This window comes from Antechinus flavipes, chromosome 1 (assembly GCF_016432865.1).
Source record: "Antechinus flavipes isolate AdamAnt ecotype Samford, QLD, Australia chromosome 1, AdamAnt_v2, whole genome shotgun sequence".
Taxonomy (NCBI): Eukaryota; Metazoa; Chordata; class Mammalia; order Dasyuromorphia; family Dasyuridae; genus Antechinus; species Antechinus flavipes.
This window is the reverse complement of record NC_067398.1, coordinates 223,731,871-224,020,228: the sequence shown is the minus strand read 5'-3', so window position 1 is coordinate 224,020,228 and position 288,358 is coordinate 223,731,871. Positions and strand designations below refer to the sequence as shown.

At 33.1% G+C, this 288,358-nt stretch overlaps 1 protein-coding gene across 2 annotated transcripts; it reads left to right on the top strand.

The window, feature by feature from the left end:
- The first annotated feature begins 114,965 nt into the window (after window positions 1-114,965).
- ERCC6L2 (ERCC excision repair 6 like 2) lies at window positions 114,966-263,912 on the top strand. Of its 2 annotated transcripts, XM_051996873.1 has the most exons (20): window positions 114,966-115,464; window positions 115,852-116,042; window positions 119,253-119,677; window positions 131,201-131,323; window positions 165,139-165,332; window positions 166,756-166,917; window positions 167,127-167,334; window positions 168,816-168,956; window positions 171,244-171,360; window positions 173,059-173,178; window positions 186,823-186,894; window positions 188,799-188,944; window positions 192,279-192,374; window positions 197,384-197,483; window positions 205,090-205,242; window positions 208,621-208,701; window positions 212,705-213,893; window positions 221,515-221,669; window positions 259,522-259,703; window positions 262,831-263,912. In XM_051996873.1, exons 2-20 carry the CDS (start codon window positions 115,991-115,993, stop codon window positions 263,822-263,824), a joined length of 4,710 nt encoding a protein of 1,569 aa, XP_051852833.1. In that variant the 5' UTR covers window positions 114,966-115,464; window positions 115,852-115,990; the 3' UTR covers window positions 263,825-263,912. The 2 variants fall into 2 exon arrangements, with proteins under 2 accessions (XP_051852833.1, XP_051852827.1); XM_051996867.1 differs by lacking the exon at window positions 114,966-115,464 and having other exon boundaries at window positions 115,702-116,042.
- The last annotated feature ends 24,446 nt before the right edge of the window (window positions 263,913-288,358 follow it).

Here is a 288,358-nt window from a genome sequence, read left to right as displayed (position 1 = left end):
TGAGAATGTATATATGTACGTATTTATGCATGTATTCAAGAACTAAAATGATTATGTGTTTTAATTTTATAAGCTCCTACATTCAATTTGATTGTTATTTTCCTTAAATCTAATTACGAGTGAGGCTGAATAATTTCTAGAAAAACAAGGAAGTCTGAGTTTATGGAACTTGTTGGGATCATTCAGCTACTTAGAAGTTCAAGGCAAAAGATGATGTTCTTATCCATGAAATTGGCCCCAAATCTCCAGTTCTTTCCTCTTCATCATTTTGTGGTAATTCAGTTCTATTGACTGGAGAGCATTTTAATTCTCTTATTGATGGCTAACATTTTGCTCATTTGTCTAGAAGCAAGGTTTTACCATTATCCACAGTAAATTAAAATGTCTTTTCTTTAAACTGACAGTTTAAAATAGACAAGATATGATTAATAAAATAAGGTTTTAAGGTATTTCAATTGAAATGTTTCTTTTAATTTCATGAAAATGTTATCTGAAAAGCTTTAATTGTTCTCATAAAAGATGTAAGGAATAGAATGTACTTATAAATATACCAAACTTATATTAATTCCTAATATAATTAGTATATTAGTACCATATTAGTACCTGGGGCAAAAACAGTTGAGGTAGAGAACGTACAGGGTCCCAGCAGATTGCTTCGAAGCAGAGGGTGATGAAGGCAGTGTAGAGGACACAAGTGCAATCATGTTGGAAGAGAGGACAACCTATACTCCAGCAAGATGGCTGCAAGAGAGCTATAACTATTAGATTCCTGAGGATAGTGTCTTGGGGGTAATTGTGCTTTAGTGAAGTAATGGTCTTTGGACCACAAAGCAAAGTGCAGAGACAGATTGCTTGGGATAGGGTAGAAATTGAAAGGAGAACACACTATAGATATCAGTCTTCCAGGGAAAAGCCTTATTTGTTCCATGATAGTTATGATCTTTTAAGGTTCCTAGGTCTTCAAAAATTAAATGTCATTTAATTTCTGTGTGCCTCACTTTTCTTATTTACAAAATAAAAGGACTTTGAAGAAGGGATGATCTTTGCTGTGTTTTTACCGCCATCCTGTCCCCTGTTCCTTTGCAGAAACATACAAACTACTATGATGAGTGGAATGAGTCTTTGCAAATCTGTATCTTCATACTAACAATACAAATAGAATCTTATAGCTCCACAAATTATTTAAAGTATAAGAGAAATTATATAGCATCTAGTTGAATATTCTTATCTTAGAAATCAAGAAATTCAGACTAGAGGTTTGCAAAATCACATAGCCACTGGAAAAGCTGAGACAAACTGAGAGTTTGAACAATGTTTCTCCAAAGATCAAATTATATGACGTGCTTTCCAGATCATCTGAACTCTTCATATTATTCTTGTGAACATTATTTTCTGTTTTTTCCTCTTGCATATATCTACCTTATTAATAAAACCTGATTTTCCCTAAAAATATCATTTTCTTCAAAAGCTGCCTCCAATAGAACCCATTCTTTTTATTACCTCTTCCTTCTACAGGGTGTCTACAAAATCTTAGTGAAGTTTTTAACTTTCCTAGTGAAGCTTTAATAATTAAGATGTAACTTCACTCAGATTTAAATTATTAAGATAGTTAAAGGCTAATAAAGATTTAAACTTCACTAAAACTCTAGGGTTACTCTGTATTTATTACTAAAAGATAATATTCCATTATCCAATGGATATTGGTCCAATAGGACCCTTGTTACCCAAGTATCATTTAACAACTGAGACCATCCATGTATTCCACTTCTTATCCTCATTGTTGTTGCCTATTTGTTTCCAGAATTATTTTCTATTTTTAACTCATAGTTCTATTACCTCCTTTCCCCACCATCATTTTCAGTGATGTAAAAATTCACTTTTACATGAATTATCCATAAAATATTTGTGAAAGTTTAATAAATAGGAAATATAACCACTGGTGGTGCTTTTTCATTGAACCAAAAGTTTAATCTAAACCAAAAAAGGTGATAATAACAGAGATAAACAAAAAATTATGTATTTCATTTAAGAGGGCAGCTAGATAATGAAGTGGCTGGAGCACCAGGTCTAAAGTCATGATCTATCTATCATGCTCTTCCTTAAATTCAAATCTGTCCTCAAATATTTAATAACAAATGACCCTTGGCAAGTCACTTAACCCTGTTTCCCTGTTTCCCCATCTGTAAAATGATCTAGACAAGGAAATAGCAAGCCATTTTAGTATCTTTTCTAAGGAAACCCCAAATGGGATCCTGAAGAGTCTAGACATGAATGGAAAATGATGTAACAAGAGCATTTAGGTTAATAAAAAATTATTGTGACTATATGATTTGGGAGTTCCATGCTTGACACCAGTCTAATTGGCCACAAAGTTAATAAGTCAAATGTGTGACATACTTACTAAAAACAAAAACAAAAATGACACAATCATAAACCACTTTAATTAAAATATCATATCCAAATCTTGTGAAGTAATGATTCTCAGGATTCTCAGAATTCTCAAAATTTCTCAGAATACATGTGGTGTTAAATTATGGGTACCATGTTTTCAAAAGGTCATTCATAAACTAGAGTATTAAGAATACAAGATCATGAGAAGTATGGAAACCCTGTTGTATAAATAATGATTTGTAGGAAATAGTCATATTTAGATAATCATATGATATTAAAAGATGTGATAGGTATCTTCAAATATTTTATTTCAATTCAAAAAATATTATATAACTAAAGCCTATGTACAATACACTATGGTAGTTGCAAAGGAAAAAAAAACCCTATAGATGTTTGCCCTCAAAGAGCTCACATTATGGGGATTACAATAGCTTTATAGATAGATTCACATTTTCTAAAAAGTATGTGCATTGAAAGGTAATTGGACAGAAGACTTTGAGCAAGTCATCTCACTGTCTGGCCTTCAATTTCCTTATGTATAAACTGAAGGACTTGGACCAGCTGATTTCTAACATATATTCCAAATCTGAGTTCCTAGAATCCAACAAATCCAATCAAAACCTAAATAATGGTAAAAAATAAAAACAAAAATAAACAAACAAAAAACTTAGTTCAACATACAACAACTTTGTAATTCATAGAGATGCCCCAGAGTGGAGTGTTCTAAAATTGACAGTGACTTATTCCAGAAGAGACCTTATGACCAAATGTGAAGAATGTAGAAAGTATTTATTTAGTGTTAGAGGTAGGTCTAGACAGTCTTTAAGCTCTTTTCTTGTCCTATATTTTGTAGTGTTGTCAGTTAATTTAAGAGCAGTTTCTCAGGAGGAAAACTAAAGACCAATTGGCAATAGACTCAGTCAAAATGATCAAACAGGGGACATTCCTTCCAGATATACTTTATAAAAAAGTTTGTTGGTATCTCTTCAGTTATACCCACATCTGCAGGAACCTGCAGGAAGTAGCACAGTGTGATACCATATGCATTCCTACATGATGCATGCCCAGTGAATGCAAATCTCATGCAGGTCAACAACAAAAAGGAAATTGCTTTCCACACATTGTTTCAATTGTCTTTAGTGTCTCAAAGGAGAGAAGGCTAGATTTTGAGTCTGGAAAACCTTGGTTCAAATTCTATCTCTTGTCATTAGCTGTGTGATCACATCCAAGTCACTTAAACTCTCTAAGCTTCAGGCAAATCTTTAAGATCTCTCTTAGATTCTTGACATATTGTTTTCCCTATATGATATAACTCAAATCCCTCAAATTATGAGGTTCTCAAGGGCAGAGATTCTCTTTTCCCTTTCTTTGTATCCTCAGCACTTAGCATAATACCTGGTACATAACAAGTAATTACTAAATATTTACAGACTCACAAAAAAAAAGGGGGAATGTAAGAGTTGGAGTAGGGGGTAGGGATAGAAGACTCATAGGGCTAGTATGAGGAAGGAGAAATGGTATCACAAAAGTGGTAGCTCCAATGAAGTCTATTATCTTCCAGAGTTAACACAGACCTTTAGGTGCTCTGGGCCATTCCCATCACTACTGGCAGGTTCATGATGTGTACCTGGAGAACTGTGAAATTCAACATTTAGTTTAAGTTTCTATTGGCACAGGAACAGTTCAGGGTACCTTAGTTTCACTCGTTAGGCTTTGTACATCATGGACAATATTTTAGAAGAACAAATGAGCATTTTGGTTACTTAGTAGATTCATCTCAGTGAAGAACTGAATTATAAAAATCATAAAGAATCAAAAAACAGGAACTCCTAAAAACAGCCATTTCGGATCTTTTTGAAGTCTTGGGTTCTCTCAACTCATTAAAATTTTCAGCTTTTACCAAAATTCCTTAAGAGTTCATGAAGCAGGGGTTTAGTCATTGTTCAGTCATTGAGACTGTTCAACAAAGCAGAAGGAACTGGGTGTGTGTATGGAAAAGGGGGGGGGTGTTTCTGATTATTCTGAACTTTTAACCTTTCTTGGCAATGTTTGCTGGACAGCAAGCCATTTCAGCTGTAACTTGGACAGTACTTTACACAAACAGACAACACAGACTTGTTATCTCCTAAATTGGAGGTTTTTACAATGTCTTCATATGTGGGCACTGGGCTAAAGGAGCTTGAGACCACCCGCAGACACACACAGCGCATCTCCCATGGAGGTCCAGCTAATCACCCTCCATTTTCACCACCTGTTCAAAAGCTGTGTTATTAGATGTGAAGGAGCCAGTAAATAACAGTTTGTGAGCTTTAAATGGACAAGGCTATGTCAGAGAGCTGATAAACATTTGGGGGGCCAACTATTCCTGCAGCAGCAGGCTTTGTCTTGTGCATCAAACTCAATTGCTTTAAAGTATTGGTTTCAGGTTACAGGATGTCCAAATGACTGTTAGGGGCAAAGGCGGGGCGGGGGTGGGGGGGGGGTGCCGGAAGGGCGGCTATTGAGGTGATATCTCTTATGGAATTGATTCAGTCAGGAGATAATGATAACTTCATAGATCCCTTTGGGCCTTTCTTGGGCCATCCTGAGCTGGACTTTGAGGAGGAAAGGTTCAAGACTAAAAGAAACTCTGTTAAACCATTTCATGGGCTTCAGGATCTTAATTTAATGTTAAAATGCTGATCTAAGTCTTTACTATATTGGTGGCTCATTGAGCTGTTTAAAAGTGAGCCCCTTACATGCTCCATTAGTCGGTATTTTTCTCAGTAAACTAAGGTGGGGGTGGGAGTGATGGATTTAAGACTGACAATTGAGCTTGAGGAAATTCCTGACTGAATTGGGAGAGCTGGGAGAAAGCACAAAAGGAGTGTTTATGTAAAACAATATGGTTGCAAATCAACCACCTTAGTACCTTGTGTAACCAACTTTTGGATTAAAGCTAAAAGGGAATTCCGGAAATGAAAATGATGGTGTTGACTCAGGAGGGCCTTAGATATTTAAATGGCAAACATGACATGAGTTTCTTTCATGTAGAGAACTATAGAAAACCACCCAAAGTTTAGGTTGTAGCATTACAGGATTTCTGTCTCCCATTCTCCAAAGAGAAATCAAATTTCAGAATTCTTAACATTCTTGCTACAAGGATGATACTGGCTTATTGGTGTAATCTTACCAAAACAAAAGGTCCAGTTAATTACTGGCCTTGTACTGTGCTGTTTGTTATCATTGTGGACTAGTGGAAAGATTAGTGGACTCTTCTGTTAGGCCTCATTTTGACATTAATTAACTGTGTGTCCTTGGACAAATTGATATCTAAGATTCTTCCACATCTAAAATCCTGGGTTTATCATCCCATTATTTGAATTTCTTAACCATTCAGGGTCCTAGTTTCCTCATCTTGAAAATGAGAATGCTGAATTAAGCAGTTTCTAAGGTTTCTTTCAGATCTAAATTAAATTTTATTCAAATATTTTTAGTAAACAGATTAGAATAAATAATGATAATATCAATAATTCACAATTATATAACATTTCTGGTTTACAAAGCACTTTCTTCATACATATATCTCTGTACACAGATATGCACATGCACATGCACACATACATGATTCCCCAATGATGAACCCTCTATGAGATGTTTCCTTTATCCTTTCTCTTCCCATCTTCATTTGGCTAACAGATTGTGTCCTAAATCATCCCCATTCTCAAATCTTCAATGTTTCTTTTCTTCTTGTTTCCCCCTTTACTGTATTCAAATATGCCTGTCTCTACCATATTGAAAAAAATATTTCACTAGACCATACTGTTCCATCAAGCTGTCATACACTATCTCTTCCTTTTTTCAAAATTCTAGAAAAAGTTGTCCATGAGGGGCAGCTAGGTGGCAGTGGATAGAACACCAGCCCTGAAGTCAGGAGGACCTGACTTCAAACCTGACCTCAGACACTTAACACTTCCTAGGTATGTGACCCTGGGCAAGTCACTTAACCCCAATTGTCTCAGGAAAAAAAAATTGTCCATAAACTCAATTCTTTCTTCATCTTTTACCCACATTTCAAGCATTTATAATTTGGATTCAGATCTCATCATTCAAATAAAGCTGCTCTTTTCCTGCTACCAATGTCTTAATGGACAAATCTAATGGTCTTTTCTTAGTCTTTTTTATTCTTGATCTCTCCTTTTTATTTGACAATCTTCACTCATTTCTTCTCTTCAATATCCTCTCTTTTCTGAGTTTTTGTTATTTTATTATCTCCTGATTTCCTTCTGTCTGACCATGACTTCTCAGTCTTTTTTTGAACTCATCACTCACACCTAGAATATGATGGTAAATATTTAAGAAATTCTCTCTTGAATGAATGAATGAAAGAGCACTTATTAACTATTTATTATGTCAGGCAATGTTCCAAGCATTCAGTGTACAAATACACTAAGAAAAAAAAATATATTCAAGCATACTTTTAAGTTATATATATACTATTTTCTCCATTGTTTCCTTAACTCTGGACAGTTAACAAGATGATAAATTAAGCCTCTATCTGTAGAGTTTAATGATCTTCTGAAGTTTACTCTGGTTCTAGCATACCTTGTATCACACTCCATAAATGTAGACATTCCCAAGGCTCTGTTCTGAATCCTCTTCTATCTCTATACTCTCTATCATATAAATCTCATCAGGTTCCTGGATTTAAACATCATCTCTATGTACCCTACATGCAGATTCATGTAGCTAGCCCTAATCTCTTCCCTGAATCTCCAATAACCTGCTCTATATTTCAGACTGGAAAATATCTCAAATCAACATATCTAAAACAGAACTCATGATCTTTCCTTCTCAATCTAGCTTACTTTAAAGTTTTTTTTATTTTTGTTCAAGGTACAACCATTTTTTCTTTCTTTTTTATTATTAAAGCTTTTTACTTTTCAAAAGATATGCATAATTTTTCAACATTAATCCTTACAAAACCTTGCATTCCAATTTCCCTCCCTTCACTCCACCCTTAGATACCAAATAATCCAGTTAAACATGGTAAATATACATGTTAAATCCAATATGGGCATACGTATTTATACAATTATCTTGCTGCACAAGAAAATTCAAATCAAAAAGAAAAAAATAAGAAAGAAAATAAAATGCAAGCAAACAATAATAAAAAGTGAGAATGCTATGTTGTGATCCACACTCAGTTCCCACAAGCCTCTCTCTGGATGTGTAGATATCTCTCTTCATCACAAGATCATTGGAACTGGTCTGAATCATCTCATTGTTGAGAAGATCCATGTCCATCAGAATTGATCATTGTATAATTACTTTGTCACTAATTTCCTAGTTCTGCTCATTTCACTTAGCATCAGTTCATGTAAGTTTCTCCAGGCCTCTCTGAAATCATCCTGCTGATCGTTTCTTATAGAATAATAATATTCCATAATTTATTCAGCCATTCTCCAACTAATGAGCATCCACTCAGTTTCCAGTTTCTTGTCACTACAAAAAGGATTGCCACAAACATTTTTGCACACGTGGATTAACCATTTTTTCAATCTCCCAGTTTTATAATCTCGACATTAACCTCAATTTCACAACTCTTCTATTCCAAAAGTTTCCAAATCATTATGATTTTACACTGTCTCTTGCATTTGACTTCTCTATACTTATAATCTCTATTCAAGCTCCCACATATTTCACTTGGTCTATTAAATTGACCTCCTATTTGGTCTCCCAACTTTAAAGTGTTTCCCTAATCCAATCCATCATCCAAACAGTTGTCAAGTTTCTTTAAGCACAGATTTGACCATGTCATTCCTATACTCAATAAACTCCAGTGGCTCCCCTACTCTCTCTAGAATCAAAAATAAACATCCCTCCTTTGCCTATTATTGGAACTCACCTCCCATGCCCTCCAATTCTGGCTCCTTGTATGTGCTGTTTTGCACTGTAAGCTTTTTGAGAGCAGAGATTCTTGGTGGCTTGCATTTATTTGTACACTGAATGCTTGGAACATTGCCTGACATATAATAAATAGTTAATAAGTGCTCTTTCATTCATTCATTCAAGAGAGAATATATAAATTCATTCTTTTAATTAACATTCCTTTCTAGTTACTTAGCATTTCTCTAGAGGTTGAGGTTTACAGAGAACTTTGAAATAATTATTTAATATTTGCTTTAATACTTGTACAGATAACATGATTAGCAAGATGGAATAGCAGATATTTTCTGCAAACTTCTTCAATCCCAAAACCTCAGGAAAAAAAATTAAGTGCCAGCTAGAGGGTAATTAGAGTTCACTACAAAAGCTAATAAGATAGAAACCATTTATAAGATTAAAAAGCAAGGAAATAAACTAAAAGAATTTACTTAGGGGCCCTATTCTGTGTTTCCACCCTCACCTCACTATGGTAGCCATAATGTACATGAGCATTACTTAAGCTTTCGCTTCATATTTGATTTGTGGGGCCCTACCAATTCCCTTCATGACAGTGAGTCAGATTGAACCCTACCTCTTACCCACTAGAAATGGTAGACATTGATTCCAACCACAACTCAAAGGAAGGGGAGAACATCTGGATAGGATAAAGGAAACATGGTCAACATAGAACTTTGTGTTATGTAGAGCCAACCAGAGAGAAAGAGCATCTATGTCTGAGTTTTCTTCAGGATAGGAAAATAAGGTAGGTTTATTCTTCCCTATTCTGAGTCTAATTTGGACAAGGGCTCTAGCCAGGTCCAAAAAGCATGAAAAGAGAAATTGTAATGGAAGAAAGCTAAGAAAACTTTGCCTTAGTCAGGATCAGTTGAATGAACAAAATTGGTGTAGCAATTGAAGGTATAAGAACCAAATTCCATATAGGGAGCCAAGAGAGACTAATAACTAGATACAAGATAAAGGTTGAAAGACCAAAAATCCAAGGGAGAAAGCTCAATATAAACCAAGCTTGTAAGTAAATTAACTTGACAAATAAGCTAAAGGCAGAAGGAATGATGACTTAAAACTGGTTGAAAGCCCATAATACTGTGAACAAATATTTTACTATGAAGAGAAATTTAATCAAAACTCCTTATTCAAAAAGAAAATTTTGAAGATCTCCCATAGATCATGGAATAAAAGCAAGAAACTTCACTGTGCTTGGAAAAAACCTCCACAAAACTTTTAAAAAGATAATGGAATTAAGTTGCTTTTGTAATCAGAGTTTTCAACAGAAAATTAAAAAGCACAAAAAATAGGGTATAGACTTAGAAGACAAAACAAAGTATATTTTCACAGATATTGTGACTGTGAAAGAAAAATAAGATCTGAACATAAAACTATGAAAATGGAGGAAAATTTGAGAGCCAAAGGTAACAATTTTAAAAGAACCATAAATCCTTTATAAAGCAAGGAACTGTTTTTTAAAACAGGATATTCAGAAATTACCTAAGAATAACAGGTTTCCTAGAAAAAAATTAAAAATCCAGAATACCATACTGCAAGAAATAATACTTTTCTTTCAAAATAACAGCAATGTTTTTGAGGACTTTTGAATAGAGAAAACAGAGCCTTAATAGCCCAAATCTACAGATCTCTGCCAGAGGAAAAGCATACTGTTGAAACTCCAAGGCACATTCTCCAATTGATAAATGAACAATTTTCAGATGAAGAAATTAAAAGCATTTCTAATTACATGAAAAGGTGCTCTAAATTTCTATTGTTCAGAGAAATGCAAATTAAGACAACTCTGAGGGACTACTACACCTTTCAGTTTGACTAAGATGACAGGAAAAGATAATAATGAATGTTGGAGGGGATGTGGGAAAACTGGGACACTGATACATTGTTGGTGGAGTTGTGAATTGTGAATAGAATCCAGCCGTTCTGAAAAGCAATTTGGAACTATGCCCAAAGGACTATCAAACTATGCATACTCTTTGACCCAGCAGTGTTTCTATTGGGCTTATGTCCCAAAAAGATCTTAAAGAAGGGAAAGGGACCCACATGTACAAAAATGTTTGTAATGGCCCTTTTTTAGTGGCAAGAAATTGGAAACTGAGTGGATGTCCATCAATTGGAGGATGAATAAACTATGGTATACAGATGTTATAGAATATTATTGTTCTGTAAGAAATGACCAACAGGATGATTTCAGAGAGGCCTGGAGAGACTTACATGAAATGATGCTAAGTTAATGAGCAGAACCACATTGATGCAGGTGTGGTCCCTTTAAGAATTAATTATACCTTTCTTTCTGATTCCCAATGCCTCCTAGTTGATCAATCCAGGACCTTTTGATTCATAAATTCTGGTCCCTTTGAATTCCAAAAGAAGATCCAGGCCTGTCCCAGCCCCACCTGGATCTGAGCCAACTTTGGACTTCATCCACAGGCCCCTCTAGCTAAATCTCTTGTTATAAAAGGACCAAGCTGGGACCCTCTTTTTGCAGAGGTTCCAAACATGCCAGCCTTACGCCTGGCATGCCAGTATCCTCTGTCCACTGGAACCCTGTCTCCAGTGTTCTTCTTATCTCTACCTTCTTCTATTTCTTTAACTAGACTTTAACCTTACTTCCAAACCCCATAATAAACCTGTTTTATCAATCTAGCTTTTGGGGCCAATAAATTCCTTTATTGGGAACTCTCGCGCTGCCACTAGACCTCATTTAACTCAGTATCCTTGCGCCGAACTCAAGAGGGTTGCAGGAGAGCTCTATTTGACTCCCTGTAACCCGAACCTGCCACTAGACCTCAATTAAACCTTAATTTCATTTAGGTACCCCATATCTAGATCTCATCAAGATCACTAGACATGGCCACAACAAGATTATATGATGATCAATTCTGATTGATGTGACTCCTTTCAATAATGGGATGATTCAGGCCAGTTCAAATGATCTGTGATGAAAAGAACTATCTATATCCAGAGAAAGAACTATGGGAACTGAGTGTGGAGCACAACATAACATTCTCACTTTTTTTGTTGTTTTCACTTGCATTTTGTTTTCTTACTCATCTAATTTCCTTTTTTGATCTGATTTTTTTTAATAAATATGTTTACATATGTTGGATTTAACATATATTTTAATATGTATAACATATATTGGATTGCTTATCATCTAGGGAAGAGAGGGGGAGAAAGGAGAGGAAAAATCTGAAACACAAGGCTACACAAAGGTCAATGTTGAAAAATTATACATGCATATGTTTTGAAAATAAAAAGCTTTAAAAATTAAAAAAAAAATTAAAAAGGAAGAAGAAAAAAAAAGAAACTCCAAGATACCACAGTAGTAAATTTCACAGCTTCCATAAGGAGCAACACTTTTTGCAAAAAGCCAAGAATGAGACTTTTAAATATGAAGAAACATCCATTTGAATATTTCAGGGTTATGCTTCAGTCAATCAATCATGAAAAACTGAAAAGATAATGAAATAATGTTTCTTTTGAGAGTGCCAATATACTTCTTTTCACTTAGTTTCATAACCTTGCTGTCATTCTCAAATTCTCACTCTATTCCACAAATCCAAACAATTGACAAATTCTACCATTTCTATCTGCATAGGATTTTTAAAAATATACTCCCTTTTCTCTATTCACATTGCCACCACTTATACAGGTTTTCATAATCTCCCATCTGAATTATTGCAATAGCTTCCTTATTTGTTTCCCTCTATTAAATCTTTTCCATTTCCAAAACAATCCTCCACACTGCTGCTAAAAGGACTTTCCTAGGGGTCTGATTATGTAATTCTCCTACTCAGTAAACATCAGTGGCTTTCTTTTCCTCTAGAATCAATCAATCAAAGAACTAATAAGAATTTATTATCATTTAAGTTCTGTTAAAGTAAATAATGAAACTATTATTCATTAACTATATATGCAAAAATGGCATAGAAGTTAAAAATTAATTAAATTACAAAAATGACATAGATAGCCACACAATATTTTCATGAGATTATGATATTCTTTGACCAGCGGGATGAATACAGAGAGGACTGGCGAGACTTACATGAACTGATGCTAAGTTAAATGAGCAGAACCAGGAGATCATTATATACCTCAACAATGATACTATTTGAGGATGTATTCTACATGGAAGTGGATCTTTTCGATAAAGAGAGCTAATTCAGTTTCAATTGATCAAAGATGGACAGAAGCAGCTACACCCAAAGAAAGAACACTGGGAAATGAATATAAACTTCTTGCATTTTTGTTTTTCTTCCTGGGTTATTTATACCTTCTGAATTCAATTCTCCCTGTGCAACAAGAAAACTGTTTGGTTCTGCACACATATATTGTATCTAGGATATACTGTAACTTATTCAACATGTAAAGGACTGCTTGCCATCTGAGGGAGGGAGTGGAGGGAGGGAGGGGGAAAAATCGAAACAGAAGTGAATGCAAGGGATAATGCTGTAAAAAATTACCCTTGCATGGGTTCTATCAATAAAAAGTTATTTAAAAAAATAAAATAATAATTAAAAAAAAGATCTCAGTTTTAGCAAAATGTCCAAGTAATTAATGATAAAGAAAAATAAAAGCCTTAGCCTTGTGCTTTTGCTGAAAAAAAAAGATTATGATATTCTTTTCTCAATCCTAGATATATAAAATAGAAAGATAAGCAAAAGGGAAAATATCAAACTAAACCAATTAGTGGAGAAAGTATATTTGATCATTTCATTATTCTCATGAATGGACACATTAAATAAAACACATAATTCTCACCAACATTTGATACATTTACAAAAAACAGATCATGTGCAAAAGTGCAAAGAAATTGTTTTCAAAATTTAAAGAAAAATGTAGAAATTTTATAAATATTTAAAACTATAGCTATAGCTATCTATCTATCTATTCTTTAAAAACAACCATGCAATAAAAATAATTAACTAAGAATATATGAACAAAAAATATATACCTATAAGTATAGAGTTAATAATGACACCATGAATGAATGGATGAAAAAATAATTCAGAGAAATAGTAACCAAGGGAAATGGAATAAAAATAATGAGAAAATGCAACCATATTTGTAAAGCAGACCCACATGAGGGGGCATCTCTCTTAAACACATCAAAAATAGAAAAAAGAGGGAATGGTTGAACTGAGTATGATTTTTTTTTTACTAGGAAACCAACAAATCAAGAAATCTCAAATGCAAATCTTGAAAATTATAAGAGGAAAAAGGTAAAATTAAAAACAAAAAGATTATAGAATTACAAATTCTATAAATGAGGTGCTAGATGCTACTATGAATAGAATACTGGATTTAGAGTAAAAAAGATCTGAGATCAAAATTGTCCTCAGACCCTGGGTAAATTATTTAATTTCCAATTGTAAAATGGATATAATACCTACTTCACAATTGTTGTGACAATTGAACAAGATAATATTTGTAAAGTTACTAGCACAATGTTTGGTAAAGTACTACATCATGCTAGTTATTATTATTAAAAGCTGTTTCTTTTAAAATACTATAAAAACTATAAAAATAAACCTTTAGCAAAGCTGAATAAAAAGAGGTTGAAGAAATAATTGATATTATTGAATTAAAAACAAAGGAAAATAGAGAAGAATTTTAAAAATTATCAGACCTATCATAGTTTATGTTAGTAAAACTAAAAATCTAAAAGAAATTACTGCTTGCCCACCAAATGAATAAAAACCAAATTACCAGCACATAAAAAAGAGATCTTAAACAATCTAATGCCAGAAAGATCACATTGAACAAATCGTAAAGCAAATGCCAAAGGAAAGACTCTAGTCCAAACAGAGTTGCAGATGAATTCTGCCCAATATTTAAAGGGAAATGAATATCTATAATAATAAATAAATATTTAAAATTGAGAATGAAAATCTCTTTCCAAATTCAACCAGAGAAACATAAAGCAGAAAAAGAGAAATATAGGACATCACTGAGAAAGTATTGCAATATTTGGGGGAAATTTCAAATAACATCCTAGCAAGAAAAACAAAACATTAAACTTTAGTAATATATTCCCCAATATTATTAATTATAATTGTCAAATTCATAATAAGTATTCAGAGATCATTCACTGTACCAACAATTATCAGAATTTATTCAATTAAAAAGGGAAATAGTCCCAACCACATGATTGCATCAATAAGTGAAGTAAAGGTTTTCAGCAAAATAAAATTCTTGTTTATGCTTTAAAAAATAAATCTGCAAAGCACAGGCAAATAAGACATCAAAACAAAAGATACTAGAGAATAAATAACAAAATTTATCAAGATAACTAATATTTTCAGTAACATATTGAGATCCAAAATATTAAAATTAAATATCAATTTTTTTAAAAAAATCAGCATTTCTCTGTAACAATGAAAATAATTCAGAAACAAATAATAGAAAAGCAAATAACAGTAAAAAGTAAACTTATTGTTAAACTAATCAGGTTTCTGAGGAAGTACTTCATAGAAATTAACAAAATAATAACAACATATATTTAAAAGAACAGAAAATCTAGACTTTCAAGAGATATAATAAAAGAAGTTAGAATGAATGGAACATAGCATTTCCAGAGCTCATATTATATTATAAAATAGTAGCATTAAAACTATTTGGTAGTGTCTAAAAGAGAAAAGCAATGAGACAGACTAGATCAACAAGAAATAGAGGCAAATTCATTAACCTAGTACTTCATGAAACTAAGACTTTAACTTAGTTTGGAAAGGACTTCTGTATTTTCAAATACAATTAGTCAAATTGGAAAGCAGTTTGATAAAATTAAATTATAGATAAAAACTTTACTGTAGCTATCACAATATACTCAAACCATATATGTGAGCTGCATGTAAAACAGTCAAAGAAGAGAAGGAGAAAGAAGAGAAAGAACAAGAATAAGAAAAAAAAGAAAAAGAGAACAGATAAATTTATAAAGGTGGCTAAGGGGAATAGTGAAATTAGGGTTAGAAGAAAAAGATAAAATAGATTATTTTATTGCTTGACATTAAAAAAGCTTTTTCATGATTACAATCAATGTAGTTAGGGCAAGAGAAAAACTGATAATTTGGAGAAATGGTTTTTCATCAAACATTTCTGATTCTGCATCAATATATATAGGATATAAACACAAATATATAAAACAAAGAGTCATTCTCCAATGCATAAGTAATCAAAAGATATGAACAAATGGTTCTCAAAAGGAGAATCACAAACTATTGACAACTATATGAACATTTACTCCAAATTACTAACCAAGTAAAGCAGACAAGTTGAAATAATTCTGAGATTTCATCTTAGATACAGAAAATGAGCAAAAATATAGGAATAATAATTATTGCAGGGTTGTGTAGATAGATACACTAATACACTATTGTTTGAACTATGATTTGTTCAAATCTTTTGGAAAGTTATTTGGAAATTGTGACTAAAATGATGACAAGTCTAAATCATTGATCCTACTGCTGGTGAAAATAGAATCATGACATCTGTATTGCACACACACATGTGTATGTATAATACTTTTGTGGTAACAAATAATAGGAAATAATATAGATGCCTATTAATAGGAGAATGATTCAACATAATGTAGCCCACAAATACAATGGAATATGAAGACTTGAGACACATAAACTAATGTAAAATAAGCACAATAAGTATACACACACATATAATGACTACAGTATAAATTGAATGAACATAAAACAAATAAATGCAATATAATTATGTCCAAGGTCAACCTCAGAAAAGAGTTTTAAAAAATTCATTTCATTTCATAGGTGGGGGACTACGGATTTCAAATACTGTTTATACTATGAGACATATTTAATGAATTGCTATTGTTAGAAGATAGAGTTCTCTGGATATGAGGAGTATGGGGGATACATTTGGAAACAAAGGGGACATTTTAAAAAGGCAACAATAGAAATTTTAAAATTAAAATAACTATCAGTATTTATAATTTTATTCATTAGGCTTCTCCTTTTATTGATGCAGATTTCAAATAGCTCTACACCTTAGTGAAGCCTTTCACACATTGTTATCTTTTTCCCCCAACACCTCCAAATCATCACTCACTGGTCAGCCCTTTGACAATGAGCCTTTCCAAATTTCGTTAGGCTGGTCCTTAAACAATATATGTACATCTCACATTCAGATTCTTTTTTAATCTTGGAAGAACCTGCTAGAACTTGAGTCCCTCTTGCCTATTCTTCTGGAAGGTAGAGTCATCTCCACACCATAATGAAGGACCAAAATAGGACTTCTGTGGAAGTGTATAATCATAATAATTACATATATAATTATATAAATAAATTTATCTTTCTAATTATATTCTTGTGATGAGATCTGTGCACTAACTGGATTTAATTGGTCCTTACAATACTTACAATATTTACCAGGTAAATACTGAACATTTTTTCCATCTTATGCAAAAGAATAAAACATAGAGATCACAGAGGCATTAAATGGTTCATCCAACATCACATATGGTTCCCAGAAATTGGGATTTAAATTTACCAATCCCAAAAAGTGGTCTTATATTCACAAAAGAGATATCCTATCACCCAGAAAATTTCATGAAAAATAAGATCAGATACTTTATTTTAGTGATTTTTATCAACTTGAAATTTTTTAAGATCATATTTTGAATCTTGTTCTATAATTATAGTTATCTGTAGATTTATATCTATGCCTCTCCAACAAGGCAATTTTTAATTTTCCCTGGAGAACTTAACTAGGCTTGTGTAACCAGTTACTGTTAGCACTTTCTGTTCTTTTCTCTGGTTTGAGTAATGTAAAATGAATTATTAATTAAGAAGAAAAAATAAATGTACAATTTTTATAATATTCTTTTACTCTGAAATAATTACTCCCTTTCTTCTCTCAGTACCATTCTACTCCATTATATTTAAATAGAAACTAGATTTTTGACTTCATTAGTATATGGACCTTCCAATAAGAAATTTCCCTCTACCAATATAATAGCACCTTCCCTGAAATTTATAGCCTCAGAGTTGTGTAGAGTACTAAGAAGATGAGTGACTTCCTCAGTGTCACACAGCAAATGTCAGAGGCAGAACTTTAACTTTCTTGTTGACTTCAAGGCCTATTCTCTTTCTACTATAGCATGGCACTTCCATTAAAATATTTTATTTTTAATTTCTTCTGGCAGGCAAGGAGAGACCATTGCTGATCATTTTCTTAAAGAATTGCCATTACCATTTCAACTGAGAGATTCCAATTAGTGGGAGATAAAGATCAGAAGAAGTTGCTAATTGGCAGTTTTAATGATATAACACCTTCTACTATATATTGAATATTCTATTCTATTCAATTTTCCATGAAAATCTATATGACAATAGGCCTAATATTATATTATTTATAGAAATATATAAATAATTCTACTTTTTCCTCATTATTATCAATGAGAGAACTTTCAAAACATTTGATATGAACACATTTTGATTCTATTTAACTCAAATATACTAAGGACCCACTATGTACATGACACTTTTCCAGACACTATACTTCTTATTATAACACTAAGGGGAACAGCAAGAAGAAGAAATGCATAAAATTCATCAATGTTGACATGCAGAATAAAAGCCTATGAGCAAAGGAAAAATTTGGAAGGTGAAAAATCATTTAACTCAGTATATCATAAGTAACATCATGTGCCATCCTTAAAAAAAATAAAATAAAATGGCTCTTTCGATTTAATGAGCAAATCTGAATGGTAATTCTTAATCTTAAGAATTGTAGTGAAGCAAAAAGACTGAGCATGTGCAAGAAAACATCATTACATTGCCCTCTGGTGGTGTCAAAATTCATAGATATCTCCCTGCCCTGAAATCTGAACCCTCCTTGATGGCTCTTGGATGATTGGTGAGGAAAACAATCAGTTTGGGGATGGAGGATGAAAGGAAGGAAGGAAGGAAGGAAGAAAGGAAGGAAGGAAGGAAGGAAGGAAGGAAGGAAGGAAGGAAGGAAGGAAGGAAGGAAGGAAGGAAGGAAGGAAGGAAGGAAGGAAGGAAGGAAGGAAGGAAGGAAGGAAAAGAGGAAAGGAGAGAGGGAAGGAGGGAGGAAGGAAGGAAAGAAGGAAGGAAAAAAGGAAGGAAGGAAGGGAAAGAGAAAAGGGAGGGAAAGAGGGAATGGAGGGGAAGGGAAGATGAGAGAGGGAGGGAGGGAGGGAAGAAGAAATGGAAGGGGGGAGTTTCTTAATGTTGGAGATCCTAGACTTTTAGCTAGAGAAAATTATGAAAATTTTCATTTTCCATTTATACTTATTATATTCATAGGCAGCAGCTTTGCATATATCTAAGCACTGAAAATTTTGAGAAGATGATCATGCTTTTTGGGATCATAGATTTAGAGCTGAAGGAATCTTTAGAGGTCTTACACTTCAACTTGTCCAGTGTCCTGCAGATAGTAAAATGATAGAGCTAAGATTTGAATGTTAATATGTTTTCTGATTTGATATGCTTTCCATTGTGCCACAGTATATTTTCCTAGATGATTATTTAAATCATCTAGGAAAACTTGACTTATGGTCAAGTTCAAGTTTCTTGGTTTACCCAGAAAGGATCAATCATTTTTCCAAGCTCATATATCTAGTAAGTATCTGAAATCAGATTTAAACTCATGAATTCCTGACTGTCCAGTACTCTATCCTCTGTGCCATCTGTTATATATAAAATGGATAACGTGAACATATTGGACTATATTATACTTAATTCAGAGGGTCTATGCAACTATTAACATAGTTCCAATAATTAAATCTGATAGCATTGCAGTCTATCATTTGGAAACATATAGATACAACTTCTCTTCCTTGAAACTCAATAATGTTTAAGTAAAAGTGTTTCTTTGGCATAACAATCTGGTGAAAAAGTAATTATCAGCAGCAACTATTGAGCTTTTTTTTTTATCTACTTCTTAGTTATCTCTTTTCCATACAAAATAATTTGGCATTTCTATACAAAGAAGTCTGTCCTGCCTTATTTTTCTCTTTTTTCTTCCAATATTTCTTACACTTGACACTATCTTTCTCTGAAAATGCTCTTGATATGCTCTCTTTTTATCTACAAAGTTTTAAAATAATATAATAATAAAATATTGTTCTCTTCCAGCAAATTATTATTGTATTGGCACTCTCTATTCTTTTAAAACCAAAGAGACTACCTGGTTTCATAATGGTACTGAATTTAATCTGAATGTTTTACAGATTAAACCTCAGGCAAAAACAAAAAAAAAAGTTTGAGACAGGAGCAAGTTCAGTGGAGAAAATAAAAGTCAATTTTGGATGGGTTGAGTTTGTGGTATCCATGGGACATCCAGATAGAGATATCTAGTAGGCATGGGTCTGGAGCTTAAAAGAGAAATCAGGACTACAAACATCATAATTCACATTTAGGCTTTAAGATTTACAAAGTACTTTGTGAATATTATACCTTCTTATCCTTCCTATAAGAAGGTATAATAATTCTGGGAAGAATATGATTTGTTATTCCATTTTACAGATAAGGAAACTAAAACTGAGAGAGGCTAAGTGACCTATCCAGAGTCATGTAGCAAGATTTTAATTTATGTCTTTCAGTTGAAGTATAATAGATACTTCTTCAGACTCTTATTTTAACTTTGAGTATCTTTCTGTTTCAAGTATGTTTCTTGTATACAACATATTGTTGGCTTCTGGTTTCAATTCATTGGGTTATCTTCTGTTTTTTAAGCGAGTTCATCACATTCACATTCACAATTATGATTGCTAACTGTGTAGTTTCTCCATTCTTTACTCTTATACTTTTCCTTCTCTTTTCTTCCCCCTCCACCCTGAAGTTATCTTTGTAAAGGTGGTAAATGAAAGTCATAATAGTGAATGAAATTACTAAGAGATAGGTTGTAAATAGAGAAGAAGACCTAAGGAAAGATTTTATGTGAAGATCTCCACATTAAAGAATCAGGAAGAGAAGCGGAGCCAGAGACAGAAAAGGAATATTTTTTAAAAAATAGGACAATGAAGAAAGCATGGAATCTTTGAAGCCAATGGAAGTCAGGCTATCCAGTAAGAACTCCTAAGAGCTTAAAAGACTAGACATTGAGGAATGGAAACATTGGTTTCAGACAACTCAAGATCTTTGAAACCAAAGACTTTTATTCTCATTTTTATATTCCCAATACCTCTCACTCTGCCTTACATATAATAAATACTAAGTAAATTTTTGTTGGATCAGATTAAATTGGATCTAGTCTAATTCACATGGGCAGCTACTAGTGCAGTGGATAGAATGCCAAATCTAGAGTCAGGAAGATCTGAGTTCAAATCTCATTTCAGACATTTTCTAGCTTTATGACCTTAGGGAAATCGTTTAGCCTTGTTTGCTTCAGTTTTCTCATCAGTAAAATGAATCACAGAAGGAAATGATAAACCACTGTATTATCTTTGCCAAGAAAATCCCAAAAGGGGTCAAAGTCAGACAAACTGAAAACGACTAAATAGCAAAAGTTCAACCTTTACTTGAACAAGAATCCCTTCTATAACAAACATAGCCATAGGTGGTCAGCATGTTTTTCTATTGTTATTTTTTTTTTTATTTATTTTTCCCCCGAGGCAGTTGGGGTTAAGTGACCAGCCTGGGGTCACATAGCTAGTAAGTGTTGTGTCAGATGCCAAATTTGAACACGGGTCCTCTTGACTCCAGAACTGGTGCTCTATCTATTGTACCATCTAGTTGTTCCAGCATACTTTTCTTAAACCTCTAAGGAAGACAAACCCATGACCTCAAACACTTCACCATATTTTTGGATAGATTTCATTGTTAAGAAGTTTCCCTTACATTAAGCTTAAATTAAGCCTAATTCATCCCCCCTGGACCTTATCAAAACAAAGCTAATATCTATTCCACATGAAAATACTTCAAGTACTTGAATATAAGTATCATATTCCACTGCCCTCCTCCCCCCAACCAAAGTCTTCTTTTCCTCTGGCTAACCATCCCTATTCCTTCAATGAAAACACATATTATTTCAAAGATGGTGACCATTCTAGACATTCTCTTCAACCTAGGTACTCTTTCGTTTATTGATTTCTTATCTTAAATAGGTATTAGAACTGAACAGAATTTTTCCAATATGGGCTGATTAGAACAGAGTCCAAGATAGGAGACTCAGTTCTCTAATTCTAATAAGAAGCCAAATTCCTAAGATCAAAGGGAAAAAATCTTCTTACAAGATTCTTGTGGGAATATCACTGGAAACATCAACTGTATCAATTGGGAACTAATTCTGGCAGTACTCCAGACCTCCAAAAGAGTTTAGACTGATGATGATGATGATAATGATGATGATGATGATGATGATATAACAATCACAATATCATAACTATAAAAATGCTATCATTTAAGTAGTATTTGGAGGTTTGCAAAGTGCTTTATCTATTATATCAGTTAATCCTCATTATAACTCTATGAAGTAGGTGCTATTATTATCTCTATTTTACAAATGAATAAACAGGCTAAGAAAATTAAATGATTTGCCCAGGATTACACAGCTAGCAAGTGTCTGAGGAAGGTCTTCTTTCCAAGCCTAAAACTATGCCTTACCACCTACTTGCCTTAAGGAATAAGGAGAGATTTTGACATTAATCCTTAATACCACTTGACCTGTGTATCTTTGGGCAAGAAAGTTAAAATCTTTAGCCTCAGTTTCCTTTTTTTGTAAGATAAAGAGGGTCATACTAAGCTATCTCTATTGTCACTTTGAATTTTGACACTCTTATATGTCAATTCTAACTAGCTTAATACAAAAAGTGGAATATCTCAAACAAAAACTCATACCATACCTAATTGTACTTGAAATTTCCAGTTCATGTAATGGGTAACATAGGAATATTGCTTTTTGTAGTTAGTAGCCAAATCTTGGCAAAATGTGGTAGATTGTCTCTGAAAGTCCTTAAGGTTTATGAGGGGAAAGACAAAGTTCTGAAAAAAATAAGGGTCAGAAGCATATTCCAAAAAACATGCTGAAGCATTTTAAGCCAAAGTGAATCTCAGGAATTGCTGCATCTAAAATGTTAATAAAATTGTTCTGTTAAATATTAAACATTATGAAATCATGGCATTTAGTTTAGCATTTTGACAGCATTAGAAATAATTAGGAAAGTCTCATGCAAAATGCTCTAGGCTTTGCTCAAAACTCAAATTGCATTGGTAAGATGGATAGATAGCCCCTCAGTACCAAGAGAAAGAATTGAGAAATAGCAGCTCCAGTCTCAGGGGTGCAAATGTTTTCAGCAATGCTCCCTCCCCTGTGTCCTGGCCCCTCAAGTGTTGTTTGGCCATACAATTTTGGTTTCCCTCAGAGCTTCCTGAATGTTGGGACTATTTCATTTTTGACTTTATACTCCCAGCACATAATAGAGAACGTGTCACATAGTAGATGCCTAATAAATGCTTGTTCACTGAATTTTTTTGTCTTTCATGTTGGCCAAACCCACAATTGCACACAATAGGTTTGTCAGCTGATGCCCTATGGAGCATCACATACTTTAGATCACAACTTTAGAACTGAAGGGATCTTGGAAATCATCTCCACTTTTCTCATTTTACAGATGAGAAAACTAAGTCTCTATAAAGTTAAGGTTAATCAACATAGCTTATAAGTGGCAAAGCTGGGATATGAATCCTAGTTCTCAAATCCAAGTCCAGTGTTCTTTCCACAGAGCTACACTGGCAATATTATAGTAAATTCACAAAGGAACACACAAGAAAAGCAGATGCATGTACTTGACAGTCATGACTTATTCCCAAAAGGGTTGAAATCAATCTTTAATTTATTCCATAAATACTGACTAACCAATCAACAATTGGACTGCTTTTCTTAAAAATCAGTTTCCTCTTTGCCATGGAATGAACAAAAATATGACAGACAGAAAATGAAGGGTTAACCTTTACCAATTGATTTAAGACTGATCTAAAGATTCCTCTCATTCTTGTCCCTTGGGAAGACAGCTGAGAGCCTACAAAGTTTATTCTGCAATTTGCTTCATGTTGAAAGATGGTTTATGTATGATATTTATTTTTGCTTACAAGAATTTGTGTATGTGTGTGTGTTGTGTGTAAGACAGAGAGAGAGAGAGAGACAAAGAGAGAGAAGGAGAGAGAGAGAGAGGTGCACGCTCTCATGCATAATCTCTGTGTGTGGCCTTGCTGTGTGAATGCACAGTGTTCCCAGCCCTGCTTACCCTGAAGGCTTCCAAACCTCCCTGCATGCCGGCTGGGTCAAAAACATCTCTTAGAAGAGAGGAACAGGAGTAATCTTCTGCCGGAGATATTACACAGGCTGCTCCAATTGGTGTGGGGGGAGGGGGAAAGGGGGGTAGTTAAGGGGCTCACAGTTTAAAGGCTTCCTTTTATTTCTTGTTTTTGCATGTATAGCTCTGGCTGGTTCACATGTATGCATGGAAAAAAAAAAAAAAGAGTGCCCACAGATGATCAATGCTTCCAGCAGTGTGGAAGCTGGAAAGGCAAACTAGTGCTGAAAAACAAGGATCCAAGCCATTAACTGTGTTTAGCCTGGGCCTTGGTGCACGCAGAGAGGCACTGAAAGCTGGAGCTTCTGAGGACAGGAAGTTAGAATAGTGCCCTTTCTACATTATTTTTATTAAAGTTTTGAAATTGAAACTTATGTCATTAGGTCAGGGGAGATTAATGCACATTCTTAAAAGTCCTTTCTAGTTTCTTTTTGTTTGTTTGTTTGTTTTTAAGTTAGAGAAGACTAACTGGTTATATAACAAAATGAAGTAGCTTCTTTTGGGTGGAATTTTTTCTTTCTTCATACACTTACCTTAATTCTTTCTCTTTCTTCCCTTTAGGCAGCCAGGTAGCATAATGGATATAATTCTGAACTTATAATTCAGGAGGATCTGAGTTCAAATTCTGCCCCAGATACTTGCTATCTACATAAACCAAAAACCAAATCAGATTACTTGATATCTCTCAACCTCAGTTGTATAACAAAAACATTTACTTCCCAGGGCTGTTATGGGATTCAAACAAGATAACATGTATAAATTGCTTTGTAAACCTAAGTGTTATAGCAATTTTAGCTGTTATTATTCTTTTCCCCGGGGTACAGACTGTTTGAAATGTGATTCTAATCTTGCTGTTCTTCTGTGCAAATCCCTTATGACCTGCCTTGGTCAAGTGTCCCATTCCTAGTTCCTGTTACTTTTTTTTTTCCCATGAGTAATCTGGAATTCTAAGAGATGCTTTGGGCACTGTGCCTGTATTGTCAAATAATGTAAAGTCATAAAGGTTTACAGAACCCAGGATCATCATCAGCTCAGAGAAATGACCCCTAGATAATTTTTGCCAATCTTTTACAACTATTCTGTACTGAGTAATTGATTTTCCATCTTCGTTTGATTTTTCTGGGAATGTTGGGTGTTAATCTTCCCTTTAGTCTTAATTTAGTTGCTCCTAGAAGCTTGTAAATTCTGAATTTAGTTTTTTGCTCTGACACGCTGGCAGGTGTATCCCTATAAAAACTAAATAAAGTCTTTTTTAAGTTTCTAAACTGCTATCCTTTCTCCCCTAAAATGAATCTGTAATCTAGGTGTAAGGGGCCGGGGGAGAGAAGATAAAGATTTGGTTCCCTTCCCCCCCACTTCCACATTGGTTGATGTAGTCTTGTAAACAAAAATGATTCAGTATAAATGTGTTAATATAATGTTAAAACCTGGTGATTGATCACTTTAAGAAATAATTATTGAGTTTCTGATTGAATCATAAGGGAGGAAATAATGATTGGTCACACTCATAGATCCTTAAAAGGCACTGTCCAGCAGAGTGAAGCCTGAAAAGCAAAAGCTATGCTACCACAAAGAGCTTAGGACTCCAGGAACAAGGCTGTTGAAGGCCAATCTAGGAAGAAAAGTGTTCAGACAAGTTCTGTATTGCTAAAATCACCCCGCCTTCCCCACCCTACTGACTCCAACAGGATAAGCCTGTGTCTTCTTTGTCTTGTTCTTAGTCCACAAAGCCTGAAAATTTCCCTCAAGGCATAGAGAAAGCCTGTTTACCTTTTGTTTTATTTTGTTTTTGTTTTAAAACATTTACTTAGTATTTACAGTCCTGACCACAGACTTTTGATCTGTAGGTACTTAACTGGAAATGTAATAGTTAGATAGCAGTATAAAAGGGCATATAGCTCTCTTATATATGCTCCAGAAATGTTTAAAAAATGATCAAGAAATCTAAAATGAAATACCAATAAAATCCTTCATCCAACTCAAGAGATAATATAAGAAGATGGCCAGAAGCCACCACTGTGAGAAGTAGGATTCTACCAGGAAACCCAGTATAAGAAGAGGTGAACAGGCTCACAACAATAACCTGGCAGGGGAAGTCCTGCAGGATCAGAAACTTACCTTTTGCACCCTGATTAGAGAATCATCTCCCATTTCTACTAGGAGGGGAAGCAGTAACAAAAGATTGAAAGTTCATAGCAGTGAATGAAAATATATCAATACTTAATCTAAATAAATTGAATAATATGACATTTAAATATTTAAATAAATTAGAGAAAAAAATAAATAAGGAAAGATCATAATTGTTGGAAACCTTTATGTACCTTCTCCAATCTAGACAAAACTACCAAAAGATAAACAGGAAAAAACTTTTCAAAGATAGATATAATGGCTCTCTGACACTGAATGGAAAAAGGGAGTATTATCTGTATCTCAACTGTGCATGAAACATCACCATTATAAAAATTGACTATGTATTTAGAACATAAAAGACTTCTAAATGAATACCAAACAAGAAAAGGTATTAAATGTTTTTTTATAAACTGATTACAGTAAAAAACATAAATGTTAAAGGGCCTTTTAAGAAAAGTTTTTTATTTAAAGGGAGACTGAAAAAATTAATCTTAAAGAAATGGTGGGTCAAAGAACACATATAATTGAATTAAAGAAAATGACAAGACAATATTCATTCATTCTACTGAAGCCTTTGGGGAAAAAGGTTGCCTTTCTCCTTGTCAGGCTCAGTTCTGCTTATGTAGAACTCATATCTGAGCCTGACAAGGAGAAAGGCAACCTGAATTGGAGTTTTCAGTTTAAAATATTTAATTAGTTTAAGCTATCAGTATTTTTAAATTTCTAAGTCCAGTGGCATTTTTTCAAATATCATACTTTTTAAAATCTCTGCAGTTTTTGACATTGTTGCATAACACTTCTTGCTGAATGTTCTCTTTTTCCTTGCTTTTTTAGCACTGCTCACTCCCAGTTTTTGTCCTATCTGCTTTCAGTTTTCTTTGGTGATTCATCATTAAGGAACACTTCCTTAGTGTAAGGAATATTTCCTAACTGTGGATTTCCTTTAATGTTCTGGCCTTAGCCTTCTCTTTAGAATGGTACAAGAAAATTCAGACAGGAAAATGGATAATTTAAAGCATCCCTCAAATCCTGTCTAGCACTAGTATTATTCCATGAACTCTTAAATTCCACTGATGTCAATGTCAGATTTTAATCCAGTATGAGAAAGACAAATCAGTATTTTTCCTTGTCCTTTATATATATTTTCCTTTTGCTTTTTGTGATTCCTGAATTCTTCCTAATTTTCTGTCAAAACTGATAGTTTCAAGGGTAAGTTAAATGAAATCCTTGTACTCATGTATCTACTATCTTTATTGATAATCTTTGATTCAGCAATAACCACAGCACTGTTATTTTTTTCATAAAAATTTTCTCAAATGTTTTCTTTTTGGGTGGTTGGGAAATTAATACAGATTGAACATCATAATGATTGGGACATAATCAGATACTTGAATTGTTATTTTAAGATTCAGTCTACCTCTCTGGTCTATTAAATGGACATCCAGTGAAGATCAGTTTGTCATGTGGCCAGCATAACATCAGGGAAGATTCAAAATATATAACAACAAATAACAGTTCAAGAAAGTATATATATTAAGAGAAGAAATTCTATTCATGAGTGTCCATCTTTACATCTTTGTAAATTGTTCTTTTATTCTCTGCTCTGCACCATTTTTTATTTTATTCTTTTTCCCTCTTTCATTCCCACCCACCTATAAGCAGGCTATAGTTAAGAAAGGATACATTTATATATAAATATGTAGAAATGCACATATATATACATACAAATATATCTTTCCTACTCCTTCTTTAATTGTTTTAATTCTACTCCTAATTTGCCTTCCTATTACTTAATCTCTCCTCACCCATGGATCTTGTTTTCTTCCCTCATTCTTTGCTTCCCTGTCCATCCATCCCTCTCCTCTCATTTCTTTATAGGTTTTGGAGGGTGATATATCTTTTATTGTATATATGTAATGTTACCTCTTTAACCCATTCCCAATGTGAATAGGTTTTCAGAACTATGATCCCTCCTCCCTCCTCTAATGGCTCTTTGTCTATTCTTCCTCTGTACCTCATTTGTATGACATAATTACTATTTTTGCCTTAACTCTGCCCCAATCTTTCTTTTGAGCTATTGTATTGTTAATGTCAATCTTAAACATATGCTATAAATTTCCCATGTTAAAAAAAAAATAAACAATTTATCCATGTTGAGTTCCTTAGAACTGATGTTTGATATTGGCTCTTATATTAAATTTTCTATTAAGTTTGAGTTTGGTTGATTGAAAGTCCTGAAAACCTGCAAGTTCATTGAATGTCCATTTTTTCTCATTCAGTATTATAGATATTTTGCAAGGGTCAATGTTGAAAAATTACCCATACACATGTTTTGTAAATAAAAAGTTTTAATGAAAAATAGATTAAAATATTATAGATAATTTTGCTGGATATGATATTTTTGGTTGCAGGACTAGTTCTTTTAATTGTTTATAGATATGATTCCAGGACCTGCAGTCTTTTATTATGGCTTCTGATAAGTCCTGCACAATTCTAATTGTAGCTCCAGCATGTTTGAATTTTTTTGTTTCTTGTTTCTTGCAAAATGTTATCTTTGATCTCAGGGTTTCAAAATTTGGAAATAACATTTTCCATAAGGGATCTCATTAAGGTGGAGATCAGTGAATTTTTTCTATTTCTGCTTTTCTCTCATGTTCTGTCTCTCCACAACAATTTTCTTGAATTATTTCTTGCATTATTGTATCATGGTTCTTTTTTTGGTCACAACTTTCAAACAGTCCAATTATTTTTTTTATTTTCTCTTTTTGATCTGTTCTCCAGATCTATTGTTTTTCTTATAAGATGTTAGGATTCTTTCCTCTTTGCCAGCTCAGTTTTTTTTTTTTCCTAATCCTGAGGTGAGTGGGATGGTGACTCTGGCTTCACTTCAGCTATCTCCTCTGACCAGGAATCCCAAACCAAAAGCTCCACCCTCCAGCATGTTTCAGCAGCAGAGCTGGGCTTGGCATTTCGAATCAGCCAAGATTTACTCAGTTTTCCCAGATTCAGATCCCTACTGGACAAACAGTCTAGAAGATGAAAGTTTCTGTGGTTTCTGCTGAGGATCCAGCCACACCCAGATCACTTTGGGGCTTCCCACTTGGTGTTTCTATGGTGCTAGCCCAGCGGTATTTGCACTTCACTTCACATGGGTTAATATCTACACTGGGTCTTTGTTCAGATCTTCTCAGCTTGCATTAGGAGGACCCCTGTTCTGCCCCAAGTCTTCTTCATTTTTTTCAAGATCTATGTTTGCTCTGAGGTGCAAATTTGTTCTATGGGGGGGAGGGGAGAGAGAGGGGAGGGATTGGTAGAGCTTGAAATTTACCAACCTGCTCATCCATCTTCCCAGAATCCTTCTATAATCTTTCCTGATATTCTCAGTCTTTGGAGTAGAAATTTTTTTTTTTTTTTTTTTTTTTTTTTACTTTAGTGTTGTCCTCTGAAAATGAACCCTAGTCTTCCTTGTTTCCAAAATAGGTTTTTATGGTGAGTTTGTTCTTCTTTGCTGGTTCATTTTTTTAAAAATAAGAGGTATTAGTGTAAGCACCTCTAATCCTGGGGGGTCTCTGAAGCTTCACTTCACTTTCTCCTCTAACCAGGAGCCCCAAATCAAAAGCCTCATCCTCCAGCAAGTGCCTGCTCTCAGCAGCATCCCTGCCTACTGCCTTTGCACTCAGGGTGCTGGTACCTTCTCACCCAGGGCTGAATCTTAGTAGTACAGCTAGACTTGGAATTCCCAGTCAGCCAAAGTTCCCTCAGTCTTCCCAGACTCAGACCCAGATTCTACAAGCAGTCTGAGAGGTGAAAGTTTCTGTGGTTCTTGCTGAGGTTTCAGCTACATCTAGCTCACCCCAGAGCTCCCCACTTAATATTTTTGTGTAGCTAGCCTGAAGGTGTTTGTACTTGATTAGTCCTGGTCAGGGTCTTTCTTCATATCTCAGAGCTTTCTTCAGATTTCTACTGTCTTTCTTCAGATCTTTTTGGGTTGTATCAAGAGGCCCCAGTTCTACCCCAAGTCTTCTTCTGCCATCTTCCCAGAATCCTCTGCCAGGATTAGTTTGAACATAAGTTCCGATGAATGAGAATCTGGTTCATCTATTACTTATGTTCTTGGGGATGATCAGTAGAACTTCAGTAGAAAGCTAAGAAAAGTGGTATTACAAAACATAGATTTGACTATGATTTGTGCTGAAAACTGTACTTTGTAACTTACTTTGTAACAAAGAAAATGGGTCTATTTAATTGGTTCTCTAATTTGAGGTTGATGATTAATCAAATAGGAAAATAATATATTCATACTTTACACTATTTGATGTAATTGTCAACAGATTCTCAAATTATTAACATTCCCCAGCTTCTAGTGAGCATCCCACAGGGAAGAAATAAAGGCTCAAAAGATAACAATATGACCTTGTCACTTTCATCATTATTCATTTTTTCTTATGGTTTTTATTATTCTGACATTTAGGTAGGGAATAAATTAAGCAAGACCCAAGCCTTGGAGCTATGTAGTTCTATTGCAAAAAGATTCTAAGTATCTCTTTTTTTCAATACTATACTATTTTGTACAAGAACTATCAAAAGGTCTAATTTCAGATATCTGTCATGAAAGTTTTTGTTTCTCATTGTTTTTTATATTGCCAGCAACTAGCACTAGCGTGGAAGGGAGAATTATTAATTTCTCTATTGCCCATAGTTTCTACATTGTTGCTTTTCTATATTTACTGTTCAGCTGCCCTGCCTTTTTTGATGGGCTAACAGAAAGATTACTGACATTATTTTGTGATAGTAGATTATTATAATTCCTACCACCTGAATTATCAATATTACCAGTAATAGATATGATGATTACATTTCTTGGGTGTTCAAAGTTGATATTATTTATTTCTTTGCCTTGATAGAATAGCACACTGTGCTATTGTTTTTAACAGCAGTAAAAAACTGCGAAATGAGGCTGTCACACCTGGTTGCTACTGAAAGAGACCAAATATATGCAGTTGACTTAGGGGATTTTTTTGTAATGAACTAGAAATTTAACTTTGCTGAGGTTATCTCAGTTAATTTTAGATACTAACCTGAATTTTGTTGCTATTTTATGTTGAAACATGTCCCTCTCAAATTTGGTTAGATCCTTGTATCCAATGATAAAATCATTCATTCTTTTAATCAAAAGATATTTTTAATAATACCTGCTATATACAAAAACATTCAGTTAAGCTGGAGGTGATATAAAGATAAAGTAGTTCACTTAAAAAGTTCACTATCTAGTAAAATATTTTAAGGACTAAAGGTATCTTAAAATGGCGACATATCCAATTATATGGCTTTCTTGTATTTTAGATCTCAATCATATATGTGTGTGTGTGTGCACATGTGTGTTAGAGGTATAAGAAATCTTAGAAATAATTTAGTTTTACTCCTTTTTTATAGAGAAAAAACCTGGTGTTTAGTTTGACTCCTTTTTATAGAGGAAGAAGTTGGGACTCAAAGATAAGTAACTTGCTCAATATCACATAGCTATTTAGTGACCTCTTTATTCTGTAACTTTAAGATTATTTTTCTTTCTTTTTGGGGGGACCAATAATGCTAATATAATTCTTTCTGATACACTTGCAAGTGGAGTTATGAAGCAAAAAAAGTTTTGAATGGGTATCCCTTCAACTTTCAGTTCTTTGCTATCATAAAAAGACCTGCTATAGATATTTTTGTACAATTAAGTACTTTTCTCTTTCTTTTGGTCACTCTGCAATAGAGATTTAATTGTAGTATTGCCGGGTCAAATGTATGCACAATTTTATAGCCATTTCGGCATAGTTCCAAATTGTTCTCCAAAATGGTTGGGAGTAATTCACAATTCTATCAACAGTACATTAGTGTCCCATTTTTTCCATATCACCTCTAATATTTAACATTTTAAAAAATATTTTAGCCAATCTGATAGGTATGAGGTGGTAACTCAGAGTTAATTTGTATTTTTTAATTAATAGTAATTTAGAGCATTTTATGTGGCTATTGAACTTTTAATTTGTTCTGAAAAACTTCCAGTTCATATCTTTTAATCATTTATCAATTGGGGAATGGCTTTTATTTTTGTTTTTTTTTTTTAAATTTAACTCTGTTCCCTACATATTTGAGAAATAAGATCTTTAATAGAGAAATTTGTGAAAAAAATTCTCAGTTTTGTTTGTGCAAAACCTTTTTGATTTCATATAATCAAAATTATCTGCTTTACTTCTTGTGATCCTTTTTATTTCTTGTGGGGTCATAAACTTTTCCTTTGTCAGGTAAGATTTTCCTTCTTCCTCTAATTTATTTAGGATATCACTCTTTATCATACATCCATTTTGTCCTTATCTTGATGTAGGGTATGAGACATTCTGCAATGAGACATTCTAGGTTCTACAAAACTGCTGTCCAGTGTTCCCAATAATTTTTGTCAAATGATGAGCTCTTGCCCAAAAAGCTTGGATCTTTAGATTTGTCAAATTCTGAATTACTATGATAATTTACTACTATATATTGTCTATCAAATATTCTCCATTGATACACTGCTCCATTTCTCAGCCTGTAGATCATTGTTTGCATGATTGCCACTTTGTAATATAGTTTGAAATCTGCTGCTGCTAGGCCACCTTCCTTGATATGTTTTTTCATTGATGTCCTTGATATTTTTGACCTTTTTTCTTCCAAATGAAGTTTGTTATTGTTTTTTCTAGTTCTATTAAAAAAATTCTTCTGTAGTTTGATTGATATGGAACTGAATAAGTTAACTCAGATAAGATATTTTTATCTTATTTAGGTCAACCTATCCATAGCAATTTATTTATTTATCCAATTACGTAGTTCTATCTATATTTGTATGAAAAGATGTTTTCTAATTGCTATTATACAGTACTTTGGTTTGTGCTGGCAGGTAGACTGTTGTATATTTTATAATGTTTGCAGTCATTTTATATGGAATTTCTCTTTCTATCTCTTTTTGCTGAATTTTGTTAATATGTAAAAATACTAATAATTTATGTGGGTTTATTTTATGTTTTGCAATTTCATTAAGGTTGTTAATTATTTCATTTAGTTTTTAGTTGGTTCTTTAGGATTCTCAAAATATATCATCTTAACATCTGGGCAATTCATATTATGTAAATATCTATTTCATTTATATTATCAGTTATAGTTGTATATATAGGGTAAAATATACCTTATATATCGATCTACTCTTTCTCTCTTTTATTGATACATATCTTTGGAAATAGGAATTTTCTCCTTTGTAGTCCACAATTTTTGAATTATCATTCTCTTTAATAAAATTATGGATTGTTTCTATGATTTGTTCTTTGAAACACGTATTCCTTAAGATTAGATGATTAGTTTCCAATTGATTTTTAGTCTTTGCTTTTCATCATTATTTTCATCAGAAATGTTTGAAAGTTCTCTATTTCATTAAAATTTTCCCCCTGAAGAATTAGGTTCAGTTTTGCTGAATAGGTAATTCTTGGTTGTGATCTTAGCTCCTCTGCCTTTAGAATATCATATTTCAAGTTCTCCACTCTCTTAATGCAAATGCTGCTAAGGATTGGATAATCCCGACTATGGCTCCATGATATTGGAATGGTTTCTTTCTGGCTGTTTAAAGTATTTTCTTTGTGACCTGGGATCTCTGGAATTTGACTATAATATTCCTGGAAGTTTACATTTTGGGATCTCTTTCAGGAGGTGATTAGTGGATTCTTTCAATTTCTATTTAATCCTCTGTTCTAGATTTCAAGCAGTTTTCCTTGATAATTTCTTGAAATATGATGTTGAGCCTCTTTTTTTTATCATAGTTTTTCAGAAAGTACAATAAAAGTTATCTCTCCTGCATCTATTTTAAGGTGTGTTGCTTTTACAATAAGATACTATTCCTCAGAGGGTCCTGCTCTCCAGGACAACAAGCACTTTTTATCTTGGAACTGTGTTCTGGGAGTGATTGTGTACAATAAAATTTCCAAAGATTTCTCTGTCCTATGCCTAGTAATAATGCAGAAGGAGCCCCTAAAAATTTTTTTTTTCTGATCAGTTGCCTGATCCCCTTACAGACTCTGGTTTGAGAGCTCCCAAAGCTGCCCATTTTTGGTGTTGATGCCATATGGGCTCTAGGCCAATCACACCAGAGTAGGGAAGTTTCTTCTTTCAACCTTAGTTATCTTGGACTGGGAAAATATATTACTTTGACCTTTTATTGGCTTTGTCATTCCAGAATTTGACTTGAGACATTATTTTATAGTTGTTTGGAGGGGAATATTGGAAGAATTTGGCTGCCTTCTCTACTATGCCATATTGGCTCCACCCCTAGAAGTACAGAAGTATTTATTTTCTTCTAATCTTATATAATTGTAGAGAGGAATAAATTGAAGTTCAGGAGATTGACTACATTTCTTGTGGTTATGCAGCTAGTAATTGAGGTAATATCTGAAACCAGGTGTTACTAATTCATGTGTAGTACTCTAACTCTCTGACTACCCTAAGCTGTTCTCAAGGGCCACTTGTTCATTTTCTTTTCTACTAAATATACCCTATTCCTCCTTAGCAATCCTTTATACTTTTGGCAAAAGGTCATAAGCCCATGAAAGATTGAAATCCCAATTTTACTTGACTTTGCTTCCAATCAAATGCAAAGTTGTTGAGGGACAATTAGCTCCAGCAGTTCTTTAGTTTATGGGATAGCATCAGCAAATGTTATTTCCTATGAAATCCCTTTTATTAGATGGCATTTTGGCCATAACTCTACCAGATATCTTTTTCACTTTTATTTTGACTTTGAAAGATAAAAGTTGGAATATATCAAGTCCATCTCCTTCATATAGTATATTTCACCAAAAACCTAAACCTTTAGAAAACTTTCACTTATGCAAGGGACAAAAGAAATGACAAGGCAGGAAAGAGGAAGATCTGCTTGCTATAAATGAAAGCCCATGGTTTTGTTGCCAAACAATAGAGTTTTGAACCTGTTCTACCTTTTTTCGAGTAAAAGACCTTGCCTGTTATGGGAAACATCTTGAATTGTTTAGATTGTTTTGACTTTTAGGTTGCAGTAGGTGAAAGTTGTGAGTTATGGTTGGGGAAGTCATTTAACACCTCTGCCCTTTCCATCTCACCATTGGCCCCTTTTTATAGGTTTAAAATACTTTAGTAATCAGATAAATTAATAAAGATCAATTATGCAGCAAATGTTTTATAATAGGAAAGGGCTAAATTAATCTGAGTAATTCAGGTGTCTTTGAACCCTATCTTCTTCAGTACTCATCAACCTTGGGGAAATTAAGGGTACTACTTTACTGACCTTGTTTTTACAGGTTGGGGGTGTTGGCTGGTGACTCTGATCTTTAATGCTACTGATACAAATGGAAAGATATATGAGAAGGAAACTCTTTAAATGCTTGCAGGTGGCTTCTTGCCTCCGGAAGCTAGTACTATTGTCCTTTTGTGTTCTCCTATTCAATTTGTCTCTGGCTAAGCAATAAGCTAAGTTGTAGAAAAGGCAGGAAGGCAAGTAAGAATTCCTAAACAAAGAACATAGTTTGGGAAGAAAAAATGGAAAGAAAAATCTTTGGAACATGTTAAAAGCAGCCAAATACTATGCTTATTAATTAGAGAGCCATCTTCTTTCCTCTTCCCCCACCCCCTGCACAATATTGAGTTAAGTTTACTTCTTTTAAAAAAGGAAAAGAAAAGAAAATGAAGTGGAGCCCTGTATACTTTAGGGGGGAAATGGAAATTAAAAAAAATAAAACAATTCCAAGGAATAATAACACCATCACAAATATTAATATATAGATCATATAATCAGCAAGACAGAGTAGTTGTTTTCTCCAATTTTTTTGATTTCTAAATCTTAGAACTTTATATTCTTGAATTCCAACAAAACCATGATAAGAAAAATTGCTATGAGGAAAAGGTAATTGTAATTTCCTTGAGCCTCAGTTTCCCTTATCACTAAATAATGTGGTTGTGAGGAAAGTGTTTCCTGAAACTTTATCATAAATTTGGAGCTGAAAAGGTCTTTAGAATCATTGAGTCCAACTCCCTCATTTTACAGATGAAGTAATTTGGGAAGAAAGTGATTAATTGACTTGCCAATTGTCAGACAATTAGTAAATATCTAATGCAGAATTGGAACTTTTCCTAATTCCAAACCCCACTTAACTACCTATCTGCCTTAAATTACTATACCTACCTAAGTTATTATTATTCCATACCCACACTTAAGGGGCTGTTATAACTAGATATACCCCCAGGTCAGAATAAATTAACATTAGTAGTCCAGTTCCATGTTTTAGGGGAAGGTCTGGGAGAGATGGGGGGAAATGGCTCTATCAAAAAAACCTATTATGTTTCAGCTGATAAAAAAAAGGTAAAGGTAGCAGTCACGATCCTAAATATAGCAAAAGCAAAAATAAATCTAATTAAAAGAGTTAATCAGGGAAACTATGTTTTACTCAAAGATACCATAGACAATAAAGTAATATCAAAATTTTTTATACAAAGTTTCTCAAATTGTACATGTTTAACATATATTGAATTGTTTGCTGTCTAGGGGAGTAGGTGGCATGAAAGGAAGGAGAAAAATCTGGAACACAAGATTTTGCAAGGGTGAATGTTGAAAACTATCTTTACTATGCTTTGAAAATAAAAACTGTTATTTAAAAAAAATTATCCCAAGATGGTTAAAGATGCTCACATATATTCTTTAAAAATTTTCTCTAATAAAGACCTTATTTCCCCAATATGGAGGGATTTGAGTCAAATTTATAAAAATAAAAGCCATTCCCCAATTGATAAATAGTCAAAGGATATAAATAGGCAGTATTCAGAAGAAGAAATTAAAGCTATTTATAATCACATAAAAATGGCATACATCACTAAGGACTGATCATTAGAGAAATGCAAACAAATCAACTCTGACGTACCACCTCATACCTATCAGAAATGACAAATGCTGGAGGAGATGAGGGAAAATAGCTACACTAATGGATGGAGTTGTGAACTGTCCCAACTATTCTAGAGAACAATTTAAATGCCTAAAAAGCTAAAAAATTGCACACCATTTAACCCAAAGATACCCTGAAGAGATCAAAGAAAAAATACAAAAAATTTTGTAGGAACTCTTTTCAGTGTGGCAAAAAATTAGAAGTTGAGAGGGTATCCATCAATTGGGAAATGGCTAAGCAAGTTCTGGCATGTGATTGTTGATAGAGTATTATTGTACAGTAAAGAATAATGGGGAAAAATTGTTTCAGAAAACAATAACATCAACATGGGAATACCTATATGAACTGGTGCAAAGTAAAGTAAGCAGAATCAGAAGATCATTGTACACAATTACAGTATCACTGTAAAGATAATGGTTATTGACTTATATACTCTGATCAATACAATGATCTAAAACAATTCCAAAGGATTCATGATATAAAAATGCTATTTACCTCCAGAGAAGTGATACTGAAGAATTCTGAATATAAATGAACACATAATTTTACTTTTATTTTCTAGCTTTTTTGTGATATGGCTAATATGGAAATATGTTTTACAAGATTTCATATGTATAATTGGTTACAAATTGCTTGCCTACTTGGTAAATAGGGGAGGGGTAGAAAGGAAGGAGATTATTTGGAACTTAATTTATGAATTTTTTTTAAATTGCATAGATATAAATCCTTTAGGCAAAATAAGTGAATTAAAATTAAAAAATCCATCATTTAAAAAACGAATCTTGAGGGTAGTAGATGTAGTTGTACTAACAACTCATAAATAGCATGTCCCAAAAGTCTTGGTGTAGTTTTAAGGTTTTGTTTTTTTTTTTTTTTTGGGGGGGGGGAAGACAATTAGGGTTAAGTGACTTGTCCAGGGTCACACAGCTATTAAGTGTGAAGTGTCTGAGGTTGGATTTGAACGTTGGTCCTTCTGACTTCAGGGCAAGTGCTCTATCCACCACTTAGTTTTCCCATAGTTTTAAGTTTTAAGGTTAAAACTGCACCAAGACTTTTGGGATACCCAAATTACTTTGTAATAGCTGTTAAATCATGGGCAGCTAGATGGTACAGTGGATAGACTGTGGGCCTTGGACTCTGGAGGACCTGAATTCAAATTGGCTTCAGATACTTATTAGTCATGTGTCCCTGGGTAAATCACTTAACATGTGCCTCAGTTTCCTTATCTGCAAGATGAGGTAGAGAAGGAAATAACAAACCAATCCAATATCCTTACCAAGAAAAACCTCAAATGAGATCATGAAAAGTTGAACATGACTGAAAATGATTGAACTCAAAGGTTAAAACTGCACTAAAACTTTTAAACAAAGACTAACTTTGTAATAGCTATTAAAACTCAAAACCTTCATAAAGACTTTGGGGACACAGTATTCATATAATTAGCACCAGAAAATTCCTACTCTCATCAAGATTGAGTATAAAGCTGCCCTTTCTCCTTTGCACAGTTACTTTCCTCACCCCAAGATTATGTATTACTTTTTTATGGCTTCTTTTGGTCTTCAAAACTGATGTTCAATTTAATCTCATTTCACTGCTTTAAAAGTGTTTGGGGAAGAGGGGAGGCCACACAATGTTATTTATCCTGTTTGTTATTCTTCAAAAGGTATTTCCCTGGTAACAACCTTTGCACATCTCAGCAGATTCCATCTATAAATGCCACCCAGTTGCTTTCATGGTTGCTGAGTTATAAAGGTTGCTTTGCCCCTGAGCACTGAATTTTGGAGGGGCTGACAGCACTTGCATTCCTTCAACAACACAGAAAACTACTGAGCTGATTACCTAATTATCAGGAATAATGTTTAAATAGGAAGCTGTCCAATGGCACAGATTCCCCTCTGTCTTTGCCATACCACATGTATGGCAGATAACTTTCTTTCTGCCCCTCAATTGATAGAACTTGCTGTGTCCCGGGATTCTACTCATAGGAGTAGGTGCCTGGAAGCTTCTTATACTTTGACCCCAGTAGTTTTTTTATTGTTGAAATTTCCTTCCCCTCTTCTGACTCAATCTCATATACCCAATGTTAGTTAAGGTTCAAATATTGCACCAGTGAAACACATACTTTACTAATAAAAAAGGATCTAACAAAGACCATACCCAAGAATTTCTTCTAGTATTGCCCTAATGATAAGGGCTTATAAAGTTGGGGAAATATTCTAAGAAAAGTCTTGAGGAAGTTAGATGGTGCAATGGATAGAGCATCAGCCCTGAAGTGAGGCAGACCTGAATTCAAATTTGGCCTGAGATCTTTAACACTTCCTAGCTAGCTGTGTGTCCCTAGGCAAGTCACTCAACTCCAATTGCCTCACCAAAAATAAAAAATAAAAAAAAGTCTTGGGCACAAATATCTACAGTTCAAGATGGTGTAAGTTCTATGGACCACATTATGGCTCCTTTGTTTGAAACCCTCTTTTTTATTAAAACAATGAACTTTGGTTTTCAGTATCTTTCTCCTTTCTAGAGCCCTGTGATAACTAAAAATGTCCAAGAATAAGTGTTTCTGTGAAGATTTTTTACAGGACTTAAAGAGAACTGACTATTTTTTGAAATCCTAGAAAGGTCTATGTCTCAAGTAAGTATGGACTGATAATAGTTAAAGGGAACAATAATGCTAATTCTCAGTGGGTGATTCTGATCATGAGGTCCAGCACAGGACTCCCTTCTAGTTGTGTTCTGGTACAGATTCTTACTTCCTCATGCCTGTACTATTACAATACCTTCTCAAAGGTCTCCTTGTCTCAAGTCTCTCTCCACTTCAGTCTATCCATCCCAAGTCTGACCATGTCACTTCCCTATTCAATGAACTCCAGGGGCTTCTTATTGTCTCTTAAGATTCTAGTCATTTTATATCTTAGTCTCTCCACATGCTCTACAATCCAGTGACTCTGATCTCTTTTGCTTTTTCTTACATAAGACATCCCATATCCCATCTGTGGATGTTTTCATTGACTATCCCTTATGTCTATTTCTTAACATGTCACCTCTATCTCCTGGCTTCTTTGGCTTCTTTCAAATCTCAGTTAAAAATTCCACCTTCTGCAAGAAGTTTTGCCCAGTCTTCCTTAATACTTGTGTCTTGGGGCAGCTAGTTGGTGCAGTGGAAAGAGCACCAACCCTGAAGTCAGGAGGACCTGAGTTCAAATCTAGCCTCAGACATGTAACACTTCCTAGCTGTGGGACCCTGGGCAAGTCATTTAATCCCAATTGCCTCAGCAAAAACATATATATATATTTTAATGCTAGTGTCTTCCTTTTGAGGTTATTTTCAATTTATCCTGTTCATATCCTATTTTGTACATAATTGTCTGCATGATCTATCCCATTAGACTGTGAGCTCTTCAAGGACATGAACTGAATTTTTTTGTCTTTGTTTGTTTTAGACATATAGTAAGTGCTTAATAAATACTTATTACTTCAATGATTTGTGGCTTAGCAGCTTACACTAAACTATGTTACTTGATCTGAAGAGTTTTCCAGGTTTAACAGTACATATGGTTGTTAAAAAGGAAAACAGCAGCAGCAACCAAAACCAGTTGGGGGGCAGGAGGGAGGATTGATTTAATTAAAAAAGATATATGTTTTTCTTTTGTTTTGCCAGACGCCCTTCAGTCGGTTGTCTATTGTGACATAAAAGGCTACAAAGCTAGAAGAGACTTCAACCACCATGACTGCAATTATACTTATTTTAGAAGTAAAACTTAGCCCCTAATTCATTCTCATTTTAGTATACTGTCAAAATAACTTAAAGTAGACAATGGGGGTAGAGTGGGGGAAGGGCATCAGGGACAGTTGGTTCTGGATGGCTGAAGTCATTGGTAATGTGATCTGGACCCTTTCAACCACTGCTGTAGGTCACAGGTTCAAACTCCATTCCAGGTTAGTAGTTACTAGACCTATGTGAAACTTTCACAGCAAAACCCAATAGCAGCACAGGTGTCAAATTTCCCTTATTGCCACACAGTGAAACCAGGGGCATTCCAGGCCCCTAGGCTCAAATCTGCAGCTGTAGTGAAAATAGAAAGACCTTTCTCTTTTTTTCCAGTGCAATTCAATGAAAAAACACCAGGGAACAACAACCTTATGCTACAGGCTTTCCAGAAGTTAGAACACATCAGATGGCAGACTTAAAAATCTTCATGGAATATATCGCCTGTTCCTAACTTACCCAAAACACATATATAACTTTCTCCCACACACATACACATCCAATTCAAACACATAAACTCACCCTTGCATCATATTTTTCCAGGGATGGTGAACTAATTTTTTCGTTAAGCTATATAGATAGGTCCAGATATGTGATTTCATTAGGCCAAAGAATTCTCAGGAGGCCCATTGATGAAAATGGGCAACTCCTGCCCATTTTAGAATTTTATGGCCTTGACTGGCCTACTGTTAAGTGACTTGCTCATGATTAAATAGGTGTCCTAGACAGGACTTGAATTCAAGACCAGACTTCCATATCATAAGTCAAGATTCTTCTCTGCAGTACTTAATTGAGTTTTTTTGGGGAGAATCCATGCTACTCATTTTTCTTGCTTTCAAATTTCTTGACCTATAGTGTATCGGGGAGGGAGGCAGTGCTGTGAAGACAGTAGTTTTGTGTGAAATTTCCTAAGCATTCACCCTAGCTTCATACTTTTACAAGCATGGAACTCTAAGTGACTTAGAAAAAGAGAAGTATTTCTGGAAACTACCTCAAAAAATCTGGTAGTTTTGAACAAGGGAAATTTGAACAGAAAACTGATAGATATTGCTAAGTGGGTTTAAAATGAGCACATTACCTTGAATATGGTAAATATCTGTAAATGTTTGTTGAATCAAGGAGCAAGCTAGATGACAGTGGATAAAGGACAAGATAAATTAAAAAAGATCTGCATTTGAAACTTGATGCAGATATTGATTAGTTGTATGATCCTGGGTAAATCAACCTGTCTTAGACTCAATTTCCTTAGATGTAAAATAGAAGAAATAATAGCACAGGGTTATTGGGAAGATTAAATAAGTTTATACATACACACACACACATATATATATATGTGTGTGTGTATGTGTATATATGTATGTATGTTTATATATATATATATATATAGTGTTTTTTGAAGTTTAAAATACTATATAAACACTAGCTACTTTGATGACAAAAAATGAATGAATAAGTGAATGAATGAATGGCAACCTTTCCAATTTGCTCTACAGCAAGTCAGTAAATTCTGGTGCTTTGACCCAGCTTACCTGTCTCTTATTTGGAAATGAGTCAGACTGCATACTTTATGGCATGTTCTTCCCCTCTGCTGAGGTGGTCTCAAGACCCAGATGGAGCAGAGCAGTGGGGGGAAACAGCAGCTCTGTGGCAGGAAGAGATGATTTCATTATCTGAAGCTGTCAGTGTCAGTCTGGTACTTTTCAAAATCCCTGAATTCACTTAAGAGCTGGAGTGGCAAAAATGAGGGCAGGGAAGAAGCCTCTTTAGGAATGCTGTGTTGACAGCAATATCTGCCTTCAAGATTGGACACAGCTTCCCCTAAAGTGGTTTTAAAATATTCAAATCAGAATTGGCATGTGTTCATGTGTCTAAATTAATTTCCAAAGGAGCACCAGCAAAGTTGTGGGAGTGGGGGGGAAAGGTTGTGTTTCTTGCTATAATCCTTTCACTTATTCCACTCAAATGGTAGTCAGATGTTCAATTACACTGACAAGTCAAGAAAAGTCTAGTCCAAACAGATTAACTTTTTGGATGCAACAGGGTGCTTCAAAAAACAGTGTTACTCTTGTCCTTTGAATCAAAGGTGCCTTAAATACGAATTTATGCTGTGTGAGTTATGCTGAAGTATGAAGGAAAGAGAGAGAAAGACTGGGTCTCTTTAATGTTGGGATAAGAAGCTTATATGAAATCCAGGTGCTATATGAATAATGTTCTTAATCATTCATGATATCCCAGAATTCTAAGATTTTAAGTTAGAATTTGAAGAATTGAGGATCGTTTAGTCCAGAGATTCTTAACTTTTTGGGGTCAGAGATCAGGGCACTGGGCCCAGGGTCTGGGACACCTGAATTAAAATCCAGACTCAAACACTTACTAGCTGTAGGATCCTGAGCAAGTCACTTAATCTCTATTAACCTTAATTTCTTCACCTATAAAAAGGGGATAATAATAGTACCTATTTCCCAGAGTTGTTGCAAAGATCAAATGTTGCAATATTTATAGACTTTAACACAATGCTTGGCTCATAGTAGATACTTAATAACTGCTTGTTTTCATTCTTCCAATTAATCCCTACCCCCCTCCCCTTCGGAATTCTATAAATGCTTATCTTTTACTAAATGCTTACATTTTTCTTTACTAATTTGACTTAAATTTGCAGGATATATCATTTTGTATTGCAGCTTGAGACCACTTTCAATTTTGTAAATTTAATATTACATTTTCTTTTGTGATTTCCAGGGGGCATGGAATGGCCTTGCATTATTCAAATTTCCTTACTTTTATATTTTTATGTCTTTCTCCTGAACACTTGCAGAATCTGTATCATTGGAACTATAAATTTTAATCATTATATGTCTTGGAACTTCATTTTTTTTTCTTGAGACAATACTGAATTCTTTAGGCTGACTTTTTTTCCCTATATTCAGAAATTCTGGAAGTTTTCTTGCATTATTTCCTGCATTTTGCTGTTCAGAGTTTTTTTCTCCCCACTATATTATATTCTTATGGGAGACCTGTATTTCTTTAAGTAGTTTCTGTACATATTGTCTTCAGGGTCATGGCTTTGGTATATATAGAGATCACTGTTGTACCTTTTTGCTTAATTCCTACCAAATTTATTTTTTTTTAACTTTTTTACTTTACTTTTTGCCTTCCTGGAAAAACTTTCCACCATGTATTCAACTTCTGCAAATCTACTAAATGATTTTTTAAATTACTGTTATCTAATTAAAACTTTGACATATATTATTTCCTAAATTCTTCTTTTATGAATTTAACTTTTCTTTTGATCCACTCTGGATTTTTTGTTTTTGTGTTTTCATGCTCTCTTAGAATTCCATAGCATTGATTCACTTTCTTTGGTCTTATAATATTTAAAAGTTTTATAATCTCTTGAAAGTTTAGTACTGGAGGATGGGGGCGGAGCCAAGATGGCGGAGCAGGCACACATGACTCTCTAAGCTCCTCTGCTTCCCCTCATAACCAACTATTTAATCCAGCCTCAAAAACAGCTCTTCACTGCTTAAATTCATGAAGATTAGAAGCACTACAATTTACCACCCGAAGTCAATCCGGAAGCTCGCCAGGAAAGGTTTGTCCTGAGGGGCCAGGAACAGACTAGCACAGGCAGCGAGAGGCTAGCGTCCTGAGCAGACCAGGGGTGGGGGTGATCTCTGTGGCTAGAGAAGTTATGGAGACGACTCTGCTATAGGCTAACTGCTCTGCCTTGATTACAAAGCAGTAAAGTGGCAGAGAAATTAAAGCCTAAAACAGAGGGTCCTCTAAAAAACACCAGAACCTAATGAGATCTGGCTGTAACTCCTCAAACTCGGAAGTGACTCAGGCAGACTGTAACACAGCCCTGCAGCCACATCCTGCAGTTCAGGGCTATTGCAGGGGCAGTTACTAATCTGCACAGCAGAGGGTCACAGCCTGGGCAGCCTTTAATCAGCAGAGTGGGGTGCTCAACCTGGGGCAATAGAACCTCCCCAGTTGACTGTGCTTCGGGGCAGACACTTCTGGTCCCTGCAAATCCATTCACTGCTCAGCTGCTAATACCCACAGTCCCAGGGAGAGCTTTGGCTTGGGGTAGAGAAACTCTCACTGCTCAGTGTCTAGCTCCAGGGCAGTTGTTATCTGATACAGTGGGGGTTCTTTGCAGGGCACTTTCCCAGCTCCGCCCTGCAGGCCTGAGTTACTTCCAGAGAACTCTTTCCCAGAGCATTCCAGTCCTTCGCTGCTTTTTGTAGCCAGCTGGCAGGACAGCTACCAGTCCATACACCTTTCACTGCTCTGCAGAGGAAGCTGGTAACCCTCCTGGCTCTGAAAGCAGACCCTACAGGCTTTAACAAAATGAGTAAAAAAATCAAAAGAACGATTGATAGTTTCTATACAGAAAAAGAACAGCTTTTCAACCCTGAAGAGACTAATAGCAGACAGTCTCCAGACAATTGTTGGTCTCCAATACAAAAGGCTCTCCTAGAAGAGACTATTAAAAACCTTAAAAGAGAGCTAGAAGAGAAATGGTTAAAGGAAAGAGAAGCTATGCAAGAGAGCAACAACTTCCTGAACTGTGAATTGGAAAAGATAAAAAAACTCCCAAGAAGTGCAGGGAAACAGAATTTACGAATTGGAAAAAGAAAATAACTCACTAAAAAAAAAAAAAAAAAAAATTAGTGAAATGGAAAAAAAATTCCATAGAGCAAAACAACTCAATTGGACATATACAAAAAGAAGTTTAAAAAAAGCGAATGAAGAAAATAACTCACTAAAAATCAGAACTCAACAAATAGAAATGACTGATTCATTGAGACATCAAGAATCAGTCAAGCAAAACCAAAAAAATGAAAGATTGGAAAAAAATGTCAAATATTTACTTGGAAAAACAACAGACCTGGAAAATAGATCTAGGAGAGATAACCTGAGGATCATCGGACTACCAGAAAATTATGATGAAAAAAAGAGCCTAGATATTATTTTACAGGAAATCATCAAAGAGAACTGCCCAGAAGTAATAAAACCAGAAGGGAAAATAGGCTTTGAAAGAATTCATCACACACCTTCTGAAAAAGACCCTAAAATAAAGACTCCGAGGAATATTGTGGCCAAACTTAAGAATTTTCAGACTAAAGAAAAAATTTTACAAGCAGCCAGGAAAAAACAGTTCAAATACCGAGATGCCCCAATAAGGGCCACGCAAGATCTGGCTGCCTCAACATTAAAGGATCAAAGTGGCTGGAATCAGATATTCCAAAAGGCAAAATAACTTGGAATGCAGCCAATAATAAACTACCCAGCTAAGCTGAGTATTTTTTTCCATGGAAGAAGATGGACATTTAATGAAATAGAGGAATTCCATCTGTTTCTAAGGAAAAAACCAGAATTAAACAAAAAATTTGATCTCCAACAACAGGAATCAAGAGAAGTAGAAAAAGGAGAAACTAGACAACATAGTAAAGTAAGAGGATATAGTTCAACCCAACTCCTCCTACAACTACTTCAACAAAGATGAAAAATTGAAGGATACACTGCAAGACTCAAGTGTTTCATTCAAGTCCTCTATCTTCAGAGTCGATGTTCTTTTCACTTGCCATTGTGCTTCCCATGGTCAGGCACACTGTAACATGCCCTTGACTCCTGTGCCTTCAAATCCTGTATTTGGAGTGACCAAATAAATGTCTCCTCCCCAACCCACTCACAAAAAAAAAAAAAAGAAAAGAAAAAAAAAAAAAAAAAAAAAGAAAGATTGTTATGGGCCTGGCCCTCAGGGAAGTAAACAAGCTGCATTTAATTGACCACCTCACAGCTAATGTCAACTAAGGTACCATAAAGAACCTATGGGAGCCAATGAGAAATGATGAGGCAAGGGGAAAACTCTCTTGCATCAAGTGCTACTGGAGGCCCTGTCAGTATATCTCAGAATTTAATCTAGAAAAGGCATAAACAACCTTTTACCTTTCCATAATATTTTTAAAATAAAAACTTTTGGAGGGTCTTAAAAAAAAAAGAAAGTTTAGTACTGATTCTCACTTTTAGTTTCAATAGTTTATCAACAGATAAGATGCTTTATAATTCTGTGCTCTGAGTTTTTGACTGAATTTCTCTCCTAAAATATTTTGCATTGAGTCTTCTCTTCTTCCCCCTCATTCAATATACATACATTCCTTTATTGCTCACTTTCTTACTCTTCACCTTTTATAGGTGGAAAAGACTGGTGCTTACTGGGTTTTAATTTCCCACTTTTTAGGTTTGTTACAATTATGTATACTTTTTACTTACCTTAATTAATCTCTTATATCATCTTTCCTCTTCTTCATTTCTCTCTGGGTTCCACTCCTGAGTATCCACAAATTTTCTCTACCATACTATAGAAACCTATTCACTTGGAAAGTCATGGACTCCTGGACTTCTGACCCTCTAAATAATTCCTCCTCATGATCCTCTTCCTTTGGTTGTAGACTCTTTTAGGTACCTCCACTTAAAGGAAAGCATCTGGATCAGCCATATCTTCTTTTTCAGGCTTCACACTTAATTCTTTATGAATTCTCTTTACTATCCTTATATGGGCACTTTTACATTATGTCTTAATCTTCAGCTCCCTTTTATGTTACATTGCACCATTAGAATGGCAAGTTCTTGAGAGCAGGACTATCTTTCTTTTGGCTTATATTTATATTCTCAGCACTTAACACAGTATTTGACATAAAAGTAAACACCAATAAATGCTTATTGACATGACTCTGATGCTTTTTGTAGGCTTGAAGGAGGGTGGGCAAGAAACTAATGGTAAATTTTGTGTAGCCTTTTGATGCTTAACCTAAGAGTTTCCCTTGGGAGTTGCTAGAATGGGGAAGATGAAGGAAACAGGTTAAAATGAAGCAGGAGTGATTCCAATATGGATCTAACTTATAAGTCTTTAGGTCAGATTGTATGGGGAAAGAATACTGAGGCAGTATTTTAAGGATTTACATTTTTTGGTGTTATTTCATAAGGATTTCAAATCTTGTCAGGTTTTTTCTCTCTATGTTTGTCTCTGATTATTTTTGTCTCTAAGAAAATCTCTCTATCTGCCCCATATCTTTCTCTCTTTCTTTCTCTCTCTCTCTATTTCTTTCTCTCTTTCTCTCTGTCTATTTGTCTCTTACTTTCTGTTTCTCTCTCCCTGCCTTGTTTTTTTCTATGATACACAACAGCAGTTCACCAAGTGAATTCTCCAAACCAGCTCTCCAAAAACTTTTAACTTTAAATGCATTAATAATATTTTCTCCACCACTTTCTTAAATCTAAATAATCAACAAAATAATAAATAAAGACCTGGTTTGTGGCATCTGTGAATATTCAAAGTGTAAATAATCATACATAAAATTTGACAAATAAAAGTCTGAAAATTGGATTTTATATTCTAGCTTTGACATATCCCTATCTTCACCTGTAATTTGTAGTCAAAAAGCATTGAGTGTGGCAATAGATGCTTTTGACTTATACGAGAAGGAATTTTAGAGTTCATCAAATTCATCATTGTTATTTTATAGATGAGGAAAATGAGACTGAGAGAAAGAATTCATAGTCACATACCTACTAGGTGTCAGAAGATATACTTGAACCAAATCTTCCAAACCCAAAACTGAACCACTCTGTTTTACTATATTCCCTCTGTGCATCTATGAACTCTATAAATTAAATATCTAATTCAATTTTCTAACATATCTGGACAATTGAAGAGACTAGTATTAAAATACTTTAACTATAAAGATATGAACTGTCCATAATAACAGATTTTAAATTATAATTTTTTTAATCAGCTAATAATGGCCTTTAAAATTATAATTTACTTCATCAACTAGTGTCTTTAACTTATATCACATTTTAGGATACTCCCAGCATTTTAAAAGGTTGATAAATAAAGATTTAGCAGTTGTTAGCCAAAAAGTTTATAAACTTAGAATGGTGACACATCATATCTATCATATCTTCCTTTAATATCTTTTTTTTTTTACTATGTAATTGCACAGAAATTAAAATCCCCACCCTAGGCAAAAAAAAAGGAAAAAAAAAAGAAAAATGAAATATAAAGTTCCTCAGAAGACCTGGCAAATGTCTCCATCACTCTGAAAAAAAATTTCTCCACCCATTACTGCTATTTATTTTTAAAGAGTCCACTATTTTTTAAAGCTTCCAGCTATGAATTTAGAGAACATTGGAGAGGCAAGAGGGTCTAGGCAAGTAACTTTATGTCTCTAGTTTTCAGCTTCCTCATGTGTAAAAATGATGGACTAGATGGTTTTTAAGTTCCTCTCCAGTCCTAAATCATGATCATAAGATTATTTGAAACTATGACAAAGATAATCAAGGACTTTAGCTAAAGCCAGGAGCTAAAGGCAAAGAAAAGTTCATGATCCATATAATCAGGCACATGAATGTGCCTGGCAATGTGTGACAGAGGCTACTTATTCAGTAACCAGTGGAGCACCAGAAAGCATCTGGAAGACATTAAGTGTTAAGCAGAGATCAGTGGGCAGCAGGTTTGATGAGAGTAGTGCTATGACATCATCAAAAGACATTAGGTTATTATGAAATCAAATGGGATAATGTATCTAAATCAGTTTTCAAATCTTAAAGTGCTAATGCAATGTGAAACATTATGTGACATGTTAAGACATCAGCGTAAAAAGAGTTGAGATAAATAAAATTTCAGAAGTTATATGGACATCTAGAGAGAACTGAATGGAAATAGATAGGAGCATACATTTTTCTAAATTGTAGATGCCATCTTTACAAAAATTGACCATGTATTATATTAGGGCATAAAAATCTCACAGTTAAATGTAAAAAAAGAGAAATGTTAAGTGCATTCTTTTCAGATAATAATGCCATAAAAATTACATTATTTTTCTTATTATGGCATTTCATTTGCTTTTACTTTTAAATAATTATATCATTTGGCTAACTATTAAAGCTAAATAACTGAGAGAGTCATTTGAGCTTTGTTTTTAGTGGATGCAGGTATACTGTATATCCTAAATGTGGGGTAAGGTTCTCTCTGATAATTTAGATCGAAGTTAGAAGCTACCCCTTGATGCCATGTTGTGATCCTACTTCATGACAGAAAGGTTTCCTGAGTTGTTACTTAATCTTCACCAAGATTATTTAGAGGGATAGATGGAGCCTGGAGAGTAGGAGAACATAAAAAACTTCTATGTATCTGAGAAACTCTTAACTAATAATGAAATAGAGTACCCCAAACCCTAATTTTCCTCTGGTAGATCTTAATTAACAATAATATAACAGTGTTTGTTCTCACCGGGAACACCAAGCATGGTCCTTTTCTGTTGTCTCTTCTTTTGGGCGATATTCCCCTTACTCTATTGACCATAATTCAGTGCCCAGTTGTTTCAAGTAAATAAACATTGCGGCATAAAGGAATTCTTGAGTTTAAACTGGCATGAGTGACTGGTGACATTAATCAGGGTGGCAGAATAGAATTGGGTTATCATTTAATCAAAGTATCTGAGGTTAAATCCTAACTTTGCCACTTTGTATACATGTGATATTAGGCAATATCACAACTCCTCTGGCTCCCTTTTCTTCATCTGTAAACAATAGTGTTGGATTAATTCACATACCTTCTAGGTTCCTTTCTAATTCTAATTCTATGGAACTAATTTATTAGTTTCCTGGTCAGTTTAAACCTTAATTTTCTCATCTGTAAAATGGAGACAACAATTCTTTTATTCATATGATTGTTGAAGATCAAATGAAATAATATGTGTAAAGTACTTAACAAACTGTAAAATGTTATATAAAGGTCCATCAACACAATTATATTACTGTGTTTGGTATGCATTTAAAAATTTGTGATTGTATCCATTTTAGTCCCATCCTTTTATCTCTCCTTTTTAGTTAAAAGCCCTTTCTTCTAACTATTGACCCTTGAACTAATAGCTTTTCAGATTTTTCCAGCCTAAATATGTCCTCTAGTTCTTGATCAAACATTTAAAGCTTTTCTTTCTTTTATTCTCCTGAGAAGCCAGGCTGCAGCTTTTCCTCTAATAGCCCAAACACATTCCTTCTGACTACTGTTTGAATTTAATCTAAGCATAATTGTCTCCTTCATTCCTCAGCTGACATCCCTAGGAGTCTTGCTTCCCACTCCCCTTCTCTAGATTTGATTTAAACACTGAGTTTCCTACTCTTGACTTTATGTTCTAGAGCAAAGTATTTTAGATGGTAACTGGCTTTTGTGTTTGTTTTTCCCCTCATATTGAGAGAACAGTAGAATGTATACTCTCTGAAGCTAGGAACTATTTATTATTTTATCTTTTTACACCAGTGCCTAGCACAGTGGCTCATACATTTCACATTCTTATCATAGGATTATAATATCAAAGATTTAGAGTTGGAAGGAGGGAACTTCAAGTCCTTTAGTCCAACTTCCCTCAAATGTCAAAATTTAGGTTCTTAAATTTCTCAGGATCAAACAGCATCTGAGGGTCCATTTGAACTCAGGTCTTTATGACCAGAATCTTATCCTCTATGCCATGATGCCACTCTATTGGGTTAGATTTTGTGGGGGCCAGATCACTAAATAATTGCTAGCAACTACTTTGCTAGCATGTATACAATATCATAGGAAGGAGCAAAGGTGAAAGCACATAGCTCTGCAAAAACTCAAATGTTGTGGTCTCCACTCTCCTCTGCCATTGTGTATACATACATATGTATGTGTGCATGTATATATGTGTGTATTCATGTATATACACATATTCTTTTCTGTGTAAATGCCCATTTGCTCTATTCAGCTCCCCAAGTCTGTCACTAACTTGGAAGGATGCTGCATTCTACCCAGTAGTGTTGGGCACTACAATGCTGGACTTGATGAATTCATTTCCCTCCATGGCCTTTCTCTGAGAATTTTCTCTACATCTCAGAAAAAAAAATGGAATTTTCAAGTCCTGTTTCTAGAAATTTTGATCAGATATGAATTATCTCAGAACATCTATACCTCTGTCCCTATGACTAACCCTCAGCTAGAAGTAAAATAAGAGTGAAAAGAACACTGAATTTGAAAGCAGAAGATTGAATTTAATTCCTAGCTCTTTCAATTACTAACTATGTGATGTTTGACTACATTACCAAATCTTTCTAGTCTTCAGTTTCTTCAGAAAAATGAGAAAGCTTGATTAAAGCATAGATTTGTAACTGAAAGAGACTTCAGAGGTCATCAATTTCAATACTTTCATTTTGTAGATGATGAAATTAAGACTCAAAAAAAAAAAATAATCTCCTCAAAGACATAAATAGCAAATGACAGAACCAAGATCTGAATGAACTAAATTCATAGGATCATAGATTTAAAGCAAGAAGGAACCTCAGATACTATTTCATCCAGACGCCTCATTTTACATATAGGGAACCTTGAGAATGGAGTGGGGTGAAGTAACTTTTCCAAGATCCCACAGATAATGCCAGAAGAGGGATTTGAAGCCAGATCCAAATTATGTTTGCTTCCCAAAAGAACATCCCTTCTGCCTTCATAGATAATTTCTAAGGACCTTTCCATTTTGAAATTACTTCTCTCCTGACATCTTCCTTGAGTTACCAGAATGTGGAGAAAGAAGTTAAGCACTGTTGCTGAGGGCACCAAGACTATCCAATGGTATGACATTGTTGCAGAGTAGTATTGGCTACCCTAACCAAGACTGTGGCAGCTGGCAGAGCATAGTCCTGGCAGAAATTCTCAATCCAGTACCTAAGAATAGAGTTATGAATAAATAGAAGGAAACTCCATGCTCCATGACTTAAGAGAACATTGAGAGAAAATGAGAGTAATTCCAGGTGTGTTTATATTCCTCTTGATTTATTTCTTCTATCCTGTCTTGGAGTCCTTGTATCAAACTATTCTTTTCCTCATTCCCTGAAGTTTACATACATTACTGATCACAATGCAGTGAAAATAATAGTCAATACAAGGTGTTTTTTTTAAATATTCAAATTTTAATGGATACTAAATAATATAATATTAGAGAATATGTAGGTAAGGAGCAAATTTTACAAAGAAGAAAATTTCATCAATGAAAATGACCAAAAGAGAGAGACATAACAGATGTCTATCTACAGATAGACATAAACACAAACACTGACACAGAAACACACAGAAATAGAGAGACAGAAACAGAGAGTGATAATGTACCAAAACTTTTGGGATACAAACCAAACAATCCTTAAGGAAAAATCTGTAACTCTAAACCCTTTCATCAACAAGAAAGAAAAAATACAATTATAAAACCAAAAAGTAGTAAATCAAACAATTCCAATAGTATGTAGATTTTTTTATAAAAAGAGAGAAAGAAGACATCCTATCAAACTCCTTTGAGACAAATATGATTCTGATGCCAAACCAAAAAAAGATAAAATCAAAAAAGTATTGACCAACACCTTTAATAAATATAGGTATAAAATATTGAATAAAATAATAATAAAGAAGGTGTGTCAACATATTTAAAAAATTATACATCACAACCAGGATAGACTTACATGGAACCAGAGTTGGTTGTTTATTGAGAAAACCAGAAACATAAGACCATATTAATAAAATAATAATAATAATTTCAATATCATGATTATATAAAAGATATTTAAAAGCTTTTGACAAAATACAATACTGCTTTATTTTTTTTAAAATGGAATAAATGGACTTGTCCCTGATATAGTAAATACTATCTATCTCAAACCAGGAGCTATCATTATCTATAATTAAAAAATATGAGGCCTTTCCAATAAAACTAAAGCAAAGTAACTTATTAGCACCACTGCTATTTGATGTAGTTCAAGAAATAACAGTTATAGTAATACAACAACATAAAGATATCAAGGAATTAAGCATATACAAAGAAAAATACATTTATAGAAATTTCATTGAAAAATCTACAGAATATATTAAATATTGGAGAGCCTAGCCACCAAGATACAAACAGGATTTATATACATACAACTAAAAAAATCTTCTTTACAGAAATCAAGACAGATATTTGGGGATTTGTTAATTTATCATATTTCAGAGACAATAGATAATGAAAAGGCAGAGTTAAATTAATTTACAAATTTAGTACCTTAAGAAATTCCCAGAGTTTGTTTACTAGAGATAGAAAAATAATAACGAAATTCATCTCAAGGAACAAGGTCAAGAATTTCAAGGGAAATAGTGAAGAAAAAAAATTTGAGTAGAGGTGGGGCAGTTTTCAAATTACACTACAAAGTAATTGTTGTTCAGTGAAACAGATGTTGCAAATAAGACCTCAAAGCAGTAGAACATAGTATTCAATAAAACCCAGGACTTTACCTACTAAGGTAAGGATTAACTCTTCAACAAAAACTTAAGAAACTGTCCAAGAGCAAAGTTTGAAGAAAGACCATCACATTTAGCGAAATGTCATTAGTAACTTTGGAAAGAGAATGTTCAGCTGAGTAATTGTTACTTTAACTCCCTAAGAAGCTAAGTCATAGTGTCTTAGACATAGTAGATCTAGAGATATCTCTATGTACTTAATAGATGATTAATAAACATTTTGCTAATTTGAATCAATTGACTAAGACTCTAGAGAACTCATGATAGGACATTAGAGATAAAAAATTAGGAACACATTTAACACCTTTTACCCTAATTACACTACTTACACTATTGCTTACCATCTTATAAGGATTTAGAACAACTGTTCCAAACTTTTTGGAGGACTAATTCTGAATTTGTAGTCACGAAGCCTGAGTTCACAACACACTCAGATATTCATTTTCCCTCTTGGAGACTTATTTTTCTCAACCACCACATAATAGGAATAAGCCTACTAATATCCACTAAATGAGGAATGTAACTTTCTAAGATTGTAACTTATAGATAAGCTATATACTGTTTTGTTGGAGAGAGTTCTTACACTAAAAAAATTCTCTTGATATACTGAAAAATACATGTATGACATTTATCTCTTCAGTCCAGAGAAGAGATATTTGCGTATTTATTATCCTATCATGTCACATACTTTATTGAAGCTAAATAAAGATTATATGGATAATGCAGTGAAGCAGACTTATATTCAAATACAATTTCTGACACTAGCTGGATTCCCTGAAAAGAAACTTGGCATCTTCATGTTTCATGCAACTCTCTTTGGTTTATCTATAAAGTCATAGATTTATAAAGATTTATAAGGTCATTAAATAGATATAGTGGCTTCTACCAATAAAATCACAGATCCAGTGAATTTGAATAGATAAAGATAAAAATAAAAATATTTAGTGAATATATCAAGTCAAGGATCTCTTTCAAATAACTATAAAGTTATTCCCAAATTACGTTATGGTCAGCAATCCAACTCACTCTTAGAAATACTGATTCTTAGGATCATAAAATAGATATAGTTATGGAATATATTACATAGCAGCTATCATTTACATAGTACTTTAAGTGTAAAATGTCTCAAAGTTCATTTGCACAAGACTGTCCTATTGATGAAGTGAGAGAATAGGACTGATGAGAACTTTCAAGAAACGACCTGGTCTTTTGACTTCCAACTTTGAGAGAGAAGAGAAGTACTTAGAATTTTTTTTTCAAGAAGAGGTCTTGAAGGGAGAAAAACACTCTGGGAAGAAACCAATATGTTGGGGAGTCAGCATTTCTATCCTGTTCCTGTTCCCAGCTTACTACACGAGAAACTTTGGGGACTTTCCCTTTGGGTGAAATCTTGGACTCTCTTTCTTTTGGTTGATATGAGACATCTCAATCTCAATGAGAGAGAGCAATTACTTTGTGAATTATCCAGTATATTTTCATCTGCATGTGTCTGATTTTTGTTTATTATTGATTTGGATAAATTATTTTATTTGCTATTGTAGAACTATAATTTCGTGGAAAGGGAGTGTGTAGCTTAGGGCCCTCTTTCCCCATTAACAAATAATGATCAGGGACTCAGCTTGAACCTAAAACTTCTTTCTCCTACACTTACAATACTTCAGGGATCCTAAATCCTTTAGCTTAGTACTCTTTCTCTCTCTCTTTGAGGAGAGTGGAATGGTTAGTCTCTTGACTTGAATCTATTTCTTCTCCTGGAAGGAATCAAAATTTTCCCTTTGATCAAACTAGGTGGAAGAAACTCTAACCATACCTCCTTGTGAGTCAGATCTAAAGAGTCCCAGGTAGACACATATAATCTATTGGGTCAAAACTCAACAAACACTTATTAAATTTGCAAAGCATCTTATCTTATTTGATCCTCACAACAACACTGTAAGTTAGGATCTGTTATTATGTCCATCTTATAGACAAGAAAATACCCTGAATGATGTTAAATAATTGAGGAGGCAGGATTTTAACTCGCCTTTCTGATTCTAAACCCACTATCTGTTAGACTACATAGCTGCCCAGATATAATCTTCCCTGACTCTTAATGAGCCCTGTCAAATGGAAAGAAAGCTAGAAAGACAATGGCAAAAGGCAAGCAGACAGTCAGACATCAGCCTTCTGGGTTGTAGCTTCAGATTTGTATAACTTCCAGAACAATATGTATCTAAAACCAAATGCTTGATATTCATTAAAATATAAACATAGAACCCCATCCCATTTCCACTGTTATTACAACTTACCTAGGGCCTCAAAGCACTCAAAAGAGTTTTCATGGAGAAATAAATGAAGTGAATTATATTCTGAATGGCATTCCCACTATGTCTGTGCTGCTAGACAAAAAGGTCTCTATACAAGGCCATTGTTGAATAAAAAGCTGCTCTTCAGTTGTACAGACATTTTCAATTTTTCCATCCCACTGCAGAACAAAGAGAATCATCCCAATTTAGGTCAACCCGCTGCAACTTCAACATTTGAAGCAAAAAATATACTTTTTTTCCCCCACCAGTTGTCCACTCAGCTTTTCAAAGAGAATCAACTTTTCTGACATAGGTGGTGAAGTCCAATTTTTGTCACTGACCTCTTTGTTCTTAATTGGTGAACCTCTTTCAAATTCATTTAAGTTTCATCATGCTTATTATATGAAAATAGCCCTCCCTATCTTGCCATATGATTCTTTCTCTTGATGTCTTGTGCTGTCTTTTCCCTGGAGGTTTAGATTTGTCTCAAAACTAACTCTTCAGTGGTGTGGGACAAAATGTATCTCCAAACAACCTAATTCAGCTGGCTTCAGTAAGGTAACAGTAGGAGAAAGAGCATGGTATAGTCCAGATCTTCAACTTTTTCCAATCACAACCCCTTTTTTGCCCGACACTTTTACATGATTTCAAGTTTATATACATAAAATAGATATATAAATCAAACACTTACCAATAATAAATCATAATTTCATGACAGCCACATTTAGTTATATGACTCTATGTTGGACCATGACCCACAGTATAAAAAGCTTTGACAGTAGACAGAGAACTAAATTTGGAGTCAGGAAGACCTAGTTTCAAATTATATCTCAGATATTATTAGCTGTATAACCCTGGGTAAGTAACTTTAATTCTTGGAACCTCATCTTCCTCCTTTCTAAATTTCTTCCTGTTGGAAGACCTTTGTTCTTAACCTAATTGACCTATCTTCTCCTTTTTATTAACCCACAAACTCCTATACTATCCCATTTCCCACCATATTTCAAGGCACAGCCTAAATGTTCTACCAGAAACTCCTTTCCCTAAAACCAGACAAAAATGAAGATTCCCCTCACCTGAACTAAGATAATCCTTCTTAACCTTCATCAAATTTTCACACTGTATCTTGTAGCTGTAAATGTATCTCATCTTTCCAGCTAGATTCCAGAAGCACAAATCAGTGTCTTACTGTCTTTCCATGGAGCTTTGTATACAGTAGATGCTTAACCAAGGCTTATCATTGAATGAATCAACATAAGAAACAAAGAACCTTGCTCTAAAAGACCTCCACTCCAGTTTTTGACTTTGTCCTTACTGAATGCCAACTGAATTTAGTATTGTCCAAGTCAATACTAAGGCAAAAATATAAATACTTTGTATTTGAATTTTATTTTTTATCAGTAGTTAGGTTCAATTTTGCATGATTACTCAAGTTTGTATTATTGTAGCCAATTATAATTATCCAGGGGCTGATTGTGTTTTGTAGATTATCCAAGGCCATTGCTTCTTCCATATACAGCCATTCTTTTACTTGTTAGCACTTTCAATTCAGGGAGCTGTTAGGGGCAGGGCCAAGGGCAAGAAAGAGATCAAAGTCAAATCAATCTGTTTTGCCTTCTACTGACAGCTTTACAAATTATTTGATAAGGGAACATGATTATAAGTAATAGCCAAGATGAAGTTTGGGGATTTGGAATTGGAATCATCATCCACACTTCTCCTGTCTCTGATTAACCATAGATCACTTAAAATACTATGTAGTAGTTATACTAGGTTCCAATCTTGGAACAGAAATTTTTGCTAAGAAGGCTAAATAAGATGTTAATAAAATACCAGATTTTAAATATACCTTTAAATTTTTAAATAGACTAAGGAACTTGTCTATACAATATTCTGTTTACTATTGGGGAAAATTGGGGCCATAGGACCATAATCACAACAGAGCTGATATTTTCCACTCTTAAATGACTTCAGTGATCTGGGTTCATAACCTTCATTATCTTTATATTCTCCAGCTTCATATAAATAACAATGTCAATTGGGAAATAAAGTATACAGGACTGGGAAGACACTTCAAAGAGTATAAAGTTGAGTAATCCTTTTAAAATGATTTAGTTTATTCTTGTTGGATCTTAGTCATCAAACAAGTTCTGCCTTTTTCTCTTGTTATTTTTATTATATAATTCTCTTTTATTTCTAAAATTGAAAAAGCAATACAAAATTTATTTATAGTTAAAATGAATAGAATCATTAATATATACATTTTTACAAAATGAACCTTTTTTTTTCATATTTTCAGCTATAGAGGTAGGGAATAACTTAGGAAAGGAATCATGGCCTGCTACTCTGGGAAGTTCTGTCAAATGGCCCTCCCTATATGGTGAGAATTTTCCAGGCCCAATTTGTTAAGATGATCCGATCCTGACTATAAGATTTTTTTTTCTTATGTTCTTAAATTTACCTCCAAAATTTTATCAACATTTTGTTCTAGGGTATAGAAAGCTACTCTGAATGTAATGTGTATATCTATTAAAAAAAAGACACGGAATAATTGAAACCCCTCATATGATTCTGAGATCTTGGCTTGGCTGCTAACTTTGGCAAAAGGGTTGGGTTTCTCCCAGTAGGATGAAAGCCCTGGATTTAATGAAAGCAAGATTCTAAAATTTGGCTTCTCTTCACAACATTTTGATCTTGTAAATTATAAATGGCTTTTGGACATCTTAGCTGATACACAGGATTTTTATACAAGAAATAGAATTTTCCCATAGTCATTTCATTCATTTGTTCATTTAACAAACATTAAATACCAACTATATGTAGGGTACTATGCTGACAGATGGAAAAATCAAAACTTTAGTTGACTATAGATTTTACATTTTAGTAGAGAAATAAGTTTCAGTTAATTATAATATAAAATACTTGAGAATAATTCAAATCAGGCAGCACTGGATTGTTTACATCAACCCTAACTATGTCACATTACCAGGCTATTCATTTTTTAGCTGGAAAAACACAATTTTGTTGGTACTCTGTTAATCCTTGCTACTGAGATGATTGAGGCTTGTGAATCACTAGGGTCTGGGAGTTCTGATACATAGTGGGCAAAACTTATCAAGTGCCTTTACAAAATTGAAAATTCCTCAAAAGTGTGGGTGTGGGTGAGTGTATATATGTGTGTGTCAGGTGTTTGTGTGTATGTGTGGCCATTAAGCTACCCAAAGAAGGGCCAACCAACCCAGCTTAGAAATGGAGCAGGTTAAAAGTTTCTGTATTGATAAGAATTAGAATGGAACCATGAGTGCCTACTATACTTCTAGGCCAAGCACAATAGAGAGACCCAGTCTTTAAAAAAGAAAAAAAAAAAAAGAGGAAAAGGGAGAGAGACAGAAAGAGAGAGGGAGAGAAGGGGGAATAAGAGAAAGGGAAAAGGAAGAAGAGGAGAAAAAAGAGAACGAGGAGGATTAGGAGGAGAAGGAAGAGAGGCAATAGAAATCCATTAGCGTTTATTGAGGGGAGTAACACTTTAAGAAAATCACTTGGGCAGTTTTTGAGAGATGGATTGAAAAGGCGAGAGATATGAGTCAGAGACCAATTAAAAAACTACTGCAATAGTCTAGGCAGGAGGTAATGAATTCGATCTAGGCTGATGATCATATGAGTAGAGAAGAGACAGATATGAGTGTCTGTGAAAGTAGACATGACAAGATTTGGCAACGGATTAGGTATTTGGAATGAGAAAAAGTGAGGGTGTAAACCTGAGCAACTGGAAATATAAGTTATTTGGAATGAGTATCTGGAAAAATATTTGATAAAAATAGTTAAGTTCAAAAATGGGATGTGTTTTGTAGGAAGATTATATCCAAAAGAAATGTCCATTTAGCTTGTTTGTGCTTGAGAAAAGGCATTTAGTATTGTCATGGATTTTCTTTTGTTTATTTTTTTGTTTTAACTTTGGACTCCAGCATACCCTATGACTTCTCTCCTTCCTCTACCATGGTATACAAGCAGAAAATGTTCTTTAATGTTCTAGAACCTAAGAAACTCTCAACCACAGGACTAGTTCACACATAGTAAACTTGTAGCTCTAAGTGTCCTTGGCAAAACTACTCTGAATAATGATTTCAATGGAGAAATTTTTCTGAATATGTTTGTTTAACTTTTCTTGGCTTCTAGAAGGAAGTGCCAAGCAGACATGTAATTTCTTCTCCATATTATTTTATTTTTAGACCAACATGTTCAGAAAAACTAATTCAAAACATGTTTGAAATTATTTTTACTAATTTCAAAGACTTCATTTTCATCTAGTGTCAGTGAAATCAAGGCTCCTGTTCAGTAACTATATATCTATTCCTTTTTACCAGTTATATATGTGTGTATATGCTTATGTGTGGTAGCTATCTTTTCTAAGAAAATATTCTAATTGTTGTTTAGCTGGCATTTATTCTTTTATTCACTGATTCCTCCCTCCTCCCCCATCACTTGTTATCTTCTCACTATTACTCATGCCCACTTTGGAAAATGAGAATGATTTGTCAAGTTCATTATGCCACTTACTACCACCACAACATATACCCTTTGCCACAGAATAACAATTTCACATACTAAATAGTAGCTTCTGTGAAATTACTGGACTACAAATCCAGAATGAGGAATAGCTAGTGCTTGGAGCCACAGTTATACTCTTAGACTATCCTCTGAAATGTGAATCCTGGTCTCTCTTATAAGATGTGAGAATCCCCGTTTCTCGTTTAAGTGAACTGCAAAGTTAGAGTGTAATTACCTTTACATAGATAATTGCTTTTCCTTTACTCAAATGTGAATATGAGTGAAAGTAAGAAATCATAAATAAAGCAAAATCAGATTTTTCTTTCTTCATATCAAAGGATATGTTTTATCTCATATGAAAGTAATAAATCTGTAGCTGTGCATCTATGAAGATTATTTGTAGAAAATGAAAAAAATTTGCATAACAGGGAATTTGAAGTTAACTCTAGGCAACAATGAGCCACCTGTAATATAACTATTAGAGCAGAGGAATAATTGTGATTAGACCCATATGCAAAAACAATTATCTCAGCAATAATTAATGCCTGTTAGGAAGTTATTATTATAGTCCTTCTTTCTGTGTGAAATTGAAGTCTTATGATATATTGGTAGTGGTAAGGGTTTAAGATACCATGCAGGTAGAATGAATTGGTTTTAGAAACTGAATATTTGAGGTGAAGGAGGAGAGGTATAAAGTCAAAGATTTTTAAAAATGTAGATGGAAGCCCTTTTAAAATCAATTCATGCTATGTAACCATAATGTGTCACTATTATTAAGTTTTATATCAAATGTAAACTTTGATATTATCCCTTTCTTTAACTAACATGCTGTGCTTCCAAGATAACCAGAATCTTCCCAAACAGTAGAATGATCTGTGAAGATGATTGACATTGTCAAGTTATGCCACAAAATTAAATCATTCTTATAAAGGGAGAGAGGAGTAATAGTTCCAAGAGAAATTAATGGGTGGTTTTTGAATAATAATGCTACCATTCTCCTAGTTAGGCATGCCTGAAATCTAGGAGCCATCATTGGCTCTTCCTCTTTTTTGATCTTAACATTCTTATCAAGGCAGGATTTGTGACAGTAACAAGAAATTATTAGAAGTGTTCTTTGATGAACAGTGCCACTATTTTCCCAGTCAACTATGCCTAAAACCTAGAAGTCATCACTGATTCCTTTGTCTTCCTTACTCCTAATATTCATTCACCAAGTTCTCACCATTTTATATCCAGAAAGTTTTTATGGTGGTCTTTTACTTTCCAATCTCAACCACCTTATTTCAAATCATTGTTATGTCTCTCAGTCTATTTCAAAATGTTCTAATTTTCATTCCAAATAGCTTTCTCTTATGAACTAGTAATTTTAAATGAATAATTTGGGGAGGGGGAGACTAAATTTCTAGATCCAGTTTTTTTCAAGGAAAAATTCTAAGGAATTATAATTTTAAATTTGGACTCTGTTAAAGATCTAAGAGATAAAAGGTCTTTTGTGGACCCAGAACTAGAATGGGACAAACAGGTCTTTACCCATATTCTGACATTCTGAGGGGGGTGCCATTTCAAACCCCTAGTCAGTGGGCAGAAACAATTTAGTTACTGGCATCAGATATGAGAACAGCCACATTTTCAAGGCATTGTTTTTTTTTTCCAAAGACACTGTTTTCTAAACCACTAGTCTAATGTGGTCAAAGCTTCCTCCTGCTTGGACCTTATTTATTCTGCTCTAAATACCCTTAAGACTATTTATTCTACCTCTTTGTTCTAGCAGAACACTTTAAAAATTGATTTTACTCTCACAGTAAAGCTTTTTAAGGACAAATTAAAGTTAGAATAATGATTCATATTTGTGTTGTAGGTAACAATCAAAAAGGCTGCTTCAAAGTATGTGGGCTCTCCTCCCCTTGTCAGTTATGGAAGAGAATACTTAAAGATGTAAAAACTATCATTGGTTTAAAGCATTCTTTCTTTTAGCTACTGGCAAGTCCTAGGCAATATATGGATTTCTGCTGCAAAAACCATTTCTTCCAGCCACCCAACTTGTTATTTCCAAAGAGATCACATTGTAAGATTTCCAGAACTTCAAAAATTGTAGTATCAGCATCTGCTCAAAATGCCTCAGCAAGAAAGGAATTCCATGGCAATCAGGAAAGGAAATCAAAGGAACCTGGAGTACAGGGATGGGAAAGCTGAAGAAACTGAGGACTTGGGAAGCTAATACCGAGGTTCTATTTCCTAGCTGCCACTAGCCCCTCACCACCTGTCCCTCTCTGGCTGCCCATTCCATTGGAGGCTCCCTCACTCTCCTTGGCTACTGCATCTGAAAAGTATGCACTTCTGCTGGCAGTGGACCAATGTGTCTGTTGCTCATTATTAATGTCCATTATTAATATAGCGTTGGGGTCATTACTTTGGACTTAAGTCTGATGAGATAGATTTTTCAAGGAATTCTGCCTTGGAAATGAGTTATAAAATATATGATTGACTTTTGATTATATTCTAACTTGGGAAAAACTTTATAATAATGAGCTGAAGGGGTTGGAATCCCTACTATGTGCAGAAACAGGTCACTCTCCTTTGTGTGTCTCTTAGAATTTTGATCATAATATCTCCTGTGAAGGAACATCAGGAAATGGAAGGACAGGACTAACTAGGTAACCCTAGCATTAAGAAGACCTGAGTTCAGACGTGGCCTCAGATACTAACTATGTGACCCTTAATAGATTACTTAACACCTCTTTGCCCCTATTTCCTCAAGTATAAAATAGAGGTAGGTATATATGGAGCATTCAAGGAGGACTAGTACCTCTGACATGAGAGTTTGATGAGTCCTTTTCAAGCTTGCTCATTTACCTTTTGGGTCCACCTGGCATTCAAGTCTTATCTGTGGTTCCAAGAATCTGTAGTATGCACAGTAGTCATACTCTTTTAAAACCAGCTCAGCAAAATGACAAAACCAGTTTGAAGATTACTGATGGGATTCAAATTTGTTAAGGAGATATAGAATGTCTATCTCAAGTACGTGAAGACTTCTGCCTGACAGAATGGATAGATAAGAAAATCTGTTCTAATAGCCAAAAAAGACAGCTGTAGCAAGGTTCTGAAATACTTATAACTTGGTAAGACATTGAAAAGATCAAGGCCATCCAGTGTATCCCAGGCCAACACCAGACATCTTGACTTTTGTCTTCCCAGAATTCAATGACTAACATAGTTCTGTGTCCAAAATTATAGTCCAGTGAAAAGACTGAAGTCAGGATGTGTGATGATGGCTGGTGATGCAGTGTGCAACTCTGTATCACTTAAATCCAATTCACACATCAGTTAAGACATACATCATCCAGAGGTGTCATTCATCAAAAAAGGACAAATGACAACAACTAAATGGGGAATAATAATGGCATCTATGTCCCAGAGTTGTTATGAGATAATACTTGTAAACTACAGTACCTGGTACATAGTAGACACTATATAAATGTTAATTATTATTATTAACCACAGCAGTTTATGAGAAATAAGATTAGATCACTCAGCAATAGTCTGTAATAGAATAAAAGAGGATAAATCCTGCTCTCAAGTCCCAATTCAATATTAACTTCTTCTCTTTTCAGTCTGGGAAGAAGCACAACTCTCTGGGTCTTTAGGAACTTACTTCCCCTTGCAGGCAGTTAGTAAACTTGGGCCTTAGTCAATGAATGCTACTCAATCAACATTGAGGACAATTTCCGTTATTCATGTGTTTTAAAGTGGAGGGAGTTGGCTTGCAGTCAGGATCATTGTGCTGAGCATTTGCCTCTCCTCCAGTATGAATGTTCTCAACTACAAATGACTTCTAGGAAAGCTAATCTCAAGCAACAATTCTGCACAATAACAGCAAGATTATATGATAATCAATTCTGATGGACACAGCTCTTTCCAAAGATAAGATGATTCAAATCAATTCCAATAATCTTGTGATAAAGAGAGCCACCTTCATCCAGAGAGAGAGGCCTGTGGGAACTGAGTGTGGACCACAACATAGCATTTTCTCTTTCTGTTGTTGTTTGCTTGCATTTTGTTTTCTTTCTCAGTTTTTTTTTCTTCTTGATCTGACTTTTCTTGTACAGTAAGATAACTGTATAAATATGTATACATATACTGGATTTAATATATTTTAACATATTTAACATGTATTTGATTACCTGCCATATAGGGGAAGATGTAGGGAAAAGGAGGGGAAAATTTAGAACAGAAGATTTTACAAGGGTCATTGCTGAAAAATTACCCATGCATATGTTTTATAAATAAAAAGCTTTAATAAAAAAAAAGAAAAAAATTTAAAAAAAAAAAAAAAAGGAAATGTAGGGTTAGGGTAGCACAGTGGATAGAGTGCCATATCTGAAGTCAAGAAGACTCATCTTCCTAAGTTAAGATTTGGCCTCAGACACTTACTGGCTATATGTCCCTAAGCAAACCACTTAACCCTACTTGCCTCAGTTTCTTCATCTGTAAAATGAACTGGAGAAGGAAATGGCACACCATGCCAATGTCTTTTCTAAGAAAATTCCAAATGGGGTTACAGAGTCCAGCATGACTGAAATTATTGAGCAGCAGCAACAATAGAAATCATAAAGGCACAAATGAATTATACTGTCATTACCCCAGAATAACAACTGTTTTTCAGTTCCATAACAGTTCATTAGAAGATTAAAAAGGTGAAGCCCCAAGTCCCCACCATTGTATTCTTTTAGCGACAGGAAGAAACATGTTGGTACAGGTGAATCAGACATCCAGCAAAGTGGGTGGTTTAAAAACACTGCCGAGAGGACAGGTAGGACATTAATAAAAAAAAAAAAAATCCTGAAATAACTTCAGAATATTGCTGGACTGCCAACTGCCCTGTAGGTTACCTCTTTATGTCATTCCAATTAAGTTATACACCTTCTTAGTTATGGATCTCTCTAAACCAGTGAGGTCAGAAGCAATAAAAGATGAAATCTGACTATTCTCTTTAGAGACCTAGCTGATATTGGCTGGTATATTTTCCTTTTTTGATAGCTGTTAAGGAGATGTGTGATATATAATAAGGTTGAGACTCCCCAGAGCCTCTGATGGCAGGTTCTAAAAAAAATTTTAAAGGGTCAGAGAGGCAATATTACGCCATCAGAAAATTACCAAGTTTCCCGCTCTGCCTTGAAATCAATAATACAACATAAAGCAATAAAGGTTTTTGTTCCATGCTGACAATATGGATGGGAAGGACTGAGTTTCTTCCTCATAACAATAACCTACTTCCATCTCCTCTACCCCCTCACCCCACCCGCAGATACTCCCTGAACTTTACCTTGCAATTACCATCCTGCATGTTGCAGAAATATCCCTGGGCTTCTCCTACCAGGTTTTCTTATGGTACCTGCATCCTAGGGCTCATTTCCCCCATAAACCCCTGGAGGTCACAGGACAGTATATATGAGACAGATTGTCTTTATGCCATAATTCTATCCATTCTACTTTACCACTTTTAATTTCCGCAGGTACATATTATATCTAGGAAGCTAGATGATTCAGTTGATAGAATGATGGGCCTGGAGTCAGGAACACTCTTCTTCCTGAGTTCAAATCTGATCTCAGACACTTCCTAATCATGTGATCCTGGACAAGTCACTTAAATTTCTTTTCCTCAGTTTCCTCATCTATAAAATGAGTTGGAGAAGGAAATGTCATACCACTCCAGTTTCTTTGCCAAGAAAACCACAATTGGGATCACAGAGAGTCAGACATGATTGAAGAGCAAGAGAAACAGTTTTTGCCCTATTAGCAGAAACAAACAGGAAAAGAGTTACTGACAAGAGGGATAGCTAGTGAAAATGCAGAAATAGAAAATGGAGTGTCCTACATGAGGAACAGAAAAGAAGCCAGTGTCACTGAATTATAAAGTGTATAGAGAAGAGAAAAATACAAAAAGTCCAGAAAGGGGCAAGATTGTGATGTATTTTAAAAGCAATTAGAGGATTTTAGATTTAATATTGAAAGTAATAGAGAACCACTAAAGTTTATTGATTGCAGGGGAGAGAGTAACATGGTCAGATCTGCTTTTCAGGAAGATAACTTTGGCATCTGAGGGAAGAAGGACTAGAGTAGGGAGAGATTGAGACAGGGAAAGCAATCAAAAGAATATAATTATAAGTAGTCCATGTGTGATATGGGCTTGCACTAGGCTGATAGACATGTTAAAGGAAAGAATATAATGTATACAAGAGATGTTGTGAAAATAGGATTGACAGAACTAGCAGCTGATTGGTTATGAGTGAGGGGGGCATGAAAGAGATTGAGGAATCAAAGATAATATCTATGTTTTCATACTAGGTGACCAGGTTGATGATAATACCTTCAGTAGTAATAGGGAAATTGGATAGAGGATAGAATTTTTGGGGAAAGATAATGAATTCAGTTTGGTCTTAAATAAAGGACTTCTTTTCAAAAATATTTGAGAAAAATATCTTCCCATTTTCCCAATAGTTTCTCTTCTTATCTTAGCTACATTATTTTGTTCATCAATTTTTTTACATTTCAAATGATCCAAATTGTCTTTTATGATTTTCTTTATCCTTTCTTTATTTGTCAAATAATTCTTAATCATTGATAATCTCCTATTTGCTTCTGATTTATTTTAAGATGTGGTATTTTATTTTTATGTAGAGTTTTGTTTTCTTTTAAAGGAGAAAAATTGGAATTCCAAATCAGAGATCCTATTGAAAGACTTTTTTCAGTCTTACACATTTTTGATCGGTTGTCTTCTAAAGTTCCTTCTCCCCAATCCTGAATGTAGTTCCCTCAATGTCTGGCTAAGTTTCCTCATCTCCACTCACTAAAACTACTATTTTCCCAATCCTTCAGTGACTCCTCCAGAGTGCCCCCTTTCACTCTACTGATGTTCCTAATATTCTTAAAATATTTCCCTCACTATCACCTTCTCCCTATTTGATTACCAGTATTTGTGTATTCCATTAATATGTTTCAAACACCAAAGTTTTTTAAGGACAAATGGATTTTGGAAAATATAATATAAGCTGTTTCTCTTACTGATTCTCACAAAGAACTCTATGAAATAGGTAGGGGTGATATTATTATCCCTGTTTTTACAGATGAAGAAACTTGAGTTTAAAGAAGTTACACTACTTGACCATTGATATATACATAACATATCAGACTGGAATCCAGGCTATAACAATAATCCCATTTCCACCCTACTCTTTATGTCTCATAATTCATAAATGAGAGATTCTAGAAAGATCCAGCAAAACATCTACCCAAGATGGCTTAAGTATAGTCTTTCTGAGCTAGCAAAACTAATAATAATGATATATTTACATATGGCTTTAAAATGAACAAAATATTACCTTAAAATTATTCCTACTATAGAGTAGGCAGTATAATAACTTTTATCAGTATTTTACAGGTGAGAAAATTATCACTCAGAGAAATTGAATAATTTTCTGAAGATCTCATAGTTCAGAGGTGTCACAGAGAGATTTAGGTTTCCTGATGCTAAATCTAAGATTCTCTACACAATAATATTCTCTCTTCTATAAAACTTTTCACAAATAAATGGCAAAGAACTTGTTTAAACCAATTCTAGTAATAGTCATTTTATATACAAATATGATTCTTCTGCAAAAAATAAATTTTCAAATATATGATAATGCTAATCATATTAACTTGTCATGAAAACCTAATTGAATCTATTTTTTTTTTGGGAAGATACTTGAAAGATATACATCTTTAATTAAATCTTGGGGAAGAGAGATTTAGGGAGGAAAGGAAAATATAAGTTTTTTTATGTATTCTTGAATTGTTTTGAATTGCCTGTGAATTTGCAACTAATACTTGGCAAGTCAACTTTTTTATTCAATATAAACTTTCTCTGTTGTTTCTCTATGCATGTTATTCACCTTGCTGAAAATAAAAGGGATGAAAATTTTACAATCTTCACCTATTTTAGCAGCTTACAATTGTTTTCATATAAATAAAGAACTTACTGATCTCTATTTTTGTCCCTTCACCTTCAAAAAATCTGAAAAGTTTGGTTCTGGAAACTTTTTCTATTTTCTCATGGCAATATATAAATGTTTTATATAACCAGTTATGTTCAGTGCAACCCTAACTCCCATCTGGTACAATGCTCAATTAGTAGATCTTTTTAAAAAGAAACATTATTCCAAAAGCAAGAACATTTAATAAAAATATAAAATGAATGATAAAAATAAATGACAAGTAAGGGAATCAAGTGGTAAAATACTTTTCTTCTCATAAACAAATAACTTCCCAAATGGAAGGTTGAAGAAAGAAATTGACAAGGAAAATTGTTTATGGAGAAAACTATTCCTGATTTGTTGCTCTCTCTGACCTACCCCCAATCTGCTCTCACCAGATTTAACTAGAGATATTTGAAGCCTCTCAGTTGAGTCTTGTGTTTATTAAGATTCTTCCATGGCTCCACATGCTCTTCAAGCGTAGTAAAGTATGAAGAAGATAGACTGTAGTCAGGATCTGAGTTCAAATCCCATCTTTGACACTAATTACTATGTAACTTTGGACAATTTACTAAGCATTCCTAAGTCTAAGTTTTCTCAATTATCAAATGAGTGCTTTGGATTAGATAAATTTCAAGGTCTCTTCCAACTCTATATTTATTATCTTCTTAATTTGGATTGTAGCTTAGAACTTGCTTCCCAATAGCAGAAGGGATCTCACAGTTCAAAAATATCTCAGTAGTCTCTAATGATGAACCTAAATATCCTTCCAAGTCACTTTTTATTTTCTTCCTTTTACCAGACTCTGCTGCTCTATCCCCAGAAAAAATCTACCAGAATTTTAGTGTCTTAAACTTTCTCCAATAAATAGCAGCTCCCTTTCCCCATAATTGAGGATCTGGTGCGTATACTCTTAGGCTTCAATTAAGCCTTTATCAGTCAATCACCTCCAGGGGCACAATGTCGGGAGAGCAGATATCTTGACAAAAAATTATTTGGGAGAAATATTACAAAGGTAAGATTAGAGGCTACCATGAAAAATATCTGAAGAAGGAAAAGAATTGGGACATATATACAAAAATGTAGAATCTATGGAAGTTAACATCAGTTTTCTTTGGTTCTAATATTCTCTGTCTATATAATTTGGTAGGAAGACTAGAAGGGAGTAAGGGAAGTAATAAACACAAAGTAATGGATGAACTTGAGATCACTCATAGAAACCTTTAATATTCTAATTGATCACAGTAAATGTTTTCATATATTCTCAAAGCAAATACTAAGGCAACTAGAGTATTGGTCTTAGGGTCTTAGGATGAGTTCAAATCTTGTTTTCAGATAATTATTGATTGTGTGACCCTGGCCAAATCACTTAATCTCTGTGTGCCTTACTTTTCTTATCTTTAAAATAAAGATAATAGTAGCACTAAGTTCCCAGGGTTGTTAAGAGAATATTCATAAAGTACTTGTTGCTATTATTGTTGTTCAAATGTTTTCAATGCATCCAATTTTCCACCACCCCATTTGACATTTTCTTGGTGAGGATACTAGAATGGTTTTGCATTTTCTTCTTTGGCTTATTTTACAGATGAGGAAACTGAGGAAAACAAGGTTAAATGACTTGCCACATAAAAAGTGTCTGAAACCAAATTTGAACTTGGGTCTTCTTGTCTCAAGGCCCAGGCTTCCATTAACTGCACCACCTAATTGCCTCTGTAAAGTACTTTGCAAATTTTAAAGCACTATGTAAATGTTAGTGTTGTTGTTATACAATTTTCCTAGTAAACATTCTTTCCCAAGGGTTCTTTTCATTACCCAAATTCATGTTCAATGTTTATATCATGCTCATAAATTATAAATTCTGTGTGTATGTGTATATGTATGTGTGTGTGTACTAAGGATTGTGGCCAATGCCCACATGCAAAGATTGGATTACTGCAGTGGTAAATCTTCTGAAAGATTTGCTAGCTCTGATGGCTTCCATACTGCCATCTGGACTGTGGTCATTTTGAAAGTTAACTCTTACTTGTTTTAATTGGTGTGGATATTGTTGCTTATTCTGTTAGATTAAATATAAAGCAAAGAAAAACCACTCTTCAACCACAAAGATGCCATTTTAGATACACAGTGAGATTCCTTTTATGAAGTAGGCAGGAATGAATCATCAAGCTACTTAAAACTAGAGGCCCCAGTAAATCAAAGCCTTTAATGGAACTTGTTTTTGTTTAACGAAGTGAAACAGGAACAAATATTCAACCTTTTTCATTCCCCATGTGAAAGGGAAACAAGTTTTTCTAAAGGTGTTTGAGCCAGCCTTAATTCCCTCCATACCCCAACTCACCCCCTCCCATACTTCCCCTTAAACACCTACAGAAGAAAAGATTGTTATCTTTGTCCAAAGTATTCATAACAAGCAGGGTTATACTTGGAGATGGCCAATCATAAATAAAGTAGTACCAGGATAGTATCCAAGCATTCATCATAGTATCTGACATGTAATAGACACTTAATAAATAAATAGTGATTTGATTAATTATATATGGTATTTCACCATATGTCCTCCAAGGACTGTCACATCACCATTAGTATTACTCCATTTTACTTGGAAGATCCCAAAGTTCACATATGCCTTGGTGAGGAGAGAGGTATTCACATCCAATAATACATTAGCCTATAAGTTTATTTTTGTATATTAGCTAACTGTCTCCTATCAGAGAATATTGTCTTGAAGTGATGAGTCCATAGTTTCATTGCCATTCCCCAAGTCCAACTTTTTTATATTTCTTCCATATCCACCTTCAACCCTCCTTCCCCAACATTTCCCAAATAATCCCATACCTGAGTAGCATGATAAATTAGTTTTATGCCTTAGGAAGAAAGAATGAGAATCAAAAAGAAAGAACAAATAAAAAATTCAATGAGGGAAGGAGCCAATCAGAACAGTGGAAATATAGGATTCATTAATTTTCTGCTGGTGAGGGAAGGGAGGGAAAGGCAAGAAGAGACTTCCAGCTTAGATATTATTAGAAAGAGGGCTATCCATGATCACCTTCTCCTTCCAGTGGGATGTTGGGTGAGGGAAAAGAGAGTATTTCTGGGAGGGTTATCTCACTCTAAATAGACATCAGTCTGTAAGCATATCTACTGTGGTTTGGATTTGCAACCTAAAATTCTCTTGATTCAAGCACTGGAAAAAAAACCATATAGCAGATACTGACTCTATCTTACATGCATATTTCCCTCAAGATGGAGAACATATACACTTTCCTTACATTTCTTGCTTCCTTCTTTTCTTTTGCCTTTTTCTCTATAAAACCTCATGAAGTCTCCCACTCACCTTCATATGCAGCTTCACAGTGTTTCTATCTAAAACTCCTGATGTCCTAATTTTGGAAATTCTTGTACCTGCAAAGCCAGCCTACATATAAATCAAATTGATGGTGCAAACTGATTTGATGTTTCTATGCTGAAAATATATAGCAGCATCTGGTAGAGTAGAAAAAGTCCAGAGTTTGGAGAACTCTGAATCTCTGCTTTGTTTCTTATTATTTTTGTGACATTGAACAAATTATTTTTCCTCTCTAAACCTCATGAGAGAATTGTATTCAATCATCTCTAAGTTCTCTTCAGTCTCTATATCTATGATTCTATGATACCATATATAGAACTAAGTTGGAAGTTACTAAGAAGTTGCTCAAATGGGAGCCCATTACCAGATCGGTTTCTTGCCTTAGATACAAGTTATTTCTACTATGGAGTCAGGCATATGCTAAAGAATAAATTACATCATCTTCATAGTTCTTTCATATTATTATACTAACAAAATAATAACAATAATAATAACCTTCAGAAATATCATTTACCCAGAAAACATGGTGGCTTTTAACTATAATGGCAGATTATGATCTCTAACTATGGTCTTGAGGACTAAGTTGACAACATTTGGACACCAGGAACTAATAGTTTATGAAATTCTATTTCACTATATTCATTATTCTACTATGTTATGGAAATATTTGTTTCTAAAATTTAGAATAAAATAAGTAAAAAAAAATTTAATGTAATTTAATAAAATTAATAAAAAATACAATAACATACAGATTTTTAAGAAGGGTGAGAGATATAATCATTCCTTGCAATATTTAAGCAGGCATACCAGATATACCAGATATTTCAAACACACATCTCTCTCTGATTGTCACTAGCCTCCACAGTTTTCATTGATCATATTTTCTGAGGTTATTTTTTCCCTTTCTGATTTTCTTTATTTCCTATTATTCCTAACAAGAAAAGGGCAAAGAACTTTATGCCTTATCTACAACAGAAATAATCCCATAATAAAATATATTTTCTAGAAAATAAAAAGAAAATACAAACAAAAAAGCACAAAAACAAAACACAAAAGCACAAAACAGAAAGTAGATAAGATTTTTAAAATATTGAATATGTTAAATATTTGGGGTCTTATAGTATCATTGAGATTTATCCCAATTTCTTTTGGTTTCTAGATATAATGTTCTCTAGTTATATAAATATAGTACCATTATTCAATTCTTAAAAAAACAAACAAACAACATTTTAGGCACTTTTCCAAATTTTTGCTTACTATACATACATTTAAAAACTCTATGCTTGGGTACATCTTGTATTATTATTTTTGATGTTCACAAGTAGTATCTTCTAATCATAGATTTGGATTTTGAAAAGCAGAAATGAAAGTTCTAGAAGTGGTATGTTAGTCTGTCTAGAAATGACTATCGTTCCATAGTAGGGAAACTTAGGTTATTAAAGTCTACATCCTGTTTTGAAGTACTTAATTGCCTGATTGAAGTAAATGCTAATTCTACTTTTTATGATTTATTAATTTCTGGTGAAGGCTTAACACCCGTGAGCACTCAGAAGAGGTCTGAATGATGTAAAAAGTTTATGACATAGCCTTACCATATTTAATGAGCTAAACACTGGGATATAGACATACATTTATACTTGCCTGTAATGGGCTGAAGGCTTGAGTTGATGCACGGAGGTCCCAAGCACATGAGACTAAATAGCTAGGCAAAATACTAAATAGTAATTGGACCATACTCTATTAATATATAAGCTTGGAGAAAGAATGCCCCCCTCCCTCATTCTTTGTACAAGTCCTGATGTGTTGTATAGGAAATGACGATTTTGGTGGGTGGAGGCAGGGGAGTGGAAAGGGAAGCGGAAGGAGAGACTGCTGGCTGGCGTCTTGACACAGCTGCTTGCATTGCTATCGCAACTGTCCTTCACCTCCAATCCCCCTTTGCTAGCTGGCTTCCTATCTGCCCATATTGCTATCGCAATCCTTCTTCACCTCTTCACTTCAATAAAGATTGGAGATTTTTCCCTTAACCTGAATTCCTGACTCCAGCTGATTTTAAATACGCGGTCATCACACTTGCCTCCTAACATTACTATGTAACATTGATTTTCCCAGCACAAATTTGAAGTATCAATGCAGTAGAATGTTTTTGGGAGGAATTATCTACTAAGATTGTCTGCATAGAAGTTATGTATCATTATTGGATAGTGCTTAATGGGACAGAAGGAATAAGAAAGTTTTAATATAGTTGCATACAAAACTATGACAATGGGGTGGGACAAGGATAAAGCATGAGGGCAGATACCAAAAGACTAATGAAAAACACAAGTATAATTATGAATATCTGTAACATTGTAAATCTATATCTCTCAGGCTATGATACGAGGATCAGACATTAATTATCAAAAAAATTGATGTAAAGATTGATAGACATGGTGTTAGAAGAGATATGAGTTTGAATCTCATCCCTGATATTTATTAGTTGTGTGGCCATAAGGAATTTTTTTTTTCTGAGCTTCTCTTTCCTTATAAAATTCCTTATAAATTTCCTTATAAAATAGGGAGAATAATGCCTGCAGTATTTATTTCATAGAATTATCATCAAGATCAAATGATATAATACATATAAAGTGCTTTGCAAACTTCAAAATAAGATTATATAAATGTCAGTTATTAAGTGTGGAACAGCTCATTACAATTAAATTGAACACCAGATCTATCTCATTCCATATAGAAAATGACTCAATCTTGTATGACTGGTTTTCTTCTGCTTCCATAACAGTTTTATTGAGAGGACCCAGAAAAGAAAAAAATATATATGTTGAGTAAGCCAAAGTACTGGATTGGAAGTCAAAAAGACCTGAGTCTAAATCCTGCATCAGCTACTTACAAGTTGTATAACCTTGAAGTATCTGTGTTTCAGTTTCCTTATTGATAGAATGAGGGGACTGAACTCCATGGCCTCTAGAATCATTTCTAGTTCAAAATCTCTGACTCTTGGAATTGCTATCTTTCTTCAAGTACTTGTTTAAAAGTACCTGAGGACTTCTCTTAAACCCTTAGTTATTAGAGGCTCTTCTATTTCACCAAAATTACTTAATATATAACTTAAATTGTTTGTCTGTGTATCCCTAATAGAATATAAATTCCCTGAGGTCAGGGATTGTTTTATGCTTGTTTCATCCTCAGGCCAAACATTGAACCTTAAATGTATAATATGAAAAGAAATGCTTATTAAATTGAACTGAATTACTTATTTACCATTTTTTCCCTGTCAATTCTCATATGAAGATAATTCTCCTAGTCAGAAAAAAAGAAGAAAAATAAGTGCAGCTCTGCCCTCTCTATTATCTTTTAGCATTACCTTGTTTTACAAGAGTGGGACCATCTATTCTTTCTTCCTTCTCTTCTATCAATTATATTTTGAAAAAATCCTATCCTTTTTATTGTCATAGTTTTTTTGTCCCTGCCAGTCTCAACTCATTTTGAATTTTAACATTCCTGATTGTTTTTATGACTGAGTCATTGTTTTGATTTTTATTTCCCACTAATTGTCTTCACAGTTATCTTCTGTACATTTCTTTTAAAAACCTAAATTGGTTGGTGAGTTCCAATCCAAGTGCAGTTATGTAATTTGCTTTAGAGAATCCCTTTTACTCTATATAGAATTAGTTTCTCTTTGTGTCTTTGTGATTCCATTCTTGAAAACATCCCTTTATTTGGCACATTTTTTTCTGTTAATGGTAATGAAAGTTAGCTAAGTTTAAATACTACCTTCCACATGGCTCAACTATTTTGGACTCTTTTTTGACTTCTCCATGCCATTAGGAACTTCATCATTGGAAAATCTCATCATCCTTCAAGATACAGTTAGATTTGGTACTCTTTCCTCATCAATCTCCTTTGCCCCTCTGATTGAAGCGTGGAAAGACAAATTCCAAAATCTTTTTTGGCAAACCCAAAAGTTATTCTTTTTTTCATTTCCAGACGTGTTGTATGTTCCTGTTCCTAATTCCCTAGTATTTTTTAGCTTCCTATTGTATAATCATTAGGTTATAAACTCCTTGAGGGTATGTACTTTCTTTTTTCACATTTTCTCCCCTTTGCATAGCTCTTGGCACATAGTAGGTGCTTTAAAATGCTTATGGACTGATTTAGCCATGTCCCTAAAAGTCCCCTTTGTGTTTTTGGATTATACTATTCCTTATGTTTAATATACCTGGGCTGTTGTTTCTCCTTATCAACTATTAACACACCTGTGTATTCTTTAAAGCTAAACTTGAATGTTACTTTCTCAATGAAACTTGCTCTAAATCCTACTATAAGCAATAACTTTTGTCTCATGAATCTAAACTAACTCTTTGTTTTCCAATTCCTTAATGCACTTTTAGTGCATTATATGATGTAGTTAATAGTCATTATATTATTTTTCTACTCTACTGTAAGCTCCTGTACATCATGGACTATATCCTATCAAAATTTGCATTTGCCTATCACTAGCACAGCTGTCTTCACATGGTAGGTACTTAATAAATGTCAGTAAAATTACTGTTATCACCACATATATCAAAAGTTGGCAAAGACATTTCTTGGAATTAAACTATAGGCCATTCTTTCAAGTACAAAAGGTTTGTGCTGGCTACCCAAACTGATAGTGTCTCACACCTCTCACAGAGTACTACCAGTTTCTGAGCTGGCTTACTCTAAGCTGCTCTCAAATTCACAGATCTAGATTCCCAAAAGAAGTTCATCACTGGTTATATTAAGATTTTATTAGAATTTTAGGAGTTTTGAATAAATACATATTTCCTACTCATCACTTTAGCTCCTGAGATACCCTTCCCTTCCCCAAAACAAATTTGCTTTTACACAAACCAGTTACTCACCTTCATGACATCTTTTAGATATTAAACATAATCACTTACTTTAATAATAAAGCAAAAAATGATAACACTATATTGTTAATATGTTAAAGAAAATACAAAAATAAACACATCACAATCCATATGTAGCCTTGTGACACATATTCCATCAATACCTTCCGAGTCTGTGAAGAAGATTAGACATAGAATTACAGAATCCTGGCAAAGAGGCATATGGGATTCTGGAGAGCAATTTGGAACTATACTTAAAAAGTTATCTAACTATGAATATCCTTTGACCTAGAAGTGTTTCTATATCCCAAAGATATGGGGCTTACATCCCAAAGAGATCTTAAAGGAAGAAAAGGGATTCATATGTATAAAAATGTTTGTGGCAGGCCTTTTCGTAGTGACTAGAAACTAAATGGATGCCCATCAATTGGAGAATGGCTAATAAATTATGTGAATGTTTTATGAATGTTATGAAATATTATTGTTCTGTAAGAAATGACCAACAGGATGATTTCAGAGAGGCCTGGAGAGATTTACATGAACTGATGCTAAGTGAAATGAGCAGAACCAAGAGATTATTATACATAGCCACAACAAGACTACATCAATTCTGATGGACATGGCTTTCTTCAACAATGAGATGATTCAAACCAGTTTTAATTATTCAATGATGAAGAAAGCCATCTTCACCCAGAGAGAGGACTATGGGAAATGAGCGTGGACTACAACACAGCATTTCCACTCTTTTTGTTATTGTTTGCTTGTATTTTATTTTTCTTTTCAGCTTTTTTTCTTCCTAAATCCATTTTTTCCTTGTGCAGCAAGATAATTTTATAAATATGTATACATATATTGGATTTAACATATATTTTAATATACTTACTATATATTGGATTACCTGCCATCTAGGAGAGGGAGTGGGGGAAAGGAGGGAAAAATTTGAAACAGAAAGTTTTGCAAACATCAATGTTGAAAAATTACCCATGCATATGTTTTGCAAATAAAAAGCTTTACTTAAAAAAGAAACAGGCATATGGGAGAGGAAAATCCATGTGCTAATAATATCTCTGGTACTATCAGTGTTTTTCTTCTGGCTGAGGAACTGTCCATGAAAGTTATTTGATGATGAAAATAATGGTGTGGAACAGTTGCCTTATATTGACTAGGTACATTAAAAGGTTTTTGTTTGTTTTGTAATGCAATATGGATTAAGTGATTTATGAAGAGTCATACAACTTAAAAGAGTCAAGTGTCTGAGGCTGGGATCTTCCTGACTCTATAAACTATGACACTTAGCTGTCCTTGGGACACTAAAAGGTTATGAAAATTAATACATGTCAGAGGCATATTTCTTCCTGACCCAAAAATCAACTTGCTTTCTATTATACCATGCTGCTTCTCAAATATGTAGTTTCAAGTTATATATAAAATATATATTATATTATGCAAGTGGTAATATTTTAAAGGAGACTAATTTGGGGAGGTAGACAAGGGAAATAGAGTAAATTTCAACACAAAATCAATGGATGAAAGTAATTTCAATTAGGCCAAAATGAGCGTATTTTTTCAAGGTTAAAATTTGCTATTTGTTACTTCTTATTTAAAACCATATCTTATAGTTACAGTCAGGTGAAGATACTATTACTGCTGCCCATGGTGCCAACTATTACCTTCTTAGGTAATCACAATGTGCACAAAAAAATTTTTGTTCCTAATTATACAACGTTTCATTTCCCCCATTGAATGTCTTTTTAAATTTTTTATTTATTTAATTTTTAATTCAAGAAATAAAACAAATATTTCTATATCATTGTATAATTTTTTTTAAAGAATAGATGATGGCACATGAATCTGCAAATCTGTTAATGGACAACTTGCTATTCCTTTTAATCATGTAATAAAGTTATGTAAATTTCTTTTCCCCCCCAATTTTTATTCTTCCCTTCTTCTTCTCTCTCCCCAGAGAAGTCTATCATTAGGAACAAATATTTATGTGTGTGTGTGTGTGTGTGTGTGTGTGTGTGTACACACATATATATATAATTATTCTATGTATAATCATATATATAATCATTCTCTCTCTATATATATATTCACATATATATTCATACTCTTATTTATCAGTTCTTTTCTGAATGTAGATATGTTTTATGGAGTTAAAATTACTTATTCACTCAAAAGTTATTCTTAAATCAGGATAACATTAACACAGCTAGACAGGAATAACAAGATTGTGCAATGATCAACTATGAAAGATTTGATTTTTCTCAATGTTCAGTGATCCAAGGCAATCCCAATAAGCTTTGGATAAAAAATGTCATCTGCATCTAAAAAGGAACTACGGAGATTGAATGTAAATCAACACAGGCTATGTTCACTTCTTTTTTGTGTTTTTTTTTTTCCTCTCGTGGTTTTTCCCTTTTGAGCTGATTTTTCTTTCCCAACATGATTCATAATGAGATGTGTATTTAAAAAGTTAATATATATGTATAACCAGAAAAAATAAGTCAATTAATAAAAACATTGTTCTTAAAATGTTATTGTTGTTCTATCAATAAAGTTATTTTAAAAAATGTTATTGTTGTTATTGTAACCAATGTTTTCTTGGTTCTGCTCATTTTGCTCTTCATTATTTCATGAAAATCTATCCATGATTTTCTAAGATCATTTCTTATAAGACAGTAGTATTCTGTCACAATCATATATCATAATTCATTCAGCCATTTCCCAATTGATGGGTATCCCCACAATTTCCACTTCTTTACTACCACAAAGAAAACTACTATAAATATTTTAGGACATATAGGTTCTTTCCCTTTTTCTCAATCATCTTTGGGAATGCAATTATCTTCATAATTTTTCAGCTTGACTTTGAATTTTTCCTCCTATTTTCCAAAGTACTAGTAAATCATATTAAAAACAACACTGATAATATAGAGTTCATTCAGAGGAGGGCAGCTGGATGGAGAAGGGTCTTGAAATCATATCATGTCATGATTAGTCAAAGGAATTGGATATCTTTAGCCAGTAGAAGAGAAGACATAAAAGGAACATGATAGCCACCCTTCAAGTATTTTAAGTAGTGCCATTTACAAGAGAAATACAAACTTGATCCTAGGGAAGCGAAACTTGGAGCAATGGTTAGAAGTTGCAACAAGGAAGATTTAGATTCACAATAAGGCATAACTTTCTACCAAGTAAAATTATGAACAAGTGAAATATACTATCGTAGGAAAAAATAATTTCTTTCCTACTAGAGGTCTTAAGGTAAAGTTGAATAGAGGAATCTTTCTATCTGCATACTTTCACTATTAGATACATTTTGAGTAAGTCTAAGACATAATTTACTTCTATCAGAAAAAGGCTATTGATTTTTTGTAACTACATGTATCATCTGTAATTGAAATTTTTAAAATCACAACCTAGCAAAATATGGCCCAAGTACAGCTTTTAGCAGACTATAAAGTAAAACTAGAGATGAAGTGTGATTCAAACTAATTCCTATGATAACAAAATGGAATGAAGACATTCAGTAGTTAAAAATGCTTGCAAAGTATTTTCTCTCTAAGCTTGTGTGTGTTCATATGTATGTATATACATACATATGAATATATAGAGATAGTGTTTTATCTATATTGTAAAACAGAATTTAAATATTGTATTGAACTTTTCTCTTTCTCCATTTCTTATTGAGCTGGACTATTTAATTCCACTCCTAATTTTCTTCATTATTTCTGATTTTGCACCAGTCTTTATATTTCATTTGCTGATGCAGCTTATATAAACTTTACTAGATGATGCTGTAAGTTGTTTTGGTCAAAAAGGTTTATCACCTGTTGGTAGGCCTCACTGATTAACCTGTATGAACTTAGCAAGGATAACTTTGAGCTTTGTTGCTCAAAATTATTTGAACTCAATAGGAAGTGAAAAAAAATGGTGGATGGACTTGGGAAATTGTGAAGTTCTTTTAAATGACCTTAAACTTTCCCCTAGAACAAATGCCTAATATTTTTATAATGATGCTGTAGGTCTGTGAATCATGAAATACCATATCCTAAAAACTGTAGTTAATTATCAACCAAAGAACAAGTGAGAGACATAATGTGTATGATCAGGATGCAACATACTACAAAAATAATTACAGAAAAGAAGTATAAAGAATAAAACTAGAGGTATGTGTGATATCTCCATAATGATGTAGCTTATAATGTAGCAAGAAAAGAGATAACAATCTAAAAATTCTATTGATATTTATATAATATCGAGAGATTAAACAGCCTCAAGATGTTGAGTACATATCCTGTGAGAAATTTACAGAGGGACATGGACAAGAATGGCACAGGATGGGCAAGTGTAGATGCTTAGCAACCTGCTTTGCCAAAAGAATCATTTATATTGATGATATCATAGATTCATTGGGACATTGAAGATGAGTAAGTTTAATTAATTTTAATTTAACTGAAGTAAGCAGAACCAGGTCACTGTACATATGAACAAAAAGATAATAAAATGATCTATTCTGATGGATGTGGCTCTTTTCAACAATGAGATAACCCAGGCCAGGTGCAATAATTTTATGATGAAGAGAGTCATTTGCACCTAGAGAGAGGACTGTGGGAAGTAAGTGTGGATCACAACATAGTATTTTCACTTTGTTATTGTTTGCTTGCATTTTGTTTTCTTTCTCATTTTTCCCCCCTTTTTGATCTGCTTTCTTGTGCAGCATGATAATTGTGGAAATATGTATAGAAGAATGCACATATTTAGCATATATTGAATTACTTGCCATCTAAGGGGGGGGGAAGGAAGGGGAAAAAATTTGGAAGACAAGGTTTCTCAAGGGTAAATGTTGAAAATTATCCATATACTTATTTTGAAAATACAAATTTTGAAAATATTTTGAAAAGAGTAGCATTTTTGTATTTCTGTTGGGAAAGAGAAGCTCTTTTACAATGTGAATCTCATAATTGCCCTGCATATGAAATCTAATCTCTTAGAATTATTTTATAGGGTGCAAGATGAAATAATTTCAATTATCAGGAACATTCAATCTTGTTCTTGGTAAAGAGGGGCAGTCTGCCAAATATAATATAGAATATACATTGTAGACTGAGAGAGACTTAGTTGATTCAGTACCTTCAACAGACCTCCTGTTATTTTGAAGCAAGTTTTCTTCTGATAGGGAGAAAAATTTAATGTTTAGATGTAAAACTTCAACCATTTCATTGACCTCTACTGAATGCAATACAACTTGGAATTTCTATTGTATTCATAGTTATTGCTCTTAATATTCTCTTCCACAATGGAAATAAATGGCCTTTTATTTAGTAAATTGTATAGATATACATTTTCTACCACAATGTGAAACATTTCATAAACATTATTGTTGTTGTTTGTCCTTCGTTCTTGAAGAAGATCATGACATGGTCCTAGATGACATCAAGGAAATGATGCCATGACATATAAGTGAATTGAATTTAAGTGAGGGAGTGCTGTGCAAAGTCACCAGTCTCACTTTCTCCTTTGAGTCCAGTAGCAGGTTATATATAGAAATACATCTTGTTATAAACATTAATTTATTACTTAAAACACCACTGTTACATAGCATATAGGCAGATACTAGATTTGAACCTTCCAGGGAAGAAGGAATGGATGGTTGATTTCATGTCAATGATTCTCCACTAATAACTGGAAATCAATACTATACTAAAGGTGTCCCAGTGGTTAATATAGTGAGTTTCTGATTAGTATAAATAATGAATCTTTGAACCAGTTGTATTGTTTAAATTTGTACTATTCAAAGTTATAATTATACGTAAAATATGAAGATTTTTTCCTAGCCTAATGGAAATACATAGTATTATTTGAATAATGTACCATGTTACAAGATTCATTACTAGCATTAATCAGGACCTAGTTTTAATTTTTTCTTTATTTTTGATCATTTTTAAAACATTCAACAGATTGAGTAGTATTGAGAAAGTCATGATCTTTGAATTCCAGAAGATGAATAAAAATTAGAATTCAGGATTCAGATTCCTACCACCAGTTGCTCTACCATATGATTTAGAATTTGCAACATAATTTATGATAAAAATTGGATTGCTTGCCATCTAGGGGAGGGGGTGGAGGGAAGGAGGGGAATATTTGGAACATAAGGCTATGCAAGGATCAATGTTGAAAAATTATCTGTGCATATGCTTTGAAAATAAAAAACTGTAATAAAAATAATAATTTATGATAAAAATCTTCTTTAAGTGAAATGAAAGCCAATAGTAAATGTTTGGATTCATGGCTACTATAAGCTTATTTGTTTGCCAAATTACAAGTATACCTACTCATCCACCCAACTTTTGAAGTATTGCATGTTATTCTTTCTCCACATGTTGCCTTTTTTGACATCTATAAATCTGAAACAAAGTTGAGAGTACTAAAAATGCTATCTGTACAATGTCTCCATTAAGTTATATTTTTAATATTTAAAGTTTCCTATGCACTGTCTTGAAGTTCTCTATACAGTTCACAAAAGTAGATTCACACCTGTTTTTCTGAGCTATAAGGAAAGAATGTGTTTCCTACCAGTATTTACCATGTTCATAGCTTCATGCATATGTATTAAATTGATTGTGTTTTCAAAAGAAATTTCTGCATATGTTTTAAAAGGTCATAATTTCAGTTCCTGTCATTCACTATTAACTCCACTTCTGCCTACCAACTTTATTCATATCTTTCCAAATACAAAACACTCACTTTGACTGGGTTGGTAACTTATTGTCTATGTTTTCAGAAAAGTCCTTAATGAAAAAGAAATATTTATGTTTTAGTATTTCATTTTTAAAGGAGGACAGGACAAAAAACAAAGAGATTTATATAATTTATTCTCTTCCAGACAAGTAAAAAGTCATCACCAAAAATATACTTTAGTTCAGATTTAGTGAAATTATCATGGAAACATAATAATAAGCATATCATTTCCAATCTATAGCATATATAAAACTTTGAAGATCTGTAATGTACTTTAACAAAAGGCCTGTAACCTGTGGTAGTTTAATGGGAATTCTAATATAGTCTCAGAATTATCACCATTATGATTTTATCCATTTTTCATAATGTGCTTTTTTTAAATAACTTTTTATTGACAGAACCCATGCCAGGGTAATTTTTTATAACATTATCCCTTATACTCTCTTCTGTTCTGATTTTTCCCTTCCCTCCCTCCACCCCCTTCCCCAGATGGCAAGCAGTCCTATGCATGTTAAATAGGTTACAGTATATCCTAGATACAATATATGTGTGCAGAACCGAACAATTCTCTTGTTGCACAGGGAGAATTGGATTCAGAAGGTATAAATAACCCGGGAAGAAAAACAAAGATGCAAGCAGTTTATATTCATTTCCCAGTGTTCTTTCTTCTGTCCATCCTTGATCAATTAAATTGAATTAACTCTCTTTAACAAAGAGATCCACTTCCATCAGAATACATCCTCAAACAGTATTGTTGTTGAAGTATATAATGATCTCCTGGTTCTGCTCATTTCACTTAGCATCAGTTCATGTAAGTCTCGCCAGTCCTCTCTGTATTCATCCTGCTGATCATTTCTTACAGAACAATAATATTCCATAACATTCATATACCACAATTTACTCAACCATTGTCCAATTGATGGGCATCCACATAATGTGCTTTTTGTATTTTTTTTGATTATCACATTAAAAGAAAAAAAAACTCATGGACTCATTGGTCTTTAGAAATCCAGTTTTTCAACAAATACACTAAAAAATTCATGTATTATGTTTTTAAATGATTTGGGAATTTATTCTAGTGTCTGATATAAACTGTGTATTAATTGAATTCCTTGGCCACTACAAATATTCTATTAGAGGGTAGAATGAAGAGGAGAAATCTTTAGTCCATTTTTCCACATAAGAGTTTCCACTGGTCACAATAGAAATTTTCTCTTGCCAAAAGAGTTCTCTACTTCTTGTTCAAATAAATAAGATATTGAATATAGGTCAAGTTTTATTTAATCTAAAATTAATTGTAGAAGGAGCTTATACCCAAGACCTTGCTTGGTCACAATAGAAATTTTCTCTTGCCAAAAGAGTTCTCTACTTCTTGTTCAAATAAATAAGATATTGAATATAGGTCAAGTTTTATTTAATCTAAAATTAATTGTAGAAGGAGCTTATACCCAAGACCTTGCTTGGTCAGTGAGGAAAATTCTAGGTGTTTTTTCTCAGAGGTCTAAATCAGCACTATATACATGACTCACAATACTAACAAAGAGGTCTGGGTTTTTCCTGAGTGTTACAGATTGCCTATACTTTTTTCTTGTTTTAGCCATATTTTCATCATGGTCCTCTCAAAGTCTGATTGAGGTCAGGTGTTTCTATCTCCTCTCCTAGCTTCTCAAATCAAAGCTTTGTCTCTCTACAATTGTCTGGGAATGATATCTCCTTTTTTTCTGGAGACAGGATCTCTTTCTGTTGGTCTGTGTATTTGACTTAAATATAGTTCAGTTGAAACAGCTAAAAATTAAAAGACTTAGTCAAAATTTGTTTTACAATCTGATTTCAACCATGTTAAATTGGCACTTAGCCTTCATACATTAATGAAAAAAGAGTCTAACACACCATAAATATATTTGAATAGTTAAAAGCTGGTATTTAAACTGCCAAGCTAAATCAGCCACATCTAAGCATGGTAACTATAATACATGTCTTGCTGTATGGTAATATCCAGCAATTTATCTTCAGCTTTTCTGCTGGAGACAGAGAGAGAGTGGCTACATCAAAGCTGCAAAACATTTCAGAATTCAATAATACAGATTGATTTCTTCTTATTATTCAAATCTGTGGGTTTATTTAACTGACAAATTGGACTTTATTTCCTAGTTAACTATATCTTTCAATGGTCGGTCATCATCCAACCCTGAAATAAATGTTAGATGATTAAAGAAGTAAAGGTTAAAACATTTAAACCACATGCTGTAGATCTCAAAAATCAAGTCAAGATGTGTAAGGGAAAGAATTATTAGAGGATTTATGAAATCTGCCCTGAACAAATTAATTCATCAGTTTAGCCAAAGGCTTGTCAATGAATTCAAGAGACTTTTTAAAAAGGAGAACATCTGTTGCATATTTAAGGTCCTGTTTATAAGTAAATGTAGCAGATTAATCTTTTCTTGAGAGAGAGAATACACAGTTTACACAAATTCATTTGAAAGTTAATTTGGAATTGTTCTATGTCTTTCAGGATCAGGGATAAACCTTAGGGGATTTTGGCAATTACTATAATCTCCACTCTTTCTTGATGATTAAGAGAAATTTGAATTTCATTGGAACAAAAAAAAGAAAGAAAGAAAGAAAAGCTCTCCATAGTGGCATTCTAGGAACAAGCCACTCTTTAGAAGAGTACACACCTGCTTACCTGTGTATGCCACAAAATGGAGGAATTAGCTTGAGAGAATAAATTGGAATGGCACCTCTTAAATATACTTCCCATCTTCATCAGAAGATCAAAATATTCTTTAATATATTATCATGGAAATGAATTATAGATTATTTTTATTTTCTCATTAAGAGGATGAAAAGAAAGGCTCACAGCCTAATCGTTGAAGAATGATCCAGCCTCAAATGAAGAAATTGAAACTATTTCTAGTCATATGAAAAGGTGCTCCAAATCACTGTTAATGAGAGAAATGCAAATTAAGACTACTCTGAGATACCACTATACACCTCTCACATTGGCTAAGATGATAAGAAAAATATAATGAAGAATGTTGGAGGATATGCACATCAATTGGAGAATGGCTAAATAAGTTATGGCATATGAATGTTATGGAATATTATTGTTCTGTAAGAAATGACCAGCAGGATGATTTCAGAGAGGCCTGGAAAGACTTATATGAACTGATGCTAAATAAAATGAGTAGAACCAGGAGATCATTATACACGGCAACAAGAAGACTATACGATGATCGATTCAAATGGACACAGCTCTCTTTAACAATGAAATAATTCAAAGCAGTTCCAATTGTTCAGTGATAAAAAGAGTCATCTACACCTAGAGAGAGAACCATGGGAACTGAGTGTGGATGACAATATAGCATTTTCACTCTTTCTGTTGTTGTTTGCTTGCATTTTGTTTTCTTTCTCAGGTTTTTTTTTTTTTTTTTCCCCTTCGTGATCCGATTTTTCTTGTGCAGCAAGATGACTGTATAAATATGTGTACATATATTGGATTTAACATATTTAACATGTATTGAACTACCTGCCATCTAGGGGAAGGAGTGGGAGGAAGGAGGGGAAAATTTGGAACAGAAGATTTGCGAGGGTCAATGTTAAAAAATTACTCGTGCATATGTTTTGTAAATATAAAGCTTTAATTTAAAAAAAAAAAGAATGAAACAGCCAATTATTGAGTGAAATTTGTGACAATAATATAGGTAATTATAAATCAAATCACAAACTAGCAATCATTTTCTAACAATGATTTAATTAGGCAGCTTTTTGAAGTAGAATTTTTCTTTCCACTTACTGGATCTCTAAAATTCTTTTCATGAATCTCCATGAAAAACATCTGTTCTTTCACTCTAAATATTAAATCTAGTTGATATTTAATTTCACTTTGTATTCACTATCTAGCTACTTTATCTCTAACCAGTGCCAAAAATAGTTTCCTCAATTATCATCAGAGATGATTTTCTTTGAATTTTCCTCTGGGAAAACTGTGGTAAATCATATATCTTATTGTATTATCACTTCACTTTTAATTCAGAGATCTGACCATATCACTCTCATTCAAAAACCTTCAATGCACTACATACCTCTCAATTGGCTATGATGACAGGAAAAGATAATGACAAATGTTGGAGGGGATATAGGAAAACTGGGACACTAATACATTGTTGGTGGAACTGTGAACGGATCCAGCCATTCTGGAGAACAATTTGGAACTATGCTCAAAAAGTTATCAAATTATGCATACCCTTTGATCCAGCAGTGTTTCTACTGGGCTTATATCCCAAAGAGATCTTAAAGGAAGGAAAGGAACTCACATGTACAAAATTGTTTATGGTGATCCTTTCTGTAATGGCAAGAAACTGGAAACTGAGTGGATGCACATCAATTGGAGAATGGCTGAATAAGTTATGGCATATGAATGTTATGGAATATTATTGTTCTATAAGAAACAATCAAAAGGATGGTTTTAGAGAGACCTGGAGAGACTTACATGAACTGATGCCAAGTGAAATGAGCAGAACCAGGAGACCATTGTACATGGCAACATCAATATTATATGACAATCGATTCTGATGACGATAACTCTTTCCAACAATGAGATGATTGATGCAAGTTCCAATGATCTTGTGACAAAAAGAGCCATCTATTACAGAGAGGACTGTGGAGGAACTGAATGTGGATTACAACATAATATTCTCACTCTTTTTGTTGTTGTTTGCTTGCATTTTGTTTTCTTATTCATTTACTTTCCTTTTTGATTTGATTTTTCTTGTGCAGCAAGAGAATTGTACAAATATGTTTACACATATTGAATTTAACATATATTTTAGCATGTATTTTAAAAAAAACTTTTAATGACTCCCTATTGTCAATAGAATAAAATGCAAATTTTCTAATCTGTAATAATCTGGTTCTAATACCTCCCATCCTTATTTCACTATGTTTCATCATCTGTGCTCCAGGTTCTAGTCAAGTTGGACTACTATTTATTCCAAAATCTCATGCTACTCTCTCCTTTCTTTCTACAGAACAACCCCTCTTTCCCAGAATGTCTGCACTTATTGTTTCTTGTTGAAAATTTTCTGTTACATTAAAGCCTAATTCAGGGTTCATTTTCTCCAAGATGCCCCCCCGTTGAAAGTGATCTCTTTCTCCTCAAATTTTCCCAAGGCACTTTATCTGATTTTGCCTTTTCTTTTTAACAGTCTACCTTGTTTCATATTTTTTGGTTGGTATATTGTATGTCCCTCATATGGTATTAAAATTTCCTTTGAGAAAGGGGAATTCTTTTTGCTGTTATTTATGCCAAACCAAGAATGTCTTGTTCATAATAGAGGCTTTAAAATGTCAATCAAGTGGAATTGCATACAATATAAAATACATAATTTTATAAATACTAAATATATAAATACATATATATATAAATAAATATATACCAAAGCAAACTAATTAAAAATAAAGGATTTGTTTAATTTTATAGAAAGAAGGCAGAGAGTGATAGCTGTGGTTCAAGGTTGCACAAAAGAATAATAATAACATGTGTGTATATGTATACACACATATTTACTATATGCTAGACACTATCCTAAGTCCTTTATAATAATTATTATTTCATTTGACCCTCACAACAACCCTGGAGATAAGTGTTATTGTTATTCTTACTTTGCAGATGAGGAAACTGAAGGAAACAGAGCTTAAGTGATTTTCCCAGGATCACATAGTTTATAATTGTTTGAGTTTATATTTGAACTTAGTTCTTCCTGATTCCACACCAGGTACTCTGTCCACTGTGTCACCAGGCTGCCACTAATTAAAGAAAATAACAAAAAGTTGAAGAAAGTTACTAAGAATTGCAAGATTGATTCAAGAGGACATTTTTTAGCTAAGTTTTTTTGACAAAAATCTTGTATTATTCTTATGAACAAGAAGTAAGTTAGGAAAAAGCAGTTAGATGAATTTGGGACTGGTGGAATAGTCAAATCCAAAGAGAAATCATTCATGGTTTTATGTCAATTTGAAGGAATTGGGAAGATGCCAATTAGTGGTGAATTCTAGCGACAAATACTTGGCCACAAACTGCTTAAGATATTTATCAGTTACTTGGAAAAAGCCATGGATGACATGCTTATCAAACCTCTTGATGGCACAAAGCTAGGAGGATTAGCTAACACATTAGATGACAAAAGGAAGGATCCAAAAAGATCTCAACAGACTAGAACATTTGGCTTAGTCTAAGAAGATGAAACTTAATAGGGATAAACATTGAATCTTACACTTTTAAAAACTCCACAAGTTTTAGACAGGAAAAATATGGTTAGGCAACATGTCATCTAAAAAAAAAAATCACTCAGGGTTTTGGTGAGCTGCAAACTCAATATGAATCAATACTGGTGTGATGTGGCAGTCAAAAAATGAATATTATCTAAAGTTCTATTTAGAGAGTCATAAGCAGACCACATCTGTGAGATTGTGTTCAGTTCTGGGTGTTATAATTTAAGAAGGATATTTATAAGCTGGAAGGCACCTTGAGGAGGAGTGTAGTTGATTTTTAGTTTAACTTTATTTATATGTTAAATGTTTAATTCAGTCAGAGTGGTAAAGTCCTTCTGCCAGAAAGCAATTAGGTACCTGAGAAATCAGATGAATTCATCTAGAAGATTCAAAAAGGAAAACCAAGGAAATATCAAAATCAAAATTCACCTATTTTCCAATTTTGCTTAGGCCCATTGCATAAGCCTCTATAGCAAAGTGACGTGCAGAATGTAAAAAATTATTTATCTATTTATGCCAAATGTCCCAGTTCTTAATCACATTTCTAGAGGGAACATGCATACTCAGATTTATACCCTCAGGACAGCTTAAGTTTCACAGAACCAAAAAAGAAACCCAGGCCTATGGAAACATCAAAACAAATGAACACACTCCTACTCTGCTTTGTATTATTTGCATTTAGCTTCACTGTCCTGCACATCTTAAACTACATTCTTTCACAGGAAACTATATTCTCTCACCCATTTGTCATTGAATTCATATTTCTCCCCTCATTTTATGTAGGGGAGAAATATGATAAAAAATGTAATCAAAGAAGGTAGATTCAGTTCCTCTGCTAATTTTTTTTTTTTTTTTTTAGCAAGTGACAGGCAAAGATAAGTTGACAAACTTAGTAAAAACCAATCTCAATATGACTAATTGACTTCTGCTTTTGAGAACTTCATTTATGAGAAATGAGTTGATGTCTTGAGTTTTTTACACCTCACATATTATTACAGATTTCTGCCCTACTTTATTAAATTAGTAATAAAATCTGAGACAGGTGTTATATATGTCTTTCTTCTGAAAAGAGCTTTTAAATTGGTTCTAGGCTCTTTCTATAGCAAGATCAAAAGATAATATTCTAGTGTTGAGTACTTTTAAAGGTACTATTTCTTAAGTGGCTAAATAACATTACTTTTTCTTATATTTTTCATTTTCAAAAATTAATGATATTGACAAGGATCTGATTAGCAGGAAGTCTTTGAATGTAGCAGGCATATATGTAGAATGTTTATTCCTTGGTGATTGCCTGCACATAGAACAGTTACACTCGATAAAAGATAATGATAAGGATAATGATATTTATACAGAGTTGCAATTATAGCCTGTGGCTCAGAGATAAAACTCAATAGTAGGAATTTCTCACATAAGTCTTGGGACTCAAGTCCCAACCCTGTTTTAACTCCTGACATCAGAGTTTATTTCATTTTCTTTCTACTCAGGCTTTCTTCTTTTCTGACAGGATTAATGAACTGGGACATAATAGATGCAGTTTACTTAGATTTTAGCAAAGTATTTTTAGCAAAGATATTTCCTCTCATGCTGTTGTGAAAAAGTTAAAGAGATGAAGACAAGGTAAAATTAGGTAGATTTTGGAATTAGTTGAATGGCTATATCCCAAAACCCCTTAGGTAGTAGTATTGTCCTTTTAAAAAAAAAAAAAATCCCCAACACAATCTTCCCCACTTTGTATAAATCAATCCATGTAAATAATTTTCTAAATTTGTATTTTTAAAAATAAAATTAAATGGCTGAATTATGATGTAAAATGGTGCTATAATTCCTAATCAAGTACTTTGTCTAGTAAATTAATGAGCATTTATTCAATACTTACTATGTGCCAGACAATGGGTAGGTTCTGAGTATACAAATAGGAGAGAAACAATTCCTTTTCTGCCTTTAAGGAGCTTATATAGCAAATATAAACAATATTGCAAAAGAAATATAAACAAAATAGCAAGAGAAAACACTTACAGAAAAGGGGTGGCCCGAGAAAAGAATTTTGAGAAGTCATAGGAATAGCAAATAGAGTCCTAGGATGGTTAGTTGTCACTCCATTTCCAGAAGCAATTGTCATATTTGGTTGTTGTTCTCAGAACAAAAAATTGAAAGTTGATGGTCACTTGGCATATCATACAACGAATGAAGCATCAAGACAGATAGAAAGATGTCCAGCATTAATGGTAGAAAAGCATAGTTTGAGGCTATCTAGAAAGAGAGGGTCTGGTAAATTTTCACTCACTCATGAATCAGGATCACTACATCATCAATGTATCATGCTGCAACAGAAGATCTCAAGATCATTAAGCCAATACCCTGGATATAGAAGACTTGGCTCCAAAAATGGGGGAAATGTGTGAGTTGTTGATTGATTATAGAGTTGCATACCTTTACCAGAACAAATCTGGAGTGTCTTAGGGCCCTTATTTACTTGAGGGGCAATGAGAATCCAAGACTGGAATATGACTTAGTCCTAGCAAAGTCCTTTGAAAAATATAACTCTTCATTCAATCTATAAATATTTATTAAGTATATAATATGTTCTAGGTACTGTGCTAAATGCTGGATCACCTTGAATAACAGCATGAGAAACATTTGTGGGTCTTTGCTTTCACAGGCCAGAATATGGACATTAATTTTTCCTTTCACCCAATCTTCCAGGATAGGATTGGTGGAGAGGAAACAGATCTACATCATTATGCTCCCCAACATATGCACCCACATGTTCCTTCTAATGGTGAGGAGAGGGCTATTGGTCTTTCTCCTCTGGGGGATAAGTGATAATACAGATGCCTGGAACATTCAGGGATTCACACTGAACAAGGTTGTAGGAAGTGGTGGATACTAATCTTGTCGATCTCTACCCTAATAGTGGTAAAAGTTTGATTCCTGTTTCTTTCTCCTGATAATGAGTAAATTTTCCATGTTTAGTCTTGGTTTGCTTGACTTTTATTTGAATTTGGTTTGTATTGAAAAGAGTAGATTTAATATCGAAGCTTGGTCCTAAAGAAGAGGTATGAAAGTAAATCTCTCCTTTCTTTGTAGATATGATAGGACTATAAATATACAATAGTATTGTATATCTACATATGGAAATTGATTGACAAGTTAGTTCTGTTAAAAAAAAAGTTGATATATTAATATGGAAGTTCATTAAAGAATATCCAGTTATTTTGGTCAATTCTCCAAATCAGCATCATTTCTGCCTCCCTTCTAAGGTCAGCTTGAAAGGGATGCTCTTTTGGAATGTTCTAGGAATACATGCTTAGCTCTATATAATTTTGTTTTATTTTTAGCATTTTTATTTTATCAGTCAGTTGGAAAAGGTAAGATGGTGTATATTTTAAATGAGCTGATCATACGAAGATGGGAAGTATAGTTAATATAGTGAATGACATAATGGATGAAAGATACTGATAGAGCAGAATATTGAGCCAAATTGAATACCTTTGGATTTAAAAAATGAGTTTCATACTAGATTGGAATTTATCTGAAAGAGATCTGAGTGTTTTAGTGGATCACAAGCTCAAAATGAAACAATAGTGTAAAATGGCAGCAAAAAACCAGAATTCAATCTTGTGTTATATTAAGAAAGGAATTGAGTCTAAGAGTATAGAGGTAGATAGTTCTGCTGGACTCAGTCCTGACAGATATAGTATATTCACTTCTGGATATTAGGATATTAATTTAGGAAGAACATTAATTAGCTACATGGTGTCCAGAGAAAGCAACTAGAATGGCGAAGCTTCTTGAGTTCATGTCATATGAAGACTGATGAAAGAAACTCAAGTAGAGCAGAAGGAAACTTGGTTTGCTTTGTCACTAAAGGCAGGGCTAGAGAAAATGGATAAAAATCTCAAAAAAGGTACATTTTTGACTTAATATAAGGAAAAATTTCTAAAGAGTTAGAGGTACTCAAAAGTGGAATGGATTAGGTTGTAAAGCGTTCTGGAGGACTTTCAGTATTAGAAACTTTCAATAAAAGGCTTAATGAATATTCATTGGAAATGATATAGAGGAGGTTTTTCAAGTGTGAATTAAATTAGATGGCTTCTTAGTTACCCTTTGATATTCTGTGACTCTTGTGAATTTATCCTTTTTTAAAAGTACCTAAGGAAAGGATTGACAAAAGTGGGGAGACTGAACTCATTCTAGAAAGGACATTCCTGGCTATAAAATATATCTATACACAATAATATCATTTTGCCATAAAAATGTCAGTCTTTAAAAAAATTTCCTCCCAGCCTTCTGGAATACCTCATCTAACATTTCAGGTTCATTTCAAAGAAATTTCTAGATTGGCACTTGAAAGATAAGTGGTGCCAAGAAAAATTCAATTTATCCTTCAACATCTGTTCTATTGGAGAGTGAACCAATGCAGGTAGATGATTTCTAGAAATTGCTGCTACCTCTGGTGTACTTTCAAAACCCTGTATTTACATGTAAAGGAAGATGGGAAAATAAGAAAGAGACAACCATAAAGAAAGGCAGGATAGTGATAAGTGGAATAGAATAGCAAATAAAATTGATAAAATTAAGAAAAGAATAATTCAGCAAATCAGAAGCAAAATTAAATTGGTTTTAGAATATATACTTCATCTTATGCCTCTCTCTAAGATCCCTAGCATGTGGCATAGTAAATTAAAAAAAAAAAACAAAAAACAATTATTTTGGTATACATTCTATTGTTATGAAGATATCTTTTCTAAATAAATGTAATGCATGATATCTGAATACTTTGCTAAAAATTTTGTTAAATTTGTAATATATTTCATGGGTCACAAAATTGCAGCATCACAGACTTTCAGAATTGGGAATAAATAGCAACAGGAAAACAAAAAAATTATATATGAACAACACTGTAAAGAAAAACAACTTTGAAAAATTTATGAACTCTGATCAATGCAATGACCGAGCCTGTTTGCAAAGGATACATAATGAAACACATTAATGTCCAGTGAAGTGGACATTCACTTCATGAGAGAGAATTGACATGCTTAAGATACAGAGGCATATATTTTTGGACTTGAGCATTATGTAGATTCAGTATATTTAACTTGAACCTAAATCTAATTCTTCATCAATGAATCAAATATTTGACAAGCATTTTTAGGCACTTATTATGATACAAAGTATGTATTTTGATACAAAGTAGTATGTAGATTATAAAAAGACAAAAATATGTAATAGCTGACCCCTTCTATCAAAAGAACACATGCTGGGCATATAGTATACAATAAGTGTTTCCTAACTAGCTATCATGTGTCAAGCATTGTGCTAGACATTTTAAGCTACAATTACAAAATATGAATCAATCCCTTTTCTTAAGTAGCTTAAATTGTAATAGGAGAGACAAGTTTCTAATATGGGAGATAATCTAGTACAAAGGCCCAGAAATGGGAGGTAGAGTATCATGTGTGAGGAATGGGAGAAAGCTGGTTTGTACAAGGCTGAAAAGTAGATTGGGGCCATATTTTGAAGAATCTTAAAAGTTCTCTTGGAGTTTATTTTTGATCCTAAAGGCAAAATGGAGCCATTGGAGATTATATTGAGTAGGAGAGTCTCAAGATTAGAACTGTGCTTAAGGAAAATCATTCTGGCAGTCATTTGGAAGATAGAGTGGGGAAGATTTTCAGGTAGGGAGAAATTGTTGTAAAAATGTAGGATACTCATAAGAGATGAAATAAGGTAATATTTGTATAAGGAGATAATTATTATAAAGGTTGAAATAACAAAATATGGCAACTGATTATACATGTGGATGTAAAATAGAATGAGGAGTAAAGGAAAATTCTGAGGTGATTAATCTGAGGGACTGGAAGAATGGTGGTACCTTTAACAGAAAGGGAGGTTTGGAAATGGGATGAGTTTGGGGTAAAAGATAACGAACATTGCTTAGAATATGTTGAGTTTGAGATGTCTCTGGAAGACCCAATTTGAAATGTCCAACAGGCAATTTGTGTACAGGTCTGGAGCTCGAGAGAGTAATAGTTTTTGAGTCATTTTTATAAAGATAATTAAACCAAGTGGAACTGATGAGACTCCAAAAGAATACATACCTTGTTTATTGTACTTTACTTTATTGCACTTTGCAGATATTGCTTTTATTTTTGTTACAAATTAAAGATTTGTGACAATTTTGCCAAGCAAATTTATTAGTGCCATTTTGCCAATAGTATAAGCTGACCTGTTTTCTCTGTGTCACATCTCAATAATCCTCACATTTCAAAATTTGTCATTATTATCATATCTGTTATGGTGATCTATGATTAGTGTTCTTTGGTTACTATTATAATTGTTTGGGAATGCTATGAATTATGCCAATATAAGATGACAAATAAGTAAATGCTATCTATCTTCTGACTTCTCCATCAACAACCATTCTTTCTCCTTCACTTTGTGTTAAGGGGCAGGTCAATTCTCCGAGAGCCTCCACAGCTGTGGATCACAGCATCTGAAGGAGTTGCAGGGCAGCCTTTGCTGACACAGATGTTGCAGACTGGGAATGAGATAAATTGGAGGCAGAGCGAAGAGAAGAGAGGTCAGACAACGCAATGACCTCTCAGTCAGAGAGATCAGAGAACAGCAACTGCCTCTCAGTCTCCTTGTATCATCCTTTCACAAGAGGAGATCCATTCTGGGTTGGACCTGCAGCCACCACTGTCAGGTAGCTCCCATGTATTCTAACAGCTCTCCCGTGTATTCCAACAAGTTTGAGCCACCATATTCTTCAAGACACAACAATACTGAAATCAGGCTGATTAATAACTCTACAATAGCCTCTGAATGTTCAAGAGAAAGGAAGAATCAATTGATGATGCAAACTTCATTGTTATCTTAAGAAATTGGTAGCCATCCCAACCTTTAGAAATCACCACCCTGATCATTTAGTAATCATCAACATCAAGGCAAGACCCTCCATCAGCAAAAAAGATTATGACATGCTGAAGATCCTTTATGATGATTAGCATTTTTTTAAAGCAATAAAGCATTTTTAATTAAGGTGTGTATAGTGGTTTTTCAGACAATAATATATACATTTGATAGGCTATATAGTACAATGTAAAAATAACTTTTATATACACTGGGACACAAAAAATTTTTGTGACTCACTTTATTATGCTATTCATTTTATTGCAGTTGTCTGTAACTAAACTTGCAATATTTCTAAGCTATGCTAGTCTAGACAAGAGAGCACAGGGCAAGATGTGGAGTGAGACTCACATTAAATAGCCGTGATATAGATAATAAGCCAGTAAAGGAAGTGGGAAGTAAGGTTAGACAGCTAAGAAAACCTACAAAGAAAATTTTATCACCTAACTCATTTCAATCAATCATTTCAGGATATGGGATTCAGAAGAGTGCATTGTCATGCAAATGCAAAAAAGAGATTGTGCCCTAGAGAAGAAAATGGTCAAAAATGTTAAATGCAATAGGTTAAAAAGTATAAAGACTAAGAAAAGACCATCAGATTTAGAAATTGTGAGATGGTTTGAACTTTTGGGAGAGCACTTTTTTTTTTGTTACAAATTAAAGATTTGTGACAATTTTGCCAAGCAAATCTCTCTATTAAGCTTTTTGGGGGGGAGGGGCTGGGTGGTGTTACCGAGCTTCCTCTACAGACTGCAGATCCAAAAATTAATTGGTCTCTCCCAGACCAATTAATGTAATAAAGTAGGTGATCACACATAATGAAGTTTTAAGGATATGAATAAGATGATTTAGAAGATGTGAACTAGTCTTTTGGGTATCAGAAAGAGAGCTATGTGGTTGACTAACCCCAAAATCTAAATATTTAAATTTAAGTAGATTTAAATACTGGATGAATTTTAGCAATTTTCTCAGTCCAGGTATAAAAGTCAAGTGGTAGATTAGGGATTCTTGAACTTTTCCCATTGTTAACCCTTTTTTCACGAGAAACTTTTACATGCCCTTGGATATAAAAATACATAAAATAGGTAAACAAATCAAACATTTAGTGATAATAAATCATACTTTCATGATGTCCACACTCAATTATAAGACCTCATATGGGGTTTCTTGATAAGAAACTTATACCAGAAGGCAGTTAGGGAGAGGGATAGTGAGCCCATAGAGAGTGTTATAGGACTTCTGGCCAAGATGGCGGAGAGGGGGCACACAGCTGTGTAAGCTCCACGTTTTCTCTCAGAATCCATTTCACTACAAGCCTCTGAATTAATGCTTGACTGAAAAAAAAAAAACACAAATAGTTACCAAGAGAAGCCATCCTTGAAATTCGCCAGGAAAGGTCTGTTTTTGCTCGAGGGCAGGGATGGTTTTAGATCAGGCACAAGCTGAGGGCAGGCAGTGGCAGCAAGAGCACAGGAGGCAGCTCACAGCCAAGCAGACTGGAGAGGGGGTGGGGTGTGATCTCAGCCGTCTCTGCGGGGAGAGCTTTGCCAGGATTGGATACTTTACCCTGGTAGCAAGTCAGTAACCCAGCAGAGAAGCTAAAAACACCGGAGGTGAAGAATACAACCCCAAACAGCTGGAGTCTCTCGGGATCTGGCCACCCCTCCCCCACAGAGTCTCAGCAAGCTCTAGGACTCTCAGAGCACGGGCGCAGCACAGTCCTGCTAGTGCCTCGCTGCTGCCCCTGCAGTCTGTAGAGGAAGCTCGGTAACACCACCCAGCCCCTCCCCCCAAAAAAGCAGACTCCATTTAGGGGTTTTTTCTTTTTTTCTTTTTGCTAGTTTGTTTTTGATTCTTCTCTAACAAAATGAGCAAAAAATTGAAAAGGATCTTAACCCTTGACAGCTTCTATATGGATAGAGAGCAGACTCTAAATCCTGAGGAGACTAAAAACAGACAGTCCCCAGATGAATCCCTAAAGGAGGAGATCATCTGTTCCTCAGCACAGATGAATCTCAAAAAAGAAATTAAAAAGGCTCTCACAAGGGAGCTAGAAGAAAAATGGGAAAAGGAGAGGGAGGCTTGGCAAGAGAGTCTGGAGAAGTCATCCCACTCATTTAAAGACAGAGTGGATAAAGAAATCAAATCCTTGAAAAATAGGATTAGTGAACTGGAAACAGAAAATGGCTCTCTAAAAAACAAAACTGGCGAAATGGAAAAAAAATTCCATAGAACAAAAGAACTCAATTGGACAATTAGAAAAAGATATTAAAAAAGTGAGTGAAGAAAATACTTCACTGAAAATCAGAATTGAACAAATGGAATTGAATGACTCGAGGAGACAAGAAGAATCAGTCAAGCGAATCCAAAAAAAAAAAAAAAATCAAACAATGGAAAAGAATGTGAAATACCTTCTTGGGAAAACAACAGACCTGGAAAACAGATCCAAGAGAGAGAATCTGAGAATCATTGGACTCCCAGAAAAGTATGGTGAAAAAAAGAGCCTGAACACTATTTTCCAGGAAATTATCAAAGAGAACTGCCCAGAAGTCATAGAAACAGAGGGTAAAATAGACATTGAAAGGATTCATTGAAAACCTACTGAAAGGGATCCTAAAATCAAAATACCAAGAAATATAGTGGCCAAATGCCAGAACCCTCAGACAAAGGAAAAAATATTGCAAGCAGCTAGAAAAACCCAATTCAAGTATTGAGGAGCCACAATAAGGATCACCCAGGATCTAGCAACATCCACATTAAAGGATTAAAGGAAGGGCCTGGAATATGATATTCCGAAAGGCTAAGGAACTTGGTATGCAACCAAAAATAACTTACCCAGCTAGAATGAGCATCTTTTTCCGGGGAAGAAGATGGACATTCAACAAAGTAAGCAAATTTCACCTATTTTTGATGAAAAAGCCAGAACTTAACAAAAAGTTTGATCTACAAATATAGAACTCAAGAGAAATCTAAAAAGGTAAAGATTAATCTTGGGAACTATATTTCTGCTATAAAGATGTATTAAGAATACATGTATACCTTGTTCTAGAAACTAGATGTGGAAAGGACATTGTACCAGAAAAAGGATAAAGTGGGGATACTACATCTCATGAAGAGGCAAAGGAAACCTATTATATCTGAGAGAAAGAATGGAGGGGGATGAATATAGTGCCTTCAGAATTGGCTTTAAGAGAAAAATTATAGACATATTCAATTTATGGTGAAACTTCTCCCACCTCATTGAAAAGTGAGAAGGGAAAAGTGAAAAGGGGAGGAATAAGCTAAGCGGAAGGGAATACAGAAACCGGGAGGGAAAGGGATAAGATAGGGGGAGGAACTCTAAGGCTGGGGGAGGGATACTAAAAAGGGAGGGCTGTGAGAAGCAAGTGGTGCTCACAAGCTTAATACTGGGAAGGAGGAGGAAGGGGGAAAAAAGGAAGAAAAGCATAAACCAGGGTTAACAAGATGGCAAGTAATACAGAATTGGTCATTTTAACCATAAATGTGAATGGGATAAACTCCCCCATAAAGAGGAAGCGGTTAGCAGAATGGATTAAAAGCCAGAATCCTACAATATGTTGTTTACAGGAAACACACCTGAAGCGGGGAGATACATGCAGGTTAAAGGTAAAAGGTTGGAGCAAAATCTACTATGCTTCAGGTGAAGTCAAAAAAGCAGGGGTAGCCATCCTGATCTCAGATCAAGCTAAAGCAAAAATTGATCTAATTAAAAGAGATAAAAAAGGGCACTATATCTTTCTAAAGGCTAGCATGGATAATGAAGCAATATCAATATTAAACATATATGCACCAAGTGGTATAGCATCTAAATTCTTAAAAGAGAAATTAAGAGAGCTGCAAGGAAGAAATAGACAGCAAAACTATAATAGTGGGAGATCTCAACCTTGCACTCTCAGAATTAGATAAATCAAACCACAAAATAAATAAGAAAGAAGTCAAAGAGGTAAATAGAATACTAGAAAAATTAGATATGATAGATCTCTGGAGAAAACCGAATGGAGACAGAAAGGAGTACACTTTCTTTTCAGCAATTCATGGAACCTATACAAAAATTGACCATATATTAGGACATAAAAACCTCAAACTCAAATGCAGTAAGGCAGAAATAGTAAATGCATCCTTTTCAGACCACGATGCAATGAAAATTACATTCAACAAAAAGCCAGAGGAAAGTAGAACAAAAAATAATTGGAAACTAAATAATCTCATACTAAAGAATGATTGGGTGAAACAGCAAATCATAGACATAATTAATAACTTCACCCAAGAAAATGATAATAATGAGACATCATACCAAAATTTATGGGATGCAGCCAAAGCGGTAATAAGGGGAAATTTCATATCTCTAGAGGCCTATTTGCATAAAATAGAGAAAGAGAAGGTCAATGAATTGCGCTTGCAACTAAAAATGCTAGAAAAGGAACAAATTAAAACCCCCCAGTCAAATACTAAACTTGAAATTCTAAAAATAAAAGGAGAGATCAATAAAATTGAAAGTAAAAAAAAAAAACTATTGAATTAATTAATAAAACTAAGAGTTGGTTCTATGAAAAAACCCACAAAATAGACAAACCTTTAGTAAATCTGATTAAAAAAAGGAAAGAGGAAAATCAAATTGTTAGTATTAAAAATGAAAAGGGAGAACTCGCCACTAACGAAGAGGAAATTAGAGCAATAATTAGGAGTTACTTTGCCCAACTTTATGCCAATAAATTTGACAACTTAAATGAAATAGAAGAATACCTCCAAAAATATAGCTTGCCCAAACTAACAGAGGAAGAAGTAAATATCCTAAACAGTCCCATCTCAGAAAAAGAAATAGAACAAACTATCAACCAACTCCCTAAGAAAAAATCCCCAGGACCAGATGGATTTACATGTGAATTCTACCAAACATTTAAAGAACAATTAACTCCAATGCTAAATAAACTATTTGAAAAAATAGGGATTGAAGGAGTCCTACCAAACTCCTTTTATGACACAGACATGGTACTGATACCTAAACCAGGTAGGCTGAAAACAGAGAAAGAAAATTATAGACCAATCTCCCTAATGAATATTGATGCTAAAATCTTAAATAAAATATTAGCAAAAAGATTACAGAAAATCATCCCCAGGATAATACACCATGAGTAAGTAGGATTTATACCAGGAATGCAGGGCTGGTTCAATATTAGGAAAACTATTAGCATAATTGACTATATCAATAACCAAACAAACAAAAACCATATGATCATCTCAATAGATGCAGAAAAAGCATTTCATTTCAATTGATCAAGGATGGACAGAAGCAGCTACACCCAAAGAAAGAACACTGGGAAATGAATATAAACTGCTTGCATTTTTGTTTTTCTTCTTGAATTCTTCTGAATTCAATTCTCCCTGTGCAACAAGAAAACTGTTCAGTTCTGCACACATATATTGTATCTAGGATATACTGTAACCTATTCAACATGTAAAGGACTGCTTGCCATCTAGGGGAGGGGGTGGAGGGAGGGAGGAGAAAAATCGGAACAGAAGTGAATGCAAGGGGTAATGCTGTAAAAAAAAAAAAAATTACCCTGGCATGGGTTCTATCAATAAAAAGTTATTTAAAAAAAATCAGACTGCTCATCATTTCTTATAGAACAATAGGATTTCATTACATTTATATACCATAACTTATTCAGCCATTCCCCAGTTGATAAGTATCCATTCGTTTTCCAATTCTTTGTACCACAAAAAGAGTTGCTACAAATGTTTTTGCATATGTGGATCTTTTTCCTTATGATCTTTTTGGGATACAGACCCAGTGTTGGATCAAAGGTTTTATAGCACTTTGGGCATAAACCCAATTTGCTTTCTAGAATGGCAGGATCAGTCACAACTCCACCAACAAAGGATTAGTGTTCCAGTTTTTCCATACCTCTTCCAATCTCTATCATTATCTTTTCCTGTCATCTTGGCCAATTTGATAAGTGTGAGATTGTATCTCAGAGTTTTTTCATTTTGTAATTCTCTAATCAATAGCAATTTAGAGCATTTTTTCATATGATTATAGAGTTTTAAGTTCTTCATCTGAAAATTGTTCATATCCTTTGACCATTTATCAATTGGGGAATGACTTGCACTCTTATAAATTCAATTTAGTTTTCTATATATTTTAGAATTAGGCCTTTATCAGAAGGCTTTCCCAGCTTTCTACTTCCCTCTAATCCTGGATGCATTGATTTTGTTTATGTAAAAACTTTTCACTTTAATGTAATCAAAATTATCTGTTTTATATTTCATAATGTTCTCTATTTCTTGTTTTTTATAAATTCTTCCCTTTTCCAAAATCTGACGGACAAATTATCTCTTGCTCTCCTAATTTGTTTATAGTATCACCCTTTATTTCTAAATCATGTACTGATTTCAACTTTATCTTAGTGTAGGGTGTGAGATATTGGTCCATGCTTCGTTTCTGTCATACTATTTTCTGGTTTTCCCAGCAATTTTTGTCAAATAATGAGTTCTTATTCCCAAAGCTGGAGTCTATGAGTTTATCGAATAGTAGATTACTATAGTCCTTGACTATTGTGTCTTATGTACCTGTTCCACTGATACCACTCTATTTCTTAGAAAATACCCAACGGCTTTGATGATTACTACTTTATAATATAGTTATAAGTTTGGTGTGGCTAGGCCACCTTCTTTTTCATTTTTTAAAATTAATTCTCTTGATATTCTTGACTCTTTGTTTTTCCAGATGAATTTTGTTATTTTTTTCTAGCTCTATACAATAAGTTTTTGGTGATTTGATTGGTATGGTTCTGAGTAAGTAGATTAATTTAGATAGAATTGTCATTTTCCCCACACTACTTTTCATACTTAGCCTATTTATAAGCAATTGATATCCCTCTATTGTTTAGATCCAACTTTATTTGAGTGTAAGTTTTCAAGAATTGTGCTCATATATTTCCTGGCTTTGTCTTGGCAGGTAGACTCCCAGATATTTTATATTTTCTACAGCTATTCCAAATGAATTTCTCTATCCCTTGTTGCTGGAATTTGTTGTAACACAGAGAAACACTGGTGATTTATGTAGGTTTAGTGTATACCCTGTAACTTTACTAAAATTGTTAGTTTCAAGTAGTTTTTAGTTTATTCTCTAAGTATAACATGCCATCTGCAAAGTGATAGTTTTATTTCCTCAATTGCCTACTCCAATTCCTTCAATATTTTTTCTTCTCTTATTGCTAAAGTTTAAATTTCCAGTACAATATTGAATAATAGTGATGATAATGGGCATTCTTGTTTTACCCTGATCTTATTGGGGATGCTTCTAGCTTATCCCTGTTACATATAATGCTTGCTGGTTTTAGAGAGATGCTGCTTATTGTTTATTCCTAGGCTCTCTAGTGTTATGGGCCAGAACTTGAAACAAGGTATTGACTTACTGGAGTTGATGGAAACAATGCTTGTGTGCTTAGGGTTTACACCTTTGGGAGAATTCACACATTAGAGCTCACACATTAAAGCCCGGCATTCTTAGTATAAATCCCACTTGGTTAAAGTATATTACCCTGGTGAGGTTTTGCTATAGTGTCTTTGCTGACATTTTATTTAGGAGTTTTTGCATCAATTGTGGTATATGAATATTATGTAATATTATTGTTCGGTAAGAAATGACCAACAGGATGATTTCAGAAAGGCCTGGAGAGACTTACAAGAACTGATGCTGAGTGAAATGAGCAGGACCGGGAGATTATTATATACTTATATAATATTATATATTATATAAAAAACAAGAAATAGAGAACATTATGAAATATAAAACAGATAATTTTGATTACATTAAAGTGAAAAGTTTTTACATAAACAAATATTATATATATATATATATTGTGTATATATATATATATATATATATATATATATATATATACACAATACTATATGATGATCAATTCTGATGGACCTGGCCATCTTCAGCAATGAAATGAACCAAATCAGTTCCAATGGAGCAGCAATGAACTGAACCAGCTACACCCAGCGAAAGAACTTTGGGAGACGACTAAGAACCATTACATTGAATTCCCAATCCCTATATTTTTGCCTGCCAGCATTTTGGATTTCCTACACAGGCTAATTGTGCAATATTTCAGAGTCCAATTCTTTTTGTACAGCAAAATAACAGTTTGCTCATGTATACTTATTTTGTATTTAATTCATACTTTAATATATTTAACATCTATTGGTCATCCTGCCATCTAGGGGAGGGGGTGGGGGGAAGAAGGGGAAAAATTGGAACAATAGGTTTGGCAATTGTCAATGCTGTAAAATTACCCATGCATATAACTTGTAAATAAAAAGCTATTAAAAAATAAAAGTAAAAATAAATAAACCCAAAAATTTTTTTTTAAAAAAAAGAGTTTTTGCATCAATATTCATTAGAGAAATTGGCCTAAAATTTTCTTTCTCTGTTTTGGCTTTTTGGGTATCAGAATTATATCTGTGTCAGAAAAGGAATTTGGTAGGAATACTTCTTCATCTATTTCCCCCCACATTATTTAGTATTGAAATAAATGTTTAGTAGAATTCAATTGTAAATCCATCTGGCCCAGAACATTTTTCTTAGTGAGTTCATTGATGGCTTGTTCAATTTCTTTTTTAAAATGGGATTATTTAAATATATTCATTTCCTCTTCTGTTAATCTGGGCAATTTATATTTTTGTAAATATTCATCAATTTCAATTAGACTGTCAGATTTATTGGCATACAGTGGGGAAAAATAATTTCCAATTATTGGTTTAATTTCCTCTTCATTGATGGTATGTTCACCATTTTTATTTTTTTATACTGGTAATTTGGGTTTTTTCTGTCCTTTTTCTAATCAATTTAACCAAAGATTTATCTATTGTGTTGTTGTTATTGTTGTTTTTCAAACAAAACAAAACAACAACTCTTAGTTTTATTTATAGCTTAATAGTTTTCTTACTTTTAATTTTATTAATTTCTCCTTTGTTTTTCAAAATTTTGAATTTGGTATATAATTGGGATTTTTAAATTTGTTCTTTTTCTAGCTTTTTCAGTTGCATGCTCTATCATTTGATTTCCTCACTATTTTATTGATGGAAACATCTAGGGATAGACAATTTCTCCTTAAAAATTATTTTGGTTCATCCCATAAATTCTGGTATATTGTCTCATCATTGTCATTTTCTTGTATTACTGATTGTTTCTGTGAATTTTTATTTGACTCCCTCATTTTTAGGATTAGATTATTTGCCACAGTTGTTTATAACATATAATTTTTATTGAATCGTGATTTGATCATTTAATATTTCTGCCTTTCTGAATTTGATTGTGAGGTTTTTATGCCCTTGTACATGATCAGTTTTTGTGTAGGTGCTATGTATTACTGGAAAAAAAATGTATATTACTCTTTATTCCCATTCAATTTTCTTTAGATAGCGATCATATCTAAATTTTCTAATTCTAGTCACCTCCTTAACTTCTTTATTTTGTGATTAGATTGATCTAATTTATCTAATTTTGAGAGAGGGAGGTTGAGGTCCCCCAATAGCATAATTTTGCTGTTTATTTCTTCCTATAACTGACTTAGTTGCTCCTGGATGCTGTACCACTTGGTACATATATGTTTAACATCGATATTACTTTATTGTCCATGGTACCTTTCAGCAAGTTGCAATTTCCTTCTCTATCTCCATCAATTAGATCTATTTTTGCTTTTGTTTGCTTTGCCTGAGATCAGAATTGCTACTCCTGCTTTTTTTTTTAACTTTAGTTGAAGCATAATATATTCTACTAAAGCCTTTTACCTGTGTGTACTATGTGTATCTCTGCTTCAAGTGTGTTTCTTGTAAAAATCATATTGTAAAGTTCTGGTTTTTAATTCACTGTGCTATAAACTTCCATTTTATGGAAAAGTTCATCATGTTCATATTCAGAGTTATAATTACCAGCTGTGTATTTTCCTCCATACTATTTTCTCCCCATGTATACTTTTTTCTCATTCCACCCTATTCCTCTTCACAAGAGTTTTGTTTCTAACCATCCCCTCCCTCAATCTCTCCTCCCTTCTTTCCAATCCCGTCCTTTCTTTCACCTTTCTGATCCTACTTTTCTATAGGATAAGATAAATTTCTGCACCCAACTGAATGTGTATCTTATTCCTTCTTTGAGTCAAATCTGATGAGATTAAGCTTCAGACAATGCTCATCTTCTCTCCCTATACTGTAATAAATCTTTTGTACCTTTTCATATGATCTAATTTGCCCTCATTTTATCTCCCCTTTCCTTTTCTCCAGACAATCCTTTCTCCACCTTTTAATGTCTCTTTTTTCTTAATATCATCACATCAAAGTCAACTTGTACCCACACCCTCTGATTATATATACCCTTTATGACTGCCTTAATGAAGATACAATTCTCAAGAGTTAAGTATCTTCTTCTCATGTAGAGATGTAGACATTTTAACCTTTTCTTTCCTGTTCACTTTCCCTTGAGTTGTATGCTTCTCTTGAGTTTTGTATTTAAAGATTAAATTTTCCATTTAGTTCTTGTTTTTTCATCAGAAATGACTGAAAGTCCCCTACTTTATCAAAGATTCATCTCTTCCCTTGAAAGATTATGCTCAGTTTTGCTGCATAGTTGATTCTTGTAATTCCAAGCTTTTTTGCCCTCCAGAATATGGTATTGTAGAAGCTGCTTAATCGTGAGTAATCCTCACTGTAGTTTATCAATACTCAAATTGTTTTTTCTGACTGCTTTTAGTATTTTCTCATTGACTTTATAGTTCTGGAATTTAGCAACAACATTTTTTGAAATTTTCCTCATGAGATCTCTTTCAGGAGGTTGATCAATGGAGTCTTTTAATGACTACTTCCTGGTTCTAGTCTTTCAGGGCAGTTTTCTTAGATAATTTCTTGAAAATACTGTCCAGCTTCTTTTTTCTTTCTTTCTTTTTTTTGATCATGGCTTTCAGGCAGTTCAATAATTCTTAAATTGTGTCTCCTAGATTTACTTTCCGGGTTGGTTGTTTTTTCCAATGAGGTATTTTATATTTTCTTCTATTTTTTTATATTATTTGATTGATTCTTGATGTTTCATAGAATCATTAGCTTCCATTTGTTCAATTCTAGTTTAATTTATGATTTTCTTCAGTTACCTTTTTAATTTTTCCATTTGACTAATTCTACTATTTTTAAAAATTGTTTTTGTTTGTTTGTTTTTGAAGATTTTTATTTTCAAAACATAGGCAAGGATAATTTTTCACCATTGACTTTACAAAACCTTGTTTTCCAATTTCCCTCCTTTCTCCCCTGTAATGCCAGAGAAACTGAGCAAGATAGAAATTAGAGAACAATTTAATAGTTTATTAAATGGAGAGATTTACTGGGACCAAATAGATTCATGGTTGGTCCCAGGGCTGAATGAGACTATCCTCTCAAAGAATCCAGCCCTGAATATCAGATACAAAACTCTTTTATAGGATAACAAGAACAATGACATAATGGAAAAGGTACCTGGATGGGGATGACCTAATGGGGGGAGGCACCTAGGATGACATAATGGAGGAGGTACTGGAGAGGGTCCTGATATTCTAATGACATCTAAAATGGATAAAGACCTTTATCCCATTAAACATTAAGAGGGAACAAGTATAGCCTAAGGTCTAAGGTATAAGACCTTTATCCTATCAAACATTAAGAGGGAATGGTTATAACCTGAGGCAGAGTAACTAAATAGGACAATTAGGGAAACTGGGTCAGGACATTAAAAGGGAACTGTGGCACAAACCCCCACCCCCTCTTTTAGATGGCAAGTAATCCAAAATATGTTAATATGGTAAAAATATATGTAAATCCAATATAGGCCTACAATTACATGAAGAATCAAATCAAAAAGGAAAAAAAAAATGAGAAAAAAAAAATTCGAGCAAACAACAAAAGAAGTGAAAATGCTATGCTGTGATCTACACTGTTCCCACAGTCCTCTCTCTGAGTGTAGATGGTTTTCATCATCACAAGATTATTGGAACTGTCCTGAATGGTCTCATTGTTGAGAAGAGCCACATCCATCAGAATTGATCAACACATAATCTTACCATTGAGGTGTACAATGTAATTCTACTACTTTTAAAGTGGTGTTTTCCTCAGTTAATTTTTGTTCTTCCTATTCCAAGCTGTTGACTCTTTCTTGCATACCTCTCATTTCTTTTCCCAATTTTTCTTCTATCCCTCTTATTTGAATTTTTTAATTCTTTATGAGTTCTTTCAAGAAGGCTCTTTTAGTTTAAGAATACTCATATGCCCATGTAGATGTTTTCTTTTCTTCTGAATTGGTGTTTTGATCTTCCCTATCATCAGGGAAATAGTAGCTTTCTATGGTCAAGATTCTCTTTTTTTGTTTCTTGTTCATTTTCCTTCCTTCCTTTTGTCCTCCATCTCATCCCTCCCCTTCCTGCCTCCCTCCCTCCCTTTCTTCCTCCCTTCTTTCTTTCCTCCCTCTTATTCCTCTCCTTCTTACTCTCCTTCCTTCCTTCTTTCCTTCCTTCTTTCCTTCCTTCCTTCCTTCCTTCCTTCCTTCCTTCCTTCCTTCCTTCCTTCCTTCCTTTCTTTCTCCCTAATTCCCTCCATTCTTCCCTCCTCTCTCCCTTTCTATTCTCCCCACTCCCCCCCTCCCCTTTCTCATCTATTTCCTGGCTTTAAAAGTCAAGTTCTGCTCCTGGAGCACAACAGGTGGTGTCTCAAACTTCTAGTGTGACTGAGTTTGGGGGCACTCTGAGTTTTGACTTTGAGTACAGGTGCCCCTTATGTTTGGTGACTTGTTCACAACATAGGGGGTAGTTCAACCTAGTCATATCTCTTGTTGCCTGATTTCCTGGATTGATAATTTGCCTTCTGTGCTGGGACTGGAAGCTGCCCACTGGGTCTGCTTCATTATTGATGTTTAGGACCTTTACACCTACCCAAATTGACTTCTCAGGAGTTGCTCCAAATGATGTACAGAAATAATTTATTAGAATCTCAAGAAACAGACTATCCTGTCCTGTGGGCCCAAAAGGACAATAAAGGTGCCACACTAGGAGAGCCATTCCATTGAGAGTATTGTGGGGAATAGAAAAGGTGAAGAACTTACAGGAATGTATGAATTCTTTTTCTGTATTTTATTATTTCTGTGTTTCCCCTATGACCTGTATATGTGCAGGCTCATATCTACTTGAGCCTTGGCCAGCTAGAAACATATTTACTTAACCTGAACTGATGACATTTATTGGTATTTGACATTTATCAATATTTAGTCTATTAGCTGGACCACTGTCTGCTTGATTAAGCCTGAAGGCCTGACTTTGTTTCCCAGAAATCAGGAGATTTCAGGGAAACAGAAACCTTCCATTCCAATCTCCCCAACTAGCAACAACCAATTAGATGCCTCCCCCTCCCCTTCTCAATGCTCTCTTACTTGTGATGTAATTTCTTATGTAAAAGCTATGTATCTCTACTACTTCGTTAGCCCTCCTACCGCGAGCTTATCTTGCGATGGGACGGCTCATCCTCCGGAGGTTTTTCAATAAACAACTTTTCTGCCTTCTACTGAGGGATATCTGAGTAGTCATTTTGGGTAAGGGTCTTCCACATCCCTCACAGTATTCACAACTTTTATACATTTCAGACAAAGAACCTCCCCCTTTGTCAGTGTAATGTAGTAGATATATAACTTTCCCACCAGTGTCCTTCTTTGAACAATAGAACATAGTCCAGGCCTTATCTAAAATCACATGCTTCCTCAACTGAGGCCTTAAGGCTTTAGAAAACAGTCCCTGATCAATATGTGCTTAATTTGTAAGTTCTTCACTTTTTTTCCCCACACATTGAATTCTATTGAGCTGTGACTGAGGCATCTTGATTGCTGATCTGTGTTTTAGTTAAAACCTTCCCATTGGCTTTCACAGCCCCTATCTCTGCTGAGCTGTGTTCTCTTTTTACCCCAGTAAAATTGACTTTTCCTGAAGTAGTTTCAAGATATCTTGAGCCTGAAAATTGTTTTTTTCTGTCTCTTTGTGAAATCTGTTCAGATGCTTGGTTTAATGTTGTTTCTGATGGAAACTAGGGAGAGTTCAAGCAATTTCCTGACTTCTCTCCACCATCTTGGATCTGCTCCTTGATCTTGAAAGTATTTTTTAAAATCAGGAGTTATGATTTAATGCTCTGGCTATTGGTAGTATTCTACCATCATGATATACTACATCTATTGTCATACATGTGTTTACTACCATTATGCTTTACAGTTAGCTACCCATTCCTATAGTTTTATCTTCATTTGTGGAAGAGCGAGCCTCAAACTTTGAGGAAATGTTTTAACAATGTCTTGTACCAACTATTCTTGCTATACTTTTTTAGTCAATCCCTTTTCTAAAAGCTAATTCATGTCTGCTAGTCATCTTATTGGCAGTCAATGAAAAACATAATGATGGGGACTTGTGGGTTTGTAGATATTTTGAACTTATTAGTAACAAGAAAATTTTTATAAATTAGAGTCTAATTGTACAGAGCTATATAAAGGTAGAGTAGGCTGCCTTAGGAGGTAATGACTATACAGTACTTTCACTGAAGGTCCTTCAAGTAAAGTCTAGATGACCATTTCTTAGATAGACTGTTATTGTGGTTCAAGGTATGGATTGGACTAGGTTGCTTCCCATGTCCCTTCCAACTCCAAGAATGTCTGAATAGCATTTTGTATTTTCGTGTGTGTATGTGTGTGCTTGGTGTCATAATAGGCACTAAACTGAATAAGGAAAACCAATCAGTTAAAAAATTTTTTAAAAAGCAAACAGGTACTTAAGTGATTTTTATGTACTATGTTTGATTCTGGGGATACAAAAACAAAAATGAATTCCTGCACTTCAGGAGGGGAAGTAGAAGGGTAATAACTATTCAAATGTACAAAGTACATGACCATCTTGGAAAGAGAGAGTAAGAAGAAACCAGATGATAAAAGATAGATTATAAAGACTTTCTTCCAAATATAATCAGAGAACATTTGAATTAGAATCCCACAAATAATTAGAGATTGTTCCATGTAGGTCCATATAGTCCAATCTTCTCATGAAGAAACCAACAAGATTTCTTACTTACTATAAATGTTGAGGTAAACAGAAGGATTAATAGGGAAGCTTGGAATATTTAAAATAAAAATATAAAAGGAAGATGGATGTAATATTTCAAGAAATGGATAGGGATGAGTTGGCTTAGGCCAGCCAAAGGATCACCTGGATGAATTAATTAGCCTTAGAAATTCTGGATAGTTCTTAGCTTTGATTCCACATGTTGGTTCAGCAATCTTTTATGTTTGTTTTCTTTAATAGATTTACTACTGGGAAGAGAATTTCATCTCTCAAGATATCAAATGAGTTTTTTTCCCTCATAAAAATCATATCAGGGTGATGCAAGCCTTGATAATTTTTTTTTTTTAATTTTTGGTGAAGTTTCCATAATTGCTTTATAATGCTATCATAGCTATCAGCCAAAGTACCTAGTTCTCCCAAATGAGGTATGAAATGAAATCTTTATTTTCTTGGCCAAGAGAGGCTAATTCTTGAGATTATAAGTGTAAATTTATGCCTATTTGCTGGCAGGATTCGTAATTTGAAAAGGTCTTTGTTACTTCTCACTGGGCAAAGAACATAGTTAAATGATGACACATGATTTTTTGTGAAATAATTGATCTTGAGACTAGCAATTTGCAGCTAAGTATTTAAGTGTCTAGAGCACTGATGTTGGAATCAGGGAAACTCACTTTCATGAGTTCAAATCTGGCCTCAGACACTTATTATGAAGCTGTTTGCCTCACTTTCCTCATCTGTAAAATGAGATGGAGAAGGAAATAGCAAACCATTCTAGTATCTTTGCCAAGAAAACTCCACATGGGACTACAAAGAGTCGAACACAACTGAAATAAGTGAACAACTTGGATTTAGTTTAACAGACAGGGGAACTGAGTTAATAAAACCTAGGAAGAAATGAACTCACAAAGTTATTATCAAGGAGGATGCAGATGGCTTTTCTGATTGCATAGATACTACCCATGAGATAGTAAATCCTTTTTGAGGTCCCCATCATTTGAAATCTTCAAGTCAGGTATGACTTGTCAAAAATATTATAGAGAAAATTGTTCAGATTTTAGTTTGGATCAGTTATCTATGAGATCTTTTAAAACACTGAAGTTCTCTGATTTTGAATAGGCTGAACAATGCCATTTTTTTCCCCTTAGTGCTAGCAAGAACCTGTCAGACACATAATAGTAGGAGTGATTAAGTTAAAATGTGGTTTTTATTCCCACCTTTGACATTAGCTGTGTGACCATGGGTATAGCTATGAACCTCAGTTTTCTCCTATATGAAGATCCAAAAGATTAAATGAACTAATATATATTTTAAAGCACTATATAAAATGTTTATTTTTGTCATAAAATAACATTTTAATTTTGTGAGAAGTATTACATCAGACTTATTAGCAGTTCTCCAACTCCTTAATAAAAAACACACTGTTCAATTCATTTTGTAAGATAATTACAAATTGTCATTAGATTCACAGAAAATGCAATTCTCTTTTATTAATTCACTATTATGATATCTTTTTATCTCTATCCCCTATTACTCCTGTGAAAGTTAGTGAACAGTTTGTACAAAATTCAATTTAGTCTATAAAGTAACTAGTAATATAAGGATAATAAAAATATAAGACATCTGGTAGAAATGAAAAATTAAAAAATTTGGCTCTACAATGCCAAAATTGCTCGCTCATTGAAATAAACTAGGCCTTTTGGCAGGATATAGCAAAACTAAAATCAGAAATTAAAAAAAATAATAAAAAATAAAGAAATCAATTTGACTTACTTTTGAACTTTTCAGTTGGTTTTCTTAGGCAAGGAGGCAGACTAAATAAGATGTAAGTAGCAAAAAGAATAAGTTACAGCCACAATATATAAAGGAAAATTTATAGTTTGTGCATATTTTACCTTTATAAAGGATGCCCAAAAAGTTCTTTTAAAAACTTAAACCCAGAGAAAATTCTTGCATTTCCAAATATGGAACTAAATTTTACGGCAGGCAGCAAATTGTATTGAAAATATGTATTTTTAGCAATTGTAGGTACCTTTGTCAAAGGGATAAGCACTGTGGTTTTGTATCATTAGCTGGATAATGGATTTACTAATAGTTTCAATACAGTGTCTGCCAGCCTTCTTTACTTTTAACGAGGTACTGCAACTTGGCATAAATCTTAAAAAATAGATAATCTCACCTACAGAGACTGCTTTATATATCTTTGGTTTCCTTTGTGCTTTCCAAGGCACCTAGCCAGCTGTAATCTGAACTAAAGGGATGTGCGTGTGTGTGTGTTTATTTATGTGTGTGTGTGTGTTGTGCTACCAAATTTTATAGTTAATAATTGAATTGACATGGAATCCGAGGTGGATTGTTGAGGGAATGTTTTGCTTCATTTACTTGAGACAACTGTTGCAAAATGCCTTTTTTCTGATGCCTCATTCATGGTTTAAGTTCCTTTAAAGGATTCTTTCTCTATTAATCCAACTGAGCACAAGATCAGACAAGTTTTGGTAAGGTAGAAAAGATTTGAATAGGTGGACTGAGGACCAGATTAAGGTCCAAAAGACAAGGTGAACAAATTTTTGTCCATTAATTGTAGATAATTTGTGGCGGAGAGAACTTTATTGATCAATTCATTATTCTTTCAAGAATAGACAGGTATCAGCATGCCTTTATTTCCTCTTCTAAATCTTGAAGACTAGGGCCCAGTCTCCTGTTACTGGACATTTGTGACCAGGGTCAAACATAAGAAATACCTTGCACTAAACAAAATGATGGACAAAGATATTTTTAATAGATAAATATTGTTTCCTGAGAGCATACAGTCTCTGAAACTCATGATTGAACAAAGTATCAAGCACATCCAGACCACAAATCACCATACGTCCCCAGACACTCTAAAATAGTAATTAACAATATTGGCAACCTCACTATATAGTAGTTATTGATTGACCCGAATCGAAAAGGTTAGTATTAAACCAACTATCCACTGCGTTTGACTTTGGGTGTTTTTTTCCCCCCATTTTACGTGGATAAAGTCATTATGTGTGTTACATTTTTCTTTTGGCTCTACTTTCTTGCTTTGCATCACTTTATACATGCCTTCACATACTTTCTGGGTTCTTCAGTCGCCTTTTTATTTCAGACTGAACTAGTTATTTCATCCTTGTGTAAACTCCCTCCATTATGAAAATAGTAGCTATCGTTTTTTAAAGTGCTTTCAAGTTTGCAAGCGCTTTGCCATGACTTCATTTGATAATCACTACTTCTGCAAGTTTAGTCTAGATGCTACCAAGGAGACAGAGATTAGACTACGTCACTCTAGGTCACATATCGTGTTCACGCCAGAACCAAGATTTGAACCTTCGACTCCATAAACCACGGAGCCTTTTACCTCCTGTCCTTTGGCGCTACATAATACAATCTGTTTACTCATTTTTCAGATGTTAGGCACAGATTTGGTTTCCAATTTTCGCCATTTCGGAGAACGCTCCTTTTTAAAAACAACTGACAGGTACGTCAGAATCAGATCTCTAAAGCAGAGAAAACATCGACCCACCAGCGTGAACGCTTCCAAATACCGCGACCTGGTAAAGTTCTCGCGGTAATATAACTAAGGAAACACGGAAAAGGGTTCCGAGACAGAGCCGGACCGACTGCCGGTTCATGCGTTCTCGCGAGATTTTCCGGGAATGGGGAGAAAGGAGAGGATATGTGGAGGCGGGGTGGATGGGGGGGGGGGGGGGAAAGAAGCGCCGCTGAGGACGCAGATCCCCGCCCTCTTTCCCGCCCTCATTTACCCACCTGAGTTGAACTCCAGCATGGCAGCCGGTTAGGGAGTGAGACCAACAGCCCACCCGAAAATTTGATTTACCTCCTCTTTCCTTCCTCGTCCGCGCAGGCACTCGCTCCCTCGCTGGACTATCCCGGGTGAATTCTGAACTTTGAGAGTTCTGCGTAATGACTGTAACATTAAGCATCAGCTAGACCAGGCCCGATGGGCCCTAAACGCCTGTGACAGTGGCTGTCCCCCTCGCCAGATGGATCCTCTTGCTTCAGAGTCATGGATCCCTGGGGAAAAAGCAGCAGAAGGTACAGGTCCTCAATTGAATGGACTCATATAGTTATGTTTATTCCGTTATATTATTCTCCTTTTTTTCCTTCTGGGTTTCCTCCTTCGTAGGGAGGGAGTGGGGGGGGGGAAGTCCCCTTTCCTCACTTTTGCCCAGTTTTCCTGCCAAGAGTGTTCACCAACTTTTCCTCTTAAAACCCTTAATCTCCTTCAAATTTAGTCCAACGTGTAGGTTAACTTAAAACAATATATTTTAATCCAATACGTTGACACTTGGGTCCTTTGAATTACTTTATATATTGTCTTAATGCATTTAAAAATATAATTTTACAAAGGGGTCAGTAGGCTTCACTTTTTACCAAAGGGGTCAATGACACAAATAGTTCAGAACCCCCGATTTATCTTGGGTGCTACTTTATACTTGGAAGCCCTTCCTGATCTCCCTAGTTGTAAATGTTCTTTTCTTAATTCAGCCTATATAGAACGATTTGTTTGTATTTTGGATTCCTTTCCTAGAAAATAAGTTTCTTGAGGGCAGGGCAGTTTTATTTGTATTGCCAACATCAGGCTATGTCTGGAACATAATAGGAGCTCAATAAATACCTGTTGTCTTAGCAACCAGACAGCTTCTTGCACATAGAAGGCACCATTGATTCTTATTGATTTAAAATGTTAGGAAGGATATGAAGAGAAATAAGATTACAAGGGATAGTACCAGAATTATGAGGAGTCATGTTGCATATGATTTATGTAGCAAAAAAAAGCTCAGATTTTCTCATCCTTCTTTATTCAACAAACTTATTGGCTCCCTATTGACTCTAGGATTAAATATAAGATTCTGTGTTTAGATTTTAAAGTTCTTTATAAACTTGTTCCTTCCTACCTTTTCATTCTTTTCATACCTTATTCCTTTCCATGTACGTTGGGATTCAATGACACTAGTCTCTTTCCTATTCCTCACATACAACATCACATCTCCTAATTCTGATTATTTTCAGTTTTTCTTCTATACTTTAACCTTTTTCTCCTCACTTCTGTCTCCTACTTTCCTTGGCTGGCTTCAAGTCTTACCTGAAACCTTGTTTTCTGTAAGGAACCTTTCAAGCCCTCTTTAATCTTTGTGCATTCCCGCTGTGACTACCTTCAATCTATTCTCTGTATGTCTCTTTTGTATATGTTGTTTATTTGTTTTTCTCATTAGATTGTAAATTCTTTGAGATCAAGGAATTTTTTTTTTTTTCTTTTTTCTTGTAGTGCTTGGCACAGTTTCTGGCATATTGTATGTGATTGTTAAATCTAGTTGACTGATTTATCTTTCTTTGGTCATTACGTAGTTATGATCTTATTAGCCTTCTTATATATTATCTCTGTGTTTCAAGCAAACTAGCCTTCTCTCTGTGTCATCCATAGAACACTCCATTTTTTGATTCTCTGCATTTGTACTCCCATTCCACTCCTGGACTGTACTTTCTCCTCACTTCCCTATATCTTCATCACAAAGCCTTTCCTGATCCTAACTGTTATAAGTGCCCTCCTTTGTATTTTTTTATTTATTCAGTATTCTTTATATATATTCAATATGTCTACATCTATATTCATCCATCTATGTGTGTGTATATATTTTTTCTCCCAATACAACATAAATTCCTTGAGAGCAAGGATTGTTTCATCTTTTATCTCTCTTTTTTCTTAGTGCCTGGCACAGAGAAGGCTTTTATTGATTTTTATAATAAACTTTTTGGTAGAGAATATGTCAGTTCAGGCCTAATCTGAAAACCTTTATTTTAAATTTCATCACTGAAAATCTTTCTTAAATGTTTTCATCCACTTTTTGCTGAGAAATCAGTTCCTCAGTCTTGGTTACAAGACATTAATCAGCAAGAGGAGATGGGGGTGGGGGGTGGTATGGTTAGGTTTACTGGGTCAGTCTCCCTAAATCCAGGTAGCAAGATAACTGTTAAAATAAGCTATGAGTTGAGAAAACAGTGCTAAAAGTGACTAATAATAATACATTTATGATAAGTTCTTCAGTGGAGAAAAGAAAGAGATAGTGTAAGAGGGGTTAAAAATGATACTGGACCCTGGAACTGGGGAATGACTGTAGTAGAATTGGAAGCGGCCTCTCTTTCTTTTTGACCCCCAAATTAGCCAAGGGCAAGTTGAGGGGCTAAGCTTTTGGGAGGGATAGAAGAGGGAAGATGTAAGGATGAAGAAAAAAGGGAATTTTTTTGTGATTACTCAGTCACCTAATAGTGATTAACTTTTAGTATTTAAGGGGAAATATATCCCCCCTCTCTCCTGGAACTTCCTGTATTTGTTTAATAAAAGTGTTTTAATTTATGTGACTGTGAATTGTTTCCAAAGAATTGAAAATTAGTATCAAATAGATTGCAGTGGAGAGGCATATAGGTGTGAGCATACTGCAAAAGATAACCCATGAAGAATTTTAAAGAACTGGAGTAAAAGATGTTATTAGTGAAATCTATGATAGATAAAAGATTAGTTACATGGCAAATGTGAGGGATGATAGCTTGAGTGATTCTTTGATACTAGGAAAAAAGCAAGGGAGGCCTCTAGAATGTTTGGTGGACCCCTGATTATAAAGTCAAACAGAATCTACATTATTGTAAGAAATATCCAGATCTTTGAAAAACAGCTCACTTGTATTTGAATGTTTTTCATGAGAAAAATGTGTGTATGTCTGCCCACAAACATATGTGCATACATTTAAAGAGATGGTTTCATTTAGCCTGAATTTTCACTTCAATGTGAATGTTCTTATTCTATGACATTTTTATTGTTTACATTTGCACTGTGATAACTTCTATTCACTGAATTTCAAGATTGATTCATTGTTTACTATTTCCATCCTTGTCCAAATACCCAGATTTCCAATATATTAGTTTGTCAGTCTCTTTTTCTTTGATTACTATGCAACTGACAATTATGTGTATCAAGATTTGTAGGACCATAGGACTTTAGAAGCATCTGATCCAATGCCTCTTGTTACAGATGAATAGTCTTAAGTTTAGTGACTTGCCCACTTATATAGAACGGAAGTGGCAGAACTTGGAACTTGTTACTCTCAGTCTATCACTTTTCTACTGTGCTGCACAGACTCCTCCACAGTGCCAGATAAATGAAATATTACTGTGTATCTACATGGAAATAGGTATAATTGTTTTATTATAACACTTTGAAAACTTGTTTTTCTCTTTTTTTTTCTTTAGATGTGTGGCATATTGGAGAAAGATGTCTTGTCCCTCTCACAGACAGTGGGAAGCTTTGTGAAGCAATAGTGAAATCCATCAAGACAGATGAAAATGGAAAATCATTTGCACTTGTATTATTTTCAGGTTCACTGGAAAAGAAAGTACCTTTAAAAAAACTCCAAAAAGCAACATCTGGTAAAAGTTCTTTCAGAAGTTTTATGTTTGATGATATTGACTTGGAAAAGCCTTATTTCCCAGACCGAAAACTTCCATCACCGGCTGTTTCATTTAAGTTATCTGAAGATGGTGATTATATTCCATATACAATTAATAGATATTTGCGTGACTACCAAAGGGAAGGAGTCCAGTTTCTATATAGACACTATTCCTTGGGAAGAGGATGTATTCTTGGTGATGACATGGGACTTGGAAAAACAGTACAGGTATTTTTTCTTTTGTTTGCATAATAGTTAAAATAGTAGTGTGCTGTTATAACTTATTACCTGTAGTACTACTACACAGAAGTTACTTGAATCATGGCTTTCACATAAGTTTCTTGATAAATGTTTGTTGAATTAATAAATGAATGAAAAGCGTTAAGTGATTTTATACCTATAGACTTTCTTTAGGAAGGGACAGGATTCTTCCTCTTTCTTTGAAGTATTGAATTAAGCTTAGATTATTTTCCCAAGGTCCATTAACTAAGTTGGTCATTATTTGAGTCTTTATATAGTTTTACCATCTCTGTTCGTTATTAAAGGAATATTTATCTATTTTATGGCTTATTCATTTTTTTCTTGTTTTCTTTTCTCCTCCTTTCTCCTAACTTTTCACTGCTCTTTACATTTGGCATTTCCAACTTAGTAGAACACTGAGGAAGGGCTGAGTTTTAAAATTCCAGTTAGTAACAGAATCTTACATAGAAAGGTAATCAAGAATCCCCTGTACAACTTTGCTAGCAAATGCTCATCAAATCCTCAATTAAGCTACTATCTCTTGAGGCAATCCATTCCATTCATGGCATGATAGATTTAGAGCTGGAAGGCACTGCAAGTAGTCATCTGATTAACCTCCTCATTTTACAAAAGGCAAACATTTTCACAGATCCAGGGAAATAAGTCATTTGTTCAAGGTCACACAATTAATTGTTAGAAAGCATTTTCTTAAAGTGAATCAATATTTACATTTGTACTTTTTATCCACTGCTTCTGGTTTGGTCTTCTGAGGGCAAGCTGAGCAAGTCTAATCCAACTTGTTTGTTAAAAAACTTCAAATATTTTAAGAGAATATCAAAAATTCAGTGAACAGGGATAGAGATCTAAGATCATTTAGTCCAACCCCTCATTTTGAAAATGAGTAGTGGGGGTCCTAAGAAGTAAATAAAATGACAAGAGACAAAGCTAAGTTCTAGACCTCAAATTGAGTGTTTTTTCTAATACACCATGCTTTTCTTTTCCAGTTCCTTTAACTGAGCTTTATATGAGACCCTTTATCATGACCTTTCTTTGTTTGCTATTTTTTCTTTTTAAATGTTTTATTGATTTTTTTTTTTAAAGATCAGGGTCACTTCTCGGTGCTACCCATATCCAAGTCTCCTTTGTAATTATTGTCAAGTAAAAGAAATTAGTCTTTTGGTAGTATCTGAAAATATGTACCGCATTTTGCAATTATGACAAGAAATAAGAGGAGGTCATGATGGTTCTTTCAATTCTTCTTACACAACACTTCTCCCACCTATGCTATCTTTTGTCTAGTTCTAATATCACCACCTAGTTCAGGCCTTCACCACTACTTATCTGGATGATTGTGTTAGTTTTCTAATTGGTTTCCTACTTAAGTCTTTCCCTTCTTTAATTCGTTCTTTACACAATTGTCTAGGTGTTATTTTCAAATTATGTATCAGACCATGGTACTTACCTCCTTAATTGACTCCAGTTGTTCTCTAGTATCTTCAGTATTAAAAACAAACTTTTCCATGTGATATTTAAAGCCATTCATAATCTGGTTTCAACTTGTCTTTCTAGTATAAATTGCTCTCCTTTGCTCTAGATGAACTGGGCTATTTGAGGTTCCTCACACAAAACATTCATCTATCTCTGTACCCTTGCCCAGTCTTGTTGCCCAGGATGGTGATATGCATGTCCTCTACCCCACAATTCGCCCCAATCTCAAAGAATTCCTAGTTCCCTTTAAAACTCAGGTGAGGGGCAGCTAGGTGGCGCAGTGGATAGAGCACCAGTCCTGAAGTCAGGAAGACCTGAGTTCAAATCAGGCTTCAGACACTTAACACTTCCCAGCTCTGTGACCCTGGGCAAGTCACTAAATCTCAATTGCCTCCGCAGAAAAAAAAGAAACAAAAAACAAAACAAAAAAAACCTCAGATGAAATGCCCCAATAACTTATTTCTCTTAACTACTAATGCCTTCTGTTCCCCATTATCTTGTATATATTTTTATATATTTATCTGTTTGTCTCCCTCTGTAGGCTTTCAACTCCTTGAAAGCAGGAAGTTTGCTTTTTGTCTTTGTTTCCCCAGTGCCTTATATAGTTTAATCACTGCTTGTTTACTAAGTGATTAATGGTCTCTCCTCTCTCTTTTTCTGGGTTAGGAATTTTCCCCATGTAGCCATTATTTTTGAAGGTATCTGATCTTATTTGTTCTAATTTTTTAATGGTATTTTTAAATTTAAATTTAAAAATTTAGGTCAGGCATCCAATTGAACTTAGTATATTACATGATATAAGTTCTTAATCTAATAGATACCATATTACTTTTCAATTTTCTTATCAGTTCTTGGCAAAAAGAATTGCCTTAATGGGGAAAAACTGGAACCTTTCCCAGTAAGATCTGGAGTGAAGCAAGGTTGCCCACTATCACCATTATCATTTAATATCGTATTAGAAACACTAGCCTTGGCAATAAGAGTCGAGAAAGATATTAAAGGAATTAGAGTAGGCAATGAGGAAACCAAACTATCACTCTTTGCAGATGATATGATGGTATACCTAGAGAACCCCAGAGATTCTACTAAAAAGCTATTAGAAATAATTCATAATTTTAGCAAAGTAGCTGGCTACAAAATAAATCCCCATAAATCCTCAGCATTTTTATACATCACCAACATAACTCAACAGCAAGAGATACAAAGAGAAATTCCATTCAGAATAACTGTCGATACCACAAAATATTTGGAAATCTATCTACCAAAGGAAAGTCAGGAATTATATGAGCAAAATTATAAAAAAGTCTCCACACAAATAAAGTCAGACTTAAATAATTGGAAAAATATTAAGTGCTCTTGGATCGGCCGAGCGAACATAATAAAGATGACAATACTCCCTAAACTAATCTATTTATTTAGCGCTATACCAATCAGACTTCCAAGAAAATATTTTAATGATCTAGAAAAAATAACAACAAAATTCATATGGAACAATAAAAAGTTGAGAATCTCAAGGGAATTAATGAAAAAAAAATCAAATGAAGGTGGCCTAGCTGTACCTGATCTAAAATTATATTATAAAGCAGCAGTCACCAAAACCATTTGGTATTGGCTAAGAAATAGATTAGTTGATCAGTGGAAAAGGTTAGGTTCACAAGACAGAATAATCAACTATAGCAATCTAGTGTTTGACAAACCCAAAGACCCTAACTTCTGGGATAAGAATTCATTATTTGATAAAAACTGCTGGGATAATTGGAAATTAGTATGGCAGAAATTAGGCATGGACCCACACTTAACACCATATACCAAGATAAGATCAAAATGGGTTCATGACCTAGGCATAAAGAACGAGATTACAAATAAATTAGAGGAACACAGGATAGTTTATCTCTCAGACTTGTGGAGGAGAAAGAAATTTGTGACCAAAGATGAACTAGAGACCATTACTGATCACAAAATAGAAAATTTTGATTACTTCAAATTAAAAAGCCTTTGTACAAACAAAACTAATGCAAACAAGATTAGAAGGGAAGCAACAAACTGGGAAAACATTTTCACAGTTAAAGGTTCTGATAAAGGCCTCATTTCCAAAATATATAGAGAACTGACTCAAATTTATAAAAAATCAAGCCATTCTCCAATTGATAAATGGTCAAAGGATATGAACAGACAATTTTCAGAGGATGAAATTGAAACTATTACCACTCATATGAAAGAGTGTTCCAAATCATTATTGATCAGAGAAATGCAAATTAAGACAACTCTGAGATACCACTACACACCTGTCAGATTGGCTAAGATGACAGGAAAAAATAATGATGAATGTTGGAGGGGATGCGGGAAAACTGGGACACTGATGCATTGTTGGTGGAGTTGTGAACGAATCCAACCATTCTGGAGAGCAATCTGGAATTATGCCCAAAAAGTTATCAAATTGTGCATACCCTTTGACCCAGCAGTGTTTCTATTGGGCTTATATCCCAAAGAAATACTAAAGAAGGGAAAGGGACCTGTATGTGCCAAAATGTTTGTAGCAGCCCTGTTTGTAGTGGCTAGAAACTGGAAAATGAATGGATGCCCATCAATTGGAGAATGGCTAGGTAAATTGTGGTATATGAATGTTATGGAATATTATTGTTCTGTAAGAAATGACCAACAGGATGAATACAGAGAGGACTGGCGAGACTTACATGAACTGATGCTAAGTGAAATGAGCAGAACTAGGAGATCATTATACACTTCAACAACGATATTGTATGAGGACATATTTTGATGGAAGTGGATTTCTTTGAAAAAGAGACCTGAGTTTCAATTGATAAATGATGGACAGAAGCAGCTACACCCAAAGAAAGAACACTGGGAAACGAATGTGAACTATCTACATTTTTGTTTTTCTTCCCGGGTTATTTATACCTTCTGAATCCAATTCTCCCTGTGCAACAAGAGAATTGTTCGGTTCTGCAAACATATATTGTATCTAGGATATACTGCAACATATCCAACATATATAGGACTGCTTGCCATCTAGGGGAGGGGGTGGAGGGAGAGAGGGGAAAAATCGGAACAGAAATGAGTGCAAGGGATAATGTTGTAAAAAAATTACCCTGGCATGGATTCTGTCAATATAAAGTAATTATTAAATAAAAATTTAAAAAATAAAAAAAAAAGAATCGCCTTACAGTACTAAGTTATGCTCTTGGTTTTATAAAACATTGGAATATTCTTTAATTCCTTATTCAGTCTTGTATCACTGATTGATTTTTTCCTGTTTTCTAGCTTCTTTTGAATAATGTTGGTGATATTAATTTATAATATAGTTTTAACCATTATAATGCTATTTTTTCTTTTACTCGAGAATTTCATCGGAATTTTAGATCTTTTGTTCTTACATATTAATTTGTTATTCTAGCTAATTTAATTGATATAGTATTGAATGTTAATTTAGGTAGTAATTGTCATTTTAGATGTGTTGACAAGGCTTACCTATAAGCAGTGTGTATCTCTATTTTAGTTTTCTTTAAAAAACTGAAACAAACATGTTTTATTGATGTCTTTTGTCTGTTTGTCAGTCTACTTCCTTAATACAAAGATAATTAAATAAAAACATTCAATACAGATTTTGTGTGACATGTATGTGACATGTTTTATCCTTGCAGTCCCTCCATCCATATATTTTGAGGAAGAAGGAATATTTCATTATCTCTTCTGGTAGCACAGTGGATAGAGTACTGGGTCTAGAAATAGGAAGAACTGAGTTCAAATGCAGTTTCAGATACTAATTAGCTGTGTGACCTTGGGCAAGTCACTTAATTTCTCTTTGGCTCAAATTCCTTGACTATAATTGGTAATAATGATAATACCTATTTTGTAGGAAAATTGTGAAAATTAAATGAGATAATATTTGTAAAAGTAATTAAGTAAAAAGTACTATGCCTGACAGATACATAGTAGGTACTGTATACTTATTCCTATCTTTTCCTCTTTCTCTTCTGTTACTGATTTTTCCCTTTTTGGGGAATCCTTTTCCTTCTAGTAATCTTTTTCATTGATGTTATTGTGTATAATTGTATATATTGTGTATAATTGATGTGTATATTGTCTTATTAGTTCTACTTATTTTGTACTGTATCAGTCCATAAGCATTTTCTCATATTCCTCTAAATTCATTATACTTGCTGTTACTAATTTCACAATAATTATAATATGACAAATTTTCATAATATGGCATGAATTTTAAAAACATTCCCTAAGCAATTTATTTCTAGTTTTTTGCAACCACAAAGAATGATGCTCTGAATATTTTGGTATCTATTGAACTTTGTCTATCTTTGACTTTGTTGAGCCTAGTTATGGGATTGCTGTGTCTCAAAATGCAATTTCTTGCATAATTCCATATTGAAATCAAAAGAGGTGGGCTCTTTCACAGCAATTCCAACACTGCATCTACTGTCTCCTCCTGAACTATGTATCATTAACTGTTCCTTATCTTTTTTCATCTTTGCCACTTTGATGGAATGAAGTAAAAGCTAAAAGCTGTTTTAATTTATGTTTCTTTTACTATTAGTGACTTGGAGAATATTTTCATGTCTTTCTTGTAGTTTTAAAATCTTCTTTTGAAAATTGTTCCTACTTTTTGATCATTTTTCTATCAAAGGATGTCCTTTCATAAGCTATTTTTCATCTTTTTTTTTTTTAATTTACCCATCTCATTCCTTTGATCCACTTTTCTGTTTTTTTTTTAAACCTGTACTAAAATAGTTTAGTGACTACTGCTTTACAATATAGTTTGAATGTTTTTATTTTCATTCATAATTTTCCTCATTTTCTTTTTTATTCTTTTTTGTGCTTCCACATAAATTCCGTTATTATCTTGTCCAGTTCCAACACATCTTCCTTCTATAATTAGCTTGGTATAGAACTCTTATTTAACCTTGAATGCTGGCTCATTTGTACACCATTTATACTTCACTTTATTTCTGTCATATTTTGTAGTTATATTTATGTCTTCTGTGTGTCCCCGATATAGAACAGATTTTCCTCATTGCCTCTTTCTGGTTTTTTTGTTAGTAGTGTATAAAAAGATTGGTCATTTCAAGGAATTTTGCAGATTTTTTTATGACATCTTCACAACTTCAGGGATTTTCATTCTTTTTTTTTTTCTTGGGAAGCGTTTATCCTTTCGATTATCCTTTTCTGCAAATGTTTGTTAATTTCTCCTCAGTAAACTTTTTGTCTGCTTTTATGAATCACTTTCCTGAGTTTTCCTTTGGTGTCCTTGCAGAAAATGTGCTTCTTATTGCCATGCCAATCCATTCTCTTCTGAAAGCTCAGTGTGTTTGTGCCCCTCCCCCAGGGCTTGGCTTCCTTTCCTCTGTTCTCTCAGACCACCAGGGTTGGAAGAAGTCTGTTCCTCAGAGGGTGAAAATGAGGGGTTGGGGCACCTCTCCTAGGAGACTGAATTGTCATTGTAGTTAGAAACCTATTCTCTGCTTTTATAAGTCTATCTCTTTTAGCTCTACCCTCTTTGCAACTAACTTTTTTTTCAGTTCTTAGCCTCAGTTCTTGGCGCTAGTTAAAGGATTGGGGAAGAGGTTCCCTAAGACACTGCTGAGAGACTTGCTCTGAGAAATCTTTGCCCTTAGATTTGTTTTCTGTCCAGGCTATAGATGTCCTGTAAGGAAGTATGTGGAGAAATGTCAGGGGACCTCAATTCTGCAAAAGAGGACAAGAACCTTTGATAGACATTGAGTTAATTTTGAAATCATTGTCTAAAATTTCCACTCATGGACTAGGGTAAAATCATAATACCCCAGGCTAGTGTTCAGTGTGAGAGATGAAAGGAGTCTAGACTTATGAGCTCCAGAAAAATTGATTGATGAAATGATCTTTCCTTACTGTTTTGGCAAAGAATACTTTGTGGTAGGCTATTTGGCTTTTCTTCTTTCTGTCATTATTGAGTTTTTTGCATTTTGAGATTCTTTTGCTTTTTGGTGGGAATAGATGCAGGGTTACCTCTCACTGAATTATCTTACCAGGATTCCTTATTTTATTTCCACACTATTCTTTCCCTTTTCCCTAACTTCATGAGATTCCTGCTTCTATCACCCCACCTCCATACTTGTTATATTGTTTTATGCCAATTCATGAGACTCTCAAGTTTTCCTACTTTTCATTCCTTCCCTTATGTAGTTTCCCCAAACTTTCATATATCCCACGTTCAAAAATGGCTACTATCTCTGTCTTCGGGGTGTATCAGCTCATATGCACTGAACCTATTAAACTTGCACAATAAAGAAAAACCTAGGCCTGGTCATTGACCCTGACCAGTTTAAGCCAGTTTGTAGCCTACCCCTCTTTATCTGGGCTTTGTGGTTAGGCTAGTTCCTTCTTCTGAAAACTGATTGGTCAGTAGTACTACTTATCTTGCATTACCTTGAAACTTGCAACATCTTATAGAAACCTAACTTTTGAGCATCCCCTGTGAAATCTGTTTCTTCTTTGTTTTCATGATTTTTCTTTCTTATGATATAGCAAATATTTCTAACATTGTTATATTGTGGAGTGATAATGAGCATTTTTAAAATCCTTAATCTTATATTAAAAACCTTTAACTTTTCTCTTTATCTTTGTTTTAGATGGATATTATTTGCCATATTAAGACGGTACATTCATTAGTATTTTTAAGAAATGGATATCGTTTTTTTATCAAATGTCTTTTCAAAAGTTTTTCTTTTGCCCCTTCTTTTTTTCCTTCCTTCTGTCATGTGGTTTTTATTATTCATGTTATTAATATGCATTATTATGTTTATAATCTGCTTTATATTGAACCAACCTGGCACTCCTGGCAGAAATACAATTTGGTAATGTATAATCTTTTCAAGATTACATTTGTATTATAGAAAAGAGATTGGAAAGGTTGCTTCTTTAAAGTCCCTTTTTCACATATTTCACATAATATTGGAATTGTTTTTTCAATGTGGGATAAAATTTAATTGTAAATACATTTGAATTTGGAGTTAATTTCCTCTCTTTTCCTCTTTGGATGCTTATTCATGACTTGTTCAATTTCTTTTTCTGATGTTGTATTATTAAAATAATCTATTTCATCTTTTGTTGATCTTATAATTTTTTTATTTTTATTTTTGTAAGTATTTATCCATTTTTCCCTAAGTCATCACTTTTTTTTGGAATGTAAATGGGCAAAATACCTTCTGATAGTTTTCTTTATTTTCTCATCATGTTTATTTTTTGATAAAATTTGCTTGTCTTCACTTTAAAAAAATCAAATTATTCTTTTTTTAAGGTTTTAGTTTTATTCAGTTCTTTTTTTTTAAATTTTAATCTGATTTTTGGAATTTCTTCTTTGTATTTTTTTATGTTTTCCTAATTTTTCCATTCCATATTTATAGAATTGTTGTTTTTTTTCTTATTGTTGATGAAAGCATTTAGATATATACATTTTCCTCTTAGGACTATTTTAGTCTTTCCTACTTTTTGCTCTGTTTTCTCATTATTGTAATTTTCTTCAATAAAATTTTATACTATTTCTGCTCTCTCTCTTCTTTTATCTACTGGTTTATATAGTCTTTTGGTATTTTTCATTTCAATTTCATCACATTTTTTTCAGTGATCAGAAATTTGTCTCTTTTCTACTCTTTCTCCCCTCCCACATACATTAACAAAAATGAAAACAAAACTCTTGTATACATATACATAAAGAAGCAAAAAAAAAAAATTCTGCAATAGTGTTTTTTAAAAAAATGAAATACAAAAGCTGTCAATACAAATATATTTTTTAATGTAAAACATTTCTACATAAGTTATTTTGTACAAGAAGACACAGAAGAAAAAATAAAAGAAAGTGCATAATAGTATTTTTCAGTCTATGTTCTCTCAATATTGGATCCTTCTCTAGAGGCAGATAGTAATTTCCTGAATCCTGAGACAAGTTATTCACAGTATTCCCTAATTTATGGGAATCTCTTTGATTTCTAATTCTTAACTACCACAAAAAAGAGCTGTTATAAATATTTTTGTATAAATAACTCCTTTTTCCTTTTTTTTTGATCTTTGGGATTCAGTCCTAGCAGTGATATTTCTGGGTCAAAGAGTATATACAATTTTATAACCCTTTGGGCACAGTTCCAAATTAATTGGTTCACAGCTCCATCTACAATGCTTTGGTGTTCTTCTTTTCTTACATCCTCTCCAATATTTTACTTTTTTATCATATTAACCAGTCTGATAACTATGAGGTCGTACCTCAGAGTTGGTTAAATTTGTATTTCCCTAATCAATAGTAATTTAGATCATTTTTTTTTATATAACTATAGATAGATTTGATTTCTTTATCTAAAAACTGCCTATTTATATCCTTTGATCATTTATTAATTAGGGAATGATTTCTATTTTTATATATTTGACTCAGCTCTCTATATATTTGTGAAATGAGGCCTTTATCAGAGATACTTGTTGCAGAATTTCCCCAATTTTCAGCTTTCCTTCTAATTTTGGTTACATTTGTTTTCTTTGTGTAAATTTTTTTTTACATAATCAAAATTATGTATTTTATATTTTATAATGCTCTTTATATCATCTTTGGTCCTAAATTCTTCCCTTGTCCATAAATCTGACATGAACTATTCTATGCTCTCTTAATTTGCTTATGGTTTCATCCTTTATGTATAAATCATGACATTATTTTGGTATATGTTGTGAGATGTCTGTCTATATCTAACTTCTAGTTTCCCAGTTTTTCCAGCAGTTTTTTGTCAGATAATGAGTTTTTGTTCTAAAAGTTTGAATCTTTGGGTTACTATAGTCCTTTACTATAATATAATTCATAATATCTATTCCACTGATTTCTTTCTTTATTTCTTTTCTAGTACCAGATTATTTTGATATAATTGCCACTTTATGAAACAGTTTGAAATCTGGTACAGTAGAACACCTTCTTTTGCATTTTTTTTTCATTGATTCTCTTGATAACCTTGAGCTTTTAAGTTCTTTTAGATGAATTTTGCAATTTTTTCCAGCTCTACAAAATAATATTTTTGATAATTTGGTATGGCTCTGAATAAATAGATTATTTTAAATGAATTGTTATTTTTATTATATTGGCCTATGAACAATTACTATTTTTCTAGTTGTTTAGATATGACTTTATTTGTGTGAAAAGTGTTATATAGTTATATCCAAATTGAGGTTGTCTTGACAGGTAAACGCCCAAGTAGTTTATATTGTCTGCAGTTATATTAAGTTTAATTTCTCTATCTGTTACTACCGGATTTGGTTGGTAATATATAGAATTGCTGATGATGTATGTGAATTTATTTTAGCCCTTAGCTACCATTTATTTTGTCAAGGAGATCAAATAATTCCTTACAGGAATGGCTTTTAACCACTTTTTGCTACCTTGTTATAGTAATTGATTAAATTTCTCCAAGCAATGTCTTTACTTTGCCAAAGAGCTTTTGTTTAAGTGGTTCGTATTCATTACAGTTTCCATATCAGGAATTAAATGTCATAGCATTATTATGAAAATAGTTTTCTGGCTATAACCCCTGAAAGGTTTTCAAGATTCCTCAGGAATCCCTAGCCCACACTTTCAGAACTACTGAATATCAGTATATTCTGAATAACTACCACAGAGATTACTCTTTTTTTTCCCTCCTACTTCCCCTCCTCCCTTTCAGTGTGTTTGAAGTAAGAAACAACAACCTTGAAACGAACTTTTGAAGCATTACCTGATTTGTAAACATCAGGATCAGTAATAATCCTAAAAGTTGAATAGGTTAATAGATTAGATGGGTCCTAGAATAACATCAGTTTGAATTTAATGTTTTATTTTAAAAATTGATGAATTCAAGGAGGAAAATAGTTAATTGTTTCTCAGCAACTGATCCATTTTTTGTCTTAAACTTCATTAAATATTTTAAAGTTGTGGGAATATAAATTAATTATTTGGTTTTCTCCAATTTGATGCACTTTGTATAAAGTTTGCAAATATTCTTTCCCTAGGTAATTTCATTTCTGGCTGCAGTACTGCATAAAAAGGGTACACGAGAGGATATTGAAAATAACATGCCAGAGTTTTTGTTAAAGAATATGAAAAAAGAATCTTCTACTTGTGCTCCAAAGAAGGTAAAGTATACAAATATCCTTAGCTCATTGGTGCTATCTTTATAAAATAATCAGCCTAAGTTTTCATAACCAATTGGATTAATTTGAAAACAGTATTTGAAGGAAAGAACCAAAGCATTTGTTTTATAGACTTTAGCTGTATTTTAATTTTAAGAAAGACAATATATTTTAAAGCATGTTATTTTTAAGAATGTTATAAATGTATAAAAATGTTATTTTTAAGAAATATTCATGTACTAGACTGATATTGGCTATCATGTGTTTTAGAGTATAGGTTAATATAATATGTAACTATTAAGGATTATTTGAGCCTTTCAGCATTAAGAATATTTTGTGAATGAAAGGAAGAAAATTGGTTATTTTTTCTTTGTTCTATTAATATTTTAAAGTATTTTTGACATTCTTTATTTCCAAATATATTCCTCTTCCTTCTTCCTAAGCTTTCATTTTTCTAACAAAGAATAAAAAAAGAAAGGATATGAAAAGCAATTCAGCCAAAATATCCAAATTATCTGATGAATTTGATATCATGTGCAATGTTCTTATCCATAGTCTGTAAAGAAAGAGGAGAGATTCATTTTCTTATCTTTAGTCCTGAATTAAATTTAGTTATCATAATTGCATCTTTCCATTCATATTATTGTATTCATTATGTTCATTGCTTTTCTTCATTCCATATCAGTTCATGTAAATTTTGCTAAGATTTTCTGAGATTTTCCATGGTATACCATTAATTCATGTACTACAATTTGGTTAACTGTTGTTATATTATCATGTGACTTTAGATTGTAGATGTTGTTCATGTAGATATCATGATATTAAAACTGAATCAATAAACCAAGTATAGTAAATATTTAATAACAAATTCTAATGCAGAGAACATTGAAAAAGCTTTAAAGGCATCCATTCTTAGGGTCAAAGTTGTTCCTGTTTCCAACACTTTAGGTTAAGCTTGGTTGAAGAAAGTACAGATGTTTAAAAGCCTAGAGAAGAGATTTTATGGAGCAGTGGTAATAACTGTATTCACATAGTTGACATGTAGAAGAAGGATTACTATGTAGTCTTGTTCATTTATTAATCACCTTTTTTTTTTTTTTCGATTTTATCACCTTTTTTTTTTTTTTTAATAACTTTTTATTGATAGAACTCATGCCAGGGTAATTTTTTACAACATTATCCCTTGCATTCACTTCTGTTCCGATTTTTCCCCTCCCTCCCTCCACCCCCTCCCCCAGATGGCAAGCAATCCTTTACATGTTGAATAGGTTACAGTATATCCTGGATACAATATACGTGTGCAGAACTGAACAGTTTTCTTGTTGCACAGGGAGAATTGAATTCAGAAGGTATAAATAATCCGGGAAGAAAAACAAAAATGCAAGCAGTTTATATTCATCTCCCAGTGTTCTTTCTTTGGGTGTAGCTGCTTCTGCCCATCTTTGATCAATTGAAACTGAATTAGCTCTCTTTATTGAAGAGATCCACTTCCATCAGAATACATCCTCAAACAGTATCATTGTTGAGGTATATAATGATCTCCTGGTTCTGCTCATTTCACTTAGCATCAGTTCATGTAAGTCTCGCCAGTCCTCTCTGTATTCATCCTGCTGGTCATTTCTTACAGAACAATAATATTCCATAACATTCATATACCACAATTTACTCAACCATTCTCCAATTGATGGGCATCCATTCATTTTCCAGTTTCTAGCCATTACAAACAGGGCTGCTACAAACATTTTGGCACATACAGGTCCTTTTCCCTTCTTTAGTATCTCTTTGTGGTATAAGCCCAGTAGAAACACTGCTGGATCAAAGGGTATGCACAGTTTGATAACTTTTTGAGCATAGTTCCAAATTGCTCTCCAGAATGGCTGGATGTGTTCACAATTCCACCAACAATCTATCAGTGTCCCTGTTTTCCCACATCCCCTCCAACATTCCACATTATCTTTCCCTGTTACTCTAGCCAATCTGACAGGTGTGTAATGGTATCTCAGAGTTGTCTTAATTTGCATTTCTCTGATTAATAATGATTTGGAGCATATTTTCATGTCTATAAATAGTTTCAATTTCTTCGTCTGAGAATTGTCTGTTCATATCCTTTGACCATTTATCAATTGGTGAATGGTTTGATTTCTTATAAATTAGAGTCAATTCTCTATATATTTTGGAAATGAGGCCTTTATCTGAACTTTTGAATTAATCACCTATTTTAAGGTACTATGTTAAGTATCTTACAAATATTATTTTATTTTACACTTGCAATAACCCTGTAAAATAAGCTATTATTATCTTATCATAACAACTTTACTATTAACAATAGATAACAACCTTTATCTATTATTGTAATAACAACCTTATAATGCCTTATTACCCTCATTTTACAGTTGAGAAAGTTAAGGCAGACAGAGGTTTAAATAACTTCTCCAGGGTTACATAGCTAAGAAATAAGTGTCTAAGACTGAATTTGAACATAGATCTTCCTAAATCTAGATCCAGCATTCTCTTCTAGCTGACTCAAGTAAGAATAAACATAGAGGAAGGTAGGAAGCAACTGATTGAGAAATAGAAAAGTAGATCAGTAGAAGAGACTAGGAAGCATGAAAGCAATTCATTATCTCAGGTTTTAATTAACCTGATTACTTAAATTACTTGGGGAAGAATTCCTTGCTTATTAAAAATCACTGAGAAATTTGGAAAACATTGTATTAAAATTAGACTTTGAGAAACTTTTTTTTTTTAATAACTTTTTATTGATAGAACGCATGCCAGGGTAATTTTTTACAGCATTATCCCTTGCATTCACTTCTGTTCCGATTTTTCTCCTCCCTCCCTCCACCCCCTCCCCCAGATGGCAAGCAGTCCTTTACATGTTGAATGGGTTACAGTATATCCTAGATACAATATATGTGTGCAGAACCGAACAGTTTTCTTGTTGCACAGGGAGAATTGAATTCAGAAGGTATAAATAACCCAGGAAGAAAAACAAAAATGCAAGCAATTTATATTCATTTCCCAGTGTTCTTTCTCTGGGTGTAGCTGCTTCTGTCCATTTTTGATCAATTAAAGCTCTCTTTATCGAAGAGATCCACTTCCATCAGAATACATCCTCAAACAGTATCGTCGTTGAGGTATATAATGATCTCCTGGTTCTGCTCATTTCACTTAGCATCAGTTCATGTAAGTTTCGCCAGTCCTTTGAGAAACATTTTAAATCTTACATCAATAATATCTTAAAAATGGATATACTGCAACATATTTAACATATATAGGACTGCTTGCCATCTTGGGGGGGGGGTAGAGGGAAGGAGGGGAAAAAAACGAAACATAAGCGAGTGCAAGGGATAATGTTGTAAAAAATTACCCTGGCATGGATTCTGTCAATACAAAGTCATTATTAAATAAAATAAAATTTAAAAAATATATCTTAAAAATGAATTTGTAGACTGAACTGAATATTAAAAATCATATCACAATGATATTAAAAAAACTTGTCCAAATAAAGTCAACCACACTAGGAAAAAGAATAATATTTTTAAAGTGTCCATTAATGAAATGAAATTAAAATTACATAGATTAAAATATATAGAGAGGAAAAAGGTTAACAGAATGAACAAATGTGCTGATATAGCTTTGATGTGAATATATATATATGTAAGTAGAAATATCATAACATATATAGATATATACATGTACTTACGTATATATGGAACTAACATAAACATTTAAGACCAAAAAACCCTTGAATAAGGATATGAATAAGTTCACAAAAGAATCACAAATTGTTAACAACTATATGGAATATTGCTACAGATGACTGGTAATAAGAGTAAGGCAAACCAAAAAAAAAATTCCAAAGTTTCAGCTAAAACTGAAGAAATTGTCAAAAATAACAAAAGATAGGAAGAGTTAACATTAGTGTGGTTGTAGAAAGATACATTTTGCTGTCGCTATTAATTGGTCCAACCATTCTGAAAAACAGTTTGGAATTATGTAAAGAAAATGAATAAAGTATCCATAACCCACTACTATGGACATCAGTTATTAAAAAAAACAATTTCATGTATGCCAAATTACTTGTGGTAGCACTTTTAGTATGTGCAAGGATCTGGAAACAAAAGTTGAAATCCATTGTTTGGAAAATAGTTCATTAAGTGTGCAACAAATGAATTTTATGGAATATTGCTTTACTATAAGAACTGTGAATATCAAGAATAAAGAAATGTTTGAACTTATATAAAGTGAAGAAAACAGAATCAGGAAAGCATTATACACAAAATGAATACAAAAATATAAATGGAAGAACAGCAATAATAAAACAATTAAAACTAAATATTCTATAATTATAAAGCCAAGATTGGCCCTCAAAAAAGAGATGAAAATTCATCTCTCTTCCATTTTTGCAAAGGCATAGTAATAGGGATGTATAATATTACATATGATGTTGGTTGATATATTGCTTAGTTTTTCTGAGCCATTTTATACCCTCTTTTTAAAATTCTTTGCTCAAAGAGTTAGTTCTGAGTTAGGGGCCAGATATATTGGAAGATTATGATGTTATAAAAACAAATGATAGCAATAAAATTTTTAAATGGTGTGGTTTGCCTCTGAAACATTTAAAAATAAGAAATGTAGTTTTATCTGCATTTATGAATCATTTAGTTTTGCTTTGTTAAAAAAATTAGATCAAATATTTATGCAACTGTTATAGTTTTAAAGACATTCTGAAAAATTAACTTGAGGACTTCTTATACACAAAATCATTCTTGCAGTAAATTGAACATTAAGGAATGATGGTTTGGAATATGTATGTATGAGATATGATACATCTCTATGCACATTTGAGAACTTTTCAAGTGTGAATAAATCATCTTAGAATGTATAAAATAGATGTTTTGTGCCAAGAATAAATTCCTAATGTAAAAAGATGTGAAGTATGCCTTTCACATATTGATACTTGGAAAAACTCCTAAAATTGAGGCCCTTCATTTGGGGATGGGGTTCAGTGGTCATGAAAATGAAACATAGTAAATTCATTTAAAAATCCTCATTTGTGTCTTAAATTTCAATTCCTTATGGTTTAAACATATTTTTCAGCAATAAAATGGAGGAAGACTGATTTAACATTATTGAGGGAAGGCAAATTGCATATGTAGGTTGTTGAAAAAAAATCTTTTAAAAATATTTGGTATAAAGTTTTTGCTAATTGAAAATTCTAAATGGAACTCCCTATATTTTTAATGCCAGGGTAAAAGTTGCCAGTTATGCATTACCCTATGTGAAATGAGAAAATTAATATCATTAACTCTATTTTGTTTGTTGATATAATAATAGTGAATATGAATACAAGTACATTGTACAACAATGAGTACTTCTCAAGAGACAAAAAGAAGCAAGATTTTAATCAGTAATAATAGACTTTTATCTCCTCAAGATACCTTTTTACTTCTGGAAGTTTAACTCTGTCTTTGCCAGACAAATTTGTACATCTAAGAATAACCACTGTCCTATTTTGTTCTTACTTTTGCACATTTAATCACGTTGGTACTGTCATCTGAATATCATCTCTTTTTTTCCATTCTGTTTTTCATTAAATATCAATTCATGTTTCTTTTATAACTACCCTAATTCAAAAATGAATCACTTTCCTAGAAATTCGAATCATAACACTTAATTTTATGTACCACAGCCTATTATTTATTTATTTTCTTGTTGAGTCTCATTTATTAATAGTAGCTAACAGTTTTACATTATTTTATGGAATTCAGAGCACTTTCCATACATTTTTAAATTAGATTTTTTTAAGAACCAAAAGTATTCCTGTCATTATTTCACAGATTTGGAAACAATCTCAGAAAGGTTAAGTAATTGTCTAAGGTCACATAGCAAATGTGCTGAGGGCAGGATTTAAATTCAGATTCCTCTTCTTATGCCACATCTAATACTATTTAAACTACTTCATGTTTCCCTTCATATCACTATTCATATCATTATTTTAAACTTTTTTATTCATGTATATTGTGAATTTTCTGTTTGCATTAATATCTCAGACATAACACAATGCTGTGTATGAATTGGTATCTGGGAAATATTTCAGAGAATTATAAAATTTAGAGTCAGAAGGGATCTGTGAGATATTTTATTGTGCAGATGAGGAATTGAGGCCAAAATAACAATTTGCAAAGTATTCCTGGGAAGTACATATATACTAAACAATTGAAACTTTCCTTATCAATATACCTTTCCAAGGCATATCATTCATATCATTGTGCATTGTAGAACTTCTTACTCTGGGATCCATGGACTCTTAAAGGTATAGATTTCAATGAATATGTGAACTTGAATGGGGGAAAATCAATCAATCTATCTATCTATATCTATATATATTTATGTTTGTTAATATCTAAGTGAAATTTAGTATTTCATTCAGTTATGAAAGTAGGTTATAAAGATTATTCTCAGAATGGGTCCAAAGTCTTCATTAGACTTTCTCACTGAACCACAAACAAAAAAAGTTAAGGATCCACATAAAACTCCTACATTTAATTCTAACTAAAAAAGTGTTTCTGAAGACCAGACCATTCATTTAAGTATAATGTGGCTTATAAGAAAGAAAATTAGGTGCTGAATGTTTAATTAGCATCCTTTGTAAGCTTTGGTTCCCATATAAGGTTCATTGTTACTTAATGGGAGTTTTAATTTTATTTACAAGTCATTTTAAGCAATGGATATTTTGAATTAATATTTTTTTAAAATCACTTTACTTGTATTAGGTTGGGAAAAATGACCAAAAATTGCTCTGTCAGTAAATGATGCAGCAATTACATATGTGCTTTCCATTCCACACTATCATTTACTTAGAAAAAAAGATATTCTAAAATAAAATATTTAAATAAAGTATTCATTCTATTATAATAGGCACTTCAGTTTCTTTCTTCTTTTTATTTGTAATAGAATTTCCATAATCATTCTATTATACTTTAATATAAAAAGGAATTAGTAAACTTTTAAATTTGCCCTACAAAATTTCTAAATACTAATGATGTTAACAATTCCACAAAAATTCAAGAAATCTTATTTCTACCTTAAAAATTAAATTTCTTTGTAACTTTTGGGACTAATGCTGTCAGGTATTTTTAGATTAATGGGAACCTGTTTATGATGGCCTTCAAAATTTGTATCTGTCAACTATGTATGTGTTTAGATGGAATTTGAATACAGTATTTTTAAAAAACTCTTAATAGCTAATTTGATATAGCATTTTTTTTTTTAACCTCATTTGATCTTTCTAGGACCTTAATGAAGTAGATGCCCAAGTATTATTCTCAGTTTATGAATGGGAAAACAGGAGTACAAATTTAGTGACTCATTGAGTCACTTAACCTCTTCTTACTTCTCATCTGTTTGCAAATATTTAAATGAAAAAAATCTTTCAAAAATAAGTTCTGTGCCTAACTTTTTTTTCTTTTTCATTTTTTTAAAATTATTATAGCTTTTTATTTACAAGATATATGCATAGGTAATTTTTCAGCACTGACAGTTGCAAATCCTTTTGTTCCAACTTTATCCTTCCTTCCCCCCACCCCTTTCCCCAGATGGCAGGTTGATCAATACATGTTAAATATGTTAAAGTATAAGTTAAATACAATATATGTATACGTGTCCAAACAGTTATTTTGCTGTATAAAAAGAGTCGAACTTTGAAATAGTATACAGTTAGCCTATGAAGGAAATCAAAAATGCAGGTGGACAAAAATAGAGGGATTGGGAATTCTATGTAGTGGTTCATAGTCACCTCCCAGAGTTCTTTCCCTGGGTGTAGCTGGTTCAGTTCATTACTGCTCTATTGGAACTGATTTGGTTCATCTCATTGTTGAAGAGGGCCACGTTCATCAGAATTGGTCATCATATAGTATTGTTGTTGAAGTATATTGTGGTGAGCTTTTTCTTCTCAAAACGCAGCCAGGTGATAAAAGTTCAAATCTTTTATTATCTCCAATATAGCCCGGTTAGCTTAGAGGCCTATCTCTCTGCTTGGTTCCAAGAGCTCTCTCCAAATGTCTTTAAATCCAAAGGTCTGGTCCTTCAGCCTCTGCCTCTGCTTTCTTCAGCCTCCAGCCAGCTCCAGTCTTCATGTCATTCCGGTGAAATCTCGACTTGTAGCGTCTTCCTCTGAAGAATTTCTTCGACTGGCCCATTGGCCTATTTATGCTCTTTCCAGAGAGAGGGATTATGGGTTTTCTCCCATAGTGCTCTCTGGCCCAAAGAGCTTCAAGGGAGGTATGAACTCATTGAACTCCAATGAGTAAAGGTGTGAACACAAGCCTTGTATTAATTAGTTCTACTTAGTACCTTGTTTCAGGTTCTGCCCAAAACATCTTCTTGTAAGATTAGATCAACTCTAATTAGTTAGCAGTTAGTAAGGATTCCAACAGTATATAATGATCCTTCTGGTCCTGCTCATTTCACTCAGCATCAGTTCATGTAAGTCTCTCCAGACCTTTCTGAAATCATCCTGCTGGTTACTTCTTACCGAACAATAATATTCGTATACCACAATTTATTCAGCCATTCTCCAATTGATGGGCATCCACTCAGTTTCCAGTTTCTGGCCACAAAGCTACAAAGAGGGCTGCCACAAACATTCTTGCACATACAGGTCCCTTTCCCTTCTTTAAAATCTCTTTGGGATATAAGCCCAGTAGTAACACTGCTGGGTCAAAGGGTATTGTGCTTAAGTTTTTTAACTTAATATTTCAAGACAGGAATAAAAGAAGGTCAAAGAAAATAATCTTTGGGCTACTAGACAAAATATGTTGAGTAATGACCAACCTTAAATGTTTGGCAGCAAACAGAGAAGAAAGAACTATCATTGATTTAGTTTTCTTCAGCAAATTCTCCCCTTCCCATGGGGGATGTGGGGAAGCAGTGGGGAAGCAGTATATTAAATTTCTTTCTATTCTAACAAACATTATCCAACCTCACCATTTTGGAATAAAGGTGATCTTATCTGTGGTTAATAATTAATATGCTCTCATTTCTTATTGAATTGTACTCTTTTAGCATATATAACCAATTCCTATCTTTATATAGGAATAGAGTTGATATTGATAAATTTCTAAATAATCCTTAAATCTTTTAGCACAGGAGTAGATGGAAGTAATAAAAAGGAGATTGATAAAAGCACTCAAAATAAAATTAGATTATCTCAGATTGGATACGAATTTGGGTGCTTACTACAGAGGAAAAAGCTAAGAACAAGGCATTCAGCTTCCTTCAATTTCCCTTACCCCAAAAAACCTTTCTGCAGTTAAGTGAAAGATTTGGTATTTATTTCTGTTAAATTTCATATTGTGAGCTCATCATTATACCCTGCTGAGAAAATTTGAACTCTTAATTTTGATTAAACTCTATTACTTTAGCTATTCCTTTCATACTTGCATCATCAGAAAAATCAATAAATATGCCTTTTCTGTCTTCGTCTAAGTTGAAACAATTAGCATCTAGTCCAGAGCTAAGCAAGTACAAACATACACCGTTCTTGTTTGCCCTTCATTCTTGAAAAGGATTGCAGTAGTAGAGAAACAGATATCCTTTGATTAGTTTTGGAATTGCAAACTAGTATAGTTTGTATGTATACTGCTACTCCTGCTTTTTTCATTTGTAGTTGTTTTCTAAAAGATTTTCTTCACAGTTACCTTATCTTCTTCATGCTTTACCTTAATTATATTAAAATATATTAATATGACATCTTATTAATTTGGGTTGGTTCCTTTTTTAAAAAAAAAGGAATATAATTGCTGTTAACATCTGAACTGATAGCTACTTTTTCATTTTTAGTGGCATTCTGAGAGTTTATTTTTCAAAAATGGAGTTATTGGTTCAGAAAGTAGGAAAATAATTGTAACTTTTCCTGGAGACCTCCAGATTGACTTCCAAAAAGATCTAGCAATTTGCAATTCTGTCAGCAGTATATAAGCATATATCTATTCATCAGCATTGGATATTATTTTATGGGTGTAATACGACACTTGAGAGTTGTTTTGATAAGTTGAACATTTTAAAGTGATTATTGATTTGTGTTTCTTTTGTGAGTTGTTTTCATATCAATTGATCATTGATGTATTAGAGATGGTTGCCTTTGAATATTTATTAGCAATTCCTTATATATTTTAGATGTCAGATTTTTTTCTCTTATTTATCAAAAGATTTTTTCTAATTATTTTTCTTTTAATTACATAGGTTTTGTTATATGAAAAATATTTATTTTTATATAATTGAACATATTGATATCTGAGATGTTTCTCTGTTCAACTGATTTGTTATCTAGGCAAATTAGATAGAGTAATAGACTTGGAGTCAACAAGACTTGGATTTGTGTCCTGTTTTTGACACTTACTAACAAATCAGTTAGCTCTTCTTTTTGCTCATCAGTAAAATAGGGATAATTATACCTGTATCAGCTTCCTCACAGAGTTGATATGAGATTTAAATAAAATAATGTTTATAAAGTGCTTTCCAAATTTTAAAGTAATACTTAAACATTAGACATTATTACTAGCATCAGCACAGTGCCAGACACATAATATAAGGTCAGGCTTAATAAATGCTTCTTGAATTATTACTATAATAATAATTATTATTTCATTATTCTCCACTCTCCTGGAAACTCCTTTACAGGTTTTTATAATGTTAACAACTTCTGCTGTTTCTGCTTTTTTTCATCTGATAATTCCTTTTCTGCCTCTTTTTTTTTTGGGGGGGGGGGTTTCATCCTTCATATTATGCTAATTGTGGGTATTCTCTGAAGTTCTTTTAGACCTTGTTCTCTTTTCCTGCTACTCAACTCCCTCCCTCCCCAGTAACCTCATCAACTCTGGTCATTTTAACTATCATGATAATTCAGAGTACTCACAGGTACACATTCTCTCTCTCTTCCTCCCAATAAGCATATATTTTAAAAATGTATATTTTTATCTATTTCTAGTCTCTTCTCTTGAGCTATAGTCCTACATCACCAATTACCTGTTGTTTCAAAGTAGACATCCCAGAGATATTTCAAATTTATTATATCAAGAGCATAACTTCTTATTTTTTCCCCCAAACTCTCTCCTGTTTTGCACTTGTTTCTATTGAAGGCACTGTCATCCTTTCAGAATCCCATATTCTTAATCCCAGCATTATTCTTGACTCATGTATACAGTCATTTGCCAAATTTTATTATTTCTGTATTCTGTCTTCAATATTTCTACCTTCATCTGACCTTTTTTCTCAATCTGTGTAGCTACCACTTCAGTTTATTCTCTTCTCACCTTTTGCTTAGATTATTTTAGTAGCCTCCTAATTGATATTCATGCTTTACATCTTTCCATTCCAGTCCTTCCTGCTACACCCAGATATGACAATGTCAAATGCCTATTTAGTCAACTCCAGTGGCTTCCTATTCGTTGTAGGATAAAATGTAATCTCTTTTCTTTAGCTTTAAAAGTCCTTTACAACTTGGCCTCAAGCTATCTTTACAGCTTCATCCATTATTACTCCGCCCCCTTCCCTCTCTCCCCCCCCCCCCCCCCCCCCCCCCCCCCCCCCCCCCCCCCCCACTTCTCACACACACTCTGTGTTATGGCCAAACTTTTCTCTCTTCATACGTAATACTCCATCTCCCCTCTTTGTACTATCTCTGCTATATTCTTGAAATAAATTCTCTCCTTTTCTTTATCTACAATTGATTATTAATTACCCAGAACTCTGTCTCTCAGGATTTTCATTCACCTTACAACTTTGATTTGTTCTGATAGGGTTTTTTTACTTAAAAACTTTGCATTCTAAGTAGTTTGGAATTTATGGGTTGTCATGATTATATCTTAACAAATATTGTTTTTAATTTTTTTATTAAAGCTTTTTATTTTCAAAAAATATGTATAGATAATTTTCAACATTCACCCTTACAAAATCTTGTGTTCCAAATTTTTTCCCTTCCTTTCCTTTTCCCTCCCTTAGATGGCAAGTAATTCAGTATGTGTTAAACAAGTGCAATTTGTCTGTGTACATTTCCACATTTATCATGTTGTGCAAGAAAAATCAGATCAATAAAGAAAAAAATGAGTAAGAAGCAAAATGCAAGCAAATAACAACAAAAAGAATGAAAATATTGTGTTATTATCCACACTCAGTTCCCACAGTTCTCTCTCTGGGTGTAGATGGCTCTATCACAAGATCATAGGAACTGGCCTGGATCATCTCACTGTTGAAAAGAGCCATGCCCATCAGAATTGATCATCATTTAATCTTGTTGTTGCTGTGTACAATGATCTCCTGGTTCTGCTTATTTCACTTAGCATCAGTTCATGTAAATCTCTCCCAGGCCTCTCTGAAATCATCCTGCTGATCATTTTTTATGGAACAATAATATTCCATAATATTCATATACCATAATTTATTTAGCCATTCTCCATTTAGTTTCCAGTTCCTTACCATACAAAGAGTGCTGCCACAAACATTTTTGCATATGTGGGTTCCTTTCCCTTCTTTAAGAGTTCTTTGGGATACAGGCCTAGTAGAAACACTACTGGATCAAAGAGTATACACAGTTTGATAGCCCTTTGGGCATAGTTCCAGAATGGTTGAATCAGTTCACAACTCTACCAACAATGTATTAGTGTCCCAGTTTTCCCACATCCCCTCAAACTTTCATCATTATCTTTTCCTGTCATTTTAGCCAATCTGAGAGGTATGTAGTGGTACCTCAGAATTGTTTTAATTTGCATTTCTCTGATCAATGGTGATTTAGAGCACCTTTTTTTAATGAATAGAATAGGGTTTCAATCTCTTTATCTGAAAATTGTCTTCATATCCTTTGACCATTTATCAATTGGAGAATGGCTTGAATTCTTATAAATTTTAGTCAATTCTCTATACATTTTAGAAATGAGGTCTTTATCAGAACCCTTGAATGTAAAAAAAAATTTTTTTCAAGTTTTTTGCTTCCCTTTTACTTTTGTCTGCATTGGTTTTGTTTGTACAAAAACATTTTAACTTAGTGTGATCAACATTACCTATTTGTAATGTACTTCAGTTCTTTGGCCACAAATTCCCTTCTCCACAAATCTGAGAGGTAAACTTTTTTTTCTTCTAATTTGCTCATAATATCACTCTTTATGTCTAAATCATGAACCCATTTCAATCTTATTTTGGTATAGGATATTAGGAATGAGTCAATGCTTAGCTTTTGCCATACTACTTTTCAGTTTTCCTAGCAATTTTTTTTTTTCAAATAGTGTATTCTTATCCCAAAAGCTGGGGTCTTTGGGTTTGTCAAACACTAGATTACTATAATTATTTGTTAGAATCCTTACAAGCTATTAAGTCATTAGAGTTGAGACAATAATTATCTAATTTAGCATGGTTCAGTATGATTGATCTGATCTTACAAGGAGATATTATGGGCCAGAAGAACCAAGATACTAAGTGGAGCTGATAGAAATAGGTGTGTTCACACTTTTATAGAGCTCATATAAGCAAGAAGCTCTTAGGGTCAGAGAGCACTCTGGGAGGAAACCCATAATCCCACTCTCAGATCCCACAATCCCACTTTTGGAAAAGAAGCATAAATAGAGCTTCAGTGAGCCAGTCAAGGGAGTTTAGCTGAAAAGATTAAGGGGGAGCATCAAGTCAGTTTAGAGCCAGAAGCCCTCTCTCAGAGGCAAGAGAGATTCATTTCAGCTTTCACCTTGGTGCTGGCTGGAGGCTGAAGAAAGCAGAGGCAAAGGACAACTGCAAGAGCTCTTGGAACCAGGCAGAGAGATAGGCCTCCAAGAAAACTAACCGGGCTATATTGAAGGTAGTATTGTCATTTTTATTATATTAGCTCGGTCTACTTATGAGCACTTGATGTTTTTCCATTTGATTAGATCTGACTTTATTTGTGTAGAAAGTGTTTTGTAATTGTGTTCATATAGTTCCTGACTTTTCCTGGCAAGTAGACTCCCAAATATTTTATATTATCTACAGTTATTTTAAATGGAATTTTTCTTTGTATGTCTTGCTACTGGATTTTGTTGGTAATATTTAAAAATGATGATGATTTATGTGAATTGATTTTGTATCCTACAACTTTACTAAAGTTGCAAATTCTTTATTGTAGTTTTTTAGTTGATTCTCTAGGATTCTTTAAGTATACTATCATATCATCTGCAAAAAGTGATAATTCGGTTTCCTCATTGCCTACTCTAATTCCTTTAATCTCTTTTTCTTATCACCAAAGCTAACATTTCTAATACAATGTTGAATATTAATGGTAGGAGTAGGCAACCTTGTTTCACCCCTGACCTTATTGGGAATGGTTCTAGTTTATCCCCATTACATCTGATGCTTGCTGATGGTTTTAAATAGATGCTACTGATTATTTTAGGGAAAATTCCATTTATTACTGTACTCTCTAGAATTTTTAATAAAAATGGATGTTGGGTTTTGTCAAATGATTTTTCTGCATCTATTGAGATAATATTATTTTTGTTAATTTGGTTATTGATATAGCCAGTTATGCTAATAGTTTTCTTAATATTGAATCATCCCTGCATTCCTGGTATAAATTCTACCGGGTTACAATATATTATCCTGATGATAACTTGCTGTAATCTCTTTGATAATATTGTGTTTAAGATTTTTGCATCAATATTCATTAGGGAACTTGGTCTATAATTTTCTTTTTTTTTTTTTTTTTGACCCTATGTGGTTTATGTATCAGCACTATATCTGTCGTAAAAGGAATTTGGTATGATGCCTTCTTTTCCTATTTTTTCAAAATTGTTTGCATAGTATTGGAACTAATTGTTCTTTAAATATTTGGTAGAATTCATATGTAAATCCATTGGGCTCTGGAGATTTTTTCTTAAGAAGTTGATTAATAGCTTGTTCAATTTCTTTTTCTAAAATGGGATGGTTTAAGTAATTTATTTCTTCTTCTGTTAATCTGGGCAATCTGTATTTTTATAAGTATTCTCCATTTCACTTACATTATCAAATTTATTGTCATATAACTGGGCAAAATAACTCTTAATTATTGCTCTAATTTCCTCTTCATTGGTGGAAAATTTTCCCTTTTAATTTTGATACTAACAATTTTATTTTCTTCTTTCCTTTTTCCAATCAAATTAACTAAAAGTTTATCTATTTTGTTGTTCTTTTCATAAAACCAACTCTTTTGTTTATTAATTCAATAGTTTTCTTACTTTCAATTTTATTAATCTCCACCTTTTATTTTCAGAATTTCAAATTTAGTATTTAATTGGGGGTTTTTAATTTGTTTTTTCCCCCTAGTTTTTTAGTTTCATGCCCAATTCATTGATCTTCTCTTTCTCTATTTTATGCATGCAAGCATGTAGAGATATAAAAGTTCTAAGAAGTGCTTTGGTTGCAATCCATAAATTTTGGTACATTGTCTCATTATTGGTTTTCTCTTGGATGAACTTATTGGTTGTATCTATGATTTGTTATTGCACCCACGCATTCTTTAGGATTAGATTATTTAGTTCCTGGTTAATTTTTGCTTTATTTCCCCCTGGCCTTTTATTGCATGTATTGAATCTGATTTGAAAAAAAAAATGTGTTTATTATTTCTGCCTTTCTGTATTTGATTTTGAGGTTTTTATGCCTAATACATGATCAGTTTTTATATAGGTTCCATGTACTGCCAAGAAAAAAGTATATTCCTTTCTGTCTCCATTCAGTTTTTTCCAAAGGTCTACCATACCTAGCTTTTCTAGAATTCTGTTTACCTCCTTAACTAATTTTTTATTTATTTTGTGGATCGATTTATCTAGTTCTGAGAGAGCAAGGTTGAGATCCCCCACTAGTACAGTTTTGCTGTCTATTTCTTCTTGCAGCTGTCTTAACTTCTCTAGGAATTTGGATGCTATATCAATTGGTGTATATGTGTTTAGAATTGATACTGTTTCATTATCTATGATACTCTTTAGCAAGATGTATACCTTCCTTATCTCTTTTAATTAGATCTATTTTTGCTTTTGCTTAATCTGAGATCAGGATTGCTACCCCTGCTTTTTTTACTTCAGCTGAAGCATAATAGATTCTGCTTTACTTTGTATGTATCACTCTGCTTTAAATGTGTTTCTTATAAACAACATATTGTAAGATTCTGACTTTTAATCCAGTCTGCTATCATTGCTGTTTTATGGAAGACTTCATCATATTCACAGTTAAAATTACTAACTCTGCATTTCCTGTCATCTTGATTTCTCCAAGTTATACTTTTCTGTTTCCTTTCCTCTTTTCCCTTTTCCCTATTATTTTGCTTCTGACCACCACCTCTCTCAAATAGCCCTCCCCTTTTACAGTTCTTCCCCCTTTCTTATACCTTTTCCTTTTAAGTCCAGACTAGCTCACCTGGAGGTCTCAGGGATCAGCCAGGGTCAAAATCCTTGGTCTTTAGGGAAAGAAGTGAAGGAGATAAACTGCCAAGAGGCTTGCCAATGATGTATCTTTGCTTCTCAAATCCAAAGTCACAAACCTCTCTCCTCCTTATCCTGCTGCAAAGTGACTCTGGCTTATCTCACCCCACCCTGTAATCCTTGCCTTATCTTAAGACTAAACATTGAGTAAGCACCAAACACCAGAAGAGCCATTTATCTAAAATACATGCTAATAGAGTCATTGTCTCACATTGAATAGGTAATTAGCCTTAAGTGCTTGGTTGTCTGAATCAAGTATACCTTTTTCAGAGTTTCAGTCCTTTACATTTTCCCTTCTATTTCTGTTCTCCCTTCTATTTGTCTCCCCCTTTCTTTTCCCCTTTCCTCTTCTACTTCCTTATAGGGTGAGACAGGTTTCTTTGTGAAGCTAAATATGTCTGATATTCTCTTTGAGCTAAATCTGATGAGAATAAGATTCACACAATGCTCATCCCCTTCTTTTTTTCCCCCCTCAATTGTACTAGGTCTTTTTTTGCCTCTTCATGGGATGTAACTTGCCTCTTTTTAATTTCATTTTCCTTTTCTTCCAATAGAATTGCCTTTCCTCCTCTAGTTTCTTTTTTATATCATCATAATAAAATCAAATTATACCTGCACCCTCTAAGTGTACCCATTACAGAGATACAGATATCAAGAGTTAAGAGATCTTCCCATATAAGTTATTTTTCTTTCATTTTTACCTTTTTATGCTTTTTGTGAGTTCAGTATTTGAAGATCAAATTTTCTATTCAGCTGTTTTTTTCATCAGAAATAAATGAAATTTATCTGTTTCATTAAATATCCATCCCTTTTCTCTGAAAGATAATGCTCAGTTTTACTGGAAAGTTGATTCTTGGCTGCAATCCAAGTTCCTTTACCTTTCAGAATATCAGATTCCCAGACCTTCAATTCTTATGGAAGCTGCTAGATCCTGAGTAATCCAGATTGTGGCTCCTCGATATTTGAATTGTTTTCTTCTGTTTGCTTGCAATACTTTCTCCTTGATCTCATAATTCTGAAGTTTAGCTACAATATTCCTTGGAGTTTTCATTTTTGGGATCCCTTTCAGGAGGTGATTGATGAATTCTTTTCAAGTGTTATTTTTACCCTCTGGTTCTAGGACATCAGGGCAGTTTTCCTTGATGATTTCCTGAAAGATGTTGTCTTGGCTCTTTTTTTTTTTTTCATCATGGTTTTCAGGAGGTCCAAGAATTCTTAGGTTGTCTCTCCTGAATCTGTTTTCTAGGTCAGTTGTTTTTCTAATGAGATATTTTACATTTTCTTCTGGTTTTTTTTTTTTTTTCATTTTTTTTTTTTTTGACTTTGACTAATTTTTGAAGTCTCATTGAGTCATTCACTTCCATTTATTCAATTCTAATTTTTAGTGAATTATTTTATTCAGTTAGATTTTTTTATCTCCTTTTGCATTTGTCCAATTGAACTTTTAAATGAGGTGTTTAGTTCATTGGGTTTTTTTCCCTATTTCTCAAATTTTGTGTTTCAATGAATTTGTTTCTTTTTCAAATCTATTTTGTAGGGAGTTATATGTTTTTTCCATTTCGCTAAATCTATTTTTAAGGAGTTTTCTTCAGATAGTTTCTTTTTCCTTTTCCAAACTCTCTTGGAAAGTTCTCATTTCCTTTCCTCAGTTTTCTTCTAATTCTTCTTTTAAGATCCTTTTTGCATTCTTATAAAAGAACTTTGTGACATGGGGACCAATTCATATAACCCTTTGGGGCTTCATTTGGAGATGCTTTGCCTTTAGGATTCTCAGGATTTGAGGTCTGTTCTCATTCTTCATAAAAGCTGTCTATGGTCAGAGCTCTTTTTTTAAATCATTTTTTTTTTTTTTTAAGGTTGAGGTCTGCTCTTAGGGCAAAGGGGAGATTGTCCCAAGCTTCCTCTATAGTTTTTGTCTTTTGTATTTGCATTGGATATCTTATAGGTAATCTGCTGATCCACTTGCTTGTAACCAGGACAGAGTAGCCAACACTGCTGTATTTTGGCTAAGAGCCTCCTGGTAGAGTACCCAGTGCACAGGTGTCACACTTCTCTGGGTCCCTGTGCTACACCTGTACTGGGCTACCTCCCTTCTCCCCTTCCTCTTGCCTGATTGAGATAGACCTCTTCTGAAGTTCTTCCAAAATATCTTTCACTGGAAATTTGTTAAACTCTAAGTATTTGTGGGATATATCACTCCAAAACCAGTTCAGAGGCTTGATCTGGTATTTATCTGAGGGATACAAGAAAGGATACTAAAGATGTGTCTACTGTCAGCCATGTTGGCACCGCCCCTTGTCTTTTAAATCTTAATGGATCAGTGTTATTTGTGGCAGTGATATTTTTGGATAATGGTTATATTTGTATTTAATTTTCAGTGATGTTTGGAGCTTTGCTCCAAAAACCCTGATTAAAAAAAAAAAAGAACCGAGATAACATCTTTCAGCAAATCATTAAGGAAAACTGACCTGTTGTCCTAGAACCAGAGGATAAAATAACCATTGAAAGAATTTGTTGCTCATCATTTTATAAAAGATAAATGAACTCCTGCTTTATAATTCTAGCCATCTTATTATATCTCCCTAGGTTATTTACAGGATCATGAATTTATAGATTTTTTTTCCTTGATTCCCTTAATCCATTGCTTTTAGGAAACGTTCCCATTCAATATGAAGAGAAACACATCTTAGAATTTACTATGAATATACACATAAAAATAAAATTTTTTCAGGAAGAAAATTTCATTTGGTACATTTTTTTCATTATTATTTTTGGAAAATTTTAATAAAGTGTAATTATTCATGAAACATTTTCCAATCCTCTTTTTCAAGAATGTCATACCAACTGGGGATATATGTACCCCAGATTAGTAATGTAATCAATCTGAAGTGATATGTTACATACTCTCCAACACTTTTTTTTTTTTTAACATAGAAAGGAATTTTGGAAGTAGTTTCTGGAGGCATTGACCAGAAGCCGAATTATTAAAAACTCGTTTTTAACATGTTATATAATTTAGCTATTAACTTGATTCTTCTTTGTTGACATATTGTTGGTTATATTCATGTAACTGTCACCCATTGAATACTTTTTTATCCTAATCTTGGATCATTACTTTTCATGGCTTCATTTAGATACAAATCATTCTTGATTATATATTATGTGTTTAACAAGTCCAGTGGCAGGTATAGAAAAATTAATACTTTTATTCATTAGTCAAAAAAGGAAGAAGAAAATTAATATATAGTCTCAAAGCATATAATAAGCAGGGTAAAAGTTTACAGAAATATTTGTAACAGATTTCACTTCACAAAGCAAAAGGATAAGCTCAAAGTAGGCCTTTTTGATTATTATTATTATTTTTTTGACCAGGTGAAAAAGACTATTCTTTGCCTCATTTGCTATCTAGCCTTAATCACTAAATGAGAGAGGCCTCAGGCAAACTGAGACCTGTTGAAGACCAAAGCGTAAAAAAGGCCAAGGTCTCCTGTAATGTCCTGGCTAGATCTTGGGACCAGCCTTGGTCTCAGTGGAGGAGTGAAGTAGGCAGAAGATCCACCAGGAGGATGGTCAAAGATGGAATGTCTCTATTTCCAGTACTCTCAGCCCTTGAATACCTCAGTGTGATTACATCATTACAGCATACTAAGTATGTGTAAACTAGAGAACCATTACATCACCATACTAAATACTAAGTTTTTGTGAACTAGAGAACCATTATCTCATCAATCACACTGAGTTAACACCCTGCTGTAAGTATCTTTGCTTCAAGTATACTTTTCTCAGAGTTCCCCAATATCTGCAATCCTCTACATCTCCAGCTTTTTTTGTTTTAGAACACAGCTGGTCATGCCCTCCAGCTTGACTCTCTGACTGAAAAGTCAGGGAGATGAGAATACCAAAGGGAAATGGGAAGTCAACCAGATATTGTTAGCAGGTTTTCTCTGGACTGAAGTGTCTTACTTGAAGCAAGTATACATAAATCCATCAATATGGGAGTCATTACACAAACACATTGTAATATAACATAGGCTAGTAGTGATGTAACAAACAACATGAATCAACATGAGGAAATATACATGTCTGTAAGTCTAAAAGGAGGGTATATAAATAACAATCACACATACGCCTCCTTCAGCAGTCAAGAGATAGTCCAAAACCAATTTATTGTCCGTTATTTCATGTTTCAGGGAATCCAATGATTCCTGCAAGTTTTGAAGTCCTGCAGCAATCTCATTAACAATTTTTGATGTTCATGAGTCAATTGTCATACACATTGGGTTAACAGTCATGCTTTTTCAGTGGCACATGTAGTAAGAGATGGAACCATCTGATGTTTCTTGGGTCTTTTCCTTTGTTTCAAGGGTCTTCACTTTTTCTCTCTCTCCGTCAAGGTGAATACAGCACGTTGGCACTCATGATTCCTTCTTATCTGTAGAGATACAAGCAAACACCCTCCCCCAAGCAGCTAACCTATCTGGTCCCTTCCATTCATCACTTTGTGGATCTCTCCACATTACCTAGCAATTATCTAAAGATAGTGTTGCTGCTCACACCAGACACTGCCCTTCCGGTGGGTTATAAAACCTGTCTGCCAGAGCCAGTGTATCTTTATCAAAAATAAAAAATATTAATAGTATAAAAAGCTAAATTTAAAAGTTTTCTAACGTTACCTGTGGCTTCCCCTTTCTTTTGTTTTTAGAGGAGTGTCTTGATGTCTCTCTTTCTTCTCTCTACTACTGCCTGTCCTTGAAGATTAAAAGGTATGCCAGTGGTGTATACAATTTGATACTGTGCACAAAAGTGTGCAAAATGTTTAAAAGTATATGCAGGTACATTATCTGTTTTTATTTCTTGTGGCACACCCATGATTCCAAAAGCTTGTATAAAGAATTCAGTGACCACTTGGGTTGTCTCTTTTGCTGCTAGTAATGCAAAAATAAATCCTGAAAATGTGTCTACTACAACATGGATAAATGACAGACGACCAAAAGATTTATAATGGGTCACGTCCATTTGCCAAATTTCATTGGGTCTCACACCACGAGAGTTCTTCCCTAGAGGGAGCATAGAAGTGTGGAAAGGAAGGCAAGCTGTACAAGCTTTTACTATGCTTCTAGCTTCCTCTTTTGTTATCCCAAAGTACAAACATAAAACTCAAGCAGCCTGATGATATTTAGAATGAGATGCTTTGGCTGTCTGAAATAAAGGAATATTGGCTAATATGGTTAGAAGGCTATCAGCCTTTGAATTTCTATTAAAAAAAAAATAGTACCTGGAACTACTATGAAAGTGGACATGCAAGATATAAATCTTACCTAGATGCTTTCTCATTTGCTCTTGAAGTTCCTTAAAGAGCTGATATATACTAGAAGCTACAAATTTTATTTGGGCTGTGGCAATTATTTGTACTATACTTACTGAATAAGCTGAATCAGATATTATATTTACATCTCCTGGATAATAAGTAAGAGTTAGCATTATTGCATACAATTCATTCTGCTGAGTGGACTGAAAAGGAGTTCTGACTATTAATGATTTGGTTCATCTCATTGTTGAAGAGAGCCATGTCTATCAAAATTGATCATCATATAGTATTGTTGTTGAAATATATAATGATCTCCTGGTCCTACTCATTCACTTAGCATCAGTTCTTGTAAGTATCTCCAGGCATTTCTGAAATCATCCTGCTGGTCATTTCTTACAAAACAGTAATATTCCATCACATTCATATATCACAACTTATTCAGCCACTCTCCAATTTCCATTCAATTTCCAGTTTCTAGCTACTACAAAAAAGGCTGCCACAAACATTTTTGCACATACAGGTCCCTTTCCCTTCTTTAAGCTCTCTTTAGGATATAAGTCCATTAGTTACACTGCTGGATCAAAGGGTATGCACAATTTGATAACTTTTTGAGCATAATTCCAAATTGCTCTCCAGAATGGCTGGAAGCATTCACAATTCCACCAACAATGTATCAGAGTCCCAGTTTTCCCACATCCCCTGCAACATTCTGCATTATCTTTCCCTATCATTCTAGCTAATCTGACAGGTGTGTAGTGGTATCTCAGAGTTGCTTTAATTTGCATTTCTCTGATTAATAATGATTTAGAGATCTTTTTTATATATCTAGAAATAGTTTCCATTTCTCCATCTGTAAATTGTATCCTTTGACCATTTATCAGTTGGAGAATGGCTTGATTTCTTATGAGTCAATTCTCTACATATTTTGGAAATGAGGCCTTTATCAGAACCTTTGAATGTAAAAATGTTTTCCCAATTTATTGTTTCCCTTTTAATCTTGTCTGCATTAGTTTTGTTTGTACAAAAGCTTTTTAATTTGATATAATCAAAATTTTCTATTTTGTGATCAATAATGATCTCTAGTTCTTCTTTGGTCACAAATTCCTTCCTCCTCTACAGGTCTGAGAGGTAAATTATCCTGTGTTCTTCCAATTTATTTATAATCTCATTCTTTATGTCTAGATCATCAACCCATTTTGACCTTATCTTGGTGTACGGTGTTAAGTATGGATCAATGCCTAGTTTCTGCCACACTAATTTCCGATTCTCCCAGCAGTTTTTGTCAAACAGTGAATTCTTATCCCAAAAGCTGAGGTCTTTAGGTTTGTCAAGCACTAGATTATTAAAGTTATTGACTATTTTGTCCTGTGAACCTAATCTATTTCACTGATCAACTAGTCTATTTCTTAGCCAATACCAAGTGGTTTTGGTAACCACTGCTTTATATTACAGTTTTAGATCTGGTACAGCTAGGCCACCTTCATTTGATTTTTTTTTTTCATTAGTTCCCTTGAAAGTCTTGACCTTTTATTCTTCCAGGTGAATTTTGTTGTTATTTTTTCTAGATCTATAAAATAATTTTTGGGAATCTGATTGCTATAGATTAATTTAGGTAGTATTATCATCTTTATTATATTGAAACCAGTTCCCCATTTCAGTGATCTAATTACAAGTTATCTTTCAATGTCATTTCCATTTGTGTTATGTTGTGTCTATTTTTCTGGTTCTTCTTACTAATTTTCATTTATATAGGTCTTCCCATGCTTCTGAATGATGAATTTTCCAGATAACTGAAGCTTAACCCTTTATATACCCGCACATTAGCATTTTAACTTTTTTTTAGTGGATTTAAAAAGAACCCATATTACATGCTTTCCTTCTATTTTAACATTTTTCTTAATGATTTGAGATCAGCATCACAAACTTGTTTTAATAGTCCAATATAGGAATAGATAGTTGAGACAGTAGTCAGGAAGTCAGGAAGACGTGATATTAGTGTGTGACCCTGGGCAAATCACTTAATCTCAGTTGTCTTTAAAAAATGTCAGTTGAAGAATGACTGAATGAGTTATGGTATATGAATGTTATGGAATATTATTGTTATGTAAAAAACGATCAGCAGGATGACTTCAGAAAGGCCTAGAGCAACATACATGAACTGATGCTAAGTGTAATGAATAGAACGAAGAAAACTTTGTACACAGCAACAAGAAGATGATATGATAATCAATTCTGATGGAAGTGGCTCTTTTCAGCAATGAGATGATTTAGGCCAATTCCAATAGACTTTTGATGGAGTGAGCCATCTGCACCCAGAGAGGGCTATGGGGCTGAATGTGAATCATAACGTAGTATTTTCACCTTTTCGTTGTTTTGTTTTCTTTCTTATTTTCTTTCTTTTTTGATCTGATTTTTCTTGTTCAGCACAATAAATGTAGAAATTCATATATATATATATAAATATACATACATATATGTGTGTGTGTATATATATATATATATATATATATATATATATATATATATATATGAATTTTACTTGTTTAACATATATTGGATTACTTGCTCTCTAAGGGAGAGAGGAAGGGGGAGGGAGGGGGAAAACATTTGTAACAAAGTTTTACAATGATGAATGCTGAAAACTATATACATATTTTGAAAATAAAATCTAAAAAAATAGCATAATATGGATACATATAATACATGGCATAGGACTGAATGGGTACTAATCACAGAAAGTATTACTGCTTTTTGATTACCTGCCAATTTCTCATAAAAGTGAAGAATGTGCAGCATTTTAATCACAGGCCAATGCAATATGCCTGTCTTTTATTTAAATAAGTCAATTAATTTAAGGATGAAGTAGATTTCTGACCTTTCAGAAAAATACAATATTTATTGCTTTTGCCAATGTTTTTTGACTTGGCAGGATTTAATACATTATTTTGTGTGTATGTGAAACATAGCATAACATGGCTAAAATAATTGTCCCAGACACTATGAAGAATACAATAAAAATAAAACATAGAGCCTCTGTCCTTAAGGATTTAATAATCTCTTATGAGATACAGCACATTCAGAGATATTTCAAAGAAGCATGTGAAAAGTCATACAAATTCTAGATATAACTGATTCATGCTGTCTGCATTAAACTGCGATATCTGGTGGGCCTAGTCATTCTCATTCATTAATACACATTTATTCATTTCAGCTTCTAAATTATATTCTGATGTTAAAGAAAAATCAAATCTTAGCTTTTCCTGAATTTTTGGCTAGAGGTAATGTCTTTGCAAGGGTGATAATGGAATATGTAATTTTAATGTAGTTGTGAGGAAGAAAGCTTTTAAGAAGTGCTGTGTAGTAAGTGGATTCAGCCTCAGTCTTCCAGAACCAGCATGGCAGTATCTCTCCCTCCTTTTCTAAGGATTTTCTTGAGCAGTTGAAGATGTCTTTACCAATGTTTGAGCCTTCATTCTGATGATCTCCCACTTGTGATTAATCAGTGATTAATATCTCTGTTACTTCTATCCAATTAACATCCTGCTGGCAAAATAAATCTTTTCTCCTTAGTCCCCCAGAATTTTAATACTAAAATGACAGGCTACAAAACCCAGATCTTGGATAGTTCATTGAACTGTCCGTTTGCAGAAAATATATGGACCTCAGATGAGGAAGACCTATTACCTCTCGCTTTACAGCACTGTTATCTTCTCTCACCGGAATACAGCTGACAGCAGTCAGATCAAAAGCAACAGACTTAGATTGACTACTGTCTTTTGAACAAATATCAATTTCAGCCAATCAGAGAGATTCTTCTTTACCATGGACTTAGCAGATTGGAACCAATTTCAGAATGTTTATACCTCTTTCTGGAAATGACCTCCTGTCCTTCTCCACATGTAAATTGTATCAGCTGAATATGCCAAAATCCACAGCAAATATTTTAACTATAAGAGAAGAGGTAGAAATTGAAAAATAAATTTAAAATAGGTGATTTTTAGTACTTTATATAGAGGCATAGTACAAAAGATAGCAAGACATTGAAGCCTAATAAGAATTGTCACTTTTATAATTCATTTGAGTTTAACATTAGGTTACTTAAGAATCTTGGTCAAGGAGCAATTAGGTAGTGCAGTGGATAGAGGAGCAGCCTTGAACTCAGGAAGACCTGAGTTCAAATCTTAGCTCTTCCTAGACAGTTAGCTCTTCTTAGCTATGTGACCCCGGGCAAGTCACTTAACTCCAATTGCCTCAGCAAAAAAAAAAAAAAAAGAATTTTGGTCACAAAAATTATAGTGAGTGCATTAATCAACATCTGGTTATGAAAAACTATGAGCGAACTCTAAATATTTCATATCAGCTTTGCCAGGAAAGAAGCAGCAATTCCATTCTACCTGATCTCTGTTTTCACCTTATTGTTTAACTTTTCATCTTGTTTTTTGTACTTGATATATTAAGACAGCTACATGAATACACATCTGATTTAAAAGAATAATGTTATTATGATATACGTTAAAACTTATGTTATATTCATTATTACTACCTTTTAATGTTTTTTGGTGTATTATGTTTGTGGTTTTTTTTTTTTTTTTTAAATGAATAGTTGTGTAGGCACAACTGATTCACTTATTTCTTCCTATGCTTTTTTCTCCTCATTTGGAAAAAAGGGACAGCCTTTTTTATATCCACCATACACTAATATCACAAGACTCAAATACATTATCATATGTTGAGTGCTTTCCAAACCTTAATTCACTATTCTTAACTATATTCAGTTATTCATACTAAATAGAACTCTTACAATATTCCTATGTTAAAAGTTACCTTTCAGGTATGTTCATAGCCTATTTATATTTTTTCTATTTAGTTTAAACAGTGATTTCATGTCATTATTAGTAGTTGTTGTGTCTTTATGTTTTGGATCATGATGCCAGATAGTGTGGAGAATGTAGTCTTTTAATCAATTGGAAGGAATGTCTTTTGAAATGAATCATCTTTCCTTCACAAGCCACATACATAATTGAATTTTATCATCATATATGTTTACTTGCCAGATGGATCAAATTCAGAGAGATCCCTATGAGATTATTTCTCTTGGCTTTTATATCACACTACAACTGTGTTTGGCCTGGGATAGAACTGAGTAGAAAGTCTCAGCTCTCAGGTTCTGAAGCTTGTTGTTAAAAAACACAGTTAAAAGCCACAATTCTAGTTTTGGCTCTCCATTAGTTTTAAATAGGATGCAGAGATATTTTTAAAAATATGTTTACCTCATCCCTATATTGATTAATACAAATTCTTGAATGGGGGTTAAGTTTTATAGAAAACTTTGGGACAATTTAATTTTAATTTTTAAATTTTTTCTCCAATTGACAAATGGTCAAAGGATATGAACAGACAATTCTCAGATGAAGAAATTAAAACTATTTATAGACATATGAAAATATTCTCCAAATCATTATTAATCAAAAAAATGCAAATTAAGACAACTCTGAGATACCACTACACACCTGTCAGATTGGCTAGAATGACAGGGAAAGATAATGTGGAATGTTGGAGGGGATGTGGGAAAACAGGGACACTGATAGATTGTTGGTAGAATTGTGAACACATCCAGCCATTCTGGAGAGCAATTTGGAACTGTGCTCAAAAAGTTATCAAACTGTGCATACCCTTTGATCCAGCAGTGTTTCTACTGGCTTATACCCCAAAGAGATACTAAAGAAGGGAAAGGGACCTGTATGTGCCAAAATGTTTGTGGCAGCCCTGTTTGAAGTGGCTAGAAGCTGGAAAATGAATGGATGCCCATCAATTGGAGAATGGTTGAGTAAATTGTGGTATATGAACGTTATGGAATATTATTGTTCTATAAGAAATGACCAGCAGGATGAATACAGAGAGGACTGGCGAGACTTACATGAACTGGTGCTAAGTGAAATGAGAAAACCAGGAGATCATTATATACCTCAACAATGATACTGTTTGAGGATGTATTCTGATGGAAGTGGATCTCTTCGATAAAGAGAGCTAATTCAGTTTCACTTGATCAAGGATGGACAGAAGCAGCTACACTCAAAGAAGGAACACTGGGAAATGAATATAAACTGCTTGCATTTTTGTTTTTCTTCCCGGGTTATTTATACGTTCTGAATCCAATTCTCCCTGTGCAACAAGAGAACTGTTCGATTCTGCCCACATATATTATACTGTAACCTATTTAAATGTAAAGGACTGCTTGCCATCTGGGGGAGGAGGTGAAGGGAGTGAGGGAAAAAATCGGAACAGAAGTGAGTGCAAGGGATAATGCTGTAAAAAATTACCCTGGCATGGGTTCTATCAATAAAAAGTTATTTTTAAAAAAAATTAATTTTTTTCATTGATATAATTTTTTTGACATTACCAGAATTTCTCCCAGTTTCGAAGTGCCATTTATGTAATAATGTTTTTAAAGGAAAAAAAAAAAAGCAAGAACAGAAAAAATTTAGCAAAACTAATCAATATATTGAAGAAATCTAAAATATATATACAATTTTCCATACTCTCGGACCTTCTGACTCTGCCAAGGAGTAAGTCTGGGAGTGTCTTCCCTTTTCTCTCATTTGAGTATTGGAATCTTTACAAACTGTTAAGTCATTAGAGTTGATACAATAATTATCTAATTTAGCATGGTTCAGTATGATTGATCTGATCTTCCAAGGAGATGTTATGGGCTAGAAGAAACAAGGTACTAAGTAGAACTGAAAAAACAATGCTTGTGCTCACACCTTTAGAGAGCTCATATAAGCAAGAAGCTCTAAGGGCCAGAGAGCACTCTGAGAGGGAACCCATAATCCCACTCTCTTGGAGAAGGAGCATAAATAGAGCTTCAGTGAGCCAGTCAAGGGAGTTCAGCTGAATTAGATTGAGAGGGGAGCGTCAAGTGAGTTCAGCCAGAAACCCTCTCATCGAGGCAAGAGAGATTCATTTCAACTTTCACCTTGGTGCTGGCTGGAGGCTGAAGAAAGCAGAGGCAAAGGACAACTGCAAGAGTTCTTGGAACCAAGCAGAAAGAGGTCTCTAAGAAAACTAACTGGGCTATATTGAAGGACACAATAAAAGATTTGAACTTTTTATCACCTGGCTGCGTTTGGGTAATTATTACTTTTAATTGAAACTAAGGCTGCCTCCAGAAAACCTCCCCAGAGAGAACCATTATATTTTAAAGAACAAGAATACCACATTTGAGGACATAGGGTTTTTTGTTTTGTTTTGTTTGTTTTGGCAGTTTTGCAACATTTGGCTTATTTTGTTATTTTTAAAATTTACATTGTTGTAATTATTATTTTCTTGACTCCACTTATTTCACTCTGCATAAACCTTTGCATCCTTTTTCTATATTCATCATATTTGTTTCCACGTGGTGATAGTATATTAAATTACATACTACATTTTGTTTAGCTGTTCCCCAATTGTTGAGCATTTACTTTGTATCTAATTTTTTGATATCACAGAAAAAGTTGCTACAAATATTTTGGTTTGTATGGGGATTTTTTTTTATTGGTCAAGCTAAGTAGCTTTTATTAAGTCAACTGGCATTTGTTATTTGCCATATACCTTAGCACTGAATATAAAGAAAGGCAAAAAAAAAAAAAAAAAAGACAAAATATATTCAGGATTATTAGGGATAATATGAGAGAAAGCACTACAATTAAGAAAGACTGGAAAAGGTTTCTTGAAAAAATTTGGCCTTTAGCTGAGATGATGGCAGCCATAGAAGCTAGGAGTCAATGATAAGGATGAAGCCAGTTCCAGGCATGGGGGACCTTGTAAAAATAGACAAGAGTTGGAAAATGGGAGTGTTATGTGCCAGGGACAACAAGGAAGCCAGTGTCACTGGGGTGCAGAGTACATGAAAGGAAGTAAGGTGGAAGGAAACTAGAAAAGCCAGATGGTAAAGGTCTTTAAAAGCCAAACTGAGTTTTAAAATATCTTATCTTGGGTACTTCCTTTGGGAAATCTCTTGAGTGATAGTATGTGGACAGTTTAGTCATTTGACTTGCATTTCCAATTTGATATACAAAAAGGTTGTACTGAGATATAGCTGTGCTAACCATGCATTTAGCTGGCCTATATTACCACAATCTTCCAACATTCACTATACTTTTCTTTTTTCACCTTAACTAATTTTTAGGGTATGAGATGATGCCCCATGTTTGTTTTGATTTTTTATTCATCTTACTATTAGTGATTTGAAGCACTTTTAAAATATTTGTCAATCATTCACATTTTTTATTTGAGAACCAATTTTTAAAATATCCTTTGATTAACGTGGAATAATAGTTTTTGGTCTTTTATCTTTTAGTTTCCTCTAGTTTATTTTTATTTTTCAAAAATAATTTATTCATCTCTTTTGCTTTTATATAATAGTCATTTCTGGATATTTCTCTTACCACATTCCCTTGTAACAAAGAAAAAAAAAGTTTAGTAAAAATCACTGATGTAGTGACTATATCTGATAGTATAAAAATTTATTTTTTTCATAACAGAAGAGTGTAATTTAAAGTTTGAGATGGACAGAGGCATAGGATCATCATGTAGTTCAATTTATTATTACTACCACTAAAATGTCTTTACATATCCTTATGAAAATTTCCCAACTACTTTGTCTCTTATACTAAATTATTCTACTCTCTCGATAGGAGATAAAATCATTATTTGTTCTTTGGAACCAAGATTCATTGTGATTACTCAGAGTTTGGCTTCTCTCAATTTTCATTTCATTTGTATCATTATATGTATGTATATTCTTTTGATTCAGTTTACTTCAATGCATAAGTTCATATATGTACTTTTCACCTTCATTATTTTTGTTACATAATGATATTACATTTTATTCATATTCACAGTTCAACTATTTAGTCACTAAGTCCATTAATAAGCATATATTAAACTCCTGTTGTCTGCTGGAAACAGTCCTCATTGAAACAGGTTTCATTGAGGAGTTGGGATCAGTGTCATCTCTGTTCCTCTTTTGTTACCATTTCATTGAGAAGTGGAACTAGTGCCAAGGAGATAAGATTAGCATCAAGGAGAATACCCTCTCCTATAGCTAGTTGTCCACATAAGGCTAAAATGTGGGGTCGCTCAGTCTGACTTTGTATCAGTGGCTGACTTTGTACACCCAAAGATCTCACATATTAGAATAAGAATTCACTATTCAACACAAAAGGCTGGGGATCCTCAAAAGTAATATTGACTACCATCTCACATTGTATACTAAGCTAAGCTCAAAATAGTTATATGATTTAGACATAAGTGAATTAGTGGAATACACAAAAAAATTCCTTGTTAGATCTATGATTAGAAAGAGAGTGTATTAATAAAGAGAGAGACAGATTCACAGGAGGTAAAATCAATAATTTTGATTATATAACATTAAGAAGTTTGTGCACAAATAATGGCCAAAGGATATGAATAAGTGGTTAGAGAAAGAAATCCACACTTTCAATACTTATGTTTAAAAAATGCTCTAAATCACTAACAATTAGAGAAGTATAATTAAAACAATTCTGAAGTAGCACCTCAAACCCATGAGATTGGCTAAGATGACAAGAAAAGAAAATGACACATGTTGGGGGAACTGTGGGAAAACAGGTATATTACTTCACTGTTGGTGGATTTATAAACTGGTCTTTTTGGAAAGCATCCCAAAAAGTTATTAAATTGTCCATATAGTTTGACCCACAATAGACATACATACACATGAAAAAATATAGACATCTGTATAATAGTCTATACCACAACATAAATCCATTTATTGTTCAATTGTATCTGATTTTTATGACCCCATTTGGGATTTTATTGGCAAATAGACCAGAATGGTCTGCCATTTCCTTTTCCAGCTCATTTTACAGATGAGGAAACTCAGGCAAACAAGATTAAATACTTGATCCAAGTCACATGTCTAGCAAGTTTCTCAAGTAGGATTTTAACTCAGGTGTTCCTAACTCCAGGATTGGTATTCTATTCAGTATAACTCCCTTCCTTCCTTCTTTCCTTCCTTCTTCCCTCCCTCTCTCCCTCCCTTCCTCCCTCCCTCCCTCCTTTCCTTCTTCCCTTCCTCCCTCCCTCCCTTCCTTTCTCCCTCCCTCCCTCCCTCCCTTCCTTTCTCCCTCACTCCCTCACTTCCTTCCTTCCTTCCTTCCTTCCTTCCTTCCTTCCTTCCTTCCTTCCTTCCTTCCTTTTGTATTGGTTTTTGTTTTTATTGCTTTCACAGTGGGTAGAGAAGAGAGAAAAAAGAATAACTGAAAGTTAAATTGAATTTAGAAATTAATATATTCAATCATTTAGTAACAAAATTGCAAACTTAAATGAAAAAATTGAATGTCTACAAAAATATAAAATGCCCAAATTATCACTAGATAGTAGGACCTAAATTATCTCAATTATGCATGATATAGTAACTGCTCATAAAAATAAACTTTACTTTTTCTATGAAACAGTAGTAACAGTAGTAGTAACTTATATTTATATAGTGCTTTAAAATTTAAAGAATACTTTGTATTCAGTTTCTCATATGGCTTTTTCAGCAACCCTATATGATGTGTCATCTTACTCCTATTTTACAGATGTGAAAACAGAGAGGCTTCGTGACTTTCCCAGGGTCACACAGATAGTTTCTGAGACATGATTTTAATTTGGGTCATCTTGATTCTTAAGTATAATGCTATGGGATCATTTCTCTGTCCTGTACACTACACAGCTTACTGTGTTTTTCATATTGATACCTGGGAGAAAAAACAGAAAAAGAATAGAAAAATATTACTAATAGATCTATAAGGCATGATTTTATTAGTATGGGGAACTGGCCATAGAACTTCCTTCTTTTTTTTTTTAATTTTTATTTAATAATTACTTTATATTGACAGAATCCATGCCAGGGTAATTTTTTTTTTTTACAACATTATCCTTTGCACTTGTTTCTGTTCCGATTTTTTTCCCCTCCCTCTCTCCACCCCCTCCCCTAGATGGCAAGCAGTCCTTTATATGTTGGATATGTTGCAGTATATCCTAGATACAATATATGTTTGCAGAACCGAACAGTTCTCTTGTTGCATAGGGAGAATTGGATTCAGAAGGTATAAATAACACGGGAAGAAAAACAAAAATGCAGATAGTTCACATTCATTTCCCAGTGTTCTTTCTTTGGGTGTAGCTGCTTTTGTCCGTCATTTATCAATTGAAACTTAGTTAGGTCTCTTTGTCAAAGAAATCCACTTCCATCAAAATATGTCCTCATACAATATCGTTGTCGAAGTGTATAATGATCTCCTGGTTCTGCTCATTTCACTTAGCATCAGTTCATGTAAGTCTCGCCAGTCCTCTCTGTATTCATCCTGCTGGTCATTTCTTACAGAACAATAATATTCCATAACATTCATATACCACAATTTACCCAGCCATTCTCCAATTGATGGGCATCCATTCATTTTCCAGTTTCTAGCCACTACAAATAGGGCTGCTACAAACATTTTGGCACATATGTAGGCAAGACTATGACTTAATAAAGAATCTCTAGGAACTTGTTTTAAGTATGTAGGAACTAATGAATTCTCTAGGTTCTCTAGGTTGGTAGATATGGAATAATATCTACACTGACAGACACTGCTAATATATCTCTATCTGTATTTTATCCATATATTTTTCCCCCAATTTTTTCCTTTTTTTCTAGTTGAGAAATTTTGTGAAATCACAATGATATAAGAAAGTCAATAAAACTATCTTAAATTATTAGTATTTTTCTAATGGAAAGTATAATCAAGACGGTATAATTATTGATTTTTTATACCTCTGAAACATTAATTCCTATACTGAATAACTTCTGGTTATTAAATTCTTTTACCTTTATAGTAGACACTCAATTATATCAGGAGTTTGTTGAGAGTACTAATGTGCCTAGCACTGTATACACATATAAGAATTGAATTGTTGAGATGATATAGTATATGGTGAAGCTAGTTTTCTTGTTAAATTTAATGACGTTTCACCTCCTTTAGATTTTTCTGATAGTGGCTCCTCTTTCTGTGCTCTATAATTGGAGAGATGAATTGAACACCTGGGGATATTTCAGAGTCACTATTTTGCATGGTAATAAAAAAGACAACGAGCTAATTCGAGTCAAGCAGGGAAAATGTGAAATTGCTCTAACAACTTATGAAACCCTTCGCTTGGGCTTAGATGAGCTGAACAGGTAAGAACATTCATCCCATCCCCAGTTTCTGTGTGTATCTTTTAATAAGTTTTTCTTCCTTGTTTTAGAATCTATTTTGAACTCTCATTATTCAGCATGATTGAAGTTGATTTCAAATTAAAATTTAAGATCACTAATATTAAAATTGCTTATTAAAATGAAAATGTTGGTGCCTCTGACTTCACTCTTTTTTTTAGTGCTTTCATATTCACCATGTCTGTCATGTTTAACAATTTGGGATTAATCCTCCTCTATTCAATTACCACATTTTATCAACTCTGTAATATATCCATCCCTACTCTGTAGTCTCACTACCATCACTTAATTGTAGGCTCATATTACTGCCCACCTGATTTATTGCAGACATTTTCTTCTACTCTTTCTCCTATTCTGACAGCTTTCATGTTTTTATGAGACTAATCTTCTTTACATATGCTCCTATTCAATGTGATTCTTTTGCTCAATAATCTTTAGCCTTGTATTTAGGCCCTTCTATAATATGGCATCACTATCTCTTTAAGCTTTTCTCATATTACTTCCTTCTATCACATACCAATATAATGTAAGTACTCTGTTTTTTAGACATACTCTCTAACTCCTTATCTCTGATACTTTGCTTACACTGTTTGCTGTGCTTGGAGTGCACATCTTTTTTTTTTCCCTGAGGCAGTTGGGCTTAAGTGACTTCCCTAAAGTCACACAACTAGGAAATAATAAGTTTCTGAGGTCAGATTTGAACTCAGGTCCTCCTGACTTCAGGGCTAATTCCCTATCCACTGCTCCACCTAGCTGTTCTTGCCACCTAGCTGCCCTAAAATGCACATCTTTTAAAACTAACTTTATAAAATATTTCATGCTGTTTCCTATCTTTAGGAACAAATTTCACTCACATAACTTGTTTAACATTCATTTAGCATTACTTTTGATTAGTTCTAATTTCTTTATGTTTCTTCTGTCTACTATAAGTTTCATGATTATTGGAACTTTTTCTAATTTAAATTTTATATACTCCTAGACTTTAGCTTAGTACTTTGAATAGACAGTGCTTAATAAATATTTAATTGAGTTGAATTGAAAGATTTTTTCCTGTCCCCTGATTATATTGTAGACACTTTGCTAAACTACATCACTGGGGAGTGTTTCCATACTGGAATAATCTAATAGCTAATTATATTGTCTAATCAGATCTTGATCTCTAGATGTTTAAGCTTTAATTCCATGACATATTAATTGTAATAATTTACATAACTGAGATTTACATATACTAACTGGTATGATTACCAAAGAATAAAAAGGGAGAAAATCAAATAACATAGAAACAAAGGACAGATAAGTTATAAATTCTTCATAAATAGGATAGGAAGGGGACTTTCATTTCATTTAAAAACTTAGATTTTTGTTTTGTTTTGTTTTTAATTTATAGAATAGAATGGTCTGCTGTCATTGTGGATGAAGCCCACAGAATCAAAAATCCCAAGGCTCGAGTTACAGAAGTTATGAAAGCTTTAAAGTGCAGCATTCGTATAGGCCTTACTGGTACCATTCTTCAAAACAACATGAAAGAACTTTGGTGTGTTATGGACTGGTGAGTGAAAAAACATTTTCATTTGGTTATTTTATTGTCTTTATAGAATGCTAGAAGAACACTAGAATACAGTGGATGGAGCAGGTTCTGGATACAAATCATGCCAATGACATCTGCTGTGTGACCTAATATATTTCTTAAAACTGAATGCTGATTTTTGTTTTGGGCGATAATTTAACAAATATTCAATGTTTTGTTGTTGCTCTTAGGGCTGTGCCAGGACTTTTAGGTAGCATGACTTACTTCAAGAAGCAGTTTTCTGATCCAGTGGAGCATGGACAGAGACATACTGCGACCAAAAGAGAGCTAGCTACTGGCCGAAAGGCCATGCAGAGACTAGCAAGAAAGATGTCTGGCTGGTTCCTGAGGCGTACTAAAACTCTGATCAGTGATCAGTTGCCTAAGAAGGAAGACAGAGTGAGAATTATGGATTTTTTAAATTTTAAACTTTGTTTTATTGTGATTTTCTGAATTTTAGGGTAGGTCCTCAAGAATTTAATAATTGAGACCCAGAATTTGAGGATTACTTTTTAGCTGGTTTGAGAATTACATTAAATAAGGGTTGTTAATATAATTCATTTGGACACTTAATAACTAGTCTAATTTAAAAAATGATTTTGGATTATTCTTTTCTTCTTTTAAACATGAGACAACGGGATGGGGGAACTGAAAGGGGAAATAATTATATTCAAGTAAATCTTAGAGTATTTACCTTCAGAAGATAAAGTTTGATAAATTTTATCTATTGTGTAACTGTTGATTCTTTATCTTCTTAGTCCAGAGAACATTAATAATCTCTCTGTCATTTTATGGATCAAAGATCTGGAGTTTGAAGGAATTTCTGAGGCAATCCAGTTTAATCTTTTTTATTTACAGATGAGGAAACTAAAGATCAAGGATGTTAAGTGATTTGGCTAAAGGCACACAGGTAGAAAATATCAGAGGCAGAATTTGAACCTAGGTCCTCTGAATCCTAAGCCAGTATCCTTTCCACTTTATCACATTGTAGGTCAATAAGATCACTTTCAATTGTATCACATTGTGGGTCAGCACAATTAATCACCTATTCTATGCTAGGATTCTGTGCTAAGATCTGAGATTACAAAGAAAAGCAAAAGAAAATTCCTCCTTTTGAGCTCTATTCTAATAAACTGATGGTAATATTTAAATTTTTGTTTGCTCTAAGAGTGAACACAGTCAAACTTTTCTATTATAATTCCCTGACACCCAGTATTCATTTTGTTAAAAAAAGAAAAAAGTTATAGCGGGGTAGCTAGGTGGTGCAGTGGATAGAGCACCAGCTCTGAGATCAGGAGGGTTTGAGTTCAAATTTGGCCTCAAACACTTAAAACATTTCCTGTGTGACCCTGGGCAAGTCACTTAACCCCAATTGTCTCAGCAAAAAAAAAAAAAAAAAAAAGAAAGAAAGAAAGAAAGAAAAAGGAAAAAAGTTATAGTAAAATGGAATTAATGTTTTTTAAAAAAAAGTTGAATTAACTATTTTTTCCAAAGGTGTTACTAAAGATTTTTCTTTAGTTTTAATATTAATTATTTGTGAAGTAGGGGAACAAAGAACTCAGGAAATAAAATAAAATGTCAGTTCATATTTTTGACATGATTTTGCTCTTTTTTAATTTAATTAATCTCTTGTATTTAAAAAAAACACTTTTAAAACATACAAATCTCTTGAGATTTATTGCCATCTTAAAATAAGAAAAGAAAGGAGAAAGCTATATCTCAAAATTGAGAGAAGTTTTTTTATGATGGTGTAACTATAGGAAGGAAAATTAATTTGTGAACTATTTGAGTAAGAACATTTGGTTAATATGAACTATATTGTGGTTATTATGCCTATTGAAATAGACCACTAATAATTCATGGATTTTTTATCTTGGCAGATAGTTTACTGTTCTCTGACAGAGTTCCAGAAGGCTGTTTATCAAACTGTTTTAGAGACAGAAGATGTGACCTTGATACTTAGAGCTCGAGAACCCTGTACATGCAACAGTGGCCGTAGAAGAAAAAATTGTTGTTACAAAGTATGCATTTTAGTATTTTGTTTTTATAGCTTGTTTTCGATTGTATTGTTCTCTTCTACCTTTAAGTAATAGATAGGTAGAATTCAAAATTACATCATCTCTTTCTTGTACAAATCATTTGTAAAGTCTTGGGAATAAGGAAGTGAGAATTATTGTGTTGGGCATATGATTATTAAATATATTTATATTAGGAAAAAAATATGAAGAATTCCTCAAATACCTTCATTGTCCACTAGTTTTACATTTCAAACTGCCTACTTGACACTCATACTCAAACTCAAGAGACTCATCTTCCTGTCAAAACCTGAAGGGATGGTGCTCCTATTTTCCCAATCACTAGGACTTAAACACTTAAAAAAATGTATATATATGTGTGTGCATGCGTGTGTGGGTGTATGTATATGTCTGTAGTATTCCAATTACATGGAAAATAATTTTTAACATTTGTTTTTAAAAATTTTGAATTCCAAATCTCTCCTTCCTTCCCTTTTCCTTTTTTCCCTCATTGAGAAGGCAAGCAATTTGATATAGGTTATATGCAGTTATACAGAACATTTTTTTATTAGGCATGTGGGGAAAAAAACACACACAGAGAACAAAAAACAATCCCCAAAAGTAAAAAAATATATATACTTCAATCTGCATTCAAACTTCATCAGTTCTTTGTTTGAAAGTAGATAGCAATTTTTGTCATAAGTTCTTTTGAATTGGCTTGAATCTTATTTCTGCTGAGAATAGTTAAGTCATATATAATTGATCAGACTATATTATTGCTGTTATTATGTACATTTTTCTCTTGGTTTTGTTCATTTCACTTTGTATCAGTTCATGTAAGTTTCTGAAAGCATCCTGCTCCTCTTTTCTTATAGCACAGTAGTATTCCATCACAATCAAACACATCTTTATTCAATCATTTGTTACTCAATTGATGGACATTCCCTCAATTTTGTACTTTTTTGCCATATAAAAAAAGTTACCCTAAATATTTTTGTATGCAAAGGGTTCTTTTCCTTTTTTTTTCTTTTTTCTTTTTAATCTCTAGGTTTCAGACCTAAGAGTGGTATTACTTGGTCAAGGGGTATATACATTGTTTTATGACACTTAAGGCATAGTTCCAAATTGTTTTCTATAATAGATCTTTTCATTGCATTAGTGTCCTATTTTCCATTTCTCTTCTAATAGAGGTATCTGTGAAATACTGTCATGCACATCTATCATAATTGACCTGATTGTTTTGTTGACTTTGATCTTCTGTTTATAAATATATTTATAGTTTGTTACAGTTTATGCCTTTGTATAATGCAAGACTGGATTTTATATTTTTCTTTAAAAAGAATCAGTACAATTTTCTTTAACTGAAATACAGACTGTAAATCCTCATTAAAGAGATGTAGTGTGGTTAAATCAACAATCTATTCTGTTTTGAGAAGTGAAGGCAATCAAGAGAGAAATCTGTATTATATGTCATGTCTGTGTGGGTGTAAATACGTGTGTGTACATATATGTATATACATGTAGGCATATGTATCTGTGTGTGTATATATACATATATGTATGTGTGTGGATATGAATGTGTGTGTGTGTGTGTGTGTGTGTGTGTGTGTGTAAGTGTGTAAATATAACTGTGTTTAGCTGTAGCCTGCTTGGGGAACTTGGGGGGGATGAAAGGAATTTTAAAAAAAGTATAAAAAGTTCACATCAGGGAACAAAAAAACTACATACAAAAAAGCAAAAAAAAAAAAAAAAAAAAGATGGATAGTCACAAATATGGCTTCTTTTATTGTAGGCTTTCTTGAAATGGAAATTTATTATTACATATTTTGAATCTTCCCTGATGTTCATGACAATTTTTTCCCTTTTTCTGTGTTTCTGTTTTATTTTCTTTGTTTTGCATTTAGTTCTAAATAAATAAATACATAAATAAATGCATGAACAAACAGATAAATAAATAAATAGAAATGAAGGCTGAACTTATAGCTGCTTCTGAAGCTCCTTCTCTCTTTCAAAGATAAGTCTTCTCTCTTCAAATTATCCCGTTTATAATGCTAACTCTTTAAGAACTTGGCATGTTTCACTTTGATCTTTGTATTTTTATTTTTCAGCTGTGTACGTCCCTCCTATTATACTATATGTAATAAACGTTTCTGAGTTAAGTTGACTTGAATTCATTTTACCCAAAATAACAGATAGGGAGTAAATGTTGAAAGCAGTACATGTATTCTGGAATCTCAGTTTTAGATATTTGATAATACATTCTATTTTTCCCTTTTTCTTTCAATTGTTCTAGACCAATTCATATGGTGAAACAGTGAAAGCCCTATATTTCAGTTATCTTGCAATCTTGCAGAAGGTATCTAATCATGCTGCACTGCTACAGATCAATAGCAACACCAGTAAACAGCAGGTTTGTCTCTTGGATTTTATCTTTATTATATTTAGATAAAAAACTGATTTGCCCATATTTGAATTGTTGAAAATAATTCAGATCATTGGAGTTTGTATAGTTGGAAAATAGTTTAAAGTTTTTAAAAAAATTAATAAATAATTAGTTTAAAAGTGGTTAGAATTAATGTAATTCAAAGTGAATTAGCTTCCAGTTTGTGTATGTAAATTTATACATATAAATATATATATTTCTATGTGTGTATGTGTATTTATATGTGTGTATATATATTTGCATATGTGTACACATTTAAACTTACATAATTATTTGCCTTACTATATCATAGTATCTGTATCATGATCTATGTAAACAAGAGAAGGATACAATTCTAATAGTCTGTATATTTGAATGGCAAGAGGGCTGCTTCATAAACTAATAAAAGCCAGTTAATCAAAAATTAAGTCTAATTCTGTAATTTTATTTTGTCCACTATCATGTATAATGGATACACATTTACATAACAGGAATAAAGGATAAGTTTTAATTAGTAATTTACAAGTACTTTGATTAGTAGTTTACCTTTTGATTTAATCAGAGTTTAAATATTGGGATCAAAGGATGATGAATACCATCAAAATGTCTTTCATTTTAGCATATAGTGTTGGAAAATCAAAATGAGAGAAGTCAAGGTACCTAAATACCTAAATCTAATCAAGGATTTTTAACATTTTGTCAGTTTGGTGAAGCCTATGGATCTTTCTTCAAAATAATGTTTTTAAATGTATAAAATAAAATACATAATTTACTTTACATGCAAAATAAACTAATTATATTAGAATGTAACTATAAAAATATTTCTTTAAAGCAAATTTGTAAACTACGGGTTAAAAAACCCTGTTTTAATTCCTAATGTTTCACTAATTGGCTGTATGAATCTGGTCAGCTGACCTCTCTGGACTTATATTTTTCTCATCTGTAAATTGAGGAGGGTAGAAGAGGTATTCCTTAATATCTTGTCCAGTTCTAGTATTCTATTTTTAATGGCTTAAAGTGTGGGTAATGATTCTGTTGGAATACATGGGAGCTGTTGGAATACATGGGAGCCACCTGACAGTGGCTGCTAGAGATCCAACCCAGACCTTCAGAATGAATCTCCTCTTGTGAGAGGATGCAGTTGCTGGTCTCTGACCTTTCTGACTGAAAGGGTGTTACGTAGTTTGACCTCTCTCCTATTCCCTATGCTTCCAATTTATCTCATTCCCAATCCACAACACCTGTGTCAGCAAAGGCTGCCTTGCAACTCCTTCAGATGCTATGATCCACAGCTATGGAGGCTCTTGGAGAATTGACCTGTCCCTTAAAATCGCTCTCTTTTTTTATCTTTTTCTATTCTGATAATCTGAACATTATATCGGTTTACATTTGGTATTATTATAATTTAAGGAACATATGATACTTGATATTAAAAGCCTGAAGAATTTTAGGTATTGTTGATTACATAAAAATTTATGTAAAGACCAGCGAAACTTTTTTTCACTTTAATGTCTAATGAGCCAGGGGTCAGATTGCAAACAGCAAAATGATCAGAGTAACACATTATTTTGAGTTGACAGAGTCTAAAGAAGACAGTTTCATGTTCAAATTTAGTTTACAATGGTTAGTGTCTTAAATAAGATTCTATTCACTCATTCTTCTTTCTATTTCCCCTGTTTTTTTTAGGAAACACATCTCAAAAGGATATGCAGTCAGGTTTTTTCAAAATTCAAAGATTTCATGCAGAAGAGTAAAGATGCAGCCTTTGAAACTATTTCTGATCCAAAATACAGTGGCAAAATGAAGGTAAATATTTGGGGGGGAATGGAGGAAATTATGTAAAGTTTAAATCACTTCACCTACTTCCACTTGAATCTCTGTAAAAATTGATTTTAGAATCAGCTTTTATGGGACAACTATATAATACAGGAGATAGAGTATCAATCTTGTAGTAAGGAGGACCTGAGTTTAACTTAGACACTTACTAGCTGTGTGATTGTGGGCAAGTCACTTAACCTTGATTGCGTTATTAAGAGAATCATATCCTTTTTAGAATATTTACTTCAGGCTTTTGCCAGTGGTTTGGCAATTTCAATATGATAAAAAATGATAACATTAAATCAATTTACAAGCTAATGGTGTGCCAATCAGATTATTAAGTGGGCATTTTATGGAATTACACAAAATAATAAAAGCATTCAAATGGAGGAACAAAGATCTGGATTTTCAAAGGGAAATAATGTAGAAAAAAAAAGAGGGAAAAGAATTTTAGACTTTGAATTATAAATCTTAAATCACAAAAAATCTTTTAAAATATTGGTAAAAAGTAGATTAATAGAAAAAAATGACATGAAGAAGAATCATAAAAAAATTTGTGGTAGTCTTTTTCTTCTTTAAAATAATATAATATATAAGATGATGGTTTTCTTTGGGGGAGAGGGTAGGTTTCTTGGGGAAGGTTTTTCTTGGAGGCAGCCTTAGTATCAGTTCAGATCAATAATTAGCCAAAAACGCAGTCAGGTGATAAAAGTTCAGATCTTTTATTGTCTCTAATATAGCCCGGTTAGCTTAGAGGCCTATCTCTCTGCTTGGTTCCAAGAATTCCCTCCGAATGTCTTCAAATCCAAAGGTTTTTCCTTCAGCCTCTGCCTCTGCTTTCTTCAGCCTCCAGCCAGCACAAAGATGGAATGAATGTCTTGTCTCCTTTACTTGGGGCTCAGCTAGCTTTTTAGCAAGTCTTTCAGACTAGCTTGGTCTCAGTGGGGAAACTGCAGGAGCCCCGCCACCACAGTGGTGTGAGATGAAGTGAATCTGGTTGTGCCTCTGAGAGAGTCTTCTCAGTCTTCCGCTGAACTCTCGACTTGTAGCTTCTTCCTCTGAAAAACTCCTTCTGCTACCAGCCAGCCAAGTGGAAAAATATTCCATTGAATCAGTCTTCCCTGGCATATATAGGACTCTTCTGAGAGAATGGGATTATGGGTTTTCTCCCATAGTGCTCTCTGGCCCTAAGAGCTTTAAGGGAGGTATGAATTCAGATATCTCATACTAAATCCTGAAATTTCCCAAATGTGTGAACTCCAATGAGTAAAGGTGTGAACACAAGCATTGCATCAATTAGTTCTACTAAGGACCTTGTTTCAGGTTCTGGCCCAAAACATCTTTTTGTAAGATCAGATCAATAATCTATCAACTCTAATGAGTTAGCAGTTTGTAAAGATTCCAACATCTCCCCCTTTCTTTTGTTTTAGAACTCAGGGTGGTCATGACCTCCCTGACTTCTCAAGGAAGTGAGAACCCCCCAAAAAAGGTGATCACGCTTTCCCTGACACCTCAGGAAGGGAGATGAAAACACCAAAGGAAATAGGAAATCAAATCAGATAGCGGGTTTCTGAAGGGGTTCACTTGAAACAGGTATATATAAATCCATCAATATGGGAAGCATTACACATAATTTACATAAGCACATAGCAATATAACACAGGCTAGTAGTAATGTAACAAATAACAAGAATCACCATGAAAATTCAAGTACTGCAATAGTCTCATCAATAATTTTTCATCTCAAGGAATCCAATGATTCTTGCTGGTTTTTCAAGAACTAAAACAGTTTCATCTTGTGTTAGGAAATCCAATGATTCCTGAAGATTTTAAGAGTCTTTTTAACAGTCTCATTGTCAGCCATGCTCTTTCAGTGTCAGATGTTTCTTAATTCTCCTTTGTTTTGAAGTTTTTCTCTTGTTCTATTTCATCTCAGGAAATCCAGTGATTGTTGCTGGTTTTTCAGGAACTGAAAGCTGAAGATTTTAAACTTCTTTTGACAGTCTCATTGTCAGCCATCTGATTCCTTCTCTACCTGTGGAAATATAAGCATTCTCTCTTCCCCAAGTAGTTACTCATCTAATTCCCTTTTATTTACCACTTTTGGGATTTCTCCTCATCGTCTGGTAATTACATTGGAGCTGTTTGCACTGGACAGTGCCCAGCTGGGTTAAAAATATATATATTCTCCCCAACTGTAATCTTAATTGCTTTTCTGTTGGTTGATGACATCAGAGTCCTGAATTTCTCTCTGGGTGTAACCTCAGCTGCTATCATGCCCCACTGTCCTTTGATTGATACTTTGGAGCTGGGTCCTGCCTCTCATTTCTCTGGGTCATCCTACATTCAGAGGCCCAGTGAAAGCCTCGGTTACATTTTGGACATGGGGTTTGGGTTTTCTCTCACCCTGTCTTCTCACTCTATCTCCATATCTACAATGAGCTCTCAAATGTCCAACTTTTCCACACTGAAAACAATGACGAGTTTCTCTAGAATTTCTTTGCCAAGAAGGACCTTGTTTTTCCATGTTCATCATAGTTTGGGTATAATAAGCATTTGTGCCCACTGTGGCACAGCGTCTTATGATTGCCTCTAAAGAAGCATCTTTGTCTAGCCCCCATATAATTCTTTTGCACACCTCATTGGCATTTTCCTTAGCCAAATGTCTAGTCATTATTTCTGTTGCTGCATTGTCTCCAATGGTTCTTATTACAGCTGTTTGCAGATGACCCACAAAATCTGCAAAAGGTTCATTGGGACCTTGCTCTATTTTTGTGAAAGCATTATTTCCATCTTTCTGTCCAGGGAGAGAATTCCAAGCTTTTATTGCAGCCTTAGAAATTTTCTCATATACTGTTATGGGATAAAAAATCTGTTCTGAACTCTTTGCATACTGACCTTGACCAGCTAGTTGGTCAAAAGTAATTTGTCCAATAGCTCCTGTTTGTCTATTGCGTTGGGCTTGAATCCTACATAATTCATGAAACTCTGAAAGCCACAATAAATTTTGTTCCAGTTCTAGACATGTCTTAGCTATGGATTTCCAGTTATTTGGGGTTAAGATTTCATAAGACAAATTATCTAGTAACATCTTCACATAAGAGGATGTAGCCCCATAAAGAGTGCAACCCTTTTTCAAATCTTTAATTTTTTCCAAATTAAAAGGAGTGTATTTTCTATCTTTTTGACCTGAAGAGTCAAGCTTTTCAATAACAGGATATGCATTTATAAAATCAGATATATCTTCTCCTTCATTTTTTGCTTTAATTAATGCCTCTTCTAATCTTGTCATATTCTTCTTTCCAGGAGACACTGATAGTGTTTCTCTCCCTCCCCCTTCTTCTACCACCCAGGAAGGGTTCATTGAGGGGGGAGGGTCATGAGATGTGGAATGACCTAATTCCTTCTGCTGTGAAGTATCATACTCAGAATTGTACTTAACTCCATTCTTATCTGATTCTTGCTCCTTTTCACCTAGTATAGTTAACACTTCTCCCTGCTGCTGTTTCTTCTTTTTCCTTATTTTAATACTTATAAAATTTACTAAAGCTAGTTGTATTAAATTATATGTTTTAAGTACGTCTTTGGAAATTGAGTTAGGCCCATTTTTATTATAAAATTGACAAAGATCATCTCCTACCAATTTCCATTCGTTTAGATCTAATTCCTTTTCCAGAGAGAAATAAGGACATATGTGCTTTACAGTTTGTAAAAGTTCAGTGATCTGCTGTAAAATTATTATTAAACCTTGGCTTTCCATAACTTTGACAATGCTCTCTAAACATTTTCCTTGAACAGAAACAGAAGGCTGTTATCTAAACATCTGTCCCATCTTAGCTGAAATTCTACTTTAACTCTTTTAGCAAAATTTCTTTGTTGCACTCACCCTAATTTCTGGGTTGAAGAGTCTTTTCCACTGGAATCAGGATTTTGTCAGTCTCACGTTCAGGGTGCCAAAATGTGTTGATCTTTTTCTTTTTTAAAATAATATAATATATAAGATGATGGTTTTCTTTGGGGGAGAGGGTAGGTTTCGTGGGGAAGGTTTTTCTTGGAGTCAGCCTTAGTATCAGTTCAGATCAATAATTAGCCAAAAACACAGCCAGGTGATAAAAGTTCAGATCTTTTATTGTCTCTAATATAGCCCGGTTAGCTTAGAGACCTATCTGTTTCAAAGTTCTGGCCCAAAACATCTTCTTGTAAGATCAGATCAATAATCTATCAACTCTAATGAGTTAGCAGTTTGTAAAGATTCCAACAAAAATTAAACCCAATAACCTATTCACTAAATCTGAGAATATAAATTATTTGGAGAAGAACTATTTTTGAAAAGAATACTGTAAAACTTTGAGAGTTATTGGACAGAAAGCTTTGGCCAGGGATCCTTATCCTGGGATACATGGATAAATTTCAGGACAATTTATGCATATGAATTATGACCATTATGTAATCATGCATATATATTTATACACATATATGTATAAATATATTATAAATATATACTCTAAGAAGGTCAAAGACAGAATATACACATTTCTATCCCTGTCTTTATCTCTGTTATTAACAGATTCAAAGTTTGCTCCAAAGAACAATCAAAAATATAAATATATTTAAAAATATGTATGTTTCCCATAATAAAACTCCTTGAGGGCAAGTTCTGTTTCCTTTTTGTATTTCCTGTGTGTCAAATAATCCCTGGTACAAATTAGTGACTAATATATTTGTTGGTTGATAAATTGATTCTTAAGAGAAGAATTGCAAATCATTAACAGCCATAGGAAAGATTCAAGTCAGCACATTTTTGAGGTTTTCCTTCACATCCAGCAAGGTAGTCAAAGTGATAAAAGATAGAAATACCAATAAGAGAGGAGTGGGAAAGAATGGCACACTAACACATCGTTACTAGGACTGATCATTGCATCAAGTATAATGGAAAATAGTTCTAATTTTGCTAAAATAAATGATAAAAATATCTGGATTCCTTGACCTACAAACTATAGGCATATATTCCAAGGAATTCAAAGATAGAAAGATTCCATATATACCAAAATATTAATAGAAGTACTATTTGTAGTAGTAAAAAATAAAAAAAAATAGGTTGATGCTCATTACTTGGGGAATAGCTGAAGAAATGGTTATATATAAATATAATGGAATATTGCGCTATGCCTTAAGAAAGAAAAATATGAATAATTCAGAGTTACATAACAAAACTTGTATAATGATGTGTAATTCAGTAAGCAGAACCAGGAAAACAAAATACCCAATTATTGCAACAAAGTAAATGAAAAGAACCAAAAAAAAAAAAAAAAATTAGCCTTCTGACCACCATATAAGGACCAGAGTACAGCTTCAACCAAGAGATGAGAAAATGTAGTTCCCTTTTCATTGGAAGATTGGGAGATAGTATTGGTATAGAACACTGTCATTTACTTCTGTACATTTCTGATCTCTTAGTTGGTTTTATGGAACTTCCTTTTATCTCTTTCCTTCTTTGTTACAAAGAATAAATTGCAGTATTGAATAAAGGGAGGGAAATACTTGAAATAAAGGTGATTAAAAAACAAAAAATATAAAGATAAAATAAAAGTATATTAAAAATATCAAATTTATACATAAAGTATATCATAGTTTATCTTCTAGGTAAAACTATGTACATGAGGATAGCAGGGAATTATGATAATGGACAAGCCAATTAAATACTCTTGTGTCCCAGGAAACTCCCTAAGTCTGTAGAACGGTTGTTAATATGCATTAGTAGAAAGGATTTCATCAGTTGAAGTCCCCTTTGCAAATTAAAAGGCAAATCTAGACAAAAATAATGTAAATAATTGCTTTGTGCTGTGTTGAATTTTTTTTAATCTATACATCATGTGACTAATTTTCTTTTCTATTTTATTAGTAGAATAGTTTTTCTAATATTGAAACATCCTTGCATACATAACAATTGGATATAATGAATAACTTTTTGTACTATTGCCAGTTTTTCATAAACCTTATTGTAATGTTACATCCCTGTTCACTGTGATATTGACCTTTAGTTTTTTTCGGTTTTGTTCATTCTTGATTTGTGTCTCAGACTCAGTTTCTTACATGATGGTGTTGGTACATTGAGAACAACTTATGTAGCAGAGAATAGAAAATGATTATTCATTAAATATTTGATAATATTCATTGTAAATCCCTTTAATTTACTAGATTTTCCTTTCTAAGCTTGTTTATATCTTGCTTAATTTCCCTTTCTAATGTTGGAATTTGGGGTCTTTATTATTAGTTTTTCTCTTTTCATTGTTTTATGACAGGATTCAGTTGGGTTGCATAAACCAACTGCATAAAGATTGCATAAAGGGGTGAATCTGGGTTGAGGATGTCATCAAAATTGTGAGCCTGGGTTACTGGGAGAATGATGATGTTCTTGATAATAATAATAGGATTTGGAAATATTGAAGGTCTGTGGAGAAAGATAATGAGTTCTGTTTTGGATGTATTGAGTTTGTGATATCTAAATACCAAGAAGATTGAAGCAAGATTGGAGATTAGGAGAGATATTGGGTTAGATAAATAGATCTGAGAATCATCTGCCTACAGATATGATGAGACCACCAAGTGAAATAATATAAAAGGAAAAGAGAAGAGCATCCAAGACATGGTCTCGGAGGACATCCATGGTTAGTGGTCACAGCCTGGATGGAGATCTAAAAAGGGATCAGTGCAGTCACAGATTGGACGAGAATCAGTAGAAAGCCTTGCCATTAAAATCTAGAGCAGTGTCCAAGAACAGGGAGATAGTTAAAGGTTCAAAGACTTTAGAAAAGACTATAAAAATGAGGACTGATAAAAGGTTATTACATTTGAAAATTAAGAGGTAAATAGTAAATTTAGAAAGAGCAGTTTTAGTTGAATAATGGGGTCATAAGCCAGAATGCAGGTTTAGAAGAAAGTAAGGAGAGAAAGTAAAGAGATCTAGTTTAGCTTATTCTCTCAAGGAGTTTAACCATAAAAGGGAAGAAGAATAGAGCTAGTGAGGATGGTTGAATTAAGTTAAGGGTGTTTTTGTTTGTTTTTTTAAAGAAAAAAGATTTGGGTATTTTTGTAAGTAAGAGAAAAGTAGGTTATAGACAGGAAGAGATTGTAGATTAGTGAGAAAGTAGGACCTGTAATGAGACCAGAGATATGTATTTTGGGAGAATTTTATCTTGACAAAACCAAGACAGAGACTGGTCAGGATCCCAAACATAAGCATCTTGAGAGTAAGAGCAATCTTTAACCATAGTATTTCCAGCCAGGTCCCCACAGCTTTCTGGAAGTGCTGCCTGGCAACTGCTTTTATTGATGCTGCCATTTGAGAAGCCACAGCTACTGAGACTCAGAAAAGAAAGGTTCTGACATCAGTGAATCTCAGTCTGATTGTTCAGCATCAGAAATAGATATGGTGGAAATAACACTCCACAAAAGACATTACTGTCTCTTTGGTTGCTACATCCTAAGCACCATAAGACCTATCAGCTCCTGTTAGAATGTGATCTTCTTGAAAGCAGGATGGTTTACTTTTCCATTTGTGTCCCTGGTGCTTAGTATAATACTTTACACATAATAAGTGCTAAATCATTCCTGCCTCCCTCATCTCCTAATTCATCTGGAAAGGGGAATGGTGATACAAAAAAGCATGATTTCATCAAGAAAAGATCATTCTATACTAATATCATTTCCTTTTTTGATAAGATTAGTAAACTTGGAGCTGAAGGAACTGCTGTTGTATAGAATTTACCCAAAATTTGGCAAAACTTTTGATGAATTATTTAATGGCGCATTTCTTGTGGAGCACATAGAAAAATGTGGACTAGATAGGAATATAAATAGATGGTTTCAGATCTGGTTGATGGCTAAATCCAAAGATTAGTTGTTAACAATACCATGTCAGCAGAGCAAAAGATTCCCAATGGAGTGCTAGGGATTTGGACTTGAATCTCTTCTTCTAAAATTTTTGTCAGTAACTTGGAATAAAATTTATAGATGACACAAATCTGGAGGGAGAGCTAACATAATGGACAATAGCCAGGATCTAAAAGTCTGGTAGTGATATATATTAGGAGTGTAATGTGGCAATTAAAAAAAACAAAACAAATAAACAAACCAAAAACTCTAATGCATTCTTGGATTGTTTTAAGAGAAGTACATTTCTAGGAAGAGTGATGATCAACTACTCTGCCTTGGTCAGACTCCATTTGATGTCTTATATTTAGTTTTGTGTAGCATGTTTTAAGAAAGACTTTTGTAAGCTGTACTCTATCCTGAGAAGTAAAAGAAAAGATACTAAAGAGTCTGGAATCCATGTCATTTGAAGAAAATTGAAGAAATTGTGTGTGTTTGCTATAGATGGAAAGGACTGTCACATGTAGGAGGGATTGTACTAGTTCTGCTCTGTCTCAGATGGCTGAACCAGGAAAAATGGAAGAGTTTTGTTTGCAATGTTTATAGTTACAAATTAACTATAATTAATCATAATTGATAAAGATGGTTTCTTTTAGTATTAGAAGCAACAATAATGTTAGTCTAGTGCTAAAACTTACCTTAATATTTCATTAGACTTTTTTTGGTTTTAGTTATCTCCTGAGATTAAAATATCAGTTTGTAAATTGAGATTCTCTTTTATTTTCATTATCTTTATTTTGTGTGTGTATTTATATATTAACACTTATGTGTATATATTCTGTAATCCTGTGAAATAAAAGATACATTCTGATAGTTTATTTTTCTTTTATTAGCCACTTAGTTCAGCTGAACAATTATTTTTCACTCAGCTAGTAAAAGATAATGGTATAGTGGTTTTCATCCATTTAAAATTCAAATATGTATGTCTGAAAAAAATTTAAGTAGAATTGAGAAGCCACAGCTACCGAGACTCAGAAAAGAAAGGTCCTGACATCAGTGGATCTCATTCTGATCGTTCAACATCAGAAATAGATATGGTTTTATCAATAGAAATAACACTCCACAAAAGACATAACTGCTTGTTTACTACATCCTAAGCACCATAGGACCTATCTGCTCCTGTTAGAATGTGAGCTTCTTGAAAGCAGGATGGTTTACTTTTCCATTTGTGTCCCTGGTGCTTAGTATAATACTTTATACATAATGAGTGCTAAATCATTCCTGCCTCCCCCATCTCCCAATTTATCTGGAAAGGGGAATGGTGACACAAAAAGCATGATTTCATCAAGAAAAGATCATTCTATACTAATACCATTTCCTTTTTTGATAAGATTAGTAAACTTGGAGCTGAAGGAACTGCTCAAATTATTTATTAAATTGCTCAAATATTTATTAACTGAAATAAGAAGCTTATTTAAAAAAATAAATTTGCATTAATATCTTTAGTTTTTACATCATCTGCATTTCTCAATATGTTGTTCTCCCCCTGCCAAAAAGACATTCCTTGTAATAAAGAATGAAAATCAAGAAGAAAATGTTAAGCAAAATTCACTAACATACTGAAAAAGTATGACTTTATATCCAGTGTTCTACACCTGTAGTCCCCAGCCTCTGTGAAGAAGCAAAGGTGGGTATGTGCAAGAATATTTGTGGCAGGTCTCTTTGTAGTGGCCAGAAACTGGAAACTGAGTGGATGCCCATCAATTGGAGAATGGCTGAATAAATTGTGGTATATGAATATTATGGAATATTATTGTTAAATAAGAAATGACGAGCAGGATGATATCAGTAAGGCCTGGAGAGACTTACATGAACTGACACTGAATGAAATGAGCAGGACCAGGAGATCATTATATACTTCAACAACAGTACTATATGATGATTAATTCTGATGGACATGGCCATCTCCAGCAATGAGATGAACCAGATCAGTTTCTTTTTTTTTTTTTTTAATTTAAATTTTATTTTATTTAATAATAACTTTGTATTGACAGAATCCATGGCAGGGTAATTTTTTACAACATTATCCCTTGCACTCGCTTATGTTTCGTTTTTTCCCCTCCCTCCCTCCATCCCCCCACCCCAAGATGGCAAGCAATCCTATATATGTTAAATATGTTGCAGTATATCCTAGATACAATACATATTTGCAGAACCGAACAGTTCTCCTGTTGCACAGGGAGAATTGGATTCAGAAGGTAAAAATAACTCGGGAAGAAAATCAAAAATGCAAATAGTTCACATTCGTTTTCCAGTGTTCCTTCTCTGGGTGTAGCTGTCTCTGTCCATCATTTATCCATTAAAACTCAGTTAGGTCTCTTTGTCATAGAAATCCACTTCCATCAGAATACATCCTCATACAATATCGTTGTCGAAGTGTATAATGATCTCCTGGTTCTGCTCATCTCACTTAGCATCAGTCCATGTAGGTCTCTCCAAGCCTCTCTGTATTCATCCTGCTGGTCATTCCTTACAGAGCAATAATATTCCATAACATTCATATACCACAATTTACCCAGCCATTCTCCAATTGATGGGCATCCATTCATTTTCCAGTTTCTAGCCACTACAAACAGGGCTGCTACAAACATTTTGGCACATACAGGTCCCTTTCCCTTCTTTAGTATCTCTTTGGGGTATAAGCCCAATAGAAACATTGCTGGATCTAAGGGTATGCACAGTTTGATAACTTTTTGGGCATAATTCCAGATTGCTCTCCAGAATGGTTGGATTCGTTCACAACTCCACCAACAATGCATCAGTGTCCCAGTTTTCCCGCATCCCCTCCAACATTCATCATTATTTTTTCCTGTCATCTTAGCCAATCTGACAGGTGTGTAGTGATATCTCAGAGTTGTCTTAATTTGCATTTCTCTGATCAATAGTGATTTGGAACACTCTTTCATGTGAGTGGTAATAGTTTCAATTTCATCATCTGAAAATTGTCTGTTCATATCCTTTGACCATTTATCAATTGGAGAATGGCTTGATTTTTTATAAATTTGAGTCAGTTCTCTATATATTTTGGAAATGAGGCCTTTATCAGAACCTTTAATTGTAAAGATGTTTTCCCAGTTTGTTGCTTCCCTACTAATCTTGTTTGCATTCGTTCTGTTTGTACAAAGGCTTTTTAATTTGATATAAAAAAAATTTTCAATTTTGTGATCAGTAATGGTCTCTAGTTCATCTTTGGTCACAAATTTCTTTCTCCTCCACAAGTCTGAGAGATAAATTATCCTATGTTCCTCTAATTTATTTATAATCTCGTTCTTTATGCCTAGGTCATGGACCCATTTTGATCTTATCTTGGTATATGGTGTTAAGTGTGGGTCTATGCCTAATTTCTGCCATACTAATTTCCAGTTATCCCAGCAGTTTTTATCAAATAATGAAATCTTATCCCAAAAGTTAGAATCTTTGGGTTTGTCAAACGCTAGATTGCTATAGTTGACTACCTTATCTTGTGAACCTAACCTTTTCTACTGATCAACTAATCTATTTCTTAGCCAATACCAAATGGTTTTGGTGACTGCTGCTTTATAATATAATTTTAGATCTGGTACAGCTAGACCACCTTCATTTGATTTTTTTTTTTCATTAATTCCCTTGAGATTCTCGACTTTTTATTGTTCCATATGAATTTTGTTGTTATTTTTTCTAAATCATTAAAATATTTTCTTGGAAGTCTGATTGGTATAGCACTAAATAAATAGATTAGTTTAGGGAGTATTGTCATCTTTATTATATTCGCTCGGCCTATCCAAGAGCACTTAATATTTTTCCAGTTATTTAAGTCTGACTTTATTTGTGTGGAAACTTTTTTGTAATTTTGCTCAAATAATTCCTGACTTTCCTTTGGTAGGTAGATTCCCAAATATTTTATGCTATCAACAGTTATTTTGAATGGAATTTCTCTTTGTATCTCTTGCTCTTGGATTTTGTTGGTGGTATATAAAAATGCTGAGGATTTGTGGGGATTTATTTTGTATCCTGCTACTTTGCTAAAATTATGAATTATTTCTAATAGCTTTTTAGTAGAATCTCTGGGAACCAGATCAGTTTCAATAGAGTAGTAATGAATTGAACCAGCTATACCCAGCAAAAGAATTCTGGGAGATGACTATGAACCATTACATAGAATTCCCAGTCCCTCTACTTTTGTCTGCCTGCATTTTTGATTTCTTTCACAGGCTAATAGTATTCTATTTCGAAGTCCAATTCTTTTTGTACAGCAAAATAATTGTTTTGACATGTATACTTATATTGTATTTAACATATTGTAGTTTAACATATTTAACATGTATTGGTCAACCTGCCATCTGGGGGAGGGGATAGGGGGAAGGAGGGGAAAAATTGGAACAAAAGATTTGGCAATTGTCAATGCTGTAAAATTACCCATGCATATAACTTGTAAATAAAAAGTTATTAAAAAAAAAAAAAACCAAAGGTAGGAGGAATGTAGAGATGCCTTCTTATAGTTCTTCTATGAAACTGAGTTTGGTCACATTAGAATTTTATTGCATTTATTTTTGACCATTTTATAATTTTTTTTTTCTGGTAGCTTATTTCACTTTGCATTAGTTAATGTATGTTCTCTCAGACATCTTGGTATTCATAATTTCTTACAGCACAGTACTACTTCTATTCAGAAACTAAAGTTTGCTTGGCCATTACCTAGTAGATAGGCACATACTTTGTTCCTAATTTATTCCTACTACAAAAAGTCCTGCTGTCTGTATTTTGGTTTATGTAGAACTTTTCATTTTGTCATTGACTTTTTTGGTCTTATACCCATTAGTAGAATCTCTGGGTTAAAGAGAAATGGATGTTTTACTCTCTTTTTATGGTTATATATATTTTTTGTTTCACCTGGGTAATTCTTAACAGCCTTCTCAGGCCTTGCTATTTTGCCTTTTTCTTTACTTACAGCTCAAATTCTTTTGAAATTATAGTATTCTGTGACTTGGTTGCAAATGTCATTAGAAAACTATTGATCTTTAACAGATAGGCCATTGTTTCAAGGAGAAATAAGCTTCTCCTTATTAAAAGTTATTAAAAGCACTTCACAATTTTTCAAGTGCTATCCAACTTATCTTCCTATTATTCTCTTTCTAACTAGTTATCACTTTTATATAAAGCTCTGGGTTATTTGCTTTCTCATTAGAATGGTGTGTATGTGTGCAGATGATCTTTGTTAGATGGTCAGTGTCAGATTTAGGAAGCTACAGCCATAAACAGAAGGAGAAACTACATTCTTCTAATTATTTTGAGAAGCCTTGTCTCAAGATAGTTAGCCCCTTCATATAGTGAGAAAATATTAAATTTAGAGAACTTTCAGATATAGTGTATATTTCGATATATAGAGCTTTGCATTCTAGTTTAGTGCTAAACTGATGCCATATAGATGTTTGGGAAACTAATTCATTTTTGGATATCTTGTTAAAATACTATTTACTCTTAAAAATAATTGCAAGTTTTTTAGAAATTTCAACTATTTGTTGCCAATATAATTATAATATTATTTGACAGGAAACCTTAATTCTGTGTTTGACAGGGGAAAAGATGTAATGAAAAAGAAGGTTGAGGTTACAGAGACATGAAAATAATTTCTTAGACATTCTAACATGATAGGTAATTCTACATGTATGAATTATACCTCAAATGGCCACTAGTTAACTACCATTCTGTGGTTCACTTCCAGGTTCTTCAGCAGCTTTTAAATCATTGCAAAAAAGCCAGGGACAAAGTTCTTCTTTTTTCCTTTTCTACCAAGGTAAGTACCTTATGATTTGTATTTATTACTGACCTCAGCAATAACTCCTGAGGCCTAAAAAAGATGACAGCAGCAGCTGTTAGCCACATTTTCTTTTCTATACACCACTGAGAGTGGTGATTAGGTAAGCCACATAGTCTTTAAAAGGAGATTTGAATCTTCGGTACAGCAAGGACATCTTCAAAGTTTAAACTCAAAAATATCTTATCTATAGATATATAAAGATTATATATATATATATAATTTTCCTCTCTAATGGCTATTTTTAAAAGATCTGCCGTATGAAAGTCTGTGACAGAGCTTTATTCACAATATGTACTAATAAATAATTATTGGTTTGATTAAATGAATGGCCAAAAGCTAAAATAACATTCTATAGTAAAGCAAACATAATCAGCACTAAGTAAATAACATGCTTAATTATTTATACTTTTAAATGGAATGTTTTGGGTTTCTTTGCATTTAAAAAAATCTGCAAAATAATTAAAATTTGAAAATGAAAGAATGAAAATTTTTTTTAAGAAATCAATTTATTAAATACTTACTATGGGCCAGGCACTGTGCTAAGTGTAGAGAATATGAAGAAAGAAAAAATACTAGTGCTTCACTTAAGGAGCTTATAATCTAATGGTGAGACAACTTGCAAACAGCTACATACAAACAAGATATGTACTCAGTAAATTGGAGATAATTTCAAGGGAAAAACACTAGAAATAAGAGGGATGAAGGATGGCCTATGAAATAAAATAAGATTTTAGTTGAGATTTGAAGGAACTCAGGATGCATAGATGAAGAGGGAGAGAATTCAAGCCACAGGAATAATGAAAAGTCTAATTTCACTGGATCATAGAATACTTGAGGATGAGTGAGGTATAAGATAACTGGAAAGGTAGGAGATAACCCGGTTATAAAAGAGAGAATAAGAGGGAAGTAGAAGTGAGAAGTTGAGAATGACACCTTGATTATGAGGTTAGGTGACTGGAAGACTAGTCTTCACAGAAACAGGAAAGTCCAAAAAGCAGGTAAGTTTTGGAGAGAGAAAAAAAAAAGTTCAGTTTTGAACATGTTGAGTTTAACTTTGCTTACAGAATTGTCCAGTTTGAAAAATCCATTAGATATTTGTAACTATAAGAGACAGTCAGGAGACAGATTAAGGCTAGATTAATAGAATTGATAATCTTCAACAAAGAGATAATAATTGAGTCTATGAGCAGTGTTTAGATCACCAGGTGAAATGATAAAGAGGGAAAAACAAAAAGGGCACAAGACAGAGCCTTATGGGACACCCAAAACTAGCAGGTATGACCTAGACAAAGATCAAGAACAATGAAAGGAAGTAGTCAGATAAGTAAAAGATGAACCAGAAGATAGTAGTGTAACTAAAACCTAGAGAGAAGATCATCATTGTTAAAGATTGCAAAGAGAGTGGAGGATACACTTAGAATGAAGAACAAGTTTTGGTGTTGTAAGGCAGAGGCATGGTGGAATGACAATAGACTGATCTAAAAAGGGCACTTCAGAATTCATGAATATGGAAGTAGTGTATTTGTGGGTGATTGTAAGTTTAAGAGTATGACTATTTGTCTGTGACTGCAGGGCAAAATAGATTTCTATTAATCATATTGAAGAGGAAATTGTGAGCAAGAAATATTCCAACTCTCTACCATGATCTGTGAGTCAGGTTTTATCATCAAAAATGCAACCAATCCTGGAAAGAATGCCCAAGAAAAATGTATCATCAGGAAGGAGCCAGGTTTTAGTAAGTGCAAGAACATGGAATATTTAAATATAGAAAAGTTAATTTTCAGGTTATAATTAATAACATTTTCTTTATAATGATTTGATATTTGTTATAACAGGTATTAATGTTTCCTTGTTTGTCTTTTTTTTTTTTTTTAAACCAGTTACTAAATGTTCTGGAGCAATATTGTATGGCCACTGGGCTAGATTACAGAAGACTTGATGGAAGTACCAAGTCAGAGGAAAGGGTTAAGATAGTGAAAGAATTCAACACCACACAAGATGTTAACATTTGCCTTGTCTCTACAATGTAAGAAAACTAATTTTATAACTTAATTATTAGCCTAATTATTTTATAATGTTGGAGAGAAAACTTTCTAAATCAAGTTATCATTGGATCAATGCTATGTCCAGTGTCAATTTGTATACTTTCTTTTCGTGAATTCAAATACATAGAAGAGAATGGACTATTACATAGAGAATCTTTTAGTTTATAGTTTTAATGATAGTTTAGCATTTACAAAGTACTTTCCTTAGAACAACCCTGTTAGGTTTGTGGTGAGGTATTTTGTTTATTTATTTTTGTGCAGGTGTGATACTACACAACAGAGCTCAGTATCATGCAAACTGTTAAGAATCAGAACTGAGACTTTATTTTCACTGCATTCTGCTGTATTTCACTGTATTCCTTTGTTGTTCTCCTTTACCTCCAATTTTTCACTTCTTCCCCCAGATTTAGAGTTCCAGCACTCAATCAACAAGTATTTATTATGCAACTACTCTGTCCCAGGCATTGATCCAGGCACTGAGGATCCAAATATAATGATTGAAATAATTTGTACTGTCAAACTTACACCTTAATGAAAAGTCTTAGGATGAGAGGAATGTGGCTTTAAATTCAAGCTGTAATGTCATTTGTCAAAAAAAAATTGTAATGAATTTAAAGCAATTTACAGAATTAAAATGTGTATGCAGCAGGAGAATGTAAATTTTTAACAGGACACATTTGTGTTAAGTGCAATATAAATGCAGATATTGTCAATTATTCTGGGTACATTGATTAACTCTGAGATTCCTGACTTTAGGCAAAAGGAAAAAATATTTTTTTAGGAAAGGGAACAAGCATGTATTAGGTGCCTGTTATGTGCCAGGCCTTGTGCTAAACATTTTACAAATATCTCATTTGATCTTTACAACAATTTTAGAAGGCTGGTTCTATTATTTATCCCCATTTTACTGCTGAGGAAACTGAAATTGACAGAGGCTAAGTGACTTGCCCAGGGTCACACTAAAAGTCTGAGAAACTCAGGTCTTCTTGACTCCAGGTCCAGCTTTCTGTTCACCAAGTCATGTAATTCTGATCTGTCAAAAAGAAAAATAAAAGCTTTGTCTGAAGAAATAGGTTTTTTTCCTTGACATGGAATTCTAAGAGAAAACTTTCATATGATCTCTTTGCAAAAGGTTAGAACAAAGACATCCCTTTTCTGAGCTTCTCAGTTTCCGCAGAAGGTGCCCCATCCTCTCATGCACCAGGTTCTTAACCTTCCCTTTGATGTTGGCCCTCATGAATTAGTGCCCCAAACTGGTACATAGAACAGAAGTGGAAGAAGGAGATATGGTTCACTATGGTGGAACTTTGAGAAAATGTTAAGGATATGAAGTTACTGTCAGTGAAACTAGAATGTATATAGTTAGTATGTGATTAAGTCATGCTTCAAAACGTGGTAGGCAGTGTATTAATTTGTGTGATCTCTTTGGAAGTATTAAATCATTGTGTGGGAATAAGTTTAATCAATATGAGTTAATGTGGTGTCAGAGGAAGAGTATTGCTCATTCTGGACTCTGAGCAGTTGAGAAAGTGTTACCTGCCTTTTGGATCTTTGAAGAATTAGAGAATAATAGGCACTCGGGTTTGCTGATGACTGATTTGTTATGTTGGTATATGATAAGAATGGCCTGGGTCCCAGTACTGATGTCCAGTGTAGATAAATAAATGTTTGAGGTGGAGGAGGCTATTATGGGGACTTGAAGTTGTCGACATCATTGTGCTTTGTTGCTATTCAATCTATTTTATTTTTAAAGTTTTATTTATATCTTTTGTTGATTCCCCAGCTGAACTTAGATTAAATGAAATGAACAAACTGGGAAAACAGGCTAGGACATTGGGAGCAGAATGTTGTCTGTTCTGTTACTTCCAATTTTGCTTAACCATTTTTCTTTTTGACATGGGAGGATTCCATGAGAGGTGGACAAAGTAGTTCAGCTACTTTTTTAGTGTTGTGATTAGTTATGTGATTATAATGCAGACTCTTTTTCTTCTGATTCTACTTTCTTTGCTCAGGAATAATTTATGTTGTACCATTTTCCCCAGAATTCTTTGTATTCATTTTTTTATGGTAAATTTTTATTATATTCACATTCACTTTATTCATTCCCTGATCACTGGACTCCCTCTCTTTATTCCTCTTTTCCTCCCTCTTTCCTTCCATGCCACAAAAACAGGTGCTATGAATATAAGTTCTAGAAATATAAATATAAAAAAGAAAGACTACTCCTACTCTCAAGAATCTTACAGGGGAAAATGGGGGAAACAAAAGAAAGTTGAAAAACAATAGAAAAGTAGCAGTTAGAAGAGATGGTGGAAAACTAAAAGAAAATGGATATAACCAAAGAAGTCAAAGTCCGAAATTAGTGTAGCAGAGAAAGAATGAAGAAATGTCAGAGGAGATGTCTAACTTTCTATAGCTCCCCCATTGTCAATTATTTTGATCTTTTATAATGTTTGCCAATTTTCTGGATTTATGATGAGAGTTTTTTTTAATTTGCATTTCTCATATTAGTAATTTAGACTAACTTTTAACATAGTTATTGACAGTTATTGATTGGTGGGGTATTTTTTTTTTCTATTTTAACATTTGCCTCTAATTCTAATTGACCAGGGAAGATTTCATTCATGATTTTTTTGAAGTATGTTATTTTGAATAATGTAGAATGTGTTTGTAGTTTGACTATGGGAGTTCAGGGTCCCTAAAACCATTTATCATATACGCTCTGATTTTCTTCCTTCTCTAGCTACAAGCTGAAAGTAATCACTTACTCTTTTCTTATAATACTTGTTTTGGATCTTAGTTTTACATTTTAAAATTATTTACAACAAAATTGAATCTTTTTGAAAGATTCAAATGGCGTTGACTCTATACTCTTAAAAAACACTTTTATTGATTGGGCTTAAAATGGGCTTTGCTTAGCTTCATTATACTGATAATTTAAAAAATATATTGTTGTAAAACATTGAAAAATAGTACTTACGGGTCTAAAAGACAACAGGGAGGACAATCACTTAATTTGGATACTAGTATTTTAGAGGATATTCTGTGTGAGTGGCAAAAAAGTAATTCTAGAAAAGATAAATATTTCTTTCTCATCACATTTTGGTTAGTGTGGAAAAGATTCTATTTGTCCTTGCTTATTTTGTAATAGTATAGCATTCAGTTTTTTGAAAGTAGAAGCCTAGCAAAGTTAATCCTTGAGCTGAAAACTTAATGAGTTGTATTTAAGTATTATCTTTTTTTTTTTTTTTTTTTAAGAAAGTGATATTCTTAAAGAACTTTCTAATATCATCTTATCTATTTTTTTCCTCCAAGGGCTGGTGGACTTGGCCTCAATTTTATTGGTGCTAATGTTGTTGTAATCTTTGACCCAACTTGGAATCCAGCTAATGATCTTCAAGCCATTGACAGGTATATGTTCGTGCTATCATTTGAAGTAACATATAAATATTGCTTCTCATGTAGATTTCTTAAAAATAGTATTTGATTATGAAATTTAGAGGTTCTCAAAATATTGTTATGATTGATTGAGTTAAGGGATGAAAAGGCAGAGAAGGAAATCTTGTTTAAGAATATTTAGGTCTGAGGTAGAACCAAGATGTCAGAATTGAAGTTAGGGAAGCACCTGAGTTCTCCCCAGAACCCCTCCAAATTTTAAAACATCAGAACTCACAAAAAAGACGAGTAGAACAGTTTTCTAGCTGAAGGCAGCCTGGAAGGTCAGCAGGGGGGTCTCTTGCGTTAAGGGGTATCTGGAGGGCTGTGCAATGCCAACACAGCTGGGTCCCAGGAAACCAGGAACAGTCTATGAGGCCTCTGAATTGTGGCAGTAGCTGGGATCTTTAGATGTGTCAGCCCCACAGACACCAAGGATGACTTGAAAGGAACCAGAAACATTAGTGTGTGAGGTGAGCCTCAGCAAATCAGGAACAGGCTTTGGAAGCCACTGAATCAACAGCAGTGGCTGCAGCAGTGACTATGGAAGTAAGAGTAGCAGCAACAGTAGTCATTTCCAGAGGTCTCAGCATAGAAGTAAGAGGGCTGAACATCTGGTCAGAGGGAGATTCTAGGAGCTTCTTTGTTGTTACTGTGTCAGGATTCTGTTGCTTTGCCCATACTCAGATCTGGGTAGCAGGACTGGCTCATATTAGGTCTGTAGAGGGATTTCTGAAAATAGTTACACAAACCCCTAAAGTTTGGAAATTACTATGATGAGAAAGAAGCTCAAAGTACACATTTAGAAGATGATAATAAAGTCAACATTTCTTTATCCAGAAACTCCCAGAAAAATAAGAAATTATCACAGGTCTGGAAAAGCTTAAAAGGGATTTTGACAATCAAGTAAAATAGTAAAATCAGAGAATATATGATAAGTAGTTTTAGGGACTCTGAACTCCCATAGTCAAACTACAAACACATTCTATATTGTTCAAAATAACATACTTCAAAAAAATCATGAATGAAATCTTCCCTGGTCAGTTACAACTAAAGGCAAATGTTAAAATAGAAAAAATTTTTTATCATATTTATGCAATTATCTTGCTGCATAAGAAAAATCTAATCAAAAAGGGAAAAAAATGAGAAAGAAAATAAAATGCAAGCAAACAACAACAAAAAAGAGTGAAAATGCTATGTTGTAATCCACACTGAGTTCCCATAGTCCTTGCTAAAGAGGAGTATGGCTTTCTTCATCACAAGATTGTTGGAACAGGTCTGAATCATCTCATTGTTGAAAAAAGCCACATCTGTCAGAATTGATCATCATATAATCTTGTTACCATATAGAATGCTCTCCTGGTTCTGCTTATTTTACTTAGCATCAGTTCATGCAAGTCCTCTTTGAAATCATCCTGCTGATCATTTCATATAGAATAATAATCTATAACATTCATATACCATAAATTATTCGGCTATTTTTTAACTGATGGGCATCCACTTAGTTTCCAGTTTCTTGCCACTACAAAGAGGGCTGCCACAAACATTTTTGCACATGTAGGTCGCTTTCCCTCCTTTAGGGATATAAGCCCAGTAGAAACACTGCTGAATCAAATGGTACACAGTTTGATAGCCTTTGAGCTATTGAATTCCAAATTGCTCTCCAAAATGTCCGCATCAATTCACAACTTCACCAAAACATATTAGTATCCCAGTTTTCCCATATCCTCTCCAACATTCATCATTATCTTCTCCTTTCATCTTAGCCAGAGGGGTGTGTAATGGTACCTCACAGTTGTCTTAATTTACATTTCTCTGATCAATAGTGATTTAAAGCACCTTTTCATATGACTAGAAATGGTTTCGATTTCATCTGAAAATTGTCTGTTCATATCTTTGACCCGTTATCAATTGGACAGTGGCTTGAATTCTTATAAATTTGAGTCAATTCTCTAAATATTTTAGAAATGAGGCCTTTATCAGAACCTTTAAATGTAAAAAACGATTTCCCACTTCCCATCTGTTCTTGTCTGTATTAGTTTTGTTTGTACAAAAACTTTTTAAATTAATACAATCAAAATTATCTATTTTGTGTTCAATAATGAACTCCAGTTCTTTGACCACAAACTCCTTCCTTCTCCACAGATCTGAGAGGTAAACTATCCTTTGTTCTTTTAATTTGCTTATAGTATCACTCTTTATGTTTCAATCATGAATCCATTTCGACCTTATCTTGGTATAGGATGCTAGGTATGAGTCAATGCCTAGTTTCTGCCTTACTAAATTTCCAGTTTTTCCAGGAGTTTTTGTCAGATAATGAGTTTTTGTCCCCAAAGCTCGGGTCTTTGGATTTGTCAAATACTAGATTATTATAGTCATTAAGTATTTTGTCCTATGAACCTAACCTATTCCACTGATTGACTACTCTATTTCTTAGCCAGTATCAAATGGTTTTGATGATTGTTGCTTTGTAAATATAGTTTTAGGTCTGGCACAGCCAGGATGTCTTCATTTGCATTTCTTATTCATTAATTCTTTTGAAATTTTTAACCTTTTGTTCTTCCAGATGAACTTTGTTATTATTTTTTCTAGATCTATAAAATAATTTCTTGGAATTTTGATTGGTATGGCACTGAATAAGTAAATTAATTTAGGTAGTATTGTCATTTTTATTATATTCGCTTGGCCTACTCATGAGCATGTGATATTTTTCCAGTTGATTGGATCTGATTTTGTTTGTGTGGAAATTATTTTGTCATTGTGTTCATATAGTTGAATATTCTTGACAAATAAATCTTGATAGCACAAGATTTAGTAGCTTCTACATTAAAGGATTAGTTACTTGAAATATGATTTTCCAGAGAGCTATAGTGCTAGGATTACAACCAAAACTCACCTACCCAGCTAAATTGAACATAATCCTTCACGGGAAAAGGTAGACATTCAGTGAAATAGAGGACTTTCAAACATTCTTGATGAAAATACCAGAGAGAGCTGAATAGAATATTTGACTTTCAAAAATAGGACTTAGGAGACGCATAAGAAGATAACAAGGAAAGGAAAATATAAGGAACTTAAGGTGATTGATCTTTTCACATTTTATTATGATAAAGTACTCATAGGAATTGTCTCATTGTTAAGGTATTTAGAAGGAGTGTAAACTAGTTAAAGGGCATAGATGTGAATTGAATATGAAGGGATGATTTCGAAAAATAAATAAATCAAGAGATGAGAGAGGGATGCCCTAGGAGAAAAGAAAAGGAAAGGTGGAATGGCATAAATTATCTGCCATAAAAGAAGCGTTTATAGTAGAGGGAAAGTGGGGAGGGCAGGGGGAGTGTGTGAACCTTATTGTCATCAGAATTGGCTTAAAGAGACAATAACATACTCAATATGAGTATAGAAATCTATCTTGCTCTGCAGGAAAGTAGGAGAGAAAGAGGTTATGAGGAGAGGTTAGAATAATAGAATAGCGGGCATATTGAGGGAGGGGATGGTCAGAAGCAAAACATTTTTGAGGAGGGTCTGGGTAAAATGAGAGAAATAACAGAATAAGCCAGGAAATAAAGTTAGTAATTGTGAAATGAATTTTGTAGCAAGTTTCTCTGATGAAGGCTTTATTTCTCAAATGTATAGGGAACTGAGTCAAATTTATAAAAATAAGAGCCATTCCCCAATTGAAAAATCATCCAAAAATATGAACAGTTTTCAGATGAACTAATGAAGCTATTTATTGCCATTTTTAAAAAGATACACAACTCACTATTGATTGGAGACATGGAAATTAAGACAATTCTGAGGTACTACCTCATACCTATTAGATTGGCTAATAGACTAGAAAAGGAAAATGACAAATGTTGGAAGGAATGTGGGAAAAATGAAACTTTAATGCATTGTTAGAATTGTGAACTAATTCAACCATTACTTAATATCCCTACTAGCCATGTATTCAAGAGAGATTTCTTTAAAAAGGGAAAAGGCCCTAAGTGTACAAAAATATTTATAGCAACTCTTTTCTCAAGTCAAAGAATTGCAAATTGAGGGAATCATTGCATCAATTGGGAAATAACTGAAAAAATTTTAGTATGTGATTATGATAGAATACAATTGTTCTATGAGAAATGATGAGCAGAATGCTCTCAGAAAAACCTGGTAAGTCCTTCAGGAATTCATGCAAAGTGAAATGTATTGTGTACAAAGTAAAAGCAATATTGTGGGATGATCAGCACTGAATGGCTTTGCTATTCTCAGCAATACAGAGATCTTAGACTTGTCTGAAGGATTTCTGGTGAAAAATGCTATCCATTCTCAGAGAAAGAACTGATTGTGTCTGAATACAGATTTTTTTAAAATGTTATTTTCTTGAGGTTTTTGTTGTTTTTTTTTTTTTTTTTGGGGGGGGGGAGATGAGAGGATCTATGTTTTCCTTCACAATTTGACTATTAGGGAAATGTTTTGCACATGTATCCTCTCAATGAAGGGAGGGAGAGATAGGAAGGGAGGAAGGGAGTGAATCTGAAACTTAAAGTTTTAAAAACAAATGTTTATAAAAATGTAATTGAGGGAAAATAAAATACTTTGGAAAAAAAAGAAAACCTCCTCCCAAAAGCATATAAATACTTTTTTTTAAATCACTTATTAATTGTAATGACCAAATTTGGGCTTCAAGATGAGAATAGGGGAAAAAACAAATCTTTTCTTTCATTCTTTGCAGAGTTGGGGATCTGTGTGTAATACCTTGTCTATAATATTGGACTTAGATGATATTGTTAATTTCTCTGAATGGCTTTTTATTTTCTTTTTTTCATTCTTTGTTTTAAGTGATAGTCTGTTGAGTCATAGAAGGGCAGGGACACTTCTAGAAATGGTGATGACATAATAAAAATAATCAAGATTTTGAAGTTTTAGATGAACATAGAACTATGTATTACCTCCTATCACAAAACTTTTTCAGTTAATTTGTTTTTGTTTTTGTTTTTTTATAGAGCATATAGGATCGGGCAATGCCGGGATGTGAAAGTATTTAGGCTGATATCCTTAGGAACTGTGGAAGAGATTATGTATTTACGTCAAGTATATAAGCAGGTAAAATTTGAGTTTTCTTTTGCCTAATGATTTAGAAGAAACTGTCTTTTAGTAGAAAATATTTAGATAGGAATAGGAAACTGATTTTTATTCTTATTTTAGCCATAATGTAAAATTTACACATAAAAGTACTGATTAAGTTTGTAATCGAATCTATGTACTACTTTCAAAATTGATATACAGACGAACAGATTAGGCTATCTCCCATACGCAATCCCCAAGTTTTAGAGGCAGCCTTTAGAAATTCGGAAAGGAAAAGAAAAGAATAATGTTGAATTATTGAAACCTTTTGTATGCATGTATAATTTCAGTTCTGAAGCCAATTAAATCTCTCAGAATGGAAAGTCATAAGGTACCAGAACTACTTGTGCTTGCTCTGAATTGGAGGACAGGATTCCTACATTCCACTTCATCAAGCAATTTCTGAAGTAGGCATACCAAACACAAATGCTTCTATGACTGATTTCTTACTGACCAGTCTCCTATTACAAAATTATAGAATGTTAGAGTTAGAAGAAAGATAAAATTAAAAAAAAAATGCTTCATTCTGCACTTACAGTTCATTAATTCTCTCTCTGGAGATGGATAGTCCTGTGGAATTGTAGGTAAGCTTTTCACAGTTCATTGTCTTTACATTATTGCTATCACTGTGTATAGTGTGCTCTCTCCTAGGCCTGCTGACTTCACTTTGCATTAACTCATATAAATCTTGTCAGGTTTTTCTGAAATCTCCTATGCACCATATTTTAAATCACTGTTGTATTCCATCAGAATCATATATAAACAACTCGTTCAACCATTTCCAAATTGATGAGCATTTCCTCATGTTCCAGTTTTTTGTCACCTGAAAAAGAGCTAGCACCAGATTTCTTGACTCTTCATCTTTTGTTCTTTTTTTTCAAAAGAGCATCATTTCAAGTTTTTCTCAGAGAAGGTCTTTAGGGTATCAGATTTTACTTTTCTTCATTAAGAAATTCCTCAGCTTTTTGTACATCTAAGGCTAACTTATTATTGGAGGATCTGGGCCATTATTATATAATTTTAATTTTATGTATTTGTTACTATAACAATAGATGTTACTATATTTACATATTTCTGTTATATTTTATGTGCTGCATCCATTAGAGTGTGTGCATCAAATGATAATTATAATACATAATTTTAATTTTGAAGGTCATTTGTGATAACTTAAAAAAAATACTAAATTCTGATCTTAAGCACCAAATAAAGCATGCATTTTGATATTCAAAGTAGAATGGTAAAAGGATATATATAAAACTGAAAATATTGTAATATACAGCTACTTTTCATTTTACATAAGAACTTTGACATTTTACTTTAAAAAAATTTTTCAGTTGTCTTCCTTTCTATTCTTTGTCATATATTATTGGGGTTTTTAAAGCTTCAGTATCCCTCTTTTCTTTCATTCTTTTTTTTTTTTTTGATAAAAAAGGGCAAGAAATCTTAATTTTAATCCTATTTTCTCTAAAATAAAAAATAAATAAATAGAAAGGAAAAACAGAACTCTTTTAACAAATAGGCAAAGTCAACAAAATAGTCTCTTGTTGGCCATTTCTGAAAATATATGTCTCATTCAGCTTCTTGAATCCATCCCCTCTTTATCAGGAAATGGGTAGCATGGCTTATCATCATTCCTCTGAAGTCGTGGTTAATCATTGATTAATTGGAATTTCTTAAGTTTTTCAAAATTGTTATTCTTTAATATCTTATTTAGTAAATCGTTCTGCTGGTTTTGGTTACTTTGTTCTGCAGTTCTTCAGACACATCTTCCCAGGTTTTTCTGAAACTATTCTTTTTATTATTTCTTATTATTTTATTATTTCTATACTATTACATCAGTATGTCATAGTTTGTTCAGTCATTTTCCAATTGATGGACATCAGCTTAGTTTCTTAATTTCTGTAGCTCTTTGCCAAAACAAAAAGAGCGGCTATAAACATTTTTGTACATGTAGGTCCCTTTCCCCTCCTTGTTTTTTTGGGGGAATAGACCTAATAGTAGTATTAGATGTACGATTTGGTCATATTTTACACATAGTTTTAAATTGTTTTCCACCAGTGATAGGATCTTTTCCTTTTTTGACCTTGTTGCCAATCTGATAGGTAACTCCCTTAGAGTTATTTAAATTTTCATGTCTCTGTTAGTGATTTGGAACATTTTAATGTAGTTGTCTGTAGTGTTCTCTTCAAAATATAATGTTCTCTTGTTGGGTTTTCTTGGGGTCTCTGGGAGCAGCCTTCATTTCAGTTCAGTAATCACCACAAGTGCAGCCAGGGATTAAAGTTCAAATACTTTATTATCTCTTTCAAAGTCTTGTCTCCTTTCCTGGGGCCCAGTTAACTTTCTTTGAGGCCTATCTCTCTCTTTGATTCTGAAAGCTTGAGCTCCTGCTGCTAGTCCTTTGTCTTTTCTGCCTTTGCCAGCTTTCTTGAGGTCCTCCTGAATGTGTCTTGGTTTCTGTGAGGGAGACAGGAGGACTGCCACCAAGGTCTCTGTTTTCCAATTCTGATTCTGGCTAAGTTAGTCTAAGCTTATATGATTCTCTTCTCATAGGTGTGAATCTTGTCGAACTATAGTAAGTACTAAGTACATGTACGGAACTAGAGAACTGTTAAGTACCATGCTAAACAACCATTGTCTTTATCAATTCCACTGACTTAGCACCTTGTAAGAATCCTTTGTTTCAAGTTGTGGCTCATAATAGTTGTCTAACTTGGATTTCTTTATTCAGGAACTCAGGCACTGTCTATTTATCTTATTTGAACATTTATTATGTTATGTGTTTGAATCGTTTCCTTATAAATCTGGAATATAATTATTCTAGAAATTTGCTACAAATACTTTTTTCCCCTCCAGTTAATTGTTTCTGTTACAATTTTAACCTGATTTTTTTTTTTTTTGTGCAAAATCTTCCCCTTCTCTCCCATTTTATTTAATCAGAACTGTCCATTTTATCTGCTGATATCTTCTCTGCCTCTTTCTTTGTCATGAACTCTTCACCTGTCCCTAGTTTTGAAAGCCATTTCTTTTCTTGTACTACTAATTTGTTTATGATTTGACTATTTATATCTTAGGTTAAGTACCTATTTGGATTTCATTTTGGTTATGTTTTAAGATATTGATTCAGATAATCAAACCTAATTTCTGCCAGATTATTTTCCATTTGTCCTAGTAGTTTTTGTCTAGTAATATTATTCCTTCTTAGTTACTTTTCTTATTATATGTCTTGAGAACTCCATATATTTTATTCTTCCATATAAATTTTGTTATTGTTTTGTTTTTAAAAAGTGTTTTGTAGTTGTATTATGTGTCTTGTATAGATCTTGACAGATTAATTCTTAGATATTTTACGTATTTTGTAGTTATTTTGAATGAAATTTATCTTTTTATATTTTTTCCTTGTTTTTGTAAGTATTTTGTAAAAATGTTGAATTTTGTGTTTTTGTGCACCTAGCTACTTTTTTGAATAAAATCAGTTGATTCTTTGGGGTTTTTGACATATACCATTATATCATCTCTAGAAAATTTTGTTCCCTTCTCACAGATCTTTTTATCTTTGTTACTTTTGTATTTTTATATTATTGCCAAATCTAACATTTCTAAATCTATATCAAATTATAGAGGGGATGTAGGGACATCATTGTTATCATTGAAAAACATTCTAGAGCTTTTGCATTGTGAACAATACTTGGTTTTAAATATCTTATTTTTAATCAAATTAAAAAAGAGTCCTTCCTTGTTTCCTAGAGTTTCTAATATAAATAAGTACTGTATTTTTTCAAGTAATTTTCTTTTTTTGGAAATAATCATATAGCTTTGTTTTCTTTTGCTTATATTCCTAATTTTGCCAATTAATTCCTTAATTGAAATTACCCTTGCATCACTACTATGAATATTTTCTTATAATATCTAGTGATAATTTCATTTAATATATTTGCATCCATAGTGCAATTGTCCTATGCTTTCTTTGTTTTGTCTCTTGTTTGGGTTTCAGTAACATTTTTGCCTCATAAAAGAAGGTTAATAGAATGGTTTTTCTTTTTCTTTTTTTTTTTTTTAAACCATGGGTATTAATTGTTCTTTAAACATTTGATAAATGAGGTTTATTTCTTCTGCTTTTGGTAGTTCACTCCATTTATTTTTATGAGATTAGATTGTTTTAAGATTTGTTTCATCTTTTGTTTGGTTTTTTCCTTTTTTTAAAGTTAGATTTTTCACTTCCTTTTAACATACACTATTTTACTGGCATGTAATTTTATATAATTTTTAATTACTTTCTCTTTTATTGTAAAATTCATCTCATTAACTTTTTTATTTTGATAATTTGTTCATTTTTCTGTTTCTTAGGTATGCTAACAATTTGTTTTGCTTCTCTTTTTGAAATTGTTTTTCACTTTGTCTATTTTATTTTATTTTCAAATTTCTTTATTTCTCCCCTATTTTTTAAGATTTATTTTATGCTTCTTTTAGCATTGCTAATTTATTTCCTAGATCTTTTAAAATTTATAAGTTCCTTAATCTTTTTTTTTCTATTCTCTTAATATGTTTTCAAATGTACATTAAGCACTCAATTATATGAAAGTAAAAAAATACAAATATTGATATATTAACTGTAGAAGAAATATAGGAAATACTGTGATCACCAAAAACTGTAATCTTTTGGTAGTGATTGCTGAAAATATATTTTTCTAAGTATAATTTTTATAATAAAAGGTTAATTCTGATAAATATGTACTTTTGCTAACACACTAATCATAAAAAATCCATAAAATGCAGTATACAAAATAAAATTCTAAATATTTTTTATCTCTAGTAATTCTCTAAAATTTTGTGACCTTTGTGCTGACATCTCAACTTAAAAAAGCATTGATTTCAGAAAAATATTCACTTTTTACAACATATGAAATCTATCGTATAATAAATACTTTATAGCAAATAAGATTCATTTTTTAGATTCAGAGGGCATTATACCTTTGCTGCCTTCTGAAAACTAAGGGAAAGGTTCCTGGGACTTTAGTTATTGCTATAAGAAGTTGCCTAAATTGGTGAGATCTTGATATCACCTCTGACATTTAGCCCTTTACAGCTAGTGCATTGCATTGGAGATAGTAGAGGGTGCACCAACTTGAAATTATTTATTAGTGATATCTGCTTCATGAACTTTCTGAGATTGTTTAGAATCTTGGAGTATGAGAGCACAGCAAAGGTAAGTATGATGGGCATAGCAAAGCTTGAGGCTGTACCTGATGATGGGATAGAGTCTTTTTGTCTCAAGCCAGCCAGTCGATTAGTCTGATGGCAGTTGCATACATTCTGGAAATTTATCTAATACCTTTTCTTACTAAGCCATATCACTGACTTTGCACATTTGGATTTAGAGCCCAAAGGACTTGTACTGTGTGCTTTGTAACCATATTTATAACACAGAATTCAAGTTTTCAAAGCAAACAATGAAATATGTCATGAATTTATGGGAAGGTCTTTATAGTGATAAGCTGAACAAGATCAATGAAGGATACCAAGTCCACAAACTTGTGCACAATGTCTTTTTTCTCTACTGTACATAGCCTTAAATGTATGTGGTTCCCAGTGTAAAAGTGAAAGTCACTAATGAAATCATGTAAACACTTAACATTGCAAAAGTTAAATAGGTAAACATTGAAGATTTATTGCATTAATTTAAGTTTTTATCTTTCTCTTATCCTTATTCAGTTAAAAGAGAACAACATTAAAGTCTCAACTATTATTATCATTATTGTTTTGCAGTTCATTTAGCCGTTTTTGTAAAATATTTTTCACTATGCAATTTGGTGAATTTATTGTTGCTTTTTATTATCTATGATTGCTTTCAGTATAACATAGTTTATGTTTTCTGTTTTAACATTGGTTTTTATTGTTGCAATATCTAAATTTTTGCCTTCGTTAGAGTTGCCTAAAGCATAATAAATTTCTTTTACCACTTCATTTTCATTCTGTTTATACTGTGTTTTTAAAAATATGATTCTTTTATATAGTAGGCTTTTCAAAAATCCTTTTCTCCTTTTACTTTATTTTTGGGTGGGAAATTTAATCCATCTACACTTAGAGTTAAAACTGTTAAGTTTATGTTTTCTTCCATTACGTAGGCAGAAGTGCACATACATATTTTCTACTGCCCTTAAGTTAGCCTTTAGTCTCTATGGTTTATTATTCATATCATATGTTAAGTTTGACTTGATCTTCTCTAGCTCACCCCTTTTTCCAGCAGGTCTGCCCAATCTCAAATTATTTGAGTTTACTCTTATTATTCTTTCTATTTTTCTTCCTTTTTTTTTTTTTTTTTTTTTTTTTTTTTTTTTTTTTTTTTTTAGTCTTCCTTTTCTTAATGTAGATAAACATGCAAGGTGCCTAATCTTTGGTATCCCACTCCTTTCCACTTGATCTTCTATTCCCATGACATTGATTATAATGCCTATTACCAAGAAGTATTATTTTCATTCCTCCTGTTTTCTATCTACTTAGCTTCCTGAGATATTCAAGAATTTATTGCCAGAAATATTAATTCTCAGCAGGAGCAGTCAGGTACAGAAGGAAATGTTATATAATTGGAGAAATCTTGATCCCTGTTACTTGTTTTTTTCCTTTACCCTTGTAACTTGATATTTTGGGTATCATGCCAATCCCTCTTTGAACCTATAACTTTCTACCACAGTCAGCATGTTATAGATGTGCAATAAGTTTGTCCTCTTTCACAGGAAGAATAATATGTATTTCTTTGGATTTCTTAGAAATTTTATTGAAGTTAGGAGTAATTAGGTTGCAGTAGATGGAGCACTGGGCCTGGAATCAGGAAGGTTCATTTTTCTTGAGTTCAAATCTAGCCTCAGACACTTGCTTTGTACCTCTGAGAAAGTAATTTGACCTTGTTTGCCTCAATTTCCTCATCTGTGAAATGAACTGGAGAAGAAAATAGCAAATCACTCCAGTCTCTGGCAAGAAAGCCCTAAAAGGGATCACAAAGAATCTAAAACAACTAAAAAAAAAATCTAAATAATAATATTGAAATTTAAAAATTACCCATGTTTCAAATATGCTGTTTCCAGGGGAGAAATTGGGCATTAATTTTAGTTCCCAGTATTATTGTGATCAATATTATTTCCTACTGTAGTCATTATATCATAAATTCAAAATTATAATCTAATGATAGGTACACTAATTTTGTCAATTTCTAGTAATACCTATTGTAGCATTTCCTTAGAACTATTTAACAGGATAAAGATTGGTAGAAATTTATTCTTTTCATGTAAAAAATAATGAGAAAAAATTTTGAAATCTTGCACGTAATGAGCAGAAACAGATTAAAAAGTATAAAGCTATTTTTTTGTTTGGTTTTCATAAAAACTAATCAGATGTTTATTTCCCCACAGTGGTAATGATTATTTCCTCACAATGCTAACATCTTCCAGGGAAATTTAAACACAATTTCCTCCCTAAGGAGTTTCTGTCTACTCCACCTAAAACTGTGTATATACTGATAATGCCAGGAAATTCTGACATGTTGTTGGATCAAACACTTCTGAAATATCATGTATTTTTTCTGTTTTAGCAACTGCACTGTGTGGTGGTTGGGAGTGAAAATGCCAAGCGGTATTTTGAAGCAGTTCAAGGATCAAAAGAACATCAAGGAGAACTTTTTGGGATCCACAACCTCTTCAGACTAAGATCTCAAGGGTCTTGTCTTACAAGGGATATTTTGGAGGTGTGTAATTTTTTTTTTGTTTGTTTTTTGCATTTTCAGTGAGTTTTTAAACAATAATTTAATTTCCCTCCTTTTGTGCACTATGAAATAGAGGTGAATATGCTTTTCTAGATCTTAAAGAAATTGCAGGGGGGTTTTTTGCAAAATATATTACAAGATTCTTAGAATTAACATTTTTAGAAAACTGCAATCAGACTTTTGAAAAACTATGCTTTGTGCCTTTAAATAGCTTTTCTCATACACATTCATAAAGTTCCCCTTCCCCCATCCACACACAGGCCTGAACATGTGACTCTTTCCCCACCTCAAAGTCATTTATACACTGACAAAGGGAGGTGTATTATTTTGGAAACAGCTGCTGAAATTTCAGGGAAAAAAATGTCCTCCACAAATAAACAAAAATATAAAATGTGTTTTGATTAAAAATTACCAAATACTCCCTGAGATGCTGTCTCATGTGTCATGGAGATTTTTGTTTGCTGTTCTCAATAAAAATTCCACATCAGTTTTCAGACTCTTCCAGTTATGTTCATCTTCAGCATACAGATGTTTCTTGTTCTTTAAATGGAACATTTTTGTATCTTTCCAAAAAAGTCTTAAAATTTTTCATTACACAAGAAATTTGAGTTCTTCGACTTAATAATTCTGTAATAGATATTGGGAAGGGCAAAGTACTTCATGGACTCATAGAATGTTTATAGTTAGTTGGTTACAGCCTTAAATAATATCCAGTCTAACACTCTTTCTTTACAAATGAAATAGCTAAGACCAGAAAGATAGACTTATCCAAAGTCATAGAAATAGAGAGTAGCAAAGCTTTTATGTAATTTATCATTATCAGTAGTAAAAATACTTCTTTTTGAGCACTGTGCTGGGTACTATCAATTTAAAAGTTTTGAAATCATGAAACATATAGTCTGATTGGAGAGATGGGATATGCACCTTAAATAACATAGAAAGTATGTAGGACCAGAGTGAATGTTGAGGGCTGCCAATAATTTTTAATTATTTTGCTTGCTTTAATAATTATTTAATAATTTTTAATTATTAAGCTTGTTTTAATATCTTATACGTTTATTATTCTGCTTCTCAGCAGCCTTTGCTCCACTAAGGTCCAATCAACAAAAATTTTATACCCAAGTTAAACAATATATATTTCATGGACCCGCAAATTATTCTCCCTTTTTTCACATCACTTGGCTCATCATCTGCCTCTTCTGCCTGTATACCAGGGTAATTCATTATTTACTCAGATATTCTCTCAAAGTCCCTAATTTCCCAGTTCCTCTGCTTCTATAACTTACTCCTTCAGTTTACAAAAGACATACATAGGGATGATTACACATTAGTTGTTTACCATTACTTGCATGTTTTCTACTTCTCTTATTAGAAAATCTGACATTCTTGTATTAGACCATAATCTTTTATCATTCTACTCCTGCCTATGCCTCATTCTTCCCAAACTTATTCATCATCCTCTCTGAATCTGCCAATCTCTTCAACTTTCACTAGATTCTTAAAGCCATTACCCCTACTCTGACTACTTTCTGTTCTCAGCTTTCTTGAATCACTTGCCCCTTTGTATGATAACTCCTTAACTTCTTCTCAAACTTTAGCCCTAGTTTACCCATCTACCTTCTCCACTTTTGCTCTGAAATTACTAAATGAAGCTAATAGAACCCAGAATTTATAATGTATGAATTATAAAATCTTATTATCCAAGATTCTCTCAAATTGATTTATTGTTTCATTTTCTACAGAAACTATTACAAACTTTTGTTTGAGCTCTCTGACACTTCCCTGTCCCCATTTCTTGCAGTTGAGGTCCTTGCCTCATACTTTATTGAAAAATTGTAATCATTCAATATGAACTCTTCCCTCTCTTCTTCTTTTCATCTTAAAACTCTTATGACATCATTTCCTATTCTCTCCCCTTCTTTCTCCCTGACATAGTGGTCAACCCTTCTAATATATACTTGACTCTGTCCCCCTAACATTGTCTAGTAGATTGTATGATCAATAATCATCTTCCAAAGTCTCTCCCATCTTCAGCTTTTCTTTATCTATTGATTCTTTCCCTATGATCATCAAATAATGAAATCTCTCCTATTCTCTAAATTAAAAAAAAAATCAACCCTTGAATTATACTACATCACTTTTGCTTTTCCTTCCAAATTCCTTGAAAAAGTTTTATGTATTCACTATCTCTACTAACACTCCTCTAAAAAGGGAAAGATAGATTTGATAAACTAGGAACCTAGATGGCAAGTAATTGTTTTTTCTGAGAAATTATCTTAGTCTAGAAATTCAAAGGTAGCCACTTCTATACTCCTGTGCACTCCTTAGTTCTTTGCAGTCTATTTCCCACCCTCATAATTCAACTGGCACCACTCTCCAAAATTATCAATGATCTCATAATTGCCGAATCTGATGTTTTTCTTTCAGTCCTCATTCTTTTCTACCCATCTGCTATGTTTGATATTATTGATCACCTTCATATAAAAGATTTTACCTGTAAGTCAGATGGAAAATTCCTATAGTCATGCAGCGACAAAGCAGATGGGAACACTTTTTTTAGATGTCATTGCTATTGATAAAAATCATATCAATTGATTTTAAATCATTTGAGTGTGACAAAGTCTGGTGATAAGAATTTTCTTTTCTGGGTCTTCAACAGATATGGCTGTAGTACCTGCAGAAAAGTTACCAGACTGAAAGGATGATGGTTGTGGGCAGTGAATTGGAAGCCTTGCTTATTCCCAAGGCTTTTGGGGTCAGGGTCCTAGGCTGTCTCTATCAGAGTCTGAAAGGAGGTAGGGATGACAGTGTTTCAAATTGCCTGGCACATTTTGCCTCCTGCCTATTCCACAAGTTTTCCAACTGCTTGACTCAGTCAGCGTGGCCCACTTGCCCTGTGGACCTTTTAGTGATAATTAGGATTGCAGGTTAGCTGATCAGTTTCCCAAGACTGCTGTTCAAGTATTGCTTAAAATTATTTAAGATTCTTATAGGGATAGTAATTGTTTTATTATATATAAGCATTACATTATTTTATCTTCTAAATTATGTATAACTGTTCATGATACATGGCTCTACATTAATATATTTTCATAACACTGTTAATATTAGATGTATAATATGACTTTTACTAAGCCTAAAAAAGTAAAAGTTACACACTAAAAATTATCTAAAATTACTATATGTTTGCAATATAATTTGCAAACTGAAGAATCTTAAAAGAAAAACAGACTCACTGAGTTTCTCTGTGTTAAGTCTGAGAATTAGCAAACCAGTTCTCTTGTTGATCTAGTTGTTTTTATTGCATAGTTTGCATAGCTTTCTCTAAGTGATTTGCATTCTCTTTTGTTGCTGTTGTAGAGAGAAGGCCAAGTGGAAGCAGGGGTCATGACAGCCACTACTTGGTTGAAAGAAGGACCTCCAGCACACAAATTAGAAATGGTGAGTATTCTTTGGGATTTTGCCCCAGAATACATAAATGTATATGGCTGGAGATTTTTCTTTTCTCCTTTATGTTTATGCATGCCAAGAAAAATCTTTCATATTGGTGAGAAAATAAAAATACTGGTTTAGGTTCATTCCAGAAAAAGTCAAGAGAATTATTTTCACAAAAACCATAGTAGAACTATGCTATTTACACTAATTTTCCATTCTTGAATTTTGAGCTAAATTCATTTATAGCAGGACTTTGAATCAAATGATGACTCTCAAATTAAATTGAACTGTGCTTATTTGCATCATTACCAAACCTAAGATCCTTTTATTATTGAAATACAAATTAATACAAAATTAAGCAAACAAACAAAAATCTAGTGAGCCAGTTCAAACCAGAAGTCAATAAATCTTTTCTAAAAAATCAAATCAAATCAGTACTGTCTCTGAATCAAACCATTTCTTTTTATATATATATATATAAATATTTTATTTTATTTTATTTTATAATAACTTTATATTGACAGAATCCATGCCAGGATAATTTTTTTACAACATTATCCCTTGCACTCGCTTCTGTTCCGATTTTTCCCCTCCCTCCCTCCACCCCCTCCCCTAGATGGCAAGCAGTCCTATATATGTTAGATATGTTGCAGTATATCCTAGATACAATATATGTTTGCAGAACCGAGCAGTTCTCTTGTTGCACAGGGAGAATTGGTGAATCAAACCATTTCTTTTGCTTTGTATCTTACATATAAAAGTAATTATTTTGATCCAATGACAGCTCTTTGTTAGTAAATTGCCCTATTACCAGGACATTCATGTAACATTGAATTTATCCTTAAATTTTAAATGAATATAAAAGGCCTAATACTTCCAAGTGCTGTCTAAAAAAAATAAATTTTTGTAAATCACAGCAAATTAATTTTTATAAATGGATTATCTGATATTTGCTACGGATACTATATATTGTTATCATCATGTACAACTTAGATGTTTATAGAAGCATAATTAGGTAATAACAGTAATAACATGATATAGGGAAAAGAGCACTAGAGTCACAGGACCTGAATTTGAATCCTATCTCAGGCATGCAGAAGCTGTATTACTGTTAAAAAGCTACTTAATCTCCCTTGTCCTCCATTTCCTTAATTCTAAAATGAGGAAATTGGATTAGATGCCCTTGTAGGTCCTTTCTGATTCTCTGGCCATGATTTTTTTTTAATAGCTTTTTGTTTTTAAGATATCTGCAAAGGTAGTTTTCATTATTCATTCTTGCAAAACCTTGTGTTCCAAATCTTTCTCTCTCCCTTTGCCCCTCTCCCCCCCTAAAAAATCTAAGATAGGTAAAACATGAAATTCTTCTAAACATTCCCATATTTATCATGCTGTACAAGAAAAATCAGATCAAAAAGGGAAAAAATGAGAAAGAAAAAAAAAAAGCAAGCAAACAGCAATAAAAAAAGGTGAAAAATACTATATTGTGATCTTCATTCTGTCCCTATAGCCCGCTTTCTGAATGCAGATGGCTCTCTCCACAAGTCTTTTGGAATTATCTGGAGTCACCTTATTATCCAAAAAAGCCATGGCCTTTAGAATTGACCACTGCATAATCTTGTTGTTTCTGTGTAATATGTTCTCTTGATTCTATTCACTTCACTTAGCATCAATTCATGTAAGTCTCTCCAGGCCTTTCTGAAATTATCCTCCTGAATATTTCTTATAGAATAATAATATTCCATTTACCATAATTTATTTATCCATTCCCCAGCTGATGGGCATCCACTCAGTTTTCAGTTTCTTGCCACTACAAAAAGGGCTGCCACAAACATTTTTGCACATGTAGATCCTTTTCCCTTTTTTATGATCTCTTTGGGATACAGACTCAGTAGAGACATTGATACATCAAAGTGTATGCATAGCTTGATAGCCCTTTGCATAGTTATAAATTACTCTCTGGAATAGTTGGATCAGCTCACAACTCCACCAAAAATGTATTAATGTTCCAGTTTTCCCATATCCCCTCCAATATTTATCATTATTTTTTCCTGTCACCTTAGCCAATCTGAGAAGTGTGTAATGGTATCTCAGAGTTGTCTTAATTTGCATTTCTCTAATCAATAGTAATTTAAGGAATATTTTCATATGACTAGAAATGGCTTTAATTTTTTCTTCTGACAATTGTCTGTTCATGTCCTTCATCCATGATTTACATAAATATTAAACTCTTGAGAGTATTCTGATACAGAAAATATCTTTATTTCTGTTTGATTAATCAGTAAGGAATGCTTTACTGCTGATTGAAAGCTTTACCAATGACATAATACAATTTTGTATTTATGTTGCAGAAATTATTTCTTAATATCTTTATATTGCATTTATTAATGATGGCTCAGTGGAGTCTCTGGATCTTATTTTTAACCAATTTTCTGTCATTATTTGTTTTTTGATTGTTTTGATTAGGAAACTGTTGTAGTTTGTGAATCTTGAATGCTTGAACACATAGTGGAAAATTTTTTCAAACTACTTTAACCCCTATATAAGAGGAGATTATGAATAGTCAAAGGATGTTAACAGATAATTTTCAGATGCAGAAATTAAAACCATTTATAGTCATGTGAAAAAATGTTCTAAATCATTAGTGATTAGCGAAATGCAAATTAAGACAAAACTCTTAGGTACCACTATACACCTTTCAGATTGACTAAGATGACAGAAAAAGAAAATGATGAATGTTGAAGACATGGAAAAACTGGGACACTGATACATTGTTGGTGGAGTTGTGAACTGACTCAACCGTTCTGGAGAGCAATATGGAACAATGTGCAAAAGGATATCACATTGCGCTTACCCTTTGATTCAGAAGTGTCTCTCTGGGCTTGTATCCTAAAGAATTCCTAAAGGAGGAAAAAAGATCTATATATGCAAAAAAATTTGTCCCATTCCTTTTTTGTAGTGACAAGAAACTGGAAACTGAGAGGATGTCCATCAGCTGGAGAATGGCTGAATAAATTATGGTATATGAATGTTATAGAATATTATTGTTCTGTAAGAAATGATCAGGAGGATGATTTCAGAGAGGCCTGGAAAGACTTAAATGAAATGATACTAAGTAAGTGAGTAGAACCAAGAGAACATTGTACATAGTAACAACAGCATATGTAGAAGAATTACATATATTTAACCTATATTGGATTACTTGGCTGTCTAGGGGAGGGGGGAGATAGAAAAAAATTTGGAACACAAGGTTTTGCAAGGATGAACATTGAAAACTATCTATTGGTATGTTTTTAAAATAAAACTTTTTTTTAAAAGAAGAGGTTATGTATTTCCAGTTCTTTAGATTGAGATCTTTGATTTTGATTTCTGTATCCTGAAGGATTGGCCTCTCTGCTATAGTTTTTCCCTTTTTCCCTACAAATAATTATATATGCCTTCATTTAAGTCCTCTTTCATCTGAAAAGCTAAAAGAGTAGGCTGGAATATTATATTTTTAAAATTTCATTTCCTCAAATCTTGAGTTGGTAGCAACTCAGATTGTTACTTGTCATTAATCACACAGGTAATAAGTAGCAAAGCTGGTATTCAAATTCAGGTACTTTGATTCCAAATCCAATATTCTTTTCACTGAACCAGCTTCTTACACTATACTCTTATACCCCATCAAGAGAAACTGTGTAAGGCTTCCTAGCATAGTGGATGAATTTGTGGGCATCTTTGAACAAGAATTGCCAAGGATGGCCGGATATTGATATGACTCACTGGAGAGAATACCCACAGCAATTAGAACATAGCTACTGTTATTTAACCATGTTCCTTTTTTAGTAAAGTACTAGATGTAAAGCTCTTTGTACACATTAAAATACTAAATGAATAAGAACAGATATTGTGTTAGTATTTTTATTGATTCTCAAGAGGAAGTGGCCATCAATAATGATTATGAATTGTAATGTTTTCTCCTGGGGATGTTCCCATTATTCTTCCTTCTTTTTTTTCTTTTACAATTTAGAGTACAGATCCTGAATGTCAAGAAAATAAAAAACAAAGACAATCTGAGGAAGTAGTAGAAAAAGAAGTATCTGATCTCTACTGTGACTTCAGTGATGAGGAATCCATGGGAAGCTCAAGGACAAAAATTGCTAAAAACAAAATTTCTGATAAAAGTAACACTGCAATTTCTTTAGGACAACTTACTTTACTTCAGTGTGGTTTTTCCAGGTTTTTTGAGGGAAAAGCTGGTTTGTTTGAAGAAAGTGATGAAAATGTTGATTCTAATGATGAAAGTTCTGATGATCAATCTTTGCACTATCTAGAAGAAGGAAAAGATAATAGAGTCAGTAACTGCCAGAAGAGTCAGAGTCAAGGAAATATTTTATTGCATCAGAAAACAACTAGCAACCTAAAGCATAAAGATAAATTTAAATGTCAAAAAAGGACAGAAACTCTAAAACTCAGTGTTTCTTCTGATTCTGATAGTAAAAGGGACTTAAAAAATAAAGATGAACAGTCCTGTCCTTCCCTTAAGACCACAGAAGCAGATGATAGTTCAGATGCTAGTGATATCATCTTTCCAACACAATTTACAACTGAAAGATTGTTTTTCCCTAAGAATGATGAACAAGTCTTTGATGTATCTGAAAATTCCAAAACGGAAAATCCCTTTAAAAGGACCACCAGTGTTGACCATTGGTCAGGTTCCAAGAAATCTGACTTTAATGTAAATTATTCAGCTGTTAATAAGATAAACCACCCAGAGAATATTGTCCAAAAATTTCTAAAGGAAAGGAAAAGTGTAAGCGATATTAGTGATGAATCAGATGATATTGAGATGTCCTTGGAATCAAGGATAAAAAAGAGAATAACTAGCTCTGTTAAGTTTAAACCCAAAAAAGGAAACAAAATGAGCCTTCGTGACAAGCTGGAAACAAGCCAGCTATATTCAGCAAATCTAGAAGGTGACACTCAGAATATAAATGATTTTTCTTCAGATGATGATGATTCAGCAGCTAGTAAAATCACTTTCTCCAAAAAAAGTCATAGGCAAAAAAATAAGAAATGCAGGCTTTCTTTTACAACAGAATCTCCTGACTATAATAAAAAAAATACCAATTTTCCACAAAGGGAACCCAAAATACTTTCAAATGAAGATAGTGACATTATTCAAGAACAGAAAGGCGAATCCATGGACAACATTTTAGGTGATTATAAATTTTCTCTGAATATTTTTATTAAAATGTTTGTTCACACCATTAGAAATTCTCACAGCACCCTTATCTAATTGCTATGGCTTCAGTTTTCAACTCTATGCAGATAGCAGAATCTCAGAATTGGAACTTGTCATGTATTTGAATCCATATATGAACAAAAATGATTTCTACAACATTCTCAACAAGTGGTTATCCAGATTTTGTTTGAAGACTTCCAGTTAGGGGAAACTTTTCTACCGATTGGGAAAATCCATTCCACTTTTTGAACAATTCTCATTGTTAGGAAATTTTTCCTTAACTTTTCCTAATATTATTTCCTTGCAACTTTTACCTATTTTATTTGTGCCTTCTTGAACCAAGACTCTTACAAGTAGTTTAATATTATTTCATGTGATAATTCTTCAGATATATGAAAACCGTTTCATGGCTTCCTGAGTTTTCTTTTCTTCAGTTTGCACATTCATAGTGCATTCAACTAATTTTTGTATAGTGTAATATAATAGGATCACATCTCAGAGCTTGAAGAAAATTCAGAGGTCATCTAATACATCTCTCTCATATGGGCATGAGAAATTTGAGGTCCAGGGAGATTATCATTTGCCCAAGATAATACAGGTACTAAGAACACAAAGGCAGGAATTAAACCTGTCTTTTGATTTCAGAGCCAGTTCTCTATTCATTGTATCATATGGTTTTTCATTCATTTCATTGGTGCCCTCACCATTCCAGTCATAGTCCTCTGAATACTCTACAGTTTATAATCTCTTAAAATTTGATGCTTTACACTGTGCTACAGATGCTCAGGGCACAATATATCATAGTACCTGTATCTCTACAGTCCTGAATCCTATGTCTCTCTTTTTTTTTTTTTTTTTTTTAGCCACCACATCACATTGTTAATAGGCAAATTGCTATATATTTGTGCTTTCCTCATTTTGTTCTAGTGAAGTTAATTTTTTGAACTTAAACTAAAGAATTTTCTATTCCTCTTAATTAAAAAAAATTTTTTAATGTATTACCCCAATATTTTAATCTATTAGAATCTTTTTTTTTATCCTGATTATCATCCAATATGATACTCATTTCTCCTAGCATTAGGTCATTTGCAAATTTGATAAGCATGCCATCTATACCTTTATCCAAATAATGGCAAATGGGCCAACTTCAGATCCTTGGGTTGCTCCATTATAGAACTTCTTCCAAATTGACATTTCAGTTCAGTTGTTTACCTAATTTCAAATCTACCTTTTCAATCTTCTCACCTTATATGACAGACTTTGTCAAATTTTTTTTTGAGAAATCTAAATAAATTATATCTGTAGCATTTTTATCTAGTAATTAAATAATCTTATCAAAAGAGAAAGTCAGCTTAGTTAAGCATAACTAATTCTCTTTCTCTCTCTCTCTTTTTTTCTCCCTGTGAATGTCTGTGTGTATAATGCTATGTTCAATCTTTTTTTACATTATTTCCTTTTCTAGGCCTTTGCTTACCAACTTTTTAATAATGTATTATAGATTTTTTAGAAGCTAGAAGTCATATCATGTGGAATCTTTAGACTTCCTGCTTTTCCCCTTTTTTGAAAAATAAAAGCATTTTCCCTTTTAATCTATGGGACCTATACAAATTTGTGGTATTTTCCTTTTTTCCTTTGAGCTTTCAAAAAATCCAGGGAAAGAACTAGGAAAAGAAATGCAGATTGAAGCATGCTACTTTCTTTTTTTTTTTTTTTTTAAATCTGTTTAGTTTTTCTTACTTGTATTTTCCCCTTTTGTTTTGATTTTTCTCTCACACCATGATTAATATGGAAATATGTTTAAAACTTAGAACTCAAAATTTTACATAAGTGAATGTTGAAAATTATCTTTACATGTAATTGGAAAAAATAAAATATTAAATGGGAGGGGGGAAGAAATGAGTGACTAGTAGAGAGCTAAGGATTAGAGATAGAGATGTGAAATCCAAGCCTGTATTTCACTGTACAAATTGCAAAGCTACATAACAGAGTTGAAATCTAATAACAATGGAAATTGTAAGACAGCAACTAGCTACCCTTGATAATTTCAAATCATCAGATCTAGAAGAAATATATAAAGAATTAATAGATATAATTTCTTAGTCATTGTCAACATTTGAAAGCCCGTAGAAAAAAGGGAAATACCACAAAATTGTAGTAATCTGCAGAGTGTAAATTTTGTTTCTTCATTGCCTATTCAAATTCCTTCAATTTCTTTTTCTTATTGCTAAAGCTAACATTTCTAGTACAATATTGAATAATAGTGTTCATAATGGTTTCACCCTGATTTTACTGGGAATGTTTCTAGCTTGTTCCTATTACATGTAATGCTTGCTGATGGTTTTAGATAGATGCTGCTTATCATTTTAAGGAAAGCTCCATTTATTCCTATGCTTTCTCGTGTTTTTAATAGGAATTGGTGCTGTATTTTGCCAAAGGTTTTTTTCTGCATCTATTGAAATAATTATGATTTCTGTTACTTTTGTTATTGATGTGACTAGTTATGCAGATAATTTTCCTGATATTGAACCAGCCTTGCATTCCTGGTATAAATCCTATTTGGTCATAGTGTATTATCCTGGTGATGAATTGCTGTAATCCCTTTACTGATATTTTATTCAAAATTTTTCCATTAGGGAAATTGTCCTAAAATTTTCTTTATCAGTTTTGGCTTTCTAAATAGTTTATATAGTATTGAAATTAATTGTTGTTTAAATGTTTGGTAGAATTAATTTCTAAATCCATCTGGCCCTGGGGATTTTTCTTAGGGAATTCATTGATTGTTCATTTTTTTTTTTTTTTTACAATGGGGTTCAGTATTTTATTTCCTCTTCTCTTAATATGGGCAATTTATATTTTTGTAAATATTCATCCTTTTCAGTTAGATTATCAGAATTACTGATAAACATTTGGGAAAAATAGCTCCTAATTATTGCTTTAATTTCATTTTCATTGGTGATAAATTCACTCTTCATTTTTGATCCAGGTAATTTGGTTTTCTTCTTGTTAAATTAACCAAAGATTTATCTTTTTTTTTTTTTTTCATAAAACCAACTCTTAATTTTAGTTGTTAGTACAATAACTTTTTGCTTTCAGTTTTATTAATCTCCTTTGATTTTTAGAATTTCCAATTTGGTATTTAATTGGGGGTTTTCACTATGTCCTTTTACCAACTTATTTAATTGCATGCCCAATTAATTGATCTCCTTTTTCTGTATTTTATTAATTTAAGCATATAGAGATTAAAAATTTATCCTAAGAACTATTTTGTATCTTATAAGTTTTAGTATGTTGTCTCATTATTGACATTCTCTTGGATAAAATTATTGATTGTATCTAAATTTGTTGTTTGATTTATTGATTCATTAGCATTAGATTATTTAGCTTGCAATTAATTTTGATTTATTTTTCCCTGGCCTTTTATTACACATAATTTATGTTGCATCATGATTAGAAAGGGATGCATTTAATATTTCTGCCTGTCTACATTTGATTATGAAGTTTTTATGCCCTAGGACATGGTCAGTTTTTGTGTAAGTGCCACATACCATTGAGGAAAAAAGTATATTCTTTCCTATTCCCGTTCAGTTTTCTCCAGAAATCTGTCATATCCAACTTTTCTAAAATTCTGTTCACCTCCTTGACTTCTTTCTTGTTTAATTTGTGGTTTTATTTATCTAGTTCTGAGAGAAGGAAATTGATATACCTCACTAATATGGTTTTGCTATCTATTTCTTCCTAACTCACTTAACTTCTCCTCTAAGAATTTTTATGTTATACCACTTGATGCATTTATATTTCACGTTGATATTACCTCATTAAGGTACAGTTTCCTTCCTTAACTCTTTTAATTAGATCTGTTTTCACTTTTGCTTTGTCTGAGGTCAGGATCACTGCCTCTGCTTTTTAAATTCATCTGAAGCATAATATATTCTGTTCTTGTGTATATCTCTGTGCTTCAGATATGTTTCTTATAAACAATATTGTCTTATTGTTATAGTTAACATTTTAGAGCTATATCATATAATAGTTTGATATGGTTTTTTTTTTAAATTACTGTTAACAAAAATGAGTTTTATTTTGTCAAAAATGTTTTCACATTTCCTTTTTGCTAATAGTCATGTATTTTATGTTTATAGTTTTCCTAGTATTGAAGCAGTCGTCCATTCCTGGTATAAATCCAACCTGGTATAAATCACAATATACTGTAACATCTTTGTATGTGGTCTCAGAAGAGAGTGGCTGATACAGAGAAAATGAAGGACAGGTTTTCTCTGTTAGCAAATTTTATAGATGCAGTTTTAAAGCCACTCATTATTATAGAAAAAGAGATCTTAGGTCAGGGGTTCTTAACCCAGAGCCCATGAACTTTAAAAAAAATATTTTGATAAATATAATTCCCTTTATATTCATATTGTATTTTATTTTCTAAATTTAAAAATGTTCTGGGAAGGAATCCATAGGTTTATCATACTATTAAAGGGAATTCTATTTAGCAAAAATAAAACTTAAAAACTACTGTCTTGACAATCTTCTTTAAACCTTAAGAGGATTAAAATCATTTTGCACATATATTTAAACTATATTATTTAGGGGAATCCTTTTCATATAATAGCTGTGTAATAAATGCCTGTTGATTGATCTATTAGGTTGCAAATCCTTTGGTATGGAATCTGTGTATGTAATGCATTATTGAAGCTTGAGTACTTAGGAATTCTGTTCTGGTCTTGGTTATATAAGCTAAGCTAAATCTTTAATTTAACTCCCCAGTCATCAGTTTAATATTTATATAGTAGGAAGGTTGAACTAGACTATATGTAAAATTCTGTAAGTCATGTGTCCTATTTGCTTTTGTGCCTCCCCCAAAGCATAGCACTATTCCTTACATGTATTAGGACCTTAATATATTTTTGAAAACTTACTTCAGTTCAGAAAACTTAAAAATGTTCAATATTTAAGTACTAGACTAAGTGTGCAACACATCTTTGCATTTATATACTTTTGGAATGACATTAATGTCAAAATGGTCCACAAAAGTTATTATAATAAATATATTGTTGTTTGATTTTCACTTTCAATATACTTTCTTTAAAAAAAATGCATGTCTTTTTTTTCAGTAACTAGAAAAGTATACTTGGTTTTGTTTTAGTCAACAAGCATTTATTAAGCACCTGTATGTACCAGGTACCATGTTAGAGGCTGATAATACAAATAAATGCAAAAGGTAGTCCTTGCTCTTAGGGAACTTACATTCTAATGGGGAAGACAGTATGCAAGCAGCTATGTATAAACATGATATATTGAAAATGAATTGGAGATAATTAAGTAAGGATGATTAAGAATGACTTCTTTGGCCAGGGAATCAAGGGAAAGAACATTAGGAAGAGGAAAATTCTAAAGATGGAGTAAAAATGATCTGTCAGGAGATGAAGTGTTTAATATATTAGAGGAAGAGCAAACAGGTCAGTGTCAGTAGATCACAGAATTCATGGAAAGTAGTAAAATGTAAGAAATGTAGAAATATAGGAGGGCCCAGGTTATGAAGGACATTAAAAGCCAAGCAGGTGGTTTTATCTCTGATTCTGCAGATGATAGAGAACCTTTGGTGGTTATTGAATGATCTGAGATGGTGATTAGATCAGATCCCTTAATTTTGGGAACATCATTTAGGCAGCAAGATGGAGGATGATCAATGGTGGAGAGACAATGGAAGCAAGCAAGCCAACCAAAAGGCTATTGCAATAATTCAGGAATAAGATGATGAAGGATGCTACAGAATTCATCCAAGAGGAACTATGAGGGAAAACTTTTTTTGAGGTATATCAGTAATATAAGCCACTTTAAATGACATGTGGAAGGTGTCATGACCTATTAAACAAAATGACTTTATGACTGTGGGCCCAGTCACTCTCTTAGTGTCCCAGCAACTCTTTAAGTATTAATCTGTGATGGTAGAAGGAATTTCCACATCTTGAGTTCCTCATACTATTGGAATTACAAGTCAGGACCAAAAATTTAAAAATCTGAGCAATATTGTTAACTTGTACTTAATAGCATTGTTTCTTTAATTAAAAAGATTTATCATTTATCTTCAAAATTACATTTTTTTCTTTTTTCATATCACAAGTGGCTTCTTTCTATCTTGATGTTAAAATTGGTGAAATTTTTTTTATACCAGAAATATGTTTTGAGAATTATATATGGGTATTAATGGCCAAACTTTATAACATAGTGATTTGAAAATATAGAGGAATATTAATATAGTTTTATCAAATGCTTCATAGTTTTAGATAATGTGGCATGTTCTGTTTGTGAGAGGCCTAAAACCGAAACAGTACCGTATTTTAAATCAGGGTAGTGAGTTCATTGCCAGAGCTGTTGGGAGAAGCTTTTGTATATCCTGACTCTCTCCCTATCATTTATGTCCATAATTTTTAAATAAATTATAGGTGTCTAAAAACAAAACAATAAAGAACTTAGCCATATTTAAATCTCTTTCAGATTTTTTTCATTTCTTAAAATGTTACCAATTGTGACATTTTCTGGGCATGGTACAAGAAAGGTAAAATACAAATAATAAAGCTGAATAAAATCAATCAGACAAAAACTCCCTTAACCCCAAGCTTCTGTTGTCATTGTGTCAAGAACATGCTAAAGGAAACAGATGAATCCAGTATTGTTCTTTAAATGAATTACATTCCTTCTACCACAAATCTTTGGATAGCCAAAATGTTCCTCAAGTGTAAAGTTAGGACTGACAACAAAATTGATTTTCTGGAAATAAGTCTTACACCATGATGAAAGGGAAAGGTTAGATCTAAACAGTTTTAAATCTTTATTTTAAATAAAATACTTATTAAGAAAAAAAGGAAAAATTTCAAATACCCATTAAGCTTTAGAATTGTGGTTTTTAAATAATGTCCTGATTGTTTCATTAAGGAATCAACAATAAAATAATGACAATAATGTATTTATTGATACAATATTAGTTTTTTAGAATTTTTAAAATGTAAACAAAATAGTCATCGTCTATGTTTGCTTTATGGGTTGTCCTATCATCTTTGCCTAAAAATACATTTTTCCTACACATTGTCTTACTGAAATTTTCTTCCTTCAAAACTCATTTAAGTACTGCCTCCTCCATAAAAGCTTTCCATAGTTATCTCCCTTTCTTTATATCCCCTATCCCAGAGCATAAGTTTCTGTCTGCACAAATTTCTCATAAAAGTTTTCTCTTTTGCCTTTCATGTGTCATACTAATGTTTGTATCTGTTCCTCTTGTTTAATAGAGTATATATCTTTGTGAACAGGAAAGTATTTAATTTTTTGTAACCCCAGTACCTAGTAAAATCCCTTGTATTTAGAATAGGCATTGGGATTAGATCTGGAATTCCCTTGACATAGGGATCTCCTGGGTAAGTTAACTTTCCTCTATCAATGCAGGGTATGTAGTCAGTATGTGTCAGAAACCGGACTTAAATGCAGGTTTTCCTCACACATAGTAATAAAATAATTTTTGACTGATTGAATTTAATTTTTTTTTTTTTTGCTAATCATCAAATTTTTCTAATGTTCATCTTCACCTTTTCACTTATTAGATGGTGTTCAAGAAGTGGCTTTTATCCATTCCAACCAGAATGTAATTGGATCAAGCAAAGCAGAAAATCATATGAGCCGATGGGCTACACGTGATGTGTTTGAATTGAAACAGTTTTCCCAGCTCCCTGCTAACATAGCAGTATGCAGCACTAAGGTAAAGAGAGCAAACAGCACTTTTAACCACTATCTAATTATTTTTTTCAAATAGATTTACTAATAAAGTGATTGCTATATGAATGAAAAAGACCTACAAATGCCTTCTAGACAAGGTTTCTGATCCGAAACTATATGACTTATAGGAAAAAGCATCTGTATTCCTTATTATAGAGCATATAGTGCTTAGCATTTTGAGTCATATAGCTCTCGTGAGCAGAACCATAACCTGGAGAAGGTAACCAGCAATTTTCCTAAGTGGAAGAGAGATATATTTTCTCTTCACAGCCAGCCTTTTAGCCAAAGGAATGGAGGAGCATGCTACTTCCAAGTGATTGACAGTTTGTTCCAGGAATGAGGAGAGTGGAGGACAGATTTTTCGGGGAAGTTGTCATTTATTCAGATTTATAATCCTGGGGAAGAGACACTTCAGCATTCAAGGCAGTTCCATTGGTAGGTTTGTGGAGTGATACTGCTTTTTGCCTATAGAGTATCTTAGCATAATTCCTGAGCATAAGTAGTGGTCTAGAAAATGGCCCCTCAAGTGCTTCTACCACAACTGAGTTTTCTCTAGGCACTAGAATACCTAGATAGAATTCTGTAATTTAGGTCAAGTGTGGGCTGCCTCCGCTTTTTTGTCTTCACCTGAAGCATAGTAGATTTTGCTCCAACCTTTTACCTTTAACCTGCATGTATCTCCTCGCTTCAGGTGTGTTTCCTGTAAACAACATATTGTAGGATTCTGGCTTTTAATTTTAGGTCAAGTGTGGGGAACTAGGAACTGGGAAGAAGGAAGAATGCAGGAATAAGGGGATTCAGAAGAAGGAATGACAACATTATTCAGTATTTTAAGTTAATAGGTTATAAGAAAGCTGTTCTGTGGGTTGGTGGATACAGTGCTGGGCCTGGAATAGGAAGACCTAATTTGAAATCTAGCCTCAGACATTCACTAGCTAATTATTTTTTTCAAATAACCTTGAGCAAGTCACTTAACCTCTAATTTCCTGATTTAACAACAAAAAAATATAAGAACCTTTGATAGCAAATGGAAGAAAGAAGGAAAAAAAAACCTTTTTATACCCAAAATAATCTGCTACTTGCCAGTGGTTGGGAAACATGGTAAGGAACTGTTAGACATTTATATAAATGACTTCAGCTAAGTTAAAAATTTTACATAAATATATTTTTCTCATTCTGTAGATAATTTTAAGATTAATATAACAATGCCCAAACATACACAATGAAATGGAGACCTCAGTTAATCTTTCAAATTATTTTGCATATAGGAATCTTCTTCCAGAATTTCTCACTTGCAATAGAATGTGTGTTTTGTTTCCCATTAGATGATTTCATCTAATTAAATGAATAGACATTCTCCTTATCTTCCATTGCATTACCTTACATCCTGAGAATTAAAATTGTTTTTTTAAATAAGCTTTGTGATGCTGAGTAATTTTTTTATAACCACTTATGTAATTTTTTTGCATGACAAAACTTCATTTTTGAACAAAAAACTTTTTAATTATATGTGGCAATCAAAGGATTAAAATTAAGTTTCTGTGAAGTAATGCTGTTTCCAATTTGTTTTTGAGACAAAAAGTAGAAATGTTGCTAGGAGTGGAACAAAGAGCCCCCAACTTTCAGGGCTATCTTCAGCATCAGAAAGCAGCATTCCTAGAATCATTTCATATAGGTCAAGGATCTTTGTTAAAAACTGAGAAAGTATGAGAAATAAACAAAAGATAGGCACACAAATTCTAAATTTGCGAGATTACTACTTTATTTGGGCCAAGAACATCTCAACTTTTTAAAATTAAAAATGTATCTAATCCAGCTTTTATAAACTATGTATTATTGTTCTTTGCACAAAGTTAAGTTAAGCCTACCATGTGCTGGGACCTATGTGAGGGTATGGGAATGTCAAGGAAAAGTTAAAATTTCCTTATTCCCTTATTCCCAAATAGTTTACATGTCTTTTTTTCTTCATAATTAATAATAGCTACCATCTATATAGAACTTTAAGATTAGAAAACACTTTACTATTACTGTCTCATTTTATCCTCACAATAAACTTGGGAGCTGAATAAGAAAACAAACATATTTTCATAGGAAAATGTCAAATCATCTGACCAGCCTCTTCAGCTCTTTGCAGTCTAGCTTCTAACATCTTTATTTGATTATTTGATTTAGTGATTATTTGATTAAAACTGCTCTCTTGAATCTTGAATTTGCCAAATATGATTGTCTTTTTTTCAGTCTTTATCCTTTTCTACCTACCTGCTGTGTTTGATCTACTGATAACCTTCTCTTCCTTGACATCCTATCTCTCTGGGCTTTCATCACAATTTTTCCTTGTGTTGTTTCATAATTTTGGTGTTAACTTCAGCTTCTCCTGCTCACTCACCACGCATACCAGTCAGATGCCAAATAGTCCCATTTCCACATCCACAATATTTCTCATATCGAAGTCCTTCTGTCTACTTGCACAGATCTAGACTTAATTTAGGCCTTCATCACCTCTTGCCTAGATTATTGTAATGGACTGCTCAGTGGTTTCCCTATTTCATATTTCTTTCCACTCTAGCCCATTCTACATAGTAAGGCCAAAGTGATTTGTCTAAATGGCAGATCTGAAAGTATCATTACTCTACTCAGGCAATTCTAGTGACTTCTGACTCCTAGGTTCAAATATAAATTCCTTTGTTTAGTTTTGAAAGCCCTTTACAAACTTGCCCAATATTCCTTTAAAATCTCATTGTACTTCATTCCTTCTTCTGCACTTTACAATTCAGAAAAACCAGCTTTTTCTCTGTTCAGCCATGTAGCTTATAATCCCATCTCTATGCCTCTTGTTTAGAAGATTCTTCCTTCAAGATAGTTCAAGCAGTACCTTTTATGTTCTATTCCCTTAAATTCTTGTCTCCTCCTCAAACATATTTAACTAACTTGGTTTTGGATTGTTGTTTGTTGTTGTTTTTTTTTTTGATTTATCATCTTTATATTTATTCTGTATATAGTTATGTATATACCCTTGTTGTAATGTGGAGACACCATTAATATAATGAGTAAAAAACCTAAACTTCAGTTCAGGAAAACCTGAATTAAAACTGTGTTTTAATATTTGCTAATTGCATGACCCTAATAAAAAAGCCTCTGAGCCTATAAAATGTGTATAATAGTACTTAACTTACTTAGAAGGTTATTGTGAAACTTATGAGATAAGGTATATAATATGCTATGCAAATTTTAAATTCTTAATTATGTCAGTTAATATTAGTAAATAAATTTCTAAATGTTCAGGAATATTTAGGAAATAGATCTCACAGGCAATCATGAAAAATGACGGCAATAAAAACTTAGGCAAAACTTTGAAAAAAAAATCAGTTTGCAAAACAGCTGAATTAAATTTGCCATGTACATAATTCTTAGCTTTATACAATAATTCCATGTCCCATCCCTGGGAAGCTTTATATAACAAAATCTTTTGTGTGGATGTATAGCAATAAAAAATCTGAGTAAGAGATTCAGCTCTTTTACCACTATACTGTATGATCTTGGATAAGTCACCCAATCCTTTCCACCTCCCCATCTTTACCTATTCTCTAAAATGGGAGTAATGATACTTGAACTAAGTATATGAGGAGATTTTAATGAGAAAATATTAAATAACATAACCATTTGAAGTTTGTATCAGCTGTAAGGTATATTTTTTTCTCATAAAAAAGATCTCTTAGGAGGTTTCCCTTATGAGTTCACCTCTTTTTTCAATATAGAAAAATTCCACATCCTTTGTTCTTTGAAATTCTGTGGAATATATTTATTCATTCATTTATTCACATAATTATATAAATTATACACAATATATAATGATTTAATAGTAATATATTTAATAATTATATAATGTATCATAATATAATTAATATTTTGATAATATAATATATACAAATAAATAAATTATAATTTATTACCCCTCTATGATAATATAATGAAAATCACTTTGTGATTTTATTTTTGAAAATAAACTAATTTTTAAAAGCATTTATGAAGTAGTAATGCTGAAGATATAGATAGAAAAGCACACTGGTCCCTTTTGCCAGGTCCTCTCATTCTGATAGGGGCTTGGAAAAATCTATAGTAATTTTAAACTGCAGGTCAGATAAAAAAATTATTTTAAGTAGCATCAGGAAGGCATGGGTAATAATGAATCATCTTTAGTGTCATTTCCATTAACAAGGCCCTATCCATCGAACTACAAGACAATTCCAAGGATTACGGCTGTGAAAAACATCTTTTATGATTGTTTAGTAGCAGTGACTGTTGAGGTTGCTGTAGCTACAAAGCCAATTATTCACCAAAGGTTATTCCCCCGGATGTGATGGCTGAAGGGGGCAGGCCAGAAATAAACCTGGTGCTCATGGTAAGTGGCTTGTTTCAGAAAGCTGTTGGATTTACCTGCTCATTGGGGGCATTTGATCTTAGTTGGTTTTGGTGGTTAGAATAGTTATTTATCTCTGGATTTATTTATTATTTGCTATTTAAAATATCAATGAATAGAGAGTCAACAAAATTCCATAAACCTTCCAGTCTTTAAATATCCTTTTCTTTATGCAAACTTATTTTGTTAGAATTGAGAATATACAAAACAAAACATCACAAATATGCCACAAAAGATCATAGAATATTTCTTAAAGTAGGATTTTAAAAAACTTTTGTGTTATTTACTTTTGAATTTATGGAAAGAATCATCTCAATTTTCATTGAGATTATTTTTTCATGTTTTTGTCAAAGAATTAGTTAAGGGCTCTGCAATTTCTCTATTTGGTCAAAGCATTTTGTCTTAGTACACAAGGGGAGAATTGGACCATGAAAAATCTCATAGCCTCATTCTCTCTCCAGTGGCTGACCAATATCTAGTCTTATGGCTATGTTGAGAAGACAAAAAATAAATTGAAGGTTAAAGAAGTTAAAGAGGTTAAAAGAATTAAAAGATGAGTTAAGATGATTCAGTGGTAACCTGATGCTAAAATTACCAAGTACAGAGTTAGGGGATTGATGAAAAAGGTATTTTTAGTAGAATATACGTAAACAAGTTATAATTGGAATAACATAGAAAAAATAATGAAAACTGCACAGATATTTTCCATTGACTTGCTTTGAGACAGCATTCTTTCCTATGGGAATGCATTTTCCTAGTTTCTTCCTATTAGCAATAACTAATCTAACTACTTGCCAAGAAAACTCCGTGGACAATAATGGCATGCTACAATCCATGGACACAACTGAACAACAAAAAATCCCCCTACAGGGCTTTGTGTTGTCTTTGTAGCATTGACACAGAGCCCAAAAATAAGATATGTTAGGCTTATAGTAATGATTCCAAGTTGAGTACTGGAAAGTTAGTCATGGTAACTTTCCTCTCTAAAGTTAATAGAGTTAATACCTCTTAAAAAATTTCTTCAATTCAGCTGATTTTCAGCGCTCAGTATCAATGACAGAAAGGGGAGGTAATATGATAAAATAGAAAGAATATTGACTCTGGAGTCAGAAGACCTGGGTTCACATCTCCTCTTTTAGCGCTTTATTGCCTGTGTGACCCTCAGCAAGACTGGTAAACCTGTCTTGGCTGCAGCTTTCTTATCTGTGATAATAACTGGGCTTTATCTGGTGTTTAAGGTTTTCAGAATATATAAGTTACTTGTGTTGAAAATCACAATAACTTTTTCAAGTAGGTATTATTATTATTATCTGCTATTTAAAATATCAATGAATAGAGAGTCAACAAAATTCCATAAACCTTCCAGTCTTTAAATATCCTTTTCTTTATGCAAACTTATTTTGTTAGAATTGAGAATATACAAAACAAAACATCACAAATATGCCACAAAAGATCATAGAATATTTCTTAAAGTAGGATTTTAAAAAACTTTTGTGTTATTTACTTTTGAATTTATGGAAAGAATCATCTCTTAATTTTCATTGAGATTATTTTTTCATGTTTTTGTCAAAGAATTAGTTAAGGGCTCTGCAATTTCTCGATTTGGTCAAAGCATTTTGTCTTAGTACACAAGGGGAGAATTGGACCATGAAAAATCTCATAGCCTCATTCTCTCTCCAGTGGCTGACCAATATCTAGTCTTATGGCTATGTTGAGAAGACAAAAAATAAATTGAAGGTTAAAGAAGTTAAAGAGGTTAAAAGAATTAAAAGATGAGTTAAGATGATTCAGTGGTAACCTGATGCTAAAATTACCAAGTACAGAGTTAGGGGATTGATGAAAAAGGTATTTTTAGTAGAATATACGTAAACAAGTTATAATTGGAATAACATAGAAAAAAATAATGAAAACTGCACAGATATTTTCCATTGACTTGCTTTGAGACAGCATTCTTTCCTATGGGAATACATTTTCCTAGTTTCTTCCTATTAGCAATAACTAATCTAACTACTTGCCAAGAAAACTCCGTGGACAATAATGGCATGCTACAATCCATGGACACAACTGAACAACAAAAAGTCCCCCTACAGGGCTTTGTGTTGTCTTTGTAGCATTGACACAGAGCCCAAAAATAAGATATATTAGGCTTATAGTAATGATTCCAAGTTGAGTACTGGAAAGTTAGTCATGGTAACTTTCCTCTCTAAAGTTAATAGAGTTAATACCTCTTAAAAAATTTCTTCAATTCAGCTGATTTTCAGCGCTCAGTATCAATGACAGAAAGGGGAGGTAATATGATAAAATAGAAAGAATATTGACTCTGGAGTCAGAAGACCTGGGTTCACATCTCCTCTTTTAGCGCTTTATTGCCTGTGTGACCCTCAGCAAGACTGGTAAACCTGTCTTGGCTGCAGCTTTCTTATCTGTGATAATAACTGGGCTTTATCTGGTGTTTAAGGTTTTCAGAATATATAAGTTACTTGTGTTGAAAATCACAATAACTTTTTCAAGTAGGTATTATTATTATTATCTCCTTTTTAAAAGATAAAACCGAGGTGAAGAGAGATTTTATGACTTTCCCATGGTCTCAACGGATAAATGTCTGAGACTGTCTCCAAGGTTTCTCCAAACTTCAGTTCTGTCATCCTGTGATTTCTTAATGAGTGAGAAATGTCATCATCTTGTGCCATCAGTCTTGTGCAAGTTTTCAGTTTGTTGTTCATTTGAGAAAATAAAATAGAAATATCATCCCTCCCTCAGTAGATGTGGTCAGAAATCTTTGGTGTGAATATGAGGATGTTAAGCTAAAGATTTTTGTAAAGTTTGGTTGTGAACCCTTTTGTAAAGTTTAGCCCTTTTAGAGGAAATATAGATGGCATTTAGAAAGCTCTCCTACAAAGTTACTAAGAAAAAGCCTATCTCAGTCACTGATTGAATTTTTTCTTCTCAACTTTGCTTCGATACTCTTAACAGTCATATCATAAGCTGTGGTGTCATGGAGTGAGATAGTTTTTAGGTGTGTATGTGATAAGCATCTAAACTTGGGAAGAAAGAAAAGAGCCAAATAAGGGCTTAAAGAAATAAAAAAATAAAAGTTCATCATTAGTAGTGTTAGAATATATCTAAAAAACCTCTAGCTTCTGGAATTCCTAAATCTCTACACATATCACTTCATACAGTCTCTTTGATGTTGACTTTTGTCTGAAATATTTGTTTGCTCCAAGTTATTCTGAATTTTGTGTTCTAATGTTTTAAAAGGAAAAATTTGCCTAAATTTCAAGTAATTTTATGTATATATATCCTCAGATGCAGCTGCGTGGAACCTTTTTCTAAGAAAACAAAACAAATCAAGCTTTTTTTTTGCATAAAGCTGTGAATAATAGCAATAATTTGTTAAAATTTCACACTGAAGGAAAACATCAGATGTACTGGGTAAAATATTTTAATCAGGTTTCAAGAAGAACGTATTTAAATTGGGAAAGAAAAAACTTATAAAAGATAATTTTCTATTGTTTTGTAGAATCTCTTTTTTATGTAGATAGGGTCTTTGAGCTTTTTTTTAAAAAAAAAAGTCATGTATTTACCCATTATTATTTCAAACTTTCAAGAGAAAACCTCAAGTAAAGTGATAGTTTATTTTTGTTTTGTTTTCTCTTTTTTTTCTTACTGATAACTAGAGTAAGTCTAGAATCTGTGATTTTACTTCAGTATACCATAATTTCATACACCATAAGAGAAGGAACTACATACAAAAGGCAGATCACAACCTTTCCTGCAATTTAGAGCCTCAGAGTTGTTCCGAGCTTTTTCATTTTTGTTAATGTTTTTTCTTAGCTTGCCCTTTTTTATTTTCAATTTAAAGTTTATGCTTTGTAGAATCTCATTAAAATATATTGAATCCACTACACTGAGTTAAAACTTGATTTTTGTAAAATCCTGGTTCCTTTTTAAATGGTACATTCTACATAAATAAGTTTTGCCTCAGATTACAATTAGGTGCTTTAGAGCTCTTTATTAAGTTAGCACATTTTAAAAGACAAGTCATTTCATGGCAAGATGGAGGACCCTATCCAGCAAAATCTCAAAATTAAAGGCAGGAGATATTTAAGAGTTTAAAAGGAGTTGATAACCCTTATTAAAGTTAATTTGTTCTTTTAATATGGAGGAATATGTCACAAAACTTTACTGTACCTGTTTGTGATGTAGTACCTCTTTTTTTTTTCAATCAACTGAATGTTTTCAACTTAAGTTTACTTAAAGTTTTACTGAAAAGAAATATACAAAGACAGCATTCAATTGAGGATTAATCACTATGGCAACTGAAATGTGGTGACTGAAAAGGGGAGGATATATTCTCCCCTCAGTTTCCTGCCAGCTGTCATATTCAACCTCTGTGGCAAGAATCCAGGCCAAAATATAGACTGTGACCAACTCTAAGAAACTATATCTGTATTTTTATAAATTGGTACAAGTATCACACTATAAAAGAAGACTTAATCCCCTGAATTGGATGACAGACACTTGGCACTCTTACCAGTGTTTGACAGAGAAATAACGGGATGCTTTGTAGTAAAACCTGGATTAATGGTAAACCCCTCTTTATGTTATTGCAGTGTGGTGTAAATGAGAGAACTAAGAATCCTGTCAGCCTGGGGGGTTGGGGGGGAAGTTCCTTTTGTATACCCAGTGCAGGTTTAAGTGCCGTTCAGAATACTGTAAATACAAAAAGTTGTGTTATTAAGAACTCCTCTTTTTTGTATTTGTACTAGATGGGCATTTTGTAGATTACTTAAATAAGGGATTTCTATCAGCTATAGTGGGTTTGATTGTGGTGTGTTTATATAGCTTTTGAATTTAGCAGTGATGGAATAGACAGTTTACAATGAGCAGAATTTAAGGAGTACAGCATTCTATTGTACTATTTTTTAAGACAGTGAATGGAGCCATGCTTTTAAATAATTGATCACAAATGATTAGTTTGCAAATTTGCTCTGTGAGAATTATGATTTCCGCATGTTGTGGAATTAATCCTTTTGATATTTTTAAAATCATTTTATGTGGCTTATTTCTATAGTTGAGTATTTGATTTAAGAGGGGTGTGTGTGTGTATAACATATTCTACACACACACATTATATATATATATGTATGGTTTTTTTAGTGCTTCTCAAACTCAAGAAATTATTTAAGTGAAACTATATTACTGAATTCAGGTCATTTATTGCCTTTTATGTTCCTATCTTTATAAAAATGATCAATTATGGCTAATTTTGAGAGTCAATAAATTACTTCAATGTTACCTTCAATGAATGGAAAACTGAGAGTGGGTATAAAGTATGTACCTGTTCTCTTACTTAGAAACAAAAAGAAGCCTGATCATTAGCCCGCAGAGATTTTGTGAGGAACAATAAGATAATGTGATTAATGACAATCTGTATATAAAACATATGGAGCTTCTAGGGGGCCAGATGAGGAGCTGTACTAACTTAGGACATAATCCTAATAAGTATTATTGTAATTATAAGTTTCATTGATCACAAATGTTTGGCAAGTAAAGCTTCTTCCTTTATACAGTGCCCTATTAATGCCCTAAAATTGATCCTTGAATTGACCTTGTGACTGATAATAGTGTATTTAAAAAAATAAGAATGTATGAATGCATTTGACAAGGGACGAGTTTAATGCAGATATGCCTGCTCAGCATTCTGCTCAATGGGAAGAAATCTTCTAAGAACAGTTGTTATCTCGGTCAAACATGATAGAATAAAGCCCTTCAATATCACATTATAGAAAATCATAAAAGAATAATGCTGTTGTCCCAAAAAGACACCACCATGAGTATGCCCAATGTACTGGAACGCTTCTTTACTTATCTCTAGTATAACAGGTGTTAGTAAAGTCATTCTTGCCACATAACTAGCACATCTTCTTATGCCACAATTCCTTAATGAAATCTTTTGCTCTTGTTCTTATCCTAAAGATAGATAGGTGCCAGAGTAAATAATGTTGGACTTGATGTCAAAATACCTAAGTTTAAATCTTACCACTTAACTGTTCCTACCCTCAGTTTTCTCATCTGTAAATTGATGATCATAATAGAACTCATCTATCAAATAAGATAACATGTAAAATGCCTTAGAAACCTTAAAGACATCAGGGCAATTTTCCTTGATGATTTCTTGAAAGATGTTTCTTTCAAGGCTCTTTTTTCATCTGGTTTTCAGGTAGTCCAATAATTCTTAGATTGTTTCTCCTGGATCTATTTTCCAGATGAGTTCTTTTTCTGATGAGGTATTTTATATTTTCTTCTATTTTTTCATTTCTTTGGTTTTGTTTGATTCTTGAAATCTCATTCAGTCATTTTCTTCCATTTGTTCAATTTTAATTTTTAGTGAATCATTTTCTTCAGTTAGCTTTTTTTTATCTCCTTTTGCATTTGGTCAGTTGAACTTTTGAGTTATTTTGTTTATTGGATTTTTTTTTTCCACTTCAGAAATTGTTTTTCAAGGAGTTATTTGTTTTTCCATTTCACCAAAACTACTCTTTAAGGAGTGATTTTATTCAGATAATTTTTCTATTTCCTTTTCCAGAGCTCTTATTTGCTTTCTCCATCTTGTAACTCTCTTTTAACATCCTTTTTGAATTCTTCCAAAAGATCCTTGTGAGATAGAGACCAATTTATATTACTCTTTGAGGTTTCATCTGGAGATGATTTACCTTTAATGTCCTCAGAGTTTGAGATCCATTCTTCTCTATCTCCCTAAGAGCTAAATAGGATCAAAGGTCTTTTTGCTTTTTTTGCTCATTTTTAGAGGTTGAGGTCCGCTCTTGGGACAAAGAGGAGATTGTCTCAAGCTTCCTGTACAGGGGACAGGGCTACCCTGGGTTTGGTGCTGCTTCCTTTCTGTGCTGGGTGAGCATGGCCCCATCCCACCTGAACTGAGGTTTAGGTGTTCACTATTTGCCTTCTGTAGTTTCATGAGATGTCTCACATATAATATTGCTGATCTACTGTCATCTTAACTAGGATAGAATAGCAACCAATACTGTATTCTGGCTACAAGCTTCCCACTAGATTTCCACAGCTGGTGGAGGCCTCTCCATTGTGGTCTCCCTGAAGTGCGTCGCTGGCCTGAAACATCTTTCCCCCTACCCCACATTGAGACAGACCTTTCTGGAAGTTCTTCCAAAATGTCTTCTACTAGAAATTTGTTACACTCCAAATATTTGTGAGTTCTGTTACTCCAAAACCCATTCAGAGGCTTGATTTGGTATTGATCTGAGGGAAGCCAGAAGAGCTCAGAGACCCATCTACTCTCCATCATCTTAGCTCTGCTCCCTGGAAGCCTTAAAGAGCTATAAAATGCTTAGTTATTATTGTTAATTTATTATTATTACTTGGAGTTGGTTATATGATAGACTTTATTATGCCACCATTCACCACCTCATTGTTCTCTGTATATACTTATTTTTGGTTCTTAGGAGACAATTGTGTTCCATGTTTCTCTGATGTACTACAACTGTTACAATGTTAGTATCAAAAATGTATGCCTTTTTTATTAAAGCTTTTTAATTTTCAAAAATATGCATGGATAATTTTTCAACATTAACCCTGCAAAAACTTTGTGTTCCAATTTTTTCCCTATTCCCCCACCCCTTCCCCTAGATGGTAAGTAATCCAATACATGTTAAATATGGTAAAAATATATGTTAAATTCAATTTAGGCATACATATTTATACAATTATCTTGCTGCACTAGAAAAATCAAATTAAAAAGGAAAAAAATAAAGAAGAAAATAAAATGCAAGCAAACAACCAAAAGAGTGAAAATACTATATTATGATCCATACTCAGTTCCCACAGTGCTCTCTCTGGCTGTAGATGGCTGTCTTCATTACAAGATCATTGGAACTAGCCTGAATCATCTCATTGCTGAAAAGAGCCATGTTCATCAGAATTGATTATCATATAATTTTGTTGCTTTGTACAATGATCTTCTGGTTCTGCTTATTGTACTTGGCATCAGTTCATGTAAGTCTCTCCAGGCCTCTCTAAAATCATCCTGCTTATCATTTCTTGCAGAATGATAATATTCCATAACATTCATATAACATAGTTTATTCAGCCATTCTCCAAATGATGGGCATCCACTCAGTTTCTAGTTTCTTGTCACCTAAAAAAGGGTTATCACAAACATTTTTGCACATGGGGATCCTTTTCCTTCCTTTAAAGTCTCTTTGAAATATAAGCCCAGTAGAAACACTGCTGGATCAAAGGATATGTACATTATGATAGCACTTTGGGTATAGTTCCAAATTGCTCTCCGGAATGGTTGGAACAGTTCACAACTCTTTTATTAGTGTCCCAGTTTTCCTGTATGCTCTCCAACAGTTATCATTATCTTTTCCTGTCATCTTAGCCAACCTGAGGGGTATGTAATGGTATTTCACAGTTGTCTTAATTTGCATTTCTCTGATCAATAGTGATTTAGAGTACCTTTTCATATGACTAAAATTAGTTTTAATTTCTTCATCTGAAAATTGTTCATATCCTTTGACCATTTATCAATTGGAGAATGGCTTGAATTTTTATAAATTTGAGTCGATTCTCTATATATTTTAGAAATGAGGCCTTTATCAGAACCCTTAAATGTAAAAACGATTTCCCAATTTATTGCTTCCCATCTGATTTTGTCTGCATTAGTTTTGTTTGTACACAAACTTTTTAACTTAAAATAAATCAAAATTATCTCTTTTGTGTTCAATAATGATCTCCATTTCTTCTTTGGCCACAAATTTCTTCCTTCTCCACAAATCTGAAAGGTCAACTATCCTTTGTTCTTCTAATTTCTTTATATTATCATTCTTTATGTCTAGATCATGAACTATTTTGACCTTTTCTTGGTATACGGTGTTAGGTGTGCGTCAATGCCTAATTTCTTCCATACTAGTTTCTAATTTTCCTGGCAGTTTTTGTCATATAGTAAATTTTTGTCCCCAAAACTGGGGTCTTTGGGTTTGTCAAACACTAGATTGCTATAATCATTGACTATTTTGTCCTGTGAAACTAACCTGTTCCACTGATTGACTGCTCTGTTTCTTAGCCAGTATCAAATGGTTTTGATGACTGCTGCTTTGTAATATAGTTTTAGATCTGTATACCGTTACTTTGATGAAAATCTTGGACTCAATAAAAGAATTATTGTACAAAGTCTATAGAATGTCTATTCAATAGACAGTTTTTATCTGCTTGGTTTTTCTCATATAATGGACAAACCACACCTCTTTGAGTGATTACAGATATCTTCCAAAAAACTCTGCAGTGTCCTGGAGTGTGATCTAATAAACATAGTGTCATCCACAAAAAATATGTCACATGGCACTATTAGTAGGAATCCCTTTTACCTGTATTCTGTCCTATATTTATTCCACCACAGTGGAATTAACCTGCAAACATATACATGTGTATGTTTCAGTTGATGATGGTGATTATGATTATAGCTAACATTTATATGGTATTTACTGTGTGTCAGAACCTTATGCTAAGCATTTTACAATATTGTCTCATTTGATCTTCACAACAACCCTGGGAGTAGCTCCACTTTAGAGTTGAACAAATTGAAGTAAATAGAAGTTAAATAACTTGCCCAGGGTGACACGACTGTTAAATATGAGGCTGAATTTGAACTTAGATTTTCCTAACTTCAGCCCTAGCATTCTGACACAAACACATATTCATTTACATGTGCATATGTGCGTGTGTGTGTGTATATATTATATCTACATCACTTGAAGACCCTGTTAGATGGTCATTGAACAAGGTTATCATTTTGTTAGAGAAATTCTATTGAACAGTCTTGATCTCTAGATGCAAAACATCTTATTTTAAGAAGCCCTATTTTTTCTCCTAAGCCAGTTACAGTTAAGTGACTTGCCCAGGGTCACACAGCTAGGAAGTGTTAAGTGTCTGAGAGATTTGATTTGAATTCAGGTCCTCCTGACTTTAGGACTGGTGCTCTATCCACTGCACCACCTACCTTCCCTGAAGACACCTTATTTTAAAGAAAATTATAAAGTGACATTTTGATGGGATCTTATATTCTCTATATCTTTTAGTCACTTGTGAAATAGTAAAGATGTGGCCACTGTTGAATGTCTTCTGAAGAATCCTGTGTAATCCTTACTAACACCCTCATTGATCATGACCTTGATTTTTTGTTTAGCTGACTCATAAAAATTTTTTATAGATAAGAGAATAATCGCATGTATAAGTAGATATTGAGACTTTTTTAGTCACCACTTTTGGAATTAATAAGATTCACTTTTTTTTCCCCAAATTTTTGGGGTATCTTCCTTCCTGCTAGTTATTTTTATACTGATCTATCAATTGCCTTATAGTTATTACCTCCAATGCAGGACTCCTATGTAAATAGTTCAATCAAAGTGTTTTTTCTCTCCTTAATTTCTTTAGTGCCATTCTTAACTTCTGTGGGATTGTGATGTTAGGATCTAAGTATAGTAGTTCTGTGATCTTTAATAGGGAAAAGTTTGATTAAATTTTTTTTGTAATTTTTTTCCCCTATTTTTCTTGTTTCCATCCTTTAATTTTCAACTTGGAATGTCCTCAGGACTTTGTTTTTGAATGTCTTTTGTTTAGTTGAATGTCTTTCCAGGTTTTCTTTAAACTCAACTCACTGCTTCTTTTTGCTTTAAGAATTATTAATCCTAAGAATTAATTGTTCATCATTCTAATACTGAGTGAGGAACATCTGACCGCATTTGCTAAGGAAACCACAGGTGATGATAAGCTGAAAGCTAGATACAACAACTTTCCCCTGCTTGAGTTCTATAAGTTGGTAATTTTCTGTGGCCTGCAAATGATGTTATAAATATCCAAGTGGCTTTTGGCAGAAAAATGTTCCCTATCCCTGTTCTAGCACATTATCATTTTTACTGTTGAATTAATATTCTAGTCTAGTATTGCCTCTCTTCATCTGGCAAGTAAGACACTTTCTAGTCTCTCTTAGTTTCCTGGTTATGCAGTTAACTTTATTAGTTAAATTTCTATATGAAATAATTATAATCAACATCTGTGTCACTTCTGTTGCGCATTTCGCTTTTTAAAGAAAATTTTAGTTACTTGTATAAACAATTCAGGGTTATCATTTTAATTCTTTTTCTAAAAATAATTATTCAAAACTTAAGTACAAGATAAGAAAAAGGAAAATAGAAAAGATAGAAAAAGGAAAAAAAAATTATCATGTGCCTAGTAGAAAATCAGGGAGGATTCAAAATATGTTACAAAAAATACTCAATAAAGCTTTTATAATATTAGAAGACATTATTCGTGACTGTCCATTTTTTCTTTGCCTCCAATGTAGGTTATTTGTTTGTTTTCTGGTGTGCACTTTTTGCTTTATTCTTTTTTTCTCTTTCATCTTCCCCTACCTTCCCCAAGCAGGTTACAATTAAGAACATGTGTATATAAATACACATACCTGAATACCCCTCCCCACAAATAATCATACACACAGACACACACACACCCACACACACACACACACACACACACATAAATATAGAGAGAGATACACATAGACTTATACATAGACTTGCCTCTAAAACAATATGGCTAATACATAATGTAGATTTATCTCTTACTTGAGTCTTTAAAATTGATTTCATCTGAGATCAATGATTACTAGCCTTTTTTTTTTTTCCTAAAAAATTCTGCTCCTTTTTATTATGTTTGGTATATATCATTTCCTATCCCTGCTAACTTTTCTACTTTAGTTTTACTCCTTAACTTGTCTTGCTATTATTAGTTAATGTCCCCCCACCCATGGATTCCCTCCCTTATCTTCTCCCCCCCCCTTTTCCTTCCTTTATATCATTCCCATTAATCAACACACTCCTTTATAATCCATCTTATCGTATTCCTTCCCCCCTTATTTCTTTATCGATTTTTGAGGGTACTATATCCTTCATGATGTTTATGTGTGTATGTGTATATATATTTGTGTATACACACAAATATATATACACATACACACATTTTATATATATATATATATATACGCATATATATACACATACACACATATATATACACATACACACATATATATGTATATGTATTTTTCCCTGTTTAATCCATTCCTGATGTGAATGTTTTCAGAACTACAAGCTCTCCTACCCCCGCCAATACTTCTGTGTCCATTCTTTTGCAGCTCATTCATACATCATAATTACCATTGTTAACTTTTCTAGATTTGCCTTTTAAAGTTAGATCATATTCAGCTCTGCCCAATCTTTGTTTTGAATTACTCAATTATTGATGTCAGTTCTAGAAATATGATTTATATTTCCAAGAATAAAACATAAAGCAACGTGTATTTTTTGAATCCTTCAAAATTAATCTTTGATATTGGATTTTATATCTTAAATTTTCTATTGAGTTCAGGTTTGTTTGAGACAAAATCTCAAAAATCTAAGTTCATTGCATGTACATTTTTTTGTTTGATATTATACTTAATTTTTCTGGCTATGTTTTTAGCTGCAGACCCATTTCTTTTGATGATCGATAGATATTATTCCAGGACTTATGGTCTTTTATTGTAGCTGCTGATTAATTCTATCTACTTATAATTGTAACTTCAGAATATTAGAATTGTTTTGTTCTTCTTGTTGTTTTTGTTTCTTGTAAAATTTTTTCTTTGATCTAGGGATTTCAAAATTTAGCAACAATGTTCCTATGTTTTTCCTTACAGGATCTCTGGTGATGATCACTGGATTTTTTTTTTTTAATTTCTATTTTCTCCTCTTCTATGATTTCAAGATTTTCTTTGGTTATTTCTTGTTTTATTGTATCAAGGTTCTTTTTTTATGGTCACAGCTTTCAGGTAGTCCAATTATTCTTGTATTTTCTCTTCTTTATCTGTTCTCTAGATCTATTGTTTTTCTTATAAGATGTTTCACATTCTGTTTTATTTTTTTTTCATTCTTTATATTTTGTTATTTCTTGGTCTCATAGATTTACTGGCTTCCTCTTGTCTGATTCTGATTTTCAAAAAATCATTTTCTTCTTTAAGACTCTGGATCTCCTTTTCTAGTTGGTTGACTTTCTTTTCATATGCTTTTTTGTTTTACTTGGATGGTTTTCCCCCCCCTCAATCATTTGATTTTTTAAAGTCTTTTTTGAGGTCTGAGTTGTACATGTAGCCATTTAATATTATTTTTTAGAGTAGGAGGGGCCTTTTTTTTACTTCAGTGTTCTCGTCTGAAGATGAGCCTGGTCTTTATTCCCAAAATAAGTTTCTATAGTTGGGTTCTTCTTTGCCTGCTCATTTTTTAACACAAAAACTTAGTGTAACCACCTCTTATCCTAGGAGAAAAGGAATAGGAGAGGGAAGAATAGTGGCTCTGAGTCCAACCCAGCTAGCCCCTGTTTGCTGTTTGTGTGGAGCTAGCTTGGAGGTGTTTACACTTTATAGTGGTTAAACTTCTAGCTTGGGGTCTTCTTATTTTCTCAAATTGTCCTGGGAGGGCCCATGTTCTACCCTGAGTCTTAAATTTGTTTTTCACTCTGTGGTACAAAGCTTGAAATTTTCTTCCCAGATTTCTCCTTCGGTCATTTTAATTATGTTCTCTTGTTATTTGTCATCATCACCATTTTCTTCTCCTCCTCCTTCATCTCCTTTCTTCTCCTTTTTCTCTTTTTCCTCTTCCTCTTTCCCTACCTTTTCCTCCTCCTTTTCCTCCCTTCTTCCCCACTTTCTCCTCCTTTTCCTTCTCCCCTTCCCTCTTCTACCTCCTTCCTTTTCTCCCATCCTTCTGTTTTCTTTCTTCCTCCTCCTTTTCCTTTTTCTTCCCTTATTTTAGCTTTTCTTCCCCTCATCATCCCTATCCACTTCTTTTCCTCCTTCTTCTTCCTCTTCCTTTAGCATCAACTAGTGTTGATGGTCTGAATATACCCAGAAAGCTAACTGTTAGATCACTCCCGTATCACTAAATGTTTTCCTGGCTTTTAATATATAGTTCTTTTGATTCTTTATGGGATTATTTGATGCTCACCATTTCTAGTATCTGTCAGTTATTTTTTTCCAATAAAGTCTTCATGACACAGAGGAGTAAGGTATCTGAATTGTATATAAAGTTTGCTTTTTTTATTTCCTATTCCTAAACTATGCTTTCCTTTATATTACTCTTTATCCTCAACTTTTCCTCACTTTACAATGATCAGATTATAGGTTGACTTGACATGGAGGATATTACCAAGCATAGATTTCTTCAAGTATTCCATGCTCAGCAATTGATGATGCATCAATTAAAATTTTTTTCACGAAGGTCTTTTTTATAGATATCATTAGCACTAAATATTCCATGAAATAATATTTCTTGATGATTTTGATAAAGTGATACAACCCCTGTACCAATTCCTTTCTTTTTCTCTCTTAAACTTCTCTGTGAGTCGTCACATTTCCTGTTAGTTTCAGCTTCTTTTTTCTGGTTTAGTTTAGGTGAAGAATATAAAGATTTAGTTTCTCTGGCAATTTGTCCACTAGCATTGATCATTAGACAAGGATGTTATTTTTTGAATACCAGCAAGTCAAATAGAAGCTTATTGACAGTCTAAAAAATCTGATTCTTACAACTTCTGTCCTCTTTCCTGCTACTTTCTTACTATCACTGCAGAAATGGAAGGGACCACACAGGACTGAGATCCATTTATATGGATTGCCAAGGCCAAAAAAAAAAAATTCATTTACAGGTGTCTAGCCTGTGGCAATGTATTTCTCTCTAATTAGTTCTATTAGTTCTTAGAAAATAGATTCATTCTGTTACTATAGCCAGACTTGACCCATTTTCTACATGGTTGAATCCGCCAGAATGTGCAGTCTCCTGGATAACCTTCAAGAATCCAGGGTCATCTCAATGCCATAATAACATAGCAGAGTTGTATCTCTCAGTCATTCACTGTCTGAATATTGAGAGTAAAACTATTAATGGAGTCACATGAGCTATACTCTTTAAGATATGATCCCATTAAGAACCTTGAACTTTGAGTGTCTACTCTTTATACCAGAGGGATCTAACCCATAAGTCTCAGCTGGGGGCAAAATAGGCCAGAGGTAGTAATGAACCAAAAATGTATGTCTGTTGAATGAATATTACTCCTTGCTTGTAACTTTAAAAAACAGATCTATAATTGTACTGCAGAAATCTCCAAAATTATTTCCTTTTAGAAATTATAATAGTAATTTGAACAGAATGATAACATAAATTTTATTCAGAAAAACCATAATAGCCACAAGAATTCCAAAGAACTTTTAAGTAGTGGTCATAATTCTAAAGTTTTGTCATAGTGTGAGTTAAAAACAAAGAATGCCTGAGAGAATGCTTTCAAAATAATCTCTTTGTTTCAACTTTAGTCGAATTTTTTAATGGACTTTATTTTACAAACAAGGTAATAAAATTTAGTGATTTTTTTTTTTTGATGAAATAATTCTATCTACCAAACTGCTAGGTAATATGGCATATTGGATTAAAAAAACAGACCTCTAGTGAGCAGCTAGGTAATGCAGTGGATAGAGCACCAGCCCTGAAATCAGGGGGACCCAAGTTCAGATCTGGCCTCAAACACTTAACACTTCCTAGCTGTGTGACCCTGGGCAAGTCACTTAACCCAATTGCCTTAGCAAAAAAAAAAAAAAAAATGGCCTCTAACTTAGGAAAGTCTGGGATCAAGTCCTGCTTCTTTGTGATCTTGAGTAATAACTTGACATCATTTTTTTTTTAGTTAACTCTTTAAACTATGAGATATGAAAAAGGTACTAATCTCCATTCTTAGAGGAAACTTTTCATGGAGACTTTCCTAAACTGACAAAATTAGGTTTGGTTAAAAATGAACGCTGAATTTGAGCCCAGGAGGAAAATATGAGCCTGTGATTTCATTACTATTATAAGCTACCCATGAGAAATTTCCTTTACAAATGCATATTGCCCCCTATTATGAAACTTTAGAGAGTTGCCTGGGTCACATAGTGACCCAGGGTCTCTCAAACTGGTATCCTCTATATACTGCATGTTGCCTGTAAACTATAGCAATAAGAGAATAAAAACAAATTAGAATAATAAACATAAAGAGGAGTCATCATCTTCATTTGCAGATAATACATATGTAGGAACTAACTGACAAAACATGCAAAAATAAAGATTGATAAATAAAAATTTATAATCACAACTATAAAAGAATATTTTGTCAAAATAAAAAAATCAAAATCTAATGTTCTTAGTGACTATACTACAATACTGTATTACAAGGCAATTCAGTCTTGGAATGGTTAGGGCATTGGATCTGGAGTCAGGAAAATTTGAGATTAAATCTGTCCTCAGATACTTAATTAGCCATGTGACCCTGACCAACTCACTTAACCCCCAGCTATCTTAGTTTCCTCATTTGTAAAATGGAGATGTTAATAGCATTTATGTCTCAGAGTTGTTATGAAGGGGAAAAATGAGATAATATTTGTAAAACACTTTCAAAACTTAAAATACTATATAAATGCCATCTAGTTGTAGTAATACTGATGGTGCTGGTGATGCTGCTGTTGTTGCTACTGATAGTGGTAGTAGTCATATCAATAGTAGCCAGAATAGTGATAGTAAAAATTAATAGGACTACCTAAATAACTCTACAGATTTAATATATAATACAAGTAAAATGGCTGTAAGAATTTCATTAGAAGAATTAAAAATTAATACTATAGAGCAGTATATTGAAGAAGGAACCTAGATGGTTTAGGAGTATAGGGATACCATTGATAGAAATAAAAGAAGTTGAGAAGAGGATGGCTTTGAAGGAAATGTTTTCAACATATTAATTTTCAGTGCCTACAGATCACAATGTCCAACAAAGAGTTGTTGGTGTAAAGCTCAAGAGAGTCTAATGCCAGATAAATAGATTTAGAATACATTCGTATATAGATGATCATAAAAATATAAATCCTATGAAGAAAAAAATGATGGTCATTCTTCATTTCCAATAGTTAGTACTCACAGATTGTAAACCTTTAATGTTTGTTTTTATAATGCTTATTTGATAAGTATTGCAAAACCAAAAAAAAAAAAATTTGGAAAGAATCAATGAAATATTAAAGGGAGTTTAGAAGGAAGTAAAAGAAAGAGGAAAGGGAACAATAATTACTATGTACCAGGAATTCTAGTAACCTTTTATAGATATTGCCTCATTTGGACTTCACAACAACCATCTGAGGTAGATGTTATTATGATCTTCATTTTACAATTCAGGAAACTGAAGTAATCAGAGGTTAAGTGACCCTCCCAAATTCACACAACTAGTTAAGTGTGTGAGACAGAATTTGAACCCAGCTCTTCCTCACAAGTTACAAAAAGTGTATTTACTACACTACCTAGGAGAACAGTTTTGTTGCTATTTTTTACATTTACTATACTTTAGAAACCATGTAATAGAAGTTCATAGTTTCAGAATATCTCATTTTCTGTGCTTTGTATATGAAAAAATTTATATTTGTAAGTTCAAAAATTTTTTTAAATTATGAAGTCATCGCTACTTCGCATCTGAAAGTAGGGTTGAATGGAGTTCTTACTTGTTTCTAGAGTTAATCTCCTATATGGTTGTTACACTGTGAATCAGTTTGAGGGCTTTTCAGGCTATAAAACACAAAAATGCTTACTATACTTTATCTTTACTTGTGATTAAATCTTCTTTTGGCATTGACTACTTATACAGTACCCACCCCTATATATATAGAGAAAATGGAACAGAATGTTACAAAGAAATCACCATGCTCCATCCAAGCATTTTTATAAGTCTTACTATTATCAATAAAAATAAAAGTTTACTGTAGCTTAATTTCTTTGCCTTCTAGCAGCTCTGTGAAGTAGTTCACTGAGTTTCCAGTGACTAGTAAACAAATATTTCTCAATGAAAATCAAAGAATCCCTTTGTACTGTAAAAAAATCACTCCCCAACTTATCTGCTTATTAAGTTAAGGTTTTTTTGTGTTGGCTTTATTCATTCATTTATTTAGAAATCATTTATTGAACATCTATCCCAAGGCAGACATTCTATTCGAGCTAAAATGTAGCTTCTGATCAAGTCATCAAATCCCTTCTTGGATTTCCTTAAACTTCTTTGTCTAGAACTCTCCTTTTTTTCTCAATACACCCTACCTTGTTTTATGCTTTTCTCTGTACAAGTACAAAGATAATATCACTTTTTTTTAACAGTAATATCACAACACATTTAGGTATCCTTTATTAGTGTATTTATTAGTCAACCATCTTCTGCTGTTTTAATAGCAAATCTAGATGAGGAAAGTTTTAAAATTATAAAACCATCTTATTTAAATCTAGCCCTTTACTTGAGGGAGAGGAATAGAAGATTATCAGGAATTTTGTAGTAGAACTACTTTTAAAATGTCAGATTTCTAGAAATTTGTAAACTTACTGAATAGTGTGTGTGTGCGTGTGTGTGTGAGTGTGTGTGTGTGTGTGTGTGTGTGTGTGTGTGTGTGTGTGTGTGTATAAAACCTATATATTTAAAGCTCTGTTGACTAACTATTGTCATTCTCAAAGACCTATTGAGGAATTTTGATCTATTGAGGGAATATTCATACTAGTGAAATCACAAATCATAGACAGATTGAAGTCCCAAAGAAATATTTAGCACTCAAATTTTCAAGATAAAATGCTATATACCATTATTTCAACACATATTTATAGATCCTATTAATGTTACCTGGTTAAATAAGTATCTTATCTACAATACTTCTCCTGACCATCAAAATTGCTTAGGGAAGTCTTCCTTGCATCCTTTTTCTTTTTCCTTTTTTTTTTTTTTTTTGGTAGTTTATTACTTTTGTTTTTTCAAGTAATAGGTGTTTATCTTGGTTGGAGCTCCTTTGAAGTAAGAGGTACAAGAATGCTATTTAATTTTTTATTATTTTTAAAATTTTTAAGCAGCAATTTTCTTATAATTATTTTTCCCCTCCCATTTCTCTACTCCCTACAGAGAAAATTAGAAAACAAAAACAAAAAACAGATCTTTTGATACATATCTACATAATTGAATGAAACAAATTTTTACATTAGGCATATCTAAAATGTATGTCTCTTTTTATATTTTAAGTTCACCTCTTTGCTAGAAGGTGAATGTCATTTTTTTTTTTTTTTTGGACTTACTCTTTATCATTGTTCTGAGCAGAGTTTTATCTTTCAAAGTTGTTTTTATCTATAATATTATAATTGTATAAAATATTCTCCTAATTCTGCTCACTTTGCTCTGAATCTGTTTGTAAAGATCTTCCCTATTTCCTCTGAAATTGTCTTTCATCATTTCTTATGGAACAGTAATATTCTAGTACATTCAGATACCAGTTTATTTAGCCATTTTCTGATTTGAAAGCTGAAAACAGCTTCTTTGTTTCCAACTTTGGCCCCTAGAAAAAGAATTATCACAGTGATTATATGTGTGTGTGTGTGTGTGTGTGTGTGTGTGTGTGTGTGTGTGTGTGTGCATTTATAGGATTTTTAAAAATTAAATTCAAAAGAGAGATGAATTTTTTCCCTAAAATTTTATATTAATAATATATAGTTATGTTTTATTATTGTGTTGTATTTATTTTATTATTACATTTTATTATTGTGTGTGTGTATACACAAACACACACACGCACACAGGTCCTTATTCTCTTTCTTTGATATATTTGAGATATAAAACTAGTGACTTAGCTAGGTCAAAGGGTTTACACAGTTTCTAGACTGCCTGGAACAGTTTGCAACTCTTATCAACAGTGTACTAGTATTCCTGTTTTGCCATAGTCTCTTCAACATTCTCTTTTTTTTGTCATCTTCACCATTTAATAAATGTGAAGTGGAAATTTTGTTTGTATTTCTCCAATAATTAGTGATTTTTTTGAAATTGTTAATAACTTGTTTTTCATTCTTTAAAAACTGCCTTGGAATATTAGCTGCCTTTTCATATTCTTTTAATACATTAGGCTAGTTTATACAAAAATTTTTTAAATTTTACATAATCAAAATCATCCATTTTATCTTATGGGATGTTCCCTATTACTTTTAAAATTATTAACTATTTATCTGTAGATATAAAAGGAAATTCCTTCCTTCCTTACTCTGCTCATTTATGATGTGACCTTTTATATCTATCTAGGTGATATATCCATTTGGAGTTTATCATAGTGTATTATCTGAGATGGAGAATTTCTTCCAGATTGTTATCCAGTTTTCTCAGTAATATTTGTCAAATATTGAATCCTTCACCCATTTCATAGGGGTTTTGAGTTAACTAAGAGCTGTGATAGTATATCTATTTATTTATTTCTATATATTATGCATCTAATCTGTTCCACTAATCCTCTTTTTTAAAAAAGTACCAAATGATTTTAATAATTTGGCTTTGTACTAGTTTGAAAAAATCAGACATCATGAATGAAAGCTGATCAAGGAGATATATGTGAGGGCAGGGGTTGATTCCTAAATTATGCTTTTTCAAATAAATTTTTAAATAAAGAGAAAAATAATTAATAAAAGTACAATCTGCTTCTTGTTGTTCAAACTTCACCAGTGGATTGGATTGAGGGTGGGAGTGAGGATACCAACTTTTTACTGCTTAAAAAAAACCTGCCTAATACATAAGGAACATACAGATTCAAAGCAATGAACTAGAGTAAAGACTATTTTGATCACTTAAGTCCATAAAAAAAGAAATGTAATCATAATTTCTGGTAAGGGAATAATAAACATATTATTATATTTGTTCATATATTAATGAATACATTAATTCATTTTAGGTGTAAAGGTATAATTTATATTACACCTTTAAGATATAAATTAAGCTGAGAAATCTAATTCTCATGAAATGCATTATAAAATAAAGAAAAAATATAAATAGTAAGTTCATTTTACCAAGTAACATGTCAGTCAGGTTCTTACACCTTACTAAAATGGGAAGAAGCCAAGAAAGAATGCAGTAATTGTAGGTAGCCAACTTTTTTCTGTCAGGAAGGTCTTCTCAAATTGAGCAGAAATATAATCAAGAAAAAATTACTGACTTGAATATAATGGAGGAGGGAGAAGTAGTATTTTCTTATTTAAAAACACTTTTGGATAAGAATTTTATTCATCTTTGTCATTCTTCAATAAGGAAAATTTTGATCATATGCTATGATATTAAAAAAAAGTGCAAAAAAAGGATAAAAGCTTATAAATCTTTATAGATCCTAATCCAGTAGGATCTTTTATTGTAATCAATAAAAGAAACAGGAACAAAATATTCAGCCCTGAAATAGATTTTTTAAAATAAAATCTCCATAATGGATAGGTTTAAGACTAAATTATAGAAACAAAAAAATGATATGAAAGAGAAGGGTAATAGTGAGACAACATAAAAAAAAATTTGTTTGACATTACTAAAGCATCCCTAATATTAGTGCTTTCATAGTAATAAAAGTTTAAAAGACTAATGAAACATAAAGTTAAAAAAAAAACCCTAGATATTAATCTAAGATTTGTTTGTTATTTTTACAATTATTTAGGAATTGGAAACTTTTGTCACATAATTTGGTAGAATAATTACAACAGCATAGGGTTTTTAAAATTAAAGTCAAAGTAGGGATACATTTTTTTCCTGAATTTTTATATTAACAAAAGAGAAAAATAATGAATTAATCATTCAATTTTAAAGTTATAAATACATAAAATTAATAAATCCCCCCAAATACAAAAAAAGCATTTTTTTACTGTTTTTATATCAAGATTCATCAGTGCAGTTAGTCTATTTTTCTTGTTTTATTTAATATCAGTCCCTGATTAGTGAATCTGAACCATGTTTTTGTCCCAGTTATATAGAGTTATCAAAGAATGATGTGATATTTTTAAATATTAAAAATACATTAAATGGAATTTAATTTTAAGCATGTAAAATAAATTTTAAAAATAAAAGTGAATTAATAAAAGGAATAAAATATTAAAAGATTAATAAAAGTATACAAATAACTGATTTGATTCAGAGAAGGAGGAGAAAGAGAAGTAAGAAGAAGAAAATCAAATTACCAAAATAAAATAAAAATAAAAGGAGGTTCAGAACAAATACAGAGGAAAAAAATGAAAAGTATTAGCAACTACTATACTAAGTTATTAAATGGCAACAAAACTGAAAACTTAAGTGAAATTTATGAATGTTTGTGAAAATATAAACTATAAACTTGGGAAGAAAATAACTTGGACTCTGAAACTGAGCAAGATCATAAATGATTGCTTGGCAATAAAACACAAATAAAAACACTCCCTTCTCCCCCTAACCCCACCTCAAATAACCCCAGGATTAGAGTGATTTACAAGTGAATCTTAGCAAATATTTTTTAAGACAAATGATCCTAATGCATAAACTTACTGAGATCTTCCTATCCTGATGAAATTACAAGTCCAGTCCAAAAAATAATAACTTGGAAGGAACCTGAGAAATTATCTGTTCCAATTTCCCCTCTACCCAAACCCCTATTTTATAGATAAGAAAATTGAAATCCAGAGATGAACTGACAAGGACATAGGATAAGTCAATCCCAAAATTAGAGCTAATGCCCAGATTTCTTCTCTGTCATTATTTTCCCCCTGTATTGTTCTTTTCTACAGATTGTCCTTTTTTTTTTTTTTCTTTATTATTCTTGAGAGCAGGATCAACCATATCCCAGTATTCTTTCTAGTGTTTATTTTTATCAGTTCTAAGCAAATTAGCAAATGATTCTAACTTCCTTTTTATTAACTACCAATATATTGCCAAATAATACATTAGTAATTTTCACTTTTTATTATTTAAATCCTCAGTAATGATGATCATTCTTATGCTGGAATCAATCCAGTGTTTATGGATTCGACAACATAGTGTGACTGCCACAAAAGGTTTCTCATATATATATATATATATATATATATATATATATATATATATATTTATTTATTTATCTAGTATGTCAGTCAAGTGTTATAGTTGGCTTTCTTTTATTTATTTTATTTCATTTTTTCTTATTAAAATATTTTCAAAGTTATGAACTTGACAAATATCAGCAAACATTTCAAGATATGTAGCACAGAAAAAGGCATGTATGTAAAGCATAAATCTCTTAATTCCACTATTTAAAAATATGTATCAAATTTTGTGTTTTTAATACTAATACTACTCTACCTTTTTCCTCTTCTGAACTTTTTTCTGCTCTCCTCTGTGTATAATCTTTCATTGATATACTTCTTTTGTTATTTTCATTACATCACTATCATTACCTCACTTTTTTGCCCTCACTCTTCCTTCTTTCAAAAAGAAAAGTTCTCTTTTATAACAAATGAGCATAGTCATTGGCTGTATTTGAAATTGCATATTTTATTCATCACTTTATTCTAGGTTTGTATTGATTCAGATCAGTTTAGGGGTTCACATAGTTTGATAGAATAATTACAGCAGAATAAGATTTTTAAAATTAAAGTCAAAGTAGGGATTTTTCCCTGAACTTTTATATTAACAGAAGAGAAAACTGATGAATTAATGATTTAATTTTTAAAATTATAAATATATGAAATTAATAATTCCTCCAGAATACAAAAAAGCATTGGAACAGGACCAAATAAAACACTCATAAGCCATATAGCACTTTACAGAAAAAAAAAATTTATTTTATCTTAGCATGGGCACAGCATTAATTTAATTCATCATAGCTTCCCTGTCTCTCTGTCTCCCAGATTAATTTACCAGTCAGAAGTGTATGCCAAACCTGGATAACAATACCTGGGTTTTGTATTTTAAGAGACTTCCTAAACCAGTTAATTCTCATTGACTTTTCAGGAAAACTAACCCAGTCACACATGGGGTAAATGGATTTTTTTTTTTTTTTTTTGACCTACCTCTAATCTATCAGCTCTCTGCTGAAATTAGGGAAATGATCTCTCTTTGGTCTTCTGGACTCATTCAGGGTCTCTGCATTTATCAGAGATCTTAAGTCCTTCAAAATTGTTTTTTCTCTACAGTGTTCTTCTTGTATAAATAGTTCTTCAGCTAATGCTCATGTCATTTTGCATCAGTTTGCCTAAGTTTTCCCAGGTTTCTCTGAGTCAATTAGATCAGGCATAAACAGTTATTGAATGCCAGCTGTGTGTCTAGCTTTGTACCAGGCACCAGGGATACAAAGAAAAGTAAATGACTTTTCTCAGGGAACTCATAGTCTAACAAAGGAGACAACATGCAAACAACTGTAAAAACAATCTATGAAGAGGATAAATTGGAAATAGTCAATAGAGGGAAGACACAGCTAAGATTTAAGGAAGATCAGGAAAGGCATTCCTTTGGCCATTTTTTATAATACAATAATTTTCCATTATATTTCTATACTATAATCTTCTCATCCATTCCAATTAATAGGTATCCTTTCCTTTTTGCACAGTCTCTAGTTAGGAGATGGTTCTTTCCCATCTTATGGCACTGTTGAACCCCAGTACCATTTTGGAGATTGTGTTGATCTCAGACTTCTGACTGTGTTCTCAATTGTGAAGCTGACCCTATCTCTTTTTGTGTCTTCCAGTGCTCTAAGAAGTAAACAGCCTAACTCTCTCTCCCTGTGTGGTGACTTATGGGTGATGACTGAGAATTTTCCTCTTATTCTGACAAACTGGGCTGAAATTCCATTGGCTTTAGGCCTCATAACTGGAGTTCCGACTGGCTTCTGACCACCTAGAATATCTTCCTTTATACTGCCTTCTTACATCCAGACCCATTTGAGAAAGCTTAGGCTAGCTTCCAGTCTCCCCAGAGCATTCTGGCTGAAAGCTCTTGAAGGCTGCAGGCCCATTACCAAATTACTAACTCTACCTTCTCTGATACATCTCTACTCCCAAGTGCCTAAAGATTTCTTTCTTCTTGTGTAGTTCCAGATGGAGGAACTTTTGCTATTTCTTTTTGCTCTTCTTGAGTTGTTCTATTTGTTAGTTTGTTGTTGTTGTTAGTGTGTTTGAGAAAATTGTGTTCCTCAACCACTTTTCATGTTGCCATAACTAGAAATCTATATAGTTTACTTTTGTGGACAAAAAGACTAAATATTTCTGAATTTCACTTCCATAGACCTTTTTCTATGAAGTTAAGACTAATTTATTAAATGATCTCAGAAAATACTTTCAACTGTAGACAAAAAGATTTCATTCCAGGACCTACCCATTTCATCACCTCTCCTTCAGCTCCCAAGTCTTGAGAGAATTGATATATTTTGTTTTTATGCAACAGATATTTCCCCCAGTGGCCCCCCCACAAAAAAATCCTTACAAAATATATTATCAGTAGAGCAGTCCAAAAACAGTTCAGCAGAACTGCTTAAGAGCATGCTTGAGACTGAGAGCACATATTTCATTACCTTTTTGTGGCATTAAGTGAAATGGAGGAAAAAAACAAAAAATGTAATAAAATTTGTTTTATCTCTTCACTATGCATATTAACCTTTCTACAAAGATAAGCCTGCTTAAAAAGAAAAGCCCTTAAAACATTTGTATTTTCTTTATAAGTATCCTTTCCAAGGAAACAACTGGGCCATAAAATACAAACTTTTAGCTAGAAATATTGTTGGATATGAGTCTGTTTTTTCTTTCCGTTTTGAGTATCTTTAAAAATTTCTTATTATGCAAAATATGTGACATTAGTGTGTATGTTTGTGGTAGGTCCTATAATCAGTTGGCTTTTGCCCAGCAGGGTGAGTTAAGACAATTTAAGAAGTAACTCATGTTTGTCTTAGATTTTTGTGAATATTGAACCTTGTAAATTTTTATTTACAATAATTTTTTCTACTTCTAGGCAGAAATCTTTGACTGATTAATTTGAAAAGTTGATAAGAACCCTTAAAACATACATATCTATACACATACTTTTTTGTCATTTTAGAAACACTGATGATATTTATATTAATTTATTTACAGTGAGCCATATGTTTTTATAGTAATTCAGATTCCTAGCTTTGCAAAGACAAGCAAGTTTATGACTTTTTGTGTATTTACAAGATTTGGCCTTTTCCCAAAGAAGGAATTTTTTTTTAATTTTTTGTTTGAACAGATGTGTAAACAATAGGGCTGCTGTCTCTTATGCTTTAGTGTTTAATGAAAGGAAAATGAAGGAACATTTAGTAACTTTAAAAAATCTATGCAGAAGTTGACATGACTAGGCTAGTGTAAGGAGTTTTATTTGCCACTCATTTTATGATAACACGTATCAGAGATCTATTTCATACGAAATAAAATGCATATCTTTAATATTAAGTATAGCTATTTGTCATTTTATAATTTGAAACACCAAAACTTCCATTAGAGGTTTTTAACCAAGCTAATTTAAACATTTACACCTGAAATCATTGATAAGTAAGCCATCATAAATTCAGAGTATATTTTTTGTCAAAATATATGATAAAAAACAATAGATATGTGGCACAGTGACTAAAATGCTAGTCAGACACTTCCTATCCCTATAATCCTGAGCAAATCACCAAACCCTATTTGCCTCAGTTCCTCGTCTGTAAAATGATATGAAAAAGTAAATGGCAAACCATTTCAAGTTTATTTGCCAGGAGAATCCCAAATGGGATCTTGAAAAGTTGGAGAAGACTGAAATGACGAAATAGCAACAACAAAAACAGCTTTGAAAGGTAAGAGGCAGAATTTAAAACTAGATCTAACTGGTTCCATATTCAGCACATTCCTGTTACTTCTCTGGACTCAGTTTACTAAAATGTAACAATAAAATGTGGCCAATCTGCAAGTATAAATTTTAGATCCTTCTCTGTGGAATTAGGTAGAAAGAGCAAAAAATCCTAAGGAAAAAGAATAGAACAAAGAATTAAAAAGGTGCTTTGGGAACTTTACAATTTCACCTAGTTTACTTTAAATTATATCAATAGAGAAGTTCAGAAGAGCATTGACTTTGGGGAAAAGATGAGTTTTGCTTTGGACATGTTGGCTTTAAGATGTTTAAGAGGCATTTGGTTCAAAATTCCATAATAGGTAGTCAGGTTCAGGAAAAAGAGTGTGACTAAAAAGGGGGGGGTGAGGGGAGGGGAAGGAAGGGAAGAGAGAGAGAGAGAGAGAAAGAGAGAGAGAGAGAGAGAGAGAGAGAGAGAGAGATATTCAGGATATATCATGTATGTACATGTATCAGGATGTATCAAACAAGTTTTTGTTTAATATGGGGCCACATTTAATCAAGAAAAAATAATTTATTTGTTTTTCCATATCTCAACATACATAGCATTGAAGAAGAATGCTGCCATTAGATTTATTTTTAAATTATGTTTATCATATATCTTGACTCTATAATGTATAATATAAATAGCATGTATAAAGCTCTAAAAATAATCTTTTAGATAATATAATCAGGGATTATAAAAAGTTTAGGCCCTGTAATGAAGAAAAAAAGACAAGCAGAATATAAGAAGTTGGCAGTCTCACATTCAAATGACAAATATTGTTAAGATGTATGAAATTGATACATTTCTGAGGAATTGTAATTTAAGATCTGGAAAGAACCATCTTCTTCAATCCTATTATTTTACAGATGAATAAACTGAAGCAAGCAGTGCTGATGCCAGAATTTCCTATCTTGAATCCAGCGAAAATGTTAACTTAGCAGTGTAATATCAAAGATGTGTTCCTTTAAAAATCCAAAGAAAATGTCTTCAGTCTAGAATAAGAGCATATTTCTTTTTATACATTTTTTTTCCTCCAAAAAAAGGAGCAATATGCCCTTCTGTTTAAAGAGAAGACTTAATTGAAATTAGGAAAAAGTAGGGTATGGGGGGAAATACATACATATACACATTCTCTCTCTCAAAGATATACAGTACAACTGTTTTCAAATATTGAAGAAAGTCTCTTATGTAAAAGAGATAATCACAATTTTCTGTTAAAAAAAAAAAAAAACACCTTTTTTTCCAGAAAGTAAAATTATATCTAGTATTAGAAATAATGAGACAAATTTCAATTGAACATCAGGAGAATGTTCTAGCAATTAGAACCATTTAATAATGGAATGAACCCATCATAAGGTAATAACTTCCCTATTACTAGTGTTACTCCAAACTGTTTGGATAACCATCTCTTAGGAATGCTTATGAGAAAGTTTTCTGCTTTGTGGGGGGAGGTTTATTTAGCTAATTTATAATGTCTTTCCTAACTCCAAATTCTAAAATGTTGTGTAAAACAAAAACAAAATAAATTGAGTGAGAATTAAAAACAGTGAAAAAAAACTTAAACTAGGCTATACCATTCTCTTATGACAGTTGTTCTGCTAAAAGTAATCCCCACACATCCTGAAAATCTCAATAAAATTGTCATGAAAAAAGAAAACAGAATATGTGAAGCCATTCTTGATCCCCCATTTTGTTAATGTTCTTTGTATCAAAATTGCTTTTTAAATTTAATACACACACACACACACACACACACACACACGTAGTATTTCTTAATTGTATTTGTTTCCCTGAGTTCACTATAGATAGGTTTCTTGAAAGCTGAAAGTTTTTTTCTGATTTTGGTTTTATATTCTAGTACTCAGTACAGTAGCTGGCACATAGTAATTATGTTTATCACATATCTTGACTCCAGAATGTACAATGTAAATAGTATGTATAAAGCTCTAAAAATAATCTTTTAGGTAATATAACTAAGAATTATAAAAAAGTTTAGGCCCTGTAATGAAGAAAAAAAGAGAGTGACAAGCAGAATACAAGAAGTTGGCAGTCTCACATTCAAATAACAAATATTGTAAAATGTAAGCACTTAATAAATACTTGCTGAATTAGAGGTAAGGAAGCAGGATAAAAAGGACAATTTGGACCAAAAAAAACAAACAAGCAAAAATTAAAAAACAATACACCTCAGTAGTAGCTGCCTTTTTGGCTATCTCTCCAGATACTATTTTTAGTTGTTAGTATATCAGTTTAGGACAGGTGCCCAGGAGAGTACAATGCCAAAGATAATGACATAGGCATTGTAGTTAAAATGTAGAATTCCGTTGGCTGACTTTTAGAGACAGTTTATCAAATGGTATCTATACTTCTCTCAGGTTTAAATTTTGGTCCTCAATTTTACAATTTTAGAAACTCATTTTATCTGCTTCATTAGAGGTTTTCAGACCATGGTAAACTAATTGATGACTACTGAAGTAAAAAATGACCAATTTGCTAATCAGTTAATTAATTTAAAATGGGAAATATGCCTTTCCCGTGATCACATGTTCCTTGTCTTTTTTTATGCAGGACATTTTCTTTTCAGTATCTTGCTACATAGGATATGAGCTAATAATCAAAATGTTGCTTTGTGAACATTAATTTTCTTCCCTTTTGGATAATGTTCATCACAATCTTTGTAGACAATCTCTCCTCACTAGGCTTCTCTGACGGTTTTTTCCCTTATGCCTGTATGACTTTGTCTTCTTAATCTTCTTCAACAGAAGAATATCATTTATCCTCCATCCTCTAAACAAACATTTCCTAGGCAATGGTCTATTTTTTTATATTCCTTTGGGGTTTCTATCAGCTACCATGTATTCCTTTTTATACATATGACTCCCAAATCTATGTACCCATCCCTAATCACTCTTCCTGCCTCCAGGTCTGTGTCACTGTTTTGTGCCAATATAGCACAACTTCATTTTTCCTTTGGCATCTCATATTCGACATGAATTTAACAAATTGGTTTTTGGGCAAATCCATCTTACTGGTTAGGGATTTATAAGTCCCTTAGATCTCTAAAATCCATGATTCTATGTCCAAAAAGGAACTCAATATCTTTTACTTTAAACTTGTCTCTCTAGTAACCTTTTCTATTTTTGTTGAGGTCTCAACTAATCTTCTAGTCACCCAGGTTCATGATATCAGAATCATCTTTAATTCTTCCCTCTCCTTTTCTTCCATATTCAGTAGTTTTCAAGTATCTTAATTCAGTTAAGTGAAGCTACAAAAGATCTTAAGAGATTACTTCTTCTATTTCCAATCTTACTGATAAAAGTTATTGGAGCTGAAAGAAGTTAAAGGAATTGTTACACCAAAGATGGAATCTGGATTTGAACTTAGGACTCTGATTTCAGTCCAAATCCAGTGATATTGGCCAGGTGGGCCAAACTACTGCCACCATCACCACTACTCTTCTACTTCCCCATCCCTAATGAATAGTAATGTCCCTTTCTTCTCCCCAGCTCCAAACAATGGCCATTCATCCAAGCTGATTTCAACAGTAATTGCTCCAGAGGGACTTTTGGTTTTCTGTGTTTCTCCATTGCTTAGTACATTGCTTGACACATACATATTAAGCATTTTAAATATGCCATTTTTTTGTATATTGAATTATAGAATTCACAGAAGGGAGTTTAGTAGCTGTCTAGGACAGCTCATTGTTGCTTTGTTGGTATACAACTCCTTTTCTTGGCAAAGATACTGAAATGGTTTGTTCTTTCCTTCTCCACTTCATTTTACAAATGAGGAAATGAAGATAAGTGACTTGCTTAGCATTACACAGCTAGCAAGTGTTTGAGGTCATGAATCCCAAAAATGAGTCTTTTGACTCCATACCTAACACTCTTATCTATTGCATCATTTATGTATCTCATACACGAAAGAAATCCCCACTGTTATATACTTATTTGGCAAGTGGTCATCCTCCATTAAGTGAGATCCCACCACTTCTGAAGGAAGTCATTTCAAATTTTGGACAGCTCTTATTGTCAGGAAGTTTTTCCTGACATCACAGCTAAATTTGTGTTTGCAACTTCCGCTCATTGCTCCTGGTTCTGGTCACTGGAGCCAAATGGAGCAAATTTAATCCCTTTTCCAGATGACAGATTTTGAAATACTTGAAGACAGCTATCATGATCCTTTGGAGTCTTTACATCTATAAGCTAAACATAGATTAGCATTAAACATAGATTAGTTCCTTCAGCCAGTCCTCATATATCATGGTCTCAAAATCCTTCATCATACTAATTGCTTTCCTCTGTTTTTTTTTTTTTTTTCCAGCTTCTCAATATTTTATTAATGTATCTGGTGCCCAGAACTGAACACAGTATATACTGGATGTGTTCTTGCCAGGGCAGAGTACTAAGGGAATATCCCCTCTTTATTCCTGGAAGCTATGACTCTCCCTCTTAGTTATACAGTTCAAGGTCTTATTATTATGCTGTTGAGTCATATTGAACTTATAAATCTTCAGAAAAATACTCATTTCTTCCCAATTTTTTTCTGATTTCTTTGTATGCCTCAAATCTATAGTTCTCAATTATATTATAGGTTTCTATTATGATGATGTACTACAATTTATTTTAACTGTACCATTCTTGTTGAACATTTAAATTACTTACATTTTTAAAAAAATATACTCTGTTGCTGTTGTGGATGTTTTAGTATGAATAACTTATTTTTAAAAAAATAATTTTTAGCATGTTATTTCCAACAATGAAATTATTTGGTCAGGCAGTATAATTATTTTTGTGACTTTTATTATATACTACTAGATTGCTCTAATTCAAAGGCCCTCACCATCTTTTTGTCACTTAACACTTGTCTCCAGCTTCATTTGCAGCTCTGATTATTCCTAAATCATTGGACAGTAACTTTTGGCTATGAACAGGAGGATTTGACAGAGAGAGAAGATCTATATGTCTGATAGTCCTAGTTATTGAACAATTTAGAGAAGGAATTGAAAGAAAATTTACATATTTAAAGCATAAACTTTGTGATACTTTCCTAGGTCAGAAAGACCTTGTAGATGAATAGAATACTTTTATTTTTATTTTTAATTATTTTTGGTTATTTTCTTTTTTCCATCTACACTCATATGTCAGCATTCCCAGTCTTTTTTTCATTGGCTAATCATTGCTGGGTTTTTATTTAAGATGACAAGTTTTCATGACTTCTTATTGTGAGCTTTTAATGTTTATTCAACTTGCATTCATTTTTTTTTCCTATCAGGGCACAATCCCTTTATTTTTTATTGTATTTATTTTAAAAAATCAGACACTTTCTTTCATATAAGATAATAATTTAAGATATTTTTTAGCCAAGGGCAAATATTATGAAAACAGTACATTCTACATTTTTTAGAAATATCACAAGTATCACAAACTGATACTTGCTTGTTCACCATGACCATTCTGCCCTTTGTCTTTCTGTTTAATAATAGCTTTTAAAGAGGATGCTTAATTTGACCAGATTTAGTATGGTATTGAAAATTGGAAAATCTGACACTGTTATGAAGAGAAATGTCTTACAAAGAGTTCAGTCTGCCATCTTAAAGTAAATGCTACTTTCTACTACTTAAACATATCTACTTAAAAACTATCTCATTATCCACTTTGGTTGTTATAACTGACCATAGTCATATAAAAAAAAAAAAGTTCTTATGTGCAGTAACTAGAATTTTCTTTCTTTCTTCTGGAAGCATTCACTTAAAAACAACAATAATTTTCTTATTTTATTCCTTTGGCTAATAAAAACCCAAAAGAAAAATAATTTTCTCATGTGCAAATTGAACATTGACTCCTTGTTTCTCAAGTAGAAAATGATAGTAATAAGTTTCTTATTTGTTTTCTTCTTAGACAGCATTTTATAGTTTTAGAAAATGATTCTTAACAGTTAGAATGGAATATTTCTGTTGTTATTTATCTTGCATTTTGGACCAAACGAGATTTCATTGATATTGGGAGCTCCTACTGATGAGGAAATTTCCTGTAACAAGGGAAACTGGCACCTACTTTGTATCATATAGTTATAGAGACTTACTTTTAACAATGAGAGATTAAGTGATTTTCCCAGCAGATTATGTGTCAGGGAGAATTGGAACCCAGATGTTCTTGATCTCAAGTCTAGCTCTCTACTCTCAAAACCATACTGCTTCTTCATAAAATAAATATGACCCAAAATTCTAGCTGACTGTCATTGTCTTCCCTGAATCACTAACAAGTTCTTTAAACACAATGGGTGCTGAAAAAGTAAAAAATTATTCTACCAACTCACCTACTATGTGAAGATGATATCACATTAGAAAATTGTTTATTGATTTATTTGGTTGTATAAATATAAAATGCTTACTTTAAATTTTGCAAAAGATTTTGATTTATGATTTTTTTTTTTTAAATGGCATGTCAAAGTCCCCATTTTTCCTTTGAAAAATATGCCCCATGAGCAACTTTTAAAACTTTCTATTGTGGAAGTTTCTTCCTTGTTCTTTTTTAAAAATTAAATCACATCAAGCCCTTTTCCAATTCTTCCATGAAAAATAAAAAGTAAAAAAAAAAAAAAAAGATGTAATGTGCTTTCTGTAGACATTTGTATCTTTTCTTGTTTTAGACATATGAAAGGAGAAAGAAAGATCCGTACACCAAGATTCTTACCAAAGAACAGCAGCCAAGTGAAGAAAACCAGTTGCTTCCCCTTTACATTACAAATCCTGTGATTTATAAAAAGAAGGAAGTTTACCACATGGACCAAATCACCTTTATAATGGGAGAAACTCCAAAAGGAATCCGAAGGTCAGTTGCTAAAAATGGAATTGAACACTGAAAAAAACAAGGTGTGAATAATCCGGTCAAGTAATCTAGAATTTTTTGTCAAAAGTACAGATTCTTTGAGTTTTGTCCATATCTGGAATCTGATTATTTGAGAATAATGTAGGTTTTTTTTTTCTAAATTAAAATAGATCTAAAAATCTTTTAATGTTTTAAGTAGAATAGATCTAAATATGAACAAATTGCCTATTAGCACTGCAGATAATTTTATAGATTAAAGACAGATTTGCAAGTCCATACTTCTCCAGCACCATTACTCATAAATGAATTTGGATCTGGCCTCTTGGGTATTTTCTAAGTCATTAGTAGGAAGTATTTGGCAATGAATGGTGATTGTATATTTAACTAACTCTTAAGGTATTGGAGTCAAACTCAAATAGAAACAAGGGTCACTAATCTATACACAACAATTTCTTGTTGAGTCATGTTAGCCATCTTCAACTCTGTGTGACCCCATTTGAGGTTTTATTAGCAACAACTCTGGAGTTGTTTATCATTTTCTTCTCCAACCCATTTTACAAATGAGGAAACTGAGGCAAACAAGATTAGTGACTTGTCCAGGGACACACAGTAAGTGCCTGAGGCCAGATTTGAACTCAGGAAGATGAGTCTTCCTGATTGTAAGCCCAATGCTTTACCCACTGTACCATGCCACAGGCTGTTAATATTTATGTTTTATTGCATTTTTATTTATTTTATTAAATATTTTCCAATATGTTTTAAGCTCATTCACACAGCACTCTGGAACGCTACATGTTTGAAACTTGTGCTCAAAGGAAAATAAAAATTTTCAACCCTTTAGCCCTGGGTCTTGGAGCTCAGAACAACTTTAAAATATTATCCACAATAAGAGTTTGCCCTTCCATTTCCATTTGTTCCTCAAGAAATAAATACCTGTTACTTTGAAGAAATACTGGGTCAGAAGTCAAGAAGTCCTCGATGTAGCTAGTAAATTATGTAACTGTGGAAAAGCACAAAACCTCTTCCTGCCCCAGTTTCCTTAATTATAAAATGAGGATAATAATAACACCTACCTTTATCATCTCACGAAGAAGGGGTTTAAATTGGGTTGTTGGACTACACTATAACCCTGAGGTTCCTTCTAGCTTTATATCCAATTATTTTAGAATCGGCTAGCTTCAGTCTTTTATTTTTTTTTTTAATGAGGCTCTTGAGATACTTTCATAATAATAAACTGGAAGAACTAGGCTCATTTAGTCACTAGAGAATGTAGTTTAAGATTAACCAGTCTAGTTATAGAAATCAAAAATGAAACCAAAGTCTTCTTCATAATTCATTCAGTAGAATGCAGTATCATATACAATGAGCATTTATTTTATTTTTTTTTCAGAGAAAATACCATTAAAACCATTTCTTGTTCTAGAGATAGTAGAATTATCAGGTTATATCTGTGGTCATCTTTTTTGCATAGTAAATAAGAAACTTATTTGGCAGCTGTAGAGAGAATATCAAGTTTGTGGATAAATAAAGACATCAGCATTTAACCTTGCTACTTAGTCTTGCCAATTAATCACTTAATCTTCAAAAGCACAAATATTTATTAGAAAGTTCACGAAAATGGATTTGGAGATGATTAATAAACAAAATAATCTTAATCTCCATTTGCTTGATGTGGAATGAAAAATTGGTCCTTTTAAGGCCTCCTTTGCCTCCTTGCTTTGAATATCCAGTTAGAGCACTGCTAGTTTCCAGAATGAAAATTTGGAAACTTACATCTGCCTTGTTAAATATTCTGATAAAGATACAAGTAATTGAGATAGCATGGGGAAAGCAGCAGCTGGGTTTTAGGAAACTTAGACAAGTATACTGATATACTTCCATGTGTACTGGAAACTTTTGTGATATAGAGACCAGAAATAAATAAGGAAAAGTTTATATAAATATGAAAATGTAACTGGAATTGCAATCAAGAGAAAAGAAAACTATAAAACCTGCTTCTCTTAGAAAAAAGTGTGACATGGAAGGTTATATACCCAGAATTAAATAGTAATTTGAAATGAAAAGTTATATAAATATGAATATATCTCATTATATTATATAATTATACATAGTATATGGTATTTATTATTATATGTTAATAATATTATTATGATGATGATTTTTAAGAATCTAATTTTATTTTATTTTATGTTTTTTGCTGAGGCAATTGGGGTTCAGTGACTTGCCCAGGTTCACACAGCTAGGAAGTATTAAGTGTCTGAGATCAGATTTGAACTGAGGTCCTCCTGATTTCAGCACTGGTGCTCAATCTATTGCACCATCTAGCTGCCCCAAGAATCTATTTTAAATGTGTTTTTCTTGGAATTTTTACCCCCCATTAGTAGCATTGTTGATTGGGGAAATTTAGGACTAAATTAGCTCTTAGTGCCTATGGAATTTTAATCATTTTATTTCTTAGGACTGAAATTTTTTTTTGTTGTTCAGTGATTTTTAATTGTGTCCAATTTTTTGTGACCTCATTTGGGATTTTCTTGGCAGAAATGCAGGAATGGTTTGTCATTTCCATCTCATTTTTATAATGGGGAAACTGAGGCAAATAGTTAAACACTTTGCCTATGGTCATACATCTAATAAATATCCAAGAGCAGATATGAATTCAGGGAAAGAAGTCTTTCTGACTCTAGATGTGGTACCTCTTATCTACCGTGCCATTTAGCTGCCACAGACTTAAATATAATATAGCTTTAAAATATGTAAAAATTACTAAAAATTATTCTCAGATCAAAAATTGCCTGATGGATGTGGTGAATTACATGGTGGAAGTATAAAATTCTTTGGAAATATTTGTTAGCAAAAAACCAAGTAAGTGAAAAAATGTGATGACATAATGAGTAAACACTATTTTTCATTGACAATAAGGAGAAAGTTATGCTTTCACTCTAGCTGTGACATCATTTGATATTCTTCTGTCAATAAAAAATCTTTTCAGATCTTTTGGATTTAGATCTTATGGATTAAATTGAAAAGATCACATCCTTTTTGCTAAATTATATATTGTTGATGGCTCTGTCTCCCTTTAAAAGTAAAAGGAAAAGAAAAATAATCACTGATTTGTTCATTAATACTACAGGAAACAGTTTGAAGAAATGGCTTCCTTCTTCAGTTCATCTTCTATGGAAGAATTTGCTGGACATATAACAAGTGCCACATCAGAAGAACGCCAGAAAATGCTAAGAGATTTCTATACTTCTAGATATCCAGAAGCAAAAGAATTTTTTGCAGATATTGATTCAGAATTGATTAAATCTGACTATGAAAAAAGAGAAAATATTACTAAATCGAGAAAGAAAAAATCCCTGGTGAAAGAAAATCTGTCAGATTCTGATCCTTTAGCAATTGAAGTTTCTACAAGTAGGACTGCACAAATTTGCAGTCCAAAAAGGCATAAAGAAAAAGTAATTGAGTTTCAAAATAATGATTCCTGTGGTGAAGTTTTGTCTAATAATGCAAAATCTAAAAAACAACCCGGTAGTTTTACCCAAGAAATTGTCAGTAGGAAAAAGAGCCAAGCATTCAAAGATACTTCAGTATCCAATTCCTTGAACAGTAAATCTGAAACTTGTAAGAGAATGTTAGTAAATACTATTAAGGACCAACAGGACTTTACAAGAACAGACTGTTCAAGAAGCGAACCTCTTTTGAAATCTGAAAACAAAAAAATAGAAAACCAAACTTTAGAAGACAACACTGTGGTAGACTTACTTGGTGACACTTCTATTCTTGATGACCTGTTTAAAAGTCACGGGAACAATCCTACACAGTTGCCAAGGAAAGCTCTTTCAAAGCCCATGGAAAAAGCAAAGCAGCGGCCAAGGGATTTCTGGGACATACTGAATGAGCAGAATGATGACAGTCTTAGTAAATTCACCGACTTGGCAGTAATAGAGATGTTGTGTGAAAAAGTACCCCTTGCTACATCCACTAAAAGAAATGAAGGGCTTGAAATGTCTCTTTGGAAGTCAAATGAGAAATTTTTATGGAAAAAAAATGAATCAGATGATTCACATGAAAATCTAGCAAATAGTGTGATGCCTAGAAATACAAGTGAATCACAAAGCCCGTAGAGGTTAGCTATAAATATTTGTGTTGGCAGGAAATACTAAATGTGATGAATTGAATTCATTTCTGAAAAATATATTTAATTTAATTCTGTCCTTGAGTTTTGTTTTTCTTCTTGGGGATAAAACATTTTATGGGAATACATTGGTAAAAATTTGATATTTTTAAGTGTACTATCTCATTGGAGAATAGGCTTTCTGTTATAAAGCCCCTTGCCTAAAAGAAAAAAGGGAGGGAAAATATAATAGGAACTAGCACCTCACTAGTTATCAGAAAGCCCAGGCTCTACTTCTAGATATTTACCATGAGCTTTAAAAAGTCTCTCTATCTCTTTAAAGCCCACTGGAGCTAAGCTGTCTTGATTAGTAAGTAAATGCATACTTGCCTAGCCTATTGTATCCAATTGTCCTCAGATCAAACCATGATTCACATTCCATGCCCTTTTTAACCTAGGCCTTCTGTTCCTTTTGCTGTCCATACTATTCTCCCTGATGCTGCTTTCTATCTCTCGCTCTGAAAAGTTTAATCACATCACCACTACTATTGTTTGAGGTAAGGAGAAATCAGGTAAATGTCCTATGGATTAATTCTCTATCTTTTTGACTCTCCAGACTAACAATCTTCCCTAGCAGCCATTCCTCAATATATATTGTTTCCTCCCATTAAAATATAAGCTCCTTGAAGGAACCTCATTTTTTCCTAATATTTCCCAGTGCTTATTAATACAATGTCCAATACATAGTAAACACTTAATAGCTGCTTTTTCATTTATCAATTATCTATCAAATAAGTAGGATTGAACTCATTTGTCCATCTTCAGAATTCTTAATCTTTACCATTTAGCAAATCAGTATCGTATTATCTCCTTTTCCCCCTCTTTTAAACTCCAAGAATATAGTAACTCATCTTTCTCACTGTTCTTTGGAAAACTTTAATTCAAGTTTTTTTTTTTTTTTTTTTTTTTAACAACTTCATTATTGTGGAGCTCTAACATTTTTAGTATGGTGATATTTTGATGACTCTTATTTCATCCATATCTTTTCATCTTATGTTTATACTTTGTCCATGTCCTCCCATAAATCCTTCAGAGGGTGTCTATTTAACATACTCAATACCTTCCTCTAAATCTTTCCATTGCAATGAAACACAGTGATCCTACCATTTCTCACTCTCTGTTCTCACTATATGAATATTCCATTTCTTTTTACCAGTTAACCATTTCTTCAGTAATGTATTTTATATAATTTATCCTTTGTAGTTTTTCACTGGTAATAAGTTTTAGTCTATTCTTGCCAACTTGTACCTGCACATTGCTTTTTGAAAAATCTATAACTTTAATTCTTGGGAGAATTGTAGACTTAGCTTCATCCTGATGTAACATCATTGGAAAATAGGTCTTTTTTTTAAGGAGAAGAAGCAACTTAAGGTCATTTCTCCTCCTCTAATTCAATTGTTTTCCCCATTTATTGTCTTTTTTTATAGGGACTGTCCAAGATATTGTATTTGTACAAATATTACATATATATTTATATTTATGTGTGTGGGTGTGTACTTTTGTATATGTATATTGTGTTTGTCTCTTATCAAAGCCATACATATGGATCATCCATTTAATTATCTGTTTGCTCTATATCCAAATGTTTTTGCTATGTGGATGATTAGGCTGAATACTTTTGAGCAATTTTAACTAATTTAGAAAACTACCTATGTTCTCACATTTGCCCCATGAATAGCAACATACTACCTCCCACAACATCCCATTTTACTTTTGAATAGCTATAGTTTTAAAGAAAATTTTCCCTACTTCTAAATATGCCTTTTTGGAACATGTAACATTCTGGGCCCAAGAACAGAAAGTTTTTTCCTCTTTTCAAATAACATCCCATTAACATTTGTAGGTGTCTATAATATACTAAATATCCCCGTTAGACAGTCCCTTTAGACAGTTTTTCACATCTACTTGAGGCCCTTCACTATCTTTCTTGCTCTCTGGATGCTCTTCAGCTTACCAGTATCCTTCTTAACATGTGACACCTTTAACTGAAAACAAATGGAGTCTAATTAGGGCAGAGTTGACCAGAATGATCATCTATTCTTAGACCCTGTGCCTTAATGGAATCCAAGATTCAATAGCTTTCTTAGCTTTCATCTCCCACTGTTGACTCCTCTAGTATAAAGTTCTCAAAAAAAAAAAAAATCCTAACTTTTTCAGACTAAATGATATCTAGATGGACAAATAGAGCATTCATTAAGCATTTAGTTAGATTATGAACAGTTCTTGAGGAACTGTCTTTTGCCTTTTTTTTTTTTTTTTTTTTTTTTTTTTTGTATACCCAGCACTTAGCACAAAGCCTGTAGTGTGGTAGTGGCTGCTTAATAAATGCTTATTGACTACTGATCCATTATTATGTGGTAGAAATTGTGCTAAGCACTGAGGACATAGATACCAGCAAGCAAGATGGTCCTTTCCTTCAAGGAGTATACATTCTCATAGTAGAAGACAATAGAGAAGAAGAGCTGGAAAACAGGGAGGTGATTTGGTTTAGATTTGACCAAAAAGGCAATCGTCAGTTCCTCTATCAGAGTCCGTGAAAATTCTTATTGGGAAGTGGTGAGGATGGTAGCTGGAGAATAGATAATGTGGTTTATATAGCCATTTCTATGTCTTGCACTCCTGAAGTCAATTTTCTGAACCTCGTTGTAGACTTTTACATTTTTCCTTCTGCCAGAGCTCTTTCCAAGTGAAGATTAAACTATTTAGGGACTGTACTTTGTTTCATATTTTTAAAAACCCTAATCTACCTCATTCTACTGTTGCTAGCTCACATTTCTCTTTCTTTCCATAATAATATCAGTAGAATTTTTGTAAAGTGTTATATTGAGGTCCTTTAGTGACTCTGTTAAAAAGGAGAGAGGAGGATTCTTCTGGTATGATTTATACATAATAAAACCATAATGGCTTTTCATGATTCCCTCTTCTTCATATATTAACCAGCCATGATTTTAATTATATATTCTGATAATAATGATAATGATATAAAATTTTTTCCAGTAATCTATCAGATTCACTGACCTGATTTGCAGATTCCATTCTCTTCTCTGATTTCTCTTAGTGATAAACAATGACATACTGAAAAGAATGTTTTGTATTTCAAGACCAGAACACTGAGGTTTTAGGCCTGACTCTGACACTTATGATTAAAATGACTATAAGTCACTCTCCAAACTCCAGTCTTGTCTTCTGTAAAATGAGAATTATAGTACCACCTCAGAGAATAGTTGTTAAATCAAATCAGAAAACATTTGTCAAGTACTTATTCAATGCCAGGAAAGTGCTAAGTGCTGAAAATACAAATAAAAGTAAAAAGAAAAACAACCAAAGACAATACCCTGCCTTCAAGGGGATTATATTCTAAAATGAAGACTACTCAGAAACTCAAGGAGGATTGGGGCAGGGGGAAGAAGAGAAAAGAAACAAGGTAAAAATTCCTGAGAATCAGAAGTAGAACGAGAAAGTGAACTATGGTTCACTTGGAATTTACCAGGCATTTCCTCAAATGGAGGTTTCAGTAAGGAGCTCATCAATGAAAAGTGGGGGATGACCTCAAGAGAAGAGACATTTTCAGGATGAAAATGCTTTCAGGGCAGAGGTGGTAAAGTCTAGAGAGTCAATAATTATGTATAACACTTCTGAGACATTACTGTAATACAAATCTAAAGGCTTGATGTTAATCATCTATTTACTTCAATATGAAGTGTGACTACATAGTGCTTTTGAAAATCAGTCTCATTGCTTTATAGTACTTCTATATATGAGAATTAAATAACACAGTGAAACAAGCTCTATTGTTAATTTTTATCAGGTATAGGTTAATTTAAAACTGTATTGGAATGTACTCATTTTATGGTAAGAAAGTGTGCAAATTTTCCCATAGAAACCTGAAATGACCATAATCATTCTGCCATTAAGTTTTCAAAAGTGCTCTTAGTTTGGGAAGAGTTCTCCATTTGAAATATTTCTATCTGGGGTAAATGGAATGTAACCATATTAAAATTTACCTATAGCTACATAAAACAAAACAAGTCCATATCTAGTTGAATTTGTGACTTCAGTATGATAATTATCCTTCACACATTAACATCATACTCATAAACTATAAAGAAATATTACTAAAGAGATTTCTTTTTTGTTATTAACTGTGGATTCTGTGAGCTTCAGAAAGTGGGCCTATAGTTTAGGAATGAGCTTCGGAAATATGTTTTTGGAATGGTTCTCATGGTTAGGCTTATTGTTTTCATGCCAACAAAAGTTGTAGAATTTTTCATTTCTTTTGAGTGATCCTCTTAGTTTTATACCTCCAAACATGTTGTTGACAGATAAAAAATGCTAATATGTTTAATAGTGTTCTTAGCAATATTATTTGTAATAGCAAAAAGTTTGACACAAACATGTCCTGGGGAATATGTGAAAAAATGCTTTTTAAATAATAGAAATAATAAATTTTTAAAATTTAAATTCAAAGGCATATAGAAAATCTTGCATAAAATAATGGAATAAAGAAAGCAATTCCAGAGAAACTATATATACATTAGCTACAACTATGTAAATAAAACATTAAACAGCAGCAAAACTAAATTACAGAAGTGTATAGTTATAGGAATTTTATTATAATCACTTTTTTGTGCTGTTTCACTTAACTATTTTAAGGAGTATATTTTAATTGATGTATGTCTGCTTTCTCAAAACAGAATTTATTAGTTAACAAAAAATTATGTCCATCATACTAAACCCAATTAAATAATGTTTAATAAGGAAATTGTATTAAATGTGTCTGTATGCTAAAAAAAAAAAACAAAAAGAAATAGTATGGCAGGCATTAAACGAAACATACATAATAAAGATATGTAGTTCGTGCCTCAAAGAGCTTTAATATAAGAGGAAAAAAAGCTCAATTTAAGTATCCATAGTATAGTGAGAAGACCAATGGACTTGAAATTAGAGAATATGAGTCTTAGACCTAGGTCTATCCTTTTGATTTCAGGAAAATGAACTTCTTTGTACTTCATTGTTGTTATTTTTGAAATTAATTAATCTAAACCCTTCCAAATCTAAGTTTGATGATACTGAATTTGCAAACTCTAATAATACATAAGGATGACTTTTTGTTTGTTTTTTAATAAGGAATTTATTACTTTTGGCACTTACTAGACAATGCACAAGATTCTGAATATGCCAATTTCTATCAAGAGATAGCATAGTATAGTGGATAGTCTAATGAACTTGAAACAAGATGGGACTTCTAATCTACTCTCTAATTTTTATCAGTTGTGTGATCAAGGGCAAGTCACATAGTCTCTTTGAATCTTAAGCAAATCCCAAAGACTGTAGGAATGATGACAATCTGCAAATATTTATTAAGCTCTTATTATATGTCATGTTTTGTGCTATCCATTAAGTTTTCATTAGTAGTTTGCCATTTCCTTTTCCAGCTCATTATATAGATGACAATAAAGGCAAACAAGGTTAAGTGACTTTCCCAGACTCACACAACTAGTAACAATCTTGAGTCCATATTTCAACTCAGGAAGGTGAGTATTTTTGATTCCCAGCTCAGTGCTCTATTCACTAGGTATCCCATAGATCTAGTAATTGATAAAATTGAAAATGAAACTCTTTTCTTTTCTTCATGACTTTGATGAGGCATATGCTCCTTCAAAGAAGGAAGATTGCAAGTACAGTATCAAGGTTATCTTGAAGTATTTATAATGTCATAAACATGATAAAAATTTCCTATGATAGCCCCTATTTTATTTTACTCAATAGATATATAACAAGTCATTTCTCTGCAAGTTACCTACTTATGGTTTTTTCATTGAATTCTCAAAGGTAGAAAACCTTTTAGTAATGTGTGTATGGGCTGCCAAAGAAATTGTCCATTATACATTCTTGATTTTCTCCATTCTACTGTAATTAAAAGACAAAAATATGTCTCTATGGATGTCTTCTTGGTTAGCTAAAACAGTCTCCCGCCTCTTGGAGAAGAATAGCTTAATAAGTATTTTACGTAGAAAAAGAAATATGTTACATCACTAGATAAGGTTTTCTCTGAAGATACTCAGTTTCAAAGGAACTTTGAGTAATTAATCCTTTTATAAAGCTAAGATATCTTTTTGTAACATCCCTAATTTATGTTTTCTAAGTTAGGAAGTTCCTCCTGCCTAAAATAAGGCACTGAAGTCTTAAACATTTCTCAAAAATTACCATTAATTTAAAGAATACCTCTTTCATAATAACTGGCTTCAACAGTTCAGTTTAACTTCTGTTTAAATTGCCAAACCCACTGTACTGGGTATTGGGGAGTCAAAGTATACGTTCTATAAAAGAAAAGGGGGACAGAAGGGAGGTGATACAGCATAAACTATATGTGTAAAGTAGTAGCTATGACCCAGAAGCTTGATCCCCATATGGATTCTTGAGTCTCACAGATTCAATTTGAACTCTGGAAACTGAACAAAGAGGAGCCACTTTCTTTGTATAGTGCTGCCCCAAATTTTGGAGGCAGGGAAATCTCTGAAACAAAGCTTAGGCCTGTCATGTATGTCTCCCCATACAGGGGTTAGAAAATGCCTTCCCAAAAAGGAACTTGACAGTTTTTATTTCATCCATTACAGAAGCAAAGGATTCATAGGCCTGCTTGAACAAATACAGGACACAAAAATCATACAAATTATATACAGCAATGTAATGGAGGGATTGTATGGTGCATATTGTCTGATTCATTACAATATGGCCTTTGTTTTTGAACTACAGGATCCTCTTGGTGGTTTTCCTCTCTGATAAATATTTTTAAGAAAGTCCTTTCCAGAAGACCAATATCTGACTTGTGGAACTGAGAAACACTAGTCCTGGGAATTACCTGTGTGTCAATTCTGAAAGCTGGTGCTACCCAGGAAATGTTCTTTCTCTGCCAACAGGCTTTATTCCAGAATCATGCTGCCCCAGGAAATAAAATTTCTTCCCTACAGAAGAAGTTTGATTTTAGACATCAAGTCCTTGAATTCCCTTTTCAGGACAAAAGAAAGTACATTTACTATCTTATGCTTCACTGTAAATCTATAAATCTCTAATGGTGCTGGAAGTGGGACAGAAAGATAAGAAAGAAACATCCTCTTCTGACATTCCAAGCTAAAAGTTCAAGAACAAGTATTCATAGAGAGTCCCAAAGGGCTAAATTGTTCTCAGCTCATTCTTAGAGATCACAAGGAGAATAGCTCCTCAAGGAAAACCTATCCTGGGGCCAAGGCAACCCAATGACTGGAGGCCAATCAGAGGAGTTCTCTTCATCCTCCCAGCAAGAGACAAGTACAAATATCTAATTTTATGTGATATTTTAAAAAATGAAATAAAATAAAATAACACCTTATGAGAAATGTCGATGCTTTGCAATGTCATCAAGTTGATTGTGAAACTTGTGAAATTGGCCAGAGGTTTTATTGATAATCCCCTTCTCCATCTAATATTGGATAGTTTGAGGAAGTAAAGGGTACAACAACTAGATAAATCAGGGAAAGCTTCACTGAGAAAGTAGCAACTTAGCTGATTTGTAAAAGAAAATCAGGATTCTTGAAAGGGTGAGAGAATACATAGGAACCAGAAGTACTTTTGGTTAGAACTAACTTTGGCAAAAAATAGCTGAATATATGATTACCTCTTGATCTATCTTTACCACCCCAGAACTAAAGAAATGTATCAATTAAAGACATCTAAACACAATGAAAAGAGAAGAAAGGGTACAGCCCCAGTAGGTAATTCTTACAGAAAAAAATAATAATAATAACAGTTCATATTACCAAATTATTACTCTTAGCTATACTGTTCTTTCACATTCCAACATCCATTTGCCAAGTTCCACATGGCTTTTCTATTATTGGCTCTCAGAACTCCCTTCAACTATGATTCAGTCAGAATCTCCTCTTCCTCAGCAAGGAAACAGTCAAGAATTTGCTCAGCCCTGAAAATCTGCATAGGAAAAAAACAACTTTGAATAGGAGAAAATCTTAGCAGTGCAGATCCAGTGCCAGTGCTCTCTGGAACAGAAAGGAAGGGGCTTTTGGCAAAATGGCCAAGTGAGTGGTTGGTTGATGTAATTGTGAATTGGTCCATTCATTTTGGAATGCAAATTGGAACTATGCGTAAAATTCCTTTAACCCAGGAATACCACTATGAGATCTATATCCCAAAGAATTCAAAATAAAAGAAAAAGGACTTATGTGTACAAAAATATTCATAGCAGTTCTTTTTGTGGTGGGAAAGAACTGGAAATCAAGGAGATGCCCATAAATTGGGACATAACTAGACAAGCTATGCACATGATTGTGATGGCGAACCATTGTTGTCTACAGGAAACATTTGAAACACATACACAAAGTAAGGATAAAAAGACTAGAGCGGAATATATTATGCTTCAGGTAAAGCAAAAAAAATTTAAAAAGGCAGGGGTATCAATTCTAATCTCAGAAAAAATAGAAACAAAAATAGATCTATAAGTAAAGAAGCTACATCTTGTTAAAATGTATCATAGACAATAAAGTAATATCAATACTAAACAGATATGTACCAAGTGGTTCAGCATCCAAATTCTTAGAGAAGTTAAATAAGAAATACAAGAAAAAAATAGAAAAACTGTATTAATGGAGGATCTCAACCTCCCCCTCTCAGAATTAGATAAATCTAACCACAAAATAAAAAAATTTAAGGAGTTTAATAGAATCTTAGAAAATGTAAATATAATAGACAGAGAAAATTGAATGAGGATAGAAATATACCTTTTTTTCAGCAGTACATGGCATCTACACAAAAATTGACCTATACTAAGACATAAAAAACTTCACAATTAAAAGCAGAATGGCAGAAATATTAAATACATTTTTTCAGATTATGAAGTAATAAATATTGCATGTAATAAAGAGCCAGGAAAAAATAGACTAAAAATTAATGGGAAATCAAATAATCTAATCCTATAGATGAGGTCAAACAACAAATCAACAATAGATAATTTCATCTAAGAGAATGACAATAATGAGCTAATATGCCAAAATTCTTAGGGGAAATTTTATATTTTTAAATCCTTTCATAAATAAAATAGAGAAAAGTGAAATGAATGAATTGGGCATGCAACTAAAAAATCTAGAAAAAAATTAAAACCCCTAATTAAATACTAAATTGGAAATTCTGAAAATCAAAGAAGAGATTTAAAAAATTGTAAGAAAATGATTGAACTAATAAATAAAAGAGTTGGTTTTACAGGAGGAGAATAACAAAATAGATAAACCTTTGGTTAATTTGATTAGAAAAATAAAAGAAGAAAACCATATTATCAGTATCAAAAATAAAAAGAGTGAACTTATCAACAATGAAGAAGAAATTAAAGCAACAATTAGGAGCTATTTTGTCCAATTGTATGCCAACAAATCTGACAATCTAATTGCAAAGGATGCATATTCAAAAATATGTTACCTAAATTGAAAAAAAAAAGAATAAAATATCTCCATTTTAAAAAAGAATTGAACAAGCCATCAATGAATTCCCTAAGAGAAAATTTTCAGGATCAGATGGATTTACAAGTCATTTCTACCAAATATTTAAAGAATAATTCATTCCAATGTTATATAAAATATTTGGGAAAATAGGGGGAAAAGACATTCTTGCCAATTTCCTTTTATGACACAAATATGGTGTTGATTCCTTAATCAGGAAAAGTCAAAACAGAAAAAAAATTACAGACCAATCTTCTTAATGAATCTTGATGCAAAAAATTTAAATAAAATATTATTAAAATAATCATAATAACTAATCACCAAGATAATGCATTATGACCAAATGGAATTTATACTAGGAATGCAGAGCTGGTACAATATCAGGTAAACTGTTGGCATAATTGACCATATCAGTAACAAAAAATGGACATCATATGTTTACCTCAATAGATGTAGAAAAAGCTTTTGACAAAATACAGCAACCATTCCTATTAAAAAGACTGGAGAGCATAGGAATAAATAGATTTTTTTCTGGAAATGGTAACCAGCATCTATCTAAAACCATCAGCAAGTATTATGTGTAATAGGAATAAACTAGAAACATTTCCAGTAAGTTCATGGGTAAAACAAGGATGCTTATTATTACCACTATTATTCAATATTGAACTAAAAATGTTGACTTTATCATAAGAGAAGAAAAAGAAATTGAAGCAATTAGAATAGGAAATGAAGAAATAAAAATATCACTCTTTGCAGATGATATGATATTATATTTTAAAAATTCTAGAGAATCACCTTAAAAGCTACTTCAAACAATTAATAGCTTTAGCTAAATTGCAGGATATAAAATAAAACACATAAATCATCAGAATTTCTATGTTACCAACAAAGCCCAGCAGCAAGAGATAAAAAGAGAGATCTCATTTAAAATAACTGTAGACAATATAAAATATTTGAGAGTCTACCTTTTAAGACAAACCCAGAAATTATATGGACACAGTTACAAAACACTTAACACAAATAAAGTCAGACCTAAATAACCAGAAAAATATCAATTGCTCATGACTAGGCTGAGCTAATATAATAAAAATGACAATTTTATCTAAATTAGTTTACTTATTCAATGCAATATCAATCAAACTGTCAAAAATTATTTTACAGAGGTAGAAAAATAATAATAAAATTCATCTGGAAAAAAAAGTTAAGAATATCAAAGGAATTAATGAAAAAAATAATGTAAAGGACAGTGATCAAGCAGTACCAGGCCTAAAACTCTATTATAAAGCAGCAGTTATCAAAACCATTTGGTACTGGTTAAGAAATAAGAGTGAAGGATCAGTGGAACGGGTTAAACACATAAGACACAATAATCAATGACTCTAGTAATCTATTGTTTGATAAACCCAAAGAATCCAGCTTCTGGAAGAAGAATTCACTATTTGAAAAAAGTTGCTGGGAAAACTGGAAAATAGTATGTCAGAAACTAGACAGAGACCAAGTGTCAAGATAAAGTCAAAATGAGCACATAATTGGGGCATAAAAGATGATACTATATGTAAATTAGGAGAACAAAGGATAGTATACATCTTGGATCTGTGGAGAAGGAAGGAATTTATAACCAAACAAAAAATAAAGAACATTATATAAATGCAAAATGAATAATTTTTTATTATATTAAATTGAAAATGTTTTGCTTAAACAAAACCAGTGCAACTAATATTAAAAGGAAAGCGGAAATCTGGGAAACGATTCTTATAATCAATGTCTATAATCAATGTCCGGCCTTATTTCTACAATATATGAAGAAATGAATCAAATTTGTAATTATACAAGTCGTTCCCCAATTCATACATGATCAGGGGATATGAACAGACAATTTTCAGGTGAAAAAATTAAAACCATCTATAGTCATATAAAAAAATACTCTAAATCACTATTGATTAAAGAAATGCAAATTAAAACAACTCTGAGATACCATACCACACTTATCAGTTTATCTAAAGATGACAGGAAAAGATAATGATTAATATTGGAAGGGACGTGGGAAAACTGGGACACTAATACATTGTAAGTGAAGTTGTGAACTGATCCAACTGTTCTGGAGCAATTTGGAACAATGATCCAGGCAATTCCAATTTGAATTCAGAAAGAAAGAAGAATGGATACTGAATTTATAGTGACACATACTATTTTTACCTTTTCTCCTTTTTTTTTTTTTTTTTTTTTGTCATGGTTTTGCTATTTTGTTCTGATTTTTGTCTCTTAACATAACTCCTATGGAAATTTGTACAAAATGAATGTCCATGTAAAACCTTAAAAAAATTAAATTTAAAAAAGGCAGAACCCACAATAAAGTAGAGCTCTGTTTCTAGGGTGAAGGGTGCAATGTCCCAAGATGCAGGGATTTTGTTCAGCTGTTTTCAGAGATCCCTGTAAGTTTTCAGATGTTCCAAGGTGATATCATCCAAGGAGAAGCGTGTTTATTACTCTCTTATACTCTGGACAAGAGCAAGCACAAGCACTTTTCTGCCCCGGAGTTGTGATAAGGCCGTAAGTTCTCATTACCAGTGCTCCACCTTATCCTGGGATTGGGAACCAGTATTATGTCCTGGATCAGTTCAGGACTACTTCTTCTTCTTCTTCTTCTTCTTCTTCTTCTTCTTCTTCTTCTTCTTCTTCTCTTCTTCTTCTTCTTCCTCTTCTTCTTCCTCTTCTCTTCCTCTTCTTCCTCTTCTTCCTCTTCTTCCTCTTCTTCCTCTTCCTCCTCTTCCTCCTCTTCCTCCTCTTCCTCCTCTTCTTCCTCTTCTTCTCTTCTTCTTCTTCCTCCTCTTCTTCTTCCTCCTCTTCTCTTCTTCCTCCTATTCTTCCTCTTCCTCTTCTTCCTCCTCTTCTTCCTCTTCTTCCTCTTCCTCTTCTTCCTCTTCTTCTTCTTTTTTTAATATAGCTTTTTATTTACATGATATATGCATGGGTAATTTTTCAGCATTGATAATTGCAAAACTTTTTGTTCCAATTTTTCCCCTCCTTCTTCCCACCCCCTCCCCAAGATGGCAGGTTGACCAATACATGTTAAATATGTTAAAGTATAAGTTAAATACAATATATGTATACATGTTCATAGTTATTTTGCTGTACAAAAAGAATCAGACTTTGCAATAGTGTACAATTACCTCTGAAGGAAATCAAAAATGCAGACAGACAAAAATAGAAGGATTGGGAATTCTATGTAGTGGTTCATAGTGATCTCCCAGAGTTCTTTTGCTAGGCATAGTTGGTTAAATTCATTATTGCTCTATTGGAACTGATTTGGTTCATCACATTGTTGAAGAGGGCCACATCCATCAGAATTGATCCATCATATAGTATTGTTGTTGAAGTATATGATGATCTCCTGGTTCAGGACCTCTTCTAACCAGATGCTTGAAACCCTTACTCTATATGGGCTGAGACCTCTGGAAGCCATCTCTACCACAACTGCTGCTTCTGTCACTGCCCCTGCTGCTGATTCCATCATTCCCAAGGCCCTCTTCTGGTTTGCTGGTTTCCTAAGGCTCTCTCATCACAAATGCAGCAAACCTTTCCTGCTAACCTTCTGCTTGTGGGCTGAAAGGTCTGGAAACTGCCATTGTTGTCACTGATTCAGAGGCCCCTAGACCTATTCATTATTTGCTGGGGCCAGGGTTGTGGTGTAATGGCCTACACTGGAATTGTGCAGCTCTCCCACCCTGGTGCAACAGACCTTTCATACTGACCTTCTAAATTGTCTTTGGCTACAAAATTGGCTAGCTCTGTCTTGTGGGTTCTGACACTCTAACCTTTGTTTAGAGTCATTATATAAAAAATTTTTGAGGGTTTTGGGGGAAAGCTCAGTTGATTCCCTGCCTTTACTTCCCTCCCATTCATTAACTTTAATCCTATATCTCCTTTTCAAGACTAAATTTGAGAAAGTCTTCTATAACCATTGTTTCCACTTCTTAAAAAATGTTATTTTAAAGTGCAAAAAAGTTAGAATTACAACCAAAAATCATCTAGCCAACAAAACTGAATATAATCTTTTGGGGGGAAAATAGATATTCAATAAAATAGAGGGTTTTCAAGCATTTTCAATGAATAAACTGGATCTGAATGGAATATTTGACTTTCAAATACAAAATGCAAAAAAAAAAGCATTAAAAAATAAATTAAAAAGACAAGTCATAAGGAATTCAATAAGGTTAATCTGTTTCTATCCCTACATGGGAAAATGACATAACTCCTAAAAACTTTCTTATTATTAAAGTTAGAAGGATTTATATAGTTGAGTGATGGTATGATTATCTTTAAAAAAAAAATTAAGGGCTGAGATAGAAAAATGCACTTAAAGGAGATAGAATTTAACAAATTATCTGACATAAAAGAGGTCTGAAAAAGATTTTACAGTGAAGGGGGAGATAGAGGAAGTGGGGAGGGGAACATATGATCGATCTTTTCATCAGAATTGACTCAAAGAGGGAATAATATACTCAACTCAGTTGGGTATAGAAATCTCTCAACATACAGGAAAGTAGGAGCTAATGAAAAGGAGGTCAGTTTGGTGAAGGTAAAAGTCAGAAGCAGAACATGAGAATGGACAAGGTCAAAAAGGAGAATAGGATAAGCAGGGGAAACAGGATGCAGGGAAATAACACAGTTGGTAATCATTACTGTAAAAAAAATTACAGTGAGATTCTCTGATAAAGACTTCATTTCTCAAACAGAAAACTGAATCAAATGTATAGAAATAAGCCATTTCTCAGTTGATAAATGATCAAAAGTTATAAATAGGCAGTTTTTAGAGTAATCAATGCTATCTAAAGTGATATTTTTGAAAATTTCTCTAAATTACTATTGATGAGAGAAATACAAATTAAAACAACTCTGAGCTACTACTTCACATCTGTCAGATTTTCTAACAAAGAAAAGAAAAATGACAAATAATGAAGGGGATGTGGGAAAATTAAAACACTATTGTACTATTGACAAAGTTGTATAACTGACTGATTGATTCAATCATTCTGGAGAACAATTTGGAACTATGCTCAGAAGGCTATAAAACCATAACATACCCTTTGACCAAGCAATACCACTACCAGGTTTATATCCCAGGAAAAGGATCTATGTGTACAGAAATATTTATAGCAGTCCTTTTGATAGTGGCAAAGAATTGGATATTGAAGGAATGTTCATTGGAGAATGAACAAGTTGTTATATATAATTGTGATGGAAATTCTTGTGCTTTAAGAAATGATGAATAAAGTGCTCTGAGAAAAACATGGATTTACATAAACTGATGCAAAATGAAATGAGCAGAACCAGGAGAGTCATTGTACACAGGAACTAACCGCATTATAATGACCCAAAACAATTCTGTAGAATTTAAGTTAAAAGGTGCGATCCATCTCTAGAGAAAGAACTGGTAGTGTCTAAGTACAGATCAAAGATACTTTTTTAAAACTTGATTTATTTTTCTTTGGTTGTTTGTATTTTCATTCACAGAAATATGTTTTGCATGACTGCTCATGTAAAATATATGATCAAATTTCTTGCTGTCTCAGTTGGGAGAGGGCAGGAAGGGAGAGAATTTGGAGCTCAAAACTTTTTTTTTTAAAGAAAAAATGTTAAAATTGTTTTAACATGTAATTGGGGGAAATGCAAAATATTAAATGATACATTTTTTAAAAGTTCTTGATTTTGTATAGTTCAAATATCAACATTAATGTTTGATTTAGCTCCAATACCATTCCTATAATTTAAAATTGAATTGTCACTCAGGTAATATTTCTGACTCTCTAATCTACTGATTTTCCACCATCTAAAAATTTGTTTTTTAAACAAATCCTCCCACCCTGCACCACCCCCTTCCCCCCTCTCCACACACACTTCTACATGCCTACCTCTTATCAAAGTTCAGGATACCATATTTAAAAATTACTAAACTCCAATTACATTTTATTTCTATGTTGGGTTTTTTTTTTTTTTCTTTGGGGGGGGGGGGTTGAGAACTTCCTGATGCTTCTTGAGAATACAGGAAATCCCCTGACATGCCACAGAATCAATGGAAATCACTATTAAAATTTATGCAGAATCTATTATCAAAATCAGATTTATTTACTTTTTTGGAGGAAAAAAATGTATGAAATTCTGGACATATTAATGAAATGCTTTAGAGAGCTTTGTTTTGTGGGGTATAGTAGCTTAGCCTCAAAACTATACAAATCCCAACCCATGGTTTTTTTTGTTTAGAAATAGTCAAGAGTGCCATTTTTTTTTGATGAATCATTCTTCTTATCTAGACTGCTCTTACTCTTCTACCACCACCCCACTCCCAACCCTAAAGCACTACATTTTCAGACTACGTAAAAGAAAGTTAGTTAAGCTGAATCAGACCTTTGTCCTATTTTATCCCCACTTCCATCTAGAGACATTACTTGAGACTTCCAAAGCAGGCAAAAAAATGCCATGGATAGTTCAGAACTGGGGTGGCCCAACCTACCAGGGAGAAAGGGAATTCCTACTAGTGACTCCTATGTCATATGTCGTAGAATTTCACATAGTAGACTACTAAAGAAAATTTTATCTTGACAGAAACTCCACTGAGTATGATAATATCTAGTCTAACCTTACACAAAGTTTATTGGGTTATTTTTCCTTGCTGTAAATTCTGTAGAACAAATCATGCTCAGAAGTCTCATATCCTTGAACACTGAAGCTGCACAGCAACCATCTATGAACTGTGGCGAGTTTTGTGGTCTGGATGACTGCCCATTAAAAAACTGAGCTTCAACTTGATCTGGAAGAGATTCTAATTTAGGTCAGGGGAAGTTATTGCAGACTTCACTGTGCCCTAGTGTTAGCTATTATGTACTTAAGGTAACTAGAAAGCATTTGGAAGTTTTTAAGAAATGAGAAATTTGACTTGGATCCTATGCCTCCAGGAGGAAGGGCTGGAAGATGCAATTATTTTCTCTTTCAAATAAAACCCTCAACAATGGGAATTGCAGAGAAAGGCCAGGACCTTAGGTGCGAGACAATCTTTAATGTGGTTTCAAAAGACATAAAAGGCTAGGGTTGTAGTAGACATCCAAGATGTTTGCAATGTAATCCAACTTAACCCAAAAACATTTGTTAAGCATTTCCTAGGAGACAGCTAGGTAACTCAGTGGACAGAGCACTGGCTCTGGAGTCAGGAAGAGCTGAATACAGATCTTGCCTTTGACACTAGTTGGGTGACTCTAGGCAAATCATTAAACCCCTATATGCCTTAATTCTTTGGCGAAGGAAGTGGTAAACCACTTTAGTATCCTATATCTGTGGACCCCTACCTCAAATTCCCAACTTCTCTCCAAAGGAGTGGACTGAAGTGACTTTTCATGTTTCTCCTTTGTGGTTAAGTTTGTTCTTTATGTAGTGATTGACTCTAGCCTTGCTCTCTCAGGGCAAGACTAGTTACATTTCCCCTTAAGGATTCTAAGGGTCTCCTTGAATGGTTGAATTTGTCTTTCTGTAATGATAGCAGCTTAAGTGTCATCTCTTAGAGATGTTCATCCCATTGGTAGCTGTCAATACTTAATCTTCCAATTACCTTTAATCAATTTGCATTAATTGACTTTTACAAAGGCATATTTACTTATATATTATAAGAGAAAGAGTAGAAACATTTTGCCCAACACTTTAAGGGCATGCTATATTTTATACTAACTAAAATAAATTTCTACATGGCATAGGACCACCAAATTTATATATAAATGCAGCATTATACATATAGCTAACAGACTGGAACCAGTTACAAAAAGTCCTTGCTTGTTCTGGATCTTTCCAAGGCACTTCCTCGCTGGAAGAGCCATAATATGTCATTGGATGAGCACTCCCAGCCTTGTACAAGGGTGATATTGCTTCAGTCATACTGTCATGCTGACATCTGCTCACCAGCCTTTTGTTACCCTTCTAACTCTGTAGCATTTGATTTCAATGTTTTGTGGAGATTATTCTTTCCATTTACATTAAAAACATGTAATGTGTATATGTTTGTATGTGTGCATACATGCCTGTATTTGTATTCATGCATGCTTCATACACATATAACATGTGTTATACATCTACATATACATGGATATAGTTTGGCATTGGGCTAATTTTTCATAAGTTTGTTACATGACAAAAAAAAAAGAGGATTGAATACTAAGTTTTTAAAACTTTTAGAGTGGCTGATAAATTTTCCTATTTGAAGCAAGTGGTGTGACAGGAGATCTGGGAAGGCGAAGGAGAAAGAGTAGTGGAATTGGTGGAAGTTCTAAAGCAATCCTGTAACTGACCCTAAGATTTTTATTAGGGACTGAATGATCTGCATCTCTCATGCAGTTGTTTAAACTCCAGGATACCTGAATTGGAATAGCTTTGGAAGGGCCAGACATGGCTCATCCAGAGATTTGGGACCACTTCATGGCAGATCTTGGGGTCCTAACACTCTTTAGCATCTGTTTTCCTGTTCTTCTAGTCGACCTTAAGAAGTGTTCAGCAAATTTTTTTTGTTACATACTCCTAGTAGTAAAAATTTACAAACACTCACCATCAGTATTTTATATTTATTTACCTATAACATACATCTCCCTTTTTGTTATACATCATTAGTATAAATAATCAGGAGATTGTCCTAAAGTTATTTCTTTTATATCTTTCAAGGAATTCTGTATGATTTGGACATACACATGACAAAATAAATAAAAGAAACCAAAAATTTAAGCAAAACCCTCAAACTAGGGAAAGGATAAACAAACAGAAGCAGGGCATGGAAAGAGAATTTGAGGGAAAGAGTGTCATCAAAATAGTTTAAGTAAAACTAACAGTTGGGGTAAAATACTGACTTATAAGAGGAAGGAGATTTTAAAATTTTAAGAAAAAAAATCTAAAGAATTTATAGAGGAAAACCACAATCAAAACTTTATACATGTGAATGGAATAGTAAAATGAAGATAGAATGCATGAAAAACAAAATCTCCAATTATATATAATACATATGTATATGTATCATGTATATATTATATATATGAAAAATATCTTAAAAAGGCACATTTTTAAAAGACTAGAACAAATTTTTCTATGTATCAAATAAAAAAGTTGCAGTCATTCAATGACAAAACAAAAATTAAAATCCATAATCTATTAATGATAAAATATTACTGCACCCAAAGGCTGGAACATTGTACCTACTCTTTCATATATAGTTCCTATACTCAGATCTGTGTATGTAGTTCAGACTAGTTTCAGCCCTAGGAAGATCTAATGTCCTTACTGAGAAGAGGAACAGGCTCTCTTTTCTCATAATATTTGACTTGCAAAAGCTTTTATCCTAATACCTTGGAGAATAAATTTTTTAAAGCTTAGGTTTAGGCTTTTGTTTAGATTTTCCTAAAGGTGAAGTAGAAAGGTATTTAATGTGTGATATAAATCAGATATGGGACAGATTATTTATATTCTACACACAAAAGAAATGTTAGCAGACACAAAAGACTCATAGTGGCAAGACAGTTAAAAACAACTTCAGTAACAGTTTACAACTAGGACAGGTAATGGGTTTAATGGATAAAGAGCTGGGCAAGGAGTCAGGAAGATGTATGTTCCTGAGTTCAAATCTGGTGTCAGACACATTCTAGTTTCATGATCCTAGGCAAGTCACTTAATCCTGTTTTCCTTAGTTTCCTCATTTATAAAATGAGCTGGAGACAGAAATGGCAAATCTCTCAGTATTTTTGCCAAGAAAACCCCAAATGGGTCATAAAGAGTCAGACAAGACTGAAGAATCACTTATGGAGTCCTATTATGCTTCTTGGGAGAATGACATTTAAACTTCATCAAAAATATAATGAAATTTATAGGATTTACAGGTATTTTACATTTGACTTGTCTTCATTTCCCACATAACTCCTTGTTCATATTTTCTGGTGAAAGGAGCAAGACTTGAGCTAAACTGTTTATTAATCTTTTTTAAGAATGCTGGAGTTGTTGCTAAAGCCTTCTTCCCTTGCTGCCAATCAGCTCAGACTTGAAGAAAAACAAAATATCTGAACTTGTCAAATTAATAAAATTATCTCCAAGCCTAGAAATTTCTGCCTGAGAATAAACACCAATTTCCTATGATCAGGAAAAAAATAGACAACCAAACCTTCAGACTTGCCTAGACAGGATATGTATTTTGGATACCCTGTGTTTATGGCTTCATGATAGCCAGAATAGGTTTTGGACAAGCAACTCTAGCTCAGCTTCTGTCAGAAAACAGATCAAAACAATCCAAACTTAATTCACAGCTAGAAGGGAAGAAATCCCTGAGGATTAATCTACTACCTTTTCAATATCCACTTAGTTATCAGCAATTCCTGCTTGGTAATTAATAGAGAGACTTCATTATCTCAATGATGAGTCCTTCAGCACTGAATCACATTTGGCCATAATCAAGCCCCAGAGTTTCTTCCTCTTGTGTCAGCCAGCACCAGAAATAGCATTTTTAAACCTGCTTCATAAGGTGGCTCTTATTAAAATAGCATCAGTAGAGATCATCAAGGAAATTTTGTTAAGTTTAAAGAAACAATAGACAATGATCCAGTATCTATAATAAAACTAAATCAGCATCAAATTATATAATTCATTTAAAAATTGTAATTTGATTGCAAAAAGATGTATATGTATAGCAGTAATAAAAGGACACTTAAATATTCTTCTTTCAAACCTGGACAAATGTAACAAAATGATAAAAGTAAAAATATAGAACTGAACAAACTGTTGAAAATAGAACTGAAATAAAGGTTCTGATAAAGGCCTCATTTCTAAAATATATAGAGAACTGACTCAAATTTATAAGAAATCAAGCCATTCTCCAATTGATAAATGGTCAAAGGATATGAACAGACAATTTTCAGAGGATGAAATTGAAACTATTACCACTCCTATGAAAGAGTGTTCCAAATCATTATTGATCAGAGAAATACAAATTAAGACAACTCTGAGATACCACTACACACCTGTCAGATTGGCTAAGATGACAGGAAAAAATAATGATAAATGTTGGAGGGGATGCGGGAAAACTGGGACACTAATGCATTGTTGGTGGAGTTGTGAACGAATCCAACCATTCTGGAGAGCAATCTGGAATTATGCCCAAAAAGTTATCAAATTGTGCATACCCTTTGACCCAGCAGTGTTTCTATTGGGCTTATATCCCAAAGAAATACTAAAGAAGGGAAAGGGACCTGTATGTGCCAAAATGTTTGTAGCAGCCCTATTTGTAGTGGCTAGAAACTGGAAAATGAATGGATGCCCATTAATTGGAGAATGGCTGGGTAAATTGTGGTATATGAATGTTATGGAATATTATTGTTCTGTAAGAAATGACCAGCAGGATGAATACAGAGAGGACTGGCGAGACTTACATGAACTGATGCTAAGTGAAATGAGCAGAACCAGGAGATCATTATACACTTCAACAATGATATTGTATGAGGACATATTTTGATGAAAGTGGATTTCTTTGACAAAGAGACCTGAGTTTCAATTGATAAATGACAGACAAAAGCAGCTACACCCAAAGAAAGAACACTGGGAAACGAATGTGAACTATCTGCATTTTTGTTTTTCTTCCCGGGTTATTTATACCTTCTGAATCCAATTCTCCCTGTGCAACAAGAGAACTGTTCGGTTCTGCAAACATATATTGTATCTAGGATATACTGCAACACATCCAACATATATAGGACTGCTTGCCATCTAGGGGAGGGGGTGGAGGAAGGGAGGGGAAAAATCAGAACAGAAATGAGTGCAAGAGATAATGTTGTAAAAAAATTACTCTGGCATGGATTCTGTCAATATAAAGTAATTATTAAATAAAAATTAAAAAAAAAAGAAAAGAAAATAGAACTGAAAGATTTATGGCAGATTTTGAATTGGAACCACATGATAACTTTACAAAATAGAACATATACTAAGAAAGATAAAAGTTGCAAATAAATGTTTTAAAAAGTATAATATTAAATGCATTCTTTAAAAACCTAAGTAAAATATAACAATATGAAACAATTAAAAGATATAGCTCTTCATGGATAATAATGACATACTAAATAAGAAACAAAAAAATCATGGAAATAATAACTATGACAAAAATCCTTAGAAGAAAATTGTATCCTTAAGAATATGCATTAGCAAAATTAAAAAAGCAATTAATGTGTGTTCATTTAATAATGGCTCAACATAAAAATTTTTTAAATGAAATCTAAAATTTGTATAAAAGAAAAAATATTGAAATTATTTGGGAAGCAAAGGACTACAGAAGCAATAAATAATGTTAATATAAAAATAAATATAAATAAAAGCTGTTTATTTGGAGACTAATAAAATGATAAACCTCTAGAAATAAATAAAGAAATAAAAAGAATTTCCAGAACTAAAGTTATACTATCATGCATCAGCAAAAATTGAAAATTAATTAGAAATGATGAATTACCTTATTTTTTAAAAGTCTAAATAAACAGAGCACCAAGTAAAGATCTTAAATAGTACAATCTTAGAGGTTATTTATTATCACTATTTTTATTTTATATAGTTCTATAGATACTAACTATAGCAATACAATAAAAAAAATTGTACAAACTTTAAAGGAACTACCACAGGGAAGAATAAAACCTTGTTTTGATGTATTAGAGGGGAATTCTATCAAACTTTTAAAGAAAATTAATTTGCGTAGTATAGCACCAATATTTTTAAATTTAAAAACCCCACATTCTATGACAAACTTTTATGAGTAAAATATAATCCTAATATATATTATTCTCTACTCATCTAGAGTCCTGCATGTCTAATTGTCTCTTGGACATGTCAAATTAACTATCCAAAACAAAACTCGCTCCCTTCTCAAAGAGCTTTATTGTCAAGGACACTACCATCCTCCCAGGCAACCAGATTCACTTATGTTGGTGTCATTTTTGACCCTTTATTCTTATTTACCTCACATATCTATTGTCAGATTTTATTTCTACCTTCATAGCATCTGTTATTTACTGTCTCTTTTTTCTGCTCATACAGTATAACTCTAGTTCAGGGACTCAACACCTCTTACCTGTATTATAATAGTTTTAAGGTGCCCCCCTCAATTCCAATTTATCCTTCACTTCTACCAAGATATTTTTTCTAATAGATTTGACCAAATCCTCTCCTACCTAATAAAGCCCAAAGACTCTCTATTACCACTTTTTTGAAGCATTTAAATCTCTTCTTAACCTGATCCCTTCCTCCATTTCTGTTCTTTGCCTTAGTCCTCTGCACATAATTACACTATTACATAAACTTAAACTTATACTAAACTAATATTTAAATGAGGAAAAAACAAATCAGAAACCAATATTCCTAATAAATGTTGATGTAAAAATGTGAAATAAAATATTAGAAAGAAGCCATGCCAAGATATTTAAAAGAGTATTATGACCATGTTGAATTTCAACTGTTAATTCAGGATTGTTTTAATATAAGGAAACTGTACACATAATAGACCTTATTAATAATTTAAATAATTTTAAACACATGATTATAGCTCTAGATTCCGAAAAAACTTTAGCAAAAGCTAACACTCATTTTATATTTTAAAAAGAACAACTTTAGAAGTCATAAGATTAAGTGGATCTTTCCTTAACTTGATAAATATAATCTATCTTGTGCCAAGAGCTAATATGATATGCAGTGGAGAAATTATGGAGGTAAAGTAAGGTTATTTATTATCACTATATTTATTTTATATAGTTCTATAGATACTAACTATAGCAATACAATAAAAAAAATTGTAGAAATACTTATATAAGAAAAAGAGAAAACAAATTTTCATTTTTGCAGGTCATATGATTGCCCATCCAGAGAATACAAAAGAATTAACTAAAACTTTTAAATATACAATAAATTTAACAAAGTTACAAGATATAAAATAATCCTTTATAAAATAAATGTCATTTATGTTTCCAATAAAATCCAGTGAGAGGAGATGAAAGAGAAATTTCATTCAAAATAATTGTATAATGTATAAAATATGTGGGAATCTCTCTCTACTAATAGCATAAATATTAGCTATGTGAATACAACTATAAAATGCTCTTTATACAAATAAAACTACCAAACAATTAGAGAAATATTAAATTAATCATGGCTAGGTAATAACATATAAACATTGTGATGCTACCTAAATTACTTTTCTCATTCAGTTTCATACCAAAAAGACTAAAGAATTATTTTGTAGAGCTAAAAAGAAAAAAGAAGAAATTTATCTGGAGGAGCAGAAGGTCAAGAATCTCAAAGGCAATTACGAAAAAAGTAGGAAAGAAGAAGGTCTAGAACATTTCAAAATGTGATGCAAAACAATAATCATCAGAAGTATTTGATACTGGTTAAAAAAATAGAGAAGTTAATCAATGAAATAGTTTAGAGATACAAATATACAGAAGCAAATAAACAACTACCTTAAAGTTTGCTAAACCTAAAGACCACAGCTAGTAAAGAAAGGAATCATTATTTTATTTATTTTTTTTTTAAAATGGTAGACAAAAAGGGATATCAGTCAGGAAGAAATTAGATTTAAACCAGCACCTCACACTATATAAAAAATTCAGTTCCAAATGGACATATAACCTTTATATGAGGAATTACATCATAAAAGAATTAGAAGAATAAGGATATATTTGGATATATAAACAGGAAAAGAGAACTAGAGAGAACAACAGAAGATACAACAAAAAATTGGCTACATACAATTTAAAAAGTTTTTAAAATAAATCTAGTGCAGTTAAAATGAAAATGAAAAAAACAAACTAAAGCAGGTTTCTGGGGTAAAGATGTCCTTTCAAAGACATATAAAGAACTATTTCAAATTTATGAGAACAAGCTTCTTTCCCCAATTGATAAATGGTCAAAGGACAGATAAGTTAGTTTTATTGAACTTTTTATTATTTCTTATATGGGGC

Coding starts and splice junctions, on each gene's coding strand:
- ERCC6L2 (XM_051996873.1), top strand. CDS start 115,991: ATGGATCCTCTTGCTTCAGAGTCATGGATCCCTGGGGAAAAAGCAGCA. Junction 167,335..168,815: donor TGCCTAAGAAGGAAGACAGA/GTGAGAATTATG, acceptor TTATCTTGGCAG/ATAGTTTACTGTTCTCTGAC. Junction 259,704..262,830: donor ACTCCAAAAGGAATCCGAAG/GTCAGTTGCTAA, acceptor TTAATACTACAG/GAAACAGTTTGAAGAAATGG.